The sequence below is a fragment of the Tamandua tetradactyla genome, chromosome 26 (genome assembly GCF_023851605.1).
Source record: "Tamandua tetradactyla isolate mTamTet1 chromosome 26, mTamTet1.pri, whole genome shotgun sequence".
Lineage (NCBI taxonomy): Eukaryota > Metazoa > Chordata > Mammalia > Pilosa > Myrmecophagidae > Tamandua > Tamandua tetradactyla.
In genome coordinates this window covers 2,772,798-3,061,155 of record NC_135352.1, presented here as the reverse complement: position 1 = coordinate 3,061,155, position 288,358 = coordinate 2,772,798, and the positions used below count along the sequence as shown (strand labels likewise).

The window sequence follows — 288,358 nt, the reverse complement described above, 5'->3', positions numbered from 1 at the left end:
GTTTCTCTGTCAGCTGGGAAGGCACATGGCAACATCTTCTAGCTTTATTTCCCTGCTTCTCAGTTCAAAAGGCTTCCCTGGGAGATTTTTCTTTCTGTACCTCCAAAGGTCTCTTGTCTGTGCCAGCTCTGAAGCTTTTTCCAAAATAGTTACCTCTTAAAAGACTCCAGTAAGCATATTAAGACACATCTTGAATGGACAGAGATGCATCTCCATGAAAAACCACCTTATAAGAAGACCCACTACAACTGGGTGGGTCACAGCTCCATGGAAACAATAAAAAAGATCCCTCCCAAAAATATTGAATTAGGGTTAAAGAACATGGCTTTTCTCGGTTATATAACAGTTTTGAACCAGCACAGTGATCATATGTATAATACATAAAACTGCCTTGCCATGACCTTCCAAACATTAAAAAAAAAGCTTGCTGGGATTTTATTGGGATTGGATTAAATCTACTAATCACTTGGGGAAGTGGTGACATCACCTCTGAGCCAGGAGTTGAGCTTTAATTTTATAAGCATTTTTAAATGAAGCTTCTTTCCAAAATAAAAGCATTAGATGGTTGTTTTATATTAAGAAACTATAACAGAGGTTTTGTTCTGTTATTTTTTACACATTTACCAGAGTTATGTTATTTAACAGATATAATATATATATACATATTTGTTCAATTTTTTTTAAAGTTAAACACATATATTTTTAGAGATGTGTTAGAGTAAAGCAGTGCGCCTGATAATTTGGCCATTTCTATGATCTGCTGCCTATCTAGAATGATTAAAACCATGACTAACAACACTATACTATTGCTTAATATCATATAGATTAGTACCAGGAAATAACATTGACAGTGAGAATATTGTTAAATTTTTAGGAATTTATACAAACTTCATATATATGAATATTTTATTTATTCAAATTTAATTAGTAACAAGATAGAGAATCCCTCTAAACCACTGTAATACTTCCCAAATACTTTTCATGCAATAGGTTAAGTTATTTTAGCATCTTAATTATACAATGTGAAAGAACAAATCATTTGTAACAGTTTTTCCCTAACACTAAGACTTATTTTCTGAAATAAAGGATAATCCCAACATTAACAAGGATTTTATTCTGATATTCATGTTATTTTTATTACTTTTTAGTTTTTTGACATAGGCAGGTTCTGGGAATTGAACCCAGGCATCTGGAATGGCAGGCAAGAATTCTGCCACTAAGCCACCATTGTACCACCATCCACATTATTTTAATAGGGAGAAAATTCAACTTTAGTTGTATATGAATATTCAGCTTGACACAAAGTCTTCTTTTTTAAAAAAATATATGATACATAAAGCTTTTGAACCTGCATTTTCCTTCCAATAGTCATGAAAAGGAAAGAGATAGAGATATTAGAAAATAATGGAGGAAGGGAAGAAATTTATGCTTGGGTTTAGAACATAGCCAGACATCTACATATTTTATATTCAGAACACACAAATGTTTACTTTATGTATATTTAAAATCTTTCTTTCCAATTCAGCATTACCTTCAGAGGTCATGAAACCCCAAATTTAAAATATAATCAGCTTTTTGATATTTAAGGGATTTATATCTAGAAAAAATACATTTTTCTCAACAATATTCCCAACTGCTGATTCCAATATTCCCACATACCAGGAATATGTTAATTCACAAAATTAAGTTACAGTTTCTAAAGACTACTTCAGAGTTCTATTTGTTTAAATGTTACTTTCTTATTTAAAGGTCTTACTTGTATCATCTCTATGAGGACTTTTCAGGTTATTCTTTATCTCTTTGCTTTTTAAATTCTTCCAGCATTTTATTCCTTTATTATGACTGTTCCATAGTATGCCCTGGTATAAGTATATTCTAACTAGGATATTAGCTTTTTAAGCCAAGAATTAGGTTTTCTATATTTATGATGGCATTTACTAACAGAAATAGTTTGATTGATATTAAGAAATCCAGTACAAATTCAGATCATTTTATGTACTTAGGTAACAAAAGACCAAGAAACCAAAAATAGAATCTTTGAAAATCAAAGTTATAAAAAAATCCATTTATATTTTTATTAAACTTAATTGATTTCTTCAATAGAATATTTGAAACATACTGTATTTTTTATTTTGAGTTTAATTATTATTATCACGTACATTGCTCAATTTATGAAACAACTTATCTAGTTGGGCTATTTTAAGAGGAATTTTAAAAATACATTTACAATACTAGTTTAATTTATTAGCAAGTTTGTATAGATTTAGGGAGAATACACCCAAGCAGAATAAAATTGCATTTGTTCAATTCAAAATTTATAATAAAATTCTTTTTATCAAAAGTTGAAAAATCCATTTTCACAATATCTGAAAATATAAATAACTTTAAAAGTACATTAACTACCAGGTTTCAGAAAATATATGGCAATTGATTAATTTTTGAAAGAGAAAAAAGGAAGGGGGCAGAAAGTATGGGGGAGGACTGTGGGGAGGGGACTCCTCAGCATAAAGGTGCTCTGCTCAGGAGCAGAAACCTTAAAAGGTTTTTTATGAAGGAGGTGAAGTGATAGAGTGGCACAGAGAGGATTGAGACCTGACAGTTCAGAATGTCTGAGAGTATGGAGATTCAGACAATTTTGCCCTTGTGCTGAATAAAATTAAGTTCAGTAAGGGTTTATTAATCAAGACTGCCATCTTGTGGCCAATGTTTTTGTTGCTCTAAGGAGCATTGGGGAAGTGGAGGTCTGCTTGGGGGAGACTTATGTGAGGCTGACACGTGTTGGGGCTTTGCTCATGAGGAGCTCATGGCCAGGAGGCCAAGACACTGTGTTAAAGCAGGCTGAGCAGGTGAGTTGCTTCCCTGAGGTGAACTGAGGTGCCCCCTGGACACTGACCAAAACTCTTGAGGGGAGGACCTGGGAGAAAGATGTCACTTATCTAAGGCAGAATTAGTTGTAGATGTTTTGAGTGCTGTAGATGTGAGCCAACATCATGTCAAGGTGGTCTGAGCTGGTGGACTCAAGCCATCAAGCACATGGAAACCTGAACAACTGTGCAGTTTGGGGAATGGAGTAGCAGGGAGGCTGTCCCATCACCCTGAGAGGTGAAGACTGAAACCTCAGTCTAATCTCTAAAACAGGGTCAACTGGAAGGCAGTCTTATCACCCCAAAGGGCCAGAAAGCTAAACCTTGGTCTGACTTCTGTTCCTGGGTTTTGGCACCATTATGGTAAGCATTGACTCATTAAGGAATCCAAATGAGACAGTGAGTCAAAGCTTAACATTTATTGGGGTGAGAAAGCAGAGAGAAAGTAAGTGGGAGAGTGAAAGGGAGAAAACCAGTGGGAGCCTGAAAATGACCCCTGCCTGGGAAGCCCATGCAAAGAAGAAAATGGCTCTGGCTTCGTTCCTGAGAGCTCTGCCTTAAGAAGAAAAACCATGACAGGAAGGGAGGGTGAATGCTAGGCTGTGTCCTGCCCCTTGATTGGATGAGGGTTTGTTAACTTATGATCTGATTGGTTCCTGGGGTTCTGATGTACTTCTTGGTTATCAAGCAGGCCTTCTGGTGAGTATGCTGCTGGCATGTCTGGTACTCTCAAACATCTCTTCACCATAAACCTTGTGATTGTTTATCTTGCTGTCACATCTGGCTCTGCAAAAGAAGCTGAAGGAAAGAAGCTGAGAGGTCTCCAAGTCACAGAGTTCATTTTATATGTTAAGTTCTTTTCCTGAGACTTGACAGTAAATATCTAAATATATTGAATTATTTAGGAAATCCAAGAACAGGTACAAGATGAAATATGAAAGATTTAGTTAAGGAAGGAAACAATTGATGGAGTTAAAATGAATCCTGATAAGGAAAAGAAGTATGTTAAGGAGGAAACCTGGGACAAATTATGAGGCCTAATTTAAAGCAGGGAAGAGATATGACCACAGAGAAAGAATGGATAGAAAGAGCTAGCAAATATTCAACATACATTGCAACTGTGGGAAGAAAGTTTATGGAAGACGTTTCTGGTAATGCCAAGTATTTATATTTGAAGTTATGAGTCAATGTATGTGATCCTTCTAATACAATATCCCTATAAGGATATGTGGTATTTTTTCAAAAAACTTTTGATATTTAAAATGAAAAATCAGAGACGCATTCAAGTACTAATAAAGTTATACAGATTTTGCTTCTCCTTTATTTCAAGACAGATTTGCAAAAGTGTTTAATAGTTTGTATAAGACCACCCAGATGCATATATATATATAGCAAAACCAAGGAATTACAGCCAAGGTTGAATCTTATTTGGTTTGTATTTTTAAATACATTTTGCTTAATACTGAGGTATGTTTTCTAGATAATGATGAGTTAACAGTCATGTATATAAAAAAGAATGTACATATAGATTTTTAGGTTTGTTTTTAAGAAAGAAATGGGTTCACTGATTGGTATATGTACAGGCCCAGGTGACCCATCAACAGTGTTTATAAATACAAATTTTATAGGCAAGTACATTTTCATACATCTATCTGTACTTTCTATAGACAGTTATAGTAAGGAAAAAATATTAAAATAAAAACTTCTTTGTCCAACTAGCCCCTTATGTACTGGTTGTCATTTTGCTTTTATTGCAGAAGTACAAAACAGAGCAATAAATTTAATAAAACTGGGCATAAGCATTGTGAATATATTCCAAACCTCAGATTCTACTTTCAAAGCCTGTCAATGGTAGAGTTTAATCTGGGACTCTACTGTACTCCAATAGTTGTCTCTCTGATTTTCAGTGGCTCAGCCTTCTATCAAAGGAAAGATTTTATTGTGAAGCAAGCTTACTTTATTTTGCTATTTAAATGATAACAGTGTTCAGCTCTGTGATGACATGATCACTAATGTGAACTGTAAGAATCATATACAAGTTTTTAAGGAAGGTATTCCTTTGTTTTGTTTCTTTCTTTCTTTTTTTTTTTTGGCATGTGCAGGCTCCAGGAATCAAACTTGGGTTTCTGGCATGTCAGCTGAGAATTCTACCACTGAGGACCATTGCACTGCCCTCATATACAATTTTGATTTAAAAGAATAAACCCCACCAAGCTCCTGGGGTTCTGGCATTAGCAAACATCCTTAGGAAGATTCCAAAGTTAAATTCTTTTTTAAAAAAAGGGAAAATAAATGAAATGCCAGTATCTTTATATCCACAAGGATAGAGAATACTTTGTTAAATCAGAAACAAAAACATGCATCTAAAATTAAGAGAAGTTAAAAATGACACACATCATTGAAAAAAGTCATATTATCTGCCTTGCTGGAATAACACATGATGAATCTAAATTAGCAACCTTTTGTTTGGTAAAGTTTTTTTTTCTATTCCAGATATCTTATGTGTAGTACTTAGAGGCAACACAAATAATTTTGATTTTTTTTTCCACTCAAAAAAAGGGCTTCATGTTTGGAACATAGTAAAAATTAAACTTTTTAATTTAAAAATCAAAATGACATTTGATTGAACAGGAGTAGATATAGAAGGAGGGAGGGGATGGGCAAAGTGTTCTCTTGTTTAAATAATGGTCCTCTAGCTACATGATGACACTTCATGTTGTAACTGCAGGTAATCACACTACAGCATTTTAGAAAACTGACATACCAAATACTGATACTATTAAGGTACTCTGTTTTATAAATTCAAATTATCTCTCTCTCTCATTTGAGAAGGAAGTAGATGAGCAGGAGAGTAAGCATGGAAGTCTCCCAGAATCTGCTATTTGTAAGAACTATGATTAGAGCTTGGGGAAGATATAAGCAAAATCTATAATCTATTTTCAATATCCTCAGCTCTAGGGCTCACTGACAGTCAATAAAGTCCCTGGATAGACAAAGTACAAAATGGAACTAGTCACTGTTACTGAGGAGGAAATATGCTCAGAATCAAAACAAATGCAGAACTAGAATAAAATAAGATAAAGAACAATTTTTTCTCTTCCCACTACTAAGCATGGCATCATTGAAACATACTTGTGAAAGTGGCAATAATACTGTTTTATGAGTGAGCTATTATTTAAAAGAGAAACAGAGTAGGAGAAGGAGCCATGGATAAGGAAAACCAATTAAAATGTTAAGAAATGTAAAAGTAACATATGGAAAAAAAGGCACTGTAAACTACAGATACGTTTTACACTGCTAGTTATTGCTACAATAATACACACCAGAATTTACTATACAGAGTTCAAACTATATGGCTCTAAAAATATCTGCATTTTGTCTGATTATTAAACAGAATCACTGCTCTGAACAGTAACTTTTTGCTCATTAATAAGATTTTCTGTGTCTAAAGATTTACATATAAAACAATAAGCATAAATTTTAAAGCATTTGGAAGAAAATACAATGTAAAAACTTGAATTTGGTGAGAAGCTTTTTTTCAATATCATCATTATTATTATCACTTGCAAAAAGATATTCAGAGACCTGGATATCACTTGTATAAAAAATTTTATAATCCTGCCATGTTTCTTGAGAAAGAAAAATAACCTCAACCTCTTACACACACACACACACACACACACACAGAGTGAGGGAAATGCACCTGATTTTTCCCTCTTCTCCTACCCCATTTGTGAGGATTTAAAAAATCATGCTAAGAGGGAGGGGCCAAGATGGCAGCTTAGTAATGTGTGCATTTTAGTTCGTCCTTCAGAACAACTACTAAATAACCAGAAACAATACAGAACAGCTCCTGGAGCCATGATAGTGACCAGACATACAGCGTACCCCAGTCTGGACCAGCTGGACCCTCTGCGAGTCTCGGGAATGGTGAGTTCCCCAAGCTGCAGAGGCCGGCACCTGGCACCCCTCCCCACAGGCGGCTTCCCAGAGGGAAAGGAAAGAGACTCTAACAGTAGCAGGGACTGAGTCCAACCAAACACCAATTGTGGCATTAATAAAAAAATTCTGACTACTAAAAATAGGCCCACAGCTCAGGCAAAACTGGTCAAGGCGGAGGTCGCCTATTGGGCTAACTGAAAAAGAGGAAAAGGGACAAAGTGGAGGCTTTTGTGGCTGTTTCAATGGAGGCTTGACTGCCTCTGGATTCAGCGGCAGGATTATACAGGCTGCAACTGTCCCAGGCATACGCAGAAACAGACTGCTTTCAGGGCTGTCTCCTGCCTGTTCCCCAGGGGAGGGGTGAAGCCCAACTTAGGTGGAATCCCTCTCTCAAGGAATTCAGACCCCAGGGTTTGGCAATTTGAAGCCATTAAAACCAGCCTACAACCTCTCCTCTGTCTCCACCATGCCCCCAGCAGGGAAAGCCTTCCAAAGTTAAAGGAGCCACAACATCTTTGGCTGGTGGGACCTGCAGGCAGACAAGCACCACATACTGGGCAGGATAAGAAAAACAGGGCCCAGAGACTTCACAGGAAACTCTTTCAACCTGCTGGGTCTCACCCTCAGGGAAAACTGACACAGGTGACTCCTTCCCCCTGATAGGAGGCCAGTTTAGTCCGGGAAAATCCGGCTGGAGTCTGTAATACCTATGTAGACCCTCCTAATAGTGGGGAGGGAAAAGGCACCCTACAAGCAGGAAAAGACACAAGAAAACAAGAACTGAAAAATTACCCTCTATTAAACAAAACATAAGCTAGAGGTCCAGAAAAAGCTGAACTGAATGTCAAAGAACAGATAGACAACAAACTCATCTAACAAGAAATCCCTAGGTAAGATAAGTGAAAGCAATCTCCAGAATAAACTAATTAAGGTAATTAAATGTCCAGATGCCAGCAAAAAATAACAAATCACACCAGGAAAATTGAAGATATGGCCCAGTCAAAGGAACAAGCCAATAGTTCAAATGAGATACAGGAGCTGAAACAACTAATTCTGAATATATGAACAGAAATGGAAAACCTCTTCAAAAACCAAATCAATCAATTAAGGGAAGACATGAAGAAGGCAAGGAGTGAACAAAAAGAAGAAATGGAAAGTCTGAAAAAACAAATCACAGAACTTATGGGAATGAAAGATACAGTAGAAGAGATTAAAAAAAAAACAATGGAAACCTACAATGGTAGATTTCAAGAGACAGAGGTTAGAATTAGTGAACTGGAGGATGGAACATCTGAATTCCAAAAAGAAACAGAAACTATAAGGAAAAGAATGGAAAAATATGAGCAGAGGCTCAGGGAATTGAATGATAATATGAAGCACACAAATATATGTGTTGTGGGTGTCCCAGAAGGAGAAGAGAAGGGAAAAGGAGGAGAAAAACTAATGGAAGAAATTATCATTGAAAATTTCCCAACTCTTATGAAAGACATAAAATTACAGATCCAAGAAGTGCAATGTACCCCAAAGAGAATAGATCCAAATAGACGTTCTCCAAGACAATTACTAGTCAGAATGTCAGAGGTCAAAGAGAAAGAGGATCTTGAAAGCAGCAAGAGAAAAGCAATGCATCACATACAAGGGAAACCCAATAAGACTATGTGTAGATTTCTCAGCAGAAACCATGGAGGCTAGAAGACAGTGGGATGATATATTTAAATTACTAAAAGAGAAAAACTGCCAACCAAGAATTCTATATCCAGCAAAGTTGTCCGTCAAAAATGAGGGCGAAATTAAAACATTTTCAGACAAAAAGTCATGGAGAAAATTTGTGACCAAGAGACCAGCTTTGCAAGAAATACTAAAGGAAGCACTAGAGACAGATATGAAAAGACAGAAGAGAGAGGTGTGGAGAAGAGTGTAGAAAGAAGGAAAATTAGATATGACATATAAAATACAAAAGACAAAATGGTAGAGGGAAGTACTACCCAAACAGTAAAAACATTAAATGTTAATGGACTGAACTCCCCAATCAAAAGACATAGACTGGTAGAATGGATTAAAAAACAGGATCCTTCTATATGCTGTCTACAGGAAACACATCTTAGACCCAAAGATAAACATACGTTGAAACTGAAAAGTTGGGAAAAGATATTTCATGCAAATAACAACCAGAAAAGAGCAGGAGTAGCTTTACTAATATCCAACAAATTAGACTTCAAATGTAAAACAGTTAAAAGAGACAAAGAAGGATACTATCTACTAATCAAAGGAACAATTCAACAAGAAGACATAACAATCATAAATATGTGTGCACCAAACCAGAATGCCCCAAAATACGTGAGACATACACTGCAAATACTGAAAAGGGAAATAGACACATATACCATAATAGTTGGAGATTTCAATTCCCCACTCTCATCAATGGGCAGAACATCTAGACAGAGGATCAATAAAGAAACAGAGAATTTGAATATTACAATAAATGAGCTAGACTTAACAAACATTTATAGGACATTACACCCCACAACAGCAGGATACACCTTTTTCTCAAGTGCTCATGGATCATTCTCAAAGATAGACCATATGCTGGGTCAAAAAGCAAGTCTTAACAAATTTAAAAAGATTGAAATCATACACAACACTTTCTCGGATCATAAAGAAATGAAGTTGGAAATCAATAATAGGCAGAGTGCCAGAAAATTCACAAATACATGGAGGCTCAACAACACACTCTTAAACAACCAGTGGGCCAAGGAAGAAATTACAAGAGAAATCAGTAAATATCTTGAGGCAAATGAAAATGAAAACACAACATATCAAAACTTATGGAATGCAGCAAAGGCAGTGCTAAGAGGGAAATTTATTGCCCTAAATGTCTCTATCAAAAAAGAAGAAAGGGCAAAAATTCAGGAATTAGCTGTCCACTTGGAAGAACTGGAGAAAGAACAGCAAACAAATCCAGAGCAAGCAAAAGGAAAGAAATAACAAAGATTAGAGCAGAAACAAATGAAATTGAGGACACAAAAACAATAGAGAAAATCAATAAGACCAGAAGTTGGTTATATGAGAAAATCAACAAGATTGATGGGCCCTTAGCAAGATTGACAAAAAGAAGAAGAGAGAGGATGCAAATAAATAAGATCAGAAATGGAAGAGGAGACATAATCACTGACCTCAAAGAAATAAAGGAGGTAATAACAGGATACTATGAACAACTTTATGCTAATAAATACAACAATGTAGATGAAATGGACAACTTCCTAGAAAGGCATGAACAACCAACTTTGACTCAAGAAGAAATAGATGACCACAACAAACCAATCACAAGTAAAGAAATTGAATCAGTCATTAAAAAGCTTCCTAAAAAGAAAAGTCCAGGACAAGACAGCTTCACATGTGAATTCTACTAAACATTCCAGAAAGAATTAGTACCAACCCTGCTCAAACTCTTCAAAAAAGTTGAAGTGGAGGGAAAGCTCCCTAATTCATTCTATGAAGCCAACATCACCCTCATACCAAAACCAGGCAAAGATATTACAAAAAACAAAACTAAAGACCAATCTCTCTAATGAATATAGATGCAAAAATCCTCAACAAAATTCTAGCAAATTGAATCCAGCAACACATTAAAAGAATTATACATCATGACCAAGTAGGATTCATCTCAGGTATGCAAGGATGGTTCAACATAAGAAAATCAATTAATGTAATGCACCATATCAACAAATCAAAGCAGAAAAATCACATGATCATCTCAATTGATGCAGAGAAGGCATTTGACAAGATTCAACATCCTTTCCTGTTGAAAACATTTCAAAGGATAGGAATACAAGGGAACTTCCTTAAAATGATAAAGAGAATATATGAAAAACCCACAGCTAATATCATTCTCAATGGGGAAAAATTGAAAACTTTCCCCCTAAGATCAGGAACAAGACAAGGATGTCTACTATCACCACTGTTGTTCAACATCGTGTTGGAAGTTTTAGCCAGAGCTATTAGGCAAGAAAAAGAAATACAAGGCATCAAAATTGGAAAGGAAGAAGTAAAACTATCACTGTTTGCAGATGATATGATACTGTACATCGAAAATCCTGAAAAATCCACAGCAAAACTACTAGAGCTAATAAACGAGTACAGCAAAATGGTAGGTTACAAGATCAACATTCAAAAATCTGTAGTGTTTCTATACACTAGCAATGAACAAGCTGAGGGGGAAATCAAGAAACGAATCCCATTTACAACTGCAACTAAAAGAATAAAATACTTAGGAATAAATTTAACTAAAGAGACAAAAGACCTATAAAAGAAAACTACAAGAAACCGTCAAAAGAAATCACAGAAGACCTAAATAGATGGAAGGGCATACCATATTCATGGATTGGAAGACTAAATATAGTTAAGATGTCAATTCTTCATAAATTGATTTACAGATTCAATGCAATACCAATCAAAATCCCAACAACTTACTTTTCAGAAATAGAAAAACCAATAAGCATATTTATCTGGAAGGGCAGGGTGCCCTGAATTGCTAAAAGTATCTTGAGGAAAAAAAACGAAGCTGGAGGTCTCATGCTGCCTGACTTTAAGGCATATTATGAAGCCACAGTGGTCAAAACAGCATGGTACTGGCATAAAGATAGATATACTGACCAATGGAATCGAATAGAGTGCTCAGATATAGACCCTCTCATCTATGGGCATTTGATCTTTGTTAAGGCAGTCAAGCCAACTCATTTGTGACAGAACAGTCTCTTCAATAAATGGTGCCTAGAGAACTGGATATCCATATGCAAAAGAATGAAAGAGGACCCGTATCTCACACCCTATACAAAAGCTAACTCAAAATGGATCAATGATCTAAACATTAGGTCTAAGACCATAAAATAGTTAGAGGAAAATATAGGGAGATATCTTATGAATCTTATAATTGGAGGCAGTTTTATGGACCTTACACCTAAAGCAAAAGCACTGGAGAAATAAATAAATAAATGGGAGCTCCTCAAAATTAAACACTTTTGTGCATCAAAGAACTTCATCAAGAAAGTAAAAAGACAGCCTACACAATGGGACACAATATTTGGAAATGACACATCAGATAAAGGTCTAGTATCCAGAATTTATAAAGAGATTGTTCAACTCAACAACAAAAAAGACAGCCAATCCCATTACAAAATGGGAAAAAGATTTGAACAGACACTTCTCAGAAGAAGAAATATAAATGGCCAAAAGGCACATGAAGAGATCCTCAATTTCCCTGGCCATTAGAGAAATGCAAATCAAAACCACAATTAGATATCATCTCACACCCACTAGAATGGCCATTATCAACAAAACAGAAAATAACAAGTGCTGGAGAGGATGTGGATAAAGAGGCACACTTATCCACTGTTGGTGGGAATGTCAAATGGTGCAACCACTGTGGAAGGCAGTTTGGCGGTTCCTCAAAAAGCTGAATATAGAATTTCCATATACCATTGCTAGGTATCTACTCAAAGGACTTAAGGGCAAAGACACAAACGGACATTTGCACACCAATTTTATAGCAGCAGTATTTACAATTGCAAGGAGATGGAAACAGCCAAAATGTCCATCAACAGATGAGTGGCTAAACAAACTGTGGTATATATATATATATAATGGAATATTTTGCAGCTCTAAGACAGAATAAACTTATGAAGTATGTAACAACATGGATGGACTTAGAGAGCATTATGCTGAGTGAGACTAGCCAAAAACTAAAGGACAAATACTGTATGGTCTCACTGATATGAACCGACATTAGTGAATAAACTCGGAATATGTCATTGGTAACAGAGACCATCAGGAGATAGAAATAGGGTAAGATAGTTGGTAATTGGAGCTGAAGGGATATAGACTGTGCAACAGGACTGGATACAAAAACTCAGAAATGGACAGCACAATACTACCTAACTGTAATGTAATTATGTTAAAATACTGAATGAAGCTGCATGTGAGAATGATAGAGGGAGGATGGCTGGGGACATAAATGAAATCAGAAAGAAAGATAGATGTTAAAGATCGAGATGGCACAATCTAGGAATGCCTAGAGTGTATGATAATAGTGAAATGTACAATGTACAAATTTTAAAAATGTTTTGGCATGCGGAAGAACAAAAGAATGTCATTACTGCAGGGTGCTGAAAATAGATGATAACTAATACTTCAAAATGTCACATTATTTGTTAGACTAAAGCAAAAAATGTTTATTTGTTTCAAAATTTAGATTTTGACTAGAGCATTTCCTAATATAACTTATGTAGATAGTTTGATTGAATGTCATAAGTACTTGGAATTTCAGGTAGCACATGAGATTTTGTTGGTTTGTCCAGAGTGACCCCCCCAATGAATCCCAGAATGATTTGATCAGTGACTGGAAAAGTATTTGCAAGTCCCCTTCAGGGAATGGTGAGAGTGGGGAGAAATTCAACTTCCCCAAGTTGAATTCTTGATATTCTCACAAGCAGTGTGAATAACCAAAGCTATAGGCTGAGCCCCCAGTCTTGGGGTTTGTTCACCTGAAACTTAACCTCACAAAAGATAGGTCAAGTCTACTTAAAATTTATGCCTAAGAGTCACCCCCAAGAGAGCCTCTTTTGTTGCTCAGATGTGGCCTCTATCTCCAGCCAATATGATGAGCAGTCTCACCACCCTCCCCCTCTCTGTGTGGGACATGACTCCCAGAGGTGTGGACCTTCCTGGCAACGTGGGACAAAGATCCTGGAATGAGCTGAGACCAAAGGACTGAGAAAAACCCTAGAATAAGCTGAGAATTAACATCAAGGGATTGAGAGAACCTTCTCGACCAAAAGGGGGAAGAGTAAAATGAGACAAAGGTGTCAATGGCTGAGAGATTCCAAACAGAGTCGAGAGGTTATCTTGGAGGTTATTCTTACACATTAAGTAGATATCACCTTGTTGTTCAAGATGTAGTGGAGAGGCTGGAGGGAATTGCCTGAAAATGTAGTGCTGTGTTCCAGTAGCCATGTTTCTTGACGCTGATTGAACAATGATATAGCTTTCACAATGAGATTCTGTGAATGTGAAAACCTTATGTCTGATGCTCCTTTTAGCTACTATATCAACAGAAGAGTAGAACATATGGAATAAAAATAAATAATAGAGGGAACAAATATTAAAATAAATTCAGTTTGAAATAGTGGTAAATGAAAGCGAGGGGTAAGGGTATGGTACGTATACTTTTTTTTCTCTATTATCATTTTATTTCTTTTTCTGTTGTCTTTTTATTTCTTTTTCTAAATTGATGCAAATGTACTAAGAAATGATGAATATGCAACTATGTGATGATATTAAGAATTACTGATTGTATATGTAGAATGGAATGATATCTAAATGTTTTGTTTGTTAATTTTTTTAATTAATAAAAAAAAGTTTAAAAAAATCATGCTAAAAGAAGCATGATTTTCATGGGCTCTAGAAAATATACCGAATCCAGAGTAGTGACATTGTCCAAAAGCTTGGCTGGGCAGTTTGGTCTGTAATCAGGTCCCATTTCCCCATCACTTTCCTGCCATTCAGAATTCTTTATAAATATTTTTTGAAAATTATCTATCAGAGCCATTTGCCTTAAAGAATTATGTTGGCAAATATTTTAATTTCAGACTTTTTTCAAATCTTTAATTTTCAGAAGCTCATGAAAAGTAAAAATTGATTTGTTTGATTTAGATTGACTGAGTGTGTTTCCTTTCTCATGAACTCTGATATAACCAGAGGTTTAGAAAACCTCTTTTGTGGCTTTACAGCTTAGCTAAACAGTGAGTAAGAACTAATATGGCTCTCAGTGGTCTTTCTGGGCATTGATTCAAGTCAGCAGGCAGTATTTCTCCCTCAGAGAGTCACACATAACTAAGAAGCAGGACAGGGTTCCAGAGCCTGCATAAGGGCTGCCAAAAGATCTCAATTCCAAACCACTGAGAAAGCAAGACCCCTAACATGACCTAAAATGGCAACCCAAGAGGGAGAAGGAGGTTATAGACAATTTGTGTTCAGTTCTGCAGTCCCAGAGTCATCAGCTAGCTTTGGAAACTGTATGTGAAGGGAATGGGTAAAAGGTAAAAGTGGCCATCACCCAAGTGATCTTTAAATATAAAGTACAGTTCATTGTGCCTTAAAGATTTATAAGTCAAGTAATGGCCCATAAGCACCAAAGTGACTAAGGTTCATTTTAGAGTACATAAGAGTATATATAGCTGCCAACCTCAAAGGTATAAAACAAACTAGTTATGAAAATCTATTTCTGGCAAAGGTTTTCTCAATGACATCAGCCTTTCTTGACTGAAGGCAGCCTCTTTTGGTGCCCTAATTCAGACATTTTCTGGGCCTTAGAACTGTAAACTTGTAACATTAAATTATCTTTATAAAAGCCATTCCATTTATGGCATACTGCATTCCACCAACTTAAGAAAACAATTCACTGGGTGTGAAGGAAAATATTCCTCTCATGTTTCAACCAGTCAAAAAAGTAAAGGCAGTATTGAATATATGCATATTCAATATATATACACACATTTATATAATTAGATTTCCTATACATTCAGTTGGTACAAGTGACTATATTATTTTGATTGTATCTTTTAATATGCCTACCATCTAAATTCATAATGGCCTTTCTGGCATGCATCAATAAATAAAATTAAAAGCATGAAGTTAAAAAAAGCTGAAAATAAATAGTTGTTAGATTTGTATTTAAAGTGGCATTTGTAGGCATTGAAGCAAATACTTGAATCTGAGCAAGGATAGAGATGTAGCCAGAGGTGGATTACTTAACAGTTCTTGAGTGGTAAAATTGAAGAGTGCAGGTGTGTCTCACCCATTTGTCATCTTGACATTTGGGTCCCATAATTCATCAAAATGAATGTGCACAAGATTCCAATGGTGTTAGTCCAGCAATTAGTGTATACTCCAGCAGACAGCTACACAATGTAATTGGTTCCAGAGGAGTTTGGTGTTCAAAGACCTTAGCCCAAGGATGTGCTTTAATTTGAGGGAATTTGAATTCTGTGTAGTTTGGGTTTATTTTTCTAATTTACTCACTTGTTGGTATTCCCATGATCTTGATTATTTACACCAATTCATCCACACCACTGACCCCTGGAAATATTGATTATCTTGGCACCAGCTCAGTCAACACACAACTGTACATCCATACTAGAGATATAATCATTGGCTCTGAAGATCAATTCTGGTCCTCTATAGAACTGAGAACTGATATATGAAACACTGTTTTCTCCTTGGGCCAGCTGCTTTGCACTTCCAAATTTGCAGAGTTTTAAAACAGCTGTATCAGGATCCAACAAGGGGTTCTGTGGTTTAATATCCTGATGATAGATTCCAAAGTAATGTATATATGCTAAACTTTGGAATAGCTAATGCATATACAACTGAACACAGATCACAGGGAGTGTCTGTTTGGATAGACTATAGTGTCTGGCAACTCTGATTACTGTTCCCAGAACATTGTTCAGCATGAGATTAAGATAGATCTCATCTTTCTTCTCACCACTTAAGTAGAAGGAATTACACAATTGGACTATGTTACAGTGATCTAGTTTTCTCATTATCTGGAGCTCTTGGTTCTTAAATCTCTTTTCCTGCAACATTTTCTTGATAGCAATCAGTTCTCCAGAATTATACAGTTTGGCTTGATATACTACACCAAAGGACCCATTTTCAATCACTTTCATAGCTGTATTTCTGAATTCTTATGTCCTGTCTGGACTCTCTCCAGGAGTTAACACCATTGTTGTCACCTTACTGCCATTGTTATCTCTGCTAACTTTCATACTGCCAAAAGCTGAAGGCTGATGCACTGACTTACAGCTCTCTGTAAAGCAACAGGTTCTGGGCTTCCCTGAAATGATCTTCTCTCCCTGAGTCACTTTATTTTCCTTCCTTCTTTTTTTTCTTTTTGTTTTGTATTGGGGTTTTAGGTTAATGATAAATGCAACATTAAGTTCTCCTACAAGGAAAATAATAATACAAATACTTCCTCCTCTTGGCTTTTCATTCCTTTTGTATAACTATATAAAAGCAATTGATGTATTTCTCTTTCAAGTCAGATTGGTATGGATATTTAACATACAGATTACTTGGAGATGGGAAAAAATACAATTATTTCCCCTCATTTTCCTGGGGAAGGAAAAGAAGGGATCTTATATTACACTGAATATTATATATTCCTAGGGAATTTTTCTCTGAGTCAATGAAGAAAGGAAGCCATGGAAGGTTCAGAAGGCTCATGCTTGAAGAAGAGGGATGGGAATGAGGGAGTGAGACTAAGGGGTTGGCTGGGAAATGCTGCTGATCTAGCAGCAGTGGAATCTGGTGGACTGATAGCAAGGGTCCAGTGAATTAGAGGATGGTGGAGTCACATCAGTCAGAAACAGGTGGTGGCAGCAGATCCTCTCTCCACACTGCCAAGAGCAGCTGCAAGCAGTGGCTGGATACAAGGGCCGTGGCAGTGGTGGTAGCAGTGACAGACAACTCTCTTTAGACCCTAGGCCCCTCAACTTCTTCCCATAAGCTGAGGACATGAGAAACTGGCAAGCACTTCTGTCTCTCAGGACCATTTTTGCAACAGTGTGGCTGCCATCCACCTCTGCACAGTGTCCATTTAGGAAGTGTCTGTGTTCTAGTTTGCTAGCTGCCAGAATGCAATATACCAGAAATTGAATGGCTTTTAGAAAGGGGAAGTTCGTTGCTAGTTTATAGTTCTGCTAATTTACAGTTCTAAAGTCAAGAAAATGTTCCAATTAAAGCAAGTTTATAAAAATGCCTAAATTATAAAAATGTACAAAGACATTACCTTCACTCAAGAAAGACCAATGAAGTTCAGGGTTTCTCTCTCAACTGGAAAGGCAGATGACAAACCTGGCAACATCTAGCTTTCTCTTTGAGCCTCTTGCTTCCAGAAGCTCTCCAGGGGCATTCTCCTTCATCTCCAGAGGTCACTGGCTGGAAGACTCTGTAGAACTCATGTCTCTGCTGCTCTCATCATTCTTCTCATTCTAGAAAAACAGAACTCTGTCTCCAAAATGCTTCCTCTTGTAAAGGATTCCAGTAAACTTATCAAGACCCACATGTAATGAGTGGGGTCACATCTCTCCCTATTCAAAAGTTAATATCCAAATTTGGGCTAGTCACATCTCTGTGGAGATAATTCAAGTTTACAGCATGCAATGCTCCCACAAGACTGGGTTGGGGTTAAGATATGGCTCTTCTAGGGTACACAAGTCATTTGAACCATGCCTGGAGCCTTGCCAGCTTTGACCCAACCCTGGAGCCTTGTCCCAAGCCTGAAGAAATTGTTGATCCTATGGTATAGGGCCAGGCTCATTCCTGAGATTCATATCCCATATTGCCAGGAAGACTTTCACCCCTGGATGTCATGTCCCATGTGATGGTGGGAGGGAAGGGCAATTATTTTACTTGCAGACTTGGATTTACAGAGAGAGAGAGAGGCCACATCTGATCAACCAAAGAGGTTCTCTAGAAGTAACTCAAACATAACTATAAGTAGGCTTAGCTTCTCCTTTACATAAATAAACCTCACAAGAGCAAACCTCAAGATCAAGGCTTGACCTATTGACCTGGGAGCCCCTAATGTTTGAGACAGTATCAGGGGTTTACCCAGTGGTAAAGCTTAATTATTTCACATATTTTGTCCTGTCCCTTAAGAGTTTTTGCCAAAACTTTTAAAATTATCTGCTTAACATACTCTTGGATGTATCTGAGCATTGCAAAAATCCTGCTTTCCATACTGGGCTCATGTGTTTGTGTTATTTAAATGATCTAGACAAACAGGTTGAGTTAGATTATGTGTTGCAGAAATTTTTGATTTTTGGATAAAATAAACCTCTCTTCCTTTGTTTTAATAGAATAAGTGAAGTCCTAAAATATAGACAATGTCTTCCTTACATCTGTATTCTGACTGTTAGTCTCAACCTGATTGGCTTTATTCATATCTCTGAAGCCTGACTTCTTTTTTGATTTCTTTAACAGTTTTTGCAAGTGGCAAAGCTGACTTTCAGACATGTAGAATTCCTACTCTGAGTTTTACTGTAACACAGTCACTCAAAGTTCCAGGAAAATACCAGGTTATATCCATATAGCAGGACATATCAAAGTCTAGAAATAATTACCGCTCTAGGCTGAATGTGGCAGCTATAAGAGCTTACAATCTAGGTGTCAATTTTCTTATAAGTGTTTCTTAAAACAGACCATATGATATTTGTTCTTTTGCTTCTGGGTTATTTTGCATCACATTATGTCCCCTAGGTTCCTTCCCCTCATTCCATGCCTCATGACATGATTTCTTTCTATATCTGCACAATATTCAATCATACATATACACCACAGTCCCCCATACTTCTTCTCAGCCAATGTATCCTTCAACTAATTCCCTCTATTGGGAATTATGGATAATGTCCAAAGTCAATAATCCACATCTCACATTATTGTCACTTAGTTTCATAATCAACACTCTCAATTTTAGACAATATTCATTGCTCTCTAGACAAAAATAATTAATAAATATACCTTCACAAAATAGAAAATCTAAATCTCACCTTAACTCTTATTCTTCCCCCCTAATTATTTACCCATCATATTGCTATGGTACTGTTGATGTCTTCCTATTGATGGACACTTGGATTTTTTCCCATCGTTTGGCAATTGTGAATAATGTTGCTCTAATTATCGGTATACAAATGTCTGTTTCTGTCACTGCTTTCCACTCTTCTGGATATACACCAAGTAGTGGGATTTCTGGGTGATAGGGAAAGTCAATATTTAATTTTCTAAGGAACTAACAAACTGCCTTCTATAGCAGCTGTACCATTATACATTCTCATCAGCAGTGCATAATTGTTCCAATTTCTCCAATATTTTAAATTTCCTATTTGTTTAATAGCAGCCGTTCTTATAGGTGTGAGGTGATATCACATTGTAGTCTTAATTGGTATTTCTCTTATAGCTAATGAAAATAAGCATCTTTTCATGTGGTTTTTATCCATCTGTATTTGCTCCTCAGAAAAAATGTCTATTCATATCTTTATCCCATTTTATAACTAGATTATTTGTTCTTTTTTTGTTGAGCTGTTGAACTGTTGATTTCTTTATATGAGATATCAAACCTTTATCCAATGCATGGTTTCTATTTTCTCCCATTAAGTAAGCTGCCTTCACCTTTATGACAAAGAATTTTGAAGCACAGAAGCATTTGATTTTGAGGAGTTCCCATTTATCTAAATTTCTATTGCTACTTGTGCTTTGGGTATAAGGTTTAGGAAGCTACCTCCCATTATGAGGCTGTGATGAGGTTTCCCTGTATTTCCTTCTAGAAGTTTTATGTAATGGCTCTCATATTTAAGTCTTTGATCCACTTTGAGTTAAGCTTTGTATAGCATGTGTGATAAGGATCCTCATTCATTCAACTAGTGTTATACAGTTCACCCATGCCCATTTGTTGAAAATACTTTTATGTCCAAGTTCAGTGGATTTGAGGACACTGCTAAAGATCAATTGACCATTAATTTGGTGGTCTATTTCCACACTTTTGATTCAATTCCATTGGTCAACACTATCTCTGTACCAATACCATGCTGTTTTTGACCACTGTGGCTTTATAAAAATCTTTACAATCAGGAATTGTTAATTCTCTCACTTCCCTTTCCATTTTTAGGAAAGTTTTAGCTATTCAAGGTCTCTTTCCTTTTCAAATGAATTTGATAACTAGCTTTTCCAAGTCTTCAAAGTAGATTGTTGGAATTTTGATTGGCATTGCATTGAGTCTGTGGATAAATTTGGGTGGAATTGACATCTTAATTACATTTCATCTTCTTATCCATGAGCAGCAAATATCTTTCCACCTATTTAAATCCTTGATTTCTTTTAGTAATATTATGAAGTTTTCTGTGTCCAGGTCCCTTACATGCTTGGGTAAGTTTATTTCTAGATACTTGATTCTTTTAGTAGCTATTTTGACTGAAAATTTTTTTCATTAATTGTCTCCTCAGTTAGGTCATTGCTTGTGTATAGAAACATTACTGATTTTTGCACATTAATCTTAGATCCCACCACTTTGTTGAATTTATTTATTAGTTCAAGGAGTTTTGTCATAGATTTCTCAGGATTTTCCAAGTATAGAATCATGACATCTGCAAATAATGAAAGTTTTATTTCTTCCTTTCCAATCTGGAGACCTTTTATTTCTTTTCCCAGCCTGATGGCACTAGCTAGAACTTCTAGTACAATGTTGCATAATAGTTTTGAGAGAAGGTGTCCTAGTCTCATTCCTAATCTTAGGAGGAAGAAATTCAGATTCTCACCATTGAGTACATTGCTGACTATGAATTTTTCATATAAACCCTTTATCATATTGAGCAAGTTTCCTTTGATTCCTTCCTTTCCAAATGTTTTAATCAGAAAAAGATGCTGACTTTTGTCAAGTACTTTTACAGCATCAATTGAGATGATCATGCAATTTTTTTTCCTTACCATTTATTATTGAGTTGTATTACATTGATTTTCTTGTGTTGAGCCAGCCTTGCATTCCTGGTATAAACCCCACTTGATCATGGTGTATAACTCATTTAATGTGCCATTGGATTCTATTTACTAATATTTTGTTGAGAATTTTTGCATGTATATTTATTGGAAGGATTGGCCAATGGTTTTTCTTTCTTGTTTCATCTTTCCCTGGTTTTGGTATTACAGTGATGCTTGATTCATAAAATGAATTACCTAGTGTTCCTTTTTCCTCAATTTTTTGGAAAAGTTTGAGCAGGATTGGTGCTAGTTCTTTTTAGAATATTTGATAAAATTATCCTGTGAAGCCATTTAACCTTGGGCTTTTTTTTGTAGAAAGGTTTTTGATGATTGATAGAATCTCTTTACTTGTGATTGGTTCATCGAGATATTCTGTTTCTTCTTGAGTCAGTGTAGCTTGTTCATGTGTTTATTAGAATTTGTCAATTTCATCTAAGTTGTCTATAAGTTGGTGTATAGTTCTTCATAGTATCCTCTTATGGTATTTTTATTTTTTCAGAATCTACAGTAACAATACCCCTTTCATTTCTGATGTTGTTGATTTGCATCCTCTCCTTTTTTCTTCTTCAGCCTAGCTAGGGGTCCATTGATTTATTGATTTTTTCAAAGAAACAAGATTTGGTTTTATTGATTCCTCCTGTTGTTTTCTGTTCTTTAATTCAGCTTTAATCTTTTTAAATTTCTCTTCATCTATTTGTTTTGGAGTTAATTTGCTGTTCTTTATCCAGTTCCTCCAGGTGAGCAGTTAAGTCCTAGGTTTTTGCTCTTTCTCTTTTTTTTTTTTTACATGGGCAGGCACCAGGAATCAAACCCAGCTCTCTGGCATGGCAGGTAAGAACTCTGCCTGATGAGCCAACATGGCTTGCCTTCTTTCTTTTCTTTCAAATACAGGCATTTAAGGAAATAAATTTCCCCCTCAGCACGGCCTTTCTTGTGTCCCAGAAGTTCTGATATGTTGTGTTCTCATTTTCATTCATCTCCATATATTTACCAATTTCTCTAGCAATTTCTTCTTTGATCACCTGGTTGTTTAAGAGTGCATTATTTAATCTCCATATATCTGTGAAAGTTCTGATTCTTTGGCATTTATTGATTTTCAGCTTCATTCTATTGTATTCAGAGAAAATGCTTTGACTAATTTCAATCACTTAAAATTTATACAATCCTGTTTTGTGCCTGAGCATATGATCTGTCTGGAGACTATTTCATGAGCACTAGAGAATATCCTGGTGTTTGGTGGTGTAACTATATATGTATCTAAGTTTAATTCATTTATCAAATTGTTAAATTCTCTATCTCCTTATTGATTCTCTGCCTGGTTTTTCTATCTATAGTGGAAAGTAGTGTTTTGAAGCCTGTTAATATTATTGCTAATATGTCTATTTCTTCCTTCAATTTTGCCAATGTTTGACCCATATACTTGTAGCTACTTGACTGGGACCACAAACATTTATGATTGTTACTTCTTCATGGTGTATTGTCCCTTTTATTAATATTTAGTGTGAGAGTCAGGATCATGTGTGAACTTGGCCAGATGGTGGTGCCCAGTTTTCTGGTTAAGCAATCACTGTCCTGTTTGTTGCTGTGAGGACAATTCATAAACTTGAATCATGACCATGTTGGTGGTATATGCAGCTGATTGCATTTACAATCAGCTAAAGGGAGTATCTTCTGCAATGAGCAACACTTAATTTAATCACCAGAAGGCCTCTAAGGAAGATTCTGAAGAGAAAATCACATTTCTTGCTTCAGCCAACCAGCCTCTCCTGAGAGTTTGTTGAGGACCTTCATTGGAACTGCCAGTTCACAGCCTGCCCTACAGATCTTGGACTCTTACATCCTCATGATTGCCCAACCAGTCTCTCCTAAGAGTTCATTGAGGAGCTTCATTGGAGCCACCTGTTCATGGCCAGCTCTACAGATCTTGGAATTTTACATCCCCATGGATAAATTTTACATTGACAGATAGCTCCTGCTGATTCTGTTTCTCTAGAGAGCCCTGCTCATACAGTTTGGTACCAGGAGTGGTTCTTAAGAAACCGAATCTTAAAAATGAGTTTTCACAATTGGTTTTCTACTCTGACTGGACTCAAAGGCACTAAAGACTCTGTTTCCCATAATAAGAATGACACTGCCCATATATGGGGTGAGCTAGCGAAAGAGATAGTAAAAATATCACCATTCAATTCAGCTAATTGTATGCTAATTTGTGGCCAGGCTCTGGGTGATAATGTTTTTGACACCTTTAAAGAGCTCTTTGAAATTAAGAGGTATAGGGATGTTGGCTGGTTGCTGTTAGATACAATGGATACATTGATGAGGGAAAGGTATGAGCTGAAGGCTTCAAATAAGAAGCTTATGTATCCTATGACAGACATAAAAGTTTTTATGAGGGCCCTGAAGGAAAATATTATTTCCTGTAGCTGCAGACTTGAGATCTCTGAAAATCAGAATGAGATCTCGTTGTTAGAGTAGCCACACTACAATGTAAATGGAAATCTCAACCTTGCATGATGTCTGCCATTAAAGTGAGTGTACTGATTGGAAAGGAGTGGGACCCTGAAAAATGGGATGGCTACAAATGGATCGATAATGATGGCTGTGGAGACATTTAAACCCTAGATCATGCTGAGTCTTTCCTAGGTAACCCTGTAATATTCTGCTCTAAGGACATAGCCACCTCACCTCCAGTCTGCTCTGAAGAGTTGTCCACCCAACCTCCACCCAAAGGCATTAACCTTTCAGTGCCAGTGAAGTCACCCTCAATGGGGAAACAACTCTTACTCCTCTGCCTGAGTTGATTAATCCTGTTTCACCAGGTGAAACTGCAAATGAATGCCCTGAAGAATTTTCTTGGAAGACACTTCAATTCTTTTCATGACCTACCTCCCACCACCCCTCTATCATTAGACTGAAGTCTCAACAGGCCACAAAAGTTGAGGTACCAAGTGTCACCCATGAAGAGGTACACTATACTCCAAAAGAACTGCATGATTTTTCCAATTTATATAAATAGAAATCAGAGGATTTTGTGTGGGAATGGACTTTAAGGGTGTGGTATAATGGTGGAAGGAATATCAAGCTGGATCATGCTGAATTTATTCATATGGGTTCACTAAGAAAAAATTCTGCTTTCAATGTTATCTCTCAAAACATCATTAATATTTTATTTTGATGGTTGGTTGAAACATGGACCAAAAGGTGACTGACATTACCTGAGGTTGAAATGCTAGAATTGCCCTGAAATAATGTAGATGGGGGGGATCCAATGGGTTAGAGAGATTGGAATGTTAGTTGATTTATCATGGAAAGTCTGCTCATACACCCAAAGAATGTCAGAGAATACACCTTTTACCAGAACAGTGAGAAATAAATTAGTGAGACTAGCTCCATAATCTCTGAAGAGCTCTGTAGTCACCCTTCCCTGTAGGTCATATATTACTATGGGAACTGCTATCACTGAACTAGAATCCTTAAACACAGTGTTATGATGGGATCCTGAGTTGGCAGAAGCCAGGTGGCAGCACTTAATCACCAAAGACAAGGTGGACATGGCTTTCACAATGGAAAGCAGACACAAAGCAGGAGTCAAAATAATCTGGCTCACAAGGCTTATGGCATTGGTTAGTAGATCTTAGGGTACCTAGAAGTACAATAGATTGTCAGTCTACTGAAGTTTTGTTTGCACCCTATAAGCAGAAGAATTCTAGGGCAAGTTAACAGAAGTCTAACTTGAATTACAAAAACTGAGAGTCATGGCCCCTTAACCAATTTTCAGCCTTGAAACAGTTTACAGACCCAGAGCCCTTTGAGTGAGGGGGAAGCCAGCTTCCTTTGTGGGATGACCCTGTTTTAGTGCCACAAATTTATACTGTTAGTCTTCCTCCAAGCCTTCCCCAAGGAGACCTATGGCCTTTTAGTAGGGTAACTATGCATTGGGGAAAAGGAATTGATCAGATAGTTCAAATATTGAGAGACACTGGTTCAAAATTGACATTAATTCCAGAGTACTGAAAGTACCACTCTGGTCCATCTGTCAGAATGTGGGCTCATGTAGGTCAGGTGACCAATGGAGTTTTAGCTCAGGTTTATTTCACAGTGGTCCAGTGCATTTCTGGATGCATTCTGTAGTTATTTTCCCAGTTCCAGAATGCATAATTTGAACAGACATACTGAGCAACTGACAGATTCCCCACACTGGCTCTCTGACTCATCCATATTTATTCTATATGTTTCACATATCTGTTGATAAAGTAAATAAAAGGAGCATCAGACACAAGGTTTCCAAAATCACACAGTCACATTGTGAAAGCCACATCATTATACAATCATCTTCAAGAAACATAGCCACCAGAACACAGCTCCAGATCTTCACGCAGTTCCTTCCAGCCTCTTCACTACATCTTGACTAACAAGGTGATATCTATTTAATGCATAAGAATAACCTCCAGGACAACCCCTCAACTCTGTTTGGAATCTCTCAGCCACTGACACTGTACTTTGTCTCATTTCAAAGTAGATTCAAAGTAGATCAAAGAGAAGGTCCTCTCAATCCCCTGATGCTGAATCTCAGGTCATTCTAGGGGAATCATCCCTTGATGATTCTCAGCTCATTCCAGAATTTCTGCTCCATGTTGCCAGGAAGGTCCACACCCCCAAGAGTCCTGTCCCATGTAGACAGAAGAGGGTGGTGAGTTTGCTTTTTGTGTTGGCTGGAGATAGAGGCCACATCTGAGCAACAAAAGAGGCTCTCTTGGGGGTGACTCCTAGGCCCAATCCCAAGCATTGATCTATCCTTTGTGGGGTTAAGTTTCATAGGAATAAACCCCAAGATTGGGGGCTCAGCCTATAGCTTTGATTGTCCACACTGCTTGTGAGAATATCAATTACCAGATGGCAGTCTTAATTTCCAGTCCATTGGAAACATTGTTGTGTCTCCAGAAGGAACAATCCCCCTTTTGGGACTAATATCCATAGACCAGCAGAGCTTAAGGTTTCAGGGATAGGAAACAAAGTTTTCTTAAAATGGATCACTAGGGATGAGAATGAATGGTGACGCTCCCATTTCCACCCCTAGATTCCTGGACTCATGAATTCTGGCTATGCAAGAAACAGCACCATTGAGAGGACACTCCTTCAGAGCATACACAGCCATCTGAAGAATATTGCCCCAGCCCTGCAATGTATTGCTCCCTATGTACTACCCCAGTGTATGACACCCTTGTTGGCACCATAACTGGGTCTTCAAAAGGCCATTCCATCATTCTATCAACACAGCTGCCTCTGGATGATGAAGAACATGATAAGGCCAGTAAACACCATAAGCATCTGCCATTCCTACTCTTCATTTGCTGTGAAGTAGGTTCTTTTATCAGAAGCAATGCTGTGTAGAGTACCATGATGGTGGATAAGGCATTCCATAAATCCATGGATGGTTGTTTTTGCAAAAGTATTGTGGACAGGGAATGCAAGCAAATATCTGGAGCATGTGTCTATTCTAGTTAGAACAAATCACTGCCCCTTCCATGATAGAAGTGTTCCAATGTAATTAACCTGCCACCAGGCAATAGGTTGAACATCTTGGGGAATGGTGCTATATCAGGGGTTGTCCTGATATAGTGTAGGTCTCTACTTTGGCAGTTGGGCACTCAGTAGTGACAATAGCCAGGTCAGACTTGGTGAGTGGAAGTTCATGTTGCTAAGCCCATGCATAACCTCCATCGGTATCACCATGCTAACTTTGTTCATGAGCCTACTAGATGTCAAGAGTGGCTGAGGAAAGACAATGACTTGTAGCCATAAGACAGGTCATCTTATCCACTTGATTATTAAAGTCTTCTTCTGCATAAGTCACCCTTTGGTGAGCATTCATTTGAGACATGAATATCTTCAAGTTCTTTGCCCATGTAGAAAGGTCTATCCACATACCTCTTGCCCAGATCTCTTTGTTACCAATTTTCCAATCATGCTCCTTCTAAATCCCTGACCATTCAGCCAAACCATTGACAACAGCCCATGTGTTGGTATAAAAACACAGCTCTGGCCAATTCTCTTTCAAAGCAAAGTGAACAACCAGGTGCACTGCTCAAAGTTCCACCCACTGGGAGCATTTCCTCTTACCACTCTCCTTTAAGAATATTACAGAATGGAATTGTAGCACTGCAGCTGTCCACTTCCTGGTGGTCCATGCATGTCATGCTGAACCATCTACAAACCAGGCCCAAGTTTTCTGTTCCTCAGTCAAGTCACCATAAGGGACTCCCTATGAGGCCATAGCTCTGGTCTGGGAAGGAGAACATAATGTGGCAGGAGTCAGTGCCACGGGCGTTTGGGCCACCTCCTCATGTAACTTACTTGTACCTTCAAGACCTGCTCAAGCCTTATTTCTAAAACACCATTTCTCAAGAACCACTCTTGCTACCAAGTGGTGTTAGTCAGAGTTCTCTAGAGAAACAGAACCAACAGCAGAGATCTATAAACATGAGATTTATAAAGGTCTATTGCAACCATGGGAATGGAAGTGTCCAAAATCTATAGGGCAGGCTGTGAAGCTGACAGCTCTGATGAAGGGTCTGGATGAAATTCACAGAAGAGGCTTACTTGCTGAATCAATCTATGCAACTTCTGTTATCCCTTATCTGCCCTATTATGTATTTATATTTCCTTATTTTTTTACTCATTTTTCCATACCCTGGATAAAAGGAACATAAGAGACAAGATTTACAAAATCACGTGGCCACACTACAAAATCTGTATATAGTTATACCATCATCTTCAAGAATCAAGGCTACTGGAACACAATTCAACAGTTTTAGTTACTTCCCTCTAGCTACTCCAATACACCATATCTAAAAGGGGATATCTATACAATGTATAAGAATAATCTCCAGGATAATTCCTCAACTCTGTGTAAAATCTCTCAGCCCCTGAAATTTATGTTGTCTCATTTCTCTGTTCTCCCTTTTTGTCAAGACTTTCTCAATCCCCTAATGCTGGGTCCCATAATGCACTGTCCTGCCTCACATTGCCATGGAGATTTACATGCCTGGGAATCATGCCCAACATAAGGGAAAGACAGTAAGTTCACCTCCTGAGTTGGGTTAGAGAGAGAGAGGCCACATCTGCTCAACAAAGGAGATTCTCTCTTCAACATAATTATAAGTAGGCTTAGCTTCTCCTTTGCAGGAATATGCTTCATAGGGTCCAACCCCAAGATTGAGGGTTCAGCCTATTGAATTGGCTGTCCCCACTGCTACTGAGAATTACAGGATTCCTCACATTGGGAAATTTAATATTCCTTCTTTTCTCCCCAGTCCCCTGAGGGAACTTTGCAAATATTTTTTTAATTTGCTACCCAAATTACTCTGGAATATAATGGGGCATCACACTAACCTGTACAAACCAACAAGATCTCATATTCTTTTCAAGAATCCACTTTATTACAGTATTCAAATAAACTGACCATACAAGTTAAAATACATAATTTGCTACCCAAAATAGAAATTTTGCACCAAATAAATATCTCTCCCTTTGGTCTCACACAGAAGGTGAAATTTTATAACACGGGCCATATCTTCACTTATCTTGTATTCTGATTTGCCTTACTCTTATCTGGATCAGCTTAATTCATATCTATAGTTGAACTCTGATCACTTTTTCAACTTTTTAAAGGTGCTGTATGAGGTAATGTTGACCTCTGTAGCTTCAGACCTCTAACTCTGATTCTCAGGTGTCACATAAATACCAGAAGTTACAACTCCAGAATAGATGTGACTGCTGTAAGAGCTTACAATCTAGGACTCTTTACAATAGCCCTCAACCTGATAGCCCATTCTCTTGACTTCAGTTTTAAGTTTTCATATTATATATAATTGATATGCATGAGGCATGATAATACTTGTCTTTTTGTTTCTGACATTTTATTCAACATCGTGCCTCCATGGTTCATTCACCTAATTGCATGTCACACAGCTTCAGTCCTTCTTGCAGCTGCTCAGTAGCCTGTTGTATGTATACATTACAGTTCCTCCTTATATTCCTTATTCACTGCACCTTTAGGCCTCCTCCAACCATTGTGAATCACAAGCACTGCCACCATAAACACCAGTGTGCAAATGTCCATTCATTCCCCACTCTCAGTCAGTTTCCCCAGTTATATACCTAGCAATGGGGTTTCAGGAACATATGGCAACCCAACCCTAGTCTCCTCTGGAACCATCACACTGCCCTCTTGAGGGTCTCTCAACTTCCCTACCAGCAGTAAATCTGTACATTTCTTTCTCCACATTTTTTCTAGCACTTCTCTCTGTTAATTTTTAGAATATATTTGTTGAGAAATCTTCACACATATATAGTCCATACATGGTGTATAATCATTGGCTCACAAAATCATCACATAATTGTATATTCATTACCATGAACATTTCTAGAACATTTGCATCACTTCTGAAAAAAGAAATAAAAAGGTAAAAAAATTCATACTTCACATATCTACCACTTACCCTTCCCTTTCATTGACGATTAGTGTTTCAATCTACCCTATTTATTTTACCTCTTATCACCCCTATTATTTATTTATTTTTATTCTTTATTATTCATCTGTCCATACACAAGATAAAAGGAGCATCATACATGAAGTTTTCACAATCACACAGTCACATTGTAAAAATTATATCATTATAGCATCATCTTTAAGAATCAAGGTTACTGGAACACAACTCAACATTTTTGGTACTTCCCTCTAGCCACTCCAAAATACAACTAACTAAAAAGGGATATCTGTATAATACATAAGAATAACCTCCAGGATAACCTCTTGACTCTGAAATTTCTTAGCCACTGCTACTTTATTTTGTCTCATTTTTCCCTTCTGCCTTTTGCTAAGAAGGCTTTCTCAATCCCATAATACTGAGCCCCAGATAATACCTGGTATTCTGTTCCATGTTGCCAGGGAACATTGTTATAGTAAATAATTGGACTTCACATAACCAGTACACTTCCACAGTCCATCCCACTGCTCTGTGGCTGTGACCCTTGAGCTCTGGAGACACAAAGCAGTATCCACAGTGCAGGTTCTGGTCAACCTCAGAGAACAGCTCTTTGTCTCCTTCTGTGTCCCACAGATCAGAGCCTCAGAGTTCTGCTTCTGGCAAGATCTGACCATTATTGCTAGGAAAGTCAGATTCTTCAGTATAATATTGATTTTGAAGTCTGGCTTTTCTGATGGTTCCCAACACCCAGGGTAGCAGACTGGAGAGTGTATGTCCTCCCAAGAGGGACAGAGATAGGATCTACAAAAGGTATAGCCACAATCTGTGGTGACAGGTTCTCTGAAAATATTCATACAGATAGAACAGGTGAGGTCATTCTGGAAGATTTTCATGGTATCTGAATCCATGCTTCAGAAAATCAAAAAAGGAAAAAACATCACTTTTCTTTACTGCTGAGGATAAAAAAGGCTATGTGTGATACAGCTTAACTGTGCTGTATCTACCTATTTATTTATCTCAAAAACAAGCAAACAACAACAACAAAAAACAGAAGTGGTAAAATATAAAGAGGCTGGGTATTTCCTAGCATAAAAATGAGTAAATGAGGCACCAAGAGAAGAATTTCTTGTTTTTTTTTTTATTATTACCAAAACAGCATTTTCCCAATATACTTAAGTAATAAAATGAACTCAAACACAGAGGGTAAAAATAAGACAGATTCTGAGTTGTTTAAAATTAGCTGATTGATTCAGAGTGTGAGAGAGAATATGAACAAATATTCTTTCTTTCTTTATAATTCTACTTATTGGGGCTTGAAATTGAGGGTAAGATTTGTTAATGCCTCAAACACAAGTTATTTCTTACAAGTTCTAGGTTGATTCAGGAGTAATTTCAACTATTAAACATTTACAACATTAGGCAGAATACAGAGTGCTTAAAATGGTAGGAAGAAGAAACAGCTACTGGATAAATGTTTTCCCAGGTTTTTAAGATCTTTGAGCTCACAGCTCAATTAAGTAACTCACCACAATATACTCTAATAAATAATTTATTTTAAGCAAATGTAATTAATGAAAGTAATTAAAAATATAAATCATGCTTGATTAGAATTATCAGATGCACTTATATATACATAAATGAGAAAATAGAATCAGAGCAAAAGGAACATAGAGTGAAAGAAAAGCTCACCAAATCAGGGGAAATCACAACATCTGAGCTCACAGGCTGGGAAGTCCCTGGTTACCAGCCAGTCTGAGTCATGATTGGTCACACAGTCCCAAGCAGAATATTCTCTTCTGGGTGAGACTTCAAACCACCTAGAAACTAAGGTCCCCTTTTATAGCCCTTGGTAAACAGGCTATGTGTGCATACACATGATTTTAAAATGGCAGGTGTTTTACTTACTTCAGTTCTTAGGAAAGGGGCCAGTTCACTGAAGAAGTGAAAAAGCATTGCAATCCAAAGGTACCACACAGATCCCTGGGGTAAGGGCCAGTTTCCCCAAGGAGTTATGAAGAGACCTGAGGAACTCACTTTTCCTGGCTAACATCTTAGTTTATTTTGATTTTCAAGGCCTTCTGATACCAGGTAGTCTTTTCCAAGTGATTTACTACGGATTTGAAGTTGTTCTATGGACTAGTAACAAATGGAGTCTCTTATACTAACAAATGTTTCTTATACTAAGAAAGGGAAACAAGATGGCATCTCTTAGCAATACACTAAGCATATAATTCTCAGTAAAAACATCCCACATCAATCAGTTTTAACAGTAAAGACATATATCTTTGAATGAGGCAAGCTAGAGGTAAAAAAAAAAGTAGTGTTCAGTTGTACACAAAAAATGGATACCACAATACTACCTGATGGTAGCACAATAATACAAAGTACATTGAATGAAGCTGAATGTGAGTATAGTTGAGGGAGACGGTCTGGGGGTGTGTATGAAACCAGAAGGTAAAATAGAGGATAAAGTCTGAGATGGCATAACTTAAGAATGCTTAGAGTAGACAATGATGGCTACTAGATATACAAATATAAAAGCATTTTTTATATTTACAAGAAAAGGTACAATCAATGCAAGTCAACAGTAACATTGTAATGTGCTTCTACAGCATGTAAATAGGCATTATACCAAAACTAATTGTCAACAAGTAGGGGGCATGGGGGAGGGGTATGGAATCTATGCAGAAAAAGAAAAGGTAATGTGTTCATATAGACTATGGTGGCAAAGGGATATCTATCTACTTAGGTTGGATTGTATGATGTGCAAATAGAATTGTTCAAAATGAACAGAGAGAAACAAGTGCTAGAAACAATGTGGAGAAAGAGATGCACTTATTCACTGTTGGTAGAGAAGTGAAGAGGTGCAACCCCTTTGGAGGAGAGTTTGGTGGTTCCACTGGAGGCAATAGGGTCTTGCAACCCCATTGCTAGGTATACACCTGGTGGAACTGAGAGTGGAGACATGAAGGAACATTTGTACATTTGTATTTATGGTGGCAGTGTTAATGATTTGCAAAGACGGAGGGGGTCTAAGTGTATAATGTCTGAGGAATAGAAGGGTGAAATGTGATATTTACATACAATGGACTACTGAGTGGCTGCAAGAAGGAATGAAGTTGTGAGGCATGCAAATAGGTAAATAAACCTTGAGGACATATGCTGAATGAAATGTCAGAAACAAAAAGATAAATATTATCATGCTTCACTCATATGGATTAAATTAAATTAAACTCAGAGAAATGAAGTCAATAGCATGGGTTATCAGGTTAGGGCCTTTTGTAAAGTTTCCTAGATCATAAGCTCTTACAGCAGTCACATATATTTCAGAGTTGTAGTTGATATTTCTAAATTCTGAGATACTGAGCTATTTGTACATTGTCTGGTCATTCTCTGAAACTTGGGGTATTTATGTGACACCTGAATTCTGAAACTATTAAAGCCAACATTACCCCATTCTCAGTGGCTGAAAGATTTCAGAGTCAGGAGGTTATCCTGGATGTTATTCTTACATATTATATAGGTATCTATCTTAACTTATGGTATATTGTAGCAGCTAGAGGGAAAGACCTGAAACTGTTGAACTGTGTTCCAGTAGCCCTGATTCTTGAAGAAAACTGCAAAACCATATAGCTTTTACAATGTGACTGTGTTATTCTGAGAAGTATGTGTATGATGCTGCTTTTATCCAGGGTATGGACAGATGAGAGAAAAAGGATAAATGAATAAATAATAGGGGAAGATAAAGGGTAAAAATTGGGTAGATTGAAATACTGTGGGTCCATGAGAAGGAGCAGTATGTGGTATAAGATGTATGACTTCTTTTTCTATTTTTATTCCTCTTTCTGGAATGATGCAAATATTCTCAAAATGATCTTGGTGATAAATACACAACTATAGATTGATATTGTGAACCATTGATTATATAATATGGTTGGACTGTACATGTGTGGATATTTCTCAATAGAAATATTCTAAAAAGAAAAAAGTACACAAAAGTGGAAGAGAAACTTCTCCCAATGGAAAAAGTGGAAGAGTCCATTTATGGACTTCAAATCTTATGGAAGATTTGATATTAAGTAGTAGGTTATGCCCCATTTGGGACCTTAACTGTATGATAATTATATTCCAATGAATGGGAACATAGGGCACAAAAAGGACCTTTACTTGATTACATAGTGATTGAAAGTATGGTGGAGAAAAACAAAGAATAACCTGGAGACATATATAGCTTCCAAGAGACTATTAGGTTTTAAAAGTTAATGTTCTTCCTTAATCATTCATTGGTTCATTCATTCTGTCCTTCGATTTTTTAGTACAAATCAAGATTGGGTTAAAAACTAGAAGCAGTGGCCCAATCTTCTGATTATTGTTAACTACATTCAGCTATTTTAACATAGAAATATTTTCAAAAATATGTTTCAGGAAATGTCATGGATAGATAATAAAACTTGCAGAGAAATTTATCTGTCTTTGAAAAAAGCAAAAACCTGCTTATCTGTATGTAGGACCAAGATTTAAACAGGAATAATATCTGAGTCTTTCTATGACATATGAAAAATTATTTATATTAATTGATCAAATTTCTAATGTATGAAAGTAAATGTTATTTAGTAGACACATTACATTAAATGCCAAACAGGAAACACAGGGAGGATTGGGAGGTGTTTTCTGAAACTCTGCATAGAACAATTATCTTTTTCTCCCAAATTTAGTTCTATTGTGGGGCAAAATTATTGCTCCAGCTCATATCATATATATCTATATATGGAATTGTTTAAATCCCATAAAGTAAATGTCATCCATAAATGTTTTAGTAATTTAATTGAAAAGACAGTAGACATTTAATGAGCACCCTCTATATGAAAAATATAAACCAACTCCTCATTTGAAATTCTGGAATAATTTGTTTGCTATACCTGAAGCAATAGAAGGCTTTTAATGTAAAGCCATGCAATAAGTGTTCTATAAGTATAAATTCTTATTACTGGCATCAATATGTGAATGAACTGTGGCAAGTGAATGTGGTGACTTGTTCAGAGGCATGCAGGTAAGTCTCACTGTCAGATCTGACTTACAGCATAGTCTGCCAAGGTTTAGACCCTTTTCCAAGTTCAGAAACCACAAAACTTTACAAGTCTTCACTGGTTTCCACAATATATTCAGGAATTAGAGTTGATAGTAATAACACAATAAAGAGTACATAGTTAAGTATAGTAGAAGAAAAATTAAAATAATCAATATATTTTTATAGGATGGTGAAATGGAAATAGGCACTAGAGGTTACTTGTATGCATTCTATTCTTCTGTCCTCCAAGCCCATTCCCCATGGGATGTTAATTATGTTAAAATAGCTTCCTTTTTAAAAAATAATAGTGACTGACTACCATGTTTGCAACAGACACACAGACTAAGTTGCCATGCTAATATGTTCTCTATGCACACACGCCCCAATACACAGATGGATTGTCCTGAAGATACTTACAAATGAATTGGTTTAAATTGAGCTTTTCTGGATCAATCAGTTTTAGGTATCAATTTTCAAATTCTGTAATTCATAACATTTTAATTTAATCTCCCATCCTTCAGAGTAACATAAAGTAAAAATGAAGTTATCTCTCCATCAGGAAATCAATATTCACATTCATTTCTGACCATCAGAGGTCAGAGTTCTGATCTTCATAATTGAAATGTTGAAAATACAAACTACATCAATGATCAAAAATTTTTTATTACTCTATGAAAAAAGAAATTACCTTAAGCATTGAACATAGAGAATGGGAAGAGCCATCTAAAGGAAGAAAGCCCATCTGTTTTTATTCCTTATAATTTTCTATAGTCAACAAGGCTACTTCTTGGGTGACTTTACTTGTTAGTTGTTGAGCCAGTTTGAAACTGTTGCATACCCCAGAAAACCCATGTTCTTTAATCTTGAATCAATATTGTTGGGAAGGATCATTTTGATTAAGTTGTTTCCATGGAGATATGACCCACCAATTGTGGGTGAGACCTTATGATTAGGTGGTTTCCATGGAGATGTAAATCCACCCATTCAAGGTGGGGTTGTTTACTGAAGTCCTTTGAGAAAGAACCATTTTGGAAAAAGCTTCATATCTGACACTGACAGAGACCTTTGGAAATGTAGAATGAAATACCACCAGGGAAGCCATTTGAAAGGAAGTCAGGAGAGAAAGCTAATAGACATAACCATATCCCTTCCCAAGTGACAGAAAAACCCCAAACATTATCAGCCATATCTTGCTTTGGAAGCCTTAGTATGGACATTTTAATAGCCTTAGAATTGTAAACTCACAATTTAATAAATTCCTTTTATAAAAGCCAAACCATTTATGGTATATTGCATTCCCAGCTGCACTAACAAACTAATACAGCTGTATATATTGTTTTAGAGCTGTGAAACTTTTCCCTAGAAAAGGCCATGGTCTTTTAATCCATCCCTGTGTGTGTAGACCTACTGTGGGTCTTGTGTTTTGGTTAGTATATTTCAATTGAGGTGTGACTCATGTCACTCTAGGTGAGACTTAATCTGCAATTGGAGTCCTTTATGAGGTGATAAAAAGAAAATTAGAAATCCCAGAAGGCAAAGAGAAAAAGTCCCTAGAAAAGCTGTGAAACAAGGACACACCTACAACAGCTGAGAGAGCCACTGAAGCCAGAAGCTAAAAGCAACAAAACCCAAAAGAGAAAGATGATCAGACACCAGCCATGTGCTTTCCCATGAGAGGTACCCCAAATGCTGGCAGACTAGTCTTCAGAAAAGGTATACTCCTGCTGATGCCTTAATTTGGGCATTTTCATGGCCTTAGAATTGTAACTTAAAAGCTAATATATCCCTGTTGTTAAAAGCAAGTCCATTTTTGGCATATTGTATTTTGGTACTTTTAGGAAACAAACAATTGTGAAAATTTTCAAATGTCATATTTCCCCAAAAAGTTTTAAAGAAACAACAAATTAATCTTTTATAGCCATTATTTTCCACATAATTCCACACATTTCAATTTTATGTTGATATGTATATAAATACTATGTGCATATAATATACTGAACATATTTTAGGTGCTTTATGATTTCAGAATTCTGTATCTGGGGAATCTCTTTTAAGGCCTAACAATCTTGTAATACATAATATAATGAATAAATAAGATGACATAATATAGTACAAATCAACACATTACAATACTAGCTAGTTATTTCAAATAGTGATATGATTTTAAATAATTAAAAAAGTTACTTATTCAGTTTGACAAAACCCAGATTTTGCTAAGTGTAAATTTAAAATTTTTGAAGGGAAAAGAGGCAGGAAGGTGTTTATTCTAAATTCCATTCATACCAGAGTCTGCTGTGAATTGTCTCACTAGTGATAGGTCTGGAAGTTCTTGTTGAAATCAGAGTAGATAGGTCTGACTGGCAATAATATCTCTCAGCTCTTCTGCAGCTACAGGGATTTGCAGAGCATCACACTAACCTGGACAAACCAACAAAATCTCACCCTCTATTCATTATTCCATTTACTTATGGTGCTCAACTAAACTGACCATAAAGATTAAATTAGGAAATGCACTGCCCAAAATATAAATTTTGCACTATATAAACACTTCACCCTTTAGCCTCATCCAGAAGTTGACATTTTAAAATATGGATGATATCATTCTTTACCCAATCTTCTAGTATACCTTAATCCTATCCATAACAGCTTCATTCATATCTCTAGTTGAAGTCTGAGCCCCTTTTTAACTTTTAAACAGTTCCTGTATGGGGTACTCCTGACTTTCATACCTTCAGAGCTCTAACTCTGAGTCTCAGTTATCACATAAGTACCCAAAGTTTCTGGGAAAGACCGTGTTATATACAAGCAGCTCAGTATCTCATAGCTTTGTTAATTTATTTATATATCAAACATTTAAGTGACCACTGTGTAATAGACACAATTCCATGAGCCACTGTGGAATTTGGGAGGGTGGGGTGATAGGAAATAATATTCAATGAAATATAAATGCATGCTTGGCTTCAGTTTGTTAGAGAAAGCTTGATCCCTTCCATGGCTCTCATGGTCCCCCTGTTTGTACTGACAGCTTTACCCACTTTTTAAATATATTTCACAAATGCTGTAAAAAGAAAAATAAACCTTAGAATTCTTCAAAAGAGTCTCAATCTGTCCATACAGTGCTTGGGTTTGTCAGAGTATCAAACACCTTCAACCAGCCTTTGGAGAATTGATTTTCCTTTTCACCCATAAGGATTATACCTATGCAAGATATTGATAGATTCAAAATTCTTTCAGGGAGTGACAGTTTCATTGAGCATTGCTGTCCTTCTCAATCCATGACCCTGAAGAGTAATGTGCAACCATGGAGGGCAATGTGATTTAAGACTTCTAAAAAGTATTAGGAACTAAATGTTGACTTTACCCAAATTTATCTTCATTGCCCAACTGGAGGCAAAAGTAAATAAATATATCATCCATTTTGGGTACATATGAGATCCAGCTTTGGTGAATGCTCAGTAAAAAGTACAAATGGGTAAGGAGATTGTAGAGGGAGAGTTTGAGGAGGAAGAGCAAAGAATGAACAGGAATAGTATAATCTCTTTAATGAATATTTATTTATTCACCACCAGCTTGTGTTTATCCACAGGAAACTCAGTTTCCTTATTTGGGAATTGCTGTAGAAGGAGTGTCTCATATTTCTCAACTGCCCAGGTGACAACCAAGCACAGCCTTCCAGTCATGTGTTTTAAGGGAGGTAGAAAAAAGGGCATGCCATCTGCAGCCTCCTTAAGGAATGTTTTTACTAGGGTGGTCATTCCCAGAACCTCCATTTTAGAAACAGAGTAATGTAAAAGATGACATTGCCTAATAATAATTCAATGATTTTAGGATGTGCAAGCAAGAACTTGAAAAAAATTCATGCCTGACTGAATGTTGCATGGTGGAAAAATGTAATGTATAATTTAAATGTATGAATTCTATGGTTTGTGAATTTTCCTTCTAAAGGTGTTACAAATTTAAAAATAAACATTGCTAATATTCCAAGAATGCTTCATAAGAAAAATTTTTATTTAAGTAAAATTTAATGAACAAATTTATATATTCAGTATGGTTATCAGATGTAATAATCATACAAGAATTATTTATTTCTCACAATGTACTTAAGTACATGCAAGAATATTAGTACAATCAGATATATCTTAATTCATCATACTAAGAGTCATAGGAAATTAGATTCTTAGATGTAAGAGTTGCCAAAATATATGGACATGAAAACTTACATTTGCTGGGAATCGAGCTCAGAAGTGGAGAGATGGAAGAAGGAAACTGTAGATGAAGGACTTTATCTCCATCATAAAGCTCAGGGTTCTTTTGTCATAATAGACATCATATCATTCCAGTCTTCCATCCACCTTTCTGTCTAGGGGCTAGATTGGAGAAGTCATCTGCCCAACGCCCCCAAATCTTTTCCTCTTACTCTCAGCAAACTACCATACCACCCCACCCTCATTTTCTTTTCTTTCCCAGGTGAAAAATTTATTTACCTGGTGTCTATGGAGCCCAGCAATAAAGAGGGATCATCAGGATGCCTGGACTGCAAATATTGGCTTATTTGGATTGTTATGGTTGTATTGTTTTAAATATGCACACTTTTTATACAATACTTACCAGATACAAGTATATTTATGGAATACATGTAAATTAGAAAGAAAAGATAAGCACTTGGGTTCTTCACATGTAAAAAAATAAATATTACCCTGAACTCTGATGTTCAATGAATGCTTCTCCTTTTCACTGTTGTCCAGCCACTAGGGTTCTTCTAGGAAATCTCTCTTTAGAAGTCACTTTGCAAACAAACAACTGATCTAATTTTCATGAGGTTATCAGAGGGAGAGGTGGGTCAAAATTGCTTTCTCAGCTTCATGGATCCAGAATTCTATTTTCATAAGTTATTTAATAACATAGTCACTTTTTGCAATCTCCTGATAACTGCTTCCCTCCTCCCCACCACCACTTACTTATTTGGATCTTTTCTTTTAACAATCTCTTTTGTCCCAGTTTTCTTCAATATGTAATTTACTCCCAGTTGTTTATTTTCCAAATAGGGCTAAGTCCTGGAAGGCAATTCTGGTTGGTTAGTTTTGAGAGTTGAAGGAGCCATATGGCTCCAGCTCCTTCCCCTCTTATCATATTTTCCTTGTATATACTGTATGTGAACTTTCATTCAAACTTCCCCCAATTTCAGACACTGTTTGAAACCATCCCTCCACACTTTTCAGTGGATACTTGTTGCAGACTTTGGGGTTCACATATCAATCAGGTTACCTGGGCCTTCCTTCTGCTTCTTGTACAGATAACCCAGGGTTCTTTTTGCTGTCCCTGGTTTGCCTATCCATTTTCACATGTTGAGGTTTATAGTTTCCATTGTCACCAAGTTTTACTATCAATATTGTGCATGTGTCATTTTGCTATTCTAGTTTCCTGTTTTTATTTAGCAAGTTGTGAAGATTCTGAAAATATATTGCATCTCTTCCAGCTTTCCATTTTCTGAAATGTATGAATAAATAAAGAATGGCTGCAACCTGCAAATGAGAATTTTTATTAGACTCTGGGTTGTTTGTAGGAGAGAATGAGGAGAAAGTAATTTTTGGAAATAGTTTCACAAAGATATCAAGCCTTTACTGCACTTTGAATTGGGGGGTATACTGTACCTCTGCCTGGACATCACTTAACATTGCACCTTTACTTAATCAACGCTTGTGTTTCTTAAGGTCAAACTCTGGGATAATTTCCTTTTAGAAATAATTTTACATTTAAAAAAGTTTGCTGCAATTTCCATTTGCAATCGTCAAAGATCTCTACCACCATTATTATATACACTATTAACTGTATACAACTACAAACAAAAAAAAATTCTGCAATGACACTTTGGGTCAAAATTGGGTCCAAATCTCAATTTGGTGACATACACCTTGTAGAATAATTCCATTAATTGAATATTTATTTATTTTAATATAATTTAGATTACCAGATGTTATACATTACTTAGAACACACTCATTGAAGTTATAAATGATGAAAAGAAAAAAGGAAGGAAGTACTCATTCCACCAGTTTTTGTGAATCCACTCTGAATGAGGAATTTCATAAGCACCAACAATAATTTTCAATTATATGTTATATGTATATTACTTGTTCACAGTTCCTGAATGTATATATGAGGGAATAGAGAGGTAAAGAGATTTAATTTAGCTAGTGCAATCTTACAGTAAGTAAATCAGAATTTTGGTCTATATTTGTCCAATTCTGATATTTAAGATTTCAAAATGGTGGCTTATTTGAATCAATAATGTTTGACAACATCAGGTATTAAAATTTTTTATTGAAATTTGTTTCCCTTCCCGTTTAAAAATTGCATTTCTAAGTAAGCTTCCAGCTAGTTATTATATACACATATTCAACAGTAGGATGTTATTTGGAAAAGCCTAAATTAATATAATGAGTAAATCAATTGTCAGATTTTTAAAAGAGTACATTAATTTGACTTAATTTCCTATTTCTGATTACGAACACACATAGACTAAGGTGTTGGAAATATTAGGGAATTGTCAATATGTATAAAATCAGTAGGACAAAAATATTTAAATGCAATATCAACAAAAAGGGAAGAAATAGGTTGATATCCTGAATCACACAATAAGATGACATTTTTCCATTGAGGTTTGAGGTAATTATAGAGTGATTTTATTTCAAGGTTGATTTTAGAATATCTTTATGGATGAGCAAAATGCACCAGGTGAAGGAAGCAGAATCATTACTTAGAATCTTGAGGACTGCAAGAGTTTAAATTGGCCTAAATACTAGATCACTTAATAAGAATATGTTAATATCCTCCTTCAGCAGTGAAAAATGACTAAACCAATTTGCTTTGAAAGGATAATCCAGATGACAAAGAATGTTCATATTTGTAATAAAATGACCCCAAAAGTCTCCAAAAACTATGGCAACATAAAATATCATGAGATGTATGATGCACTGAGGCATCTGATGACTTTATTTCATGATGATAAAATATGAAGTGATTACATATTCTGTAATGTGTCCATTCATGAAGCTGAGGATTCCTTTTCCACAGAGGATACTCAGTGCAAGTGAAAGCCTATCATGAGCTAATCTACTCTAATAAAGAACCCAAATTTAAATGAATCAGTGGATGTGTTCCTCTCACAGCTCAATCCATCAAAGGGAAGAACAACTTTCTTTTATCTCTGGGCAGGAAAGCACAATTGGTTGCTTTGTTCTATGCAGAGAAGCTTCAAAACATATCATGGGCAAAGAGAGTTGACTTTATGGAAATAATTTAGTGACTTTTCACAACTCACGTGTTTCTGTCTTATTGACCCAAATTTAGGCCCATGGCACACTAAGTTATTAGATATTCCTGGAAAACTTGGCTACACTGGAAGAATATTTTTTGATGTTGAAGGTAGAAGGAAATGACAAGCACAAAATAGTAAATATCCATGAGGTTGTCTTCAATGAAAATAAGAGGAGCCTCAACAAAGGAGAAGCCATGTTGCTCTGGGTTAGAACCAAGAGTGATTTTTCAGAAATGAGTGAACAATGCTTTGATGACTGTTTACATAGTCAGTGTTTGACTCGGGAATATGTGCCAAAGAGAATTTTACTTATCTTTTGATGTCTTCATAGATGACCAATGTAAAACTACTTTTCCAAAATTAAAACATACTCATCAAATTAGCTTATACTTTCTCTCTGTGTTACCTAGATTCAATCGTGCAGCACATTATTAAGCTAACAGACAAAGATTATCACCAGCTTCTGTCTGGCCAGCTGACTGCTTCCATGTAATTTCAGGCTGTAGAGTTCCACTCTTTGGGTCTTCAACTAAGACCTCATTTCTAGTCTATTTATGGTTTCTGAATTCTCTATTGACACTAATCTTTTTGGTAAACACCAGTTTACCAAACTGGTAACATTCATGATTTTATTTTTGTCTCTTGTTAAGAAAAATTTTATGGTGACTATTCATCTATTGTTGCCTTGTCTTTGGTTGCACATCTTGGTAAAATTAGCTATTTTTATGGCTATTTGGGATTTGCCTTTGATTTTGGATGATGGGGAGATATTTTGTATTGATTTGGTAAATTTTTTCTACCATTAAAATGATTTACTTCAATCCTACTGATAAACATCATATGATATCTAGTTCAGAAGAACATTCAACTTGATATTCCATTTAGATTATACATAGGAACCTGTCTTTGTGTGCCAGGCAGATATGACAAAGTGGCACATACTGCTAGGCTTAAACAACAGGAATTTATTGTCTCACAGTTGTGGAGGCTAAAATCCAAAATTAACATTTCAACAGAGTTACGGTTCTTGTGAAGTCTATATGCTTCTGGGGGTGGTTTGCCAGCAATCCATAATTCAACCTCTGCCTCTGTCACTAGGCTTGACCCTGTCTTTCTTCTTATGAGGAAATCAGTCAGATTAGATTAGGGTCCACTCTACTCCAGTTCAGCCTCATCTCAACAAATGACAAATACAAGGATCCTATTACAAATTAGTGCAAATTCACATGAGCAGGTATTAAGATTTGAACATGTCTTATTGGGGTGCACGATTCAATCCATGACATTTTGGGATCCTTCTGGATCCCAAAAATCTTTCTTCTTTTCATATGCAAAATAAAGTCACAGATGATTAGGTCATTATGGCTTAATCCTTAAACCATTTGAGTAAGGACTCTAAGTCCAAAATCTCATCTTCTAAATCATCTAAATCAGATATACCTGAAACTCATTATAACCCACTACAGGACAAAGTTCCTCTCCATCTGTGGACCTGTGAAATGTAGAAAACAAGTTATCTGCTTCCAAATTACAATTATGGGATAGGCAGAGCATAGATATTCCAATTCTAGAAGTGAGCAATTGTGAAAACATTGGGATCATGGGTTCCAAGCAAGTCAGAAGCCCAACAGAACAAATTCCCTTGGATTTTGAAGTTTGAGATTCCTCTGTTGCTCCATAACTTGTCTCTGGGGCCTTCGGGATTGGCAGTTTCAACCTCACCAATTACTGTGATGGTAGTTACATCCTATATTGTAGTGTCGGCTGCACCATCTCTGAATGCTGGTGTGGTGGCCATGTATATACACATATGTTAATAGTGAATAATCATTTTATATGTGTGCATATACATATATATATACAAATATACATATATATGTCTTTACATAAATATATATTTCCCATCAGAGTAGACAATTGCTAGTTATCTAATAGTATGATTTCTTTCTTTATTGCTTCACTGCTTTTGAAATAATTGTTTGATTTGGAGAACTCATGTTGCACAGAATGGTATATCCCTTGCTTCATAATTTTTTTTTGTCATGGACAGGCACTGGGAACTGAAGCTTCATAGTTTTTTAATAGCAAATTTAACATTGTATAGCATTATAGCACTGTGACACATGTTTGGGTTTTGAATGCAGAGATGGTTAGGCTAGAATTCCAGGTGTACATCTTGTTAATGTATAAAGAAGGTCTTATATAAGCTGGTTACATTCTTATACCTTAATTTCTGTTATACAAAATGCTCACCATAATCAAACCTAAAATATCAGTTTATTAAAAGGAGTATTAATAATGCATGTATGTATTTTATGTATTTTATCACACAGTAACTGGTCAATAAATTTGTAATATTATGAGCATTAAAATGGATGCTTCATAAATCCAAATAAAGGATAATAAAAATTGCAAGTGCTGATTCAAAATCCCAGAAATATTTATGGTACCAAATGAGGAATGAAAGGAATACTTCTGTGTAAATATGTTAAAATGTTATTTCCTTTAGTATTACCACAGTTTTACATTGCCAAACAGAGGCAATGTAGATTTCTTTGTAAATGTATTTGTAGAGGTTTTTGAGATTTCCTTAGTCTGTTCTGTGAATTGAAAAGTTTTTCCACTTTAATTGCTTATGGATTTTTTTCTGGTATAAAGGATTGTTTTACATAATTATTTAGTAACCTTAATAAAATTTATCCTTCTGGTATTTTATTGCTTTTAATGTATTTTCCACAAATAGCAAGCTGAGAAATAGACAAGTATATAAGTACTTATAAGAATGGATAACTAGAACTAATTGAAATTGTAAAATCCATACATACACAGAGATACGTGGAAAATTTTCAATAATGAGATCAGAAAGACAAATTCAAGTAGCTATGAAATAATCAAAATAATTGATTTTATAAATACCATGACTTATAATTGTATATATATGGCTATGTATATCATATTATATCACATTCCTCAATATGGAATTAACATAGAAGATATACTTTGGAAATAATGAAATACAATCATGCATTAATTAATAATAAACAGAAAAAAATTAAAAAGTGTTTACTTTATAAACACTACTAAATCAAAGAGGAAAACTAAGTTTAAATAGCAGAACACTTTGACAAAGATAATGAAATGTCAACCTGTCAGACCTATTGGGACAGAACAAAAACAAAAATATTTAATGACATGAATGAATGAAAAATTAAAGAAATTATATATCCAATTTAGAAAGTTGGAAATAGAACATAAATCACAGGATAAAGATATGAATATAAATATAGAAGTATATGGAAAAAACTCATAGAAATAATAAATAAATTGAAGAATTTATTTTAAAGAAAACAATGACAACATAAACAAATTTCTTCCTCATGTTTGGGGAAGGCTCATTTTCTCAGTATTAGTACCAGAGAAAAGCAGAAGTCTCTGGATGGGTTTGAATCAAAAGTATATGTCCCCCAGAACATATTCTCACATCTATATGAATACATTTGCATAAAGTATGTGTGCATGGGAGGGGGACACTTAGAGAGAAAAGAAGGGAAGAAGGGGTGAAGAGAGATTATACAAAGGTGGACATACATTTCATAAATATGAATCTCAAAGTATAAACCATTAATTAGGCCAGTGATATTCACATTGTATTATGTGTCAAAAGTTTCACGATGGCCTGTTTAAACTCATATGCTGAACCCGCACCCAGACTTTCTGATTCAGTAATTCCAAGATGAAGCCTCAGAATTTAATCTTCCAAACACGTTCCCAGTTGACACTGATATTGCTGGTCTTGGGGGTCACAATTTGAGAACCACTGCTTGTGGCATATATTGTGCAAAATTCATAAGGGATATTGTTTGATTTCTGGTGTGATAACACACTTGAAGATATGTGGAGATACTCAGAGAATTCTTTACTGTGTTAATACAATCTGAGAGAATATAGCCACACTTACATCATTTACAAAAATGAGGTTAAGCAATAGCACCCAGTAAAATACAAGCACAATTAACTGTGTCAAATTCCCCCACATCATTTGGTCCTCAAAAGGCAGACAGATCCCCTCTACCATCCAATAGAAGCCCACCTCAGACACCATGATATGCACAATACCTGTTGGGATTTTCATGTTTTGGAAATAACACGTCACATTTCTCACTTTCATTACAGCCCATATACAAAACCACAGGTACATCTGCTGCTTCCCACTGGAGAGAATTTCTACAGTGAACTTCAAATCTGGCACAATAAACTATTTCCCAAGCCATGCCCTGGTCCCAACTGGAGCAGAGTTTAAATTAGAAATACTGTCAATAAGCTACCAAAATGCATTCATACAGCACATCCACTGGGTCCCTGAGGGATTGCCCAATCAAGACCCCCAAGAATTCCCTATAAGTTGGTGGACTGGTGTTTATAGAACTGCAGACCTCAGAGGCTCCCTTGCTCTGGTGGAATGTGCACATAAAAAGAGATTGTTCTAGTCCCATAACGGCACAAAAGAGTTACTAATGGTGGTGGCTTGTGTTCCAAAACCAAAAATTTTAATCCTATATATGTGGGACAAGTTTCATATGGTGAAGTTAAGCAGTTCTCTCTTTGCCATATTCATTCCATAGGACCACCCCCCATTACTGTATGAGCCACCAGGAAGTAGAAGTTATCATTCTCAAACTAAGAAATAGATCAGTCTCAGCCATGTTATTGAAGAAAAACTACACAGTAGATGCAGATCACATAAAAAAAATGATCACCTCTTGGCCTTCTAAGAAAGCCCATTATTCACATAAGCCATAATACCTGGGCTGGCAAGTATGACATAGACCAAACCCTGAGCAAAAATAATTATGCACTCTCTTTGCAAGGGAGGAAAACCACCAGGTCTGGCTGTCTTGAGATAAGTAGAAGCCACAGACACTGGTCTTAGCTGACAGGTGCAAAGTCACTGTTTATCCTGGCTCTGGTTTAATAATTTTGTTGGGTACAATAATTTTGTTGGGTAAGTCATAGGTCTCATGATGCAGTACCAGGAATGCAGAAATAACATTTGTCCAAACCTAACATTTTACCTAGGGATGGGACAGAGAAGATAGCTGGCTGATGCTTCTCAATCAACTATGCCCAGCATGCCACCATGCATGGCTGATGACCCAATGTTCTCTAACCTATATATTAAATCAATCCACTGACACCAATACATACATGATTCTCTATCAAGACATAACCTAAATAATATTCTCATACAGCACCAATGGCCTCATTAGTATAATCAAATAAATCCTATATGTTTAGTTGTCTTCTACCCCAATTGACAGACATACTACTCTAAGACATAATAATAAATTGAAAAGAGGGTCTACAAAGAGTTAATGCCCAACAGATATATGTGTGGAGAAAAAACATTCTCCCATTCATGAAAATGCAGGATGCAGCATGAAAACCTGCAGACCAAACGTTTTCTAGGTGTGTACTAGACAACTGCCTAAAAGCCATGGAGCACGTTGATGACATGTCTTTCACAGAAAACTACAAATATGTCATGACCAGAGCTGCACAATGATATTTTTAAAACCTCAAGAAAATTCCCCATCCTTCATGAGTTGCTACTTGGATGGGAAACCTAAAACCTACCCACCATGGGTAGGACCCCAGTGATCACCACCACAGAGGATATCATGTTAACCCAGGAGTTTGCTGACAGAGAGGACGACACCCAAGAATACCCCTGAGGATCACTCAGTGTTATACCTGTCACCTCCAACCAACTCTATCCCTATGCTTTACAAAGCTGATAAACCCAGATGCTATTATAAGAACTGGGGGGAGGGGGGAACACCAAAAAACACAAAAATATCAGAATGGCTTAAGTGACAAACTTTCTTACTGTGAACTCCTTTCTTACACTATGCTTGTCACAATGTGTCATATACAAATAATTGTAAGGCAACCATATATTGCTGTCCTGTTTTAGATTGCAAGCTGCTGGAATGTGACATCCCAGATACAGAATGGCTTTTGAAAAGGGGAATTTATTAAGCTGCACGTTTACAATTCTAAGGTTGTGAAAATGTCCAAATTAAGGCAAGGCTATGAAAATGTCCAGATTAAGGTGCTAACAAGAGGTTACCTTCAATCAAGAAAGGCCAATAAAGTTCAGGGATTCTCTCTCAGCCAAAAGAGCACATGATGAAGTGTGCTAGCTTTCTCTCTTGGCTTCTTGTTTCATGAAGCTCCCCAGGGGAGATTTCCTTCTTCATCTCCAAAGGTCTCTGGACCCCTGGGCTCTGTCAGCTCTCATGGCTCTAAAACTTTTTCCAAAATGGTTCCCTCTTAAAGGGCTCCACTAGCAACCACACCTTGAACAAGTGGGTCACATCTCCATGGAAACAATAAAAAGATACCACCCAGCAATATTGAATGAGGATTAAAGGACATAGTTTTTCTGGGGTGTACAATAGATTCAAACCAGCATATGCTCCTTACTGGAATAATAAAAGTTGTATCTTCACTTCCGGAGAAGATGGCAGCTTAGTAAGACGCGCGGGTCTTAGTTCCTCCTCCAGAAAAGCAACTAAAGAAACAGAAACAATACGAAACAGCTCCCGGAGTCACGACAGAGACCAAAAAGACAGCGTACCCCATTCTGGAACAGCTGAACGGGCAGGGAGAATCTGCTGCGGTGAGATACCCGAGGGGCCCGCGTTTTCCCGGCCGGGGTGGCTGGCGACTGGGGTCCCCTCCACGCACGTGGCTCCCCAGTCTGACTGGGAACATTGGATAGCGGGGCCCTCCCGTCACGCTTGGCGTTTCGGGCCAGCTGGGCAATTAGGACCGGCACTCTCCCAAGCCGCGACGGCCAGCGACCCCCGCCTCCACGCGCGGTTTCCTGGGCCGACTGCCGTGCAGACGAGCGCCACGAGCGCCACCTACTGGGCAGGAAAAGAAAAACAGAGCCCAGAGATTTCACAGAAAAAGCTTTCAACCAGCTGGGTCCCACACCCAGGGAAATCTGATCAAATGCCCAGACACCAGCAGAAAATAATGGATGACGCTCGGAAAATTGAAGATATGGCCCAGTCAAAGGAACAAACCAATAGTTCAAATGAGATACAGGAGCTGAGACAACTAATGCTGAATATATGAACAGAAATGGAAAAACTCTTCAAAAACCAAATCAATAAATTGAGGGAGGACATGAAGAAGACATGGGCTGAACAAAAAGAAGAAATAGAAAATCTGAAAAAACAAATCACAGAACTTATGGGAGTGAAGGACAAAGAAGAAAAAAGGGAAAAAACAATGGATACCTACAATGGTAGATCTAAAGAGACAGAAGCTACAATCAGTGAACTGGAGGATGGAACATCTGAATTCCAAAAAGAAACAGAAACTATAGGGAAAAGAATGGAAAAACTTGAGCAGGGGATCAGGGAACTGAATGATAATATGAAGCGCACAAATATACGTGTTGTGGGTGTCCCAGAAGGAGAAGAGAAGGGAAAAGGAGGAGAAAAACTAATGGAAGAAATTATCACTGAAAATTTCCCAACTCTTATGAAAGACCTAAATTTGCAGATCCAAGAAGTGCAGCGCACCCCAAAGAGAATAGACCCAAATAGGCGTTCTCCAAGACACTTACTAGTTAGAATGTCAGAGGTCAAAGAGAAAGAGAGGATCTTGAAAGCAGCAAGAGAAAAACAATCTGTCACATACAAGGGAAACCCAATAAGACTATGTGTAGATTTCTCAGCAGAAACCATGGAAGCTAGAAGACAGTGGGATGATATATTTAAATTACTAAAAGAGAAAAACTGCCAACCAAGACTCCTATATCCAGCAAAATTGTCCTTCAAAAATGAAGGAGAAATTAAAACATTTATAGACAAAAAGTCACTGAGAGAATTTGTGACCAAGAGACCAGCTCTGCAAGAAATACTAAAGGGAGCACTAGAGTCAGATACGAAAAGACAGAAGAGAGAGGTATGGAGTAAAGTGTAGAAAGAAGGAAAATTAGATATGATATATATAATACAAAAGCCAAAATGGTAGAGGAAAATATTATCCAAACAGTAATAATACTAAAAGTTAATGGACTGAATTTCCCAATCAAAAGACATAGAATGGCAGAATGGATTACGACCCAGCAATACCACTGCTAGGTATCTACTCAAAGGACTTAAGGGCAAAGACACAGATGGACATTTGCACACCAGTGTTTATAGCAGCATTATCTACAATTGCAAAGAGATGGAAACAACCAAAATGTCCATCAACAGACGAGTGGCTAAACAAACTGTGGCGTATACCTATGATGGAATATTATGCAGCTTTAAGAGAGACTAAACTTATGAAGCATGTAATAACATGGATGGACCTAGAGAACATTATGCTGAGCGAGTCTAGCCAAAAACTAAAGGACAAATACTGTATGGTCCCACTGATGTGAACCGACATTCGAGAATCAGCTTGGAATATATCACTGGTAACAGAGACCAGCAGGAGTTAGAAACAGGGTAAGATAATGGGTAATTGGAGCTGAAGGGATACAGACTGTGCAACAGGACTAGATACAAAAACTCAAAAATGGACAGCACAATAATACCTAAGTGTAATGTAACTAGGTTGGAACAATGAATGAAGCTGCACCGGAAATATGGTTTTTTGTTTGTTTGTTTGTGTGTTTGTATCTTTTGTTTTTGTTTTTGTTTTCTTTTTCCTTTTTATATATATATATTATTAGTATTATTATTTTAATTCTCTTCTCTATATTAACATTCTATATCTTTTTCTGCTGTTTTGCTAGTTCTTTTCCTAAATCGATGCAAATGTACTAAGAAATGATGATCATACATCTATGTGATGATACTAAGAATTACTGAGTGCATTTGTAGAATGGAATGATTTCTAAATGTTGTGTTAATTTCTTTTCTTTTTTTTGATTAATAAAAAAAATTTAAAAAAAAAGTTGTATCTTCATATCACACAGCAGGGATGACCTTCCAATAATTATAGGTCCACATGTGTGTCCTCAGTTCCTTTACTGAAACCCCAGTACCTCTACATGATAATAAGGGCTAATGCAACAACCAATCAATTTCCTGGCCCAAGTTAGACACCCCCCACCAAATTGGGTGCCTGTGCCATAAGAAACACCTCATGTGGCATACACATTAATATTTCAAGACACTTAAAATCAATGTATAAAAGATAACTAAAGAGATCAAGGTGTTTGAAAATACAGCAAAGGTTTTCAAAAAATATCTCAGTCCCTAAAAATCCTACAATATTCCCTCTAAGCTATCCTCTCAAGGGTGACTGGAATGGCTATGCCAAGGCTTCCAGTGCCTAGTGTTGCTATTTATTGTCATTTTTATAGTAACCATATCCTTCAAGTGCCTCATATACTGGCTCAAGAATGCTACTCAACTGGCAGTCAATATTTCAGTCACCGAGGTCACCACAGCCCTCCAAATAAATGATGCTGAGGAAACATGGGATGGGCTGTTATATATATCAAACTCTTTGTGTACTGTCCCAGCATCCATTCTACCTGGCCTAAGCCACTTGCCTTAAGGCTGATCTTGGACTAGTATACAAGCAGCTTTCCATTTCGGGGCCTAAACTTCCCCAAACCTGCATCTGTGTCCACCACCTACATCACCCATGCACTTCAACCATAATACATTGCTGGTCCCAAATGATGAGCTAACACGTCAATGGACCTCAGATTCCCAGACCTTTTCCTTTGTGCAAATTTTCCTTAAAAGATCCAATCTTTAATTTCCTCCAGGAAATCTGATAACCTCCACCTGTGAACCACTACACAGGTACAAGCCAATGGTTCCTTCAAGCACTGCTGATGTGCACCCCACCTGCTCTTTGAGCCATAAAGCTAATCATGATTTCTATGGATCCCTCATCCACCCATGTCTCCAGGTCTGTGAGTAACAAACTCTCTTTTTTATCCTTTATGATATTGGTCTCTTATTATGTCACACTGATTCTACCTGGATTGACATTTTCCATCTTAACCAATTCAGATAAGCTGTAAGTGAATATTACCACAGTAATTCAAACAACACCATAGCTACAACCCAGGGGAATTAGGTATCCCTTGGTCTTAGGATCAGAGCAAGGAAGGCAAGGATTAAAAATAATCCACAAAACACAACCTACATTGGGCAGAGTTATTCATCTGTTCATGTCTTTCCTCAATTGTCTGATAATAAGTTTTCACAGTCCCTATTTAGTTGCTTTTGGTTTTCTGAATGCATTTTAAGCCTTGCTGGTACTTGGAGTAAGTCAATTCAGAACTCTTAAATTTGAATCAACACCTGAAAACCTCCAACAAAAGAAGACTTTATCAGAGAGCTTTCTAGTAATGATCATATAAAATCTAAGTGCAGTTTGTTTCTCTAAACCAACAAGAAGTGAATTTAATCCTGAGAGTGTCATAGTATTACTTATCAAATACTTTGATTCATGAACAGGAAAATAAGCTCAAGGGTACAGTAAAGGAAAAGACATAGGGAGAGAGAGGGAGATGGGTGGAGAGAGAGATTGTACGATCTGACAAATTGCAAATGTTTAAGTCTTATCTAAGTAGAAGATATGTTTTAATAATTACAAAATTTCTTTACCCAGCAAGCAAAAACTAAGCTCATTGCCATGCTCTCCATCACCTGATTATCTTTAATCTACTTTCTACCTCTATAGATATTTCATAGGAGGATATTATATTCATCCTTATGTGCATTGCTTATTTAACGCAATATAATGATTTCAAGGCTTATCCATGTTGCAGCATGTTCCATGCTTATATTAGTGGGTACTTGTATCCTTTCCATATTTTAGATATTGTAATAATGCTGCTAGAAGCATTGATGAATGAGTATCTGTTACCCTGTTTTTGCTTTCCTTGGGTGTATGCTTAAGAGTGTTATTGAGAGATCATATGGTAATTTTATATTTCAATATATGAAGAACTGCCACATTTTTTTCCACGGTGGCTGCAGAATTGTATATTCCTAAGAACAATGGACTTGAGGTCCAATTTCTCTTGTGACTCTCCAATATTTCAGATATTTTTCTTTGTTTCGATAATTGTCATCCTTATGGATAACTCAATGTGATTTTGGCTTGTACTTCCCTAATGGTTAATGCTGATGAGCATCCTAACATATACTTATTGCTAATTTTTGTATCCTCTCTGGAAGAATATCTGTTCCAATTCTTTGCCCATTTTTAAATTTGGGTAGTTTGACTTTTTTGTGATTATAGCTTAATTCACTTCTTTTCAATAATATTTCTCAGAAATCCCTGTCCAACTTACTGAGACTAAATGATAGTGTTTTGCTGCCCTGCTCTAATTTGTTGCTGGAAATGTGTCTTAAAAACTTTCTTACACATATATTCATTTTTTGTTTGAATATTTCTTAAATATCTCTCATGCTGTACACTCTGTGTTACATTCTTAAAATATGGCAGTGAAAGGAGTCTCATGGGTCTTCCAACCTTGTAATATCCACACTAGAAACTAAGACCCAAATAAGTCTGAGTTTTGCAAAAAAAAAAAGTATAAACTGTTCTGGAATTCACATTACAAAGGATTTAATATATCTAGTTCAGGAAGCTGATATCTGATAGGCCAATGGATCTAACCAGAAGAACAGAGGGAGAAGAGAAACCCCTACAGGCATTAGGATTTGAAACAGGTGCTCTCTGGCAGGAGAAAGCTTCATGCATTATCATTGGCCCACTGGGGTGGATTTTTACACCCATGTATTCTTGAACCTTTAGCTAATGCAGAAGGCCTGTAAAGAGAGCATATATCCTATAACATAATAAAATACAATATTTTATTTTAAAATGAGACAGATGAATGTAAATGCTTGCCATTATGACAGCCTGTTTTAGTTTGTAAAAGCTTCCAGGCTGCAATATACCAAAAATAGAATGGCTTTTAAAAAGGAAAATTCACTAATTTGTAAGTTTATAGTTCTAAATCTGGGAAAATGCCCAAACCAAGGCATCCAAAGCAAGATACCTTGATTCAAGTAAGGCTGATAGATCCAGAACACCTCTGTCAGCTGGAAAGGCACATGGTGATCTCTACTAGCTTTCTCTGCCTATTTCATAAGGTTTCCCTGGGGGCGCTTTCCTTCTATATCCCCAAAATTCTCTGGCTGTGATTGGTTCTGCAACTTTTTCTTAAAGGGCTCCAGTAAGAAACCCCATCTTGAATAGGTGGAGACACATCTCCATGGAAACCATCTAATCAAGTTACCATCCACAATTGGGTGGGTCACATCTCCATGGAAACAATAAAACAGATCTTACCCAATAATATTGAATGAGGATTAAAAGGCATGGCTTTTCTAGGGTACATAATAGATTCAAACTGACACACAGCCTTATAAAATAATACAATGACTCTATCTCATGAAGGTAAAATGAAGATAATGATAATGAAGTAAGGCTGCTTTGCTGAATTAACACATCAACAAAACAGTAGCTTCCTCAAGATTCCCAGAACTTGGTCAGCTTTCCTCCTTGTTCCACATCTAGTGTGTCAACACGAAATGAAAGATCTGAGACAGGAAGTAAAGAAGCCTGAGAGGAGCTTTCAAATGATGAAACATTTGTCAACATTATCAAAACTCACCTCACCCACTGCTAATCCAGAATACCCTTACCCACTCCTGACATCTGTGAACATAATTAAGAGATAAGGGAGACTTGAAGGAGAGACTGAAATTGTCATCCACTTTTCATATAGAAGTGGAAAGTTACCCTCAGAGTCAACTAGCAGATTGTTCCTCTTTGACCAGGATACCTATAACCAAATTCCAATGACCAGTAATCCAATTCCAAGCCTTCCCTTCATCCACCTCTGAGTGACAGTTGCCAGAAATAAAGGTCTGAACCCCCCAAGAAAAAAACATAGCATAAAATTCCTGGATGGCCGGGGATATCTTTGCCAAAACAAAGTTGCAAACACCCCATCACATGCATTGATAAGTCATAAATATCTGCCTTATGATCAAAGATAGTATAACCTGCAGTTAAAATGAAATAGTCAAATCAGAAAACACAATGGAAACTTCTGATTGATAATGCAGTAGGGTGCTGATAAATGCTAAAAAATCCAAACTCTGAAAAAACTAGGTTGTGTTTGTTGGGACCTTTGCCCATTTCAAAGTACAAACTGCTCACAAAATTCCAGAACACATAACAAATGGCTTTCACTAGACCGTACTAACTGGCTAGCATACCACCTTATACCAAGTGTAATGCTTTATACAGCATATATCAATGTAAATATGGAGCCTGAGCAGCAAAGTATGTCCTGTCCATCTGCAGAACAAATATCTAATCTCATAACTTGATGAAGGAAAACTGTGAGAATAGATACAGAATTATAATACTGCCAAATTCTGGCTCGTTACTTTCCCTATTCCATTGAAATTTGGGAGCTCATTATTGCCCTTAACTCCTCTTAGCCTGCTTATTAAAAATCTGTCATAAACAATCAGAAATATAATAACAATATATATGTAATCCTTAACTATATTTAAAACTTGATAATTATTTTTATTGCCAGACCTCTACTGTGACTGCTTTGCCTAAGATGTGGAGTCTAAATCACTTAAGGAACTAAAGTATAAAGAACTAAAATTCATTTGTGCTCTTTTTTAGAATTTTGTTTTCTGAATTTTCTGACTTTGGCACGCTCAAATCAGAATCCTCTTCAGCACATCCCAGGTTTTCTTCCCCCTCCCTCCCAGGCCGAGGCTCCATTTCAGCTCCAGTGTGCAGTGAATCATCTGGTCAGTTTTGTGTGGTTCTACCTGTGGTTTACAAACCCATGTTACTAATGTAGATATTAAATACAGTCTTTGCATGAATCTTTAAAAAGTGGAAAGGCAATACTAAGGGCTACTAAGTGTCTGGCCACTGAAAAGTAACCACAATTAACTCAATTTGAAAAATACTGAACAAATATGCTATTTTTTTGTGCTATTTTGGAGCATTAGTAATTCATCAATGCACACCTCTAGTAGAATTTTACTTCAGTGACATTTATTTTCTCACTAAAAAAGCAAACCAACTGTCATTTTGTTGTGGCAGTTAATTTTTTGACTAGTTCTCTGATTATTTCATTTCTGAATATTAGTTAAGAGTCAGCTGTAAACATCATTACAAAGGCTTGCTTATGAAGCTGCTTCCTAATTTCTGAAAGAAAATCAGAGCACTGAAAAGTGATCATTCATGGGGTGCCCAGGAATATAGGAAATATTTCATCTCTTGACCCTGAGCACTGCTTCTTACCTCAGATCTAGTCAGGTCTTTCTGACATCCTAGTGATGGCTCACTGAGCTGTAGTTCAGAGGTTGAGGCAAGCATAGCAGTACAGACCTAATTCTGCAAAGATAAAGACCCCATTACCTGCCTTAAAGATGTCATTAGCAATCCACCTAAGATGCTTCATCCAGTTCCTCAGGATTAGGTTTTTGGAGTGAATTTACTCCATAAATTTATGAATACTCCAAATGTCACTATTGTTTATAATCTGAATTTCAGTGCTTAAAACCTCAGCTTTAGTAGAATTCCTCATCTTGATCATAACTTTATTGAAGGTAGTGATTTCTTTCACTTTTGTACACTTCTATAGCTCCTTTTTGGGCTGTAACAGTGATCAACATATGATACGTCCTCATTGAGTGAAAGATCATTAGGAAATCAGTCTTAAATCATCATGTGATTTCATTGTTCTCCTTCAGCATTCTCATAGCATCATTTGTAGATTCCTGTTTAAAGAATTAATATTTTCTCTTTCTGCCTATTCAAATTTCTCCCTCTGAAGAGCTAAGGTTCTTGAAAATATATGTATGCTTCAAATCACCTCTCAATTGCAGGTTTGTATGCATAATTTTAAATGAATAAATGATAAAATATAAAACAATTCAGCTTTCATGCTCTTGGTCTGGCCACAATTTTATATTGAGTCATACTTCCCAGTGCTGGCTGCATCATATTCTAAATCATCATCAGTAGAAACTTATGGCGCTCACAAACAATTACACGGTTTCTCCCTTTTAAGCTTTCCAGTCCTTCAAAACTCTTTGTTTTCAGTGGTCATTGATATCCATAAACTAGTTATGATTTTACTTGACTGAAAACTTTCTGCAAAATTTACCAGTTTCAAACCTCCTGGAAAATTGCTTTTACTTCCATCCTAGTGATCATTGCATCACTCTTTGTCACACTGCTTTTTCTGGTGTTTGCTGATTTACTAGTTTTTCATATGAATTTATCTGAAAAATATTCTAAGTCTTAAGTTTATCAAAATATCCTATACTAGGTTGTAACATACCCAGCAAAGGCAAATGTAAGCTCCTTTTCTGATCACTTTATTCAGGAACATGATTTTACTCAATTCCATTCCCTGTAAGTTACCTTAATAACTGCCCACCTGGTCTGTTTGTACTGGGGCCTAATTACCTTTCCTGCCTTGCTTATGATGTTCTCCTTACTTAGGTTAATCTGAAGTTTGTTTCTTTCCAAAATGGAAAACATTTTCATCAAGAGTTTCTCCTGCAATGAACTATAAATTTGGCATTGGAGAAAATCTTGTACATTTCCAATTCAAAAGTATGGAGGAGATCAGGAATAAGAGATGAATGAACACAAAAAAAATTGCCACGGGAACAGTGATTTCCCCTGTGAGCGCTGAAAGGTTTTGGAGGTGAAAGAGAGAAAAGGACAAAGAAACCTTAGAGTGAGGAGGTTTATTTCTGCACTCCCAGGCAGAGCTCACAGAACCCAAGGTAGGGGCTGGTGAGTCACACCTGGGTCTAGATGCAGGCGGTTTTTAAGCAAGGGGGTCAGGTGATGTTTGGCAAGGGTCTTATCTCAATGGTTCATCTCCTTGTTCTGGGAACTGCTTCTGCTTGCTTCAGGAAGGAGCAGCACCTTTTGCACAGCTCCAGTCACGGTGACCTTCCCTGTTCTCCCGACCTAACAAGCTCTAATTGTTAAATCCGAGACTCTCATCCAACAAAATGAGATTTCCTGAATTTGGAAAATATCCATTTTCTGAGGATCCTGGCACTGAACTTTTGTTTGTAACGTGGTTAATTTTCAGAAGTAAAAATCTTGTCTCATTATTAAATTTGAAATGTTAGTTCTCATATGCACTTGCTATTTATACATCTCGTTCTGTTTGTAATTATTTAAAATGGAATTAAGTCATATCATAGGTGCAGCTTTTAAAAAGATAATTATATGCTGGCCCCACCCCTGACCCAGCACAGCATAGGGCACTGCGACTGTGCTTGCTGGCTTCCTGCGTTCGGTCTGCGCGCCGAGGCGCGTGGTCAGAACCTTATAGTACCCTCTGGCGAGCCCGTGGCTCAGGGAGGCTGGAGTGAGACTCCGGGACCCACGGCTTTTAGCGCTCAGGCGTCTTACAGGTTCAGTTCTGAGAACCCAGGCTAGATCTTGCTGCGGGAGTAAGAGATGCTGAGCCTGTGCAGCAAGCAGTTCTTCAAGGGTTGGCTGGAGTGGGTCAACAGCTGCGGAGTCCACGTCCTCTTCCTGGCCTCCTATGTACAAGTGATCCACACCTCAAGCTCGGCCCGGCACCTTTAAGCTCCTGCCCAGCGTACAGCCCGCCTCCTTTAAGGCGTCGCCACACCCCTTCCTGCGTTGCTGAAGCCGCTGAGCACCCTCCACACAGCTTCCCAACTGCGGGGCGTCCTGCAGCCTTGGCTTTAGCAAGTCTACAGTGGCAGCAGCGACTACTGGGACAACCAGGTCAGCAACGATGACTGTAACTACAGCTCCACCGAGGAGGCATAAAAGCCGGCCTTCAGCGCAGCAGCACATACCCAGACCTCCACGGCTAGTTGCGGGGCAGGTCACTACTCCTGTCACCGTTCTCTCACCCCAACACCCAAGAGCTGAGCTGTGACTGGTGCCAGTGTCCTATTGTTACGGGACAAAAGCTGTAGATTCTTCTGCCCTATGCACTCAATAATCAATTCTTGAGATGCCCGGGTTTCAAAGAAAGAGTTTATTACTACACACTTAGTAGGAGAGCAGATAGCTTAATGGCCCAAAATCTGCCTTCCTGAGTTTAGGGGGTTCAAGGTTTTTAAGGATTTTAGCAAGAGGATATGAGGTCTTTTCATTCAAAGTAGAAAGTTCAAGGCAGAAAAGGAGACAGTGTTTTCATTTTCACTCAGTAGGGAACTTAAGTTGATAGGAAGGGAGGCAGAGCTCTCACTTCAGTACTAAAGGTGTCAGTCAAAAGAAGGGAAACAAGTTATCTTTCAATTATAGACTCTAGCTGATATGATTTACAAATGTCTGGGGTGGAGGCTAGTTAATGGCTGGCTTCATTAGCATTAGGGCCTTTGCCCTACACGAAAATGACCAAGTAAAGGGCATAACATTTCCTATAGTCACAAAGGCACAAGATAAGGGCTTTTACAATCATTTCAGATATCAGGGCAGCTTAATTATAGTTTAGGGTTTTCAAGTATTAGCTTCTGTCTACTCCAATATCCCAGGAAGCAAAAAGGAATATCTATACAATGATTCACTAATCAAAATCATCCCTTAAATTCTGATTTCTCTGTTACACTATGGGCTTGTATTGTAGGGCCTTTTCAATGCACCCTCAACAACCCCACTAAGTTGACCAAGTTCAAAGGCATGAAGATCTACATGTCCTACAAGCTGGTGCCCACATACATGCAGGTGCCATTGTACCTGAGCTACAAGTACTTCAACTGAACATATGCATGCCAAGCTGAAAAATTCTTGGTCATCTCAATTCCCCACCTGCCCAAGAAGTAGGCAGGGGCTGCTTAGAGAAGGATCTCATTGCCTGACCTGTGGGATGCTGGCACAGTGCAATGTCTTCCAGGACATCTTCATGTGTCCCAGCAACAGCTAAGAGAAGACCTGCAAACAGGGCAAGAGGAAGACCTTAAAAGAAGATATGTTGGGTGCCAACTTCTTCATGACCCCCCTGTGGCCCTTGACCTGAAGGAGGTGGAGTGGAAGATCTTCAGCTTCAAGTGTTTCACCAAGAAGATGGATGGAAGCACTCTGAAGCTTAACCACAGGGCCACAGAGTTTGTCTGCACACTGGTAACAAGATTCAAGAAGGAGTATCAGAAGGTGAGCCAGTCTTCTGAGGCATCAGTCAGGCCTTTAAGCTGGAGCAGGAAGCCCTAATGGTGGGCCTGAACAAGGCCATCACCTTCACCAGAGATGCCAATGTGGCAATTAAGTTTTTTCCAATTAGCCCAAGCAGGACCTGGACCCACTCATGGGCCTGTTAGAACTGTATCAGGGCCATGTGGCCAATTTCCTGGACATCATCCCCATGCATAAAGGAGCTCTTACCAAGGTAAAGGAGAGTAGGCAACATATGGAAGAAGGGGAAAATGGAGGTTCAAAAGGCTGATGCCATTCAAGATCACCATAACACTATTTCTTTTGCCACTTTGGCTGAAATTCAACGAGTCATTTAATTTGAGTAAGAGACTTTACATCACAGATTCAGCATTTCTTACCACAGCAAATAATATTTTTCTAAAAAGTGACCCAGAGATTGGAAGAAGCTCTTTACAAATATGACAGTGTTTAATGATTGGATATTGAATTATAGACTTTTCTCAATTTGAGATTAATTTCTACAGCTTAATAAAAACAGCTATCAAAGACCTATTGCCAACTATCAGTGGTGGTACAAGAATGGTTTTTTGTTCAAATGAAGCCAGCTGAATATAAAATTATGTAGAAAAGAAACAGTCAATATGTTTTTGTAATAGAAACAGTACCATGCATTGTAGCTCATTTATACTATGTATGCCATTGTAACTTTTGGAATAATAATTATACTATTTGCCTTATTGCTTTTTGAAGTATGGGCATTTTAGTGCATGCTTTGTAGACTACAAAACCTATGAAGGGTATCAAAGAAGCTGGCTGGATAAAAACGTTCTGTGGATGCCTTTTTATTCTCATAGACTGGGATTACCTAAATTAAACCAATTCTCTGTTTACAAACTCCAACTAAAACAGCTATGCTACTTTATGTCTTTGGACACTTAGTTTTCATTTCTTTTCCCTCTGATTTTTTTTTTGGAAGTAAGCCACAATTTTTATGAATGAAAGAGTGAAAGGCCAGTGCATATAATGACTAGTTGATGGTAATCTCATATTTTCTGAGGCTGGGAGTGGGAATCAGTTGTCATCTGTTTGCACAGCATATAATATCTTCTGATAAAATGCTGGCAAGAGCAGAAAAGTCGGACTTGATGGTCATCTTAGAATGAAATCTCTTAGAGAAGGATGCAGTGCCACCCTGTTCCCTTAGAGCAGAGTAAAATGTCTCTTTACTCAAGTGAAAACTTGATATGAAGATTTAAGCAAACATGTCTTATAAAATGTGGAACAGGAATCTGATCAGTCAGGGGACACAAGTACAGGATCTGTGATAATGCAAACTCAGTTTTAAGTTCTTAGAGATTTTTTGGTTTTGTTTTTTATTTTTAACTTGAAGATTTTGATATCCCATGCTTTTTTAAAGTGGATCCATGCTGTTAACTGATTAATACTCCACTGTGACTCATTCACTTAATCAAAAACTTTTCAGGGATGTCTGTAAAATTCAATATTATATGTGATGAATAGTAGTGTTGGTTGAGAAAAGGAGGGACCAGAAATAATGTCTGCTATTCCGAATACCGAAGGAACTTAAACTCATGAGTTTTTTCTGCATTAAAAAATGTATTGATAAGGCCCCATGACATTTGACCTTAAAAATTATTTTTAATATTTTATTATTAAGAGGGTAATACAAATAACAGATAAATACCAAAAAGATTCAAATTAGCTTTATGTAAAAAGCACACAGAGATCCTGACTTGGAATTCCAAAATCTCAATGTTTTGTTGGTGGTGAGCTAAATACAATGCTTGAGTTTACAGATTTAAAAACTGTCACTGAAATGTTAAATATCTACTGTATTTATGAAGTCAGTTTTATTGTATCTCCAAAATCCCTTGATACTGAAATGGTAACCGGGAAGTAAAGACATCAGTTGGAAATATTGGTGAGATTAGGTCAGTTTGCACTTAGGCAAAAAAAAAAAAGGTCATTGAAATAAATACTCAACAGCACATTAAGTTTCTAAGAAATAACCTCATATGGGTTAATAATTTTAAGACTAGATTATTATCATTTCAACCCTTGGTCAAAATTTCATACCATGGAGCTACATCACACATCATGTGGCTTTATCTTTTCTACAGATAAATTGAAATGTAACCAAATACATTGTTCTTTAAAAAGTAACTTTCTATTCTTGATTGCAAAATACTGTTCTATAAACAAAGCCCATAAACATAAAAATGTTAATTTTATTGCAGGAGTTTAGAGAATATAGCATTTAATTTAAAGTTTGGATCTATATTGGAAAATAAGTTATATGCTTTTCAAATGACTTGAAAATCACTTTAATTTGTCACTTTATTTTAATGGTAGCTTGAGTTTATTTTCTTTTTAAAGAAAATCACAAAACTTATGCAATGGTAGCATGAAAATTATCTGTGATCTTTTATGATGGTGCTTTGACCAGGATGGACATAGCTTAAATTATAAAAATAAAGATTAAAGTATAATGAAGTTGAAGTTCATGATACTTACTTCTAAGAGAATTTTTTTTCTTCAATGCTATATTATATGACAGTGCCAATGATTCGTAAGGGGTTTCAATTAATTTTGTAAGGTAGAACACCAAAATTATTATTCTGTCTTTACATCTAAAAATCTTTATTTCCCAAACATTTTTGGTCCTAGTAGAGCATTTCAGGACACAACAATCCTGCAATTTCATTACCCAAGAGAAAAGCCATCATGATGTTTGTGCTGGCCATCACAACCAGTATGAATGATTTTTAAAAAAATAGACTATCATGCCATTCATTAAAAACAGATAACTGCACAATTCATAAAGGTTGGTTAGTCTATATAATGTACTCTGTTGGTGATGCATAGGTAAATAATTCCTACAGACTGTATATTTATAAATTAAAAACTTGACTAAGAAAAAAGCTTTCAGGGTGTGAGAGGCAGGGCCAAGATGGCAGCTTAGTAAGGTACTTGCATCTTAGTTCCTCCTCCAGAGAAACTACTAGGTGAACAGAAACAGTGCAGAATAGCTCCCGGGGCCACGGTAGGGAATGAACACACAGCGTACCCCAGTCTGGACTGGCTAGTCTGACTGCGAGACTCGGCTGCGGTGAGATCCCCGAGCGGCACGCGACCCCCCGAACAGCGGCAGCTGTGGCAGCCGGAGCTCCTTCCTCCCTCCTTCCCGGGCCGGCTGAGAGTCTCGGAGAGGCAAGTTTCCCAAGCCGCGATGGCCGGCGCCCCTCTTTTGTGGGTGGCTTCCTGGTAAGGCTACGAGTCTCAGATCAGAGGGCTACTCAAGCCGCGGTGGCACTTCCCCGCGGGCGGCTTCCTGGTCCGGTAGTGAATTCCATAGGCCTGCTGCGGCCAGCACCAATAGGGAAATTAATAAAGGAGCCACAGGGTCCCCTCAAGCCGTGGCAGCTGATGCCCCCACCACGCGCGGCCCCCAGAACCAACTGAGAGAATTGGATCGGAAATCCCCAGGCCACGGAGAACAGTGACCGGGGGGATCCCTTCCAAACACGTGAGAAAAACGTGTGCCATGAGCGCCACCTACTGGGCGGGATAAGAAAAACAGAACCCAGAGATTTCACAGAAAAATCTTACAACCTTGTTGGGTCTGACACCCACGAAATCTGACTAAATGCCCAGACGTCAGCAGCAGAAGAAAACGGTCCATGCTCAGAAGATTGAGAATATGGCCCAGTCAAAGGAACAAACCAATAGTTCAAATGAGATACAAGAGCTGAGACAACTAATGCTGAATATAAGAACAGAAATATACGATTTCCTCTTCAAAAAGGAAATTGAGAAATTGAGGGAGGACATGAAGAAGACATGGGCTGAACAAAAAGAAGAAATAGAAAAACCAAAAAAACAAATCACAGAACTTATGGAAGTGAAGGATAAAGTAGAAAAGATGGAAAAAACAATGGATACCTACAATGATAGATTTAAAGAGACAGAAGATAGAATTAGTGATTTGGAGGATGGAACATTTGAATTCCAAAAAGAAAAAGAAACTATCGGGAAAAGAATGGAAAAATTTGAACAGGGGATCAGGGAACTCAAGGACAATATGAAGCACACAAATATACGTGTTGTGGGTGTCCCAGAAGGAGAAGAGAAGGGAAAAGGAGGAGAAAAACTAATGGAAGAAATTATCACTGAAAATTTCCCAACTCTTATGAAAGACCTAAAATTACAGATCCAAGAAGTGCAGCGCACCCCAAAGAGATTAGACACATATAGGCATTCTCCAAGACACTTACTAGTTAGAATGTCAGAGGTCAAAGAGAAAGAGAGGATCTTGAAAGCAGCACGAGAAAAGCAATCCATCACATACAAGGGAAACCCAATAAGATTATGCGTAGATTTCTCAGCAGAAACCATGGAAGCTAGAAGACAGTGGGATGATATATTTAAATTACTAAAAGAGAAAAACTGCCAACCAAGACTCCTATATTCAGCAAAATTATCCTTCAAAAATGAGGGAGAAATTAAAACATTCTCAGACAAAAAGTCACTGAGAGAATTTGTGACCAGGAGACCGGCTCTGCAAGAAATACTAAAGGGAGCACTAGAGTCAGACACAAAAAGACAGAAGAGAGAGGTATGGAGAAGAGTGTAGAAAGAAGGAAAATCAGATATGATATATATAATACAAAAGGCAAATTGTTAGAGGAAAATATTATCCAAACAGTAATAAAACTAAATGTCAGTGGACTGAATTCCCCAATCAAAAGACATAGATTGGCAGAATGGATTAAAAACCAGGATCCTTCTGTATGCTGTCTATAGGAAACACATCTTAGACACAAAGATAAACATAGGTTGAAAGTGAAAAGTTGGGAAAAGATATTTCATGCAAATAACAACCAGAAAAGAGCAGGAGTGGCTATGCTAATATCCAACAAATTAGACTTCAAATGTAAAACAGTTAAAAGAGACAAAGAAGGACACTATATACTAATAAAAGGAACAATTAAACAAGAAGACATAATAATCATAAATATTTACGCACCGAACCAGAATGCCCCAAAATACGTGAGGAATACACTGCAAACACTGAAAAGGGAAATAGACTCATATACCATAATAGTTGGAGACTTCAATTCACCGCTCTCATCAATGAACAGAACATCTAGACAGAGGATCAATAAAGAAATAGAGAATCTGAATATTACTATAAATGAGCTAGACTTAACAGACATTTATAGGACATTACATCCCACATCAGCAAGATACACCTTTTTCTCAAGTGCTCATGGATCATTCTCAAAGATAGACCATATGCTGGGTCACAAAGCAAGTCTTAACAAATTTAAAAAGATTGAAATCATACACAACACTTTCTCGGATCATAAAGGAATGAAGTTGGAAATCAATAATAGTGGGAGTGCCAGAAAATTCACAAAACGTGGAGGCTCAACAACGCACTCTTAAACAACGACTGGGTCAAAGAAGAAATTGCTAGAGAAATTAGCAAATACTTCGAGGCGAATGAAAATGAAAACACAACATTTCAAAACTTATGGGACGCAGCAAAGGCAGTGCTAAGACGGAAATTTATTGCCCTAAATGCCTATATCAGAAAAGAAGAAAAGGCAAAAATGCAGGAATTAACTGTCCACTCAGAAGAACTGGAGAAAGAACAGCAAACTAATCCCAAAGCAAGCAAAAGGAAAGAAATAACAAAGATCAGAGCAGAAATAAATGAAATTGAAAACATGAAAACAATAGAGAAAATCAATAACACCTGAAGTTGGTTCGATGAGAAAATCAATAAGATTGATGGGCCCTTATCAAGATTGACAAAAAGAAGAAGAGAGAGGATGCAAATAAATAAGATCAGAAATGGAAGAGGAGACATAACTATTGACCTCACAGAAATAAAGGAGGTAATAACAGGATACTATGAACAACTTTACACTAATAAATACAACAATTTTGATGAAATGGACGGGTTCCTGGAAAGACATGAACAACCAACTTTGACTCAAGAAGACATAGATGACCTCAACAAACCAATCACAAGTAAAGAAATTGAATTAGTCATTCAAAAGCTTCCTAAAAAGAAAAGTCCAGGACCAGACGGCTTCACATGTGAATTCTATCAAACATTCCAGAAAGAATTAGTACCAACTCTCCTCAAACTCTTCAAAAAAATCGAAGTGGAGGGAAAACTACTTAATTCATTCTATGAAGCCAACATCACCCTCATACCAAAACCAGGCAAAGATATTACAAAAAAAGAAAACTACAGACCAATCTCTCTAATGAATATAGATGCAAAAATCCTCAATAAAATTCTAGCAAATCGTATCCAACAACACATTAAAATAATTATACATCATGACCAAGTAGGATTCATCCCAGGCATGCAAGGATGGTTCAACATAAGAAAATCAATTAATGTAATACACCATATCAACAAATCAAAGCAGAAAAATCACATGATCATCTCAATTGATGCAGAGAAGGCATTTGACAAGATTCAACATCCTTTCCTGTTGAAAACACTTCAAAAGATAGGAATACAAGGGAACTTCCTTAAAATTATAGAGGGAATATATGAAAAACTCACAGCTAATATCATCCTCAATGGGGAAAAATTGAAAACTTTCCCCCTAAGATCAGGAACAAGACAAGGATGTCCACTATCACCACTATAATTCAACATTGTGTTGGAGGTTCTAGCCAGAGCAATTAGACAAGAAAAAGAGATACAAGGCATCAAAATTGGAAAGGAAGAAGTAAAACTATCACTGTTTGCAGACGATATGATACTATACGTCGAAAACCCGGAAAAATCCACAACAAAACTACTAGAGCTAGGAAATGAGTACAGCAAAGTAGCAGGTTACAAGATCAACATTCAAAAATCGGTAGCATTTCTATACACTAGCAATGAACAAGCGGAGGGGGAAATCAAGAAACGAATCCCATTTACAATTGCAACTAAAAGAATAAAATACCTAGGAATAAATTTAACTAAAGAGACAAAAAACCTATATAAAGAAAACTACAAAAAACTGCTAAAAGAAATCACAGAAGACCTAAATAGATGGAAGGGCATACCGTGTTCATGGATTGGAAGACTAAATATAGTTAAGATGTCAATCCTACCTAAACTCATCTACAGATTCAATGCAATACCAATCAAAATCCCAACAACTTATTTTTCAGAAATAGAAAAACCAATAAGCAAATTTATCTGGAAGGGCAGGGTGCCCCGAATTGCTAAAAACATCTTGAGGGAAAAAAACAAAGCTGGAGGTCTTGCACTGCCTGACTTTAAGGCATATTATGAAGTAACAGTGGTCAAAACAGCATGGTATTGGCATAAAGATAGATATATCGACCAATGGAATCGAATAGAGTGCTCAGATATAGACCCTCTCATCTACGGACATTTGATCTTTGATAAGGCAGTCAAGCCAACTCACCTGGGACAGAACAGTCTCTTCAATAAATGGTGCCTAGAGAACTGGATATCCATATGCAAAAGAATGAAAGAAGACCCATATCTCACACCCTACACAAAAGTTAACTCAAAATGGATCAAAGATCTAAACATTAGGTCTAAGACCATAAAACAGTTAGAGGAAAATGTAGGGAGATATCTTATGAATCTTACAATTGGAGGTGGTTTTATGGACCTTACACCTAAAGCAAGAGCACTGAAGAAGGAAATAAATAAATGGGAACTCCTCAAAATTAAACACTTTTGTGCATCAAAGAACTTCATCAAGAAAGTAGAAAGACAGCCTATACGATGGGAGACAATATTTGGAAATGACATATCAGATAAAGGTCTAGTATCCAGAATTTATAAAGAGATTGTTCAACTCAACAACAAAAAGACAGCCAACCCAATTACAAAATGGGAAAAAGACTTGAATAGACACCTCTCAGAAGAGGAAATACCAATGGCCAAAAGGCACATGAAGAGATGCTCAATGTCCCTGGCCATTAGAGAAATGCAAATCAAAACCACAATGAGATATCAATCTCACACCCACCAGAATGGCCATTATCAACAAAACAGAAAATGACAAGTGCTGGAGAGGATGCGGTGAAAGAGGCACACTTATCCACCGTTGGTGGGAATGTCAAATGGTGCAACCACTGTGGAAGGCAGTTTGGCGGTTCCTCAAAAAGCTGAATATAGAATTGCCATATGACCCAGCAATCCCATTGCTGGGAATCTACTCAAAGGAATTAAGGGCAAAAACTCAAACGGACATTTGCACACCAATGTTTATAGCAGCATTATTTACAATTGCAAAGAGATGGAAACAGCCAAAATATCCATCAACAGACGAGTGGCTAAACAAACTGTGGTATATACATACAATGGAATATTATGCAGCTTTAAGACAGGATAAACTTATGAAGCATGTAATAACATGGATGGACCTAGAGAACATTATGCTGAGTGAGTCTAGCCAAAAACTAAAAGACAAATTCTGTATGGTCCCAATGATGTGAATCGACATTCGAGAATAAACTTGGAATATGTCATTGGTAACAGAGTCCAGCAGGAGTTAGAAACAGGGTAAGATAATGGGTAATTGGAGCTGTTGGGATACAGACTGTGCAATAGGGCTAGATACAAAAACTCAAAAATGGACAGCACAATAATACCTAATTGTAAAGTAATCATGTTAAAACACTGAATGAAGCTGCATCCGAGCTATAGGTTTTTGTTTTGTTTTGTTTTGTTTTTACTATTACTACTTTTATTTTTTTCTCTATATTAACATTCTATATCTTTTTCGGTTGTGTTGCTAGTTCTTCTAAACCGATGGGAATGTACTAAGAAACGATGATCATACATCTATGTGATGATGTTAAGAATTACTGATTGCATATTAGAATGGTATGATTTCTAAATGTTGGGTTAATTTCTTTTTTTTCGTTAATTAATAATAAAAAAAAAGATAGGTCAAGTCTACTTAAAATTTAGGCCTAAGAGTCACCCCTAAGAGAGCCTCTTTTGTTGCTCAGATGTAGCCTCTCTCTCCAGCCAATATGATGAGCAGTCTCACCACCCTCCCCCTCTCTGCGTGGGACATGACTTCCAGGGGTGTGGAATTCCTGGCAATGTGGGACAAAGATCCTGGAATGAGCTGAGACTCAGCATCAAAGGACTCAGAAAAACCCTAGAATGAGCTGAGAATTAACATCAAGAGACTGAGAGAACCTTCTCGACCAAAACGGGGAAGAGTAAAATGAGACCAAGTGTCAATGGCTGAGAGATTACAAAAAGAGTCTAGAGGTTATCCTGGAGGTTATTCTTACTCATTAAGTAGATATCACCTTGTCGTTCAAGATGTAGTGGAGAGGCTGGAGGGAATTGCCTGAAAATGTAGAGCTGTGTTCCAGTAGCCATGTTTCTTGATGATGATTGAGCAATGATATAGCTTTCACAATGAGACTCCGTGAATGTGAAAACCTTATGTCTGATGCTCCTTTTAGCTACTATATCAACAGAAGAGTAGAACATATGGAATAAAAATAAAATAATAGAGGGAACAAATGTTAAAATAAATTCAGTTTGAAATAGTGATAAATGAAAGCGAGGGGTAAGGGGTATGGTATGTATAGTTTTTTTTCTCTATTATCATTTTATTTCTTTTTCTATTGTCTTTTTATTTCTTTTTCTAAATCAATGCAAATGTACTAAGAAATGATGAATATGCAACTATGTGATGATATTAAGTATTACTAATTATATATGTAGAATGGAATGATTTCTAAATATTTCGTTTGTTATAGAGACTGAATGCTTGACCATGGGCCATCAAGTTGCGATGAGACCTGAGTTGCTATCATGAGCTGGGTGTTGTCTAACCCACCAAGCCCTAAAGTTGGAATTGCACAGCAGCACTTCATCATGAAATTGAAACCTATATATGAGACAGGTCCAGAGCAGGTCCTGAAGGCACAAGTAAGTTACATGAAGAAGTGGCCCAAATGTCCATGGCCTGCACTTTGACCACATTACCTTCTCTTTCCCAGACCAGAGCTATGGCCTCTTGGGGGAATTCCTTACAATGAATTGTCTGAGAAAGTGAAAATTTAAGCCTGGTTTACAGATGATTCTGCATGATATTCAGGTATGACCCAAAAGTGGATAGCTGCAGCACTACAACCCCTTTCTGGGATTTCTCAAAAGGACAGTGGTAAGGGGAAAACTTCCCAGTGGGCAGAACATTGAGCAGTGCACCTGGTTGTTCATTCTGCTTGTAAGAAGTACTGGACAGAAGTGCATTTGTATACCAACTCATGCCTATTGCTAATGGTTTGGCTGGATGGTCAAGGACTTGGAAGGAGCATGATTGGAAAATTGATGACAAAGAGGTTTTGGGAAGAGATACGTGGATATACTTTTCTGATTGGGTTAAGAACATGAAGATATTTGTGTCCCCTGTGAATGCACACCAGGGGGTGACTTCAGCAGAAGAAGGTTTTAATAATCAAGTGGATAAGATGACCCCTTCTGTGGACAGCCATCAGTCTTTTTCTGCAGCAACTCCTGTCATTGCCCAATGAGTTCATGAAAAAAGTGGTCATGGTGGTAGGGATGGAGGTTTATGAATGGGTATAGCAATGTGAACTTCCATTCATGAAGGCTATAGCCACTGCTGAGGTCCCAATCTGTCAGCAGAGACCCACCTTCAACCCCTGATATGGCACCATTTCTCAAGGTGATTGGCCAGCTACACAGTGTCAGGTTGATTATGTTGGACCTCTTCTATTATGAATGAAGCAGCAATTTGTTCTAATTGGAATAGACATGTACTCTGTATATGGATTTGCTTTCCCTGCACACAATTCTTCTGCCAAAACTACCATCCAAAGACTAACAGAAGTCCTTATCCATCATCATATTACACATAGCATTGCTTCACAGCAAATGAAGTGTGGAAATGGGCATATGCTCATGGAATTCTCTGGTCTTACCATCTTCCCCATCATCCAGAGTCAGCTGATTGATAGAACAATGGAATAGCATTTTGAAAACTCAATTATGGTGCCAAGTAGGTACCTTATAGGGCTGGGGTGATGTTCTCCAGGAGGCTGTGCATACTCTGAATCAGCATCCACTATATGGTGCTATTTCTCCCATAGTCAGGATTCATGGGTCCAGGAACCAAGGGGTGGAAATGTGAGTAGCACCACTCACTATGAAAATGCTTTCTTCTTTTCACTAGAAAAATGTTTGCTCCTTGTCCCTACAACCTTGAGCTCTGTTGGTCTACAGGTTTTAGTTCCAGAAGGGGGGAGTGCTGCCCCCAGGAGAAACAAGAATGATTCCATTGAACTGGAATCTAAGACTGCTACCTGGTCCCTTTAGGCTACTCATGCCCCTGGATCAACAAGCCAAGAAGGGGATTACTTTACCAGCTGGGGTGATTGACCCTGATGATCGATCAGAGGAAAATCATTCTGCACCTACACAATGGAGATAATGAAGAGGTTTCCTGGAATACAGTAGAACCCTGGTGTCTCTCAGTATTATCATGCCCTGTGATTAAAATTAATGGAAAACTGCAACAACCCAATATAGGTAGCCCTGCCAATGGCTCTGAAACTTCAAGAGTGATACTGTGTATCACCCCACCATGCAAAGAACCACAGCCAGCTGAAGTTTTTGCTGAGGGTAAAGGGAACATGGAGTGGAAGAAAGTAGTGATCAATATAAACTATGACCACATGATCAGTTACATGAATAGGGACTGTAATGCTATAAGTATTTCTTTCTTGCTTTGTAATTAGTATCTATGTATTTATACATAAATCAAATATCTTTGTTTTCCTCTTCATTTTATCCCCTTTATCATATGTTTTGTTCATGTTATATTATTTAAGTTGTAAGATATCAAGTTTAAGAGTGTATATTACCCAAAGACTTGCACCCCATTTTGGACAGATCTGATGCAATTCCAGTTGTACACAAGACAGTTGAGTATTGTTAGGTAAGGAAAAAATGTATCTGTCATTGTTTTCTATTTAGAGATTAAGCATGGTTTAAGGTGATATGCATAGCTGTCAAATTGATAAGGGATCGACTATCATGGTCAGGTTCATGTGTCAACTTGACCAGGTGGTGGTATATAGTTGTCTGGTCAGGTAAGCACTGGCCTGTCTGCTGCTACAAGAACATTTCATGGACTTAAATCACGATCACATTGGCTGCTTCCACAGCTGATGGCAGCTAAGGGGAATGTCTTCTGCAATGTGTGATACCTGATCTAGTCACTAGAAGGCTTTTAAGGAGGATTCAGAAGAGACAATCACTCTTCCTGCTTCAGCCAGAATGGGTTCTTGTGAGAGTTCATTGAGGACCTACATTGGAGCTGCCAGCTCACAGCCTGTCCTACAGACCTTGGATTCTACAGTTACATGAGACACTTTTTTTGTAACTTTTTAAATTGTGTAATATGATGTATATACAAAGCAAAGAAAAAAACAATAATTTTCAGAACACTCTTCAACAAGCAGTTACAGGAAAGGTTCCAGAGTTTGACATAGGCTATGATACCATCTTCTATGAGATACTTTTATAAATTTTGTATTTACAGATATCTCCTGCTGATTCTGTTTCTCTAGAGAATGCTAGCTAATACAGAGCACAAGGAAATGCTTAGATTTCATGGATATGTCCATTGTCTTGATGTGTCAATTTCATGAATGGATGTGCATTTGCATGTATGTCTGCGAATACTCACTTGCTGTACAATTTATAACATTTTTTGGGGGAAGCATGGTCCAGGAATTGAACCCAGGTCTCCCACATGAAAGGTGGTCATTCTAATCACTAAACTACCCATGCACCTCATAACATTTTAAACATATGTATTTTATTGTGTGCCAGTGAAATATTAATAATGCTATAAAATAAAATGGAACAAAATAAATTCCTTGTAGTATTCATGTATTTCTGTTTTAAGGTAAGCTTTTACTGAAACTAAAAGTTTGTGTTTACTAGAAAACGTAATAGCATGATACTAGCCACTACTGGACCTGTTGTCTATATAACATCTCAGAATGGAGGAATGAATATACTAGGCTTAATATACCATGAACATATCCCTCATTCATTCTTAGGTTTTGACTCTTGAAAAAATAAATGACATCAATAATGAACTGTGTTTTATTTATTAATCAGAAATAGAAAATAATATATTCTTAAATACTGAGCTTCACTGTTAAAATATAGATTGGAGAACTCAGTTCATGCCTGGTGGTCTAGACAAGGCCATTTAATTAAATATTCAGCAAATAATTATATTTTGTGTCATGGATTTGAGGACAGTGATACCTGATGTAAATTGAATACTCACCTATCAGTACCAGAATAAAGGGAAAAAACAAATTGCCTTTTATGACCAGGGCCTTGAATTACCATTGGGTAGGTAAATAGTCTTAGCTAGTTACCAGGTAGACAAAGAACAGAAAATAGCTAAGTCAATACTTGCAGGTAGGGAAAAGATTCTTAAATGTTTGGCAATTGATCACAGTGGGTCCAGAAAATGCAATATATTGTTCAATAAAATTGTATACATGAGCAAGATGACTACTGACATTTGACCCAGTCATTCATCCAATCAGATTATCACAGATTAGGCATTCAATAATTTGATCAAAAGAACATAACTTGATGATATTCTTTGTAGTACACGTTTATTCATTCCACTTTTATTCAGCCCTCACTCTGGAAAAGATATTCAGGGTGGGGGAAGAAAAATGGGAGAATAAGGACATTACCCAAGGGTGACTCTGATTATGCAGGGGTTTCTTAAAGCCCAGTGATTATGAAGTTTGTTAGGCTCCTAAACCTTTTAAGAGAGAAGTCATGACTCAAATGGCTGCCACAGCATTTGATTCTGTACTGTTATACTGATGAGCTGTATTCCCAGAACTCACTGCTACTTTACTTAAAATTCATCAAAAACTTAACAGAAATGTGTGCAACTTAGCATGATGTCTGACTTGCATTCTCTTTCCTTACTTTGTGTACAAATGCTTATGAATATAGAAAAAGATAATAATTCACAATGCTAAGAACAATGACAGGCAGAGGCCCAGACCAAACACTTGAAAATTTCCATGTGTTTCAACACATTAATATTTTGCTTTGACCTTACTTCTCTTTTCAGTTTTGTCTACTTTTTCTTTTTCAGAAATCTCATTGTAAACATTAAATTTATTCTTCTACAGTCATTGTTTTAATTAACCATCAAATAACTCAGTTCTTTAACTACAGATATGCACTGTTTTTGTCTTGGAGCTAAATCATATAATTTACATACAGTAAGATCCACCCTTTTGTTTATGGTTCTGGATTTTGACAAATATATACAGTTGTTTAACCACTACTACATCAACATGTACACTTATTTTACTGAAATGTTTACCTTGTTGTACCCTTTTATTAAACCCTTCTTCAAGTAACCATAGATAACTTTCTGTCCATAGAATTTATCCTTTTTCAGAATATCATATGAAAATGTAAATATAATCTTTTGAGTATCACTTCTATCATTTGAGCATAGAGTATTTGAAACTCATCCATGCTGTTGCCTGTATCAATATTTCCTTCCTTTTTATTGCTTGGTAGTATTACATTTTATGGATGTGCCATATAATTTATCTGTTCCAAACTGAAGGATCAATTGGGTGGTTTCCAGATTTTGGCTATGAGTAACAACACAATTTTTTATGCTAGCCATTCTAATAAGTGTATAGTGGTATCTCATTTCTGTTTTCATTTGCATTTCCATAATGTTTTAGTTTCCTAGGCCAATTCAAGTTAGCATCATGAAATGATGAATTATTAGCATACAGTTTTGAGGTCAAGAAAGTTTCTAAATCATGACATCATCATGGCAAGGCTTTCTTTCTAAAGACTGGCTGCCAGTGAGCCTTGGCTCCTCTGCCACATGGCAAGGCACACAGTGGAACTTGCTGGTCTCTTCCTTCTCATATAAGTTTTGTTAATTTCAACTTCTTGCTTCCATGGCTTTTTCTCTCTTTGTTTGAATTTCATTTTCTTTTAAAGGACTCCAGTAAGCAGCATAGGACACATTTTGATTGAGTGCCTCACTCCTTAACTGAAATAATCTCATCAAAAGTTCCTACTTAAAATGGGTCAACACCCAGAGGAATGGATTAAATTTAAGAATATGTTTTCTGAGATATAAAAGCTTCAAACAAAAACACACAATACCTAATGAGATTGGTCATCTTTTCATGTGGTTATTTGCCATCTGTACATCTTCTTTAATGAAGCACCTTTTCTGATCTTTTGTCCATTTTTTAAGCTATGTTGCTCATCTTCTTATTATTAAGTTCCTGATATATGTTTTAGATTCAAGACCTTTATTGGTTATATTTTTGGTTTTCTAATAGTAATTTTGAAGAGTAAAATTTAAAATTTTTGATGAAGTATAGTTTCTTTATTGCTTTTTATCTTATGATATTTAGATTATATTCAAACTTCCAAACCAAAGGTCATTATGCTTTCCATACATTTTTTTCCAGAAATATTATGCATTAAGCATGTAATTTTTGCTCCACTTTAGTTAAGTTTTGTAACTAAAACTTTGGAAATAAAATTGAGAAAATTATCCATTTCTCATTGACTTCTCTTGGTATGTCTGGTAAAAATATATGTGTTGGTTATTTCTGGGCTATCTTCTGCATAGTGGCTCTTTAAGGAAAGGCTTATGCTGCCATGTTTTTTTTTTGTCCTTGCTCCTCCCCCATTGTAATTTTTTCCAACCACTGCTGCAATCTGTGATTTTTTCCAGTCATTGCTGCTATAATCTGTTACTTTAAACTGCACAATGTATCTAAAACCCATGTAACCTTTAACACCAAAGTACACCAGTTTAGGCTTCCAGATTTAAAGCACATCCTTGACATAAGTTTTATAGCATTTCTACTGTGGAAGTTCTGGGAGCTAAATTAATTAAACAGTTACTCCTATTCAACCAAGCTCTTGGATTAAGAACACCCTACAACCCTGGCAGGAAGATAATTAGTGGTAAGGCATAAAGCTGTAATTATTTTATTTCTTTCCTGATGGCTTCATCATTTGATAGGTATTTTCAATAGGTGCTTTATATATGAAGTCAAATATAGTTCACTCCATTAATTCATTCCACACATTCCATAGTAAGAAGGGACCTAGGGAGGTAAATTGTATTGGAGGGGTTACAAGTTAGACAGGGAAACCAAGTAAGGTCTCATGGAAAAGGTGACATTTGAGAAAAGACATCATAGGAGCGAGTAATCTTTATATAAATTTATGTGAAGAGCAATCCAGGCAAATAGAATGGCACATGAACTTCTTGTCTAGTATTCTTTTAGAAACTCAAGGACCAATGGAGGCTAGGGTGTCTGGAACAGTGCATATGAGGAGTAGAGGTGGAGGAGATGAGATCAAGTATTTAACATGGGGTGTAATCATGCAGAAACTTGCATGCCATTATAAACACTTCAGCTTTTATTTTGAGTGAAAGGAGGAAAATATTAGAGTCACAATAATATTTCTAAAATATTTTGAAAGGGATCTCTGACTGCTACATTGATAACAGACTTGAGGGGAGCTAATAATCAATAACAGCTTAACCCAGTGTGGTAGTCATGTAGGCAGCAAAAAGATGTCAGTACTGATTCTATTTCAAATATAAAGCTTATATAATATGCCAGTGTATTGGATGTGGAAAGAAAATAGTCAAAGATCAGCCCCAACATTTTGTAACTGATCAACTTGAAATATAGAGCCACTATGTCTGTTTTGGAATATCTGTGGGAAAAGCAGGTATGACTATGAGTCTGTTATGGGGAGGGGGCAGCATATTAGTTTGAGATGCTTATTTCATGACAAAGTAGGAATGTCAAGTAAATATTTGGAAATATGAAAGTGGAATTCAGGAGTATTATCAGGCTAGAGATAAAACTATCTCATTAAGGGTGATGTAATTTCAAGCCATGAGATTGGATGGTATCACCAAAGGAGTGAGCATGGATAGAGAAATGAAGGAGAGCAAGAACAGAGCCAGAAGTAGCCTAGCAATTAGAGGTTTATATGGGTAGAGATAACCAATGGAGAATGAGAGGTATAGGGCAGAGAAGTGGGGAAAAAACCCAAAGGGTACTGTGTTGTTAAAAATAGGTGGAGATAATTTTCCCAGAAGAAAAGATAATTCTAATTCTGCAGATAGGTGGAAGATGTTATAAAATAATTAATCATACGTAGATGTTATCTAAAATCACAGATCTCTTATACAGTATTGATAAGTTGATATCCTATCAACCTTTGATATATTTTTTAACTCTATATTCCCTCTGTATCTTAGCATTCTGTCTGGTAACAATGGATTACAGCTTTTCTACATATAATTATATATAATATAAGGACTATGCAAGTGGATGGCATTTTATTAGTAATACCATCTTTACATTCTCAGATAGCATTTGATTAGTCTTTTTCCTTGCTTAAGTTCAAATAGCATAAAATTCACCACTTTAAAAATATACAGTTCAGCATTTTTAGTACATCCCAAATGTTTTAAAAATATCACCACTATCTAATTCAAGAACATTTTCATCACCCTAAAAAGAAACCCTGTAACTATAAGCTTTCAATCTCTATTTACTCTCTATCCAGCCTCTATATTTGTCTCTATGGATTTGTGTACAGTAGATTTATCATATAAATGGAATCATAAAAGAAATGGTCATTAGTGTCAGGCTTCTGTCACTTAGCATAATGTTTTCAAAGTTCATTCATGGTGTTGCATAAATCAGTACTTCATTCCTTTTTATCACTGAGTAATATTCCACTTTGTGTATATACCACAGTTTGTCCATTCATCAGTTGATGGATATTTGAGTTGTTTCCACCTTTTGGCAGTAATGAATAATCCTACTGTGACCTTTTGTACATGGATTTTTGTATGGACATATGCTTTCATTTCTCTTGGGTATGTACCTATTCTAGTTTTCTAGCTGCTATAAGTGATATTTATATATGGTATAAAAAGCCAGAAATGGAATGGCTTTTAAAAGAGGGAATTTATTAAGTTGCAAATTTAGAGCTCTAAAGCCATGAAAATATCCCAATTATAGCAAGTCTATAAAAATGTCCACATTAAGTGACCAACAAGAGTTTACCTTTACTCAAGAAAGGCTGATGAAGTTCACGGTTTCTCTCTCAACTGGAAAGGCACATGGTGAAGGTGGCAACATCTGTTGACTTTCTCTTCAGGCTTATTGTTTTCTGAAGCTCCCCTGGGAGCATTTTCCTTCTTCATCCCCAAAGGTCTCTGGCTGCATAGGCTCCTGTGGTTCTCATGGCTCTCAAAAGAGGGACTGTCTTGAAAATGTTTCCTTTTGAAAAGGATTCCAGTGAACTAGTCAAGACCCATGTGGACTGGGTAGAGTCACATCTCCCTCTCATCAAAGTTTAATACTCACAATTGGGTGAGTCACATCTCTGTGGAAATAATCTAATCATATTTCCAGCCTACAGTGCTGAATAGGGATTAAAAGAAGCTGCCTCCACAAGATTGGATCAAGATTAAAGCATGGCTTTTCTAAGGTACATGCATCCTAGAAAAACCATGTTTTAATCCTAATCCCATTTTGAAAAGGTAACCATTTCTTCTAATCCCTATTCAGTACTGTATTTTTGAAACTGTACTTATATCATCTCCCTGGAGATGTGATCTTGATGTGATATTGAGTGATCAAGAGTGGCTGTTAAAATGGATTAGGTGGAGATGTGCCTCCATCCATTTGGGTAGGTCTTGATTAGTTTATGGAATCCTATAAAAGAGAATGAAGAGAGAGAAAGCCAGGAGATTCAGAGAGACAAAGAATGCTGCAGCACCACAAAGCAGAGAGTCCACCAGCCAGTTACCTTTGGAGATGAAGAAGGAAAATACCTGTCAGGGAGCTTCATGAAACAGGAAGCCAGGAGAGAAAGCTAGCAGATGATACCACGTTTGCCACATGCCCTCCCAGCCAAGAAAGAAACCCTGGTTGTGTTTGCCATGTCCCTTCTCATTTGAGAGAGAAACCGTGAACTTCATTGGGCTTCTTGAACCAAGGTATCTTTCCCTGGATGCCTTTGGTTGGACATTTCTATAGACTTGTTTTAATTGGGACATTTTCTCAGCCTTAGAATTGTAAACTAGCAACTTATTAAATTCCCCATTTTAAAAGCATTTCTGTTTCTGGTATATTGCACTCTGAGAGCTAGCAAACTAGAATAGTACCTAAGGAGTGGAATGACTGTGACAAATGAAAAACCTATGATGAACAATTTAGGAACAGCCAAAGTGTTATCCAAAGTAGCTGTACCATTTTACATTCCTACTAAAAGTGTATTAGGCTTCCAATTTATCTTTATCCTCTTCAAGACTTGTTATTGTCTCTGTTTTATGATAGCCATCCAAGTGGGTGTGAAATGGTAACTTATTTTGGTTTTGATTTGTATTTCCCTAATAACTAATGATATGAGAGATTTTCATGCTTATTGGCCATTTATATATCTTCTTTAAGAAAATTATTCAAATGCTTACCCTTTTTCAAATCAGAATTTTTGATTTTACATTGTTGACTTTTCTGAAAACTGTACATTTTAAATCACATCTTATGGAAACCCCAGAAATCTTATTCTAGCCCTTCCCCGGGGTTTGTTTTTCTTGTTTGCTTAGAGAATCTTTTGGGCTAATTCTGCAAATCTGTTTTTTGTGCTCGTGGCTTGTGCACTCTCTTCTTAGATACTTTAGTCATCTGTTTATTATTGAACACTTACTTCCTTAAATGCCTAGAACCAGTGTCTCCCAGTCTTTGCTGAAGAGCTGTGCAAATGATTGAGAGTGCCTTCAACACTCACCTAGGCAATTTCTAACTCTGCTTAGCCTTTGCTTCCTGCTTGTTCACAACCTCAAGTTTAGCCAGATTTGAGCACTTAGGGCTTCCTAAGGTTTTTCTTGAATGCATGTTCTTGGGCATTTGCACAGCCCTATGATGTTTGTGACATTCTAGATTTCCAGGGAATATATCAGAGCTTTTCACAGATTCCCATGGACATCTCATTTCCTAGGTCTTCCTTTTAAGATTTATTAGCTTTTTGTATGCATCAGCTCTTACTTATCACCTCAGGTATCCACAATTTTAAACAATTGCCTCTGTTTTTTTACAAACACCTCCACAAGTAAAGGCTGTTAGCAGTAGGTGAGATCTGAGTCAGGTCAAATAAAGACAGCCTTGTGAGTGTGGTCTCCTATGGAACACCAGATAGGTAAAATAATGACAGTTTTCTATGAATAAGGCGTTGAAGGAACTCCATCTCTTTTATTTAAAATAATGACAGTTTTCTGTGAGTAGGGCTTTGAAGGAACTCCACTTCTTTTATGCCCTCTTCAGTGGCTCTCTGGCTGCCTAGTTTTCACTGCAGTTGTAGCTATTAATTCCCAAGGCTTCCATATAGCTGCAAAGAAGGATCAGATAGGGCAAGTTAAAATACTACAAAGCTCTCTGTTCTTACTGATATTTGGCTATTTTCTTGAGCTGTTGCATGCACTTATTTAGTTTACAGAGTTTGGAAGAAGTTGATTTTGACAATTTCTTGCTAATGTTCCTGTTGCTCTTATGAAGAAGAGGAGTTTCAGATTCTTACTCTATCAATTCTGTTGATATCCTTGTTTACCATTTTTTGGTAACCCTGTGGAGGTATAACCAAAACACAATAAGCTGCACATATTTAAAATGTACAATTTTATAAGTTTTGACATATGTATTCACCTCAGAATCTGTCACCAAAATCAAGATAATGAACTCATCTATCACTCTTAAGTTTTATTATGCCCATTTATACTGGTAGCTCCTCCCCTACCCACTCCCTTTCCCCCTAGCAACTACAGAAGTGCTTTCTCTGACTATAGATATAGATAAATTTTTAATTCCTAGAGTATTATATAACTGGGGTCACACAGTAAGTACTTTTTGTTGGCTGGTTTCTTTTATTCAGCTTAGTTATTTTGCAATTGATTGCTGTTCTTTTGTCTATATGTAATTCTTTATAAAAAATTCTTGTTTATAAGCCATTGTATGGCTGAGTACTAAGCCATTTTATTAATATAACATAATGAGTGTTAATCTAATCACCCTTGATCGATATTTCAATTGTTTCCAGTTTGGGGCTATTCCAAGTAAAGGTGTTACGGACATTTTTGTACAAATTTTTGTATGTAGATGTTCTAGTTTGCTAGCTGCCAGAATGCAACACACCAGAGACAGATCAGCTTTTAATAAAAAGGGATTTATTTCTTTAGTTTTTCAGAGGAAAGGCAGCTAACTTTCATCCGAGGTTCTTTCTTATGTGGGAAGGCACAGAATGACCTCTGCTGGCTTTCTCTCCAGGTCTCTGGGTTCCAACAACTTTCTCCAAGGTGATTCCTTTCTGCATCTCCAAAGGCCTGGCTGAGCTGTGAGTGCTGAGATGAGGTATGCTGAGCTGCTTGGGTTGTGCTACATTGAACACTCTCATTTAAGCACCAGCCAATTAAATAAAACATTATTCATTGCAGCAGGCACACCTCCTGGCTGACTGCAGATGTAATCAGCAACAGATGAGGTTCATATGCCATTGGCTCATGTCCACGGCAATAGAACTAGGCACCTTCACCTAGCCAAGTTGACACTTGAATCTAACTACCACAGAAGATATGCAATGATTACTGTCAGATAAATACCAAGGAGAGGAAATGCTGGGCCATGTGTTATGTGTTTCTATAAAGTTTTACTTAATTGCCACACAGTTTTCTAAATTGATTTCATGATTTTGCTTTTCCATCAGAAGGTATTTCCAGTTGTTTTCACATTCCCATTAACATTTGGTATGATTAGTCCTTTTGATTATACAAAATCTAATACATGAGTTATGATATCATATTGTATATTTATTTTTTAATTCACTAATGACTGAGCAGTTTTTGGTGCTTCACTTTACATATTTCATCTGTGTGAAGTGTTCACTTCAATCTCTTGGCCATTAGTTTGTTAATAAGTTTTGAGAATTTTTGTATATCATAAATCAATGTTTTTATCCATAATATATTATTTGAAAATATTTTCTCCAAGCACGTCAGTTGGCTTTTCATTCTTGTGACAGTATCTTTCAAGGAGCATGTGTTCTTAATTTTAAGAAAGTCCAGTTTATTATTTTATACATCAGTCTTTTGGTTTTGTATTTTTTAAAACTTTGCTTAGGCAAAGTCATAATGATTTTATCCTATGCTCTCTTCAAGACAAAGTAAGTCTATATTACTCCTTAATATCTGGGTACTTTCTTTTCTTTTTCTTGTCTACTACATTGAATAGAACATATAGTTCAATGTTGAATAGAAGTGGTAAGGACAGATGCCTTTTATTTTTTCTTTGTCTTAGGAGGAAAGTATTCAGTTCTTCACTATTCTGTAAAGATGTTAGCTGTAGGTTTTTGTTGATGTTTTTTCTCTGTTTAAGGAAGTTCTCTTTTATTCCTATTTTACTAAGAGTTTTTAAGAAAAATGAGTGTTGGATTTTGTCAAATGCATTTTTCACAATTATATGGAGGTTAAGTGTTTCTTCACTTTTCAGACTTTTAAAATGAATTATGTTGATTTATTTTTATTGTAAAATCAACTTCATATTCCTTGGATAAACTACATTTGTTCTTGATTTATTATCTTTTTGATATTGTTAAATTTGATTGGCTTTAATCTGATTGTACAATTTGCACATATATCTATGAAGGAAATTTGTATGTAGTTATCTTTCCTGTGATATCTTTGTCTGGTTTCACTAACAGGCAAAAACTGGTCTCATAGGACACATTAGAATGTGGTCCCTTCCTTTCAATTTTAAGGAAGAATTTGTGTATATTGACATTGCTTCTTCCCTAAATGCTTTGTAGTGTTCATAATTGAAATCTTTTGGTCCAGAATTTTCTTCAGGATAAGATTTTTTAACTATAAACTTGATTTCTTTAAGATATGTTGTGTTATTTATTTATTTATACTTGAAGAAACTGTGGTAGTTTGAGTCTTTCAAGGAATTTGTCAACTTCATCAAAGTTGTGTGTAGATGTTCTAGTTTGCTAGCTGCTGGAATGCAACACACCAGAGATGGATTGGCTTTCAATAAAAGGGGACTTATTTAGTTGATGTATAGTTCTTCAGAGGAAAGGCAGTTAACTTTCAATGGAGGTTCTTTCTTACATGAGAAGGCACAGGGCAATCTCTGCTGGTCTTTTCTCCAGGCCTCTGGGTTCCAACAATTTTGTCAACTTCATCAAAGTTGACAAAGGTATTGGCATAAAAATATTTTTAATATTAACTTATCATTCTTTAATATTTGTAGAAACTCTAGTGATAGTACTTACCTCTCTTCTGATATTGGTAATTTGTGTATTCCATTTATTTCCCTCATAAGACTGACTCAAAAATTTTCAATTTAATTATATTCCCAAATAACCAGTTTTTGGTTTCATTAATTTTTCACTTGTCTTTCTATTTTCTATATAATTGATTTCCACTGTGATATTTATCATTTCCACTTTTTTTACTTATTTTGAAATTGTCTTTTGTTCTTATTTTCCTATGTTCTTAAGATGGAAATTGAGATCATAGATAAGAATTTTTTTCATTTCTAATTTCAACATTTATTGTTCTTCATTGACCTCAGAGAAATACCTTATTGTTTTAGAAATTCTGATATGTTAGATTTAATTTTTATTCTAAATTTATTCTCTTTTTTTCCTTCAGGAATGGGTTATTTAGAAGTATTAATTAATTTCCAAATATTTGGGAATTTTCTTTAATTGATTTCTAATTTAATTTCATTGTGATAAATCATATCTTGAATGATTCAAATACTTAAAAACTTTATCAAGAATTGTTTTATGGCACCTATTTTGATCTATTATGATTAATATTCAGTTCTTCAAAAGATTGTACATTCAGCTGTTGTTGGGTAGAATGATCTATAAATGCCTATTACATATAGGTGCTTGATAGAGTTTTTCAAATCTTCTTTGCCCATACAGATTTTCTGTCTAATGGTCCATCAATTGTTGAGAGAAAAGTTCTAAAATTACATTGGTATGTTGTCTTGAGGAATTGATCCTTTTATCATTATTAAATTTTTCTTTTTTTCTGGTCAAATTTTTTACACAGAAATTTACTTGTATATTAATAAAACTTTCTTTTGACTATGTTAGCATGGTATACTTTTTCCATCCTTGTACTTTTAAACTATTTGTGTTTTATGTAAGTAGTTTTCTTTTTCATAGTATGTAGTTGGATATTATTTTTTTAATCCCTTTGAAAAGTATATGTCTTTTAATCAGGAATTAGACCAGGAGATATTTTTCCCTCCAATCCTTTCAGATTGTGCTTTCTCTGCATTTGTTAGGTTCCTCACATGAATGCATTTATGTGACATCAACTGAATACTGAAGAGGAACACTATGCATCTCCAGGGATCTCAGTGGGCATCACTTTCCTTTTTGGTACTGTGCCCTGTGAAGTCTAGGTGTCTATATTTCATCTCATATATTATATATTTGATCTTATAAATATATAGTATTATATATTACAAATACATTTTATAGTATGATATTTATACTATATCACATAGTACACCTTGTAAATTATTCATATTTTACTGTGTATGATAAATCATATATCCTATATAAGTTCCTACACAACCAAATATTATGGGTTTTTTTAAGTGTGTAAAAATGCATTAAAAATATGTGTAAATATATGTAAGCTTACATGCCTAAAATAGTACTGATCAAGGAAAATATTCTATAAATCAAGAGTACCACATTTTAATGTTATGTAGAACATGTTTTCTGCACCCAATGCATCTGACTTCAGATTTTCATGTCATAATATCCTCCTTCTTGGAAGTATTTGAAATAATTTGAAGGTATTTGAACAACTTTTTTCATTCAAATTGAATGAGTTGCATAATTTTTACATCCTTGTATTGCAAAGATTATTTCATTTTCAAATTTAAATTATAATTTTGCCATGTGTATACTTTATATACAAAATCTGGAATAAGTGTTTTATTTTCATATAGTATCTAATAATAAGTAATCCAATTTTAGTATGATTTCTTGTTGCTTTGTATTTAATCTCTAAGATATATTTAAAGATTTTTTTTTCAGCTTCTGAATGTTCAGAAGAATAAAATCTTGGTAAGTTTTTTTACCCATGTAAACCTTTTCTGGATGAGATACAACTTAAAAAAAACAACATTTTTCCCTTTTAGTCTGAATGATTTTTTAAAAATATTTCTTTTGAGGAACTGAAGGCAAAGACTCAAACAGACATTTGCACATCAATGTTTATAGCAGTATTATTTATGATTGCCAAGAGATGGAAACAGTCTAAATATCCATCAATGGACAAGTAGCTATACAAGCTGTGATATATACATACAATGGAATATTACACAGCTTCAAGGTTGAATAAAGTCAGGAAGCATGTAAAAATGTGGATGAAACTTGAGGACCTTATGCTAAATGAAATTACCCAGACACAAAAGGACAAATACTGTATGGTCTCACTAATATGATCTAGCATTAATGAGTGAACTTCAAGAGTTGAAGTTAAGAACACAGTTTATCAAGAGATATAAATAGGATAGACATTGGGCATTTGGTGCAACAAAACTGATTCTAAAAATTCAGATATGGATAGCACAATGCTATCTGATTGAAGTTGAATGTGAATATGATTGAGGGAGAAGAACTTGGGGCACATATGAAACCAGAAGGAAAAATAAAGGATAAAGACAGAGGTGGTATAACTTAGGAATGGCTAGAGTGGACAATGATGGTGATTCAATACACAAATAAAAAACATTTTTGCATGAGAGAGAGCAAATGAATGTCAACATTACAAGATGTTGAAAATGGATGATACATAAGAAAAAGTACAATCAATGCAAGCCTACATCTACAGTACTACAATCAACAGTAATAGTGTAACATGCTTCCACTGAATGTAACTAAGACATTATGCCAAAATTAAATGTCAATAGGCAGGGGGCATGGGAGAGGGGTATGGACTCTTTGTGGAAGAAAAGGAAATGTTTTCATATAGATTATGGTGGTGAAGGCAAGTCTACTTAGGTTGAATTGTGTGATGTGTGAATAAAACTAAAATGAACAGAATGAAACAGGTGCTAGAGAAAATGCAGAGAAAGAGATGTATCTATTCAATGTCAATAGAGAAACTGAGAGGTGAAGCTCTTTGATGAGCAGTGCAGTGGTTCCAAAGGAGGCCATCAGGTGGTTGCCAAATGATCCTACAACCCTGTTTCTCAGTTTATACCTGGAGAACCTGAATGTGGGGACATTGATGGACATTTGTGCACTGATATCAATGACAGCAATGTATATGATTCACATGGATGGAAGCGGCCTAAGAGTACAGTGACTGAGGAATGGAAGGGGGAACTGTGAGGTATATATACAACAGACTACTAAGTGGCAGCAGGAAGGAATGAATTTGTGAGTCATACCACTAGGTGAATGAACCTTAAGGACTGAATGTTGAATGAAATGGGAGAAACAAAAAGACAAATATTATCATGCTTCACTTATATGAACTAACTATAATATAAAACCTTGTGAACTGAATTTGAATGCATGGGTTATCAGGTTGGGGCCTATATAAAGTGTTCTAGATAGTAAGCTCTTAGAGCAGTCACATATATTCAGGAACTGTAACTGTTATTTCTAAATTCTGAGATATTGAGCTGTTTATGTATAATCTGGTCATTCCCAGAAACTTTGGGTCCTTATGTGACACCTGAGACTCAGAGCTAGATGTTAAAGCTATGATACCCTGTTTATCCACTAGAAATCTGAATGAAGCAGACCTGGATAGGACTGGAGTAAATCACAATACAGGGTAAAGGATGATATCATCCATATTTTAAAACTTCAACCTCTATGTGAGACCAATGGGAGAGATGTTCAGTTGGTGAAAAATTCATATTTTGGGAAGTTCATTACATAATTTAATTTGTATGGTCAGTTGAGTTGAACATCATAAATACATGATATCTTGTATTTATGGATTATTCCATCATAAATACATGGAATCTTGAATAGGGTGTGAGATCTTGTTGGTTTGCCCAATTTAGTGTGATGTCCTAATATACCCCAGAGTAATTTGGGCAGTAAATAAAGAAGTATTTGCAAGGATCCCTTGGGGGACTAGGGAGAAAGGAGGAATATTCAACTTCTCATTTGGAGAATTTCTGATATCCTTGCAAGCAAGGGGACAACCAAATTAATAGGCTTATCCTTCAATCTTGGGGTTCACCCCTATGAAACTTATTCCTGCAAAGGATAGGATAAACCTACTTAAAATTAGACCTAAGAGTCACTGCCAGAGACCTTTTGTTGCTCATATGTACCTCTCTTTTGAAGCTGACACAACAACTGAACCACAATGCCCTCCAATTCTACATAGGACATGACCCCTAGGGATGTAAACCTCCCTGACAATGTGGGACAGAAATCCCGGGATAAGACAGGACCCAACATCAAGGGATTGAGAAAATCTGCTTAACCAAAATGGAGAATAGAGAAATGAGACAAAATAAAGTGTCAGTGGCTGAGAGATTTCAAACAGAGTTGAAAGATTATCCTGGAGGCTATTCTTATGCATTATATACATATCCCCTTTTAAGTTTGTGATATATTTGGAGTGACTAGAGGGAGGTACTTGAACTGTAGAGCTGTATTCCAATAGCCTTGTTTCTTGAAGACAATTGTATAATGATAAAGATTTAACAGTGTGAATATGGGATTGTGAAAACCTGTGTCTGATGCTCCTTTTAACTAGGGTATGGAAGGATGAGTAAAAAATATGGATTAAAAGTAAACAAATAATATAAAAGGAATAAAGGTTAAGATAAATTGGATAGATTGAAAACTAGTGGTCAATGAGAGGGATGGGGAAGGCTATGGTATATATGAGTTTTTTTATTTCTTTCTCTGGAGTGATGCAAATGTTCAAAAAAATAATGACAGCAATGAATGCACAGCTATGTGATGATATTGTGAGCCATTGATTGTATACCATGTAGGGAATGTTTGTATGTTAAGAATGTTTGTGTGTTTGTATGCTGTTTTATTAATAAAAATATGCTTTTTAAAATGAAGCTGCTGAGGAAGATGGGGGCAAGATGGTAGCTTAGAGAGATGTGGAATTTAGTTTATTTTCCAGTTTATCCTCCAGAGCAGTAAGAAAATAGCCAGGAACAGTACACAACAACTGCTGGGGTTACATCAGCAACCAGATGTCTACACAGCATACACAGTCTGACAGTTGGATTGGCTGAGACCCCACACAAAAGTGTAAGTCCCTCAAGCCATAGAAGCCATAGATGCCATAGATTCCCGTGGGAAACCAGGCAGCCTGGTTTCCCATGGGAAAGGAAAGAGACTTTACCAGCAGCAAGGGCTTAGCTCAGCCAAGCTCCACTTGAAGAATTAATTAACAAATTCTGATTACTGAAAATAAGACCCTAGCACAGAGAAACCTGGAATAAGCATTAAAGGTACTAGGTGTATTTGTTCTGTCAGGGAGGGGGCACAGCTGATAGGTAAAATAAAACCAAGGCTTTTTTAGTTGGACCGCATAAAATACTGCAAGAGGGAGACCAAGGGTTCCAGGAAGATAGCAAAATAGAGGGTTCCAGGAAGATGGTAGAATAAGATAGGTCAAGTTCATCTATGCTCCAAGGAAAAGCTAGACAAGGTATGGAAAGGTGACTGAGATGGTGATTCCAGGGTGTAAGTGACCTGAGAGGATACTTTACACCACATAGGGAGGCACTGGTTACAAAATCTGAGAAGCTGAGAACCAGAAAACTGGAGACCATCCACCTAGTGGAAGCAGCCTAATGTGTCCCTTTCCAAATGGAATCCTGGAGACCTCGGGAGTACACAGACAGGGAGATGGGACTAGGAATCCTCAACCTCTGTGAACTCCATACCACTTCCTGTTCTTGTGCTCCAGGGTCAACCTGAGCTGTACCACATATGCATGACCCCCACACCATACCTCTACATCCCTGTGACATGCACTCCATACTCAGAGGCACCAGCATAGCATCCCCAAACTGTGCCTATACTTGTGCTGCAAAGCATCAGTGCACTGTTGTGAACCACCCCATGCACCACATCCTGCTCTATACCAACCCCAGAAGCACAAAGCTTTAGATTATCAAAGGAAATCACTTACAAATTAAATGAATCAATATATTTACATGCCACAAAGATAACAAGATCACTAAGCATATCAAGATGCAGAAAGATATAGCCCAGCCTAATGATCAAAACTAAAACACAAGAGGAGACACAGACTTTGGAAAAACTAATCAAAGTTGTTCATATAACTACTAATAAAATAAATTGGATGGCTAATGATATAAAGGAGTTCAAGAAGACAGTAGAAAAGCATAAAGAAGAATTTGAAAGAATAAATAGTAAAATAACAGATATTGCAGAGATTAAAGATGTTGTACACCAAATAAAAAATATAACTTAAGACACACAACAGCAGATTTGAAGTGGTAAAAGAAAGAATAAATGAACTAGAGGACAGGACAACCGATTTCAAACACTCAAACAGCAATTGGCAAAAAAGATGGAAAATTTTGAATTGAATCTCAAAGAAATGATGGACAAAGCAAAATGCACAATATAAGTATCACTGATGTCCCAGAAGGAGAATAAAAGAGTAAAGGGCTAGGAAGATTAGTTGAGGATATAATGGAGGAATTTTTCCCAACCCTTATAAAGGACATGAATACACAAACCAAAGAAGCCTAATGAACTCCAAATAGAATAAACCCAAGTAAGTCCTCCCCTAATCAGTCTGTCAAATGTTGAAGAGAAGCAAAGAATCCTAAAAGTGACAAGAGAATAACATATACTACATACAAGGGAAACCACATAAGAATGAGTTCAGACTATTCAAATGCCACTATGGAGGTGAGAAGGCAGTGGTATGATATATTTAAAATCCTGAAAGAGAAAAACTTCAAGACAAGAATTCTGAATGTTCCCAGCCAAATTGTCTTTCAAAACTGAGAGAGAGATTAAAATTTTCACAGACAAGCAAAATGCTGAGAGTATATGTCAACAAGAGACTGGCCCTACAAGAAATACTAAAGAGAGTTCTGTCAGTTGAAAAAAGAAAGATAGAAGATGGAGGGCTGGAGGAGGGCACAGAATTGAAGACTACCAGTAAGGGTAACTTAAAGGAGAAAAAGAGATAGAGGGAAAAGAAGATACAGGTCTGACAAAATCTGAAAGATAGGATGGTGGGTTCAAAAAATGTATTTTCACTAATAACTCTGAATGTTAATGGATTGAATTTACCAATTAAAAGATACAGACTGGCAGAATGAACTAAGACATATAATCCAACTATATGCTGCTTGCAAGAGACTCATCTTAGAAACAAGCATGCAAATAGATTGAAAATGAAAAGATGGAAAAAGATTTTCATGCATGTTGTAACCAAAGGAAAAAAGAATAGTTATACTAAAATCAGAAAAAAATAGACTTTAAATGTAAAGATATCATAAGAAGCAAAGAAAGACACTGTATATGAATAAAATAGACAATTCACCAGGAATAAATAACAATCATAAATGTTTATGCTCCCAATCAAGGAGCACCAAAGTACGTGAGACAGACATTGGCAAAACTGAAGGGAATGATAGATGTTTCAATAATAATAGTAGGAGACTACAATACACTACTCTCCTCTATGGAAAAAACAACCAGAAGGTGAATCAACAATGAAATATAAAAATTAAACAACTTGATAAATAAATTAGACCTAAAAGACATATACAGGCCATTACATCCCCAAATACCAGGATACACATTCTTCACGAGTGCTCATGAAACATTCTCCAAGATAGATCATATGCTGGGGCACAAAATAACTATTTATCAATTGAAAAACATTGAAATTAATCAAAGCACTTTCTCTGATTACAATGGAGTAAATCTAGAATACAATAAACACCAAGCAATAAGAAATTTCACAAATATTTGGATATAAGATAACACATTCTTTTAAGTTTTTGCATGGGTGGGCACCAGGAAGTGAAACTGGATTTCCAGCATGGCAGGCAAGAACTCTGCCATGGCACCACCATTGCCATGGTAATTGCACATTCTTAAACAACAATGGATCAGAGAAGAAATTGCTAGAGAAATCAGAAGCTATCTGGAGAGCAATCAAAATGAGAATACAATGTATCAGAATTTATGTGATGCAGCAAAGACTGTGTTTAGAGGGAAATTTATTGCCCTAATTGCCTATATTAAAATAAAAGAAAGAGCAAAATTCAGGAACTTAACTGCTCACCTGGAAGAATTTGAGAAAGAACCAGCAAACTAACTCCAAAGCATATAAAAGGAGAGAAATAACAAAGGTTAAAGCAGAGTTAAATGAATGGGAGAAAGAAAAAGAACAACAGAGGGAATCAGTAAAACCAAAAGTTAGGGTTTGAGAAATTCAATAAAATTGAGGGGGCACTAGCTAAGGCTGACAAAGAAAAAAAGAGATGATGCAAATAAACAAAATCAGAAATGAGAGGGAGGTCATTACCACAAACCCTGAAGGGGTAAAAGAAATCATAAGACAATACTATGAACAACTATCTGCAAAAAAAATAGATAACTCAGATGAAGTTGACAAATTCCTAGGAACACACAAACAAGCTTTGCTTTACTCAGGAAGAAATAGAAAATCTCAAAAAACAATCACAAGTAAAGAGATTCAATCAGTCATCAAAAATCTTCCTACAAAGAAAAGGCCAGGGCGAGATGTCTTATGGGAGAATTTTATCAAACATTCCTAAAAGTTCTAACATCAATCCTGCTCAATTTTTTTCCAAAAAAATGAGAGGAAAGGGTAACAACCTAACTCACTTTATGAAACTAAGATCATTTTAATATCAAATCAGGTAAAGATGCTACAAGAAAGGAAAACCAAGACCAATCTCCCTAATGAATATAGGTGTCAAAATTCTCAACAAAATGTTAGCAAGTTGTATCCAACAACACATTAAAAGAATTATACACCATGACCAAGTGGGGTTTATACCAGGAAAGCAAGGATTGGTTCAACACAAGAAAATCAAATAATGTAATACAGCACATCAACAAATTGAAAGGGGAAAATCACATAATCATCATGATTGATGCTGTAAAAGCATTCAGCAAAATTCAACACCTTTTTCTGATAAAAAAAATCTTCAAAAGATCAGAATCAAAGGTAACTTCCTCAGAATGATAAAGGGCATATATGAGAAACACATAGCAAGCATTGTACTCAATGGAGAGAGACTGAAAGCTTTTCCTCTAAGATCAGGAACATGACAAGAAGGTACTTGGTCACCACTATTATTCAACATTGTACTAGAAATTCTAGCAAGAGCAATCAGGCAGGAAAAAAAAATAAAAGACAGCCAAATTGGAAAGGAAGAAATAAAACCTTCATTATTTGCAGATGACATGATACTCTACTTGGAAAATCCTGAGAAATCTACAATAAAGTTACTTGCGCTACTAAACATATTCATCAAGGTAGTAGGATATAAAATTAATGTGAAAAAATCAGTAACATTTCTATATACAAACTAACTGAGGAATCAGTTAAGGAAAAAATTCCATTCAAAATAGCAACCAAAAGAATCAAATATCTAGGAATGAACTTAACTAGGGATGCAAAGGACTTGTACACAGAAAATGACATAACATTGCTAGAAGAAATTGAAGAAGATCTAAATAGATGGAAAGGCATTCACTGCTCATGGATAGGTAGGTTAAATATAGTGTAGATATCGATTCTATCCAAATTGATCTACAGATTCAATGCAGCACCAATAAAAATTCCTACAATTTACTTTGAAGACTTGGAAAACTAGTTACCAAATTCATCTTGAAGAGAAAGAGACTCTGAATAGCCAAAAGCATGCTAAAAAAGAAAAACAAGGTGGGAGGATTAATGCTTCCTGATTTTAAAACTTATTATAAAGCCACAGTGTTCAAAATAGCATGGAACTGGCATAAATATTGAAGTATTGATCAATGGAATCAAATTTCATTTTGTGTAGTGCAGAAATAGACTACCAAATGTATGGCCAACTGATTTTTGACAAGGCCCACAAATCCACTGAACTGGGACAAAATTAGTCTGTTCAATACATGGGCATGGGAGAACTTGATATCAATAGCCAGAAGAACGATAGAGGACCCTTATGTCACATGCTATAAAAAAGTTAATTCAATTTTATTATTATTATTATTTTTATTTTTTCTCTATATTAACATTCTATATCTTTTTCTGTTGTTTTGCTAGTTCTTTTCCCAAATCGATGCAAATGCACTAAGAAATGATGATCATACATCTATGTGATGATATTAAGAATTACTGATTGCATATGTAGAATGGAATGATTTCTAAATGTTGTGTTAATTTCTTTTTTTTTAATTAATAAAAAAAAAGTTAACTCAAGTTGGGTCAAACACCTGTATATAAGAATTAGTACCAGAAAGCTTCTAGAAGAAAATATAGGGAGACATCTTCAAGACTTAGTAATAGGAGGTAGCTTCTTAAACTTTATACCCAAAGTACAAACAACAAAAGAAAAAAAAGATAAATGGGAATACCTCAGAGTCAAATACTTTTGCACCTCAAAAGACTTTGTCAAAAAGGTGAAGAGCAGCCAACACAATGGGAGAAAATATTTAGAAATCACACATCAGACAAAAATTTGATATCCTGTATACACAAAGAAAACATACAACTCAACAACAAAAGAACAAACAACACAATTATAAAATGGGCTAAAGACATGAATAGACATTTTTCTGAAGAGCAAATACAGATGGCTCAAAAGCACATGAAGTTATGCTCATTTTCACTAACTATAAGGGAAACACAGATCAAGACTACAATGAGATATCACCTCACACCTGTAAGAATGGTGGCAATTAAGCAAACAGGAAATCAGAAAAGTTAGAGAAGATGTGGAGAAATTGGGACATTTATCCGCTGCTGGTGGGAATGTATAGTGATACAACTGCTATGGAAGACAGTTTGGCAGCTCTTTAGGAAACTAAATATTGAGTTGCCCTATGAACCAATAATAGCACTACTTAGTATATATCAGAAGTGCTGAAAGCAGTGACACAAACTGACATTTGCACAGTGATGCTCATACCAGCATTATTCACAATAGCCAAAATATGAAAACAATCCAAGTGTCCATCAACAGAGGAATGGATTAACAAAATGTGGTATATACATATGATGGAATATGGAATATTATGCAGCAGTAAGACAAAATGATGTCCTGAAGCACTCGACAAGATAGATGAGCCTTGAGGACATAATGCTGAATGAAATAAGTCAGACCCAAAAAGATAGATACTATATGACTTCACTTTTATGATCATAGTAAAGATTACATGAGAGGCTTATAAAGCTGAATATAGGGGACTTAGAGATACATAGAAGCTAAAGATGGGTGAATGGTTAGCTAATGAGGCTGAACTCAATGTAAGGAAATAGTTAGAAGTGAAGGTGGTACTCTAGTGGGTCTATAAGTAAAATTGACGGTGAACAAGTTTGAAAGGGCTCCTCATGCTTTCTTTCAATTTGCTACCAAACTTTAAGCTAGAACTTGACAATTGGTGTAGTCAGCAGGATGCCCTGGCAGAATTCCTCATGCAGGATATGGTGAGTGGCTCCTCTGCCATGGAGGAAACCAAACTGGATGGAATGTGGCCCTCCACAAGCTTGTGAAATCTCGTAGTGGCAGCTTTTGCTGCAGTCATCTCCTCCAGAGACTTAGAATCATGTGAATCCCACCCCAAAGGGAAGTGCCAAGGCTTTAAAAGACTTTAAAGCTGGCATCCAGGTTCCCTAGTGCAGTATGGGCAGGGAAAGTGTCTTGATTTTTCTTGACTATGTTACATGAATACCAGAAGGAAGCTTTAGGAGCACTAGTGCAAGGCCTGAGGCTGCAGCAGAAGCAAAATGAACTAAAATCCCAAATCCAAGCCCTGGAAGAGGAAGCAGCAGCACCAGAGCCATCTGAAATGGAAGTCTGGAGTGAGTCAGCATCATCCCAAAGCAAGTGCACTCCCTGCTTGTTTCATGCCCACCTCATAGTAAAACAACAGGTTATACATTACCAGCCCTTAGTTCCAAGGGATGGACCAGTGGGCCCCCTACACATTCTGCTAACAGAGGACATACAAGGCATATATTCTGAAAGAACTCCAAAATCTCATCAAACAGATATGCCAGAAGCCAGTGTGACTGGTAGCCTGGGACTCTCAGAAAGTAAAATGGCACAGTTAGAAAATGTAAAACTGAGTGAACAGGAAAAGGAATGTGCCTGGTAAAGCTAGGGGTGGAGCTGCCATCTTAATGAAAGGCACCCCTCAAGTGGAAAGGGGCTGTCAAAACCAGTGACCACACCAGCTATCACAGTTGCAAATGTAGGTAATCCAGAAACAATTGATTAACAGACCAATAAAGTTTTATTGGCATTGTTAAAAGAATTTTCCCAGGAGCAGCAATTCATTAAGCTAAAGGAGAAAAAATCTGCTGAGTCCCATCCTTTGTGCTTATGACATTTTACACATTTGCAACCAGGATGATGTGACTTGATTAACTGGCCATGGAGCCCAGTGGGCAGGGGAGATGGGAAACTGAAGGAACTTTCAAAATGTAAGTCTCTATCATGCCTATCACCCCCCTACAATGTACAGCATGCCTTGGCCCTAGTGGACATGGAGGCAGAATGCACAGTATTATATGAAAACCCAGGCCATTTGTTAAACTGGTCAAACTGACTCACACTGACAGATAAGGAGGGCATATGGTCCATGTGAAACAAACCATGGTTGTGCTTGGCATTGGCCACTTGCTGCCCTGAGCCTACACAATACATATCTCTGCTATTCCTAAATATATATTAGGCATGGATATTTTGCAAGGACTGAATGTGAAAACCACCCAAGGAGAATTTTGGTTAGTAGGGTGAGTACTAAAACCTGTGCTTAGAAATCATCCTCACCATTTGCTGGTGCACTTGCCTGAGCCCAGAATAGTTGTTAAAGTGAGGCAATAGCAGTTACCTAGAGGATATGAGGAAATTAGACAAAAGATCCTACAATTGGAAAAGGCTGGGATCATGAGGATGGCCCATAGTCCATACAACTCCTCAGCTTGGCCTGTCCAAAAGCCGGACAGCAAGTGGAAAATGACTGCTGATTACCATAAGCTCAATAAAGTCACTCCTCCCATGCATGCTGCAATATCATTGATGACTGATATAATGGATCAACTGACTCTTTCCTTAGAGCAGAGCTACTGTGTGGAGGACTTAGAAAATGTATTTTTCTCCATTGACCAGACTCCAGAGAGCCAAGAACAGTTTGCATTCACATAGAAAAAGTGGCAGTAGATGTTTGTGGTGCTGCCACAGGGCTATATACATAGTCCTACTGTGCACCACAGGTTGATGGAACAAGACTTAGCCACTTGACAATATAAGAATACAGTGTCTTTATATTATTACATAAATAATATTTTGCTAACCTCTGATTCTCTTACAGATCTAAAAAAAGCCATGGACAGCCTGTGTCATTCACTAGATACCTGGAATTAGGCAATCAATGAGGCCAGGATCTAAGGACCTAGATTGTCTGTCAAGTTCTTAGGAATTGTCTGTTTAGGTAAAGCCAAAATAAACTTCTTGAGAATTGTCTGGTCAGGTAAAACAAAAATGATTCTAGAGGCTGTGATAGATAAGGTCCAAGAATATTTGAGACTAACCATGGTAAAGCAGTGATAAGCTTTAGTAGGCCTTTTGGGGTACTGGAAAGTGTTTCTACCCCATTTGACTCAGATCTTGGATGCTTTATATGCCTTAATTTAAAAAAGGGGCCCCATGAGATTGGAGAAAAGATCAATAGCCAGTATTTACCACAACAAAAATGGTAGTAGTGCAGGCCCAGTACTATTGGTGGTGGATAAGGTGGCTCCTTTCCACGCGGACATGATCTTGGCCAAGAAAGGCAACCTCTGCTACTGGTGAGATGACCAAGAATGTGCTTTTGTAGTCACAAAAAAATGAGTAGTTCAGGCCCAAGTGCTACAGTGGTAAATAAGGTAATTCCTTTCCACCTGGACATGACAGCCTATCAAGTAGGCGTTAGTTGGGGACTCTGATAGTACCAGAGCAGACAAAAGATCCCCATAGAATTTTCGTCCCAGTTATCAGAAAGAAGTTATGAAAGGGAGCAAGTATGAGATACTCCCTCACTGAAGAGCAAGTAATTGCTGTCTCTGTAGCCCTGCAAGCAAGTGAGTTCAATACAGACCTGTAATGAAACTCCAGCAGAAATTGCAAATAATAAAGGCAGCCCCACATTAAATAGCAATGAGTTTGCAGTCCAGGCTTGGGCCAAAGATCTGGCCAGGTTGGGCCAAAGAGCTAGATATGCAGTGGACACAGCATGTCCCATATAAACCAAAAGCTGCAGAAATAATTAAAAGTTACAATGGCCTCCTGACAAAGAGTCTCTGGGTTTTAGCCCCAGAGGAGTCAACATTGAAAGGATATGGTACCTCAATTGGCTACTTCTGTTCACTTATTAAATGAACAGCCTTGATGCACAGGCTACTCTCCTTTAGGATTAATAAATAAGGGGATAAGCCTTGCCCTTGCACATACAAGTGGAAGGAAATGATGTATTGAAAAGACCCAGTGTGTGGAAAGGAGGATAACTATTACCAGGCCCCCATGTTTTACAACCAGGTTCAACAGATAATTGGGCCTGGACATGGAAAATATTGACAAAAGCTCCTTCTTAGGCAGTATGACTTTTGCCTTGGGGTGACAAGATAACCCAAGGTTTGCAAGTGCAGAGGTGGCCAGCCCTGTATATATGTTCCTTCCTGATAATTAATAAGGTTCCCTGCTTTGAGGAACTTATGTTTTGCTTCCTGATCATGCTAGCATGGCCTGAGGGGACCTGGTTTTGTACTTCCACCTGGGGCAGAGTACCCTGACTGCCATTATTCTTTTAATGAGCAGATGGCCTATATTAGGCCTGAGGGATGAAATTTGTCTCTAATGGTTTCTAAAGACCTTTTATCTCTCTGACCAGGCTGATTGCAGCTAACATCTTGGCAGAATGAGTCCACACCTACACAAATGATCCACAATGTCTCTCTTTGCTAGGTGTGTACTGAGCTTCCAGCAGATGCAGATAAAGGGCTCCCATGGCAAATAGGATGAGCAACTGAACAGAACTTGACATAGCTAGAATGAAATAATCACAGTTCTCCAATTTGGGAAAAAATATAGTGAGCAGTTAACACTTTGCTTATGTGGAACATGGACAATTCTTCCCCCCTAATTTTGGATATGCCATCCAAAATGGTTGGGGATGGTTTATATCTGAACACATAGGTTTAAAAGAAAAACACCACAGTGCATCAAGCAATGTTGGGGAGGCCCCTGGTAGGTGGCAGGATGAATTTCTGAGTCTTTTTGTGATGGAACCATGTTATCTACAGTTCCCAAAAGATGATAGAATGGATGCCCATATATAGGGACTAAGCCAAATGATTGGCTCCCTAAAGAGTATATGTGGGTTTGTGGATAATATGGGTAGCCCTACTTACCTTCATATTGGACAGCACACAAGGATAGCCCTATATAAAAGGGCAGTTTCTCACCTCTTTCCCAGAAACACCACACAATTGGGATAGGGTATATCGCCATTGGCACCATGAAAAACAAGTTGTCTGGCCTATATTTATACACTGGTATATTTCTCCCAGAAGCTGAAGCCATTAAAGTAGAATTGGAAATTGAAGCTTTAGCTGAGCACACTGCCTGTTGTTCTTAATCAAACAAAATAGTTTTAACTTTAATGATGGATGAAACTACCCAGCTGAGAAGGGTTATTTGCAAAACAGAATGGTTTTAGATCTCTTGACAACTGCACAAGGGGGAACTTGTGCAATGTTATATGTAAAATGTTTTGTGTGTGTTCTTGACAATCAGGACTCTGTTAAAGATGCCTTTCATGAAATGGATAAGGAAGTTCAAGCCATTCATTCCCTCTCACAGGATGTTTTACAGTCTTGGTGGACCTCCATGACAGGGACTTGTCATTGGGTAATAACCATAGCATGCTGCAGGGTCTAAGAAATTATTTATTATAAACAGCCTGCAAAGATGGCTGCCTTAACTGCCTCTAGATCTGAAGTTCCAGTAAAGCATGATATAGCATAGCTTATGTAGCCATAATACAGTACCTGTTATATAACCAATGATGTAACATGTATCCAATCATATATCCCATGAATGATGTCACCTGTTGGTAAAGTGTCACTTTTGTGTAACATAGCATCTAAGAGGCTATTGCTCTGTAAGCTTCAGAGAGAAGAGTAGAGTGGAGGGAATGATTAAAGATGACCAGGTCTTGGGGTCTGGCAGGCCAGGTAGATGGGAGACTGAAGGAACTTTCAAAATACTACTCTCCCCATGATATACAGTGTGTTTTAGCCCTAATAGACACAGAGGCAAAATGCACTTTGTTGTATGGAAACCCACACCAGTCTGATAGCCCTCTAACACACAGTAATGGATATGGAGGGCACACAGTCCATGTGAAACAAGTCATGGTGGTGCCTGGTATTGGTCACTTGCTGATCTGAGCCTACACAATATATATCTCTGCTATTCCTGGGTATATACTGGACATGGATATTTTACAAGGACTGGCTTTAAGAACCCCCTAAGGAGAATTTTGGTTGCAGGTGTGAATAGTAAAACCTGTACTTAGAAATCATCCTCACCATTCCCCAGTGCCCCTGCCTGAGCCCTGAAGAATTGTTATGATAAGGCAATAGCAGTTGCCTGGATGACATGAGGAAATTGGGCAAACAATCCTACAATTTGAAAAGGCTTAGGACAGCCCATAGTCCTTGTGACTCCCCAGTTTGGCCTGTCTGGAAGCTGAGCAGCACAGGGAAAATAATTGTTGATTACCATGAGCTAAATAAAGCCACTCCTCCATGCATGCTGCAACTGATGACTGACATGATGGATCAACTGAGTCTTTCCTTAGGACAGAGCTACTATGTGGTGGACTTGGCAAATGCATTTTCCTTCATTGACATGACTCCAGAGAGGTAGGACCAATTTGCATTCATATAGAAAGAATGACAATGGACATTTGTGGTGCTGCCACAGGACTATATACATAGTCCTACTGTATGCCATAGGTTTGTGATTCAGGACTTGCCATTTAACAATAAAGAGATACAGTGTCTTTATATCATTATATAAATGATGTTATGCTAACTTCAGATTCTCTTACAGATGTATGAGAAGCCACAGAAAGCCTGAACCACATGCTAGATACCTGGGATAGGCAGTCAATGAGGCCAAGGTCCAAGGACTTGAATTGTCTGTCACATTCTTAGAAATTATCTGGTCAAGTAAGACCAAAATAAGGTTCTTGGGAATTGTCTGGTCAGGTAAGATCAAAGTAATTCCAGAGGCTGTGAGAGATAAGGCCCAAGAATATTGAAAACCAACCACAGTAAAGCAACTACAAGCTTTTGTAGGACTTTTGAGGTACTGGAGAGTGTTTGCCCCCATTTGGCTCAGGTCTTTCATCCTTTATATGCCTTAATTTAAAAAAGGTACCCCATGGGATTCGGAAGGAGATCAAGAAGAGACATCTGCCATAGCAAAATGGCAGTAGTGCAGGCCCAAGTGCTATAAGTAGTGGATAAGGCAGTTCCTTTCCACATGGACATGACCCTGGGAAAGAAAGGCACCCCATGGGACTGGGTGTATGACAAGGAACATGCTTTTGCTGCAGAAAAAAAGAGCAATAGCACAGGCCCAAGTGCTTCAGGTGGTAGGTAAAACAGTTCCTTTTTACCTGGGTGTGACAGCCTATGAAATAGGGTTTAGTTGGGGATTCTGGTAGTACTAGAGCAAATGCAAGGTCTCCATATGATTTTGGTTGCAGTTATGGAAGGGAGCAGAGATAAGATGCTTCCCCATTGAGCAGTGTGTAACTGCTGTCTATGCTTCTCTGCATGCAAATAAGTTTGATACAAGCCTGTAGTGGAAAACTAGTGAAATTGCAAGTGATAGAGGCAACCCCCTCCCACATTGGACAGCCATGGGTTTACAGTTCAGGATTAGGTCAAAGGTCTGGCCAGGTTAGGTCAAAGGACCTTTGTGGATGTATAGTGGACACAGCATGCCCTATATAAACCAAAGCAATGGGAATAGTTGAAAAGTATAATGTCCTCTTGACAGAGAAGCTCCGGGTTTTAGCCAATGTTGAACTGCAGTGGGCTACCCCAGTTAGCTACTGGTGTTTGCTTATTAAATGAACAGCTTCAGAGCATAGGCTACTCCCTTTTAGGGTTGTTAATAAGAGGATGAGCCTTGCCCTTTCACATACAAGTGGAAGGAAATTATGTGTTAAAAAGATTCCATGTGTGGGAAAGAAGGTTATTATTACCAGACCCTCATGTTTTGCAACCAGGGACAATGGATTAATAGATATAGCCGTGGAAAAACTAACAGAAATTCCTTCCTGGATAATTTGTCTTCTGCCTTGAGGTTTGCAGGTGCAAACTTGGGTTGAGAGGTGGCCAGCTCCTGTATATATGTCCTTCCCAATTATGTGGAAGGTTCTTTACTTAGAGGAAATTATGTCTTGCATCCTGAGCATGATAGCTTGGCCTGAGGTGACCTGGTTTGGTACTTCCAACTGGGGCAGTGACCCCTGGCTGCCACTATTCTTTTGCAGGATGAGTTGGTAGCCTGTATCATGCCTGAGAGATGGAATTTTCTTCTAGTAGTTTCTAAAGCTTTATTATCTCTCTGCCCAGGCTGATTGTGGCTAACAGCCTGGCAGATTGGGCACACACCTACACAAAGGTCCACAATGTCTCTTCTTGTTGGGTGTGTACTGAATTTCCAGCAGATGCAGCTGAATGTCTCCCATGGTAGAAAGCATCAGCCACTGAACAGAGCTGGACATAGCTAGAATGAAAAACTTGCTGTTCTCCAGCTTGGGAAGAAGTATGGTGAGGAGTTAACACTTTGCTCATCTGGGACATGGACAATCCCCACCTTTCTTTTTTGGATATGCCATCCAAAATGTTTGGTGATGGCTTATTGCTGAACATATAAGTTTAAGAGAAAAACACCATGGTGCATTGAACAACATCAAGGGGGCCCTTGGCAGGTGGCAGTGTGGGCTCCTGAGATTTTTATGATGGGATAATGTTATATAGAGTTCCCAAAAAGTACTGGGATGGATGCCCATATGTAGGAATGAATGAAACTACCAAGATGAGAGAGGTTGTTTTGCAAAACAAAATGGCTTTAGATTTTTTGACAGCTGCTCAAGAGGAAACTTGTGCAATGTTACATATAGAATATTATGTGTATGTTCCTGACAATCAGGATTCTGTTGAAGGTGCCTTGGATAAAGTGAATGAGGAAGTACAGGCCATTCACTCCCTCCCTCAGAATCTTTTATGGTCCTGGTGGAACTCCATGACAGGGACTTGGCATTGGGTTATAGTAACCATAGCATGCCTGTCTGGATTTTTAATAGTGTTTCCCACTTTATTGTTGTTGTGACCTATGGGCCCAAGGAACAGCCCTGTGGGATAAGGTGTGCTCTAAAATGCAAGCCATTTAAGGGGTGTAGTGTGGAGCCTGAGAAATTGTTCATTACAAACAGCCTGATAAGATAGCCACCTTAAGTACTTCCAGGTCTGAAGTTCTGGGGAAGCATGATACAGCAAAGTTTTTGTAACCATAATACCTATTATGTAACCAGTTATGTAACATGTATCCAATCATATATCCCATGAATGATGTCACTTGTGGTAAAGTGCTACTTTTGTGTAATATAACATGTAAGGGACTATTGCTCTATAAGCCTCAGAGAGAGGGAGAGAGCAAAGAGCAGAGCAAAGCAGAGGGAATGATTAAAGATGACCACTCTATCAGAAGCTCCTTGTGCTTTCTTTCCATTTGCTACCAGACCAGAGTAACCAAACCTTAAACTAGAACCTGACACATGCCTGTTCATATTTTGTTGTCTGCTTTATTGTTGTTGTGGCCTATGAGCCCAAGGAACAGCCCTGTGAAATAAGATGTCCCCTAAATGCAGGCTATTTAAGGGGTGGAGTGTGGGGCCCAAGAAATTATTTGTTATAAACTGCCTGCTAAGATGTCCACCATAAGTGTATCTGGGTCTAAATTTCTGGGGAAGCATGATACAGCATAACTTTTGGAACCATAATTATTGCAACCAATGATGTAACATGTATCCAATCATATATCCCATGAATGATGTCACCTGTTGATAAAATGCCACTTTTTTGTAATTTAGCATTTAAGGGACTACTGCTTTGGAAGCATCAGCGCTGAGCAGAGAATGATTAAAAATGGCCAATCTACCAATGGCTCCTTGTGCTTTCCTTCAATTTGCTACTGAGCTTCAAGCTAGACCCTGACAATCTGTGGGACATTTGGCAAGGCAAAATAAGCCAGAAATGAAAGAACAATTATTGCATGGTCTCCTTTAGAAGATGCTTATAAGAAAACAGGGGTCTAGATTGTAAGCTTTTATGGCAGACACATTTAGTCTGGAGTAATAATTACTATTTCTGGATTTTGAGAGGATATTTTATGCATTTATACCTGGTATTTAGAGATAAAAATGAAGCTGATCAGATTGGGATTAAAGTAATTCAGAACACAGGGGTAAGGAAGACATGGTCTATATTTTAGATACACACATACTCTTTGATAGGAAAGAAGAAAGTTTTATTTTGTCCAGAACCTAAATTTTCTGTAGCACATAATCAAACTCAAACTGACTTTATAACTTCTTTGAACAATTGAAACACAGGGAGCCCAGAAAAAGAATGAAGACCTTTAATTCTGTATAGCTTAATGTAATGCCTGGATACATCCTAAAATATATTAAGCAGATAATCAAAAAGTATTGGCAAAGTCCCTCTGGGGATGGAAGAAATAATATGGACCTATTAAACTTTACCATCATGGAATCCCCTGATACTGTGTCAAACATTAGGGACACCCAAATCAATAGGCCATGCCCTTGATCTTGAGGCTTACTTTTGTGAAGCTCATGTAGGTAGCAGAGAATCTTAGCCTACCTATAGGTATGCCTAAGAGTTACTTCTGGAGGACCTCTTTCATTGCTCAGATGTGGTCTCACTTTCTCTGAAGCCAAATCTGCAAGGGAAATCATTGCCTTGTCTGCTACATGGGACTGCTATCTATGAGTGAAAGTCTCCCTGATGGCATTGGAGATGACTCCCAGGGATGAGTCCAGCCCTGACACCATGGAATTAACAATTCCAACCTGACCAAAATGGGGGAAAGAACTGTAACTAATAAAGTATCCATGTCTGGGAGTGTTCAAATAGTCAAGAGGCCATTCTGGAGGTCACTCTTATGCAAGCTGCAGTTAGACATTGCTAGCTATCATAACTTGCCAAACTCCAACCAAAACCATTCCAGCCAATCCTGAAGCACACCCAGGTCAACATATAAGATTCTACAAAGATTCCATGTTCTAGGGTAACTTTCCAGAGACCTAAAACCTCCAGATGACTCCCTCAACAAGATAAGTCCTGAAACCTGGAGAACACAGCCTCTCCAGAATATCAGCTATTTCCATCTCCCTACCCCATATTATTTATTGACAGACCCTTATGTTAGAATGACCATAGCCCAAATATCCCTAAAGAGTGGAATAGAAAGATCAAAGGTGATGCTGGAGTTATACGAGAAAGGTAGAGTTTAACAAATGTATGTGATTACTGAATCATTAAATTGATATTTCTTTTAGTCTCCAGTATCTTAGAGCAGCTAGAAGAAAAAACCTAAAATCGTGGAATTGTAACCCATACCAAAGTCTGAAATCTGTTCTATAACTAATTCTTGTGCTGTACTTTGAAATTTTTGCTTCTTTCTATATATGTTATTTTTCACAAAAAGAAAAAAAACATTAATTGTGATGATAAAAACATTTATTCCCTCTAGCCTCCCATATTCTGGAGTATTTAGAAGGAAAAATCTAAGAGGATGGTACAGCAGCCCGTGACAAGCTCTGGGATCCACCCTGTAACTACTTGTTGAGGAATGCATTGAAAATTGCTGCTTTTTTCTTTCTTTGCCTTGTACATATGTTATAGTAACAATAAAAAAATTTTAAAAATCTTTAAAGGTTGGAGAGACTGATTCCTCTGCCATAATCCCACCATCCACATCACCTGGTTATTCTTAAGTGCTATAGTTCCTTCATGAGTGTTTGGAACAAGAATTCATTTCATGTGTGAGATATGAAAATCTTAGCTCAGTGTGAAGAATTTCTGATTGATATTACCCCATGATGTTCCAAAGAAGTACATGCATATAAGCCTTAGAGTAATTCTCTTTAGATATTGGAATTAGTAAGAGATATAATTGAAGAGAACATGAGCTCACAACTAAAAAAATCATAGAATATGCAAGGGAAGAAATGACCATAGCTAACATAAAGAGAGACAGAACAAATTACACAATAAGCCCTACAAATCTTCAAATTTTTGAATAGTTACATATTAAGGATTAATACTTTAAAATTTTTTTAAAAATAAAATTAATTGTAAAGAATGAGCATAGTTCAAGAGAATATCACAAAAGTTCAGAACTATGAAAAATAAACATGGAATTTCTGTAAATAAAAATCATGATAATAGAAAATCAAAACTTGATGCAGATAAAAACAAATTACAAAAAATAGCACTGGAATATGCTCCTTAAGAAAGTATCAAGAATTAAATACAAACGAACAGAGAAGCAAAAAAATATGAAAGTGACTTAAAGGGATATAGAACATAGACAGTAAAATCTAATGAGAATTGCAAAAGAGAAATATAAGTGAAATTTAAACAGACAGCACAAAGACATATTACCTACAGTGTTTCTATAAGAAAATGTAGTATGTCCATTCAGGGCTTGTGATTTACTTCAGAGTTCAAGAACTAAGATACAGAAAAGTAAAATAAAAATTTCAGTTGCTTCAAATGGATACAGGGTAACTGAAGTACAGTTGAGGTTATCTTCTTTGCAGCTGTCCTATTGCTCTGAAGACATTTACTTTTAAAATGCAGTGATGTTACCAGGAAACAATGAAGAGACTGATGCCATCTAAAATAAACATCAAGCTCACAGTGTATGTTGGGGTGTGTATAAGAGGTTCCTAATTTTAGAAACAAACATAGTCATCTGGGGTATCTGGATGATGAAAGCCTCAGAGGCAAAAATATGGAACCAGCTAACTAAAGTACAGAATTTTTTTCTAGTCTAGGAGATTCAGGAGAACAGCAGAAGTTCAGGTTCTGGAACTAAACTTCACTTATTCTGACACTGAGGAAGATACAGCTGAGTTTAATTACAGTGCTGCTCCCAAGGGCCAGGCATGACTCCTATGATGTCAGTGTGCTTGCTGTTAATATTGTTGTGTGAAACAGAGGCAAGGCTGCAAGTCTTCCAGAACATTATGCAGAAGCAGAACAAGCTGGGGCCAAGGTTCCAAAGTTTCAGGAAGTAGATTTTTCTTCATCCATGGCTATAGGGCTCAGCTGAGTAGCCTCTGAAAGTCTGAGCCCCAAAGAAAAGGTTAACATCGGTTTTTATAGATGGGATGACACATTAATGACAAGGTAAGTGATTGGATGATTTAAATCAGGAAGGACATGAAGCTGGGTTTACAGAAGCAGATGAGTGGTTAGGGAGGGATTTCTTTACAGGAATTTGTCTTATCTTGCCCACATGCAGTTTTACCCATTCTCAGGGCAAGCATCCTGTTTACATGTAGTTCTGACTAAAAAGAGGAATTTGGGGAATTTTTAAAGAGGAGTTAGTTTAAATATGAAAGGTCAGGTGAGGGACCCATTTGCTGCAAGGGGCCTACTTGCTACATTTGATGCTCACCCTGACTAAGAAGAAAGGGTTATATCATCATCTATATTTTGCCCCTTTTTTTGATGCAGGTGTTGCTATGTCCTGATTTGAACTCAGCATGGGAAACAAGGTAGCCATGCAGGGTTCAGGCCCCTGCAAAGTTGGGGAAGGGGGAGGGCCAGTGCCCCATTTCTGTTGGCCCCAAGTATTTTCCTGATGGCCCCTTTGCAACTGTGTCTGTCTTAGGTTGTTTTTCCCCTGAGGGATCTTACCCATTTTTGGCTAACAAGCCAATGCCCCCTGAGAGGGTCTGATCTGTTTCCTTGACAGCCTATGCACCCTGGCATCCATGACCAGCAACTGCTTTGGGATTTCCTCACCTGCTGTCAGGGTCCCAGCTCTGGTCACATGTTTTGGGAAACCCGGGATTTTTCCTCTAGTGAGGGCCCAGCTCATAGCTTTGGGCAAGAGACAAATTGCATGACACCAGCTCCCAGGAGTCCTCCACCTCAGCACAGCCAAGAGCAACCCCCTGATTTTGCATGCATTTCATTACCAGGAGGACTGCATAGGGAAAAGTGTCAGATTTTGTAGGGGGTAAAACTGTACATGTGTTGAAGGTCAGGTGGACTTGGGAATTGTTTCCCTTTCTAAGGGTTATGGTGATAGCCTTGCCACTCTAGAGTAGCAAGATCAGCACTACTGAACCTGATGAAGTGGGATTATATCATACTGAAGGACCTTTCTTTAAGGTGCATGCAGAATAATGCAGGTCTCAGACTGCCCTGGCATGAATACTGGTTAAAATTTTTACCTTTTCTCCAACATGGGTGGTCTTCTGGCATGCCTGGCATGCTTCATTCTCCTTGGGAGGGCTTATGGCCATGCTGAGCAGAAACAGAGGAGTGAGGCACATGGTGCTGGCAATGGGGAGTGCCAACACAAGGATGTATAATTAGCCTCAGGAAAGGAATGAAGACACATTCTGGGCAGTGGCTAGGAAGGGGGAAGTTAGCTGGGTAAGACGGATCCAACCAAATCAGAGCAAAGTTGGTTTATGGGAAGAACTCCAGGTGACTCATTTCCAAGAGGGCTAAAACTGCTAAATGAAAGACAAACACAAAGAGCAAGAAAAGACAAGTAGTCCACAGACCCAGCAGGTCAGGATGCCCATGTGTTGATTCCTCAATCTTTGGCCATGTGTAGATCAGTCAGCTTCTGAGGTGACTGAGGCAGGGCTCAGAGGTCTCCACAGGCTTTGTCTGTGCATTGACTAGCTGCTTCCAGTGAGCAAGAGCAGTGCAATGATGGTCATTTAAAACTCAGTCATGGGATGGTCAGGTGATCTCAGCTGTGATGGAGAAGGGCGCAGTGGCTTCCAGAGAATAATGCATGTCAGGTATTTTGAATCAAGGATGCATTCCCAGGGGTTGTCTGTGGTGTCCCTCTTGACCTGAGAGTGGTGAATTCAGGGGATAATCTCCACAACTCTGACAGCTATTGGGGTTACTAAAACAACATAGTAAGAATCTCTCCACTTAGGCTTGAAGGAGCCTCTTTTTTTCCCAATCTTTTACCCACAGCATGTTCCCTGGCTCAACCCCATGTAAGGGAGGGTAGATGCTAAAGAGTTTGGATACTGCTTTCAACATCTTCCATTTTAGTTCACCTAAAACTTTTTAATTTTGGCCATAATTTCCTTTTTCACAAACCTTCAGCAACTTACTCTATTTGTTCAAGCATTGTCTTACATTGTCCTTATTCTGTAACAGTCATTTATTTTGTCTTAGGACAAAACTACTCTTTTTTTCCTTTCATTAAAAACAGATCCTTTCTATCCTTCATACTTAAGTCATTACTTTAAGCAAACATTTCACCATGTGCAATTACTATTAAAATCGAGTTTGTCAGAATTATGTTAAATACTTAAAATGCTTTAGTTAATGCATATTTGAAACATCAATATATAATTTTTTAATAAGAATTAATCACACATCTCTTTCTCCAGCTAACACAACAAGCAAACTCACTGCTCTCCCCCTGTCTACATGGGACATGACTCCCATGGGTGTGGACCTTCCTGACAATGTGGGACAGAAATCCTGGAATGAACTGAGACTCAGCATCAGGGGATTGAGAAAACCTTCTCAACCAAAAGGGGGAAGAGTGAAATGAGACAAAATAAGTGTAGATGGCTGAGAGACTCCAAACAGAGTTGAGAGGTTATCCTGGAGGTTATTCTTATGCATTAAATAGATATCAACTTGTTAGTCAAGATGTAGTGGAGAAGCTGGAGGGAACTGCCTGAAAATGTGGAACTGTGTTCCAGTAGCCATGTTTCTTGAAGATGATTGTATAATGATATAGCTTTCACAATGTGACTGTGTGATTGTGAAAACTTTGTGTCTGATGCTCCTTTTATCTACCTTATCAACAGATGAGTAAAACATATGGAATAAAGGTGAATAATAGGGGGAACAAATGTTAAAATAAATTTAGAGTGAAATGCTGGTGATTGGTGAGAGGAAGGGGTGGGGGGTATGGCATTTATGAATTTTTTCTGTTTTATTTTTATTTCTTTTTCTGAATAGATGCAATTGTTCCAAGAAATGATCATGATGATGAGTATGCAACTATGTAATGATATTGTGAATTACTGATTATATATGTAAAATGGAATGATCAAAAGTTAAGAATGTTTTTGTTTGGTGTTTTCTGGTATTTAAAAAAATTAAAAAACTAATTAAAAATCCATCAGGAAGAAAAAAATTAATATGGAACTGTTAAACCTTACCATAAGGAAATTCCCTGATACTGTGTCAAACTTTAGGGACACCCAAATCAATAGGCCATGCCCTCAATCATGAGGTTTACTCCTGTGATGCTTATGTAGGTAGTGGAGAAGCTTAGACTACCTAAAGGCATGTTTAAGAGTTACTTCTGGAGCACCTCTGTTGTTGCTCAGATGTGGCCTCAGTCTCTTTAAGCCCAACTCTGCAAGTGAAATCTTTGCCCTCCCCCCCATGTGGGACATGACATCCAGAGGTGAAAGTCTCCCTGGTGATGTGGGAGATGACTCCTGGGCATGAATCTAGACCTGGTACCATGGCATTAACAATTCCATCCTGACCAGAGGGGGAAGATAAGTGTTATTAATGAAGCATCAGTGGCAGAGAGAGTTCAAATAGAGTCAAGAGGCTACTCCGGATGTTGCTCTTATGAAATTTTCAAGCAGACCTTGCTACTTATCATAATCTGCCAACCCCCAACCAGGACCATTCCAGCCAATCCTAAAGAATACCTAGGGCAATATATAAGATTCCACAAGGGTTACATGCACTAGAGTAACTTGCCAGAATCCTACAACTTTCAGATGGGCCCCTGGTCCAGATCTGAAACCTAGCCCAGCCTATCCAGAATATCAGATAGTTCCATCTCCCTACATGACAGACATTCCTATATCAAAAATTTAGAATTGCCATAGCCCAAACAACCCCAAAGAGAGGTATAGAAAGATCAAAGGTGATGGTAGAATTACACATAGAAGATAGGACTTAACAAATGGATATGAATGCTGAATCATTAAATTGATATTGCTTTTAGTCTCCAGTATTTTAGAGTAGCTAGAAATAAAAACCTAAATTGTGAAATTGTAACCCATGCCAAAGTCTGAAATGTGTTCTACAACTAATTGCTGTGCTTTAAAATTTATAGCTTTTTTGTGTACATGTTATTGTTCACAAAAAAAGAAGGAAAAAAGTCGATTGTGATGATTAAAAAGTATTTAAGCCTTCAAGCTTTCTATATTCTAAAGCAGCTAGAATAGAAAATCTGAGAGGATCATATGGTGGCCCATGACAAACTCTGGGATCTGTCCTCTAACTATCTGCTGGAGAATGCTTTGAAAACGATTGCTTTTTTATGTGTTTGCTTTTTATACATGTTATACTATCTAATAAAAAAGTTAAAGAAAAAAAGAATTAATGGCACATATCAAGACTTTTTCATAAAACTGTAAGGATAAAACTTGCAAGCAAGGAGTTTCTCAATATTAAACAGCTTCCCCAATTTAAAAATATGAAGCATCAAACAAAAGGGAAGCCACAAATTTGGAGTCAAAGTTAATCGGGTTTGGCCTAATCCTTTTTTTCTGGAAGAAAGGGATTAAACGAGAGGTATAGAGGTGCCAAGAGAGCTGCACGCAGGTTTTCTGCCTTGTCAGGAGTAGAAGCACTATTCACTTTATAATTACAACTTGGTTTGCATTTTTCTTTATGTACTTTCTTTATCTCATTATTTGACAAAATGTTAATACTTTTTTGGTTGACTCTGGTTGTTTTAGTTAGGGTTCTCTAGAGAAACAGAATCAATAGGAAACTTTTGCAAATACAAAATTTGATAAAATGTTAATATTTTTTCAGTTGATCCCAGCTTCTAGCAGGGTTTGGAACATGTCTCTGCGGGAAATCCTGTTACTGGTATTGGGGAATCATTTCCCATTATACATTTTGGCCTTTTCTTCCCCTGTATTTCAGTTTCCCATGCCTCCCAGCTCTGCCATTTTAATACACTGTTAAGTGGATTTTCTGTTTGTCCTAATAACAAAATTATTATCAAGTGTTATGTGCTGAAGGTGCTGCCTTAATGATGGCATTTTTCTTGAAGCATTGACAGGGAGGAGGTGGTATGTATTGGCCTTTCCCAATACCATTGCTGACTTCATAACTTTCTTTTTAAATTTCTGCATAGCACCTCAAAAAGTGTACCAGGGTCGACTATTTCATGGCTGCATAGTGTCAGCAGGGCATTGCTTATTACACCTTCATGCAGTCAATGCCAGCAAACTAGAACTTTTTCCAGTCTGCCAACTAAACTCCTGAAAAGCAGTTTGTATAAGGGGATTGGTGCTAATTCCTACAAGCTTTATGCAATTAGCACAGTCCAGCAGCACTCCTCCAGGTTCTGCATCCACAATTTTGACCAGTCAGGTTAATGACTCACCAGTTTTATGAGTAAAATGCCTAAGAATGTCAGTTATGTTTTTGTTCTCTTATAGCAGTTTTTAACCTGATTGCCTTGTTTCTCTTGGTCTTGCCTTTGTATTGGGCCAGCTCCTATTTTTGGAGGATATTTACTCTTTTCTTTCTGACAAACTTTCTCATCTAAAATATTCTCATCTTTTTTTATCATTGACTTCATACCACACATCACCAACCCACTTATCAGGATCCCAATCAGCAGCAGCAATGTCTAATACTGTATGTACTTCCCCTTTGTTCACTTTACCTTGTCTCTTTTTATATTTGTATTGGGCCCCATGGACTGCAGCCCTCTCAGCTATTGACTGATAATTATAAATTTGATTTTTCAAAACAAAATTTTGACTCTGCCGCGTGGACAGTTTTACCTGTAATTCAGCCATTCTTTTTCATAATTCATTTTTCAGAGATTGCTTGGTCTCTCTGTTTACACATTTTTCTATATTCCATTAACAAAGCCCATCCTTTTTTACACACTCTAATTATTTCTTTCCCTTTCTCTAATGGAATGTTTTATAGACACAGAGCAACCTGAATAGGCTTTCCCTGTTTAATTCTATTCCCCCAGTCTTTACAGTGTCCTGTGAATTTTGCTCATTCCTTTGCAAATGAGGAGTAGGTAAATCATCCAATCCTGGGATTTCTTTGTTTTTTACTTTGAACTTAGAGGACTTTTTAAAAAATGACATTATCTCCTAATCTATGTCTAAAGCTTGTAGCTCATATTAATCTATTTCAAGTAAATTTTGAAGAGGGGCTACTGACCTAAAAATTCCCAAATGTCTTAAAGATTTAGAAAGTACAAACCAGAGAGACAAATCATTTAGATCCAAAATATTCTGCATACAAAAAGGACAAAACCCAGCAATTTCAGATTTATCAAGAATGGTTCTAATAAGGCATTACAATATTTAGAAAAATATAGTCCATATTTTCTGCAAGAATTTTCTAAAGCTTGTTTTACTGACCTTCACCACTATGGAGCCATGTTGAAATGTGAATCCTGCTCACAGTGCCAATTGTGTGCACAAAAGGCAATGTGATATTCATGGCCATTTAATTTATAGGTTCAGATTTGCTGACAATACAGACTTCAGTGATATAAAAATGCATTTTATTAGGAAAGTAATTAAAGAAAATAATTAAAATATAATTAAAGGAGTTTTCAAAAATAAAGCATAGTTGCATCATCAGATAAGATGACACCAACACTTGAAGAGAAGTGCTGTAGAGTTTCAGAAGCAACATTTTAACTCTCATTAGTAAAAATCCACAGCAATCTTGGGGACAGCATTTAGTCTCCTTAGTTAAAATCCATAGCAGAGCATAAGATTTGGATGATATGTTCTCTCTCTCTCTCTCATAAGATTCTTTTCTCTTTTCTTCCAAGTTTCTCCTCTTTCTTTCTCTAACTGCTTGCATGCAATTTTTTTCTCTTTTTATGATATCTTCACATACTAGTAGCCAAATTCTGATTAGTTGTGACTGGGCCTAATTTGGTCCTCTGGGAACTGGCTAGGGACCAAGAAGAGCTTCCTGGGACCTAGATATTTTTATTAAAGTACACCTCCTTCCAGGAGAATAGCCAGCTAGAGTGCACATTTCAACTTTTTTTTTTACCAAGGTCACACAACAGTAAAATCAGTTATGCAGAACAGGTTCTCTTAATGAGGTAAATTTTTAAAGCCTTACATTGATGTTCCCTCTTATTGTGAAATGTGAAAATTTTAATTTATAAGAGTAATGATATGCCATGATATAAGAGAATTTCTTTTTACCCTCCCTAAAAGTGGCCCACTTTAATTCACACAGTTTCCAAAGTTGGCCAGGGGTCAGCTTGATTCCCCATTCAACAATTAAAAGCTGTCTTAAAGTTAGACATCATGCACTGCAATGGTGTTTTACTGACTTCCCCTCTCATATCTGTGGTACCAATGATTAAGGAGAGGGCTTACAGACAAACAACAAAGCATTTTGATTAAACTGTGAATCCATTCTGTATGACCACTCCCCTAGCAAGGACATTGGGTGCCTCTTGGCTTTCGTGGTCCAGTATAAACCCCTGACCAGCCCCCTTTCAGGTTGTCTGCACTGAGTCCTATAAGGATAACCACGAACTCACAGAATCCAAACTCACTCACAGCCTGGTACATTGCTCCTATGGTCTAGGACTTCCTTTCATTCACACAATCTCATGAAAACACTCCAACACCCCTCCCACACTGCCCTTCCCAAAACTGGACCTAAAAACTTCCATTTCCCCTGGTCCTCCAACTAGAGACTGGTACTCAGAGAGTCTCTGGGAGGTGATCAGGCTCCCCTTCCACTCAGGCTCCCCTAGACTTTTGGGAGTGGTCTGAAACTGATGCACCTGGCACTTACCAGTCAGACAGGTGGTGCTCCCAGAAACCTGGTTCCAGAAACTGTCCTGGATCCATTGCCACTCCAGCAGTGACGGACAACCTGTCTGGGGAGGTCAGGGATCCAAGAAATGAGGAAAAGTCCCACTGCTAGCTCTGGATTCCAGCAGGTGTCCAGTCCAGTCCATGTGATGCTGCTTCTATGGATGAGGGAGGTGAAAATGTCACCAGGCTCTTGATCCCAGACAAGCCCCAAGAAATGTTGCATGAAACAGGGACAAGGTTGCAAGCCTCCTGGAATGTAATGCATAAGCAGAACAAACTGGGACTGGGGCTCTGAAGTTTCAGGAAGCAGTTTTCTATTCATCCATGACCATAGGACTCAATTGAGTAGCCTCTGAAAGTCTGAGTCTCGAACAAAAGTTTAACATCAATTTTTATAGACAGAATGGCATGTTAAAAACAAGGTAAATGATTGGCTGGTTTAAATTGGGAAGGGCACAAAGCTGGGTTTACAGAAGCAATGAGCAGTTAAGGGAGGGGTTTCTTTACAGGAATATGTCTTATCTTGCCCAGGTGCAGTTTCACCTGTTCTTGGAGCAACCATCCTGTTTATGTATAGTTCTGACTGCTCAGAGGAATTTGGGGAGTTTTTAAAGAGAAGGTAGTTTAAATGTGCAAGTGAAGGGCTTTCCTGCTGCAAGTTTTGATTACTACAATATTACTGAGAATTTATGCGATACTGAGAATTAAGTGTTATAGAGAAGTTTCTATCCTAACATCTCTGGTTATTAATGGGAATTTGGAGGAAAGTTATCTTCCCTGGGAACTGGTTTAACTCCAGGGGGTGAGTTAAAGAAAGATCAATGAGAAATGTGGTGGAAAACCATGAAAAAAATCCATGTTCTAGATCTCAATGACATATCACTGTATCTCTTAGTGTCCCCCTCAATCTCAGAGATTATGCTCAATTTAAAGATTATGTATATATATGCATAAATTTAAATTATTGCATGATTGATGTGTAAATAATTGTCTCATAAAGATAAAGTAATTGAAGGATTGCTGATGGCTTTATTCTTTCTAATGAGACCCAGTGAAATCTCTTCTTTTGTCTACCTGAGGAAAGGGCAGGGGCATCAGCTCTAGGATCTGAAATGGGTGTTTAAAAGGGCCTGGTCTCTGAGGCATTAGATCTCAGAAATTAATGTTAAAGTTAAAAGTGGGACCTCCTTGGATGATCCCATGTAATTTTCAAAAATGTGTGTGTAGCTGCTTTAAAAGGCTACTTTAAAAGGCTCTTTGGGAAAGAATGGCCTGAAATGCTGAATATCGAGGATATTTTTCATCATATTCAATAACTTAGAGACAGAATTTAAGAAACAAATACTGATATGCAGAGGTTTGGTGATTAACCAAAGTCTCATGAGTTTGAATTTGGTGTGGGGGTGGGGCTTGAAAAGGGAATCTAGGACCCTATGGAAAAAAATAATTGCAGTGTTCTCTGGATTCTCATGAAACTTGAAAGCAAGAAGAGCTTTCTTTTTTTTTTCATGAATGATCTCCAGGAATAGAACCTGGGTCTTTGACATGTCAGGCAAGAACCCTGTCATTGAGCCACCATTGCACCACACAAGAGCTTTTTTTTAGCAAAAGCATTTTAGAGAGAGAAACCCCAAATTTTAGACATTTCATGTTTACTTTTTTCCTTCATGACGTTACTTTGAAAACTAGGAATCTTTAAGAAAGCATTCTAAGCTTTCTTTTCCATAAATGCTTTCCTTTTGAGCCTGCTTGACAATGGGACAGTCTCTGGAACTATGAAGACTTCATATAACCAATCTTTTTCTTTCCCCTCTACCTCCCCCATCTCATTATCTCTCTCTTTTTCTAATTTTCTCCATCCTTTGTAATTTTTTATTTCCCAAAATGACAGAATTTGTTCTTCTCTCAAATAAAAATATTGGAAAAAATATATAAACCTAACTCCAGCCATCCTTTTATACCTTGATCTTAGGGCTGTAGGATGCAATGTTAACATTTCATGAGTTTTAGAAGGCCAATGCAGATATTTTTCATATCTTTATTTATTTATATGTAAATGCTCTAGGCAGTATCTCAATCAATCAACAAAACCTTTCTATTTAAAATTGTTTCAAAATTAAACGTTAAAAGAAAAAACCTTTCTATTACTGTTGTCCATGAGACAAAGCAGAGAGTTTGTATTAATGCTATTACATACTTATTTCATACATATTCACTGAAATAAGATTAAATCCAAGTGAAAATAAGCCTGAAGGGAGAAAAATCCATATTCTCAAATATGTCATGGGTGGCAGAAACAGAAGAGAACCCTCCCTTGGCTGATTAATCCCAACCATGTCTGAATTACACAAGTTGAATGAATAGAGGACATGGTGGTGGTTTGCTGACTTTAAAATAGCTTTTAGAGAATGTAGACATGGTTCCAAACTTTATCCCAACAAGCAAAGAGCTGAAGGCTGAAGTTTCAAACTCCTGATGCCTGATCTAGCTCACAATGCTCTGGTTTCTTCCTCATTGCTCTACAAATATTGTCAGGAATGTCTTAAACAAAGATACATGATGTTTGCTAGTTATTAAGAAACTCCATTTGTTTATGAATTTTTGAACTTCAAACTTTTTGTAATTTTATCCCGAAGAAAATTACTTGTGTTGAAATGCATGCATTACCTTTACCAAAATAAAGGTAAATTGAAGTCGTCTGCTTCCATTCGAGAGACCATTTATTACTTAACCTGTTGCAAAAGAAAATTTGCTCTTTTGTTGATAAAGTCTCTTATTTTCTCTAAATACTTTGTTCCTACACTTCCTCATTCTTCCATATTATTCCATTAATTAACTGTGCACATTAGGTTAGTCCTCATTTGTTTCTTTCTCTCTTTCTCTGTTTCCTCCCTTTCCTACTCCCTTAATCTTCCTCTCACTATCCTTTACCATTCTCTATTCTTCTTGAAGCTTTGGATTTATGTTTAAGAATGCTTGAGAAAAAGTAACTATAGTTTTTCACTTTTCAGATGATAATTTTTTCTATATTTACTCTAGATGGCAGTTTCCAGTATATGGAAATAGTGTATGTAATGTGTTTGATTTTCCCTTAAATTCTTTTGACCTAGCTTATTATCCTGCTACTGTATACAAAATTTCCCCTCATAGTTCACCAATACTATTCTTTTTAATTTTTTTATTTTTATTGAGAAACATTGTATATCCATATACCACCTAATCATCCAAAGTGTACAATGTTGCCCAGAATCCCAACATATATCTGTGCATTCATCACAATCATTTTTTGAATTTTTTCATTACTACAAATAAAAATAATATGAATAAAAATAAAAGTAAAAAAGAACACTTGAAACATCTCACACAGCCCATCACTCTTGTTGTTAATTTCTTGTTTGTCTGTTTTTGTACTCATCTGTTCATGCACCAGATAAAAAACATTTTCAGCTACAAGATTTGCACAATTACACAGACACACCTTAAAAGCTCTATAGTAATGTAATCATCTTAAAGAATCAAGGCTATCACAATGCATACAAATACACATAGTTAAGATTATTTTCTCAGAGATGTGGGGCAAGATGATAGCTTAGAGAGGTGCAGAATTTAGTTCATCTTCCAGAGCAGCTAGTAAATAGCCAGGAACAGTACAGAACAACTGCTAGGGCTACATCAAAGACCAGACACACATTGTACACCAGTCCAGACAAGTTGGACCAGCTGAGATCCCACACATAACTGTACCCCAAGCCACAGAGGTCACTGCCCCTTCCCCATGGGTGCATCAGCCTTGTTCCCAGGACAAATAATCCTGGAATAAGCTCTAAAGGTAGTAGGGGGGGTTGCCTCAGCAGAGGAGGGGATGTGGCTGATAGAAAAAAACTGAGGCTTTGTGAGATGGACAACACAACATACAGGAAATGGACTGGGACCTAAAAAAATAAAAGGGAACTTGGAGATACTTAAAGCCACGTACATACTTAAACTTTTGATTGACAAATCCAAGGAGCAAGAGTCCTACTCTGAAAGGATTTTTTCACTTTGTTTCTACTATTTAACAGTTCGTTAGATAGAACAGGAATCCTCCTCAGGCACAAACACTGCCCCAGGCAAAGGTGGAATTAAGCTCCTCTGAGGAACAAAGTAACTAGTCATGTGAAAGAAGTTAATTTTTAAAGGCAGTACCTCCTCCTCCAATAAAAAAGTGGGACCCAGCTCAAATGGAATCCCTTCCCCAAAGAATACAGGCCCCAGAGATGAGAAAATTGAAGCAATTAAGGCTAACCCACAACCTCTCCTCTGTCTCAAACACCCAGCAGGGTGAGTCTGTTCAAATTACAGACACCACATCACTTTACACTGGTGAGAAGCCACTGGCAGACAAATGACATATGCTGGACAAGATAGGAAAAGCACAGAGTTTAGAGTGTTCTTAGGAAAGTCTGGCAACCTGCTAATACAAGCAACTCTTTCCTTCTGAGTCCTGGGCTAGTCCAGTTAGGGAAATCTGACTGGGGTCTATAATATCTGTAGAGACCCTCTAAAAAAAAGGCTCCATTATAAGCAGGGGATGAGACAGAAAAACAAAAACTGAAAAATTCTGATCAGTTAAACAGAACCTATGCTAGAGGTCTAGGATAAGTTGAACTTAATGTAAAAGAACAGAGAGAGAGAACAAAGCCATCCAGCAAGAAAATCCTAGGTGAAAAAACAGAATAAACTAATTAAGGAAACCAAATGCCTAGACACCAGGAAAAAATCACAGTCATATAAGGAAAGTTGAAGATATGGCCAAATCAAAGGAAAAAGCCAACAACTCAAATGAGATGCTAGAGTTGAAAAAACTAATTCAGTATGTTTGAACATGGAACATGTTGATATGGGAAATCTCATCAAAAATCAAATTAATGAGTTGAGGGAGGATACAGAGAAGGCATTGAACAAGCAAATAAGAAGAAATGGAAAGTCTGAAAAGACAAATTACAGAACTTATGGGAATGAAAGGCACAGAAGAAGAAATTTTTAAAATGGGAAACAACAATGATAGATTTAAAGAGGGAGAAGAAAAAAAAATGTGAACTAGAGGACAGGATATCTGAAATCCAACACATAAAAAATATATAGGGGAAAGAATGGAAAAATATGAGCAAGGTGTCACTGAATTGAGTGACAACATGAAGCACATGAGTATGCATGTTGTGGGTGAGCCAGAAGGAGAAGAGGAAGGAAAAGGAAGAGAAGACTATTGGAGGAAATAATCACTGAAAATTTCCCAACTCTTATGAAAGACATAAAATTACAGATCCAAGAAGTGCAGCATACAGCAAAGAGAATAGATCCAAGTAATAGTCATACACAAAGACACTAAACAAACTGTCAGATGTCAAAGAGAAAGAGAGAATTTTGAAAGGATTAAGGAGAAAGCAATCCGTAACATACAAGAGAAGCTCAATAAGAATATATGTGGATTTCTCAGCAGAAACCACAGAGGCAAGAGAGCAGTGGTAGGCTATATTTAAGATTCTAAAAGAGAAAAACTGCCAACCAAGAACTCTATATCAAGCAAAATCGTTCTTCAAAAATTAAGGGAGATTAAAACATTTTCAGACAAACAATCACTGAGAGAAGTTGTGATGGAGAGACTGGCTCTGCAAGAAATACTAAAGGGAGCACTACAGGTGGAAAGAAAAGTGCAGAAGAGAGAAGTGTGGAGAAGGGTGTAGATATAAAAACTATAAGTAAAGGCAAAAAGAGGGGGGAAAAACAAGATATGACATGTAAAATCCAAAAGACAGAATAGTAGAAGAAAGCACTGTCTTTACAGTAATAACACTAAATGTTAATGGATTAAAATTCCCAATCAAAAGACATAGGTTGGCAGAATGGATTTAAAAACAGGACCCAATTATATGCTGTCTACAGGAGACTGATTTTAAACCCAAGGACAAAAACAGGCTGAAAATAAAAGGTTGAGAAAAGATATTTCATGCAAACAACAACCAGAAAAGAGCAGGAGTAGCTATACTAATATCTGACAAATTAGACTTCAAACATAAAACAATTAAAAGAGAAAAGAAGGATACTATGTAGTAATAAAAGGAGCAATTCAACAAGAAGACATAATAATCATAAATACTTATGCACCAAGACAGAGGTCTCCTAAGTACATGTGGCAAACACTGACAACACTGAAGGGAGAAATTGACACCTCTACCATAATAGTTGGACACTTCAATTCCCAGTCATCATGGATTCAACATTTAGACAGAGGATCAATAAAGAAACATAGAATTTGAATACAGTAAATGAACTAGACACATTTATAGACCACTGTATCCCACAACAGCAGGATAGAACTTTTTTCAACTGTTCATGGATCATTCTCAAGGATAGACCGTATGCTGGGTCAAAAAGCAAATCTCAGTAAATTTAAAAAGATTGAAATAATACAAAGCATTTTCTCAGATCATAAAGGAATGAAGTTGGAAATATATAACAAAATGAGGGCCAGAAAACTCACAAATATATGGGGGCTACATAACACATTTTTAAAGCAGCAGTGGGTCAAGGAAGAAATTACAAGAGAAATCAGGAAATATTTCAAGGCATGTGAAAATGAAAGCAAAACATATCAAAATTTATAGGATGCAGCAAAGGCAGTGTTAAGAGGGAAGTTTGTTGCCTTAAATATCCAGACTAAAAAAGAAAAAAGTGCAAAAAATCAGGGAATTAACTGTTCACTTGGAAGAACTAGAGAAAGAACAGCAAACTAGCTCCACAGCAAACAAAAAGAAAAATGAAGGTTAGAGCAGAAGTAAATGAAATGAAATGAAATTGAGAACATTAAAACAATTGAGGATATCAACAAAACCAGAAGTGCATTCTTTTAGAAAATTCAAAAAATCAATGGACACTTAGGTTGATAAAAAGAAGAAGAGAGAATACAAATAAATAAAATCAGAAATTAGAGAAGAGACATAACCACTAACCCTTCAGAGATAAATGAGGTAATGAGAGGACAATATGAGCAACTATATGCTAATAAACTAAACAACATAGATGAAATGGACATCTTAGAAAGGCATGAACAACCAACATTGACTCAAGAGGAACTAGACAACCTCAACAAGCCAGTCACAAGCAAAAAGAGATTGAATCAGTTATCAGGAAAAGAAATTCCAGGACCAGATGATATCACATGTGAATTCTACCAAGCATTCAAGAAAGTATTAATACCAATACTATTCAAATTCTTCCAAAAAATTGAAGAGGAGAGAAGGCCACTTAACTCATTCTTGGATGCCAAAATCATCCTCATACAAAAGCCAGACAAAGATACTACAAAAAAAGAAAATTACAAACCAATCTCTCTAATGAATATAGATGCAAAAAGCCTCAACAAAATTCTTGCAAATTGTATCAGGCAGCACCTTAAAAGAATTATATACCATGACCAAGTGGGATTTATTCCAGGTATGTAAGGATGGTTCAAGATAAAGAAAATTAATTATTGTGATACAGCATATCAACAAATCAAAGCAAAACAAACAAACAAACATATGATCATCTCAGTTGAGGCAGAAAAGACAATAGACAAAATTGAACACCTTTTCTAAATGAAAACACTTCAAAGGATAGGAATAGAAGGGAACATCCTCAACATAATAAAGGGAATATATGAAAAAATCACAGTCAACATCATCCACAATGGGAAAAGATGGAAAGCTTTCCCTCTAAGATCAGGAACAAGACAGTTGCACAGCCGTGTTTATAGCAGCGTTATTTACAATTGACAAGAAATGGAAACAGTGGAAATAAAATGTTTAGCTTGAGTTGCCAAACAAGCTGTGGAATATACATATGATGGAATATTTCACCTCTGCAAGACAAAATAAAGTTATGAAGTATGTAACAACATGGCTAGACCTTGAGGCCGTAATGCTGAATAAAATTAGCCAGAAAATAAAGGACAAATACTGTATGGTCTCACTGATATGAACGAAGATTAATGAGTTAGAAAAGGGTGTTCACTGTCACCATTGTTATTCAACATTGTGATGGAGGTTCTAGCCAGAGAAATTAGACAAGCAAAAAAATAAAAGGCATCCACATTGGAAAGGAAGAAGTAAAACTTTCACTGTTTGCAACTAGTATGATACTACATATCAAAAATAAAAAGAAAACCCACAGGAAAACTGTTACAGCTAATAAATGAGTACACAAAAGTAGCAGGATTCAAGATCAACACTCAAAAATCAGTAGTACTTCAATGCACTAGTAATCAGTAATCTGAACAGAAAATCAAGAAAAAGTTCCACTTACAATAGCAAACAAAATAATAAAATATTTAGGAATAAATTACACTAAGGATACAGAAGACCTGTACAAAGAAAACTACAAGAAATTGCTAAGCGAAATCACAGAAGACTTAAATAAATGGAAGAGCATACCGTGTTCATGGATTGGAAGACTAAATAGTGAAGATGGCAATTCTACAAAAGTTGATTTATAGACTTAATGCAATGTCAATTAAAATCACAAAAATCTATTTTGCAGATATAAAAAACCCAATAACCAAATTTATTTGGAAGGACATTGTGTCCCAAATAGCTAAAAATATCATGAGAAAGAAAAATGAATTGGGAGGTCTCACCCTAGCTGACTTTAAAGAATATTATGAAGCAACAGTGGTCAAAACACCATTGTACTGGCAAAAAGATAGATATACTGACCAATGAAATTCAATAGAGTGCTTAAAAGTAGACCCTCTCATCTGTGAATAATTGATGTTTGATAAGGCCATCAAGCCAACTCACCTGGGACAGAGTAGCCTCTTCAGTAAATGGTGTTTGGAGAATTAAATATTCATATGCAAAAGAATAAAAGAGGATCCATATATAACACCATATACAAAAATAAACACTAAATGGATCAAAGATGTAAACATTAGAGCTAAAACCATAGAAGTTCAAGAAGAAAATGTAGGGGAATGCATTACAAAACTTGAAATAAGAGGTAGTTTCCTAGATCTTAAACCCAAGGTACAAGCATTAAAAAAATAAATAGATAAATGGGAACTCCTAAAAACTAAAAATTCTGTGCATCAAAGAATTTTTTCTAGAAAGTAAAAAGGCAACCTATGCAATGGGAGACAATATTTGGAAACCACACATCAGAGAAGAGTTTAGTATCCAGAATATATGAACAGATTCTTCAACTTAACAACACAAAGACAAACAACCAAATTTGGAAGTGGGCAAAAGACATGGACACTTCTCAGAGGCGAAATACAAATGGCTAAAAGGCACATGAAAAGATGCTCAACTTCACTGGCTATTCTGGAAATGCAAATCAAAACCACAAGGAGATATCATCTCATACCCACTTGAATGGCCATTATCAAAAAACAGAAAACAATAAGTGCTGGAAAGGATGTGGAGAAAGAGGCACACTTATCCACTGTTAGTGGGAATGTAAAATGGTGCAACCACTGTGGAAGGCAGTTTGGCATTTCTTCAAGAAGCTAAAGATAGAATTGCCACATGATCCAGCAATACCATTGCTGGGTATCCACTCAGAAGTCATGAAAGCAAGGACACAAATGGACATTTTCACAACCATATTTATAGCACTATTATTTACAATTGCCAAGACATGGAAGCAGCATAATGGCCATCAATTTTTTAGCTTGAGTGGATTAACAAACTGTGGTGTATATACATATCATAGAATATCACACAACTGTAAGACAGAAAAAAGCCATGAAGCATATAACAACATAGATGGAACTTGAGACCTTTATGCTGAGTGAAATTAGCCAGAAAGAAAAGAACAAATACTGAATGGTCTCACTGATATGAAATATTATCAATGAGTAAAGGTGAAGAATTTAAGTTAAGAACGCAGGTTATCAGGAGACAGAAATAGGTTAGAGATTGGGCAATTGGTGCTGAAGGAATACAGGTTGTGCAACAAGACTGATTGTAAAAATTCAGACTTGTATAGCTCAATACTACATGACTACAGCACAATAATGTAGTACACTGAATGAAGCTGAAGTAAATATGGTTGAGGAAGAAGGGCTGGGAGCACATATGAAATCAGAAGGTAGGGTAGAGGATAGAGGAAAAAGACTGAGATGGTATAATTTAAGAATGCCTAGAATGTACAATGATGGTGAATAAATGTACAAACTAAAAAATGTTCTTGCAGGAGGAAGAATAAAAGAATGTCATTATTGCAGGGTGTTGAAAATAGTATATAGGAAAAAGTACAATCAAGGTCCACAGTCAACAGTAACATTGTAATAAGCTTCCACTGTCTATAACAAAGGCATTATGCCAAAACTAAATGTCAACATGTGGGGGGATAGAGAAAGGGGTGTAGATTCTTTGTGGGAGAAAAGAAATGTCTTCAGATAGAGTACGGTGGCAAAGGCAATGCTATACACTAAGGCTTGATTGTATGATGTGTGAATAAAACTATTTACAAAATGGTCAGAGAGAAACAAGTGCTAGAGAAAATGTATAGTAAGAGATGTTCCTATTCACTGTCAGTAGGGAAAGGAGAGGTTTAGCCCCTTGGACAGTATTGTGGTTGTTCAACAGGAGGCTGGGGGTGTTGCCGTATGATCCTGAAACCCCATTGCTCAGTGTATAACTGCAGAAACTGAGTGTGGGGAAATGAATGGTCATTTGCACATGTGTGTTTTGGCAGAAGTAATGGTGACTCACAACAAATGGAGGTGACTTAAGGGTACAACAAATGAGGAATGGGAGGGAGAACTTTGATGTTTACATACAATGGACTACTGAGTGGCCACAAGAAGGAATGAGGTTGTGAGACATGCAACTACATGGATGAACTTTAAGAGCTGCATGTTGAATGAAATGTCAAGAACTAAAGGACAAATATTATCATGCTTCAATTACATGGACTAACTATAGTATAAAAATTGGGCAAATTAAAGTTGAGAGCATGGGTTATTGGGTTGGGACTTATTGTAAAGGGTCCCAGATTGTAAGCTCTTACAGCAGTCATATATATTCAGGAGGTGTAACTGCTAATTCTAAATTATGAGAATCTGAGCTGTTTGTACATAACCTCGTCTTTTCTAGAAACTTTGAGTATTTATGTGACACCTGAGAATCAGATTCAGAGCTCTGAAGCTATGAAATTCAGCAGTACCCCATTTAGGAACTGTTTAAAAGTTGAAAAAGTGATCAAACATTGAGTAGACATATGAATGAAGCTGATCTGCATGGGACTAAGACATATCAGAAGAATGGGTAAAAGATGATGTTGTCTGTGTCTTAAAACTTCAACTTTTATTTGAAACTAAAGGGAGAGATGTTCATTTGGTGCAAAAATCATAGTTTGGGTAATAACTTTCCTAATTTAACTTTTATGGTCAGTTTAGTTGAACACCATAAATACGGGGAATCTTGAATCAGGCATGAGACTTATTTGGTTTTTCCAGGTTATATGATGCCCTGATAAATATCAGAGTGATTTGGACAGCGAATAAAGAACTATTACAGGGTCACTTTAGGGGAATGGGGAGAAAGGGGGCAATATTCAGCCTCCCCTTTTTTGGGAATTTCTGATACTCTCACAAGCAGTTGGGACAACTAAATCAATGCGCTGGGTCCCCAATCTTGGGGTTCACACCTATGCAACTTATTCTTGCAAAGGATAGACTAAGCCTACTTAAAACTATGCCTAAGTGTCACCCCCAGAGAACCTCTTTTGTTGCTCCCTCTAAGCTAGCATAGCTAGTGAACCCACTGCACTCTCTCCCTATAGGAGACATGACTCCCAGTGGTGTAAATCTCCCTGGCAACATGGGACAGAAATCACAGGATGAGCTGGATCTTGGCCTCAAGTGATTGAGAAAATCTTCTTGACCAAAATGGGGAAGAGAGAAATGAAAGAAAGAAAATGTCAGTAGTTGAGAGATTTCAAACAGAGTTGAGAGGTTTTCCTGGAGGTTATTCTTAAACATTATATATATATATATCCCTTTTCAGTTTATGGTGCATTTGTGTGGTTAAAAGGAAGTATCTCAAACTGTAGAGCTTTGTTCCAGTAGCCTCATTATTTGAAAATGATCATATAAAGATAAAAAATTTACAATGTAACTGTGTGATTGTGAAATCTAAGAAGTGCAGCATATCACAAATGGAACAGATTCAAATAGATATATTCAAGACACTTATTAATCAGACTGTCAGATGTCAATGAGAAAGAATGAATTTTGAAAGCAGCAAAAGAAAAGCAATCCATCACATACAAGGGAAGTCCAGTAAGACTAGGTGTGTATTTCTTAGTAGAAACCATGGAAGTGAGAAGACAGTGGTGTGATATATTTAAGATTCTAAAAGACAAGACCTGCCAATCAAGAATTCTTTATCTAGCAAAATTGCCCTTTGAAAATGAGGGTGATTTTTGTTTGTATATTGATTTATCAATAAAAATATTTTTAAAAAAAATGAAGGGGAGAGTAAAGCATTTTCACACAATCACTGAGATAAATTGTGAACAAAGACTGGCTCTGCAATATATACTGAAGGGAGCACTACAGGCAGATATGAAAAAGCAGTAAAGAGAGGTCTGGAGAAGAGTGTAGAAATGAAGACTATCAGTTAAGGTAAAAAGAAAAAAATAGCTATGATATATAAAATCCAGAAGGCAAAATGGTAGAAGAAAGAAGTGTCTTTACAGTAATAGCACTAAATGTTAATGGATTAAACTCCTCAATCAAAAGACACAGACTGACAGAATGGGTTAAAAAAAACAGGACCCATCTATATGCTGTCTACAAAAGACTAATTTTAGACCCAAGGACAAAATTAGGTTGAAAGTGAAAGGTTGGGAAAAGATATTTCATGCAAACAGCAACCAGAAAAGAGCAGGGATAGCTATACTAATAGTTGACAAAATTAGATTTCAAATATAAAACAATTTAAAAGAGACAAAGAAGGATATTACATATTAATAAAAGGAAAAATTCAACAAGAAGACATAATAATCATAAATATGTATGTACTGAACTATAATGCCTCAAAATACATTGGGCAAACACTGATAACATTGAAGGGAGAAATAGACACCTCTTCCATAATAGTTGGATACTTCAATTCTCTGCTCATCAAGGTGTTTAATATCTAGACAGTGGATCAGTAAAGAAACAGAGAATTTGAATAATACAATAAATGAACTAGACTTAACAGACACATACAGAATATTACACCCCATAACAACAGGACACACAATTTTCCTAAGTGCTCTTGGATTATTCTTAAGGATAGACCATACTCTGGGTCACAAAAGAAGCCTCAATAAATTTAAAAAGATTAAAATAATACCAAGTGCTTTTCAGACTATAAGAAAATGAAGTTGGAAATTAATAACAGGGAGAAGGCCAGAAAATTCACAAGTATATGGAGGCTACACAACACACTTTTAAACAACCAGTGGGTCAAGGAAGAAATTAAAAGAGGAATCAGTAAATATCTCAAGACAAATGAAAATAAAAACAAAACATATCAAAATTTATGGGATGCAATGAAGACAGAGCTAAGAGGGAAATTTATTGTTTTACATGCTTATATTAAAAAAGAAGAAAGAGCAAAAATTGAGGAAAAGCTGTTCACCTAGAAGAACTAGAGAAAGAACAGCAAACTAACCCCAAAGCAAATAAAAGGTAAGGAATAATGAAGTCTAGTGCAGAAATAAGTAAAACTGGGAACATGAAAACAATTCAGATAATTAACAAAACCAGAAGGTGGTTCTTTGATAAAATCCATAAAATTGATGGACACCTAGCTAGATTGACAAAAAGAAAAAAGAGAGAGAGGATGCAAATAAATAAAATCAGAAATGGAAGAGAAGACAACCACTGACCCTGCAGAAATAAATGAGGTAATGAGATGATAATATGAGCAACTATATGCTAATAAACTAGACAACATAGATGAAATGGACCACTTCCTAGAAAGACATGAACAACCAAAACTGACTGGAGATGAAATAGATGACCTCAACAAACCAATCACAGGCAAAAAGAGATTGAATCAGTCATCAAGAAGCTCCCCAAAAAGAAAAGTCCAGGACCAAATGACTTCATATGTGAATTCTACCAAGCATTCAAGAAAGAATGAGTGCCAATCTTGCTCAAACTTTTCAAAAAGCTTTAAGATGAAGGAAAGATACCTAACTCATTCCATTAAACCAGCATCACTCTCATAACAAATCCACACAAACTACAAGAAATGAAAAGTTCAGACCAATCACTCTAATGAATACAGATGCAAAAATACTCAACAAAATACTTGCAAATTAAATCCAACAGCACATTAAAGGAATGACCAAGTGGGATTTATTCCAGATATGCAAGGATGTTTCAGCATAAGAAAATCAATTAATGTAATGCACCATATCATCAAATCAAAGCAGAAAAACCACATGATCATCTCAATTGATGCAGAAAAGGCATTTGATAAAATTCCACATCCTTTCTAGATGAAAACACTTCAAAGGATAGGAATAAAATGGAGCATCATCAACATGATAAAAGGAATATATGAAAAACCCACAGCCGACAACACCCTCAATGGGAAAATACTAAAAGCTTTCCCCCTAAGACCAAGAACAAGATAAGCCTGGAATATATTTGCCAAGACATGGGCTCTAGATGGTGGAATAATGTCTTTTTTTCATATCTGCATTTCCAGTTTTTCTGAAATGATCATGTAAAATTTAAAAATAAAATATAAAAAATTATTAAAAATGGACAAAAGATATGAACAGACACTTCTCAGATGAGGACTAGAAATGGCTAAAAGGCACATGAAAAGATGTTCAAATTCACTGGCTATTAAGGAAATGCAAATTAATACCACAATGGGATATCATCTACCACTCATTAGAATAACAATTATCAGAAAAACAGAAAATGACAAGTGTTAGAGAGGATGTGGAGAAAGAATCACACTTATCTGTTGTTGATGAGAATGTGAAATGGTACAACCACTGTGGAAGGCAGTTTGATGGCCCCTCAGGAAGTTAAGTATAGAAATGCCATATGGTCAGCAATACCATTGCTGGGTAGAGCTATTCAGAGGGCATGAGAGCAAGGACACAAACAGACATTTGCCCACAAATGTTTATAGCAGCATTATTTACAATTACCAAGGCATGGAAACAACCCAAATGTACATCAATGGATGAGTGGCTAAACAAGTTGTGGGATATACATTCAATGGAATATTATGCAGCTGTAAACAGTATAAAGTCATGAAGCATGTAAAAACACAGATGGACCTTGAGGCCATTATGCTGAGTGAAATTAGAAACAAAAAGGACAAATACTATATGGTCTCAATATGAACAAATGTTAATGAGTGAACTTGGAGAACTTAAGAACACAGGTTATCAGAAGATAGAAAAAGGATACAGATTGGGCAATTGGTGCTGAGGGAATACAGACCGTGCAACAGAACTGATTGTAAAAATTCAGAAATGGATAACACAATATTATTGTGCTGATTGTAGCACAATAATATAAATTCACTGAATGAATCTGAATATAAGTATGATGGAGGGAGGAGGGCTGAGGACATGTATGAAATGAGAAGGAAAGATAAAGCTGATGTGTACAACGATGCTGATTAAATATATTAAATATGCAAATTTTAAAAATTTAGCATAAGAGAGAACAAATGAATGTCAGTATTGCAGGGTGTTGAAAATAGTATAGGGGAAAAAGTACAATCATTGTAAACTAGAGTTTAGTGTCATCAGTAACATTGTAATATGCTTCGACTGAAGGTAACAAAGGCATTATGTCAAAACTGAATGTCAGCAGATGGGGGAATTGGGAAAAGCATATGGATTCTTTGTGGAAGAAAAGACATGTCTTCAGGTAGAGTATGGTGGCTAAGGCAAGTCTATAAAATTAGGCTGGATTGTATTATGGGTGAATAAAACTATTTAAAAATGAACAGAGAGAAACAAGTGCTACAGAGCATGTAGAGAGAGAGAGATGTACCTATTCATTGTCAGTAGAGAAATGAGAGGTCTAATCCCTTGGACAGCAGTGTGGTGGTTCTACAGGAAGCTAGGGGTGGGGCCACCATATGATCCTGAAAGCCCATTGGTCAGTTTATGCCTGGAGGAACAAAGTGTGGGGACATGAATCGACATTTGCACACTGATGTTTCTGGCAGCAGTGTTCATGATCCACAATGAATGGAGGTGGCCTAAGGGTACAACAAATGAAGGATGGAAGGGGGAACTGTGGTGTATACCTACAATGGACTGCTGAGTGGCCACAAGAAGGAACACAGTTGTGAGACATGCAACTAGATGAATGAGCCTTAGGAGCTGTATGTTGAATGAAATGTCAGGAACAAAAAGACAAATATTATCATGCCTCAATTATATGGACTAACTATAACATACAATTTGGCAGATTAAAGTTGAGAGTATGGGTTATCAGGTTGGGACTGATTGTAAAGGGTCCTGGATTGTAAGCTATTACAGCAGTCACAAATATTCAGGAAATGTAACTGTTTATTCTGAATTCTTGGATACTGAGCTGTTTGTATACAACCTGGTCTTTTCCAGAAACTTTGGGTATGTATGTGACACCAGAGTTAGAGCCTTGAAACTATGAATGTCAGCAGTATCCCATACAGGAACTGTTTAAGAAGTTGAAAAAGTGATCAGACATTGAGTAGAGCCATGAATGAAGCTAATCTGGACAAGACTAAGGTTTATCAGAAGACTGGGTAAAGGATGATATTATCCATGTTTTTAAAACTTCAACTTCTGTGTGAGATTAAAAGGAGAGATGTTTATTTGGTGCAAAATTTATACTTTTTGTAGTGCATTTCCTAATTTAACTTTTATGGTCAGTTTAGTTAACACCATAGTACTTGGAATCTTGAATAGGGCATGGGATTTTGTTGGTTTCTCCAGGTTAGTGTGATGCCCCTGATAAGTGCCAGAGAGATTTGGACAGTGAATGAAGAAGTATTTGCAAAGTCCCTTTAAGTGAATGGGGAGAAAGGGGAAAATATTCAACTTCCCCATTTGGAGAATTTTTGAGAGTCTAGCGAGCAGTGGGGACAACCAAATCAATAGGCTGAGCCCTCAATCTTTGTGGTCACCCCTATGAAACTTATTCCCACAATGGGTAGGCTTAGCTTATTTAAAAGTAGGCTGAAGAGTCACCCCCAAAGAACCTCTTTTCTTGCCCATATGTGGCCTCTCTCTCTCTAAGCCAACTCAGCAGGTAAACCAACTGCCCTTCCCCTCTACATGAGACATGACTCCCAGTGGTGTAAACTTCACTGACAACATGGGACAGAATCCAAGGGTGAGACAGGACCCAACATCAAGGGATCAAGAAAACCTTCTTGACCAAAATGGAGAAAAGAGAAATGAGACATAATAAAGTGTCAGCGGCTGAGAGATTTCAAACAGAGTCAAGAGGTTTTCTTGGAGGTTACTCTTAAGCATTATATAGAATATGTTTAATTTATGGTGTATTGGAGTGATTGGGGGAAGTATCTGAAACTGTTGAGCTGTGTTCCAGTAGCCTTGTTTCTTGAAGATGACTGTATAATGATACAGATTTTATAGTGTGACTGTGTGCTTGTGAAAACCTTGTATTTGATGCTCCTTTTAGCTAGGGTATGGATAGATGTGTTAAAAATATTGATAAAAATAAATAATAGGGGAAACAAAAGTTAAAATAAATTGAGTAGATAAAAAAGATTATCTTCTCCATTACTGCACAGCAATCTCTGCAGTACATGATGCTATTTCTCATACCCTTTTTTGAAGCACTTTCTTTACCACTTTAATTAAACATGTCTCATTCCTCAAAGAACTATTTTCCTATGAGATGCTTTTTCCTTGACAATTATTAAAATCTCTGTCATTAATTCAATACCCGTGGAAATAAAGTATAAATCAGAGTACAAAAAAAATACGGTCTTATTTTTGCATATGGAGATATCTTTGTCTAAAGCTCATGGGTGGGAGATAAACATTCATTTTACCTTTTAACTGCATTAAATTACTTGACTTTCACAGACATATTTTTCATTAAAATATGACAATTTATTTCACATGAATAGACAGATTGCTTAGGTTGATTGGCCTCAAACCATTTTTTCTATAGATAAAAGTAGAAAATATTCTTTGTTTTTTTAATTTAATGAATTTAGCATACTTCAAACAAAATGATAATATTAAATAATCATAATATTTAAAATATTTTAAAATGCTTTGAATTATATTCATAAAACCAAAATTATGACTTTCAAATATTAAAATGAGTTTTATGGTTATTTCCAGGCGTTCAAGTGAAAACTACATTGGTCAGACCATATCTGTAATCTCTAATTTCTACTTCATGATATTATAGTCTGACACAGACCAGTAAATTGGAACTTGTCATTGGTTGAGAAGCAATTATGTTGGAAACTATAGAAAGCTCCTAAAGGATCTATAGAAAACTAAATCTCCAGGTGGAGTGGAGGAGTATCTAAGTAGGCATAAAGAGGGACCATCAAAATCTAACTCCCTTTTGATACAGATTTTGCAACAGGACTGATTGTAAAAATTCAGAAGTGGATAGCACAGTACTATCTAACTGTAATACAATAATGTTAGAACATTGAATGAAGCTGAATGTGAGAATGATAGAGAGAGGAGGTCTGGGGGCACAAATGAAATCAGAAGGAAAGATAGACAATAAAGACTGAGATGGTATAATCTAGGAATGTGTAGAGTGTATAATGATAGTGACAATCTGTGCAAATTTATAAATGTTTCCACATGAGGAAGAATAAAAGAATGTCAATAATGTAGGTTGTTGAAAATAGATTGTTATTAATATTTTAAAACTTTAATGTATGTGTGAGATAAGCAAAAAATGTTTATTTGGTACAAAATCTATATTTTGACTAGTTCATTTCCTAATATAATTTATGTGGACAGCTTAATCGAACACCATAGTACTTGGAACCTTGTGTAGGGCATGAGATTTTTCAGGTTTGTCCAGAGTGATGCCCAGATAAATCCCAGAGTGATTTGAACAGCGAATAGGGAAGTATCTGCAGAGTCCCCGAGGGGGAATGGTGAGAAAGGGGGAATATTCAGCTTCCCCAAGTGGAGAATCTTGATATTCTCACAGGCAGTGGGGACAGCCAAAGCAATAGACTGAGCCTCTAATCTTGGGGTTTGTTCATATGAAACTTAATTCCAAAAAGGATAGGCTAAGCCTACTTAAAATTAGGCCTAAGTGTCACCCCCAAGAGAACCTCTTCTGTTGCTTGGATGTGGCCTCTCTCTCTCTCAGCTGACACAGCAAGCAAACTCATTGCCTTCCCCCTCTCTATGTAGGATATGACTCCCAGGGGTGTGGCCCTTCCTGGCAACATGGGACAGAAATCCTAGAATGAGCTGGAACTCAGCAACAAGGGATTGAGAAAATCTTCTTGACCAAAAGGGGGAAGAGTAAAATGAGACAAAATAAAGTGACAATGACTGAGAGATTCCAAACAGAGTCAAGAGGTTATCCTGGAAGTTATTCTTGCACATTAAATAGATATCACCTGTTTAGTTAAGGTGTAATGGAGAGGCTGGAGGGAACTGCCTGAAAATGTGGAGCTTTGCTCCAGTGGCCATGTTTCTTGAATATAGTTGTGTGATGATATGGCTGTTGCAGTGTGACTGTGTTGTTGTGAAAGCCTTGTGTCTGATTCCCCTTTTGTCTACCTGATTGACAGACAAGGAAAACACATGGATTAAGAATAAATAAATAATAGAGGGAACAAATGTTAAAATAAATTTAGTCAATTGAAATGCTGGTGATTAGTGAAGGGGAGGGGTAAGGGGTATGGTATGTATGAATTTTTTTCTGTTTTCTCTTTATTGCTTTTTCTGAATTGATGCAGATATTCTAAAAATGGTCATGATGATGAATATACAGCTATGTGATGATAGTATGTTATTGATTATATAATAAGAACAGAATGATCATATGATAAGAATGTTTGTTTGTATGTGGTTATGCATCATAAATAAAAAATTAATTAATTAAAAAACAAAAACAAACAAATCAAACATCAATGAAAAACATCAAATGGAGAATGAATAGTTACTGCTCTTGTTGCAGTTATAGATACACTGTGTTAGATCTTAGAGTACTAAGACTATTAAGTCTCTAAAATTTAACTGAATGAGATATTTCCCATAGGTAGAACAGTCTAACTAAGAGAATAATTATGCATTCAAATTCATATAGCTTCCTTTTATCTACCTTGTCAACAGATGAGTAGAACATATGGAATAAAAATAAATAATAGGGGAACAAATGTTAAAATAAATTTAGTTTGAAATGTTAGTGATCAATGAAGGGGAGGGGTAAAGGGTATGGTATGCATAATTTTTTTTCTGTTGTCTTTTTATTTCTTTTTCTGAATTGATGCAAATGTTCTAAGAAATGATTGTGATGATGAATATGCAACTATGAGATGATATTGTAAATTACTGATTATATATGTAAAACAGAATGATCATATGTTAAGAATGTTTGTGTTTCTTTCCTGTCATATTTTTTAAAAAATTTAAAATTAATTAAAAAATTTAAAAAAAGATAACACCTCTGTCTCTCCCCCATCCCCTGCCTGTTTCCCTTTTCCAGCTTTATTTTTCACAACAGCAAGTATCATCTCACATGAATTTTACTTGTTTATTTTCTGCTCCCTTTCTGTATTAAAATATAAACCCTTAAAGATATTTAAAAAATTCATATAGCTTTCAACAGAAATTGTGGCACGATGGCATATAGTGAAGATGTAAGTGTTAGAGAGAAAAACAATGCAGCTTTTGATGGACTTTAGATAAAGGTCTTCTCAGAAGTCTGACTGAGGAAAGGGGAAAGCTGATAAGGAAAGCTCCAGGGGTGAAGGGAAATTCCCCCCTTTCTGCTGTCAGTGCATAATTATAGTCATATATATGACCGTGAGTTTCATTTTGATAAAATAAGCTTATTTTCTCTAATATTAAGTATTTGGTGACTAACCCATAAATATTGGAAAAAAGGTTGCATGGAGAAATGAAAAAATGTCATTGAAGTGGTACTAAAGCAAAATCAAAGACAGGCTCTTAACATTCTGAGGGAAGAAAACATCATCAAAACTCCCTTGATTTGGGTATGTGTGAATTTATCACAGATACATCCTATGGGCTTTTTTTGGCATGGGTAGGCTCTGGGAAACAATTCTGTGGGTTTTTAAGATAGGGGGACACTACTTCTATCATTAGATGTTGGAGACATTTCCAATATGTTTTGGTTCTTGCTGTCCATCAAATCTTTTAGGAACATTATATTATACATCTTGCTCATTATCTCATGTTTTACTCTTTTCATGAAAAATAATTCAACACAATTGAATACCAAGTAGTCAAAATTAGTAGAATATCTTTCTAAATTTTTCTTGCTATATTAGATATCACTAAAGGAACAAAAATATGCTACAATTAAATTTTCATCAAATAATTAAACTTTTCAGTAAAAAAGAGGGAACAATCTTAATGCCTACCAATAAGAAAACATGTAATAAATTATGGAATCACCTTATAATAAAGAGATTGCAGTAGACAGCAAGCATAACAGTCATCCATGACTTTTAACTCACACCAAAAATTATATTGACCAGTATAATATTTACACATAATGGGCTATTCTATTACAATTATAATTTCATAGTCAAGCTTGCAAATCCCAACGGAAATAAATTTATTCAGAAATAATTTCAGGTAATTAAGAAAATAAATGAGGTGCCTTTCTTCTTTCACAACACATTTAAGGCAAAATAAACTAGATTATTATACCCATAGTTGTTTTATCTATGAGTGGACTGGAAATAAGAATATCATTTAAAAAAAACTCATTGTCTAACCTATGAGGTTAACAGAGTACATACTTCAAAAATAAAGAGGCAAACAGATACATTACCATAAATTTATTTCCTTTGTTTGATAGGTAACATTACTTTAAAGAATGACAAATTGTGCAGTGATAATGGAGTTCTTGCTTACAAGATTTACTGAGGATTGGATGCTGTTGAGGCTACTAACTATGCTCTTTTTACTGATTTATGTAGTGGCAATATTGAAGAATTTCCTTATCATTCCTCTCACAGTTCTTGGCCAACATCTCCACACACCAATATACTTTTTCCTCAGGCACTTGTCTTCCTTATATCAGTGTCTTATTTCTGCCACAGTCCACAAATTCATCTTCAACTCCCTCAGCCTCACTGACTTCCTCTGGGGTGTCTGACTTCCTCAGAGTCTGAGATTTGTATCCTCACCAAGATGTTCTATGATTGCTATGTTGTCAGTTGCTGGCCTCCACATTACAAAGCTCTCATGGCCAAAGGGGTCTTTGTACAGAATCTGGCAGTGCCTTGGTTCCATGATGGAGTCTTGGGAATCTTGTACACATGTGGGACATTCTCTTTGAATTTGTGTGGCTCCAATAAGATACATCAGTTTTTCTGTGATTCCCTAATCCCTGTATTAAAGCTTACTTCTTGTGAAGAACATGCCACCATCAACACCATCAAGGTCAATTGTGTCTCCCATGTGTTTTCATGTTTACTTTGCACTGTGATCCCCTATGCATTTATTTTCTCCACTGTCTGAAACATCTCATCCAGACAGAGCCAATCAAATACTTTTTCATCTGCCGGCCTCACCTAATTGATGTGAGCACATTCCTTGTAACCAGTGTACCATGATCTCTAGACTTCTTGGTGTCTGTGTTCTATTTTGTGGAACCCCTAAACATAAGCACTGTTATTTACTTTATGAGAAACAAAGATGTTAAATCAGCTCTAGGTAATGTCCTATGGAATCTTAGAAGTGGAGTAATGGGAAGATGAAGAAAGATGAATTAAGATTCCCTTTATTTCTTTATGTCATGAAGTAGCTCTCTGAAATTATTTTTATTTAGAGATCAACATATCATGATTTAGAGATCATATATCATCAAAATATCAATATATCATAGAGATCAATATATCATAGTAAATCTTCTCCTGCATTACTTTCTTTTACATTTTTTTGTATGCTGTATAGCAGGGTCACATTTCATTATTTTACCATGTGAATATCCTATTACTGCAGCACAGTTCGTTGAATAATTGTTTGTTTTGTTTATTGGTTTGTATTTTGGGAAGTGCATGGACCAGGAATCAAAACCTGGTCTCTCACATGGCAGGTGAGAATTCTACCACTGAATTCCCCTTGCACCCCTTCTTCCCTTTACATTTTTTTTTTTTTTTTTTTTTAAAGAGAAAGGGAGGAAGGGAAGGAAAGACAGAGAAGGAAGGAAGGATAGAAGGAAGGAAGGGAGGAAGAAAGGGAAACATTTTCAAACATTTTCTTGTTTTATTATATTTTGTTTGTCCGTTTGTTCTTTACATGGGCTGGGGCCGGGAATCGAACCGGGGTCCTCCGGCACGGCAGGCAAGCACTCTTGCCCGCTGAGCCACCGCGGCCCGCCCTCCCTTTACATTTTAAAAAAATTTAAAGAAATTATGAAAGGTTTCCTATTAAATCTCTGTTGATTTTAGCTTTTTTCTGAAGCTCAACATACATGATATTTTTTATGTTTCTCATTCTTCTAAAATTTCTGCCTTTGCTAGTATTCTCTTCATTTAGCAAATGCTGTCATATTCCAGATTTTGTATTTATTAATATATTAATTCAACTTTCTTCATAATTTCCAAATTTCACTATTTGGTAAGTAGATATTAATCTTGATATTTTAAAAATGTGTACTCAATTATATTATAAGCTTCCTTTATTTGAAAACTATGTACTTGAGGATAGATTTTATATAAGTACTGACAATATTTGGGATTTCATAAAATGGATTTTTTACATCATTGTTTTCTTTTATGTAAATCATATTTTGGGGGCACAAATCCTTCTCACTTCACTAAAACTTCCTTTTTCTTAATATGTTGACCACTGTCATGGGGTTGTTTTTAAAATGTATTGGAATTTGTGAAAGTAGCTTCTGGCACTCTTTCTCATATTTTAATAAATCTCACATCCTACCTATATTGGACTTTCATAATATTTCATAAATATATATAGAACATTCCCAGTACCTTATAAATGCAAAATTATTTTCCATCTCTTGCTACAGTAAATAGTTCTGTTGTCATGATTCCTCTGCTCATTGCTTCTTCCACAAACTCTTTTAATCTGGCAAGGCCAGAAATTGTTGTTTGTTGACAAACTGCAGTATATCAGACTCTTTCATGAAACTCTAATAAATCCTTCCACCTTCCTTGTGAGATGATATAATGCAAGTGGGCCTCAGAATTCTTTCATTGTGTTTTCAATTTGTATTGCCCTGTGACTAATGAAGTTGAACATTTTTTAATGTTTGTTAGGCATTTCCACTACTTCTGTTGTTAATTGTGGATCAGGATCACACAACATAGCTTTTCTAGGGTATATTAGTTTCAAACCAGCATATTCCATATTCTTAATGCTAAAAGACATGTTCTTTCTAAGCATAAAATACATGAATTCTATCACATTATCACAAAACCCTTAAACCATTTCAGTAACAATACAAATATGACACAAACTCAGAAATAGTGTGAAATATTATCAAAATCAGTGACAGGCATGGAGTTCAGTTCTCAATTTATCCCTTCCCTGTCACATTTTACTATAAGCTGCAAGGAAAAGCCAGCCTACAAATTTCCACATTTAGTTTGGAAATCTCTTCAGCTAAGTACCCCAGCTTGCCACCTTTAAATCCTGTCATCCATACAACACTAGGAGTAAATTTTGCCAAATTCTCTGCTAGTTTAAAACAAGGGTTAGCTTTCTTCCAGTTTGAAAATACACATGCATTATTTCTGTCTAAGTACATCCACAATTGATGCATTGATCTTCATGGAAACAGTCTAATCAAGAGATCCCATTAGCAGAACCTGGTTGTCCCCATACGATTGGATCAGGAACAAGAAACATGGCTTTTCTGGGATATATAAAAGTTACAAACCACCACATCACATTAGTAGAATGGAATGAAAAACACAAACAACTCAATCAGTGCAGGAAAGGTATTTGACAAATCAAATACCATTTTAAGATTAAAACCCTTAGAAAATAGGAATAGAAAGGAAATATCCACTTAGCGGGAATTTATGAATTCTCGACAGAATACATTATATTCAATGGTGTGGACTGAAAACTTTCCCCTTAAATTCATAAGTGACAAGTTTGTCCTCTTTTGTTACTGTTATTCAAGGTAGACTTGGAAAACTTTGATGGAGCAATCAGGCAAGCAAAAAATAAAAGACATGCAAATTGGAAAGGGAGAAATAAAACTATTTCTATTTGCAGGTGACATGATCTTGGAAAGAAAATTCCCAGAATCCACAGGAAAATGACTGAATCTAACAAAAATTTTAATAGTTGTATGTTACAAGATTAGTGCTCAAAACATATTTGTTTCTATACAACAACAATGAAGAATCTGAGCATGGAATTGAAGACAATAATACCACTGACAATAGCATGTATATATTTGAATGTCATTTGAATGAATTTTAGGTTGCAAATATATTATTAAATAAGAATCACAAAGTGTTAGGACTGTACTTTACAAACAGTTTTGAAATTTAATGCAAACCATATTCTATTCCTAATAGACTATAACCACTGCCAGTCTGGACTAAAAGGGACGAAAAGGGAGAGATAGAATGAAAAATGACTTCAAAGGCAGAATCATGTAAATGAAAGTCTGGAGTCAAGAAATCTCAGGCCAGGAGTGTGGACCCCCACATCCATGTTGAAAAGATGAATATTCACCAGAATCAGAGTGTGGGCCTTCCTCTTTGATGTTCAAAATCACTTTTGCCACTTCAGAGAAGGTGGAGCACATTCCCCAGGAATTGAGGACAGCCTGGCCTACACTCCACTGTTCTGAAAGGGTTGAGCATGTGTCCCAGAGATTAAAGAGTGCCCAAGTGCCACACAGATGTGTGAAGAGGGTGGGGGTTGAGAATAGGTGGTCTCATCAATGCTTGGATATTTTGGAACACTCCTCCCAGTGTTTAGAGAGAATGGGGCCACTGCCACTCTCTCGAGCTCTGAGGATAAAAAGTTTTTGTGTAGATTTTTCTCAGACTTTGAAATACAAGGGAATTTGCCCTGAAGTTTTGGAATTGTTTGAGATCTTTGATCCCTTTTTCCTTGAATTTATCCCTATGGAAATTAGAATGTTAATTCTATGACTGTCCATTTTTTGTATATTGAAAGCAGATAACTTGTTCTGGGATTCACAAGTCCACAGCCAGAGGAGAATTTTGTTGTAGAACAGATGATGTCTATAGCTAACTTTAATGAGCCTTGGTACTATTTTTTTTTTAATTACCAAAAAAACCTTAAAGCATTTGTGATATTGTGATGGAATGAATATAATTTTTGGTCAGAAAGAATATGTCTTTTGGGATTCCAGAGGGAAAAATGTACTGGTTTGAAACTATTATTATGTACCCCCCAAAGTCATATTTTAATCCAATCTTGTGGGGACAAACCTATTATTGGCTGGGAACTTTTGATAAAATTGTTTTCATAGAGATGTAACCCAATTAAAGGTGGGATAATCTTTTTACCAGAGCCCTTTATAAAGAGAAAAAAATGAAAACATGGTGAGAGCTCAAAGTTGATACAGAGAGCAAAGAGATGAAACCAAGTGACAGAAAATTTGGAGATACAGAAGTGGGGTATCCCTGGCAATGTCAGATGCAGAGGGAGCAATTTGATTCTAGAATCCCAGAGTATACAGAAGACAATGCCATGTACCTTCCCATGCAATAGGGAAACACCAGAGAACATCAGCCTTTCTTGAGTGAAGGTATCCTTGTGTCAATGCTGATATTTGAACATTTTCATGGCCTCAGAATAGTAAATTTGTAATCTAACAAATCCCCTTTGTAAAAGCCAATCCATTTCTGGTATATTGTATCTGGCATCAATAGCAAACCAAAAAAACTGCATTCTTGCTTCCATTGTTTCCATGGAGATTTCTGCACTTTTTCTCATTAAGTTTTCCTTGTATGTGATCAATCATTTATCTCTTTCTCCTTTTAGAATTGTTTCTTTGTCTTTGGCACTTACTCTGATAAGTAGGAGTCATGGACTTGTTCTACTTAGATCTATTCTGTTTGGGTTATGCTGCACTTCTTGGATCTGTAATTTTAAAACTTTCATAAAAGTTGAAAAATTTTCAGTGATTATTTCCTACATTACTCTTCCTGCCCTTTTTCTTTCACCTTCCAAGAAATGCATTGTGTATACATTTACATACTTTATGTTGTCATTCAAATTCCCTGAGATCTTTCTCATATTTTTCCTGTTTTTCTGTGTAGAATTTCAAATGTCCTGCCCTCTAGTTCACTAATCCTTATTTCTACCACTTCAAATCTGCTACTGTTATATATCCATAGTGTTTTTTATATTTTATATTGTGCTTTTCATTCCCATAATTCTGTCATTTTTTTCTCAAGCTTTCAAGTTCTGTATTTTCACCCAGTGTCTTCTTTATATTATTCATCTCTTATGCCATATTTTCCTTCTTCTTGTTGTGATTTTTAATTTACTTTAAAAGTTTTTTTAAACATTTTCAATTAGTTATTTCACTTCCTGTATCTCAGGTGCAATGTTAGCTTGTTCATTTGGTTGGGACATATCATTGTACTTCCTGGTATGAGTTGTAATTTTCTTTCTATTCATGTCTACACACATGGATTTCTTGCCTAGTGTGGTAGTTAGGTTCAGGTGTCAACTTGGCCAGGTAAAGCTGCCTAGTTCTGTTGCTATGGACATGAGCCAATGGTACATGAACCTTATCTGTTGCTCATTACATCTGCAGTCAGCTAGGAGATGTGCCTGCTGCAATGAATGATGTTTGATTTAATTGGCTGGTACTTAAATGAGAGAGCTCAATGTAGCACAGCCCAAGCATCTCAACATACCTTATCTCAGCACTCACAGCTCAACCCAGGCCTTTGGAGATGCAGAAAGAAATCACCCCAGTGAAAGTTGTTGGAACCCAAAGGCCTGGAGAGAAGGCCAGCAGAGATCACCGTATGCCTTCCCATAAGAAAGAACCTCAGTTGAAAGTTAGCTGCCTTTCCTCTGAAGAAATAATGAAATAAATCCCTTTCTTATTAAAAGTCAATCCATCTCTGGTGTGTTGCATTCTGGCAGCTAGCAGACCAGAGCAGATTTGGAACCGAAGAAGTGGGCTGCTGCTGTGGTTTGCAAATACTAGATATGTTGGGATGGCTTTTTTTTTTTGGATGAATAAGGGGAAGATTTTGGAGAAACTGAGAAGAGAATGATGAAAAAGTCCTAGAGTCCTTGAAGAGACTGTTAGTGTAAATGGAACCAATGCCAATCTGGACAAAGGGGGACAGAAAAGTGACAAATTGTAGTTTGCAGAGTGAGAACCATGGAAGCTTGGGTCTGAAGTCAAGAAACCTCAGCCAGGAGAGTGGACCCACTCATACACATGGAGAGGATGAGTCTCCCACCTCATTGCAGTGGAAGAGTTGTGCTGATTCAGGCCTCGGAAAAGGGTCAGTATGCTTCTTGGAAACTGGGGAGAGCCTGGCTGCCACCAGATGGAGGGGTTGAACATAAGCTCTGGAAATGCCAGAGAGCCCAGGTGTGACCTAATGCCTGGTGGAGCTGCCAAAAAGGTGGTTTCCTCAATGCTTCCTGAGGTTGATTCAGAAAGAGGCAGGCCACTGCATAGGCCCTTGGAAAGAGTGGGACTGCCACTTTCCAAAGCTGAAGGATAAGTAACTTTCAGACTTTGAAATCCAATGGTGTTTGCCCTGCAGGTTTCCTTCCAATTTCTCCCTATGGATCCTGTAATTGTCCCTCCTTTGCACATTTGCACCAGATAACTTGTTTTGAGATTCACAGTTCCACAACCAGAAGAGGATTTGTGCCACTTTAACATTGTTTAAGGTGATGCATATAGTTGCCAAGTTGACAAGGGGTGGACATGTGGTAATTAGGTTCAAGTGTCAACTTGGCCAGGTGAAACCACCTAGTTCTGTTGCTGTGGACATGAGCCAATGGTACATGAACCTCAACTGTTGCTTATTACATCTGCAGTCAGCTAGGAGGTGTGCCTGCTGCAATGAAAGACATTTGATTTAATTGGCTGCTTCTTAAATGAGAGCTCAATGTAGCACAGTCCAAGCAACTCATCATACCTCATCTCAGCACTTGCAGCTCAGCCCAGGCCTTTGGGGATGCAGAAAGAAATCAGCCCAGGGAAAGTTGTTGGAACCCAGAGGCCTGGAGAGAAGGCCAGCAAAGATCACCCTGTGCCTTCCCATAACAAAGAACCTCAGTTGAAAGTTAGCTGCCTTTCCTCTGAAGAACTAATGAAATAAATCCCTCTTTATTAAAAGCCAATCCCCAAAAAATCCAATCCATCTCTGGTGTGTTGCACTCTGGCAGCTAGCAAACTAGAACATCTAGTTTATCCCTAAGGTCATTTTTGTTCTTTTTCCTAGGTTTATTTTGTGGTTGGTTTTCTTCTCTTTTTGTTCATTTCTCTCATTGGCCAATTTTCATATTGACTTTGTCCTCTATCTCCTCACAAAACCCAGACACCCACAGAGAACTGCATCAGGGATGAGTGGTAACAAATGGGCACCACAGCAAGATCTCTGTGGGTAAAACAAGCCTGCTGGGTCTCAGTGGTGCTCCATATTTCCCATGAGACCTGTGTGATGGTTAGGTTCATGTGTCAAATTGGTCAGATGGTATTGCCCAATTGTCTGGTCAAACAAGAATTTGTCTCTCTGTTGCTGTGAGTACATTTCATGGACTTAAATAATCATCATTTTGTTGATTGCAACTATGACTGATTATACTTGCGGTCAGCTAAAGGGAAAGTCTTCTGCAATGGGTGACATTTAATCTACTCAGTTGAACGCTTTAAAGGAGAAGAGAGGATTATTCTCTCCACTTCAGCCAGCCATAGTTTTCTGGGGGAATTAATCAAAGACTTCACCAGAGTTATCAGCTTGTGACCTGCTTTACAGAATTTGAACTTCTGTATCCCCACAGTTGAGTGAGACACTTTTATAAAATCTGATATTTTTCAGGTATCTCCTGTTGATTCTGATCCCCTGGAAAACCCTGACTACTACTAGCTTTGGTACCAGGAGTGGTTCTTGAGAAGCAGAATCATAAAAATAGTGTTTTGCAATTGGTTTTCTACTCTGACTAGATTCAAATGTACTAATGACTCTAATTTCAATAATCAGTATCGCACTGACAGTTCATGACATGATTTGGTAATGGAGATTTGCAAAGTACCACCATTTGAGTCTCCTAACTGCATGATTAAATGGGGCAAGGTTCTAGGTAACAGTGTTCTGACAATTTGAAAATGCATTGCTGCAATTTTCTGTTCCACTGTCAAGTTGATTGTAGTGAGCCATCACTATAATAAGAGAAAGTCTCACATAATAATTTATTCAACTATGGAATACATTTTGTGCTGCACTTTGACTGTCCTAAACTTCAGTCAGCAACTGAGCAACAGGATAACTGTCACTTTACCGACAGTTGATGCTACACAAGCATCTTTTGGACAAGTTATAACTGCAGTGCCCAGTTCTTTGATGCCTCATTTATTATTCCAGAAGCTTTCACCTTACTGTCTCCAGGAGCAAAACACCCCATGCATTGTTTGAACCCAAACCATGCCTATATTTCAAAGATGCTATTCTAAACTGAACATAATTTTTTAAAATTTATTTTTAAGTATGAAAAAAACACCAAACAAATGCAAACATTCCTATTTTGATCATTCCATTCTACATATATAATCAGTAATTCACAATATCATCACATAGTTTCATATCCATCATCATGATCATTCCTTGGAACATTTGCATCTATTCGGAAAAAGAAATAAAGTGAAAAAAGAAAAAAAATTTGTACATATGATACCCCTTACACCTCCCTTTCATTGATCACTAGCATTTCAAACTAAATTTATTTTAACATTTGTTCCCCCTATTATTTATTTTTATTCCATATATTCTACTCATCTGTTGACAAGGTAGATAAAAGGAGCATCAGACACAAGGTTTTTGCAATCACACAGTCACATTGTGAAAGCTATATCATTGTACAATCATCTTCAAGAAACATGGGCTACTGGAACACAGCTCTCCATTTTCAGGCAGTACCTTCCAGTCTCTCCATTACATCTTGACTAACAATGTGATATCTATTTAATGCATAAGAATAACTTCCAGGATAACCTCTCGACTCTGTTTGGAATCTCTCAGCCATTGACACTTTCTCTCATTTCACTCTTTCCCCTTTTGGTCAAGAAGGTTTCCTCAATCCCTTGCTGCTGAGTCTCAGCTCATTCGAGGGCTTTTCTCAATCCCTTAATGCTGAGTCAGCTCATTCCAGGATTTCTGTCCCATGTTGCCAGGAAAGTCCACACCCCTGGGAGTCATGTCCCATGTAGACAGGGGGAGGGTGGTGAGTTAGCTTGTTGTGTTGGCTGGAGAGAGAAGCCACACTGAGCAACAAAGGAGTTTCTCTTGGGGGTGACTCTTAGGCCTAATTTTAAGTAGGCTTGATCTATCCTTTGTAGGGTTGAGTTTCATATGAACAAACCCCAAGACTAGGGGCTCACCCTATAGCTTTGGTTGTCCTCACTGCTTGTGAGAATATCAAGAATTCAACTTGGGGAAGTTGAATTTCCCCCTGTTCTCACCATTCCCAGAAGGGGACTTTGCAACTACATTTTTATTCACTGTTCAAATCACCCTGGGATTAATCAGGGCATCACTCTGGACAAATCAACAAAATCTCATGTTTTACTCAAGGTTCCATGTACTTACGGTGTTCAATTAAACTGTCTACATAAGTTATAATAGGAAATACACTAGTCAAAATATAAATTTTGTACCAAATAAACATTTTTTGCTTTAGTCTCACACATAGGTTGAAATTTTAAAATATGAATTACCGTCTATTTTCAACACCCTGCAGTAATGACATTCCTTTGTTCTTCCTCATGCAAAAACATTGTTAAAATTTGTACACCATCATTATACACTCTAGGCATTCCTAGATTATACAATCACAGTATAATCTTTCTTTATTGTCTATCTTTCTTTCTCATTTCATTCCTGCCCCCAGCCCTCTTCCCTCTATTGTTCTCAATTCAGCTTCATTCAATGTTTTAACATAATTGTATTACAGTTAGTTAGCATTATGCTATCCATTTCTGAGTTTTTACATTCCATCCTGTAGCATAATCTGTATCCCTTCAACTTCAATTACCCAATATCTTACCCTATTTCTATCTCCTGATGGTCTCTGTTACAAATGAAATTCTTCAAGCTTATTCGCTAATGTCAGTTCATATCAGTGAGACCATACAGTATTTGTCTTTTTTTTCTGGCTAATCTCACTCAGCATAATGTCTTTATGGTCCATTCATGTTGTTACATACTTCATAACTTTATTCTGTCTTACAGCTGCATAATATTCCATCATATGTATATACCACAATTTGTTTAGCCATGCATCTGTTGATGGACATTTTGGTTGTTTCCATCTCTTCACAATTGTAAATAATGCTGGTATAAACATTGGTGTGCAAATGTCCATTTGTGTCCTTGCCCCCATGTCTTCTGAGTAGATACCTAACAATGGTATTGCTGGGTCATATGATAATTCTATACTTAGCTTCCTGAGGAACTGCCAAACTGCCTTCAACAGTGGTTGTACCATTTGACATTCCCACCAACAGTGGATAAGTGTGCCTCTTTCTCCACATCCTCTCCAGCACTTGACATTTTCTGTTTTATTGATAATGGCCATTCTGGTGGATGTGATATGATATCTCAATGTGGTTTTGATTTGAATTTCTCTAATAGCCAGGGAAATTGAACATCTCTTCACGTGCCTTTTGGCCATTCGAATTTCCTCTTCTGAGAAGTGTCTCTTCAAGTCTTTTGCCCGTTTTGTAATTGGGTTGTCTGTTTTTTTGTTGTTGATTTGAACAATCTCTCTGCTGGATACTAGACTTTTAGCTGATATGTCGCTTCCAAATATTGTCTCCCGTTGGGTAGGCTGTTTTTTTTTTTTTACTTTTTGATGAAGTTCCTTGCTGCACAAAAGTGTTTAATTTTGGGGAGTTTCCATTTCTTTCTTTCTTTCTTCAATGCTCTTGCTTTGGGTGTAAGGTCTAGAAAACCGCCTCCAAGTATAAGATTTATACGATATTTCCCTACATTTTCTTGTGACAGTTTTATGGTCTTAGATCTAATGTTTAGGTCTTTGATCCATTTTGAGTTAACTTTTGTATAGGGTGTGAGATATGGGTCCTCTTTCATTCTTTTGCATATGGATACCTAGTTCTCCAGGCACCATTTCTTGAAGAGACTCTTCTATCCCAGATGAGTTGGCTTGACTGACTTATCAAAGATCAATTGTCCATAGATGAGAGGGTCTATATATGAAGACTCTATTTGATTCCATTGATCAATATATCTATCTGTATGCCAGTACCATACTGTTTTGATCACTGTAGCTTCATAATACACCTTAAAGTCACATAGCATGAGAACTCCAACTTAATTTTTTTTTCTTGGGATACTTTTAACTATTCAGGGCACCCTGCCCTTCCAGATAGATTTGGTTATTGGTTTTTCTATTTCTGAAATTAAGTTTTTGGGATTTTAATTGGTATTGCATTGAATTTTTAAGTCAATTTAGGTAGAATTGACATCTTAACTATATGTCATCATCCAATTCATGAACATGTATGCCTTTCCATCCATTTAGATCTTCTGTGATTTAACAGTTTCTTGTAGTTTTCTTTGTATAGGTTTTTTGTCTCTTTAGTTAAATTCATTCCTAAATATTTTATTCTTTTGGTTGTAATTGTAAATGGAATTCTTTTCTTGATTTCCCCCTCAGATTGTTCATTACTAGTGTATAGAAACACTACAGATTTTTGAGTGTTGATCTTGTAACCTGCCACTTTGCTGTACTCATTTATTAGATCTACTAGTTTTGTTGTGGATTTTTTGGGGTTTTTGACATACAGTATTATATCATCTGCAAACAGTGAGAGTTTTACTTCTTCTTTTCCACTTTTGTGCTTTGTATTTCTTTTTCTTGTCTAATTGTTCTGGCTAGAACTTCCAACACAATGTTGAATAGCAGTGGTGATAGTGGACATCCTTGTCTTGTAGCTGATCACAGGGGAAAGTTTTCAGATTTTACCCATTGAGGATGATGTTAGCTGTGGGTTTTTCATATATTGCCTTTATCATTTTAAGGAAGTTCCCTTCTATTCCTATCCTTTGAAGAGTTGTCAACAAGAAAGTATGTTGAATTTTGTCAAATGCCTATTCTCAATCAATTGAGATAATCACATGTTTTTTCTGCTTTGATTTGTTGATGCAGTGTATTACATTGTTTGTTTTTTTGTTTTTGTTTTTGTTTTTAAAGTAATTTATTTTGAAATAATATCAAATAATATAAAAAATTACAAGAGCAGGTACAAAGATTTCCTGATACCATTACTAAGTTTCTCCATTAATTGTTTTTGAAAAATGCTTGCATATCTGGGATGAAACCTACCTGGTCATGATGTATACTTCTTTTAATGTGTTGCTGGATTTGATTTACTAGAATTTTGTTGAGGATTTTTGCATCTATATTCATTAGAGAGATTGATCTGTAGTTTTCTTTTTTCATAGTATCTTTGTGCCTTTGGTATAAGGTGATGTTAGCTTCATAGAATGAGTTAGGTATCTTTCCCTCCTCTTCAATTTTTAGAAGAGTTTGAGCATGATTGTTACTATTTCTTTCTGGAATGTTTGGTAGAATTCACATGTGAATCCTTCTGGTCCTGGACCTTTCTTTTTGGGGAGCTTCTTAATGACTAATTCAATTTCTTTACTTGTGATTGGTTTGTTGAAGTCCTCTATTTTATCTTGAGTCAATGTTGGTTGTTCATGCCTTTCTAGAGGGCTGTCCATTTCATCTACATTGTTGTATTTATTAGAAAAAATTGTTCATAGTATCTTGTCATTACTTCCTTTATTTTTGTGGGTTCAGTGGTTATATCTCCTCTTCCATTTCTGATCTTATTTATTTGCATTCTCTCTCTTCTTCTTTTTGTCAATCTTGCTAAGGGTCCATCAGTCTTATTGATTTTCTCATAAAACCACCTTCTGGTTTTGTTAATTTTCTCTATTGTTTACATGTTCTCAATTTCATTCATTTCTGGTCTAATCTTCATTATTTTTTTCCTTTTCCTTGCTTGGGGCTTAGTTTGCTATTCTTTCTCTACTTCTTCCAAGTGGACAGTTAATTCCTCAATTTTTGCCCTTTCTTCTTTTTTGATATAGGCATTTAGGGTAATAAATTTCCCTCTTAGCACTGCCTTTGCTGCATCCCAAAAGTTTTGATATGTTGTGTTTTCATTTTCATTCGCCTTGAGATATTTACTGGTTTCTCTTGTAATTTCTTCCTTGACCCACTGGTTGTTTAAAAGTGTGTTGTTGAGCCTCCACATATTTATGAATTTTCTGGCACTCTGCCTATTATTGATTTCCAACTTCATTCCTTTATGATCTGAGAGAGTGTTTTGTATGATTTTAATCTTTTTAAATTTATTGAGACGTGCTTTGTGACACAGCATATGGTCTATCCTTGAGAACAATCCATGAGCACTTGAGAAAAAGGTGTATCCTGCTGTTGTGGGGTGTAATGTTCTATAAATGTCTGTTAAGTCTAGCTTATTTATTGTATTATTCATATTCTCTGTTTCTTTATTGATCCTCTGTCTAGATGTTCTCTCCATTGATGAGAGTGGTGAATTGAAGTCTCCAACTGTTATGGTAGACATATCTATTTCTCTTTTCAGTGCTTGCTGCATATAGTTTGGAGCATTATGGCTCAGTGCATAAATATTTATGATTATTATGTCTTCTTGCTGAATTGTTCCTTTTATTAATACACAATATCTTTCTTTGTCTCTTTTAACTGTTTTACATCTGAAGTCTAATTTTTTGGATATTAGTGTAGCTACTCCTGCTCTTTTCTGATTGTTATTTCCATGAAATATCTTTTCCCAACCTTTCACTTTCAACCTATGTTTATCCTTGGATCTAAGATGTGTTTCCCACAAGCAGCATGATAGATGAGTCGTGTTTTTTAATCCATTCTGCCAGTCTGTCTTTTGATTGGGGAGTTTAATGCATTAACATTTAGTGTTGTTACTGTATGGGTAGTACTTTCTTCTATCATTTTGCCTTCTGGATTTTATATGTCATATCTAATTTTCCTTCTTTTTAACTTTACTCTCAGTCTTCATTTCTACACTCTTCTCCACACCTCTCTCGTCTGTCTTTTCATATCTGTCTCCAGTGCTCCCTTTAGTATTTCTTGCAGAGCTGGTCTCTTGGTCACAAATTCTCTCAGTAATTTTTTTGTCTGAAAATGTTTTAATTTATCCCTCATTTTTGAATGACTATCTTTCTGGATATATAATTCTTGGTTGGCAGTTTTTCTCTTTTAGTAACTTAAATATATCATCCCACTGTCTTCTCGCCTCCATGATTTCTGCTGAGAAATCTATGCATAGTCTTATTGGGCTTCCCTTTTAAGTGATGGATTGCTTTTCTCTTGCTGCTTTCAAAATTCTCTCTTTCTCTCTGACACCTGACATCCTGATTAGTAAGTGTCTTGGAGTACATCACTTTGGATCTATTCTTTTTGGGTTTTGCTGCACTTCTTGGATCTGTAATTTTAAGTCTTTCATAAGAGTTGGGAAATTTTCAGTGACAATTTCCTCCATTAGTTTTTCTCCTCCTTTCCCATCTCTTCTCCTTTTGGTACACCCACAACATGTATATTCATGCTCTTCATATTGCCATTTAATTCCCTGAATCCCTGTGCATATTTTTCCATTTTCCCTTATATTTTCTTTTGCTAGTTGAATTTCAGATGTTCCATCCTCCAGTTCACTAATCCTATCTTCTGCCTCTCAAAATCTAACATTGTAGGTTTCCATTGTTTTTTTCATCTATAGTACTGTGCATTTCATTTCCAAAAGTTCTGTGATTTGTTTTTCAGACTTTCAATTTCTAGTTTTTGTTCATTCCTTGTCTTCTTTATATCCTCCCTCAATTCATTGATATGATTTTTGATGAGGTTTTCCATGTCTATTTGTATATTCTGAATCAATTGTTTCAACTCCTGTATCTCATTTGAATTGTTGGTTTGTTCCTTTGACTGGACCACATCTTCAATTTTCCTAGTATTATTTGTTATGTTTTGCTGACATCTAGGCATTTAATTACCTTCATTAGTTTATTCTGGAGATTGTTTTTACTTCTGTTACATAGGATGTTTTTGCTGGATGAATTTGTTGTCTGTCTGTTCTTTGACATTCAGTTCAGCTTTATCTGGACCTCTACCTTAGGTTTTGCTTAACAGAGGAGAAATTTTCATTTCTTGTTTCCTTGTTTCTTGCCCTGCTTGTATGGTGCCTCCCCCCCAACACACACACTTAAGAGGGTCTACTTAGGTATTACAGACTGCAACCAGATTTTTCCAGACCAAACTGACCTCCTATCATGAGGAAAGAGTCACCTACATTGGTTTTCCCTGAGGGCGAGACCCAGAAGTTTGAAAGACTTTCCTGTGAAGCCTCTGGGCTCTGTTTTTCTTATTCTGCACAGTATGTGGTGCTTGTCTGCCTGCAAGTCCCACCAGCATAAGATGATGGATACCTTTAACTTTGGCAGACTCTCCCTGCTGGGGGCATGGTGGAGACAGAGGAGAGGTTGTAGGCTGGTTTTAATGGCTTCAAATTACCAAGCCCTCATGTCTGAATTCCTTGAGGAAGGGTCTCCACCTGAGTTGGGCTTTACCCCTCCCCTGGGGAAGGCAGTCTCCAGACAAACCCTCAAACAAGTTTGTTTCTGCCTATGTCTAAAGCAGTTGCAGCCTGAGAAGTCCTGCTGCTGTATCCAAAGGCAGTCAAGCCTGTGTAGAAACACAGCCACAAAAAACCTCTGTTTCTTTTTTTTTTTTCTTTTTCCATCAGCCCTGCCCCCTTGGTGCCAGGGCAAAAATGAGTGACCTCTGCTTTGACCAGGTTCACCTGGGCTGGGGTCCTATTTTTAGTTGTCAGAATTTGTTAATTAATTCCACATTTGGCATTTGGTTGTGCTCAGCCCCTGCTGCTGGTAAAGTCTTTTTCCTTTCCCCTCTGTAAGCAGCCTGTGGGGGAGGGACACTGGCTGTTGAAGCTTTGGGAACTCATGGTTCTGTGGGTGCTCACAGCCAGTTTAGCTAGTCCAGACTGGGGTATGCTGTGTGTGCAGTCACTGATGTGGCTCCAGGAGCTGTTCTGTACTGTTCCTGGTTATTTAATAGCTGTTCTGGAAGAAGAATTAAATTGTGCACCTTGCTAAGCTGCCATCTTGCCACCTGCCCTCTGTTTAACAATGGACTCAGGAATATAGATTGCCCCTCACCATTTTAAACTTGGGGTATAGGCACCATAGACTTCTAATTATCACAGTGGAAATACATGAAGCTATTGAATCTTGTCTCTTACCATGCCTGGAAGACTGAAGGGGGGTTTCTGGCTATTAGATTTGTGTGTCTCCATTCAGCCTGCAGCTTTATACAGTTCAGGAGAATGAGTGAGTAAGGGGATTGATTATTTGAGTCAGAGCTAGAGTATGGATTTTAATGAAATTTGTCATTTAGAGATCCTTAGAGATTTTTTGGATGATTTTTAAATGACAGTACTAGGAATAATTTAATATAATTTAAATATAACATACCTGAGTAGATGCAAATGAAGGACAGCCCAATGGCAGTGGATGTGCAATGTCATGTCAATGCCCCTCCCTAGACAGGATCTTCTTTCAGATTCCAAACCAGGCACACAAAAGGAGCTATAGCTGCCTCTTCATCTAAGTCCAACTTCTGAAATACTGTAAACCTCCACCTAAATGTGGCAGAGGCAGACACAACACTCTCTAATTTGTACAAATACACATTTAAAGGAAGAATTTTCAAGATAAGGAAAAAACGTGGTGCCTGAGGGAAGAAGGATTTATGACTGAGCATGGGAGATGTACTTCATAAAGCAGGTTAAGGGGAAGTGGCAAAGCAGCCTGAAGAATCTGGTACCCTTGTCACCTGTTATTGGTCCCTGGTAAGAAAGGCTGGCTCACTAGGAGGAATGAAAGAAGGTCAGGTCAGACAAAGTTGCCTGAAGACTAATACTGACCTAGTTATATTCAGGCCAACTCAGAGACTATTCCTATTTCTCCATAGACACTACCACTGTACCATATGGCTTATCCTTTTCTGGTGTTTGCTTTTTCTGAGGCTCCTGTCTCTTTGGGGGAGGATCTGGGGTGTCAGTGTACCTGCTGATCCCATGTCCTGGGCAAGTGGTTCACGTTTATGGCAAGGGAGGACTCTAACTCTCCATCCCATTCCAGATACTTCCCTAATAGGAGTCTCTCAGGTTCTTTTTTCTGTACTTACATCTAAATTAGTGTTCTGTATTCTTCAAGAGGTCTAAGCGTTAGGATCTCTGTTCTCTTCCTGCTTCATACCCACCCCTCTGTCCTCCAGGTGAATGTAGGAATCCTGGGAAGTAGCCATATGTCTTCTTCACACATTTGGAGCCTCAGGCTTGGAGTTCTCAGAAGACAAACTATTTGAATCAGGAGCCCCTACAGTGGTACAGTCAGAAGCTTGGCTCTGTGGCTTTCTCTCCAGTTGAAGTTTTGACTTTCTATCAAGATAGTCTTTCAGATGTGGTTTCCCAAATCATGCTCCCCCAAAGTCTCAGTGGAGTAGGGCAGTCATCAATGACTAGATTCCCTAGATTGAACAATTTTCATTGATAAATTGGGAACTCCCAAGGTCACTAGCCCTCAGGAAGCATCTTGATTTGTGTCTGAGAACACTGAGATCCACTGCCTTGAGGGTTTCCTCATGCAACTGCTGTTAGGCAACGCTAAGGAGGGGAGTAGTCTCTGGAGTGCCCTGATCAATATCAGGTAATTCTATAGCTTTTTTTTTTTTTTTTTTTTTTTTTTTTAAAGAGAGAGGGAGGAAGGGAAGGAAAGACAGAGAGAAGGAAGGAAGGGAGGAAGAAAGGGAAACATCTTTAAACATTTTCTTGTTTTATTGTATTTTGTTTGTTTGTTTGTTTTTTACATGGGCTGGGGCCGGGAATCGAACCGAGGTCCTCCGGCATGGCAGGCAAGCACTTTGCCCGCTGAGCCACCGCGGCCCGCCCAATTCTATAGCTTTTTAAGAATTGAATTCACAGCGCTGTTGTGAACTGAAACTCTGTTGTCTTAGGAATCATTCCTACTCCTCTGCTTTCTCCAAACTTATCAGGATTTCCTTCTCTTTGTGACTCTTATATCCAGGGTCTCCTGAAGAATAAACTGAAATATAAAGAAGCTTCTGGATGCCACATGAGAGAGTGCAGATTGTTCCCAGGATAAGACCTGTGAATGATGAAGAGAAAGACACCTTTATGGAGAATAGAGTGTGAGAATATGGAAAGAACATGCTTTGCCAGATAACTGCCTCTAGGAGAAAGCTGAAATGAACACTCATGAGTCATGCCAAGCCACATGGAGAATGTAGTGAGGAGCTTTCTGGTCCAGTGTTCAATAGAAAGGGAAGCAAGCCAGGTCAAGTTAGCATTATCAAAGCATATATGCTGGTGTAGTGAGGCCAGTGATGTGGGATGAAGACTAGTGATTCTGTGGTATCCACAGGTTGGTGGGCTGAGTTTGGGGAATTAATGATATCATGAGAGTATGGGTTCAGATGAGGATCTCATTCTTTGAGTCTTCCTTGATCATGAAAGAATGAGTTGTTTCTCTCTACTCTTAGGCAAACTACAGACCTTCACTATTAATAAAGAATATGACTTTCTACTGAAAATTCACGGAATGCTGTGTCACTTTCTGTGCTGGTTTGAAAGGATTTATGTACCCCAGAAAAACTGTGCCTTAATACTAATCCAATTTTATGGAGACAGCTGTTACTTTTAAACCCTATTCAGTTCTGCATATTGGAAACTTGATTAGATTATTTCCAGGAAGTAAAGAGCCCACCCCTCCAGATACCTTTGGAGATGAAAGAGCTTCATGAAAAAAGAAGACTTGAGAGAAAGCTAGCAGATGTTGCCATGTCTGCCTTGTGCATTTCCAGTTGATACAGAAACCCTGAACTTTATTGGTCTTCTTAAGTGAAGGTAACCTCTTGTTGGTGCCTTAATTTGGACATTTTTATTAGCTTGTTTTAATTGGGGCATTTCTGTGGCCTTAAAACTATAAGCCAACAACTTAATAAGTTCCCCCCTTTTAAAAGCCACTCCATTTCTGGTATACTGCATTCAGGAAGCTAGAAAAATAAAACATTTCCCTACTATTTTTAAATTGTGAAAACATTTTCCATTTTTCCTTCTTTGGAAAGCTCAAAGAAGTGCTTTACTGAAATGATCCTGTATTGATATTGCAGTCTTCATCCTCTGCTGAGAATGCTGTAGACTCAAACCTCTAAGTGTATGTGTACTCCCAGGTAGGATTCTGCTCTCTGAGGTAAGAGGTAATGTTTAGCATCTGATCAGAGACTTTCAGAGACTCAGACTTAAGATAGATGCTTCACCCAGAGATACAAAAGTTAGGAAGGAGAATGATGAATAATTATCATGTGATTCTGTCCCACAGACATATTATGTACTCTTTTAATAACCTAACCCAGGTCACTAAGTCATGGTTCTTAAAATTTTACCCCAGAGTCCTCTGCCACCCCCAAAGAAATTATTGTGTGAGTGTGGATTGAAGCCCTTCTGCCTGCTTACCCTGTTTTCCTAAAGAAAGACTTTCATTTTTCCTGATAGGGCCCTTCTCAGGAGTCTGTGAAACATTACTGATTTACTTAAGTAAGAGAAACAGGGAAAGTAGGAGTTCACTATGTTGGGGGATGAATCTGGAATCCCATTACCTAATTTCTGTTTCTTTCTTCCACAAATGGATTCATATAGAGGATGTACAGAAAAAGAAAGTGCAAGATCCCACACAATAAGAATGAAATACATAAAATGATGCATGTGGATGTGCTTGTGCTCATCCATGGGGCACAGTGACTTTTCAAAAAGTAGAGATCTGTCTCCATTTCCCACAATGCACACCTGCCTCCAGCAGCACTGATCACTGGCACCAGGCCCACACTGACTAGAGATCCAGGCCTGCATCACAGATTCAGAGAACAGCCAGAGGATTCTCAGGGGAGAGGAAGAGTCCTCTCCACCTTAAAGACCCCACAGCCCAGCCTGGGCCATGCTACCTCCCAACTCCAAACTTATAGCATATCCTATACATTCCTGTTAAGTTTAAGCTTAAGGTTTGGTCACTCTGGCCCAGTAGCAAATTGAAAGAAAACGTGAGGAACCACTGGTACAGTGGTCATCTTTAATCATTCCCATCTGCTCTGCTGCTTACAGAGTAATAGTCTCTTATATGCTAAGGTACATGAACATGGCACTTTACCAACAGGTAACATCATTCATGAGATATATGATTGGATACATTAATATTACATCATTGGTTACATAAGTTATGCTATATCATTCTTCCCTAGAACTTCAGACCTGGCTGCACTTCTGGTGGCCATCTTAGCAGGCTGTTTATAATAAGCAACTTCTCAGGCCCCACATTCCACTCCTTAAATGGCCTGCGTTCTAAGTGGTGCCATATCCCACAGGGCTGCTCTTTGGGGCCATGGGCCACAGCAACATTAAAGTTAGCAACAAAATATTAGAAATATGAGCAGGCATGCTAAAGTTATTAATACCCAATGACAAGTCCTTGTCATAGAGTTCCACCAGGACTGAAAATTATCCTGTGAGAGGGGGTGAATGGCTTGCACTTCTTCCCAAGCCAGACAACTGTGATTATCTTGTTCTAGCCAGGTCCAGTTCTGTTCAGTGGCTGGTGCTATTTGCCATGGGAGCCCTTCAGCTGTATTTGCTGGAAGCTCAGTACACACCCAGCAAGGAGAGACATTGTGGATCTTTGCGTAGGTATGTGCCTATTCCACCAGGCTGTTAGCTGCAATAAGCCTGGTTGGAGAAATAATGAAGCTTTAAAAATCATAACAAAGGTTGGCTAATAAGACTGAAGGTTAGCTAATGAGATTGAACTCCAATGTAAGGGAATAGGTAGAAGTGAAGGTGGTTCTCTTGTGGGTCTATAAGTGATATTACCGTATTGAAGATGAACAAGATTCAAAGGGGTTGTATAGACCTACATGTCCCACTGATTAACACTAGAAATATAAATTAGTTATTGCAAGAATTACTTCAAAGATATGATTCATGTACAAAGAATGTGTAAGTCCAGGGCACAGGAGGGAAACTGCTATTGCATGCAATGGGCTATGTTTAAAAGGAAAATATCCATTGCAGCAGATGTAAATAACGGGTGGAAGGACAAGAGTTGAGGAGGTTTAGATTTCCTAATTAACAAGGTTGTGTTTATTATTTTTCTTTCCCTTGGGAACAATGAAATTATCTAAAAATGAGAATGTTGATGGACTGTGGACTTTGGGCACCAAACATGCTGCCTGGTGAATGTAGGTGGCTGAAGGATGCACTGACTGAGAAGTAGATTGGCAAATGATGTTATATACTTACAAACAAAGGTTGCACAGCTACAAAAAAGAATGAAACGATGTGAATGAACATATGGAACATTTGGTGAGGCAAAATAAGCCAGAAACAAAAGAACAACAATGGTATGGTCTCCTATAGAAAATGCTTATAAGAAAACAGTGGCCTAGATTGTAAGATTTTATAGCAGACACACTTAAGTCCAGAGTGATAATTATTATTTCTGGATTTCAAGAGGCTGTTAATATACATAAACAAGACAAGAATGAAGAAAAGAATGAAGCTGATCTAGTTTAAGTTAAAGTAATTCAGAACACAGGGGTCAGAAAGACAGTGTCTATATTTAGAACCACACATACTCTTTAATACCAAAGGAAGAAAGGTTTATTTGGTCTGAAAGTGAAATTTTCTGTAGTGCATAATCTAACTCAACCTATCTGTATAGCTCATTTGAACAATTGAAACACAGGGAGCCCAGAATAAGAAAAAGGTCCTTTAATCCTATATAGATTAATGTAATGACTGGATACATCCTAGAGTATTTTAAGCAGATTATCAAAAAGTATTGGCAAAGTCCCTTGAGTAATAGGAAAAATAATATGGAACTATTAAACCTTACCATTAGAGAATTCCCTGTTACTGTGTCAAACTTTAGGGACACCCAAAACAATAGGCCATACCCTTAATCCTGAGGCTTACTCTTGTGAAACATACAAAGATAGCAAAGAAGCTTAGACTATCTATAGGCATGCCTAAGAGTTACTTCTGGAGGAACTCTTTAGTTGCTCACATGTGGCCTCAGTGTCTCTAAGCCCGACTCTGCAAGTGAAATCTTTGCCCTTCCCCTTACATGGGACATGACATCCAGGGGTGAAAATCTCCCTGGCAACATGGGGGATGACTCCCAAGAATGAATCTGGCCCTGGCATGTTGAGATCAACAATTCCATCCTTACCATAAGGGGGAAAAGAAATGTAGCTAATAAAGTATCAGTGGCTGAGAGAGTTTAAATAGAATCAAAAGACTATTCTGGAGTTTGCTCTTATGCAAGTTTAAGTTAAACCTTGCTACCTATCATAACCTGCCAATCCTAACCAGGACCATTCCAGTCAATCCTAAAGAACACCTATGGCAATATATAAGATTCCACAAGGGTTCCAGGCACAAGAGTAACTTTCCAGAAACCTACCACCTCCAGAAGGGTCACTGTACCAGATAATTTCTGAAACCTAGAGAGCACAGCCTCTGCAGAATATCAAATTGTTGCATCTTCCTCACCCATATTAGTGATAAACACTTCTAACATGAAAAAGTTAGAATGGCCATAGCCCAAACACCCCTAAAGAGAAAGATGGAAAGATAAAATGTGATGGTGGAGTTATTCAGAGAAGATATAATTAACAAATGAATATGAATACTGAATCATTAAATTGATATGAATATGAATGTCAAATCATTAAATTGATATCTCTTTTAGTTTCCAGAGTCTTAGAGCATCTAGAAGCAAAAATCTAAAATTGTGGAATTGTAACCTATGTCAAACTCTAAAATATGTTCTACAAATAATTGTAGTACTGTGCTTTGAAATTTATTGCTTTTTGTATATGTTATTATTCACAAAAAAAGAAAGAAAAAAGTCAATTGTGATGATAAAAAATACTTAAGCCTTCTAGCCTCCTATATTCTGGAGAAGCTTGAAGGAAACTTTTGAGAGTATCATTTGCAGCCAGTCACAAACTCTAGGATCTGTCCTGTAACTACTTGTTGAAGAGTGTTTTGAAAACTGTTGCTTTTTTTATTTCTCTGCTTTGTACATATGTTATACCATGCAAAATAAGGTTTAAAAATATCATTAGAGGCAAATTTCATCTTTCAGGTTTATTACAGGGCAGCTGCTCATCCTGTGATAGAACAGAGGCAGCCAGGGATCTCTGGCCCAGATGGGAATATCAAACCATATCCACATGGGCCATGCTAGCATGATCAGGATGCAAGATATAAGTTCCTCAAAGCAAAGAACCTTCTTCATCATTAGGAAGTGACACATGTACAAGAGCTGGCCACCCCTTAACTTGGTTTGCATCTGTAAATCTCAGATTATCTCATTACCCCAAGGCAAAAAACACACCTCCCAGGAAGGGGCTTCTGTTACTATTTTCCATTTCCAGGTCCTTTCATTTGTTGTTCCCATTGCAAAACATGAGAGGCTGGAAATAATAACCTTCTTTCCCACATATGAAGTATTTTCAATACATTACTTTCTTCCACATGTATGTGCAAAGGCAAGGCTTATCCTCTTCTCACTAAGCCTAAGTGGAGTAGACTGTGCACTCAGGCTGTTCATTTAATAAGTGAACACCAGTTGTAAATTGGGGTAGCTCATCCCTTCAATAGTGTCTCCTCCAGTGCTAAAATCCAGAGCTTCTCTGTCAAGAGGGCATTGGACCTTTTAATCATTCCCATGGCTTGCAGTTTATATGGGACATGCAATATCCACCATATATCTAAACTTTTGGCCCAATCCTGGCCACACATTTGGCCCAATCCTGTTCAGACCTTTGGCCCAATTCTGGACTGCAAAACCACTGCCATCCAATAGGGAGGTTGCCTTTATCACTTTCAACTTATGCTTGTCTTCCATTACAGGCCTGTACTGAACTCACTTGCTTGCAGGGCAGCATAGACAGCAGCTCCTTGATGCTTAATGGGGGAGTATCTCATGTCTGATCCCTTCCATAACTTCCCTTCCATAACAGGAACCAAAATCCTATATGGACTTTGCATATACCTTGATATTACCAGAGTCCCCAACCAAAGCCTACTTCAAAGGCTCTCACATTCAGGTGGAAAGGAATTGCCTTATCCACCAGCTGTGGCACTTGGGCCTGTCCTTTTTTTCTGTGGCAAATGTCTGCTCTTGATCTTCTTCCCAATCCCATGAGGAACTTTTTAAATTAAGGCATACAAAGGATGCAAAACCTGAGCTAAGTGGGGGACAAACATTCTCCAGTATGCCAAAAGGCCTACAAAAACTTGTAGCTTCTTTACTGTGGTTGGCCTTGGACATCCTCTGGGATCACTTTGGTCTTACATAACCAGACAACTTCCAAGAATTTTGTTTTGGTCTTACTTGACCAGACAATTCCCAAGAACTTGACAGACCATCCAGATCACTGGACCTTGGCCTCTTGGATTGTCTATTCCTAGGTATCTTAGTGTATGGTTCAGGCTGTCTGTGGCTTATCCTAGATCTGTAAGAGAATCAGAGGTTAGCATAATGTCATTTATATAATTATATAAAGACACTGTATTCTTATATTTCCAAGTGGCCAAGTCCTGAGTCACCAACCTGTGGCACACAATAGGACTGTGGCAGCATGACACATGTCCATTGCCACTCTTTGTATGTGAATACAAACTGGTCCTGGTTCTTAGGAGCCAGGTCAATGGAGAAAAACACATTTCCCAAATCCACTGCATAGTGGCACTGTCCTAAGGAAAGAGTCAATTGATTCATTATATCAGACATTGATGATATTGTAACATGTATGGGAAGAGTGATTTCATTGAGCTCATTCTAATCAACAATCATTTTCCATGTGCTGTCCAACTTTTAGACAGGGTAAACTGAGGAGTTGTAAGGATTATTGGCTGTCTTCATAATCCCAGCCTTTTACAATTATAGAATCATTGGCACAGTTTCTTCACATCCTTCAGGCAATCACTATTGTCTCACCTTAATTCTTCAGGGCTCAGGCAGGTGCATTGGGGAATGGTGATGGTCTCTAAGCACAGGTTTTATGGCTCATACTATAACTGAAATTGTCCTTGGGTGCTTTTTAAAGTCAGTCTTTGAAAAATATCCATGCCCACTATATATTCAGGCATAGCAGATATATATATTCTGTAGGCTCAGGGCAGCAAGCAGCCAATGCCAGGCACTACTGTGGCTTGTTTTACATGGACTGTGTGACCTCCATATCCATCACTGTGAGTCAGAGGGCTGTCAAACTGGTCTGGGTTTCCATACAACAAAGTACATTTAGCCTCCATGTCCACTAGAGCTAAGACATGCTGTACATTGCAGGAGGACTAGTATTTTAAAATCTCCTTCAGTCTCCCATTTAGCCCCACCTGCAAGCCCAGCAGCCTTTTTATCAATCAAGTCATGTCATCAGGCTGCATGAGCATAAAACTCACATAAGTGAAAGGGTGGGACTCTGCCTGCTTTTTCCTTTAGCTTAGTGAATTACTGCTCCTGAGGCAACTCTTTTTACAAAGCCAATAAAACTTCATTGGGCTGTCAATGAATATCACCCCTACAGATATTAAATTACTTACATTTGCAACTACAATACCTTGGGGCCACCAGCTTTGCCAGCCCCTTTCCACTTATGGGGCAGCTTTTATTTGAATGGCAGCTCCACTTCTTGCTTTACTGGGTTCATTCCTTCTCCTGTTCATACATTTCACATTTCCTAACTGTGACACTTCTCTTTCTGAGAGTTCCAGGCTGCCAGACCTATCATTTCACAGGAGCAACAGCATGTTTCTGCAGGAACCTGTTATACCCATCTGATGAGAACTCAGAGCCATTCTGGCATGTATACTGAATATGTCATCTGTTGGGAGATCTGTGGGGGGATCCCACTGGTCCACCCCTTAGAGCCAAAGCCTGGTCATGCTTGACCTGAAGCTTCACCATGGGATGGGCATGGAGCAAGGGAGGGTACATGCCTGGTTTGGCATTGACTCCCTCCTGACTCCCTCCATTTCAGGCTGTCCTGGCCCTTCTGCTTCCCTTTTCAGAACTCTAATTCAGGCTTTCAGTTCATCATGCTTCTGCTGCAGTCTCTGGGCCTGTGCTTGCATTCCTAAAGCTTCCTTATGCCTTTCTTGTAACATAGTCAAGAAAAACCAAGACATTTTCCTCACCATACCACTCTGAGGAAACTGGATGTGAGCTTTAAAGTCCTTTAAAGCCTTGGAACTCCCTGTGGGGTGGAGTTCACATGATCATAAGCCTCCAGAGAAGACCACCACAACAGAAGTACTACTGTGGGATACCACAAGCTTTTGGAGGGCAACATCCCATCCAGACCACTTCCTCTGGGGAGGAGGGGCCACTCACCATATTTTGCACAGGGAATCTTGCTGAGGAATCCAGCCAACTATGCCAATTCTTAGGTTTCAGCTTAAGATTCAGTCACTCTGGTCCAATAGCAAATTGAAAGAAGGCACAAGGAACAACTGGTAGAGTGGTCATCATTAATAATTCCTCTCTGCTCTGCTCTGATGTTTACAGAGCAGTAGTCCCTTATATGCTACATTACACAAAAGTGGAACTTTACCAACAGGTGACACCATTCATGGGATATATGATTGAATACATATATGTTATATCATTGGTTACATAAATTATGCTGTATCATGCTTCCCTGAAACTTCAGACCCAGATGCACTTATAGTGGTCATCTTAGCAGACTATTTATAATAAGTAATTTCTCAGTCCCCACAAAAACTTACTACAATTTTCTATTTAGTCTGGAATTAGCCATTGGCATTCTCAGCTCTGAATCACCAGTTCCAGATATTTGAAAGTCTCCTGTTTTCCCAAGAGCTTTTGTTATTATCCAGTACTTTACACTCTCAGAATCTCTTCTCTCCACACATTTAGTTTCCCCACATAATCTAGTCTTGCCTTGCATTGACTCAGACATAGAACTCTGCCCCCTTTTCAATTTTACCCCAGGTTAATTCACTTCCTCAAAAAGTATCAGTGAATAATACAGCCTGTATTCAAAATAATGTATGAGTGACAAAGTGGAAAAGAGGTGCCATCACACCCCATGGAAATAATTTTACAACAACTCTCAGAAATTATCTATTAATTTTCTTTTGGGCTACTCCATAACCCAAGGGCTTCTCACATCTCCCCTACTAGCTATTAGAAAGAATGTCATATCTGAAGGATAACAAAAGCTTATCCAATTATGGAGAAGAAAAGAATTTATTCACAATTTTGCAAGAACAGGTACCTAGCCAAACATAAAATGGTGGCTGGTGTGCCAAACAATAGAATGCCAAAAGGTTATAACTGTGCCTGGCTCACAGACCCTCCCCTGTTTCTGCACTGATTGGGTATTCCAGAGGTTACAGCCTATCCAGATAACCTAATTTGAACATACCACTGAAGGTTCCTCCTCTCCTTATGCTTTACATTTTTAATGACCCTGACCATAACTATTTAAACTCATTTCTACCTGTTTGATGGCAAGTCTAAGCTTATGTCAGAGGTGCTCTCCTTCACTGCCTGTAAAACTGGTTTGAGTTATTCTGCCGTCCTTTCCTGTGACAGCTTATGTGAAAGGAAACTTAATTTTCTTACAAATCCCCCTTCTTTTTTTTTTTTTTAACTTTTTTTAGTTTTCACATTTTATTCTTTCTTCAAACTTGATAAGAGCCTTTTCACATTCTTCATCATTGGGATCTTCCTCTTTAAGGGGGTTCTTGATGGTCTATGAACTAACATGGGATAACATAACACCTAAGTACTGTGAACACCCCAGCTATGATGGTTAAAGAAGTTAGCATGGGTAGGCCCAAAAGTTTCCAGCTCCCAAACCAGTTTTCTAAACATCTTGTAAGGGGGTCATCAATGACTAATTTTTTTGCCAATTGTTCAGTAAGGCCCTCAGACCTTGTAAAACTTTTGTGTTAATTCCATTTGGGGCTGTATTATTGGGGATAAATGTATAATAACTATCCCCAACCATAACACTAATGTCTTCCTTTCAGCCCACATCATATCTAGGATCCTCCTATTCTCCCATGTCTTTCAACTAGTAGTATCCAATTCTTTTCCTCTTCCCTCAACTGTATCCTTGGTAAAATTGATCTGAGTAATCTGGGATTTCCCTTGGCAACCCTAAATTGTCTAAATCAACTTGATTCTCCTCCTTTTCAAATGCAGGGTGAATGGGATAGCCAATTGGACCACAGCACAGGTCCCTTTCCACTTTTTGGGTAAAATTGGCCTGAGGATGCCCTTTCCACAATAACACCAAAGTCCTGCTTGTGGTGTGGTTAAGCTGGAGAAATTGTCAGTACTATCCTCAGTCATATCCCATACTTAGGTATGCAAGACCATGGTCCAAAGGTCCTGGGGCCCTTCTTCTCATCTAGAGAGGCAGGCAGAGTAGTTTCCAAAAACAAGGCAAGAAGCTGGTCTGGCCTTGACTTTTCCACCCCTGACTGAACTGAAGAGAGGACAACATACTACAATTTTCATCAAGAGTAGTATTTTGAAAAAGGAGTAACCATGCACTTGAATTCCTTATCATGTTCTTCCATACCCATCAGAAAGGCATGACAAGTACAGTGGGTCAACCTATTGCACAAGCATAACATTTGCTTTGGTTTAGACTCTGGACTGTATATTTGATCCATTCCACCTAGGCATTTGTATCTCCGCACCCTATCCTTACCCTTAAGATTTGCTCCAAAGTTTCTGTTCTGTCCACCCTGGCAACTTTGTGACTATTCTGTATCAGGGTTATCAAAGAGTTAACTGGAGAGGGTGTTATTGGTGTTGGGGATAGGACTTGTATCCTGAACTTTCCTATAGGGTCTTTCTCAGTGAAGTCTGCCCCTATCCCATATATTCTATTATCTATTACTTCATCTTTACTGTTGTCCCCTCCTAGAGGTTTGTCTGTTTTCTGCATGGTTATCACCACCAGGTTATACTACCTAAAGGTCTGGGAAATTAATTCCATATCTATGGTCCATCCTTGAAAGTGGGTAGTCCATCATATATCATCCTAGGAGGGACAATGAGAGGCTTGATTGTAATACCCCCCTTCTGGTTCTGGACACAAGTATTTGTTTTCTGTTCCCACTCAATTGTCATTGATTTGTTGAGTCTCTGCAGTTTATTATTTACTGAACATCCAATGTTAGGCCTGGAGGACAGGACCCCTTTCCCCCAGGATGTAACCTACCTCTGCCAAATATTTCAGAAAGCCTCTCTTATCTCAAACTAACTCAACCTAGCATCTCCTTCACCCTCCCTCAGCTGCCTTATTGCAGTTACTTCTCTTTCTCCATACTCCAGCAAATGCATTCTTGTGTAAATACCCCTTATTTATTATACACCCTCCAGCATTCATAACCCTGCATGCCTAAGGTAGCATTTAAATCTCAAACCTTACCAATGAAAAGCTGCCAACTCCAAACTTAGCTCCCTATTTCTGAAAACTAGCCAACAGGGGCTTGCTTAAACCTTGTCCCCCAACTCCTTAACCCTAATTCTTAAAAACCCTATCACCGCCCACCACCTTGGGACAACCATTTTTCTCTTTCTCTTAAAATGCTGCCCAGGTGGTTTTGCTTTTCCCTGAAATAAAGCCTTTGTCTAAACACTTTTTTTCCACCTCCTTCTTGGTGACTTTGCTGAGTTTGCCTTTCATCAAACTGTACACTTTGGGGCTTTAAATCTTCAGTTACATTCATTACCAATTTGGCAGGGCTTGTTGCATACTCAATTTGGAACATTATGACCAGTATAATTATTTCCATTTTTTAATTAGTCCCTAGATCCCTCATCTGTCTTCCTTGGGTAAGACTTTTCTTTGGCTAGGTTTTCTATTAACTAGTTAGATTAAAGTACAGAATCCAAACTCCAATTTCAAAAACTCCATTTACCCTCCCAACTATTGTCTTCTTAACATGATTTTAAAGGATCCGAAGTTGGTGTTATTTCCCAGGAATCAGGTATTTATTATCAGGTATTGGTCCTTTCACTTGGGTGTAGTGAGTCAGCCTTTCTCTGCCATCCAGATGGCCATTTCACTTGTCAACAGAACTTGATTGGGTCCTTCCCAGTATGGTTGGAGTTTGGACCCTTTCCATGATTTGATGAAGACTGAACTACTGGGCTGATGTTGATGGTCATCAAATTCAAGAGGTGCAGTCTGAGCCAGTTAGCCAAGATGCCTGAGGGATGACAGAGCAGAGGACAAAGCCAATATATTATTCCTAAAGAAGAGGTCCTTTGCAAAGTCAGCTGCTGGCATGGTCTATCCTAAGGCAAAATTCTCCTCTGGCTCTGGACCTGTAAAATTTCAGAATAAGTCATTTGCTGCTGCATATAAAAGAGGGATAGTCATGAGATACATATTCCCATTTACATAAGGAAAAATTGGAAGGAACACAGGGGTCACCAGACCCAATCAGTTTCAAAAACTTGCAGGGAAAACTCTATTTTATTTCAAAGTCTGAGAGTTATTTATATTTGGGACTTTAGAAATTGACAGCCTCATCCTTTCCAAGGGCCTCATAGTGGCCCCCCTCTCTGAATACAACCCTGGGGAACACTGGGGAGACCACACTCCTCTCAGGCCCACCCTCTCCAAGCATGAGGCCACACTTGGGCTCTCTACCATTTCTGGGGCATGTCCTCAACCCTTCCATGTGGTGGCAGCCAGGGTTTCCCAAATTCCCAAGAAATGTGTTCAACCCTCTCTCCAATGCCTGGGGCAGCACCATTCCTCTGCCATGAGGTTGAAGGCCCATCCTCTGCCTTCAGGATGAATTCATCCTCTCCAAGTGCTTGGGTGGGTCTGCTCTCCTGGCCCAAGCCCTTCCAACCTCAGCCTCCATAGTTCTGCCTCTGAAGCCATTTTCCTCTAATGTGTCCCTTCCCTGCCCTTCCCAGTCTCAACTGGCAGTGGCTTTTTTTATACAGATGCTGCAACACTCTTGCTGCCCATTTATATAGTAATTTAGGGTCACGCTCATTAGCCAGTCCCATGGGTACTATTAGCTTTCTTCCCATCAAGCTACTCCCAGCTTCTGGAATGAACAACAGGGAGATTATAACAAGATTTTCTTCCCAATAGATATCGGTAGGTTTGAAAATGGGGACTTTAAATCTTCCCCCTTTTACCCCTGAAACTGTGAGGGAGCTGCAAAGAATTCAATCCCCTTTGTGATATGGGTTGCAGAAGATCAAGCTGCCCTAGTGTCCATGGAAAATGTAATTTCTCCTGATATGGGCCTACTTTTAGATTTACCAAAGTCTCCCATTAGGCTCTTGAGACAAGGAGGCATTAACCTTCATAATTTTCAAAATTCATCGAGTGTATCCCCTGACCTTCTTTCTTTAAATTCAGGTATTTCTCTTTGAAATGACCAGATTTTCTGCAGTGACAACCTTCTGCTGAGTCTTGTACCCCTCTCACTCCTTTATTCCATTTAGCCCAGACTATTTCTCTATATAGTCTCTGCTTTTCTCCTCCTTGCTTTATCTGTAATCCCTTCTTGACTATGTGGTTGACTGTGCTCAACGTGACTTTAGCTTGTTGCTTCTGTTTTCCTCTTCCCTTTGCACAACCCATATAACCAATGGCATGGCAGGAGAAGCTGTCTAGCCAAATTACTTGGTTTCTACACTTGGTGGGCAGCCTGGGGAACACCCAGCCAGTTTGTGCTGGTCCCTCAGCCAAGCTCCTCTCTGGCACTGGTCCCACCCCCAGTGGGGCCAGAAGCTGCACAGTCCAGGGAGTTGGGTTGGGCCATGCATGGCAGAGGGTTTGGGGCTTCAAGGTGGCAGCTGGGTGAGTGCTGAGGGCACACTCTCAATCCTGTTGCCTCTGCCCACTCCTGGTCAGCCAGGTGGGTCTGGCTTGCCTGCATTCTTGGGTTTGGCAGAAGCTGTGGGTAGTGACCAGCATGCAGGTAATGGCCATAGAGCTGCTGGGGCTGGCATGTGCCCTGTGCCCACTGCAAGCAGGGCCTGTTCTCAGCACCTCTTTTCTGCTTCACTCTAGAGTAAACAAGATCCCTAATAACTGACACCTAGGGGACACCCAGTGACTATATGATTTCCTCATGCTGCTTCTCCAGAGCAGATTCAAAGCCAAGAGCTCCAGCATGTACTTTCACAGGCCTGACACTGAACAGTTCTGAAAACTCCCCTCTCACCTGCTCCCCACCTCCCTCTCATATAATACCTCAGAGCAGACAAACAACAAACAAAAGCCCACACCTGTGCCAAAGAAGGACTGGGTAATCCTGCATCTAAAAATAAAATGTGGAAGCAAAGAAAGAAGGTGGGTTTTAAGGGCCACCATCAAGTTGAACACAGCAACATATTACAAATAAAATACATGCTGAGACTTTCTTAATATCTCTCCTAGTGGCTTATCTTTCCACCTATCTATTTTCTGGATCTTTTTCTGAATGTCAGCCCAAGACCCCTTTATATCCTTGGACCACAGGACTATAAAGGTCTGTACCTGAATAGTTTTTACTTGGTCCCTCAACTTTTGCAACCTCTCCTTGATTCAGCTACTTTCCAGAATAAATCAGAAAGGAGGCATTTTTTCTGCCACCTCAAATAATGACAACATTATTGCTCAGAAGTAGTTGCCAGGTCCTATTAGAAGACACCATAACCCACCATAATTGGACTTCCTAGGAGTCCAGTTCCTGCAGTGACACTTTCCTCAAGACTGAACTCCTTCAGGAAAATGCTCCCGTATAAAGATAGTTTTATTCACCCATTTGCTTTATTCTTATTAATATCAAGTCTTGCAATTCCTGCATTTGGCAAAGGGGATTATTATAGAGAAACCCAGATTCTGAATCAATTGGTCATATACCATTTTGAAATAGTTCTATTGAACCAGAGACAAAACTAGAAAATTACCAGAATATTAGTAACTCTGGATACCTTCTTCAAGGCCCTTTTTAAGGACTAAAAATCACTGAATTAGTCTAAATTGTCTGTTCCTTAAGACACTTCTTTTCCTTGAGACACTTCAAAGGCTTTATTTAACTTTTGGGTATAGACAATTTTATCCCCTGTATAGAGAGGTCTTAAAGAGCTTGCATAAAGCCAATCTTTATCTACCCCATATTTTGGCCAGAATACATCAGGCAGCACAATGCTTTCTTTTGTCCAAATGTACATTTTTCTTTCCCTTGGTTTGCCAATATTCCAACATTCTCCCCTCCCTTTTTCCCAGGCCAACCAACTTCCTCTAGCCATTATGAGTCTTGCCTAGGTTCTCTTGTTCAATGCCCTTTCACTTCATCTGACTCTGGCCCCTACCATTATGGGAGAAGAGAATCATGGATTGGGACTCTGCACTTGCTTACCCACTACCAGGCCCATCATAATTCATCCCGACTACCAAGGCAATACTTAATAGTCTTTTCTTACCTTAGTCCATGCACAGAGTTGCCTGGTCACTGTGAGGCAGTCTTTCCCTTTTCTTCTTCACAATTGATGGACCCAAGCATCAATTGGGTCTTTCCAGCTGCTGGATGTGGGCTCCCAACATTGGAGTCTGAGACTGCTTAATCAGCAGTGTACACATTCCCTTCATCCTCCCCAGGGGTCCTTCTTCAAGGCTTCAGATCCCAGACAAGCCCCTAAATCATTAGAAAGAATCCCATGCCTGAAGGAGAACAAATGCTTATCTGATTATGGAGAAGAAAAGAATTTATTCATGATCTTGCAAGAACAGACACCTAGCCAAGCACAAAATGGTGACTGGCATCCCAAACAATAGAACATCAAAATGGTTATACCTGTGCCTGGTTCAGAGACTCTCCCTGTTTCTCCACTGATTGTATACTCTAGACGTTGCAGCCTATCCAGATAATTTAGCTAACTTGAGCTCCCCACCAAAGGTTCTCCTTTTGACTATGTTTTACATTTTTAATGACCCTGGCTGTTACTTATTTAAGCATATTTCTACCTGTTTGGTGGCAATTCTAGGCCTATATCAGCGGTGCTCTCCTTCTCTGCCTGCAAAAGTAGCTTAAGTTATTCTGCAGCCCTTTCCTGTACCATCTTGTGTGAAAGCTAAACTTAATTTTCTTACACAGCCCATTCAGTTATCCATCTTTCTTCCACATCTCCATCCCCAATATAATTGCATGAATAATTATACAAGGCAACTTAACTTTCCTAAGTGTCTATCACTAAGTCTTCATACATCACTCCATTGGAAATTGCAAAGTGGAACTTCTCTTCAGAATAATCTAACCTCTTCACAGAATTTGAAGTTCTATAGAATTATATATTTCCTTTTTCTTTTCTTCTTTTTGTTTTACTTCCATAGTTCCTTCTTCTGTGGAGGATTTCTGGATTTTAACCTCTACATCCTGGGTTTTAGCCAAAATTCATAGATAGATAGATAGATAGATAGATAGATAGATAGATAGATAGACAGACAGACAGATAGATAGAGAGAAATGATAGAAAGAAGGAAGGAGGAATGAAGGAAGGAAAGAAAGAAAGAGAAAGAGAAAGGGTCATTAACTAAATATTACTGGGAGACCAATAGGGAATTCTGTTAAAAACCCAGGGGGGGGAAGTAAAATTTAGGAGACACAGTCAGAAGTCATTAAGCTTTTTTTCATTTTTTTGTTTTCTTTTACAATTTTTATTCTTATAACTTATTGTTTTAGTTTGCCAAAGCTGCCTGAATGCAATATACCAAAAATGGAACAGCTTCTAAAAAGGGGAATTTAATAAGTTGCTACTTTACTGTTCTATGGCTAGGAAATTGTCCAAATTGGAACAAGTCTATAGAAATGTCCAATCTAAGTCATCCAGGGAAAGATACCTTGGCTCAAGAAGGCTGATGACATTCATCATTTCTCTCTCAGCTGAAATGGCATGTAGTGAACATGATGGCATCTGCTAGCTTTCTCTCCAGGTCTTTTGTTTCATGAAGCTCCTAGGGAGGTGTTTTCCTTCTTCATCTTAAAGGTCACTGGTTAGTGGACTCTCTGCTTCGTGGCTCTGTGGTGATCTCTACTCTCTCAGAATCTCCAAAAGTCCCTGGCTGGTGGACTGTCATTCTCTGAGCCTCATGTCTCTGCTCTGCTCTGCTGTAACTTTCTCATCATTCTCAAATGGCATTCTCTCTAAATATGTCTCCACTTTTATAGAATCCCAGTAAACTAATCAAGACCCACTAGAATGGATGGAGACACGCCTCCACTATACCCAAAATTGGGTGAGTCACGTCTCCATGGAGATAACTTAATAAAATTTCCAATCCATAGTACTGAATAGGGATTAGAAGAAACCATCGTCCTCACAAGATTGATGTGGCAGACTCCGCTGTGGTGAGTTCCACGAGCGGCGCGCGCTTCCCCGGGCGGTGGCGGCTGATGGCTGGCGCCCCTCCCTCCCTCCTTCCCGGACAGGCTGAGAGTCTCAGAGAGACAAGTTTCCCAAGCCACAGTGGTTGGCAGCTGGCAACCCTCTCTCGCGGGCGGCTTCCTGGACTGGCTACAAGTCTCGGATCAGTGAGTTCTTCAAGCTGCGGTGGTCAGCGACTGGTGCCCCTCCCCCATAGGTGGCTTCCCGGTCCGGCGGCAAGTCTTGGATTACCGAGTTCCCCAAGCCATGGCAGCTGGCGGATGGGGCCCTCCCCCACCGGTGGCTGCTCGGAGGGAGAGGAGGGAGTTTCTGACAGTGGCAGGGACTGGGTCCAACCAAATACCAATAGTGGCATTAATAAAGGAGCCACAAAATCTTTTGTTGGTGGCACCTGCAGACAGACAAGCACCACATACTGGACAGGATAAAAAAAACAGAGCCCAGAGACTTCACAGGAAAATCTTTCAACCTGCTGGGTCTCACACTCAGGGAAATTTGATTAAATGTCCAGATGCCAACAAAAAATAACAAATCACACCAGGAAAATTGAAGATATGGCCCAGTCAAAGTAACAAACCAATAGTTCAAATGAGATACAGGAGCTGAGACAACTAATTCTGAATATACGAACAGAAATGGAAAACCTCTTCAAAAACCAAATCAATCAATTGAGGGAGGACATGAAGAAGGCAAGGGATGAACAAAAAGAAGAAATAGAAAGTCTGAAAAAACAAATCACAGAACTTATGGGAATGAAAGATACAGTAGAAGAGATGAAAAAAACAATGGAAACCTACAATGGTAGATTTCAAGAGACAGAGGTTAGAATTAGTGAACTGGAGGATGGAACATCTGAAATCCTAAAAGAAACAGAAACTATAGGGAAAAGAATGGAAAAATTTGAGCAGGGGCTCAGGGAATTGAATGATAATATGAAGTGCACAAATATACATGCTGTGGGTGTCCCAGAAGGAGAAGAGAAGGGAAAAGGAGGAGAAAAACTAATGGAAGAAATTATCACTGAAAATTTCCCAACTCTTATGGAAGACCAAAAATTACAGATCCAAGAAGTGCAACGCAAACAGAATAGATTCAAATAGGCATTCTCCAAGACACTTACTAGTTAGAATGTCAGAGGTCAAAGAGAAAGAGAGGATCTTGAAAGCAGCAAAAGAAAAACAATCCATCAGATACAAGGGAAACCCAATAAGACTATGTGTAGATTTCTCAGCAGAAACCATGGAGGCAAGAAGACAGTGGGATGATATATTTAAATTACTAAAAGAGAAAAACTGCCAACCAAGAATTCTATATCCAGCAAAACTGTCCTTCAAAAACGAGGGAGAAATTAAAACATTTTCAGACAAAAAGTCACTGAGAGAATTTGTGACCAAGAGACCAGCTCTGCAAGAAATACCAAAGGGAGCACTAGAGTCAGATACAAAAACACAGAAGAGAGAGGTGTGGAGAAGAGTGTAGAAAGAAGGAAAATTAGATATGATATATATAATTCAAAAGGTAAAATGGTAGAGGAAAGTATAACCCAAACAGTAATAACACTAAATGTTAATGGACTGAATTCCCCAATCAAAACACATAGACTGGCAGAATGGATTAAAAAACAGGATTCTTCTATATGCTGTCTACAGGAAACACACCTTAGACCCAAAAATAAACATAGGGTGAAAGTGAAAGGTTGGGAAAAGAGATTTCGTGCAAATAACAACCAGAAAAGAGCAGGAGTAGCTATATTATTATCCAACAAATTAGACTTCAAATGTAAAACAGTTAAAAGAGACAAAGAAGGATACTATCTACTGATAAAAGGAACAATTAAACAAGAAGACATAACAATCATAAATATTTATGCACCAAATCAGAATGCTCCAAAATATGTGAGGAATACACTGCAAATACTGAAAAGGAAAATAGACACATCTACCATAATAGTTGGAGACTTCAATTCCCCACTCTCATCAATGGACAGAACATCTAGACAGAGGATCAATAAAAAAAAACAGAAAATTTGAATATTACAATAAATGAGCTAGACTTAACAGACATTTATAGGACATTACACCCCACAACAGCAGGATACACCATTTTCTCAAGTGCTCATGGATCATTCTCAAAGATAGACCATATGCTGGGTCAAAAAGTAAGTCTCAACAAATTTAAAAAGATTGAAATCATACACAACACTTTTTCAGATCATAAAGGAATGAAGCTGGAGATCAATAATAGGCAGAGTGCCAGAAAATTCACAAATACGTGGAGGCTCAACAACATACTCTTAAACAACCAGTGGGTCAAGTAAGAAATTACAAGAGAAATTAGTAAATATCTCAAGGCAAATGAAAAATGAAAACACAACATATCAAAACCTATGGGATGCAGCAAAGGCAGTGCTAAGAGGGAAACTTATTGCCCTAAATGCCTATATCAAAAAAGAAGAAAGGGCAAAAATTTGGGAATAAACTGTCCACTTGGAAGAACTGGAGAAAGAACAGCAAACTAACCCCAAAGCAAGCAAAAGGAAAGAAATAACAAAGATTAGAGCAGAAATAAATGAAACTGAGAACATGAAAACAATAGAGAAAATCAATAAGACCAGAAGTTGGTTCTATGAGAAAATCAACAAGATTGATGGGCCCTGAGAAAGACTGAAAAAAAGAAGAAGAGTGAGGACACAAATAAATAGAATCGGAAATGGAAGAGGACACATAATCACGGACCTCACAGAAATAAAGGAGGTAATAACAGGATACTATGAACAACTTTACGCTAATAAATACAACAATTTAGATGAAATGGACAAGTTCCTAGAAAGGCATGAACAACCAACTTTGACTCAAGAAGAAATAGATGATGTCAACAAACCAATCACAAGTAAAGAAATTGAATCAGTCATTCAAAAGCTTCCCAAAAAGAAAAGTCCAGGACCAGACAGACGGCTTTACATGTGAATTCTACCAAACATTCCAGAAAGAATTAGTACCAACTCTGCTCAAACTCTTCAAAAAAATTGAAGTGGAGGGAAAGCTACCTAATTCATTCTATGAAGTCAACATCACACTCATACCAAAACCAGGCAAAGATATTACAAAAAAAGAAAACTACAGACCAATCTCTCTGATGAATATAGATGCAAAAATCCTCAACAAAATTCTAGCAAATCAAACCCACCAACACATTAAAAGAGTTATACATCATGACCAAGTAGGATTCATCCCAGGTATGCAAGGATGGTTCAACATAAGCAAATCAATTAATGTAATACATCATATCAACAAATCAAAGCAGAAAAATCACATGATCATCTCAATTGATACAGAGAAGGCATTTGACAAGATTCAACATCCTTTCCTGTTGAAAACACTTCAAAGGGTAGGAATACAAGGAAACCTCCTTAAAATGATAGAGGGAATATATGAAAAACCCACAGCTAATATCATCCTCAATGGGGAAAAATTGAAAACTTTCCCCCTAAGATCAGGAACAAGACAAGGATGTCCATTATACCACTGTTATTCAACATCATGTTGGAGGTTCTAGCCAGAGCAATTAGACAAGAAAAAGAAATACAAGGCATCAAAATTGGAAAGGAAGAAGTAAAACTATCACTGTTTGCAGATGATATGATACTATATGTTGAAAACCCTGAAAAATCCACAGCAAAACTACTAGAGCTAATAAATGAGTACAGCAAAGTAGCAGGTTACAAGATCAACATTCAAAAATCTGTAGTGTTTCTATACACTAGCAATGAACAAGCTGAGGGGGAAATCAAGAAATGAATTCCATTTACAATTGCAACTAAAAGAATAAAATACCTAGGAATAAATTTAACTAAAGAGACAAAAAACCTATATAAAGAAAACTATAAAAAACTGTTAAAGGAAATCACAGAGGACCTAAATAGATGGAACGGCATACCATGTTCATGGATTGGAAGACTAAATATAGTTAAGATATCAGTTCTACCTAAATTGATTTACAGATTCAATGCAATACCAATCAAAATCCCAACAGCTTATTTTTCAGAAATAGAAAAACCAATAAGCAAATTTACCTGGAAGGGCAGGATGCCCCGAATTGCTAAAAGTATCTTGTGGGAAAAAAACGAAGCTGGAGGTCTCACGCTGCCTGACTTTAAGGCATATTATGAAGTAACAGTGGTCAAAACAGCATGGTACTGGCATAAATAGATATATCAACCAATGGAGTTGAATAGAGTGCTCAGATATAGACCCTCTCATCTATGGACATTTGATCTTTGATAAGGCAGTCAAGCCCACTCACCTGGGACAGAACAGTCTCTTCAATAAATTGTGCCTAGAGAACTGGATATCCATATGCAAAACAATGAAAGAGGACCCATATCTCACACCCTATACAAAAGTTAACTCAAAATGGATCAAAGATTTAAACATTAGGTCTAAGACCATAAAACAGTTAGAGGAAAATGTAGGGAGATATCATATGAATCTTTCAATTGAAGGTGGTTTTATGGACCTTAAACCTAAAGCAAGAGCACTGAAGAAATAAATAAATAAATGGGAACTTCTCAAAATTAAACACTTTTGTGCATCAAAGAACTTCATCAAGAAAGTAGAAAGACAGCCTACACAATGGGAGACAATATTTGGAAACAACATATCAGATAAAGGTCTAGTATCCAGAATTTATAAAGAGAATGTTCAACTCAACAACAAAAAGACAGCCAATCCAATTACAAAATGGGAAAAAGACTTGAACAGACACCTATCAGAAGAGGAAATACAAATGGCCAAAAGGCACATGAAGAGATGCTCAACATCCCTGGCCATTAGAGAAATGCAAATGAAAACCACAATGAGATATCATCTCACACCCACCAGAATGGCCATTATCAGCAAAACAGAAAATGACAAGTGCTGGAGAGGATATGGAGAAAGAGTCACACTTATCCACTGTTGGTGGGAGTGTCAAATGGTGCAACCACTGTGGAAGGCAGTTTGGTGGTTCCTCAAAAAGCTGAATATAGAATTGCCATATGACCCAGCAATACCGTTGCTAGGTATCTACTCAGAGGACTTAAGGGCAAAGACACAAACGGACATTTGCACACCAATGTTTATAGCAGCATTATTTATAATTGCAAAGAGATGGATCCATCAACAGACGAGTGACTAAACAAACTGTGGTATATACATATGATGGAATATTATGCGGCTTTAAGACAGAATAAAATTATGAAGCATGTAATAACATGGATGGACCTAGAGAACATTATGCTGAGTGAGACTAGCCAAAAACTAAAGGACAAATATTGTACGGTCTCACTGATGTGAACCGACATTAGAGAATAAACTTGGAATATGTCATTGGTAACAGAGACCATCAGGAGATAGAAATAAGGTAAGATAATGGGTAATTGGAGCTGAAGGGATACAGACTGTGCAACAAGACTGGATACAAAAACTCAGAAATGGACAGCACAATACTACCTAATTGTAATGAAATTATGTTAAGACACTGAGTGAAGCTGCATCTGAGGTATAGTTTTTTTTCCTCTCTATTATCGTTTTATTTCTTTTTCTGTTGTCTTTCTATTTCTTTTTCTAAATCGATGCAAATGTACTAAGAAATGATGAAAATGCATCTATGTGATGATATTAAGAATTACTGATTGTATATGTAGAATGGAATGATTTCTAAGTGTTGTGTTAATTTTTTTAATTAATAAAAAAACATTGATGAGGATTAAAACATAGTTTTTCTAGGATACACAAATTCTTTCAAACCAGCTCACATATACAACCTAAAATTTCCCCTTTTAACCACATTCAAATATATAGTTCAGTGGAGTTAATATTGTGCTATCATCACCTCCATCCATCAACAAAACTTTTCCATCATCCCAAACAGAAATTCTATACTAAGTAGCCATTATTCCCTACTCCTCCCCGTAGCCCCTGGTAAACTTTAATCTAGTTTTTTAGTCTGTCTACTTGCTTATTTTGCATGAGTGAGATCATATAATATTTTTCCTTTCATGTCTGGATTATTTGTTCAAGATAATTTTTAAAAAATTTTGTTTTATTTTGATCATTCAGTTCTACATATATAATCAGTAAATTCATAATATCATCACACAGTTGCATATTCATCATCATGATCATTTCTTAGAACATTTGTATCGATTCAGAAAAAAATAAAAAGACAACAGAAAATAATTCATACATACCCTAACCCTGCCCTTTCATTGATCACTAGCATTTCAATCTGAATTTATTTTAACATATGTTCCCCCTGTTATTTATTTTTATTCCATTTGTTTTACTCATCTGTTGATAAGGTAGATAAAAGGAGCATCAGACACAAGGTTTTCACAATCACACAGTCACATTGTGAAAACTGTATCATTATACAATCATTTTCAAGAAACATGGCTACTGGAACACAGCTCTATATTTTCAGGCAGTTCCCTCCAGCCTCTCCATTACATCTTGACTTACAAGATGATATCTATTTAATGCATTAGAATAACCTCCAGGATAAGCTCTCAACTCTGTTTGGAATCTCTCAGCCATTGACACTCTATTTTGTCTCACTTCACTCTTAACCCTTTTGGTTGAGAAAGTTTTCTCAATCTCTTGATGCTGAGTCTCAGCTCATTCCAGGATTTCTGTCCCACATTGCCAGGAATGTCCACACCCCTGGGAGTCATGTCCCACATAGATAGGGAGAGGGTGGTGAGTTTGCTTGTTGTGTTGGCTGGAGAAAGAAGCCACATCTGAGCAATAAAAGAGGTTCTCTTGGGGGTGACTCTTAGGCCTAATTTTAAGTAGGCTTTACTTATCCTTTGTGGGGTTAAGTTTCATATGAACAAACCCAAGATTAGGGACTCAGTCTATAGCTTTGGTTGTCACCACTGCTTGTGAGAATATCAAGAATTCAACTTGAGGAAGTTGAATTTTCCCCTGTTCTCACCATTCCCCAAAGGGGAGTTTGCAACTACATTTTTATTCACTGTTCAAATCACTCTGGGATTTATTGGGGCATCACGCTGGACAAACCAACAAAATCTTAAGTCCTACTCAAGGTTCCATGTACTTATGGTGTTCAATTCAGTTGTCTCCATAAGTTATATTAGGAAATGCACTAGGCAAAATATAAGTTTGTACCAAATAAACATATATTGCTTTAGTCTCATGCATAAGTTAAAATTTTTAAATATTAATTACTATGTATTTTGAACACCCTACAGTAATGCCATTCCTCTGTTCTTCCTCATGCAAAAACATTTTTTTAATTTGTACATTTAGTCACTATCATTATACACTCTAGGCATTCCTAGATTATACCATCTTAGCATTTATTGTCTTTCTTTCTGGTTTCATTTCTGCCCCCAGCCCTCCTCCCTCTATCATTCTCACATTCAGCTTCATTCAGTGTTTTAACATAATTGTATTACAGTTAGATAGTATTGTGCTATCCATTTCTGAGTTTTTACATTCCATCTTGTTGTGCAATCTGTATCCCTTCAACTTCAATTACCTAGTATCTTACCCTATTTCTATCTCCTGATGGTCTCTGTTACCAATGAAATTCTCCAAGTTTATTTACTAATGTCAGTTCATATCAGTGAAACCATACAGTATTTGTCCTTTTGTTCTGGCCAATCTCACTCAGCATAATGTCCTTAAGGTCCATCCATGTTGTTACATGCTTCATAATTTTATTCTGTCTTATGGCTGCATAATATTCCGTTGTATGTATATACCACATTTTTTTTAGCCACTCATCTGTTGATAGACATTTTGGTTGTTTTCATCTCTTTGCAATTGTAAATAATGCTGCTATAAATATTTGTGTGCAAATGTCCATTTGTGTCCTTGCCCTCATGTCCTCTGGGTAGATACCTAGCAATGGTATTGCCAGGTCATGTGGCAATTCTATATTTAGCTTCTTGAGGAATGGCCAAACTGCCTTCCACAGCAGTTGTACTATTTGACATTCCCATCAACAATGGATAAGTGTGCCTCTTTCTCCACATCCTCTCCAGCACTTGTCATTTTCTGTTTTATTGATAATGGCCATTCTGGTAGGTGTAAGATGGTGTCTCATTGTGGTTTTGATTTTCGTTTCCCTAATAGCCAGGGACGTTGAGCATCCTTTCATGTGCCTTTTGGCCATTTGTATTTCCTCTTCTGAGAAGTGTCTGCTCAAGTCCTTTGCCCAATTTGTAATTGGGTTGTCTGTCTTTTTGTTGTTGAGTTGAACAATCTCTTTATATATTCTGGATGGTAGACCATTATCTGATATATCATTTCCAAATATTGTCTCCCATTGCATAGGCTGTCTTTTTACTTTCTTGATGAAGATCTTTGATGCACAAACGTGTTTAATTTTGAGAAGTTCCCATTTATTTATTTATTTTTTCAATGCTTTTGCTTTGGGTGTTGGGTGTAGGAAACTGCTCCCTGTTATAAGATATCCCCCTGCATTTTCTTGTAACAGTTTTATGGTCTTAGCTCTAATGTTTAGGTCTTTGATCCATTTGAGTTCATTTTTGTATAGGGTGTGAGATATGGATCCTCTTTCCTTCTTTTGCATATGGATTTCCTGTTCTCCAAGAACCATTTATTAAAGAGATTGTTCTGTTCCAGGTGAGTTGGCTTGACTGCCTTATCAAAGATCAATTTTCCATAGATGAGAGGGTCTATATATGGACACTTTGTTCAATTTCATTGGTTAGTATATCTATCTTTATTCCAGTACCATGCCATTTAGACCACTGTAGCTTCATAATACTCCTTAAAGTCAGGTAGGGTGAGACCTCTGACTTCATTTTTTTCCTCAGGATTTTTTTAAAAATTTTTTATTGTTCTTAAAAATACCAAAAAAATAACAAAGAAACACAAACATTTGTAACTTTTGATCATTCTGTTTTACATATATAATACATAATTCATAATATCATCACATGTTGCATATCAACATGATCATTTCTTGGAAAATTTGCATCTATTCAGAAAAAAAAAGAAAATAGAAAAAAGTTCTTACATACCATACCCTCACCCCTCTCCCTCACAGATCACCAGTATTTCACTCTAAATTTATTTTAACATTTGTTCCCTCTATTATTCATCTTTATTCCGTGTGTTTTACTAGTCTGCTGATAAGGTAGACAAAAGGAGCATCAAATACAAGGTTTTCACAATCACACAGTCACATTGTGGAAGCTATATCATTATACTATCATCTTCAAGAAACGTGGCTACTGGAACACAGCTCCATTTTCAGGCAGTTCCCTCCAGCCTCTCCACTGCATCCTGACCAACAAAATGATATCTGTTTAATGCATAAGAATAACTTCCAGAAAAACCTCTTGACTCTGTTTGGAATCTACTAGCCAATGACATTTTATTTTGTCTCATTTCACTCTTTCCCCTTTTGGTTGAGAAGGTTTTCTCAATCCCCTGATGCTGAGTCTCAGCTCATTCTGGGATTTCTGTCCATCATTGTTGGGAAGGTCCACACCCCTAGGAGTCATGTCCCACGTATACAGGGGGAGGGCGGTGGGTTTGCTTGTTGTGTTGGTTGGAGAGAGAGGCCACATCTGAGGTTATCTTGGGAGTGACTCTTAGGCCTAATTTTAAGTAGGCTTGACCTATCCTTTGTGGGATTAAGTTTCATATGAACAAACCCCGAGATTGGGGACTTACCTCTTAGAATACTTTTAGCTATTTGGGTACACTTTCCTTACTAATAAATTTGGTTATTTGTTTTTCTAGTTCTGAAAAGTAAGTTTTTGGAATTTTAATTGGTATTGCATTGAATTTTTAAGTCAATTTAGGTAGAATTGACATCTTAACTATATTTAGTCTTCCAATCCATGAATACAGTATACCCTTCCATTTATTTAGGTCTTCTGTGATTTCACAATTTCCTGTAGTTTTATTTGTATAAGTCTTTTGTCTCTTTAGTTAAATTTATTTCTAAATATTTTATCATTTTGGTTGTAATTGTAAATGGAATTCTTTTCTTGATTTCCCCCTCAGATTGTTCATTACTAGTGTGTAGAAACACCAAAGATTTCTTAGTGTTGATCTTGTAACCTGCCACTTTGCTTTACTCATTTATTAGCTCTACTAGTTTTGCTGTGGATTTTTGGGGGTTTTCAACATATAGTATCATATCATCTGAAACAGTGAAAGCTTTAATTCCTCCTTTCCAATTTTGATACCTTGTATTTCTTTTTCTTGTCTAATTGCTCTGGCTAGAACCTCCAACACAATATTGAATAAAAATGATGATAGTGGACAACCTTATCTTGTTCCTAATCTTAGGGGGAAAGTTTTCAGTTTTTCCCCATTGAGGGTGATGTAAGCTATGGGTTTTTCATATATTCCCTTTATCATTTTGAGGAAGTTCCCTTCTATTCCTATCCTTTGAAGTATTTTCAACAGGAAAGAATGTTGAATTTTGTCAAATGCCTTTTCTGTATCAATCAAGATGATCATGTGGTTTTTCTGCTTTGATTTGTTGAGATGGTGTATTATATTAATTGATTTTCTTATGTTGAACCATCCTTGCATACCTGGGATGAATCCTACTTGGTCATGGTGTATTATTCTTTTAATGCACTGCTGGATTTGATTTGCTAGAATGTTGTTGAGGATTTTTGCATCCATATTCATTAGAGAGACTGGTCTGTACTTTTCTTTTATGTAATATCTTTGTCTGGCTTTTGTATGAGGGTGATGTTGGCTTTGTAGAATGATTTAGGTAGCTTTCCCTGCTCTTCAAGTTTTTTGAAGAATAGAGTAGGATTGATACTAATTCTTTCTGGAATATTTTGTATAATTCACATGTGAAGTCATCTTTTTGGGGAGCTTCTTAATGACTGATTGAATTTCTTTACTTGTGATTGGCTTGTTGGTGCCATTTATTTCTTCTGAAGTCAATGTTGGTTATTCATGCCTTTCTATAAAGTTGTCCATTTCATCTACATTGTCAAATTTACTAGCACAAAGTTGTTCATAGTATCCTTTCATTACTTCCTTCATTTCTGTTGGTCAGTGGTTATGTCTTCTCTTCCATTTCTGATTTTATTTATTTGCATCCTCTTTCTTCTTCTTTTTGTCAGCCCCTCTAAGGGCCCATCAATCTTATTGATTTTATCATATAACCAACTTCTGGTTTTGTTAATTTTCTCAATTGTCTTCATGTTCTCAATTTCATTTATTTCTGCTCTAATCTTCATTATTTCTTTCCTTTTGCCTGTTTTGGGGTTCATTTGCTGTTCTTTCTCTACTTCTTCCAAGTGGACAGTTAATTCCTCTATTTTTTTCCCTTTCTTCTTTTTTGATATAGGCATTTAGGGCAATAAGTTTTCCTTTTAGCACTGTCTTTGCTGCATCCCATAAATTTTGATATGTTGTGTTTTCATTTTCACTTGCCTCAAGATATTTCCTGATTTCTCTTGTCATTTCTTCCTTGACACACTGGTTGTTTAAGAATATGTTGTTGAGCTTCTACATATTTGTGAATTTTCTGACACTCTGCCTATTATTGATTTCCAACTTCATTCCTTTATCATCTGAGAAAGTGTTTTGTATGATTTCAATCTTTTTAAATTTATTGAGACTTGCTTTGTGACCCAGCATATGGTCTATCCTTGAGAATGATCCATGAGCACTTGAGAAAAAGGTACTGTTGTGGGTGCAATGTTCTAGAAATGTCTGTTAAGTCTAGCTCATTTATTGTATTATTCAAATTCTCTGTTTCTTTATTGATCCTCTGTCTAGATGTTCTGCCTATTGATGAGAGTGAAGAATTGAAGTCTCCAACTATTATGGTAGATGTGTCTATTTCTCTTTTCAATGTTTTCAGTGTTTGCCACATGTATTTTGGAGCGTTCTGGCTTGGGGCATAAATATTTATGATTTTCATGTCTTCTTGTTGAATTCTTCATTTTATTAATACATAGTATCCTTCTTTGTCTCTTTTAACTGTTTTACATTTGAAGTCTAATTTGTTGGATATTAGTATACTACTCCTGCTCTCTTCTGATTGTTATTTGCATGAAATATCTTTTCCCAACCTTTCATTTTCAACCTATGTTTATCCTTGAATCTAAGATGTGTTTTCTGTAGACAGCATAGAGATGGGTCTTGTTTTTTATTCATTCTGCCAGTCTATGTCTTTTGATTGGGGAGTTTAATCTATTAACATTTAGTGTTATTACTGTATGAGCAGTACTTTCTTCTGTCATTTTGCCTATCCACTAATCCTATCTTCTGTTCCTTGAAATCTGACATTGTAGGTTTCCCTTGTTTTTGTCATCTGTTCTACTGTGTCTTTCATTTCCATAAGTTCTGTGATTTGTTTTTCAGACTTTTGATTTCTTCTTTTTGTTCATTCCTTACCTTCTTTATATCCTCTCTCAATTCATTGATTTGATTTTTGATGAGGTTTTCCATGTCTGTGCATATATTCTGACTTAATTGTTTCAACTCCTGTATCTCATTGAATTGTTGGTTTGTTCCTTTGACTGGGCCATATTTTCAATTTTCCTAGTGTGAGTCATTATATTTTGCTGGCATCTAGGCATTTAATTACCTTAGTTAGTTTATTCTGGAGATTGTTTTTACTTCTTTTACCTAGTATTTTCTTGCTGGTTGACTTTGTTGTCTACCTGTTCTTTGATATTCAATTCAGCTTATTTGGAATACTAGCTTAGTTTTTTTTAACAGAGCAGAATTATTCATTTCTTCTTTTCTTGTTTCTTACCCTGCCTGTATTGTGCCCTTTTCTCCCACCCTTAGGAGGGAGTAGTTAGGTATTATACACCCCGGCGAGATTTTCCCAGACTAAACTGGTCTCCTGTCAAGAGGAAAATTCACCTGCATCAGTTTTCCTTGAGGGTGAGACCCAGCAGGTTGAAAGACTTTCCTGTGAAGTCCTTGGACCCTATGTTTTTCCTATCCTGCCCAGTATGTGGTGCTTGTCTGCCTGCAGGTCCCACCAGCATAAGGTGATGTGGTACCTTTAACTTCAGCAGACTCTCCCTGCTGGGGGTGTGATGGAGACAGAGGAGAGGTTGTGGGCTGGTTTTAATGCCATCAAATTTCCAAACCCTGTGGTCTGAATTCCTTGAGGGAGGGAATACACGCATGCTGGACCCCACCCCTCTCCTGGGGAAATCACTGGCTCCAGAGAAGCACTCCAACAAGCTTGTTTCTGCCTATGCCTGGGGCATTTGCAGCCTGAGAAGCCCTTCTGCTGTATTCAAAAGCCTTTGTAGAAACACAGCCATAAAGAAAGAAAGAGAAAAATTCTTCTCAGAGTAGGACCTCTGTTCCTCAGGTTTGCCAATCAAGAGCATAAGTTGGTATGTTGCTTTGTGTACCTTCAGATCCTATGTGCCCTCTCCTTTTATTCAGAGACCAGAGCCTTTTAAGTATTATGTGCTATTTGATCCAAAAACACCTTTTTTTTTTCTTTTTCCATCAGCCCTGCCCCTTCCGTGCTGGGCCAAAAATCAGCAAACTCCACTTTGACCAGGTTCAGCTGAACTGGGGGCCTATTTTTAGTAGTCAGAATTCATGAATTAATTCCATAATTGAAGCTTAGTTGCACTCAGCCCTTGCTACTGGTGAAGACTCTTTCCTTTTCCCTCTAGGAAGCAGCCTGTGAGGTAGGGGTGCCGACCACGGTGGCTGGGGAAAGTCATGGTTCTGGGGGGGTTCACATTCAGTCCAACTGGTCCAGACTGGGGTACACTGTGTGTCCAGTCACTGACATGTCCCCAGGAGCTGTTCTGCACTGTTCCTGGCTATTTAGTAGCTGTTCTGGAGGACAACTAAATCCCACACCTTGCTAAGCCACCATCTTGGCACTATCCCATCTTTTAAGCTTTTTATCTTAAACTTTTTTATTTGAAAATAATTCCAAATCTACAGAAAAATTTAAAGAATGGTGAAGAGAATACTACTGACCCAGATTAACCCAGTTTTACCATTGCTGCCATTAGCTTCCTTTCTATACATTTATATACTACTTTTATTCTTATCACAAAGAGGGCACACTTTATTGCCCTCTACCCCAACATACTTGAATGAATATTTCCTAAAAAAAAGACATTATTTTTCATACCCACAATACAGTTGTCATCCTGAGTGAATTGAAAATTAATTAGAACTTTTAACTAATTTTCCAGCTGCATTTCTTGTCAGTTTCTCCAATAATGCTCTGTATTGCACTACTTCTCTTCCTGTAGAATCTTGCTTATTATATTTAACTAATGTGTCTTGAGTCTTTTCTAATTTTAAAAGTTTCCCAGATTTTCTTCTTCCTTTATGACATCATTATTGCAGTGTTTAGGGGCACTTTATATTAAAAATATAATTTTAATTAGATAAAGATTAAGAAGATGAAGACAAAATGACTAAAAAATTTTTCTTTGATCAGTTGTAAGGAAAGATGAATGGGACATTGTTCTAGTTAGTTAGTTGCTGGAAAGCATATATATACCAGAAACAGAATGGCTTTTAAAAAGGGAATTTAATAAGTTGCTAGTTTACAGTTCCAAGGCTGAGAAAATGTCCCAATTAAACATGTCTATAGAAATGTCCAATCACAGGCATCCAGGGAAAAATTCCTTAATTCAAGAAGGCCGATGAAGTCCAGGGTTTCACTCTCAAGTGAGAAGGCACATGGTGAACACAACCAGGGTTTCTCTCTCAGCTGGAAGGGCACATGGTGAACATAGCAAGATCTGCTAGCTACTTCTCCTGGCTTCCTGTTTCATGAAGCTCCCCAGGAGACATTTTCCTTCTTCGTCTCCAAAGGTCGCTGGCTGGTGGACTCTGCTTCATGGTGCTACAGTATTCTCTGCTCTTACTGAATCTCTCATTCTCCAAAATATTTCCACTTTTATAGGACTCCAGAAACTAATCAAGGCCCACCTGAATGGGTGGAGACATGTTGTCACCTAATCCAGCTTAACAACCACTCTTGATTTAGTTAATTTTCAAAGGAGATGATCTAATTACATACAGTATTGCATAGGACTTATTCTGCATTTATGAAATGGGATTTTGATTAAAACATGGCTTTTCTAGGGTACATACATTCTTTCAAACCAGCACAGACATCTAGGACTTATTTCATTGCCAGATATCATCAATCTTAATGTGAAGAGATGAGATCCTAGAAAAAATGGGATGACAGAATTGACATGCTCCTAGGCATCCTTTATTCAACTCTATCATCTTATAAATGAGCAAAGCAGATCCAGAGAGATTCACTGCATAAGAAGATTCAGGATTCTTACTTTTTGGAAACTCAGCTATATGTACTTGGCTGACAATATTTTTGCAGCTGAAAATAGATATGGAGTTGAAAAGCTGTGTGGAATAGTAATGTTGGCTGTTTGTCAGAATAATAACACTTTCAGTAATCCCCTTTACTTTCTTTCTAAGGAAAATAATATGCTTTGTTGTGTCAGCCATGATACTTTTTATGGGAAAGAAAACTGAATTTCTTCTGATGCTATCTCTGTATTCTATAGCTATGTGGTTAGAAACATGACATTGAAATATAATGATGAAAGATTTGTTAGGACTCACTTGGGGGTGTGTGCTGGAGAAAGGATGTGATTGACTCACACTGCCTTGCTCTTACACTTACAGTTTGCAATTCAAACTTTTAAATTTGGAGCTAATTTGGGTCACTGATAACAAGACTCATACTAGCCTAGCCGCTCACAAATAATTAGCTAAGCATGAGAAATCAGAAAACTTCATAAGAGGTAGCAGTTTCCTGTGATGTTAGTCTTAGTCCTTCCCTAGCTTATAATGGTGACTTATACTTAATGCCTGCCACATTATGTTAGAATGATCTGTTTGGATTTCACTATGCTCTGGTTTTGTATTATGTCTTCTGCATCAAATATAGGAAATTGGGATGCAGATGTATAACCTCTGTTGTCACTGTGGTGACTTGTATTATCAGATAGTAGGAAATTTTTTTTCAGAAAAACAAGTGAATTTTAAAGAGGCTAGGAAAACATTACTTTTAGATCTTTAGATGCTAGTGTTTAAAATCATTTGATGTTGCTGAAAAGCAGAGTCTTTGTGGTGAAAACTATTCCAAATACATATAAATCTTGTGGCATGAATCTAGTTCTGGCCATAAGCCATGGAATTAGAAAAGAAACGAGTCATGAGGATGAAGATAGAAACAGCAGGATGGAGAGAGGTGAGTATATAAAGGAGTAGGAAAAAGTGGGGAGAGAATAAAGAGAATTTGGAACAGGAGGTAGCATAAAGGAGAAAGAAGAGAGGAATACATAATCATAATCAGAGGAAGAAAGAAACAATAGAGGAAGAACTAGAAAAAAGTGACAGCAAGTACTCTATTACACATAGTAGGAAATGGGTGCCTGTTACTTACATAAAAGACATCTGCTAATTAATCAGCACGTGGGATGACATAAGTCTTTGCAATCTTATCATCTCTTGAGGATAATACCCTCTATAGACTGCTTTTCAAAGTACTTCCACCCATGTATTCTTGCTTGACTATAAAGCTCATTCTCACTTTGCTCTAGTCATGCAGGCCTTCCTGTTGTTCTTCCAGTGTATGGAGTCTCTAAGACCCCTACCTAGGCTTTTTCCTTGCCATATCTTCTTCTTAAAATATTCATCCAGCAGATATTCAAAAGATACATTCCTTCACATTGCTTAGCTATCTGCTCAAATATCACCTTCTTGGAATGTCTTTCCATGACTTTTCTGTTTAATAGGAGATTTTACCCTTTCCTCTTCCCTCTCTCTAACCCCTTATCAAAGTATATATTTTTTTGCTTTATATAAAATGGACCTCACACATGCCAGTGGTGGTAGGCCATGCTGATTTTAATATTCTCTTTTTATATATCAGGATACCACAGTATAAAAAGGGAATAAACTTAACACATTCTATGATTTGGTTTATTTTTGTCTTTTCTCCTGTCACTCTGCACATTTACTTTGAATTATACTTGACTTAAGCACTATTCTTGTTCATCCCCAAAGTTTTACAAATCCTTCTCTGGTTAATAAATGACAATCAATGGAAATGTTTAATTATCTTCTTGGGAGCTCTGAAGAGAATGTAATAGATGAAGCATAGTTATCTCTCAGCATGAAAAGAGAACAAAGGTTGAGTAACCCAGCCAAAAAAATGCTTTATGGAGAAGAAACTATAAAACAAATGAAAATTGTTCTAGGGAGAAATAACTGAAAAGTGTTTGATAGTTTCAAATACCAAGTTTCATAAAAGCTATTTTGTTTGCTGTCTGAGTTAAAGCAGTGTTTCTCCAAGTGTGGTTAGAAGACCACCTGATTAAAATATAATTAGGGGCTTAATAAAAATGCAAATGTCCAAACAGAGCCTAACTATATAGGATCAGCATCTCTAGGGAATGTGAAATCCAGAAATCTACATCTCTACTAAGTTATCTATAATGATTTCTGATGAACAATATAGTTTGAAATAAAAATTCACTGAAAGATTATTCAGTTTAATTTTGCTTTTTAAATAGGCATTCTTTTATTTATCAACAAAAATTACTCTGTGCTTACTATGTGACAGACACTGTGTTGGGTTCTTGGATAGAGAGATGAACAAGATAAAGGCCTTTGACTTTTAAAGTCAATGAAGGTCAGAAGGAAGAGAGTGTAGTGCAATGGAGGTATCCCACCCTGTGAATCTGGACCTCTTTATGGGAAAGATGTTATCAAGTGATTAATTGTCACAAGAAAGGGATAGTAGTCACATTCTATGTGACTCAGAGGGCACAGGTAAGGCCAGTGGATGGCCATTTCAGTAAAGTTTACTTGTGTTCCATAAGGAGACAAATTTCCTGAAGTTAGAAATTCCAAGTTGGAAATCAATCTCCACTGGTCCAAGAAGAGATTAAAAAGCCATTCTTTAGGGATTTGGAACCTGGGATTCCTTCACTCAGTGGGAAGTGGTGTTCCATCATTTTTGTTTCCCTTCTGGCTCTGAGATTCCATGATTCTACAGAAACACTGTAATAATTGATATTTCACAACAATTTATGATCCAATGTTTTATATGCTTAGACTCCATGAGGGATATAGGACAAAGTAGTGTCACATTTTTGGAGAACAGGGAGAAAATATATATATATATATATACTAATATAGATAACTAGCATTCCTGCTTGCTTACTACACGTGAGACTTTATGTTAATCATTTTTCATTCATTACTCTCTTCTTCCTCACAGTAACCCCATGAGGAGGATATTATTAATTCTACTTTACAGGTAAACTCAATGGCATTTTAATCCAGTAACCTTCCCATGAGTGCAGTTCCATTTTTAAATGCCTGGGGTTTGTAGATTTTGAAATGCTGAGACAGTTCCTATGTGGTCCATTACTTCTCATTCCACCATGTCTATCAATTTTCAAGTCTTGCCTTCAGTATCACTTCCTCAGGATGACCTTCTTAAATCCCCCAGATTAAACCAGGTTACCTTCCACATTTTATTCTCTGGTACCTTGTATTTCTTCTTAGCTGTTACCTTTTGTGCCATGAACTATTATAAGGAAATAAAATAGCTTGAAAGCCTAAAGCAGAATTGCAACTTATTCAGCAAAAATTATAAATATTATGGTGTAATGGCATCATGATTATTGAACTCTAAATGCTCCCATATGGGTTCTCAGCCAGGAGGAGAAATACAGGATTTGATTTTTGGTATGGCAGGCATCTTTTAAATAAAAGTCTCAAGGGTTCCTGGGTCCAGTCAGTGGTTGTAGCTTTGCTACTAAATCCACCTTGAGATCAATGACTCTCACTATATGTTGACTTTTCTTCCTCCCTTCCCTACCTACATTCCTCCTACCTTATCCTGTACACCTCTGCGTCTATACATGGACCATCCCCACATGAGCCTAACTGCTTATTATCAACATCATTTTGCTCATACTTATCCCTCTGCTTGGCATTCCTGTATTCCACCTCCTTCTTGTACACCTTTAAAACCTCCTCTTTCCTGTGAAGTTATCCCCAGCTTCATTTGAGCTGTCCACCCTATATAATCTACACAGAATATTCTAATAATACCTGCAACACTTGCTTCCACTTAGACTTCCTTACTAGAGCCAGTGGCCCTCTCTCAGGGGAATGGCAAACTGGATCCTCAAGGAGAAAGGAAACAGACTTTACCAGCAGCAAGAACTTAGTTAAGTCAAGCTCCAATTGTAGAATTTATGAACAAATTCTGAATACTGAAAATAGGTCCTGTTCTAGTTTGCTAGCTGCTGGAATGCAATATACCAGAAACGGAATGGCTTTTTAAAAGGGAAATTTAATGAGTTGCTAGCTACAGTTCTAAGGCCGAGAAAATGTCCCCATTACAACAAGTCTATAGTAATGTCCAATCAAAGGCATCCAGGGAAAGATACCTTGGTTCAAGAAGGCCGATAAAGTTCAGGGTTTCTCTCTCATCTGGAAAGGCACATGGTGAACACGGTCAGGGTTCCTCTCTCATCTGGAAGGGCACATGGCAAATACAGCATCATCTGCTAGCTTTCTCTCCTGGCTTCCTATTTCATGAAGCTCCCCGGGAGGCATTTCCCTTCTTCATCTCCAAAGGTCGCTGGCTGGTGGACTCTCTGCTTTGTAGTGTTGCAGCATTCTCTGCCCTCTCTGAGTCTCTCTCTCCAAAATGTTTCCTCTTTTATAGGACTTCAGAAACTAATCAAGACCCACTCAGATGGGTGGAGACATGTCATCCCCTAATCCAGTCTAACAACCGTTCTTAACTAAATCTCATCAACCAGGGAGATGATCCCATCACAGTCCCAAATACACAGCATTGAATAGAGACTATTCTACCTTTAAGAAATGGGATTTATATTAAAACATGACTTTTCTTAGGGGGCATACTTCCTTTCAAACCAGCACAGGTCCCCAGCACAGATAAACCTGGAAGAAGTAACAAGGACACTAGGAGTTTTGTCCACAGAAAAGAGGGGACAGGGCTGAAGGAAAAAAGAGGCTTTCTGATATGGACAGCACAAAATACTGGCAAAGGGTTGGACCCCAAGAAAATGGGGCATATAGAGCCTGGAGATACAGAAAGCCACATACCAACTTAAGCTCCTCATTAACAAACCTGAGAAGTGGTGGTCTGGCTCTGAAAAGGTTTTTTCTGCTCCTTAATGGCTAATTAGATAGAACTGAAAGTCCTCTCAGCCTCCAGCACTGCTCCAGGCAAGGGTGGAATTAAGCATGTCTGAGAGACATAGTAACTAGTCTGGTGAAAGGACTTAATTGTCCAAAGATTGTATCTACCCCAATAGAAATGTGAGGCCAAGTTCAAATAGAACCCCTCCTTCAAGGAATTCAGGGACTGGGAAACTGAAGCAATTAATGCAAATTTACAACCTCACCTCTGTCTCAACCATACCCCTGGCAGGGAGAGTCAGCTGAATTTAAAGCTACCACATCACTTTAAGCTAATGGAAAGTGACAGACAGGAAAAAAACACATGTTGGGCAGAATAGGAAAAGCACAGAGTCTAGAGGTTTCATATGAAAGCCTGACAACCTGCCAGGTCTCACCTTCAGGTAAAACAGAGGATGGTGAATTTTATCACCTAAGATGTGGGCCTGTCTGGTTGGAAAAATCTGACTGTGGTCCACAATTTCTAAGGAGAATCTCCACAAAAAAGCTCCATATATGGAGGGCAAGAAACAGAAAACAAGACTGAAAAATCCTGATCAGTTACACAGAACCTATGCTTGAGGTCTAAAATATTTTGAACTGAATGCCAAAGAACAGATACAGAGCAAAGTCATCCAGCCAGAAAATCCAAGGTAAAAGAGTGAAAACTACCTTCAGAATAAACTAATTAAGGAAATCAAATGCTTAGATGCCAGCAAAAAATAATAATAATAATCATACTGGGAAAATAAAAGATATGGCCAAGAAAAACAAACAAACCAACAATTCAAATGAGATACAGAAGTTGAAACAACTAGTTCAGGGTGTTCAAAAAGACATGGAAAATCTCATCAAAATCAAATCAACAAGAATACACAGGTGGTTCAGTGATAGAGTGTTTACCTTCCATGTGGGAGACCAGTGTTTCATTCCAGGGCCATGCACCTAAAAAAGAAAATCAAATCAATGAGTTGAGAGAAACTATAAAGAAGACATTGGGCTAAAAAAAGAAGAACTCAAAAGTGTGAAAAAAAAATTACAGAACTTAGGGGAATGAAAGACACAATAGAAGAGATAAAAAAATGGAAATACAACAGATTTGAAGAGGCAGAAGAAAGGATTAGTGAACTATAAGACTGGGCATCTGAATTCCAACATTCAAAAGAAGACATAGGGAAAAGAATGGAAAAATATGAGCATGTTATCAGGGAAATGAATGACAACATGAAACCTTGAATAAATGTGTTGAGGATGTCCCAGAAGCAGAACAGAAGAAAAAAGGATAAGAAAACTAATGGAGGAAATAATAACTGAAAATGTCCAACTCTTATGACAGACTTATAAATCCAAGAAGGGCAGCATACCCCAAACAGAATAGAACTAAACAGAGATACTCCAAGATACAGTCAAATTTTCATATGTCAAAGAGAAAGAGAAAATTTTGAAAGCAGCAAGAAAAAAATCCATTATATACAGGGAAACTCAAGAAGACTAAGTGTACCTTTCTCAGCAGAAACCATAGTGGTGAGAAGGCAAGGGTATGACATACTTAAGATTCTAAGAGAGAAAAACTGCCAACCAAGAATTCTATATCCAGCAAAATTGTCCTTCAAAAATGAGGGGAGATCAAAATATTTTCAGACAAACAATCACTGAGAGAATTTGTGACTAAGAGACCAGCTCTGCAAGAAATACTATGAGGCTCCTCTTAGGCAGATAGGAAAAGGCAAGAAGAAGAGGTCTGGAGAAGAGTGTAGAAATGAAGGCTCTCAGTAAAAGTAAAAAAAATTAGATATGACTTATAAAGTCCAAAAGACAAAGTGATAGAAGAAATTACTGCCTTTTCAGTAATAACATTAAATGTTAATGGATTAAACTCTTCCATCAAAAGACATAGATGGTAAGAATGGATTAAAAACATCACCCATCTATATGCTTCTCAACAGATTGCTGTAACCAACCAGGGGGTTTGGCATGAATTACCCTATAAGGGAGAAAATATTTTAGACATCACTGCAGTCAGGCAGGGTCTGGACGAGCCTTTTCAGGACTTTGTAGTTTGATTGTTTACTGCAGTTACCATGGTTGGGTGCAAAGTTGGGATGTTGAAGCAGGAAAATTAACGGTAAAGCAATTAGCCTTTGAAAATGCTAATAAGGCCTGTAAGGAAGCTTTACAACCCTATAGAAAAAAGACCAATATTCAAGAAATGATTCATATTTGTGTGGACATTGGGCTAGCCCATATTCAGGGATTAGCCATGGCTGCTGCCCTCAGATAGATGTTTCAAAACCAAGAAAAGAGGGATGGAAACTGTTTCAAATGTGGTAAGAAGGACACTTGCAAAGCACTGTAAAGCTGTAGGCAAAAACCTGTCAAAAATGTCACATTAACCACAAGACCCTAGAGTTCCAGGCACATGTCCCTGAAGCAAATGTGGTAAACACTGGTCCAATGAGTGTCAGTCTCAAACTGATATCAATGGTCAGCCTTTGGGGCACTGTCAGGGAAACTATCTTTGGGGGCAGACCCAGGCCCCACCAAATAGTAGGAGTTACTGCTCTCAGTCTAGCCACACCCCAAACTGGTGATTCATTCAGAACCTCTTCCAAGAAACCCCAAGGAGTGCAGGATTGGACCTCAGTCCCACCTCCAGACATGTACTAACCCCAGAAATGAGATCACAAGCTATTCCTACAGGGGTATATGGGACTCTCCCCAGAGGGACAGTTGGTCTAATACTAGGAAGAAGTAGTAAGTCTCTTAAAGAGTTTCAAATTTTACCTGAGGTATAGATGAAGATGATGTGGGGAAATAAAGGTTATAGCCCTTACTCCCTAACATCAAGGTCAGAAAAGTGTTAATGTCTGAACCTCAAGGAAATAAAGGGTTTGGGTCATCCAATGTGGTGTACTGGAGTCAAGCTGTTCAAAAGGGTAGACCAGAGTTAGACTTAAAAATCAATGGAAAATCATTTAAGGGTTTTATTGCTATTAGGGCTGATGTATCTGTCATCACCTCTCAACATTGGCCAAACACCTGACCTTGCCGAAATGTAAGCTCAAAGCTTCAGGGTGTTGGGGGTGCTATAGCCCCACTGCAAAATGCTCAAGCCCTTCGGTGGGAAGATAAAGAAGAAAACATAGGCTATTTAACCCCCTATATTCTTTCAAATCTCCTTGTTAATTTGTAGGGAAGAGATATTCTAGAACACATGGGAATAATTTTAGTTAGCCCTAGCAGTATTGTCACTCATCAAATGTTTCAACAAATTGTTATATGTAATAAACGACTAAGGAAACACCAGCAAGGGTGAATGGAGCCCATTCAACCGATCAGGTATCAAGGTAGAAATGGTCTAGGTTACCAGTCTCAGGATTTTTAATGGGGGCATTGGTCAAACCTCCCACCCAGTTGTATGCATCTCCAATTACTTGGCTTTCAGAGGACCCTGTCTGGGTGGACCAATGTCCCCTAACAGGAGAAAAATCGTTTACAGCCAAACAATTAGTCATTGAGGTTACTAATAGTCCATGGAATACAACTATTTTGTTATAAAAAAGAAATCGGGAAAATGGCATCTATTACAGGACCTTAGAGCCATTAATAAAACTATGGAACTTATGGGTCCTTTTCAACCAGGTTTGCCATCTTCAACAGCTATCCCTTTAACTCATTATTTATTTGTCATAGATTTGAAGGATTGTTTTTTCGCTATTCTTTTACATCCTAGTAATTGTAAAAGATTTGCATTTAGTGTTCCCTCCCTAAATCATAAGGCTCCTGTAAAAAGGTATTGCTGTAAATTCCTCAAGGCATGGCAAATAGCCTGACACTCTGTCAAGAGTTCATGGCCAAAGCTGTAGAACCTGTCCAGCAACATTTTCCTGATGCATATATCATTCATTATATGGATATCTTAATCAGCCATGCTGATAAATGCAAATTAATTGACATTTTCAGTGAGCTAAAAATTTCTCTCACCACTAACAGACTTCAAATAGCCCCCAAGAAAATTCAGAAAGTTGCTCCTTTTACATATCTAGGACAAATGATAGAAAACAGAAAAATCCATCCCCTCAAATAGGAAATTTGAACAAACTGTTTAAGAACATTAAATGATTTCCAAAAAGTTTTAGGTAACATTAATTGGCTCAGACTGAGCCTACAATTAACCACAGGAGACCTTGCCCCTTTGTTAAAAACCTTACAAGGCAATCCTTTATCTACCTCTCCATGATAGCTGCTGGAGGAAGGATACCTAGCCCTTCACAAGGTTGAAACTGCTATGCAGAAAGCAAAACTTACTCATTTTAATCCTGACCAAAACCTCCATCTTATATATCCACATCTTATATATCCACAGCTTATATACCTACTGGTGCACTGTCACAAGAAACTGGGATCTTGGAATGGATACCCTTGCCACATTCTGCCTCCAAGGTGTTTACTCCTTATCATGACCTATTGTCTCAGATAATTAGCAAGGGTAGGACACAGTTATTGCAACTTGTAGGCCTTGAACTCCATATATCACAGTTCTTTTTACCATTCAACAACAAAATTGGCTATGGCAATTTTCTAGTTCATGGCAGTTAGCATTAGTCAACTTTACTGGTCAATTCAACACCCATTACCAGCTAACAAAATTTTGCAAGTCACCATACAAATGGCATTTGTTTTCCCTCCAGTCATAGTTAAAACTCCTTTGCCCAAGGCCTGTAACTTGTTTACTGATGGTTCAGGTGCAGGAAGGGCACGATATTACTCTACCACATCAAAGGTAATTCAAACATCATTTCAATCAGCAAAATGAGCAGAAATTCAAGCCATTATTTTATCTCTTACTGACCTTGCCAATGAAAACCTAAATATCTACAGTGATAGCAATTATGTTGTTGGTATGATGAAAATTATAGAAACTGCTGTCATTGGACACACTAGTAATGAAGAATTATTTCACCTATTCTTTAAATTTCAGTCACTAATTAAGGCCCATAAGCATCATTTCTTTATCAGTCACATATATGCCCATTCTAACTTACCCAGTCCTTTAGCTTTTGGCAATGCAATGGCTGATCAATTGGTAGCAGTTGTCACATTTCCTACTCCCTAAGAAGAGGCTGTTGTAGAGCATAGCCTCCATCATCAAAATGCCAAGGCACTAAGAAAACAGTTTAAACTTACTAGAGAACAAGCCAGACAAGTTGTTAAGCAATGTGGTCAGGGCAGCATTCATCACCCAGTTCTTAATACAGGTGTCAATCCAAGAGGCTTAACTTAACTGCTAATCACCTGTGACAGATGGATGTTACTCACATCCCAGCTTTTGGACATCTGAATTGGGTCCATGTTTCTATTGATACTTTCTCAGATTTCATTGTGGACTTGGAACAAGCTGGAGAAACTGCCAAGAATATAATCAAACATTGCCTCACTGCTTTTGCTGTCATGGGAAAACCTAAAGAAATTAAACCTGATAATGAGCCTGGTTATGTATCAGCAAAATTTTGAACATTTGCTCATCAATTACACATTAAACTTAAAACAGGTATTCCCTATATCCCCCAAGGTCAGGCAATCATTGAATGAACACATTCTACACTTAAAACACAAATTTCAATGGACTATGCCCCTACACTATATAATCTACTGAATCATTCCTTATTTACTTTAAATTTTTTGAACTGTGATGAGGAGGATACTATTGCCATAGAAAGGCATTTTCAGAACTCATCTTCTAGTCCTAAAAGGTGTGCCTTGTGAAAGGATTTAGCTACCAGACAATGAAAGGGCCCTGATCCCATTCTAATTTGGGATAGAGGTCATGCTTGTGTTTTTCCAGAGAATTCATCAAAGCTGGTGTGGATCCCCAAAAAGTTTGCAAGGCAATATGAACCCATAGCAGCACCTCATCCCACCATTCAAGAAATTAAGGATCATCCCTGAAATAATCATGACTTCTGAGGTGGGACCCCTGAAACCAACCATCTCTATTCCATCAGAACAGAGCTTTGTGAAGACTTGACACCCAATGACTAAAGCAACAAGAGGCACGGCATACCTACTTGGGGTCAGTTGAAGAAATTAACATCTGATGCTCAAGAAGTCACTCATAGACAAAACATTGAAAAAAACCTGGATGTCTCCTCACCATGATGGCCCTGGTAACTACCCTGGTAAGTGGCCACCTAGAACAAAACCAAACTTATTGGACTTATTTTTCTAACCCTCCCATAGCACATGTAGTTACCTGGGAAAGAGAATCAGTACCAATATTTACTAATGATACCCGCTTTGTTGGGGGATGTAATGATGATCATATTACTCCTGAGTATAAGTTATTCAGTTATTCAGGTTTAGTCTCCAAATACCTACCTGTATTTCCATAAATTCAAATAAAGCTTATTGTGTGATTCACAACCTCAATTTAAAACTACAATTTTATCCACTGGGTCTTCTTGGATAGATGAAATGCTAGAATTTCAAGGACTTAATGACACCAGCATTGAGCCCCTTAATTTCAGCCAACCTAGGTATGCCATCCTCATAAGCTCAGGTGGGTCCAAGGGAGCTATCCCCCTTGGATACAGTGTATATAACCATGACCTATGAGATATGGGATAATGAGTAACAAAAGTATTTTTTATTAGTCCCATAACATCAATGACACCAGTAACAAAGAAGAAGATACCACCAGATGATTTATTACAACTATCCTCACAACCAGTGAAGGACATGTGACACCAATAACAAAGAGGAAAATACCACCAGAGGATTTATTACAACCATCCTCACTACCAGTGAAGGACATTATCAAAAGGAAATTTGGAAGCTTGCTATGGCCACATCTTTCATTAACCAAACTAGCCATAGTCTTGCATACTTAGGAGATGTGGGGGCTGAAAGTACTGGACTCTGAGCATGTGTACACACCCTTATGTGCTACTCATTGGGAATATTAACATCAACAAAACAAAATCATTATTCTATTGCATGTACCAATTGCAATCTTACCAATTGTATAAATCAAACAATTCAAGCATCTGGGTCCCAAATTGTTGTACTTTACCAGCCCTTCTTTGTTATGATCCCCACCAATATCTCCAGACCTTGGTTTAGTGATAGAGGTCTTCAGGTATTAAAGGAAATACGTAATCAGCTTACTTACCCTCATTGAGCACTGGGATTAATTATTTTTGGAATAGTTACCCCTGTCACATTTTAGCCATCTTAATCACTTCTGCAACTGCTCTTTCTCAAAGTGTACAAAATATCCATTTTGTTAATAGCCTAGCTCAAAACACTTCTGTTGCCTTGAAAGAGCAAGAAAAAATAGATCTTAAATTAGAAGTCAAGCTTAATGCTTTAGAAGCTGCAGTTATAGGCATTGGCAATGAGATAGAAAGCTTAAAATTCAGACAAAAGTTTCTATACCATGCTAATTATCAGTACCTATGTGTGATATCAGTTCTGTATAATCAGTCGTTATGCACTGGCCTAAAATTCAAAAGCACTTGCAGGGATTTTGGACCCACCATAGTAGCAGTTTAAATTTAAAACAATTACATGAAAAAATTCTAAGCATGCAAAGAAGTCATGATGAAGTTATTAATCCCGTTACTGTGGCATGGGAAATCTTGAGTGAATTACAAATCTTTAATCCTCTAAATATTTTTATACTCAGTTCTATATTTAATGGCTATAATCCTTTTGCTACTAATCTTGTTTCTTTTAATTTCAGTGGGAATTCGGATCCTCTGAAACCAAATCCAAACCCTTCAATTAAATACCTTCGAGCTGCATTTAAACAAAAGGGGGAGAGATGTCAGGCATGGATCAGACAGAGGTCACATGCTCACTGCAGAGAAATAGTGAAGCTGTCTCTGTGGGAAAAAGCACCTGATGTTCTGAAAAGACTAAAGTGTTGAAAAGCTGCTTGAGTCTGGGTGGAAGGAGGCCTTGGGAAATCATAACTTGTTGACTCATCTGGTCACAAGGAAACAAATGGTTTGGCTCATGCTTCCTCCTCCAGCATTCTTCAGTTGCATTTTTGACTTTCTTTACCTCACAGCCCTGTAAAATAAATAAAATGCTGAACTACTTGGGGTCTTTGAGTTTCCATTTGAGCTCAGAGTTCCACCTACTCCCAGCTTTAATTATATCTCTGTCTCTTGTGTTTCCTTCTCAATTCCCCATTGGCTACCTTCAGTCCTGACACTGAGCTGTGCTGATATGAACTAACATTAATGAGTGAACTTAAGACCACAGGTTATCAAGAGATAGAAATAGGGTAGAGATTGGGCAATTGGTGCTGTAGAAATACAGATTGTGCACTAGGACTGATCATAAAAATTCAGAAGTGCATAACATACTACTACCTGATTATAGTATAATTATACAAGTTCACCAAATGAAGCTATATATGAATTTGATTGAGGGAGAAGGGCTGGGGGTACACAAGAAACCAGAATGACAGACAGAGGATACAGACTGAGATGGTATAATGATATGGTTGAGTGTACAAATGAAAAAAGTTTTTGCATGAGGAAGAACAAATGAATGTCAGTATTTCAGGGTGTTGAAAGAATACAGGAAAAAGTACAATCAACACAAGCTAGGGTTTCTAGGTAACAGTAGTATTCTGATATGCTTCCACTGTATTTAAATAAGGCATTATGTCAAAATTAACTGTCAACAGGTAGGGAGGGATGGGGAAGGGGTATGGATTCTTTGTGGATGAAAAGTACTCTTTATCATACAGATTATAGTGGCATAGTCATGTCTATACACTTAGGTTGGATCATATGATGTGTGAAAAATAACTGATTAAAAATAAACAGAGAGAAAGAAGTGCCAGAGAAAATGAAGAGAAAGAGATGCACCAATTCCTTATTGGTAGGGAAACTGACAGGTGCAGCCCTATGCAGGGCAGTATGGTGGTTCCCCAACAGGCTAGGGGTGGGCTTGCCATATGATTCTCCAACCCTGTTGCTCAGTATGTTCCTAGAGGAACTGAGTGTGGTGATAAAATTGAACATTTGGACACAGGTGTTTATTGTGGCTGTGTTCACAGTCCACAATGCATGGCAGTGGCCTAAGTGTACAACAACTGAGGAATGGAAAGGGGAACTATGGTATACACATACAGTGGACTACTGAGCAGCCACCAGAAGGAATGGAGTTGTGAAACATGCAAATAGGTGAATGAATATTAAGGGCTGTATATTGAATGAAATATCCAGAACAGAAAAGACAAATATTATCATACCTTAATCATATGGACTAACTATAATATCAAAACTCAGTGTACTGAATTTGAGAGCATGTGATATCAGGTTGGGGCCTATTGTAAAGGGTCCTAGATTGTAAGCTCTTACATCAGTCATATATATTCAGGAGCTGTAACTGTTATTTCTAAATTCTGAGATACTGAGCTGTTTTTGTATAACCTGGTCATTGCAAGAAACTTCAGGTATTTATGTGACATCTGAGACCCGAATTAGAGCTCTGAAGCTGTGAAAGTCAGCAGTACCCCACACAGAAATTGTTTAAATAGTTGAAAGAATGATCAGACATTGAGTAGAGATATGATTGTAGCTGATCTGGATAGGACTAAGGTATATCAGAATACAAGGTAAAGTTGATACCATTCATATTTTAACACTTCAACTTCTATGTGAGACTAAGGGGAGAGATGTTATTTAGTGTGAGAGTTTGTTAGTTTGCCCAGGTTAGTGTGATGCCCTAATGTACCCCAGAGTAATTTGGGCAGTAAATAAAAAAATATTTGCAAAATCCCCTTGAGGGACTGGGGAGAAAGGAGGAAATATTCAACTTCCCCATTCGGAGAATTACTGATATACTTGCAAGCAGTAGTGACAACCTAATCAATAGGCTGAGACCTCAATCCTGGGAATTAGCCTTATGAAATGTATTCCTGCAAAGAATAGACTAAGCCTACTTAAATTTAGGCCTGAGAGTCACCCCCAAGAGAACCTCTTTTGTTGCTCAGCTGTAGCCTCTCTCTCTAAGCCAACTCAAGAGGTGAACTCACTTCCCTCCCTCTTACATGAGATATGATTCTCAGGGGCATAAACCTTGCTTACAATGTGGGATAGAAATCCCACATTGAGCCAAGACCCAGAATCAAGGAATTGAGGAAACCTTCTTGACAAAATGTGGAAGGAAGAAATGAGACAAAATAAACTTTCAGTGATTAAGAGATTTAAGGGTTGAGAGATTATTCTGGAGGTTATTTTTATGGTTTATATAAATACCCTTTTTAGTTTACAGTATTAAGGAGTGGCTGGAGGGAAGTACTTGGCAGTGTTGGGTTGTGTTCCAGTAGCCGTGATTCTGGAAGGCAATTGTATAAAGATATAACTTTTACAATGTGACTGTGTGATTGTGAAAACCTTGTGTCTGATGCTCCTTTTATTCAGGGTTTGGAGAGAGGAGTAAAAAAAATGGATAACAATAAATAAATAATAGGGGTACAAAGGGTAAAATAAATTGAGTAGATGAAAATACTAGTGGTCAATGAGAGGGAGGAATTAGTGTTATGGTATGTATGAGTTTTTTCTTATCTTTTTCTGGAGTGATGCAAATGTTTGAAAAAAAATATCATGTTGGTGGATACACAACTATGTGGTGACAATTTGAGCCATTGATTGTACATCATGTATGGAATCTACATGTGTGAGGTTTTCTCAATAAAAATATTTTTTAAAAGCATAAGGTCCATTTGTGCCAAATGAAAGAGAAAAGAATATCCCTTGTAATTGAGAGAGAAAAATTCCATTTGTAAATTAAACAAATGGAAGAGTGAAGAGAAGAATTTCCAAAAGCAGTTGCATTTACTTGCTCCTCCTGTCCTTTCTGGCCCTGGAGTTGATCCACCAACTCACTGCCTTATCCACCATATGGTATTCCAAATAACATTGTTTCTGTTTGAGGAACCCACTTCACAGCAAATGAAGTGTGGGAATGGGCACATGCTCATGGAATTCTCTGGTCTTACCATGTCACCCATCATCCAGAAACAGCTTGATTGATAGAACAGTGGAATGACATTTTGAAGATTCAATTACAGAGCCAACTAGGTGGCAATATCTAGGCTGAGGCAATGTTCTCCAGGAAGCTATGCACACTTTGAATCAGCATCCACCCCATGGTGCTGTTTCTCCTATAGCCATGACTTATGGGTCCAGGAATCAATGGGTGGAAATGGGAGTGACAACACTCACTATTACCCCTAGTGGTCCACTTGGAAAATTTTTGCTTCCTCTTCTTACAACCTTAAATTCTGATGTTCCTAGTTCCAGAAAGAGGAGCACTCCAACAGGAGTCACATTAATGGTTCCATTGAATTGGAAGTTTAGGCTGCTATCTCACCACTTTGGGCTTCTCATGCCTCTGAATCAAGGAAGGGAATTGACATGTTGGCTGGGGTGATAAATCCTGAAAATCAAGGGGAAACAAGACTGCAACTACACAATTGAGGTCAAGAAAAAATTTTCCTGGAATGCAGGAGATCCCTTAGGGCATCTCTTAATACTACTATTCCCTGTGAATAAAGTCAACGGAAAACTGCAAAATCTAGGCCAATCCAGGCCAACTACAAGTGGCTCAGAAATGTCAGGAATGAAGGTTTGGACCACCCCACCAGGCAAAGAACCATGGCTAGCTGAGGTGCCTGCTGAGGGCCAAGGGAACATGGAATGTGTGGTGGAAGAAGGTGGTAAGAAATATGAGCCACAGTCATGTGAACAGTTACAGAAATGAGGATTGTGATGGTGTGAATATTTCTTCCCTGCTTTATTGTGAGTATGATTGTATTTGTACCTAAAGCAGGTATCTTTGTTTTCATCTCATATTATCCCCCTATTATATGACATAAGTTCTACTATTTATGTCATTTTATTTATAATATAGAATATCAAGTTTAAGAGTGAATATTCCCCCAAGGATTTACACCATATTCTGGTGGGATTTAGCATGTTTCTGGTTGCATGCAGGACAGTTGAATATTGTTAGGCCAAAAATATGTCCAGCCTGGGCTTGCTTTAGGGCACTGCTTTACCATTTGTGTCATCATATTTCTCAGCCAAAACAGAGCATGTTCTCATTTTGGGTGTCTAGACCACCTCCAGTGAGTCTAAGATATTTTTCTGGAAAGTTTCTGAAAAATCCCTTCAATTACCTTGTACTTTCCTCACACTCTTTATCCCTCACTGACCTAGGACTTGAAGAGCTTTCCCATACCTCCTGGTTCTCCAAACAATGGGGGTCTGTCTTGCTGCTGTGACAGAATTTATATTCTCTGGTTTGATCAGAAGGATCCTGACTGCTGTTTCTGTATCCTTCCCATGCTAGATGTGAGACTGAAGACTGAGAGAGGGAAAGGAAAAGGACCAGCTTGTACAGTACGGAAGTTTGCTCCCTGATATTTTCCTCTCTCTTCAATTTGGCTTTTGAAAGGACCTTCTCCAGTCTATATCCTCCTCCAGAGTTCTGAAAAATTCAGAACTTATAAGAAAATATGAATTTATATGAAATATGAGTATTATATGGAAATATGGACTTATATGAAAAATGAAAATTCAAGCTTATATGAACAGTCATGTACAGGCTTTTATTTAGACATTTGTTTTATTTCTCTGTACTAAACACATAAGATTGTGATTGCTGTGATTTTTGTGAAGTATATACTTAGTGATTTTTTTTAATGTAAAATTTTTTTTCAGAGGACGGGCCACAGTGGCTCAGCAGGCAGGAATGCTTGCCTGTGACGCCAGAGGACCTGGGTTCGATTCCCGGTGCCTGCCCATGTAAAAAATATATATATGTATTTTTCTCAAAGTAGTTCTTTCATTTAAAATTCCATTTAAATTAAAATAAGATTTTAATTTAATAAAAAATTTCATATTTAAATTAAAATAAAAGGTAGCTGTGTAGTGATATCTCCTCATAGCAGCAATACACATTTCCTAATTAATAGAGATGTTGAGCATCTTTACATGTGTTTGCTATAAACATATCTTCTTTTGTGAATGCATTTTCATGTTTTTTGTATAATTTCTATTTAGATTTTTCTTTTATTACTGTTGGGCTCTAAGTCTCCTTTATATATTCTAAATATGTGGTTTGCACATATTTTCTCCCAACCTGTGACTTACCATTTCATAAAATAATATATATATTTTTTCTTTTTTGATAAAAAGAAAAAAGGCTTGATAACCTCAGGACTTAACACTTTCTCCTATGTTTTCCTCTAAAATTTTATATGTTTGCATATAAATATATATGCAATATATATATATATGCAATATATATATATATATATATGAACATTGTAGACTTTTTTGGTTAGATGTTTGCCAATTCTTTCAACTCTAATATCTGTTAAAAAGTTCACTGTTCCCTCTTTGATTTGCTTTTGCACTTCATAAAAATCAGTTTTGATTTTTCCCTTTAGTTCTCCATTCTGTTCCATTTATCTATGTCTCCGTCCCTTCTGCACCACACTTTCTTGATTAGTGTAGCTATACAGCTGTGGAAAAAAGTATCTTCCATGGATTTTTCAATATTTCTGTGTTGTGTGGGGACAGCAATACAAAAATAGATAGTGAAGAGATGGTGTTAAAGGTGTAAAACCAGAGGAAGAAAATTAAAATGTTTTACCCTTAATGTGTGCAGAGCAGGGGTGTGATGGTTGGCAATGTGCCCATGGGTGTTTCATGTCACCAAAAAACATAGACTTTAACTGGGAGTATTTAGATGTTCACTCTGTTATTGGATCCATATTTCCCAAGGAGAAAAGGATTGTTTACTCTAACCCTTTAGAAACATTTTTATGCTTTAACCATATTGAGGGACATTTCCTCTATTCCTTTTTTTCTAAGAGTGTTTTTTATCATGAATAGGTGTTGGATTTTGTCGACATTTTTTCTCATAAAATTTTATCATTATATGATATGTCTTTAACCTCTCAACAAATTGGTTTACAATGACTGATGTTTCACTGTCAAACTGGTTTTGAATACATCCCAGTTGGTTAGGTTGTAGAGTTAACTTTATGTGATGATGTTCTAGTTTGCTAGCTGCTGAAATGTGATATACCAGAAAGAGAAGAGTTTTTAAAAGGGGGCTTTTAAGGCTTTTAAAATGTCCAAATTAAAACAAGTCAATGGAAATGTCCAATCTAAGGCCTCCAGGGTAAGATAACTTGGTTCAAGAAGGCTGATGACATACAGGATTTGTCTCTTAAGTGAAAAGGCTTGTGAGAAACATGGTGGTATCTGCTAGATTTGTCTCCATTCTTCTTGTTTCATGAAGTTCCCCTGGGGGCATTTTCCTTTTGCATTTCTAAAGGTCTCTGGCTGCAAATGTTTCCAAAATGGTTCCCTCTTAAAGGGCTCCAGTAAGCACCCCCACATTGAATGGGTGGAAACACACCTTCATGGAAATAATCTCATCAAAATTTACCACCCATGATTGGGTGAGTCACATCTCCATGTATTATTTAGAATCTCCCACCCAGGAATACTGAACGAGGATTAAAGGACATAACTTTTCTGGGGTCCAAAATTCAAACCAGCACATTCCACCCTTTGGACCTCAAAAAGATGTGTTTTCTATAAATGCAAAATGCATTAATTCCATCACAATGTAAGAAAGCCTTAAACCATTTCAGTAAGAATACAAATGCAATATAAAGTCAGAAACATACAAAATCTCATAAAGGCATGGTCTGTCCTAAGGCAAATTCTCCTCTGGCTCTGGACCTGTAAAACTCAGAACAAGTTGCTTGCTGCTAACATACAAAGGTGGGACAATCATAGGATGGATATCCTCATTTCCACAGAGAGAAATTGGAAGTAACACAGGGGTCAAAGGACCCAGCAGTTTTGAGAACCTGCAGGGCAAATTCCAAGAGTTCAAAGTCCGAGAGTCATTTATCTAGGGACTTTAGAAAGAAGCAGTCCCATCCTTTCCAATGGTCTACACTGTGGCCTGCCTTTTTCCAAATGCACACTTGGGGGACACCAGCTTTTTCCCTGTTCCACTCTTTCCAAACATCAGGGCCACACGTGGGCTCTCTGACATCTTTGGGGTACACAATCAACCCCTCCATGTGGTGGAAGCCAGGCTCTCCTCAGTCCCCAAGGAATGCGCTCCACCCTCTCCATGGCCGAAGGCAGCAATAAGGTGGAAGTTTATCCTCTGCCTTGTAGAGGGCAAACTCAACCCACTACAAGTATTTGGATGGGTCTGCTCTCCTAGCCTGACTTTTCTGACTTGAGACTTTAGCTTTTCTGAAGTTCTGTCTCTGAAGTTATTTTATCTTCACTTTGTCCCTTTTCTCAGCCCCCCAGTCCAGACTGGCAGCAATTTCATTTATACAGGTCCTGCAGCATTCTTGTCAGCTTTTTATGTACTGAGGAAGGATTGTGACTATCAGACAGCAGGAGTCTCCACAAATTCATTCTGGATAACTCCATTTCCAATCATGATTTTTCTCAAGTGGATAAATCCTCATATGGGGCACTTTTCTCTGTGATCAATATTCCTGGAGGCCTAGAATTTTCCAGAACATCAATTTCTGGTTTCTTTGTACCCAAGAGTTCAGTTCTCAGCTTAACTCTTTCCTCCCACATTTCACTATAAACTGTGAGGAGAAACCAGGCTGCACGCTCTACATTTAATTTGGAAATTTTTTCTGCTAAATATCCAAGCTCACAAATTTTAAAATCTGCCTTCCAGCGAAAACCACTAACCAACTTCACCAGATTATCCACCATTTTAAAACACCTTCCTTCCTTCACATTTACAGTAACAGGTGTCTCATTTCAGTCTAAGGCCTTATCAGAATTATCTCTAGAGTCAACATTTCTACCAACAGTATCTTCAAAGCATTCTAGGCCTTCTCTTTCAAGCTCCTCATAGCTCCTTCAGAATCTTCTGTTTATCCATTTAAAAAGCCCTTCCAACATATTTGGTATTTGCAAGCTGGAGTAGCACCTCACTCCTGCTACAAAAATCTGTTTTGGTTTGCTGGTTGCTGGAATGCAATATACTGGAAACAGAATTATTTGGTATGGGTTTTATTTCTAAATTCATAAGAGCTATTGTTGTGGAATTTTACATTATTTATTGTGTTAGTCTATTCTTTGTATCAGTGTAATGCTTACCTCATAAAGTAAGTTTGGAATTGTTGCCTGCTCTTTTTACAAGACATTGTGTAGAATTAGTATTAACTATTCTTTACATAATTAGTACATTGCATAGTAAAACAACCTTGCCCTGGAGCTTTCTTTTTCTGGAGCTTTTTAACTATTAGTCCAATTTCTATAATGTTATAGTACTATCTTTATTATTTTTCTACTTTTTGTTGACTTTAGGTAGTGTGTAATTCAAGGAAGTTTGCTATTTCTTTTAAATTGTTGAATTTATGAGTGTAAAATTGTTCCTATTAGTCTTTTGTTGACTCTAATTTTTGCAGTATCTGTAGTCTTAGCCTTGTTTCATTTCTAACAAGGTGAATTGCATTTTTTTAACTCCATATTTTCTTTTTTATTTTTTCAGTATTTTTTATGAGTTTTATTGATGTGGGGGACAGATTGTTGTTTTAATATTCTCCTTTGTTTCCCTTTTTAAATTTCATTGAATTACATTTTAATTTCTATAATATTTATTCTTTTGCTCCTTCTTTGTTTATTTTGCTCTTCTATTTTCTAGTGTCCTGAGATTTCCAAATTAGATTATTGTTTTAATATAGTTCCTTTTCTTATAATGAAAGGATTTAGTGCTATAAATTTATCTCCCAATGCTGCTTTATCTCCATTCTTTAAATGGTGAGATAGTGTATTACCATTACATGTTCATTAAGGTCTATAAACTTATTTGTTATATCTGGTAATCTTTAATTTTGATTTTGATTTTGAGAAATAAGCTATTTACTTTCCAAAATTTTGCAGATTTTTCTATTGTCTTTCTGTTACTTATATTTTGCTTGATTCTATTATATTCAGAGAACATTCTCTGTGGGATTTCAGTTTTAAAATTTTTTTGACATTTTCTATATGGGACAGAATATAGTCTACCTTTTAGAATAAATATTTGAAAATAATGAGTGTTCTACTATTTTGTGGCAGAATATTTTATAAATTTCAATCACATCCTATTGATTGCTGGTGTTATCACTAGTTACTATTCTCAAATATAATTGTGCATGTATATATTTCTCCTTTCAGGTGTGTCAGTTTTGCTCCATTTATTTAAACTTTTCAATTTAGTGAATTCACATTTAGGAATGTTAATATTTCTTAGAAGAGTTATACTTTTATCATGAGTAATTTTATTTGCTCTGAAGTCTAACATCTGTATTGATATGAGCACTCTGCTTTTAAAAATTGCTATTTTCATGGTATGCCTTTTTTCTATCTTTTTACTTTCAATCTACCTATACCATTAGGTTTGGAGAGGAAGTCTTATAAAGAACACACAGTACAGTTGGTATTTTTGATATTTGCTCACTATCAACATTGTCAATCTCTGTCTTTAACTGGTATACTTAGAACATTTACATTTAAAACAACTGTGGATTGCTTGTAGCTGCCATATTATTGTTATTTTCTGCTTGTTCCATTTCTGCATCCTCATTTTCTCCTTTCTTTCCTCCCTTGGTATTACCTGAATATATTTATACAATCCCCGCTTTTAAAAATTCATAGTCTACTGAATATAACACAGGATATAATGTTCTTAATGGTTTCCCTAGGTATTGCACTAAGTATATGTAACTTCTAGGCTACTGGTATCAGCTTTTTACCATTTTAAGTGCAATATAATAACTTTATTTCCATTTAGGTTACTTTAATGCCCACATTTTAAAATAAAATTGTCAAATGTTCCTTGCTGTAGTTGCTAGCTGCTGGAATGCAATATACCAGAAAAAGAATGGCTTTTTAAAAGGGGAATTTAATAAGTTGTGAGTTTATCTAAATCCATGATAAGTCCAAAATAAAGTAAGTCTATAAAAATGCCCAAATTAAGATGGTAACAAGGGGTTACCTTCGTTCAAGAAAGGCCAGTGAAGGTCAGGGTTTCTCTCTCCCTGGAAAGGCAGATGGCAAACATGGTGAGGTCTACTAGTTTTCTTTCCAGGCATCTTGTTTCTTAAAGCTCACCCCAGGACATATTGCTTCTTCATCTCCAAAGGTCTCTGTGGTGGGGTCTCTCTGCTTTGTGGCTCTCATCATTCTCTGCTCTCTCAGAATCTCAAACATTTTAAAAAATTCTTCCTCTTTTAAGGGATTCCAGTAATCAAGACCCACCTAGAATGGGTGGAGTCACATCTCTCTCTAATGAAAGTTTAATACACACAAGTGGGTGAGTCACATCTCTGTGGCAATAACATAATAAAGTTTTCAACCTCCATTATTGGATAGGGATTAAAAGAAACAGTTGCTCCCACAAGATTGATTAGGATTAAAGGACATGGCTTTTCCAGTATCCACCTCAGATTCAAACCAGAACATTCTGCCACATACATTGAGCACCCAATTAAGCAATATACTAGGTGTCATAATTTTTGCTTTCATCATAATATATGGTTAAGAAATGCACAGGAAACTATTAAAATAAGAAAATAAAATTAAAGTGGAGATACATCATATATCCTGAAGTTTTACCTATTCCAGTATTCTCCTTTCCTTTCTGAAATTTGAAGTACTCTTCTGCTATCATTAATTACATTTTTAGAACTATCTTCAGCCATTATTTAAGAGTGTTCTGATAGAGATACATTTTCTTAGTTTTCCTTCATTAGAAAATTAAGAGCACCTCATCCCATTTTCTTCATTCTTCTCTGGTAGTACCATGAGAGGAAAATTTATTTGAGTCACCTTCAGTCATGAGGTACAGGGGCAATAGAGGTAATACCTTGGATTCTCTGTCAAATTCTTGGGTTTTGTGTTGCGGGAAAGGGAAAATTTATTCCTGTGAGAGTAATTGATAAGATGCAATGTTTTCCTATGGCACAAATGCCAAACTTCTTGAGACTGTTGGGGTATTAGAATCCTTTCTTTCCTCACTCAGCCCAAATGTTAAAGCCTGGGTATGATTACTGTCATTATTAGTTCTTCTCTTTGGCCCTTGCCTCTTACAGCTCCTCTCCCAGTTCATACACTGAGTCATCCAGTCAATAACACAAGAATATGTGAATGATGTCTCCCAATATAAGAAGGAGAGAAATAACTTCTCCTGTCCTATGGCACCCCTGATCACCCCGAATTTTTTCCCCTTAGGACAACTATGTCCTATTTTAGCTAAAAGTAGTTACAGAAAATAGGCCATTGCCCTGATTCCCCCTATTACCAAAAGACGGGAATGTTAGGCCAGGAGGATAGGACCCCTTCCCTCATGATGTGACCTATCCCTGGCAAATATTTCAGAAAGCTGCTCCTACCCCAATCCATGCCAGACTGCATCTCCTTCACCCTTCAGCAGTTGCCCTCTTGAGATAACCTCCCCTTACTCAACCTCTACCCTCTGACAGTTACAACCCTGCTTTTTGTAACTGTAGCATTTACATTTTAAACTTCACCAATGGAAGGCTGACAACCCCCAAAAACCCACCAATGAAAACCCACCTACTCCTTACCCCCAATTCCCTACTCCCAAGTCATAAAGACCTTATCCCCTGTCACCCTGAGGCAGCCATTTCTCTCTCTCTAGAAATGCTGCCCAGGCAGCTCCATTTCCCCTTGAAATAAAACTTTGCCTGAAAAAAAAATAAACTGGGTATGTTTTGATTAGGAAAAGCCACCCCTGGGAATGAGATACCTCCCAGTAGGTGGAATTCAAAAAAGTAAAAGGGTTATTATATTGTTTCAGACTTCATGGGGAATGGATTTAGTTGTGCTTTGTGAATTATACATGGCCAGAGACTGAATATGGGTAAGGTTTGTGGCAATGGCAACAAGCAAAGCCAAGTTCCCATTATGTTTTTATCTGAACTACAATATAGCCCATTAGAAAAAAAAATTGTGGGCTGCCTATAATGCCTTACTAAAAGTTAAAAGAGTTACTCAAAATGTTCTGTGAAATTAAGAAAAGCCATACCCATAAAAGGGTAGACATGTAACACTGCCACTAAGATTCATTTTGGCAGTGCACAATTAAACATATTAATGAAATGAAAATCTTATCTGCTACAGAACAGCATTTTTAACAATCACTTTTTAAGTGCAGAAATGCATGCTATCCTGATTTATCAGTTTGCTAAAGCTGTTGGAATGCAATACACCAAAATGGAACAGCGTCAAAAAGCTGATTTATTATGTTGCATGTTTACAGTTATAAGGCCATGAAAATGTCCAAATGAAGGTGCCAATAAGAGGTCGCCTTTAGTCAAGAAAGGCTGATATCAACCAGACACCAGCTAATATCTGCTGGTCCCTTGCTCCTGGGTTCCTTTGCTCTTAGCCTCTATTTCCTGTGGTCATCCCTCACTTGGATTCTCCAGGGATGGGTTTTTATTTCTTTGCTTCCCTTGGCTCCCTAGCATCTCATGGGAAGGTTCATGGTGATGTTTGTTGGGCCTTGCATCTCCAAACATCTGTGTCTTATGTTGACTCTGTTTGCTCTGTCATTTCTGTCTCTCCTTCAAAGTGTTTCCCTTTTAAAAGGACTCCAGGAAATTAATCAAGACACACATTAAATGGAAAGAGTCACAGTTCCATGTAGTCAAAAGAGCAAATCTAAAATTGAATGATTATATCTCCCTAAAAAAATCTAATCAAAGGGTCACACTCTAAATAATATTGAACAAGGATTAAGAGGACGTGGCTTTTCTAGGGTACATAACATTTTCAAACTAGCACACATGAGATCCATTTCAATGTGGAAGAACAAAGTTTGACCTTCCCTGCTGATCTCCCAATGTGACTTTCTCTGTGCCCACTAATGATGGATGTGGAACTATACCTAAGTCTTCCTGGTATACTGATGGATCAGCACACAGGCAAACTGCCTTCTGGATGGCCATTACCAGGCAACATAGTATGGACACTATATGGCTGGAAACTGAGACTGTGCAAATAGCCAGTGGGCTGAATTAGAGGATGTATGGATGATCATTGTTCATGAACCAAGAAATGCATTTACTATTTGTGCTGACAACTGGGCAATGTATCAAAGCCTGGCAATTTAGATGGCCACATGGAAGCAGAAGCAATAGACTACTGTCGGCCATACATTTTAGGGAAAAGAAATGTGGGAAGACATCTGGACTACCTGAAACAAGCAAATTGTAACCATGTTTCCTGTGTCTGCCCATAATACATATTCCTTACCTGACAATATTGAAGCAGATACTTTAGCAAAAGTTTGTAAAAACATGAGGCTGCTGAAATAGAAAGACAGGTCATCAAGGGTGCCCCACTCTGTGGAGACTGGCAGAGCAATTCCAGCTGCCCATAACCAGATAACAATTGAAATAAATCATGGATGCCTGACCCTCCTGTTCACTCTGATGCCCAAGGATGCTTCCTCATCAACTCAGTCACATCAGCTATGAGCAGATTCCAGTCACTAGGTGGCAGATAAATTATAATGGGCTCTTTCCTCATCTCAAGGGGCAGAATATGCTTTTATAGCCATATATATGGCCACTGACTTGTTATTGGCCTTCCAAGTAAGGAAAGCTAACCAAAGAGGCACAATACATAGATTAAAAAAGCCAAGTGAATTCTTTGGGGATCCCAAACATCTGGACAGTGATGGAAAGCCCATTTTACTGGACAACTAATCCAAGCCTTTTCTAGTAAACACATCTTATGGACAGTTCATTTGCCTTACAACTCCATAGCAATGTGGTTATTTGACAGGATGAAAAGGCTTTTGAAAGAGCAGTTAAAGTACAATCTATCTCTGTAGCAGCAGATTCACTGGTTGTGTCTAGCCCTTACTAGCTTTGATTCATGGCCTTGTGTAGCTGCTCCCATCCATGCTGAATTGGCAATGGAAAGGCCCAAGCAAGCACTGCAAATTTTGGTAAAAAGTCCGACAACCCTACAACCACAATGATGTAATGAAGATAACTTGCTCTTGACTGTGTCACAAACATTAGAAATTGGGGAAAATAAGGTCATTTGTCCATGATGCTGGCTACTGAAGCTGTGCTTGTTGGAAATCCTAAGCCCTTGGGGAAAAATGATGATCCAGAATTTAAATATTAAACCACAGCTTATATACAACATATGTAAGCAATCCAGGACTTCCATACCTCAAGGAACAGTATGTATGACTCTGGATATTTATTATGCCCAGGATAACTGTGTATTTGATCCCAAAAAGCTCCCTGAAATTGCAGCTGGAAAAAGTCATTCTATCTGTCTTCTAATGGAAATTTAGCTTTATTCTTTTTGCCCTTAGCATCACGGCAAATACCTTTGTGCAATAGGCTTCTGTAGTAACCTACATGCACAATAGGTGCATTGAACTGCCACTGTTGGCTGTCACTGGCTTGCCTTGGACTGTGACCCTAGGAATTGGACTGCATAGAAAACCCTTCTGGCCTGGCAGAATTCACCACATCAGGAAAATCTGGAAGAGAAATGTGCTGGTTTGAAAGGATTTATGTACCATAGAAAAGCCATGTTTTAATCCTAATTACATTTTGTGAAGACAGCCATTTCTTCTAATCCCTATTCAGTACTGTATGTTGGAAACTTTAATTAGATTGCTTCCATGGAGATGTGACTCAATCAAGTGTGGGTATTAAACTTGATTAGGTGGAGACATGTCTCCACCCATTCCAGGTGGGTCTTGATTACTTTACCAGAATCCTTTAAAAGAGGAAGCATTTTTGGAAAAGGCTTCAGATTCTGAGAGTAGAGAATGATGACAGAATGACATAGCCACAAGAAGCAGAGTTCACTAGCCAGTGACCTTTGGAGATGAAGAAGGAAAATGCCTCTGGGGAACTTCATGCAACAAGAGGCCTGGAAAGAAAGTCAGAAGATATCAGTATGTTTTCCATGTGCCTTTCCAGATGAAAGAGAAACCCTGACTATATTCACCATGTATCTTTCCCCTTGAGAGGGAAACCCTGAGCTTCATCGACATTCTTGAATCAAGGTAGATTTCCCTGGATGCCTTAGATTGGACATTTCTATAGACTTGCTTTAATTAGGACATTTTCATGGCCTTAAAACTGTAAACTTGTAACTTATTAAATTCCCCTTTTAAAAGTCATTCCATTCCTGGTATATTGCATCATCTGCCAGCAATCAAACTTGAACAAGAATCTTCTCATTTAAGACTGAAATCACAGGTTTAATCAATTATCAGTTGAATTGTTTAATTCCCTTCCTTGGCCATAACAGCATCACTTAGTGGAGTTACCTCTGTGTGGGGAGCACCTAAAATACTATAGTCTCATTCTGTCAATGAATACATTGTCTGTCCTATGGTCAACATGGTCTTCTGTGTGTGGATTGTACCTGGGTCTTGCTCCCACCTCAATTTTGAGAGCAATTTATGTAGCTGCCTTCATGACCAAGACAGATGTGAAAGGTCAAAGAGTGTAAAACTTCCCTCCCCTGATCACTGTCAGTAAGCAACTCTCATGGGCCTCTGTCCAATCTCATGAGAGTCCCTTGTAACTAAATCTCATGAGAGTCTGCTGAATGTTATAAGTAATCCCCCTTGGCACTCCTCCCTTACAATTCTGGGTAGAGTACAGACTCCCATTAACCAACCACTATCATTGGGTAGAATTATGCTTCTGTTTGTAAGTCCTTAATTGAAACTCATAGGTAATTTGCCATCTGGCCTTTTTTTTATCTTGGGGTTCTGCTGGACTGGAACACCATGCAACCAGAGCTCACCATCCTGAACAGGATGTCCCTGACACACAAACCATAAGGTTTCATATGTACAGTAACACTCCATCATCAAATGAAGTGATATATATGATACTAGGCTAGAGTAGACCCTAGCCTAAGTTGCATGAGTCAGTGATCCAAATGTCTATGGCCCCCATTCCTCTAATATTACCTCCTCTCTCCTAGCTCACAGCTATGGCCTCATAGAGACTTCCCTATGATCAGTTGACTAATAAACATAAACCTTGGGCCTGGTTTACAGACAGTTTTGCACAATATGCAGCCACCAATGAAAGGCAGATACAATATAGCCCCTTTCTGGGACATCTTTTAAGGAAAGCAGTGAAGAGGAATCTTCTCAATGGGCAGAAATTTGGACACTATACTTAGTTGTTCATATATTTGGAAGGATAAATGGCTGAATGTGTGATTTTAACTGATCAATGGGCTGTAGCCAATGGTTTAGCTAGAAGTTCAGGGATATAAAGGAAAATGACTGAGACTTCTGGGAAGATGGCCAAATAGAATAGTTCAAGATTAGCCCTGCCCCATGGAAAAGTTAAAGAATGGACAGGAGGGCAACTGAGACAGCAATTCGGGAGTGTGGCTGACCTAGGAGAGACTTCTGCACCACATAGGGCAGTCCTGGTTGCAGAGGCCAAGGAACTGAGAGGCAGAAAGCTAGATCCTGGTGTGGAGGTGTGGAGCCTGTGGGAGGCACAGACAGAAGCTGAGGACTAGGAAGTAAGACAGGCCATGTACCTTGGGTGCACTACCCTCATTAGTACAGTCCTATGGCCAGTGGCTCATCCCTCTCTCCATGCACACAAACCCTGTTATCTTCTCATATTCCCCACACTCCAGGCACCCCCACCCCACCAGCCCCCAGTTCAAGTACCTGGTCCACACCCCCACCACAAGGGCAGCCAAACCAACCTCTCCTGTACCCCTCCCTGTTCCTTGTGGGCTGTTACCAGTGCATAAATGCCATGGGCACTAACCTCCATTCCTAGGCTAACCTTGTCCCCCTGCCCAAAGTGTCATACAACCTCACCCTACATCCCCCCAAGCTCTGTGCATCAGTTTATGACACTCCTAGGCCAATGCACATGCATGGGTCCCCAATCACCTCATTCAGTTCTGGGAACCACACTTTACAGCAGTCCTAGTCCTGCACATGTGCTCAGCCCTCTGCCATAGTTCTCAGCTCTGAGAAAGTGCTGACCTGAGCAACTGGGTTATATTTGCTCACAATCCACAAAGCCATAATGCTAACCAACTGCCACAGCCTGAAACATGTGCACAAAGGGCCCCATGCCTTAAACCAGTGCAAACAAGGGCTATACCCCCTTTCCCAGACAGATGCACACACAACTACATCCTCCCGGGCTACTGGGTGCCCACATTTACAAGCATCAGCATAAATCCCCAAACTGCACCTATACCTGCCCTGAAAGGCACCATACTGAGTGCCCCACCTTATACCCTGCTCCCTGCTGTACAACCACCCCACAAACACAAGGCCTGAGACTACTGAAAGAAATCAACTCCCAAAGTAAGTCAATCAAGATATTTGCATGACACAAAGACAGCAGAAGATCAGTAAGCATATCACAATGCAGACAGAAATAACCTTGCTTACTAACCAAATTAAAACACCAGAGGAGACACAGACATTGGAATAACTAATCAAAGATGTTCATACAACTCGACTTTATAAAATAAGTGGGATAGCAAATGACATAAAGGCGATCAAGAAGAGCATAAAGAGGAATTTGAAAAAAAATAAATAGAAAAAAACAGCAGACATCACGGAGATTAAGATTCTGTTGACCAAATAAAAAGCATACTAGAGGCATACAACACTAGATTTGAAGAGACAGAAGAAAGAATAAGTGGCATAGGGGACAGGATAAGTGACTTCAAAGACAGAACAGCAAATGGCAAAAAAGATGGAAAACATTGAATTGGATCTCAAGCAAATGATATACAAATATAAGAATCATTGGTATCCCAGAAGGAGAAGAGAGGAATAAAGGGCAAGGAAGAGTAGTTGAGGATATAATGAGGGAAAGCTTCCCAACTCTCATAAAGGACATAAATATGCAAGTCAAAGAGCACAAAGAGCTCCAAACAGAATAAATTCAAATAGGTCTTCCCCAAGGCACATACTAAACAGTCTGTGAAATGTTGAAGAGAAGCAGAAAATCCTGAAAGTAGCTACAGAAAAAAAATCTACTACATACAAGGGACACCAAAGGAGACTGAGTTCAGAATACTCAAGTAGCACCATGGAGATGAGAAGGCAGTGGTATGATATATTCAAGATTCTGAAAGAGAAATATTTCCAGTCAAGAATGCTGTACCCAGCCAAACTGTCCTTCAAAATTGAGGGAGAGATTAAAGTTCTCACAAACAAAGAAGTCCTGAAAGAATTTGTCAACAAGAGACCAGCCCTACAAGAAATACTAAAAGGAGTTCTGCCAGCTGAAAAAAAGAAAAGACAGCAGAGGGAGGTCTGGAGGAGGACAGGGTACAGAATTGAAGAGTGCCACTAAGACGATTTTAAAAATGCAAAGGGAAAGAGGGAAAAGAATACATAGACCTGACAAATAAAATTAAAAAGATAAGATGTGGAATCAAGAAATGGCTTTTCAATAATAATATTGAATGTTAACAGATTAACTTACCAATTAAAAGATACATGCTGGCAGAATGGCAGAAACATAATCTAGCTATATGCTGCTTACAAGAGACACATCTTAGACACAAGGATACAAATACATTAAAAGTGAAAGGATGGAAAAAGATTTTCCATGAAAGTTGTAACCAAAAAAAAGCAGGAGTAGCCATACTAATATCAGACAAAATAGACTTTAAATGTAAAGGCATAATAAGAGACAAAGAAGGACACTATATGCTAATTATAGGGTAAATTCACTAAGAAGATATAACAATCATAAATGTGCATGCTCCGAATCAAGGAGCTCCAAAGTACATGAGACAGACATTGCCAAAACTGAAGGGAGTGACAGATGATTCAATCATAATAATAGAAGACTTCAAAACACCACTTTCCTCTATAGATAGAACAACCAGACAGAAGATCAACAAGGAAACAGAGAAGTTAAATAACTTGATAAATGAATTGGAGCTAACAGACATATATAGGTCATTGCACCCCAAAGCATAAGGATATACATTCTTCTCTAATGCTTATGGAACATTCTCCAGGATAGAGCATATGCTGGGGCATAGGACAGGTCATTATAAATTTAGAAACATTGAAATTATTCAAAGCACTTTCTCTGATCACAATGGATGAAGCTGGATCTCAATAACCACCAAAGAATGTGAAAATTCACAGATATATGGAGATCAAGCAACACACTCTTTAACAATCAGTGGGTCAAAGAAGAAATTGCTAGAGAAATCAGTAGCTATATAGAGATGGATGAAAATGAGAATACAACTTATCAGAACTTATGGGATACAGCAAAGGCTGTGCTGAGAGGGAAACATATTGCCCCAAATGCCTATATTTAAAAAAAGGAAGAGCAAAATTGAGGACTTAACAGCATATCTGGAGGAACTTGAGAAAGAACAGAAAACTGACCCCATAGCAAATAGAAGAGAAATAACAAAGATCAAAGCAGAGATAAATGAATAGGAGAACAAAAGAAAAATAGGATGAATCAATAAAACCAAAAGTTAGTTCTTTGAGAAAATCAATAAAATTGAAGGGCTACTAGCAAGACTGACAAAGAAAAGAGAGAGGATGCAAATAAACAAAAGTAGAAGTGAGAAGGAGTGCTTTACCACAGAACCTGAAGAAATGAAAGAAATCATAAGAGGATACTATGAGCAACTTTATGCCAACAAGCTAGACAGTTTAGATGAAATGGACAAATTCCTGTAGACACACAAGCTACATTGACTGAGGAAGAAATAGAAGATCTCAGCAAGCCAACACAAGTAAGGAGATTCAATCAGTCATCAAATATTTTCCTACAAAGAAAAACCCAGGGCCACATGGCATCACAGAGGAATTTTATCAAACATTCCAAAAAGAATTAACACAATCTTACTCAAATTTTTCCAAAAAAATTGAAGAAATAGGAATTCTTCCTAACTCATTTTATGAAGCTAATATTATTTTAATACAAAAACTGTGTAAAGATGTTATGAGAAAGGAAAACTACAGGCCAATCTCCCTAATGAACATAGATGCAAAAATTCTCAATAAAATAATAACAAATTGAATCTAACAACACATTAAAAGAATTATGCAACATGACCAAAGGGTCTATAACAGGAAGGGAAGGATGGTTCAACACAAGAAAATCAATTAATGTAATACAGCACGTTAACAAATCTAAAGGGAGAAATTATATGATCATCTCATTTGATGCTGAAAAAGCATTTGACAAAATTCAACATCCTTTTCTGATAAAAACACTCCAAAAGATGGGAATCAAAGGTAACTACCTCAACATGATAAAAGGAATATATGAAAAACCAATAGCCAGCATAGTACTCAATGGAGAGAGACAGAAAGCTTTCTCCCTAAGAAAAGGAAGAAGACAAGGATGCCCACTGTCCCACTATCATTCAGCATTGTGCTAGAAGTCCTAGCTAGAGCAATCAGGCAGGACAAAGAAACAAAAGCATCCAAATTGGAAAGGAAATAGTAAAACTCTCAATATTTGCTGATGATATGATACTAGGAAGATCCTGAGAAATCTACAGCAAAGTTACTTGAGCTCATAAACAAATTCAGCAAGGTGGCAAAATATAAAATAAATGTGCAAAAATCAGTAACATTTCTGTACACAAGCAATGACCTAGCTGAGGAGTCAGTTAAAGAAAAAATTCCATTCAAAATAGCAACTAAAAGTATCAAGTACTTACGAATGAAATTTAACTAGGGACATAAAGGACTTGTATACAGAAAACTACATAACATTGCTAAAAGAAATCAAAGGAGATCTAAATAGGTGGAAAGACATTCACTGCTCACAGATAAGAATGATCTCCATAGCATCCTAAATGTATTTAAGATGTCAATTCTCCCAAAATTTATCCACAGATTCAACATAGCACCAATCAAAATTCCAACAACTTACTTTGAAGATTTGGAAAAGCTAATTACCAAATTCATCTGGAAGGGAAAGAGATGCTGAATAGCTAAAAGCATCCTAGAAAAGAAGAACGAAGTGGGAGGATTAACACTCCCTGACTTTAAAATCTATTACAAAGCCACAGTGGTCAAAACATCTTGTACTGGACAAAGATAGAAGTCTTGACCAATGGAAATGAATCAAGAGTGCAGAACCAGACCACCAAATCTATGGTCAATTGATTTTTGACAAGGCCCCCAAATCCTCTGAACTAGGACAAACTAGTCTTTCAAATAATTGGGCATGGAAGAACTGGATGTCAATAGTCAAGAGAATGAAAGAGGACCCCTATCTTACACCTTACATGAAAATTAACTCAAAGTGGATCAAACACCTAAATATAATAGCCAGCATCATAAAGCTTCTAGAAGAAAATGTAGGGAAACATCTTCAAGACTTGGTAATACGAGTTAGCTTCCTAAACTTTACACCCAAAGCACAAACAACAAAAGAAAAAAATAGATGAATGGGAACTCCTCAAAATCAAATGCTTCTACACTTCAAAAGGCTCTGCCAAAAAGGTGAAGAGGCAGCCAATTCAATGGAAGAAAATATTTGGAAATCACATATTAGACAAGGGTTGATTTTTTGCATGTACAAAGAAATCATACAACTCATCAACCAAAGAGCAAACAACCCAATTATAAAGTGCACTAAAGATACAAACAGGCATTTTTCTGAATAAAGATGGCTCAAAAGCACAGGAAGAGATGCTCATTTTCATTGACTATGAGGGAATTGCAGATCAAGACTACAATGAGATACCACCTCACACCTATAGGAATGGCTGCTGTTAAACAGAAAACTATAAATGTTGGAGAGGATGTGGAGAAACTGGGACATATGCACTGCTGGTGGGAATGTATAATGGTGGAACCACTATGGAAGACTGATTGGCAGTTCTTTAGGAAACCAAATATCGAGTTGTCCTATGGACCAGTAATGGTACTACTTGATATATACACAGAAGAGCTGAAAGCAATGACACAAACCAACTTTTGTACACGAATGTTCATAGCAGCTTTATTCACAATTGCCAAAAGATGGTAGCAAACCAAATGCCCATCAACAGATGAGTGAATCAACAAAATGTGGTATATACATATGATGGAATATTACACAGCAGTAAGACAAATGACATCCTGAAGCACATGACAAGATGGATGAACCTTGAGAATATAATGCTGAATGAAACCTAGACCAGTCTCTCCAGAACATCAGATACTTCCATCTCTCTACCCCATAGTAATGACAGACCCTTCCAATATGAAAAATTGAGAATTGCTATAGCCCAAACAACCTTAAAGAGAGGGATGGAAAGGTCAAAGGTAATGCTGGAGTTATACAGAGACGATAGGATTTAACAAATGAATATGAACGCAGAAGCATTAAATTGATATCTCTCTTGGTCTCTGGTATTTTTGAACAGCTAGAAGTAAAACCTGAACTTGTGAAATAGTAACCCATGTCAAACTCTGAAATATGTTCTACAACTAATTGTGGTGCTGTACTTTGAAATTTATAGTTTTTTTGTATATATGTTATTTTTCACAAAAAAAGAGGGAAAAAAGTCGATTGTGATGATAAAAACATATTTAAGCCCTCTAGCTTTCTATATTTTGGAGCAGCTTGAAGGAAAAATCTGAGAGGATCATATGGTAGCCCATGACAAACTCTGGGATCTGTCCTATAACTACTTGTTGAAGAGTGCTTTGAAAACTATTGCTTTTTTATTTCTTTACTTTGCATATACATTATACTATGCAATTTAAAAAGTTTAAAATTTAAAAAAACAAAGGAAAATGGCTGAAAAACTTTAACAAGGAAGTCCTCAGTAAGGTAGGTAAGAGGCATTTTTGAATTGTCAATAATATGAAATTATTTTTGGCTCCTTTGAATATTCAACAAATGGTGTAATCATCAGAGGAGGATTTTAATATATAAAGTGACTGGGCTAGCATGTTCTGTGAATACCTGCTAGCCTCTTTACACTGCCACTATTATCTTGTCCAATGGGCTTATGAGCAAAATAGACATGTTGTTATGGATGGAGGTTATCCATGTGCTCAGAAATATTGAACTCCTTTCTTCAGGGCTAATTTTGCTACAAACAGTGCTTTGTGTCCATTCTGCCAAAAGAGACCAACAGAGGTTACCCAATATGGCACCACTGAGGTGGTCAGCCAGCTATCATAAGGCATGTTCATTAGACTTCTTCCTTCAAGGTAACATCAGAATTCTTTCCTATTAGAATAGGCATGCTCTCTGGATATGGATTTGCCTTATTATACCTAATTCTTCTGCCATTTTTTCATCCATGAATTTAAATAATGACTTATCCATCATCATAATATTCCCACAGCATTTCTTCTTATCAAATAAATAACTTAAAGCAATTGAGGCATATTAATTGGCCCTGGTTTATGGAATTCACTGGCATTGTTATATTCTGTATTATGCTGAAACACCTGCATTGTGAGAATTGTGAACTGTTCTTAGGAAGACTCAATTACTGGACCAGTTATGTGACAATACCTTGTATAGCTGGGATGATATTGTCGAGGAGGCTGGGTATGCTCTAAATGGTGCTATTTTTCCACAAGCAGAATCCATGGGTTCAGGAATCAAATGATCAAAATTGGAACGGCAGCACTATTATTCCTTGTGTTAGTCAGAGTTCTCTAGAGAGACAGAATCAGCGGGAGAAATCTGTAAATATAAGATTTATAAAAGTGTCCCATGCAATTGTGGGAAAAGAAGAGTCCAAAATCCATAGGGCAGGCTCTGAAGCTGGTGGCTCTGATGAAGAACCTGGATGAACTTCACAAGAGAGGCTCATTGGCTGAAGAAGACTAAAAGAGTCTCTCTTCTCCCTTGAAATCCTTCAACTGTTTGGATTATCTCATTGTGAGAGACATGCCTTGGTTGATTACAGATGTAATCAGCTACAAATACAATCAAATGACAGATGAATTAATACAGCCATTTTTTGTGCCACCAGCCATGAAATATCCTTAAGGCAGTGGTCTGGCAAGTGCTTACCTGGCCAGAAAACTGGGTACAACCATTTGACCAAGTTGACACCAAAACCTAACCATCACAGTCCATCCCTGTCAACTTGGCAGCTATACACATCATCTTGAAACACTTAATTTCCAAATAGAACACAATAACAGACATATATTTCATGTAACAATACTCAATTGGCCTGTGTACAACTGGAAATGTATTACATCTCCCCATATTAGAGTACAAATCTTTAGATAATATTCACTCTTATACTTCATAACCTATGACTTAAATACTATAATATGAGCAGTACAACTTATGTCATATGATAAGATGTAAACAAGATATTTCCTTATGTACAAATGCAAACATAATCATAAAACAGGGAGGAAATATTCATATAATCATAGTCCTTATTTCTGTAACTTTCACATGATTGTAGTACATATCTCTAACTTCTACTACCCATTCTATATTCCCTTGACCCTCAGCAAGCACTTGAGCTGGCCATGGTTCTTTGCTAGGTGGGGTGATCCAGACCTTCATTCCTAAAGTTTCTGGGCCATTGGTAGTACTGCCTGGATTGGGTTGTTGCAGTTTTCCATTGACTATAATCACAGAGCAAGGTAGAACTAAGAGAGGCACTAGAGGATCTCTTGTATTACAGAAAAACTCTTCTTTACCTCCATTTTGTAGTTGCACTCCTATTTCCCCTTCATTGTCAGGATCAATCACCCCAGACAGAAATGCAATCCGTTTTCTTGCCTGTTGATTCAATAGCATGAGAAGTCCAAAGTAGCCAGGTGGCAGTCTTAATTTCCAGTTCAATGGAATCACTGTGTCTCCTGGAAGGAGCACTCTCCTTTTGTAACTTTGCCAGTTTGAAAGGATGTGTGCACCCTAGAAAAGTCATGTTTTAATCCTAATTCCATTTTGTAAAGGCAGCTGTTTCTTCTAATCCCTATTCAGTACTGTATGTTTGAAACTGTAATCAGATCATCTATCTGGAGATGTAACTCAATCAAGAGTGGTTGTTAAGTTGGATGGGGGAGATGTGTCTCCACCCATTTGGGTGCATCTTGATTGGTTTACTGGAGTCCTATAAAAGAGGAAACAGTTTGGAGAATGATATTCAAAGAGAGCAGAGAATGCTGCAGCACCATGAAGCAGAAAGTCCACCAGCCAGCGACCTTTGGAGAAGAAGAAGGAAGATGCCTCCCAGGGAGCTTCATGAAACAGGAACCAGGAGAGAAAGCTAGCAGATGATGCTGTTTTTGCCATGTACCCTTCCAGCTGAGAGAGAAATTCTATGTCTCCCATCTGCCTTCTCACCTGAGAGAGAAATCCTGAATGTCATCAACTTTCTTGAACCAAGGTATCTCTCCCTGAATGCCTTAGATTGGACATTTCTATAGATTCGTTTTAATTGGAACATTTTCTCAGCCTTAGAACTGTAAACTAGCAACTTATTAATTCCCCCTTACAAAAGACATTCAATTTCTGGTATATTGCATTCTGGCAACTTGCAAACTAGAACAATAACTAAGACTTGAAGACCAGCAGAGCTTAAGGTTTCAGGAACAGGTAACAAAATTTTCCTATTGGATCACTAAGGGTGGTAGGGAGTGGTGCCATTCACATTTCCACCCCTTCCTTCCTGGACCCGTGAATCTTGTCTATGGAAGAAAGAGCACTGTAGGGTGGATGCTGATTCAGAGCACACACAGTCTCCTGGAGAATATTGCTCCAGCTTTGCAAGATATTGCCACTGGTTGGCACCATAATTGGGTCTACAAAAGGCCATTCCAGAGTAGACCATGGTGGTTCAGCAGGCAGATTTCTCGCCTGCCATGCCAGAGACCCAGGTTCGATTCCTGGTGCCTGCCTATGCCAAAAAAAAAAGGCTATTCCACCAGTCTATCAATCCAACAGCCTCTGATGATGGGGAACATGGTAAGACAAGAGAACTTCATGAGCATATGTCCATTCCTTCAATTCATTTGCTGTGAAATGCATATCTTACACAGAAACAATCCTGTGGAATACCATGATGATGGATAAGGCACTCTGCAAGACCATACACAGTTTTTGCAGAAGCATCAAGTACAAGGAATTCAAACCCATATCTGGGGTATGTTTCTATTACAGTTATAACAAATCACTGCCCCTTCCATGATGGCAGTGGTCCAATTGTAGTCAACCTGCCAATGGGTAGCAGGCTGATCACTTTGGGAATGGTGTCATATTGTAGACTGAGTGTAGGTCTCTGCTGCTGGCAGATTGGGCACTCAGCATGGTTGTATCCAGTTTGGCCTTAATGAATGGAAGTCCACTTTGCTGAGCCCATGTTCAACCTCCATTCCTACCACTAGACTGGGTGCACACTAGACCCCCTTATGAGACAGACCTGAGCTAAAACTCTATCAATCACCTGACTTCCATAAGCTCCTACTCTTACAGGAGTACCAGAATGACATTTTGTGTCTCCTGAAATTATTGTCACTTCTGAGCCAGTATCTGATAAACTCCAAAAACTATTATCATTTCATTTTCTCCAGTGCACAGTCACCCTTGTAAAAACCCTATGTCTCCTTGGGGAAGTCTGGGAGGAAGGTCAACAGTGTAAACTTTGAGCAATGTAAAAAGGCCCTTCCCTCTAAGCCAAACTCTTCAAGTGAAATCACTGCCTTCCCCCCTACATGAGAAAGTCTCCTTGGCAGTGTGGAGATGACTCCCGAGGATGAGTCTGGCCCTGGCACCATGGGATCAACAATGCCACCCTGACCAAAAAAGAAATGTAACAAATAATGTATCAGTGGCTGAGAGACCTCAAATAGAGTCAAGAGGCTACTCTGTAGATCACTCTTAGGCAAGCTTCTTTTAGACACTGATATCTACCATAACTTGCCAAATCCCAACCAAAACCTTTCCAGCCAATTCTAGGGCAATATATAATATTCTACTAAGGTTCCATGCACTAGGTAACTTTCTAGAAACCTATAACTTCCAGATGGATCCCTGGACCAGATAAGTCTTGAAACCTAGAGGGCCCAGCCTTTCCAGAATATCAGGTATTTCCATCTCTATACCCTATATTACTGACTGCCCTTTCCAACATGAAAAATTTAGAATGGGCATAATGCAAATACCCTTAAAGAGTGATGGTGGAGTTATACAGGGAAAGTAGTGTTTAACAAATGAGTATGATTGCTGAATCATATTGATATTTCTTTTACTCTCCAGTATTTTAGAGCAGCTACAAGTAAAAATCTATAATTGTGAAATTGTAACCCATACCAAATTCTGACATCTGTTCTCCAACTAATTGTTGTACTGTGCTATGAAATTTATTGCTTTTAAGATTAGATGTTATTTTTCACAAAAAAAGGGAAAAAGTTGATTGTGATGAGAAAAAACGTTTTTATTTTTTCTAGCCTCCAATTTCTAGCCTCCTTCTGTTTTGGAGCAGCTGGAAGGAAAAATCTGAAATGATGGTATCTGGGATCTGTCCTGAAACTACCTGTTGAAGAATGCTTTGACAACTACTGCTTTTATCTTTCTTTGTTTTGCATATATATATTATATCATACAATAACAAAGTTATAAGAAATAAATAAAAATGTCATTCCCCAAAGGTACCTGGTACTTCCATCATTCGAGGGGCTCTGAGTCTATAAACTCTCTCAGGTCTGGAAATTGATTAAGCAGCCATGACTCATTGTTTTTGTAATTCAAGTTAGACTTCTGTTCAACCTGGAATTTTTCTGCTTATACAGCTCAAACAAGAATTTAGTAGACTGACAATATATGTTATTTCTATGTCCTCCAAGATACTAGCCAACATGACAATTCTTTGTGAGTCAGATTATTTTGACTGCTGCTTTGAGTCTGCTGTCCATCATGGTGGCCACACCCACCTTGTCAATGGTGATTAGCTGTCACCACATGGCCTCTGTCAACGTGGGATGTGATCATCCCTATTGTGTTTAAGAATTCCACCTCACTGACAGCAGTTCCTACAGTAATATTTTACTTACAGAGGAGAAATGACAGAGCTCTTCTGGGATGATTGATCTCATCTCTCAAAACTATGTCCCAAGATTCTGGTGAAAGATGTGTCCTGTGGACATTCTTCGGGTGTGTTAGGAGGTCTTATATGATAAATCCACTCTAGGATTCCAATCTCTCTAAGCCTCTGGATCCTCTCATCTACATTATACCAAGGCAGTACTGTCATTTTGGCCTCAGGTAATGAGAAATTCCTTTTGATTCATGTTTTAGTCGACTATCCAAACTGTTAATGCCCTTTGTAACCCCTTGAGCTACAATATTGAATGCAGAATCTCTGCTTAATGGGCCTATATCAATAAATTCAGCTTGATCTATCTTTTTATTCCTTCCACCATTATCCCACAGATGCAATCAATTGACTGATGAAAATACATCAGTCTTCTAGTTTATCAATGATCCACAAAATATCCTTGCAGCAATGGTCAGGCCAATGCTTCTCTGACCAGACAACTGGGTATAATCATTTGGCCAAGTTGATGCCAGAACTTAACCATCACACTTCTTGTGATACAGAAGCAAGAGAATTCCTCCTGCCCCTGTGGCTTTATGTAATAAAGATTTAGAGGTCTTATTTACAAAGAGAACATTGCTTCCATGAGGACACACATTGATTCCATTGAACTGGAAATCAAAGACCAGTCATATTGGGTTTCTCATAAAGCTGAATCAGCAGACAGGGAAGACCATTACTATACTGGCTGAAATTATTAATCCTGATTATCAAAGTGAAATTGGGTTGACTACTACACAATGGAGATTGGGATGAGGATGCCTAGAATGCAGGCTAACCTTTAAGGTTTTAGTTCTACTCTGCCCAATGTTTAAAGTAAATTGGAAACTACAATGACCTAATTCAGCCCAAACTACTAATGACCCAGACTCCTCAGGAATATAAGTTTTATTCTACTCACTAGAGAAAGAATGGCTACCAGCTATTTGGTGAGGGCAAAGGAAACATGGAACAGGTTGAGGAAGCACATACTTACAAATATCAGCTAGGAACATGTGACCATTTGCTGAAATGTGAACTCTGATTTTTTTGAGTGTTTTCTTCTTTATTTTGTTATTAATAACCTTGTCTCCTTCCAACTCTTAACCCTTTATCATATAACATAAATTGTATTAAATTTAAGCTGTAGGATATCAACAAGAAAAGAATGAATATAACCCAAATTCTTGCAACCTCCTCTAAGAAAGTATCAGCATGTGTTCTGTAACATTCATGAGAGTTGTATCATGTTAGGTCGACTTAGGACTTTGTTATATTCTTTATTAGATGATTTTATATGATTTAAGAAGATGTATACAGGGATCATGTTGAAAAGGGGTGGATTGTAATGGTTAACTTTATGTGTCAACTTAAAAAAGCTACAATGTCCAGTTATTTGATCAAATACTGGCCCTTTTGTTACTGAGAAGGTAATTTGTAGATGGGGATAGCATCTACAATATATTGACTTTATGTAAAGTAGATTGCAGTCTAAAATGTGGTGGAATTCAGACAATATTTGGAGGTTTTAACCATAAGACCTTCAGTTTCCAGGGATCAGAAGAGTTTCTTCTTCAAGACTTCAACATCAACTTGTACTGGAATTTCCAGCCTGCAAATTTCCTCTTAAGGTATTTGGTCTCACGCCTTCAATATTGACTTTATGGTTATTTCTAGACTGTAGCATGATGTGCTGGTTTGAAATTATGTATGTACTCTAGAAAAGCCTGTTTTAATCCTAATTCCATTTTGTAAAGGCAGCTGTTTCCTCTAAATCCTATTCAGTATTGTATGTTTGAAACTGTAACTAGATCGTCCCCCTGGAGATGTGATTTAATCAAGAGTGGTTGTTAAACTGGATTAGGTAGAGGCATGTCTCCATCCATTTTGGTGGGTCTCGATTAGTTTACTGGAATCCTATAGGAGAGAACAAGAGAGAAAGCCAGGAGATTCAGAGAGAGCAGAGAATGTTGCAGAACCATGAAGCAGAGAGTTCACCAGCCAGCACTTTGGAGATGAACAAGGAAAACACCTCCCAGGGAGCTTCATGAAACAGGAAGCCAGAAGAGAAAGCTAACAGATGATGCCATGCTCACCATGTGCCCTTCCAGCTGAGAGAGAGAAGCTGTGACTGCATTCACAATGTGCTGTCGACTTCAGAGAGAAACCCTGAAATTCATTGGCCTGCTTGAACCAAGGTATCTTTCTCTGGATGCCTTAGACATTTCTAAAGACTTGTTTTAATTGGACATTTTCTCAACCATAGAACTGTAAACTAGCAACTTATTAAATTCCCCTTTTTAAAAGGCATTCCATTTCTAGTATATTGCATTCTGGCAGCTATCAAACTAGAACACATGACTTACAAATTTCAGACTTGCCAGTCTCCACAGTGGCCTGAGTCAATAGCTCAGGGTGGAATTAAGCGTCTCTGAAAGACAAAGTGGTTGGTCAGGTGAAAAGAGTTAATTCCATGGAGGCTGTGCCTTCTCCAGGAGAGAGGTGAGGTCCAGCTCAGGTGGACTTACTCTGTCAAGGAATTCAGGCCCCACAGACTGGAAAAATGAAGCAATTATTGCCAACCTACAACCTCATCTATGTCTCAACCATGCCCCCAGCAGGGAGATTCTGCTGAAATTAAAGGTACTGCATCACTTTACCCTGGTGGGAAGCCACAAGCAGAGAAGCATGACATCAAATGTCTGATTTCAGCTGTCCAGTCCTCCAGTTCACCAATCCTTTCTTTTTCTCTCTTCATATCTATCACTGTAAGTTTCCATTGTTTTTCTCATCTCTTCAACTGTACTTTCAATCCCATAATTTCTAATTCAGGATGTTCAAGAAGGCATGGGAAAGCCCATCAAACATCAAATCAATGAGTTGAGGGAGGATACAAAGAAGACATTGGGTAAACAAAAGGAGAAATCAAAAGTTTGAGAAAACAAATCACAGAAATTATGGGATTGAAAGTACAGTAGAAGAGATGAGAAAAACAATGGAAACTTACAGTGATAGATATGAAGAGAGAAAAAGAAAGGATTGGTGAACTGGAGGACTGGACATCTGAAATCGGACACACAAAAGAAAATATAGGGAAAAGAATGGAAAAATATGAGAAGAGTCAAGAATTCACTGACACATGAAGCATATGAATATGCATGCTGTGGGTACTTCAGAGGAAGAAAGGAAAAAGGAGGAGAAAGCCTAATGGAGGAAACTATCAGTGAAAACTTCCCATCTCTTATGAAAGACATATAATTACAGATCAAATAAGTGTTGCATACCCCAAACAGAATAGATCCAAATATGCATACTCCAAGACACTTACTAATCAAGATATCAGATGTTGAAGAGAAAAATAGAATTTTGTAAGCAGGAAGAGAAAAACAATCCATCATATACAAGGGAAGCCCAATAAGACCATGTGTGGATTTCTCAGCAGAAACCATGGAGGTGAGAAGGCAATGGTATGATATATTCAAGATTCTAAAAGAGAAGAACAGCCAACAAGAATAAAATATACAGCAAAATTGTCCTTCAAAAATGAGGGGAGTATGGAATTGTAACCCATAACAAGCTCTGAAAATCTGTTCTACAAGTAATTGTTGTGCAATGCTGTGAAATTTATTTCTTTTTTGTATATACATTATTTTTCATAAAAAAAGAAAAAAATGAAGAGACCAGTAAAACATCTTCAGACAAACAATCACTGAGACAATTCATGACCGTGAGACTGGCTCTGGAAGAAATACTGCAGGAAGATGGGAAAAGGCAAGAGAGAGAGAGATGTTGAGAAGAATATAGAAATGAAGACTATCAGCAAAGGTAAAAAGAGAAAAAAATCAGATATGACATATAAAACTGAAAGGCAAGATGATAGAAGAAACTACTGCCATTACAGTAATAACACTAAATGTTAATGGATTAAACTCCCCAGTCAAAAGATAAACTGGCAGAAAGGATTAAAAACAGGACCCACCTATATGCTATCTAAAGGAGACCTATTTAAGACCCAAGGACAAAGATTGAAAGTGAAAGGTTAGGAAAGGATATTTCAAGCAAACAACAATCAGAAAAGAGCAAGAGTCGCTATACTAATATCTGACAAATTAGACTCCAAATGTAAAACAACTACAAGAGACAAAGAAGAAACTGTATATTAATAAAAGGAACAATTCAACAAGAAGACACAATCATAAATATTTAGGCACTGAGCCAGAGTGCTCCAAAGTACATGAGGCAAACACTGAAAACACTAAAGGGATAAATTATTGGGGTCCAGGTCAAGTTTGTCATGAAACAGGCCTCTGACTGCTGGTAAAGCCACAACAGAAAAATCTTGGAGGCAAGGCCCCTTGGTCTCCTGTGGAATGAGGTCTGGCCTGTGTTGCACCTTATCTAATCTGGCCTTACTGTGGGAAAGTTCTGCCTCTGCAGTTTCAAGCAGGCAATAATGTTCACTCTATTCTCAAGAAAGTTCTGTATCCCTATTCATTACGTCAGGCACATTCTCATGAACTGCACTTCCTTATTTAGAATTCTATTGATAAGCAGTAGAAAATAAATGTGCTGGCTTCTCGAGGTCCTAGTCCCCACTTTCTCTTAACTCTGTGTTGTGCTTTCCTTAATCTTCCACTGCACTTTCTGAGCCTGTTTGGACAGTTGCTCAAGCTGGACTCAGCAAAGCAGTGCCCAAACAGGGACCTAATAGGGGAACTCTTAAAGCATAAAATAAGGAGATACTACAGGAATGTCCACTACAAATACTACAAAGAGCTACAAAAAGATAAGGAGTGAATTGAGGACAAGTTTTTAAAGCTAGGTAAAAAATATGAGGAATTCAGGTTCAGCAGAAAGGGAACTCTACTCAAACGTTAAAATCTATGCCATTTACTAGGGGAACTAAATTTTCTCAGTCTCAGTTAGAAACTTTTCTTAGTCATGTACAGGATTGCTGGCCTTTTTTTCCAGAAGAAGGTACAGTTAATCCTCAAACTTGGGCAAAAGTGGGGGAACAACTAAAAAGCAGATATGAGACTCTTGGTCCTAAACATACTCCAGTCTGTATTTTTCCCTTGTGGTTGTTAATTTGTGATCTTCTTTCTCCTGGTCATGAATATGTCAAAATTGCACAGTCAGAACAAGAATCTTCATCCTCTGTTGCCATTATTGACCCTCCTAATTTCTACAACAGATATAAAAAAGAGAAAGATGATAAGCCAGGAACATACCATGCCCTTCCTCCAGTATCTCCTTTTCTTCCTTTGGCATTTCCTGGTCCACCTTTAATGACTTATCCTGATTTGACTACACTTTCTGTAGAGGAAACACTGCCTAATTTATGTTATGATACTGCTCCCTCAAATGTGGGCCCACTTAATATGAGGCCTTGGTGACCCAGGAAAAAAAATACTACTGAAATTGTAAAAGGAAACTGGATTGATCAAGTATTAATTTTACCATATTATAAGATGGGACATTTGGGAAAGAAAAGAATAAGAAAATTTAGCAATACTGAAAAACAAGAAGTATATTGGCAAGAGTTATTAACAACAGTAATACCTGAATGCATTACACAGATCAAAAGTAATCTTTTCACAAACATGTAGATAAAAAAGCAGACATTATTATCATTGCTTTAAAATACTGGCTATTCATCTCTCTCCAGCCAATACAACAAGCAAACTCACCACCCTCCCCCTGTCTGTGGGACATGACTCCCAGGAATGTGAACCTTCCTGGCAATGTGGGACAGAAATCCTGGAATGAGCTGAGACTCAGCATCAAGGGATTGAGAAAAACCCTAGAATGAGCTGAGACTCAGCATCAGGGGATTGAGAAAACCTTCTCAACCAAAAGGGGGAAGAGTGAAATGAGACAAAACAAAATGTCAATGGCTGAGAGATTCCAAACAGAGTCAAGAGGTTATTTTGGAGGTTATTCTTATGCATTAAATAGATATCACCTTGTTAGTCAAGATGTAGTGGAGAAGCTGGAGGGAACTGCCTGAAAATGTGGAGCTGTGTTCCAATAGCCATGTTCCTTGAAGATGATTGTATAATGATATAGCTTTCACAGTGTGACTGTGTGATTGTGAAAACCTTGTGTCTGATGCTTCTTTTATCTACCTTATCAACAGATGAGTAAAACATATGGAACAAAGATGAATAATAAATTTAGATGGATATCCTGGTGATTGGTGAGGGGGAGTGGTGGGGGTATGGCATGTATGAATTTTTTTCTATCTTCTTTTTATTTCTTTTTCTGAATAGATGCAAATGTTCCAAGAAATGATCATGATGATGAATATGCAACTATGTGATGATATTGTGAATTACTGATTATATATGTCCTTGACTATGTAAGAAAAATAAATCATCACACTGTTTGAAAAAATTTACTGATTTTCTCCTGGGTATCATTATACTGGCTGAAAAATATTTTTTTTCTTGCCCCAAACCAGGTGGCTTAATCTATTAATCTAAAGTAACATTGCTGTAAGTAGATCTGTTACTGGCTAAATGATGTTCAAATCATGTAAATACCTAAATTCCTTTAAGCCAAAATATTTTAATGCTTTGCCTTGTATTTATATAAAATAAATATGTATAACTACTAAATATACTCCAAAATAACCATGGCTTGTATTGGAAGTGGATCAGATTCTGAGGGGTGAATATAAGAGAAAGATACATTTGTGTTTGTTCTGTTCTATTCACCTGATGCTGCCATTGCATGCAACTGCTGTTGCTATTGCATGACCTTGGTAAGAAACAGTTGAAACGTCCACTCTAACTAGGAGGACTGGCTATCCTCCTGGAAGATGTACTTTGATAAAAAATCTAAGTCCCAGGAAGTTCCTCTCAGTCCCTAGCCAGTTCCCAGAGAACCAAACTGGGCCATGTCATGTAAGCAAATTGGAATTTGGCCACTACTCTATGAAGATATAAAAAATGCATGCTCTCTTAAATTTTAAAACTAATCAAACTGGTTATTTGCAAGCTTGTGTGATTATATTATTTTAACAGGAACAATTGCTTTTTATTCATCCTCATCAGAAATGTCATGTTCTGGTTGTTGATTATTTACCTGTCTTAATTCTATTTCTACAAATCAGACTTTTCTGCATTTAAGAAGGCGCCTTGGAGTACGGCTTCCTGTGAAACAAACTCGACCATGGAAATCTTCACCTGATATATATGTTTTATTCAAAACTTTGCAATATGTGCTTAAATTCACCAAAAGATTTATTGATACTTTAATTATGGTAATCTTGGGAATCATAGCCCTCACTACTACAGCTGCAGTAACTGGAGTGGCTTTATCAAAAGAAATTCAAACTACATATTATGGCCAAAAATGACATGAAGGTGAAAATAAAAAGTATGGACTCAACTGGTTAAAATGGACAAGGAAATCAATCTGCATATAGATGACATAGAACAAACTATAATTATGTTAAGAGATGAAATTCAATTGCTTAAAATGCAACAGCACTTGTTGTGTGATTGAAATATCAACCTACTTGGTCCCAGAAGATGACTGGTTAGCCAAAGATGGGTAAGATTCATCAGGGGAGAAACAATGAAAGAAGGCACAGTCACAAAAGGGCCATCAGGAGAAAACTTGGGACTCTTCATCAAGAATAAAAAAGGTGGAGATGTTGGAGCCCATGTCAGGTTTTTTATGAAGCAGGCCTTTGACTACTGGCCAAGCCACATCAAAATAATCTTGGAGGCATGGCCCCTTGGTTTCCTCTGGAATGAGGTCCATCCTGGGCTGCACCTTATCTAATCCAGCCTTACTGTGGGAAAGTTCTGCCTCTTCAGTTTTGAGCAGGTTAATTAACATTCACTCTGTTCTCAAGAAAGTTCTGCATCACTATTCATTACATCAAGTACATTTCTCATGCACTGCACTGCCTTATCTAGAATTCTATTGTTAAGCCATATAAAATAAGCTTGCATTGGCTTCTCAGGGTCATTGCCTTCAGTCAGGCAATGAACCACTTAGACCCCACTTTCTCTTAACTCTGTGTTGTGTTCTTCTTAATCTCCCACTGCCCCTTCTGATCCTATTTGGACAGTTGCTTGAGCTGGACTCAGCAGTAAATGGACACCTGTACCATAATAGTTGGAGATTACAATTCCCTATTCTCATTAATGGGTAAAACATCTAGATGGAAGATAAATAAAGAAATAGAGTATTTGAATAACACAACAAATAAACTAGACTTAGACATTTACAGAATATTACACCCTACAACACAGGATACACTTTTTTCTCAAGTGCTCATGGTTCATTCTCAAGGATAGAACATATGTTGAGTCACAAAGGAAGTCTCAATAAATTCAAAATGATTGAAATCATACAAAACACTTTTTTGGATCATAAAGGAATGAAGTTGGAAATCAATAATAGGCAGAGGGCCAGAAAATTCACAAATATATGGAGGCTGAAGAACACGCTCTTCAACAACCAATGAGTCATGGAAGAAATTACAAGAGAAATCAGTAATTATCTCGAGGCAAATGAAAATGAAAACATAACATATCAAAATTTATGGGATGCATTTTTTTCATCACATGTGACCTCTCTATCCAACATTGCAAGTGAACACATTGCCTTCCCCTTCTACATGGAACATGACTCCCAGTGGTGAAAAACCTCCCTGGCAATGCGGGACAGAAATCAAGGGATGAGACAGGACCCAGTGTCAAGGGATTGAGAAAAAATTCTTGACCAAAAAGGGGAAGTGAGAAATGAGGCAAAATAAAGTGTCAGTGGCTGAGAGATTTCAAACAGAGTAGAGAGGTTATCCTGGGGGTTACTCTGATGTATTATATAGATATCCCTATTTCAGTTTATGGTATATTGGAGTATCTGAAAGGAAGTACCTGAAACTGTAGAGCTATGTTCCAGCAGTCATGTTTCTTGAAGATGACTGTTTAATGATATAGCTTTTACAATGTGACTTGTGACGGTGAAAACCTTGTATCTGGTGTTCTTTTTATCTAGGGTAAGGAGAGATGAGTAAAAAATATTGACCAAAAATAAACAAATAACATGGAGATGAAAGGATAAAATGAATTGAGTAGATGGAAATACTAATGGTCAATGAGAGGGAAAGATGAGGGAATGGTATGTATGAGTTTTCTCTTATTTCTGCTTTAAAGTATTTTTATTGTAAACAACAAACAAACATACAAACATTCTTGACATGGTTACAATCAATGGCTCACAATATCATCACACAGTCGTGTATTCATCACCATGATCATCTTTTTTTAAGTATTTGCATCTCTACAGCAAAATAAGAGGAACTAGAGAATGTATACCAAATTAACCCACAAAGCAAGCAAAATGAAAGAAATAACAAAGATTAGGGTAGAAATAATTGAAATTGAGAACATGAAAACCATTGAGTAGTTGGTTCTGTGAGAAAATCACTAAAATTGATGGACTCTTTACAAGATTGACAAAAAGAAAAAGAGAAAGGATGAAAATAAATAGAATCAGAAATGGAAGAGGAGACATAACCACTGACCCCACAGAAATAGAGGTAATGAGAGGAAACTATGAGCAATTATATGCTCATAAACTAAACATGGATGAAATGAACAACTTTCTAGAAAGCCATGAACAAACAACATTGACTCAAGAAGAAATAGATGACCTCAACAAACCAATCACAAGTAAAAAGGTTGAATCAGTCATCAAGAGGTTCCCCAAAAAAGAAAAGTCCAGGACCAGATGGCTTCACATGTAAATTCTACCAAGCATTCAAGAAAGATTTAGTTGTGAGCCACTGATTGTACACCATTTATGGAATATTCGTATGTTAAGAATGCTTGTGTTTATATGTTCTTTTGTCAATACAAATATTTTTTAAAAGAAAGAATTAGTACCAATCCAGCTCAAATGCTTCAAAATAAGTGAAGAGGAGGGAAGGGTACCTAACTCATTCTATAAAGCAAAGAGCACATTCATATCAAAACCAGACAAAGATACTAAAAGAAAAGAAAATTGCAAACAAATCTCCCTAGTGAATATAGATGCAAAAATCCTCACAAAATTCTTGGGAAATGAGTCCTGCAGAACATTAAAAGAAATGTACACCATGACCATGTGTGATTTATTCCAGGTATTCAAGGACAGTTCAACATAAGAAAATAAATTAATGTAATACACCACATCAAAAAATCAAAGCAGAAAAACTACACGATCATCTCGATTGATATAGAAAAGGTATTTCACGAAATTCAACATCCTTTCTTAATGAAAACACTTCAAAGGATATTAATAGAAAGGAACTTCCTCAATATGATAATGGGAATATATGAAAAACACACACCTAACTCATTCTCAATGGGGAGAGACTGGAACCTTGTCCCTAAGATCAAGAACAAGACAAGGATGTCCACTGTCACCATTGTTATTCAACATTGTGCTGGTAGTTCTAGCCAGAGCAATTAGAAAAGAAAAAGAAATGCGAGGCATTCAAATTGGAAAGGAAGAAGTAAAATTCTCACTGTTTGAAGATATGACACTGTATGTTGAAAAACCAAAAAAACCCATAGCAAAGCTACTGGAGCTAATAAATGATTACAACAAAGTGACTGCGTACAAGATCAACACTCAAAAATCAGTAGTGGAATATTGGGGGAGAAGAGGGCCAATATGCTGGATTAGTGAGGTGTGGGATTTAGTGTGTCCTCTAGAGCAGCTAATAAATAGCCAGGAGCAGTACAGAACAACTGCTGGGGCCACATCAATGACCAGACACAGAGCATATACAGTCTGGAACAGCTGGACTGGCTGCAAGCTCACCCAGTACTGTGAGTTCCCCAAGCTATGGCAGCTGGCACCTCTCCCCCACAGACTGCTTTCTAGAGGGAAAGGAAAGAGAGTTTACCAGCAGCAGGGACTGAGCACAACAAAATGCCAATTGTGGAATTAAATTAACAAATTTGGGCTACTAAAAATAGGCCCCCATCTCAGCTGAACCTCGATTAAAAGTGGAGGTCGCTGGTTTTTGCCCAGGCACAGAGGGGGCAGGGCTGATGGAAAAAGAAAAAAAAAGAGGTTTTTTTTTTTTTTTTGATATGAAAAGGTCTGGGCCCTGAAGGAAAGAAGGGGGCATATAGGACCTGGAAATACACACAGCAATGTACCAACTTAAGCTCTTGATTGGCAAACCCGAGGAATGGTGGTCCTGCTCTGAAAAGGATTTTTCTCTTTAATTTTGGTGGCTGTGTTTCTATGGCTTGACTGCTTTTTGGATGTCGCTTCAAGGGTTCTCAGGCTCCACTGCCCCAGGCATAGGCAGAACTGAGCTTGTTGAGTGTTTGTCTGGAGCCTGTGCTTTCCTCAGGAGAGGAGTGGGGCCCAGTTCAGGTGGAATCCTTCCCTAAAGGAGTTCAGACCCTAGGGTCTGGAAAAGTGAAGTGGTTAAAACCAGACTACAACCTCTCCTCTGTCTCCACCATGCCCCCAGCAGGAAGAGTCTACTGAAGTTAAAGGTACTGCATTACCTTATGCTGGTGGGATTTGAAGGCAGACAAGCACCACATACAGGAAAGGATAGGAAAAAATGTAGAGCCCAGAGGCTTCAGAGGAAAGCCTTTTAATCTGCTGAGTCTCATTCTCAGGGAAAAATGACACAGGTGACTCTTTCCTCCTGACATCTGAGAACATCTGGCTGGGTTCTATAATAACTAAGTAGACCCTCCTAAGGTAGGGGGGAAGGCACCATACAGGCAGGACAAGAAACAAAAAAACAAGAACTGAAAACTTCTGATCTGGTAAACAAAACTTAAGCTAGAGGTCCAGAATAAGCTAAATTGAATGTCAAAGAACAGAAAGATGACAAAGTCATCCAGAAAGAAAATCCTAGGTAAAAAGAAGTGAAAACAATCTCTATAATAAACTAATTAAGGTAGTTAAATGCCTAGATGCTAACAAAAAATAACAAATCATACCAGGAAAATTGAAGATATGTCCCAAAGGAACAAACCAACAATTCAAATGAGATAAAGTAGTTGAAACAATTAATTTAGGATGTTCAAACAGACATGGAAAACCTCATCAAAAATCAAATCAGTGAATTGAGGGAGGATGTAAAGAATGCAAGGAATGAACAAAAAGAAGAAATCGAAAGTCTGACAAAACAAATCACAGAACTTATGGGAATGAAAGGCCAGTAGAAGAGATGGGAAAAAAAGGAAACCTACAATGTTGGATTTCAAGAGGCAGAAGATAGGATTAGTGAACTGGAGAATGGAGCACCTGAAATCTGACAAGCAAAAGAAAATATAGGGGAAAGAATGGAAAAATATGCGCAGGGACTTAGGGAATTGAATGACAACATGAAGTGTATGAATGTACATGTTGTGGGTATCCCAGAAGGAGAAGAGAAGGGGAAAGTAGGAGAAAAACTAATAGAGGAAGTTATCACCAAAAATTTCCCACTTTTATGAAAGACTTAAAATTACAGATTCAAGAAGTGCAACATAACCGAACAGAATTGACCCAAATAGAGGTACTCCAAGACACTTACTAATCAGAATGCCAGATGTCAAAGAGAAAGAGAGGATATTGAAAGTAGCAAGAGAAAAGCAATTCATTACTACAAGGGAAGCCCAATAAGACTACGCATAGATTTCTCAGCAGAAACCATGGAGGCAAGAAGACAGCCTGATGATATGTTTAAATTATTAAAAGAGAAACACTGCCAACCAAGAATTTTATATCCAGCAAAATTGTCCCTCAAAAATGAGAGTGAAATGAAAATATTTTCAGACAAAAAATCACTGAGAGAATTTGTGACCAAGAGACCAGCTCTGCAAGAAATACAAAAAGGAGCATTATAGACAGATACAAAAAGACAGGAGAGAGAGGTATGGAGAAGAGTGTAGAAATAAAGATAATCAGTAAAGGTAAAAAGAAGAAAAATTAGATATGAAATATAAAATCCAAAAGGTGAAATGGTAGAAGAAAGTACTGCCCATACAGTAATAACACTAAATGTGAATGGATTAAACTCTCCAATCAAAAGACATAGACTGGCAGACTGGATGAAAAAATAGGTCCCACCTATATGCTGTCTACAGGAAGTGCATCTTAGACCCAAGGATAAACATAGGTTGAAAGTGAAAGGTTGGAAAAGGACATTTCATGCAAATAACAATCAGAAAAGAGCAGTAGTAGCTATAATAATATCCAACAAATTAGACTTCAAATGTAAAACAGTTAAGAGAGACAAAGAAGGACACTATGTATTAATAAAAGGAACAATTCAACAAGAAGACATAACAATCATAAATATTTATGTACCAAGCCAGAATGCTCCAAAATACACTAGGCAAAACTGGAAACACTGAAAAGAGAAATAAAAACATCTATCATAGCAATTGGAGACTTCAATTCCCCACTCTCATCAATGGTCAGAAAATCTAGACAGAGGATCAATAGAGAAACAGATAATTTGAATAATACAATAAATGAGCTAGACTTAACAGATATTTATAGAACATTACACCCCACAACAACAGAATATACCTTTTTCTCAAGTCTCATGGATCATTCTCAAGGATAGACCATATGCTGGGTCACAAAGAAACTCTCAGTAAATTTAAAAAGATTGAAATCCTAAGAACACTTTCTTAGATCATAAAGTAATGAAGCTGGAAATCAATAATAGGCAGAGTGCCAGAAAATTCACAAATTTATAGAGGCTCAACAACTCAAACAACCAGTGTGTTAAGGAAGAAATGACAAGAGAAATCAGTAAATATCTCGAGGCAAATGAAAATGAAAACACAACATATCAAAACTTATGGGACATAGCAAAGGTAGTGCTAAGAGGGAAATTTATTGCCCTAAATGCCTATATCAAAAAAAGAAGAAAGGGCAAAAATTGAGGAATTAACTGCCCACTTGGAAAAACTAGAGAAAGAACACAAACTACCCCCAAAGCAAGCAAAAGAAAAGAAATAATGAAGATTAGAGCAGAAATAAATGAAATTAAGAACATGTAAACAATAGAGAAAATCAACAAAACCAGAAGCTTGTTCTATGAGAAAATCAAAATATTGATGGATCCTTAGCGAGGTTGACAAAAAGAAGAAGAAAGAGGATGCAAATATACAAAATCAGAAATGAAAGAGAACACATAACCACTGACTCCACAGAAATAAAGAATGGAAAGAGAGGATACTATGAACAATTTTATGCTAATGAACCCAACAATGTAGATGAAATGGACAACTTCCTAGAAAGGCATCAACAATCAACATTGACTTGAGAAGAAAGAGATGACCTCAACAAACCAATCACAAGTAAAGAAATTGAATCAGTCATTCAAAAGCTTCCCAAAAAGAAAACTTCAGGACCAGATGGCTTCACAAGTGAATTCTACCAAATATTCAACAAAGAATTAGTATCAATCCTGCTCAAACTCTTCAAAAAAATTGAAGAGGAGGGAAAGCTACCTAATTCATTCTATGAAGCCAACATCACCTTCATACCAAAACCAGACAAAGATATTACAAAACAAGAAAACTACAGACCAGTCTCCCTTATGAATATAGATGCAAAAATCCTCAAAAAATTCTTGCAAATCAAATCCAGCAGCATATTAAAAGAATTATACACCATGGCAAAGTAGGATTCATCCCAGGTTTGCAAGGATGGCTCAACATTAGAAAATCAATTAATGTAATACACCATCTCAACAAATCAAAGCAGAAAAACCACATGATCATCTCAATTGAGACAGAAAAGGCATTTGACAAAAGTCAACATCCTTTCCTGTTGAAAACACTTCAAAGAATAGGAATAGAAGGGAACTTCCTTAAAATGATAAAGGGAATATATGAAAAACCCACAGCCAACATCATCCTCAATGGAGAAAAACTGAAAACTTTCCCCCTAAGATCAGGAACAAAATAAGGATGTCCACTATCACCATTGTTATTCAACATTGTGTTGGGAGTTCTAGCCAGAGCAATTAGACAAGAGAAAGAAATACAAAGCATCAAAATTGGAAAGGAAGAAGTAAAATTCTCACTGTTTGCAGATAATATGATACTATACAAAGAAAATCCTGAAAAATCCACAGAAAACTACTAGAGTAATTAAATGAGAACAACAAAGTAACAGATTACAAGATCAACACTTAAAAATCTGTAGTGTTTCTATACACTATTAATGAACAATCTGATGGAAAATCATGAAAAAAATTCCATTTACAATTGCAACCAAAAGAATAAAATATTTAGAAATAAATTTAACTAAAGAGACAAAAGACCAATACAGAGAAAACTATAAGAAATTGTTAAATCACAGAACACCTAAATAAATGGAACAGTATACTGTGTTAATGGATTGGAAGACTATATAGAGTTAAGATGTTAATTTTACCTAAATTGATTTACAGGTTCAGTGCAATACCAATCAAAATCCCCAAAACTTACTTTTCAGAAATAGAAAGACCAATAATCAAATTTATCTGGAAGAGCAGGGTGCCCCAAATTGCTATAAGTATCCTGAGAAAGAAAGATGAAGTTGGAGATCTCATGCTACCTGACTTTAAAGCATATTATGAAGCTGCAATGGTCAAAACAGCATGATACTGTCATGAAGATAGATATACTGACCAATGGAATTGAATAGAATGTTCATATATAGACTCTCTCATCTATGAACAATTGATCTTTGATAAAGCAGTCAAGCCAACTCACCTGGGACAGAACAGTCTCTTCAATAAATAGTGCCTAGGGAACTGAATATCTACATACAAAGAATGAAATCAGTTCTATATCTCATATCCTATACAAAAATTAACTCAAATTGGGTTAAAGACCTAAACAGTAGATCTAAGACCATAAAACTGTTAGTAAATGTAGGGAAATATCTTATAAATCTTATAATAGGAGGCAGCTTCCTAGACCTTATACCCAAAGCATGAGCATTGAAGAAATAAATAAATAAATGGGAATTCCTCCAAATTAAATGCTTTTGTGCATCAGAAAATTCTGTCAAGTAAGTAAACAGACAGCCTATACAATGGGAGACAATATTTGGTAATGATATACAGATAAAATTCTAGTATCCAGAATATATAAACAGATTGTTCACCTCAACAACCAAAAGACAGACAACCCAATTACAAAATAGGCAAAAGACTTGAACAAAGATTTCTGAGAAGAGGAAATACAAATGGCCAAAAGACACATGAAAATATGCTCAACTTCGCTGGCTATTAAGAAAATGCAAATCAAAAACACAATGAGAAATCATCTCACATCCACCAGAATGGCCATTATCAATAAAATAGAAAGTGGGAAGTGCTGGAGAGGATGTGGAGAAAGAGGCACACTTATCCACTGTTGGTGGTAATGTCAGATGGTACAACTGCTGTGGAAGGCAGTTTGGCAGTTCCTCAGGAAGCTAAGTATAGAATTGCCATATGATCCAGCAATACATTGCTAGGTATCTACTCAGAGGATGTGAGGGCAAAGACACAAATGGACATTTGCACACCAATGTTTACAGCAGCATTATTTACAACTGCAAATAGATGGAAACAGTCCAAATGTCCATCAACAGACAAATGGCTAAACAAGCTGTGGAATATTTTGCAGCTGCAAAACAGAATAAAGTTATGAAGTATATAGCAACATGGTTGCACCTTAAGGACATTATGCTGAGTGAGATTAGCCAGAAACAAAAGGACAAATGCTGTATGGTCTGACTTATATGAGCTAACATTAAGAATGAATTTAGATCATTTCAGTTAAGAACAGAAGTCATCAGGAGATATAAATAGGGTAGATATTGGGTAATTGGAACTGAAGGGGTGCAGACTGTGCAATGGGACTGATTGTAAAAATTCAGAAATAGATAGCACAATAATACCTAATGGTAATACAAAAATGTTAGAACACTGAATGAAGCTGAATGTGAGAATGATAGAGGGAGGAGGCCTGGGGCACATAAAGATAGATGATGTGCTGGTTTGAAAGGAAGTATGCCCCTAAGAAAAGCCATGTTTTGATATAAATCCCATTTCATAAAGGTAGAATAATCTCTATTCAATACTGTATGTTTGAAACTGTAATCAGATCATCTCCCTGGATGATGTTATTTACTCAAGAGTGGCTGTTAAACTGGATTACGGGACAACATGCCTCCACCCATTTGGGTGGGTCTTGATTGGTTTATTGGAGTCCTATAAAGGGGACACATTTTGGAGAATGGGAGATTCAGAGAGATCAGAGAATGCTGCAGCATCACGAAGCAGAGAGTCCTCCAGCCAGTGACCTTTGGAGATGAAGAAGGAAAACGCCTCCCAGGGAGCTTCATGAAACCGGAAGCCAGGAGAGAAAGCTAGCAGATGATGTCATACTCACCATGTGAACTTCCAGCCAAGACAGAAGCCCTGACTGTATTTGCCATGTGCCTTTTCACTTGAGAGAGAAACCCTGAACTTCATCAGCCTTCTTGAACCAAGGTATATTTCCCTGGATGCCTTTGATTGGACATTTATGTAGACTTGTTTTAATTGGGACATTTTCTCAGCCTTAGAACTGTAAACTAGCAACTTATTAAATTCCCCTTTTGAAAAGCCATTCTGATTCTGGTATATTACATTCTGGCAGCTAGCAAACTAGAACAGATGATAAAGACTAAGATAGTATAATCTAGGAATGCCTACAGTGTATAATGATAGTGGCTAAATGTATAAATTTAAAAATGTTTTGCATGAGGAAGAACAAAAGAATGTCAGTAATGCAGTGTGTTGAAAATAGATGGTAATTAATATTTTAAAACTTTAACTTATGTGTGAGACTAAAACAGAAAATGTTTTATTTGGTACAAAGTTTATATTTTGACTAGTGCATTTCTTATTATAACTTATGTGGGCAACTTAACTGAATATCACATTACTTGGAACCTTGTGTAGGGCATGAGATTTTGTAGGTTTGTCCAGAGTGATACCCCAAAAACTCCCAGAGTGATTTGAACAATGAAAAAAAAAGTATTTGCAAAGTCCCCTAGGGGGAATTGTGAGAAAGGGGGAAACTCACCTTCCCCAAGTGGAGAATTCTTGATATTATCACAAGCAGTGGGGACAACCAAAGCAATAGGCTAAGCCCCCTATCTTGGGATTTGTTCATAAGAAACTTAACCCTGCAAAGGATAGGCTAAGCCTACTTAAAATTAGGCCTAAGAGTCACTCCCAAGAGAACCTCTTTTATTACTCAAATGTGACCTCTCTCTCTCAGCCAATATGACAAACAAACTCACTGCCCTCCCACTCTCTAGATGGGACATGGCTCCCAGGGGTGTGGACCTTCCTGGCAACATGGGACAGAAATTCTTGAACGAGCTGGGACTCAGCATCAAGGGTGGGACTCAGCATCAAGGGATTGAGAAAACCTTCTAGACCAAAAAGGGGAAGAGTGAAAAGAGACAAAATAAAGTGTCAGTGGTTGAGAGATTCCAAACAGAGTTGAAAGGTTATCCTGGAGGTTATTCTTATGCATTAAATAGATATCATCTGATTAGTTTAATGTGTAATGGAGAGGCTGAAGAGAACTGTCTGAAAATGTAGAGCTGTGCTCCAGTAGCCCATGTTTCTTTTTTCTTTTTTTTTTTTTTTACATGGGCAGCCACCAGGAATCGAACCCGGGTTTTCTGACATGGCAGGCAAGCATTCTTGCCTGCTGAGCCACCGTGGCCTGCCCTAGCCCATGTTTCTTGAAGATGATTGTATAATAATATAGCTTTCACAATGTGACTGTGTGGTTGTGAAAACCTTGTATCTGATGCTCTTTTTATCTACCTTATGACTGATGAGTAGAACATATGGATTAAAACTAAAGAAATAATAGGGAGAACAAATGTTAAAATAAATTAGTAGATTGAAATGCTAGTGATCAATGAAAGGGAAGGGTAAGGGGTATGGTATGCATGAGTTTTTTCTGTTTTCTTTTTATTTCCTTTTCTGAATTGAGCAAATGTTCTGAGAAATGATCATGATGATGAACATACAACTATGGGATGATTTCGTGAGTTATTGATTATATAATAATAATGGAATGATCATATGGTAAGAATGTTTGTGTTTGTATGTAGTTATGTTTCATAAAAAAATGATATGGTGAAGAATACACAACCATGTCATGATATTGTGAACCATTGATTGTATACAATGTATGGACTGTATGTTTGCAAAGATTTGTCAATAAGAATATTTTTAAAAAATCAGTAGTGTTTTTATACACCAGTAATGAGCAATCCGAGGAAGAATTCAAGAAAAAAATCCATTCACAATAGCAACCAAAGAATCAAATATTTAGTAGTAAATTTAACCAAGTATTCTTAGCTTTCTGAGGAACCACCAAACTGCTTTCCAGAGCAGATGTACCATTTTACACTCCCATCAATAGTGGATAAGTGTGTCTCTTTCTCCATGTCCTCTATAGCATGTGTCATTTTCTGTTATCTCATTGTGGTCTTGTTTTCCATTTCCCTAATAGCCTTTGAAGTTGAGCATCTTTTCATGTGTTTTTTAGGCCTTTGTATTTGCACCTCTGAGAAGTGTCTGTTCATGTCCTTTGCCCATTTTTTTTCTTTTTTCTTTCTTTCTTCTTTTTTTTTCTTTTTGCATGGGCAGACACAGGAATTGAACTTGGGTATCTGGCATGGCAGGCAAGAACTCTGACTGCTGAGTCACTGTGACCTGCCCCTTTTGCCCATTTTTTAATTGGGTTGTTTGTCTTTTTGTTGTTGAGTTGAAGAATCTCTTTATATATTCTGGATACTAAACTCTTATCTGATATGTGGTATCCAAATATTATCTCCCATTGCATAGGCTGCCTTTTGCTATTGACAATGTTCTTTGATGCACAAAAGTGTTTAATTTTGAGGTGTTCCCATTTATTTATTTATTTCCTCAATGCTCAGACTTTGGAAACCATTCTCTATACAAATTTTATAAGAAATTTCCCTATATTTTCTTCTAAAAGTTTTATGGTCTTAGCTTTAATGTTCAGGTCTTTGATCCATTTTGAATTAATTTTTGTATAAGGTGTGAGGTATGATTCATCTTTCATTCTTTTGCATATGGATATCTAGTTCTCCAAGAACCATTTATTGAATAGGCTATTCTGCCCAAGGAAGTTGGCTTGACCATCTCATCAAAGATCAATTGTCCATAGATGAGAGAGTATATATCTGAATATTTTATTCAATTCCATTGGTCAGTTTATCTACTTTTATGCCAGTAGCATACTGTTTTTACCATTATAGCTTTATAATATGCTTTAAAGCCTGGTAGTGTGAGAACCCCCACTTCATTTTTCTTTTCCAACATATTTTTTAGCTGTTTGGGACACCCTGCTCTTCCCAATAAATTTGTTTATTGGTTTTCTATATCTGCAAAGTGTGTTTTGGAGATTTTGGCTGGTATTGCATTGAATCTAGAAATCAATTTAGGTAGAATTGACTTCTTAACTATATTTAGTCTTCCAATCCTTAAACACATATGCCCTTCCATTTATTTAGATCTTCCCTGATTTCTTTTAGGAATTTTTTGTAATTTCCATGTTTCATTGCTAAGCTTCGATATAGAGAACATGAGGGCAAAGACACAAATGGACATTTGCATACCAATGTTCATTATAGTATTATTTACAATTGTCAAGAAATGGAAAAAGTCCAAATGTCTGTGGATGGATGAGTAGTTAAACAAGCCATGGTATATACATACAATGGAATATTATGCAGCTATAAGACAGAATAAAGTCATGAAGCATGTAAAAACATGGATGAATCTTGAAGACCTGATGCTGAGTGGAAATAGCCAGAAACAAAAGGACAAATACTGTACAGTTTCACTGATATGAATTAAAATTAATCAATGAACTTGTAAATTTCAGTTAAGAACACAGGTTATCAGGAGATAGAAATAGGGTAGAGATCAGGAAATTGGTGCTGCAGGAATACAGATTGTGCAACAGGACTGTTTGTAAAAATTCAGAAATATATAGCAGAATACTACCTTATTGTTGCACAATAATGTAAGTAAATTGAATGAGACTGAATGGGAGTATGATATAGGGAAACAGCTGGGGACATGTATGAAACCAGAAGCAATGATAATCAATCAAGACTGATAATTTGGGAATGCCTAGAGTGTACAATGATGATTTAATGCACAAATTTAAAAAAAGTTTTTGCATGAAGAAAAACAAAGGAATGTCAGTATTGCAGGTGTTGAAAATAGATGGCATATGGGAAAAAAAAATACAATCAAGCAAGCCAGGGTCTATAGTCAACAGTAACATTGTAATATGCTCCCAGTGGATGTAACAAAGGCATTATGCCAAAACTAAATGTCAACAGGTGGGAGACTGGATTCTTTGTGGATGTTAAGGAAATGCCTTCAGATACAATATTGTGGTGAAGGCTTGTCATATACAGAGACTGGATAGTGTGTGAAGTATGAATAAAAATATTTAAAAATGAACAGAAAAAACCAGGTGCTAGAGAAATGTGGAGGGAAAGATATACCTATTCACTGTTGGCAGGGAAACTGAGAAGAGTAGCTTCTTGAAGGGCAGTGTGGTGCCACAGGAGGATAGGGGTGGGTTTGTCATATGATTCTGAAACCCACACTGCTCAGTATATACCTGGAGGAGCTGAGTGTGGGGATACAAATGGACATTTGCACACTGGTGTCTCTGGGGGCAGTGTGCATGGTTCACAATGAATGGAGGTTGCCTTAAGGTATGATGAATGAGGAATGGAAGGGAGGACAATGGTGTATACATACAATGGACCTCAGAATGGCCACAAGAAGGAATGAAGTTGTGAGGCATGCAACTAGATAATGAATCTTAAAAGCTGTATGTTGAATGAAATGCCAGGAAGAAAAAGACAAATATTATTGTGTCTCAATCCTATGGACTAACTATAATATAAAAATTCAGTGAACTAAAGATGGTGGAATAGGATTGATCAAGTTCAGCCCTGCTCCAAGAAAAAGTTAGAGAAGGGATGGGAGGTAGATTGAGACAGTGATTCCATTGAGTAACTTACCTGGGAGAGTCTTCAACATCACATAGCGTGATCCTGTTTGAGAAAGCTGAGGAACTGAGAAGAAGAGAACTGGAGCCTAGTGTGGAGGCCTGGAACCCTCACAAGTACATGAACAGGGAGACAGGGACTAGGAAGAAAGCCAAGCCACACTCTTTGAACATGCTACCCTCACCAGTCAGCATAGCAACCCATGACTCACTCAACCCCACATACACCTGAACCCATCACTCAACCCCACTCTTCATGCTCCAAGAGACCCTACCCTGACCACCCCTCATGTACATACCTTGACCCATACCTTGACTCATACCTTGACCCATACCTTGACCCATACCTTGACGCCAAGTGCAGTGCAATCCACCTCTCCTGCACCCCTCCAGAGCACTGCCTCCCCTCCCTGATCCCTGTAGTCTGTAGCCAGTACATAAAGTCTACTGGTGCTTACCTCCACATCCAGGATACCCATACACCCATTCTATACAGTAACACAGCCATACCTCACCCTCCCTGACCTCTCCACACAAGTACAACAATTTATGGCACTCCTAGACCCACAGAGGTTCACAGCCCCCAGTCACACACCCAGTTCTGGGAAAGTGCTGATGTGCATCACAGTCACATCCACCTCCAGCCCATGTAGACATAATGCTGGCCTGCTGTCATAGCTCTGCACATGTGCACAAGGGCCCCACATCCTAGACAAGTGCATGCCAGGGCCAAACACCCAGGCCCATGCACCTGCACAGCCATATCCTCCCTAGTGGCTGTATGCCCACATTCACAGGCATCAGCATAACATTCCAACCTGTGTCTATTCCTTTGTTGTAATGCATTGCTGCACTGCTGTACCCTGCCTTGTGCCCTGCATCCTGCTACACATTCATCCCTCAAACACAAGGCTTTAGACTACTGAATGAAACCATACAAAATAAGTAAATCAAGGTATTAAAATGTGGCAAAAATAACAGATTATCACAAAGCATGTCACAATGCAGACAGATACAACCCAGCCTAATGATCAAATTGAAACACCAGAGGAGACACAGACACTGGAACAAGTAATCAAAGATGTTCATATAACTCTACTAAATAAAACAAAAGAGATGGCTAATGACATGAAGAAAATCAAGAGCACACTAGAAGAGCATAAAGATGAATTTGAAAGAATAGAGAAATAGCAGATGTCACAAAGATTAAAGATTCTGTTGACTGAATAAAAAACATACTAGAGACACACAACAGCAGATTTGAAGAGGTGAAGAAAGAATAAGTGAACTAGAGAGCAGGATAACTGATTTTGAACTCTCAAAACAGGAAATGGTAAAAAAAAAAAAAAGGAACAATTTGAATAGGATGTCAGGGAAATGATGCACAAAACAAAGCACACAAATATAAGAATCATAGGTATCCTAGAAGGAGAAGAGAGTAGTAAAGGGCTAGGAAAAATAGTCGAAGATATAATGGGGAAAACTTCCCAATCTTTATAAAGGACATAAATATGCAAGTCAAAGAAGCTCAATGAACTCCAAATAGAAAAAATGCAAATAGGCCCTCCCCAAGGCACATACTAATCAGTCTGTCAAATGTTTAAGAGAAGTAGAAAATTCTGAAAGTGGCAAGAGAAAAACAAACTATTACATACAAGGGAAACCACAAAAGACTGAGTTCAGACTACTTAATTGGCACCATGGAGGTGAGTAGGCAGTGGTATGATACATATAAGATCCTGAAAGAGAAAGACTTCCAGCCAAGAGTTCTGCAACCAGCCAAATTGTCCTTCAAAAGTGAGGGAGAGAATAAAATGCTCACAGAAAAACAAATCCTGAAAGAATTTGTCAACAAAAGATTTCCCTACAAGAAATACTAAAGTGAGACTTCCGGAGAAGATGGCGGCTTAGTAAGACACGCGGGTCTTAGTTCCTCCTCCAGAAAAGCAACTAAAGAAACAGAAACAATACAAAACAGCTCCCGGAGCCACGACAGAGACCAAAAAGACAGCGTACCCCATTCTGGAACAGCTGAACGGGTAGGGAGAATCCGCTGCGGTGAGATACCCGAGGGGCACGTGTTTTCCCGGCCGGAGCGGCTGGCGACTGGGGTCCTCTCCACGCATGTGGCTCCCCGGTCTGACTGGGAATGTTGGATAGCGGGGCCCTCCCGTTACGCTTGGCGTCTCGGGCCAGCTGGGCAATTTGGACCGGAACTCCCCCAAGCCGCGGTGGCCAGCGACCCCCGCCTTCACGTGCGGTTTCCCGGGCCGACTGCCCCGCAGACAGACGAGCACCACCAGCGCCACCTACTGGGCAGGAAAAGAAAAACAGAGCCCAGAGATTTCACAGAAAAACCTTTCAACCACCTGGGTTCCACACCCAGGGAAATCTGATTAAATGCCCAGATGCCAGCAGAAGATAACGGATCATGCTCAGAAAATTGAAGATATGGCCCAGTCAAAGGAACAAACCAATAGTTCAAATGAGATACAGGAGCTGAGACAACTAATGCTGAATATACGAACAGAAATGGAAAAACTCTTCAAAAACCAAATCAATAAATTGAGGGAGGACATGAAGAAGACATGGGTTGAACAAAAAGAAGAAATAGAAAATCTGAAAAAACAAATCACAGAACTTATGGGAGTGAAGGACAAAGAAGAAAAAAGGGAAAAAACAATGGATACCTACAATGGTAGATCTAAAGAGACAGAAGCTACAATTAGTGAACTGGAGGATGGAACATCTGAGTTCCAAAAAGAAACAGAAACTATAGGGAAAAGAATGGAAAAACTTGAGCAGGGGATCAGGGAACTGAATGACAATATGAAGCGCACAAATATACGTGTTGTGGGTGTCCCAGAAGGAGAAGAGAAGGGAAAAGGAGGAGAAAAACTAATGGAAGAAATTATCACTGAAAATTTCCCAACTCTTATGAAAGACCTAAATTTACAGATCCAAGAAGTGCAGCACACCCCAAAGAGAATAGACCCAAATAGGCGTTCTCCAAGACATTTACTAGTTAGAATGTCAGAGGTCAAAGAGAAAGAGAGGATCTTGAAAGCAGCAAGAGAAAAACAATCTGTCACATACAAGGGAAACCCAATAAGACTATGTGTAGATTTCTCAGCAGAAACCATGGAAGCTAGAAGACAGTGGGATGATATATTTAAATTACTAAAAGAGAAAAACTGCCAACCAAGACTCCTATATCCAGCAAAATTGTCCTTCAAAAATGAAGGAGAAATTAAAACATTCTCAGAGAAAAAGTCACTGAGAGAATTTGTGACCAAGAGACCAGCTCTGCAAGAAATACTAAAGGGAGCACTAGAGTCAGATATAAAAAGACAGAAGAGAGAGGTATGGAGTAAAGTGTAGAAAGAAGGAAAATCAAATATGATATATATAATACAAAAGCCAAAATGGTAGAGGAAAATATTATCCAAACAGTAATAACACTAAAAGTTAATGGACTGAATTTCCCAATCAAAAGACATAGAATGGCAGAATGGATTACGACCCAGCAATACCACTGCTAGGTATCTACTCAAAGGACTTAAGGGCAAAGACACAGATGGACATTTGCACACCAGTGTTTATAGCAGCATTATCTACAATTGCAAAGAGATGGAAACAGCCAAAATGTCCATCAACAGACGAGTGGCTAAACAAACTGTGGCATATACCTACGATGGAATATTATGCAGCTTTAAGACAGACTAAACTTACGAATCACGTAATAACATGGATGGACATAGAGAACATTATGCTGAGTGAGTCTAGCCAAAAACTAAAGGACAAATACTGTATGGTCCCACTGATGTGAACCGACATTCGAGAATCAGCTTGGAATATATCATTGGTAACAGAGACCAGCAGGAGTTAGAAACAGGGTAAGATAATGGGTAATTGGAGCTGAAGGGATACAGACTGTGCAACAGGACTAGATACAAAAACTCAAAAATGGACAGCACAATAATACCTAAGTGTAATGTAACTAGGTTGGAACACTGAATGAAGCTGCACCTGAAATATGGTTTTTTGTTTGTTTGTTTGTGTGTTTGTATCTTTTGTTTTTGTTTTTTTCTTTTTCTTTTTTATATATATATATATTTTTATTAGTATTATTATTTTAATTCTCTTCTCTATATTAACATTGTATATCTTTTTCTGCTGTTTTGCTAGTTCTTTTCCTAAATCGATGCAAATGTACTAAGAAATGATGATCATACATCTATGTGATGATACTAAGAATTACTGAGTGCATGTGTAGAATGGAATGATTTCTAAATGTTGTGTTAATTTCTTTTCTTTGTTTTGATTAATAAAAAAATTAAAAAAAGAAATACTAAAGTGAATTCTGCCAGTTAAAAAGAAAAGACAGGAGAGGGAGGTCTGGAGGAGGGCACAGAATTAAAGAGTACCAGTAAGGGTAACTTAAAAGTTAAAAAGAGAAAGAGGGAAAAGAAGATATAGATTTGACAAATAACATTCAAAAGATAAGATGGTGGATTCAAGAAAGACATTTTCAGTGATAAATTTGAATGTCAATGGACTAAAGTTACAAATTAAAACATACAGATTGTCAGCATAAATTAAGAAATATAATCCAGCTATATGCTGCTTACAAGAGATTCATCTTGGACACAAGGATACAAATAGCTTGAAAGTGAAAAGATGGAACAAGATTTTCCATGCAAGTTGTAACCAAAAGGAAGCAGGAGTAGGTATACTAATATCAGACAAAATAGATTTTAAATGTAAAGACATCATAAGAGTCAAAGAAGGACACCATATGTTAATAAAAGGGACAATTTCTCAAGAAGAGGTAACAATTATACATCTTAATGCTCTCAACCAAGGAGCTTCAAAGGACATGAGCCAGACATTAGCAAAGCAAATAAGCAAAAAAAATGAAGGGAGCAATAAATGTTTCAACAATAATAGTAGGAGACTTCAATACATCAGCCTCCTCTATAGATAGAAAAAACAGACAGAATATCAAAAGAGAAATAGAGAAGTTACACAATTTGATAAATAAATTAGAACTAACAGACATGTATAGGTCTTTGCCTCCCAGAACACCAGGATATTCATTCTTCTCTATTGCTCATGGAATATTCTCCAGGATAGATCATATGCTGGGGCATTAAACAGATCTTTATAAATTTAAAAACATTGAAATTATCCAAAGTACTTTCTCTGATCACAATGGAATGAAGCTGGATCTCAATGACCACCAAAGAACAAGAACATTCACAAATATGTGAAGATTAAATAACACACTCTTAAACAACCAATGGATCAAAGAAGAAATTGCTAGAAAAATCAGTAGCTATCTGGAGGTGAATGTAAATGAGAATACAGCATATCACAACTTATGGAATGTGGCAAACTCTGTGCTGAGGGAAATTTATTGCCCTAAAGGCCTATATTAAAAACAAAACAAAAAAATGGAAAAAATTGAGCAGGAAACTAAGCCCAAAACAAACAGAAGAAGAGAAATAACAAAGATTAAAGCAGAGTTAAATGAATGGGAAAACAGAAAAGTAGAAAGAATCAACAAAACCAAAAGTTGGTTCTTTGAGAAAATTAAAGTTATTGAGCCACTAGCAAGACTGACAAAGAAAAAAGAGAGAGGATGGAAATAAACAAAATCAGAAATGAGAAGGGGCCCATTACCACAGACCCTAAAGAAATCATGAGAGGATACTATGAACAACTATATGCAACAGGCTGAACAACTTAGATGAAATGGACATAATCCTGGAAATACACAAACAAGCTACACTGACTCAGGAAGAAATAGAAGATCTCAACAAACCAATCACAAGTAAAGAGATTTAATCAGTCATCAAAAATCTTCCTACAAAGAAAAACCGAAGAACCAATGACTTCACAGGAGAACTTCATTAAACATTCCAAAAAGAACTAATAGCAATCCTGCTCAAACTTTTCCAAAAAATTGAAGAAAAAGAACCTAACTAATTTTATGAAGCTAAGATTATTATAATACCAAAACCAGGTAAAGATGCTATAAGAAAGGAAAACTACAGGCCAATCTCCCTAATGAACATAGATGCAAAAATTCTCAACAAAATATTGTCAAAGTGAATCCAACAACACATTAAAAGAATCATACACCATAACTAAGTAGGGTTTCTACCAGGAATACAAGGATGATTCAATGGAAGAAAATCAATTAATGTAATACAACACATAAACAAATTGAAAGGGGAAAATCACATGATTATTTCAATTAATAGTGAAAAAGCATTTGACAAAATTCAACATCCTTTTATGATAAAAACATTTCAAAAGATATGAATCAAAGGTAATTTCCTCAATGTAATAAAGGGATCATATGAAAAACCAATAGCCAGCATCATACCCAATGGAGAGAGACTGAAAACTTTCCCACTAGGATCAGAAATAATACAAGGATGCCCAAGGTCACCACTATTATTCAACATTGTGATAGAAGTTCTAGAGCAATCAGGCAGGATAAAGAAATAAAAATACATCCAAATTGGAAAGAAAGAAGTAAAAATTTCATTATTTGCAGATGACATGATACTATATTTGGAAAATCCTGAGAAATCGACAGCAAGGTTACCTGAGGTAATAAACAAATTCAGCAAGGTGGCAGGATATAAAATTAAAGTGCAAAAATCAATAACATTTCTATACACAAACAATGACCAAACTGAGAGGTCGGTTAAGGGAAAAAATTCCATTTAAAATAGCAACTAAAAGAATCAAATAGTTAGGAATGAACTTAATCAGTGATGTAAAGGACTTGTACACAGAAAACTACATAACATTCCTAAAAGAAATCAAAGATCTAAATAGATGGAAAGACATTCCCTGCTCATGGACAGAAAGGCTAAATAGAGTTAAGATGTCAATTCTACCCATATTGGTCTACAGGTTCAATGGAATGCCAATCAATATTCCAAAAACCTACTTTGAAGACATGGAAAATCTCATTAACAAAAACATCTGGAAGGGAAAGCTAAAATAGCTAAAAGCATCCTAAAAAAAGAAGAATGAAATGAGAGGATTAGCATTTCTTGATTTCAAAACAAACAACCCAATTATAAAATGAGCTAAATATATGAACAGGCATTTTTCTGAGGAGCAAATATGGATGGCTTAAAAGCACATGAAGAAATGTTCACTTTCATTGGTTATAAGGGAAATGCAGATCAAGACTACAATGAGATACCACCTCACACCTATAAGAATGGCTGCTATTAAATGGACAGGAAACTGCCAATTTTGGAGAAGATTTGGAGAAATTAGGACACTTATGCATGCTGGTGAGAATGTATAATGGTGCAGTCACTATGGAAGACAGTTTGGCAGTTCCTTAGAAAACTAAACATCAAGCACTACTTGGTATATATCAAGAAGAGCTGAAAGCAATGACACAAACAGATAATTTCACACTGATATTCATAGCAGCATTATTCACAATCACCAAAAGATGGAACCAAACCAAATGCTCATCAACAGATGAGTGGATTAGCAAAATTTAGTATATAAGCACGATGGAGTTTGATGCAGCAGTAAGACAAAATAATATCCTAGAGCATATGACAAGATGGATGAGTCTTGAGGATATAATACTGGGTAAAATAAGCCAGACAGAAAAGGATAGATACTGTATGATTCTACTTTTATGATTATCATAGATGTAAAATTAGAGGCTTATAATACAGAATATGAGGGACTTAGAGATACATAGAAGCTAGAGATTGGTGAAAGATTAGCTGATGAGATTGAACTCCAATATGTAGAAGTGGAGGTGGTTCTCTAGTGGGTCTATGAGTAACATTACTGCATTTAAGATGAACAGGATTTAGAGGGGCTGTATAGACCTATGTGCCCAACTGATTACAACTAGAAATACAAATTAGTTCTTGTAAAAACTACTTCAAAGGTATGATTCATGTGCAAAGAATACTTTAGTCTAGAGTATGGGGGAAAAGAGCTATTGCATGCTATGGGCTATGTTTAAAAGGGAAATATCACTACCACAGCAACAACAGAGGTAAATAATGGGGGAAGGGAGAAGAATTAAGAGGAGGTTTAGATTTCCTATTTGGTGAGGGTGTGTTTCTTGGTTATCTTTCTCTTGGGAAAAATAAAATTATCTAAAATTGAAAGCGTTGATGGACTGTGGACTTTGGACATTATACATGATGTCTAGTGAATGCAGGTTGCTGAAGGATGCACTGAATGAGAAACAGATTGGTGAGCAATGTTGTATGCATATGATTGAACGTTGTGCTGCTACAAAAAGGAATGAAGTGTAAGAGATACAACAAGGTGAATGAACATGTGGGACATTTGGTGAGGTAAAATAAGCCAGAAATGAAAGAACAATTATTATATGGTCTCTTAGAAAATGCTTATAAGAAAACAGGGGCCTAGATTATAAACTCTTACAGTAGACACATTTAATCTGATTGGAGGATTCAGTCCATTAACATTTAGTGTTATTACTGTTTGGATAATATTTTCCTCTACCATTTTGCTTTTTGTATTATATATATCATATCTGACTTTCCTTCTTTCTACACTCTTCTCCATACCTCTCTCTTCTGTCTTTTCGTTTCTGACTCTAGTGCTCCCTTTAGTATCTCTTGCAGAGCTGGTCTCTTGGTCACAAATTCTCTCAGTGACTTTTTCTCTGAGAATGTTTTAATTTCTCCTTCATTTTTGAAGGACAATTTTGCTGGATATAGGAGTCTTGGTTGGCAGTTTTTCTCTTTTAGTAATTTAAATATATCATCCCACTGTCTTCTAGCCTCTATAGTTTCTGCTGAGAAATCTACACATAGTCTTATTGGGTTTCCTTGGTATGTGATGGATTGTTTTTCTCTTGCTGCTTTCAAGATCCTCTCTTTCTCTTTGACCTCTGACATTCTAACTAGTAAGTGTCTTGGAGAATGCCTATTTGGGTCTAATCTCTTTGGGGTGCACTGCACTTCTTGGATCTGTAATTTTAGGTCTTTCATAAGAGTTGGGAAATTTTCAGTGATAATTTCTTCCATTAGTTTTTCTCCTCCTTTTCCCTTCTCTTCTCCTTCTGGGACACCCACAACATGTATATTTGTGCGCTTCATATTGTCCTTGAGTTACCTGATCCCCTGTTCAAATTTTTCCATTCTTTTCCCAATAGTTTCTGTTTGTTTTTGGAATTCAGGTGTTCCTTCCATCCTCCAAATCACTAATTCTATCTTCTGTCTCTTTGAATCTATCATTGTAGGTATCCATTGTTTTTTCCATCTTTTCTACTTTGTCCTTCACTTCCATAAGTTCTGTGATTTGTTTTTTCAGTTTTTCTATTTCTTCTTTATGTTCAGCCCATGTCTTCTTCATGTCCTCCCTCAATTTATCAATTTTGTTTTTGAAGAGGTTTTCCATTTCTGTTCGTATATTCAGTATTAGTTGTCTCAGCTCCTGTATCTCATTTGAACTATTGGTTTGTTCCCTTGACTGGGCCATATTTTCAATTTTCTGAGCATGATCCGTTATCTTCTGCTGGCGTCTGCGCATTTAGACAGATTTCCCTGGGTGTTGGATCCAAAAGTTTAGAAGATTTTTCTGTGAAATCTCTGGGTTCTGTTTTTCTTATCCTGCCCAGTAGGTGGTGCTCATGGCACACGTTTGTCTGCGGGTCCCACCAGTAAAAGGTGCTGTGGGTCCTTTAACTTTGGAAAACTCTCGCCGTCTGGGAGGTTCCTTAGCCGAAGCGGCTTGGAAGAGTGCCAGCCAGCCCGGGGTCCAACCGCGGGAAGGGTCGCTGGCCGCTGCAGCCCGGGAAAGCGCCCGTCCGAATTTCCTAGTCGGCCTGGGGCGCCAAGCGTGGCGGGAGGGCGCCAGCCGCAGTGGCCCGCCCAGGAGAGTGCACGTTCCCGGGGAGTCACGGGTTTGGAAGGGCCCCCCCGTCACCATTCTCCGCGGCCTGGGGATTTCCGATCCAATTCTCTCAGTTGGTCCGGGGGGCCGCGCGTGGTGTGGGCACCAGCCACCGCGGTTTGAGGAGACCGCCTGTCCAATTCTCCCAGCTGGCCCGGGAAGGGGGAAGGGAGTGACTCCGGCCACTTGCCGCCCCACCCGGTGTAGCCCGCGCCCTCACCAGAGCGGGTTCTCTCAGCCAGCCAGCCGTTCCAGGATGGGGTACGCTGTCTTTTTTTATCTCTGTCGTGGCTTTGGGAGCTGTTCTGTATCGTTTCTACTCCCCTAGTAGCTTTTCTGGAGGAGAAACTAAGATCCGCGCTTCTTACTAAGCCGCCATCTTCTCCCCAGCTGTGCTTTTATATTCCCTTTGCCTCTTGGAATCCTGAGCCAGCCCTCACCGACACATTTAATCTAGAGTTGTAATTATTATTTCTGGATTTTGAGAGGCTGTTATATATATGTATTTAGAGGTAAAAATAAAGCCAATCAGGTTGGGTTAAAATAATTCAGAACACAGGGGTAAGGAAAACATTGTCTATATTTTAGAACCATACATACTATTTGAGACCAAAAGAAGAAAGGTTTATTTTGTCTGGAACCTAAACTTTCTGTAGCATAATATAACTCAATCTTGTAGCTCATTTGAAGAAATGAACACAGAGAGCCCAGAATAAGAAACAATCTTTATCCTTTGTAGCTTAATGTAACACCTGGATACATCCTAGTATATATTCAGCAGATTATCAGAAAGTATTAGCAAAGTCCTTTGAGGGATGAGAGAAAAACTATGGAACTGTTAAACTTTACCATCAGGGAATCCCCTAATATTGTGTAAAACTTTAGGGACACCCAAATCAATAGGCCAAGCCCTTTATCTTGAGGCTTACTCTTGTGAAGTTTATGTAGATAACAGGGAAACTTAGCCTACCTACAGGTATGACTAAAGTTACTTCTTGAGGACTTCTTTTGTGCTCAGATGTGGCCTAACTCTCTCTAAGCCCAACCCTGTAATGAAACAATTTCCCTCCCCCCTACATAGGACATGACATTGAGGGTGAATGTCACCCTGGTACCATGGTATCAGCAATTCCATCCTGACCAAAATGGAGAAAATCAGTGGCTGTGAGAGTTCAAACAGTGTTGAGAAGCTCTGGAGGTTGCTCTTCTGCAAGCTTCAGTTAGACATTGCTACCTTTCATAACATGCCAAACCCCAACCAGGACCATTCCAGCCAATCCTAAAGAACACTTAAGGCTTTATACAGGATTCCACAAGTGTTGCAAGCACTAGAGTAACTTTCCAGAAACCTACAAACTCCAGATGGGTCCCTGGGGACCAGGGCCAGATGGGGCCAGATAAGTCCTGAAACCTAGAGGGTCCAGCCTCTCCAGAACATCAGATAGTTCCACCTCCCAGCCCCATATTAGTGACATGACAAAGTCAGAATAGCCATGGCCTAAACATCCCTAAAGAGAGGAATAGAAAGATCAAAGGTGATGGCAGAGTTACACAGAGAAAATAGAATTTAACAAATGAATATGATTGCTGAATCATTAAATTGATATTTCTTTGTCTCCAGTATCTTAGAACAGCTACAAGTAAAAACCTAAATTGCACAATTGTAACACACACCAAACTTTGAAATCTATTCTACAACTAATTGTTGTGCTGTGCTTTAAAAATCATTGTTTTTTTGTATATACATTTTTTTCACACACACACAAAAATGCTGATTGTGATGATAAAAAAATGTCTTTCTAGTCTCCTATATTCTGGAGCAGCTAGAAGGAAAATTGAGAGGTTGTTACAGTAACCCATGGCAATCTCTGGGATCTGTCCTACAACTACTGTTGAAGAGTGCTTTGAAAACTATTCCTTACATTTTTCTTTCTTTGCTGTGTATGTACATTATATTGTACAATAAAAAAGTTTTTAAAAATGCATTTATCATTACTGTTTTTGCATTTGCATTCTAGCACCCATAGGAAGTAAGAAGCATATATATATATATATATATACATATATACCAAAAAAGTACAATGCTATATTATTGACATTTTTAATTATCAAAATAGTTGCCTTACCACAGGTCTTTATTTCTTTATGCTGCATTGAAGCACTGTCTAATGTCTTTTCCTTTTAGTCTGAGAAACTCCCTTTACAATTCCTTGTAGGAAAGGCCTAGTGATAATGAATGTCCTCAGCTTTTGTTTATCTGGGAATGTCATAATCTCTCCCTCATACTTGAAAGAGATTCTTGCATAATAGTTTATTATTAGCTGGCAGTTGTATTCTTTTTACACTGTAGGTATTTCAACCCACTGTCTGCTTTCCTTCATGGTTCCTGATGAAAAGTCAGCACCAAGTCTAATTTGGACTCACTTTTACACAACATGTTGCTTTTCTCTTGCAGCTTTTGGAATTTTATCCTTGTCTTTTGCATTCAATTCTTCTAAACCATCAGTTTCTGGTTTCTATATGTCCAAGATTGCAGTCCTCAGATTATCCAATTTCTCTTGCATTTTCCTATAAGCTTCAAGCAGAAACCAGGCTACACTTTCCAAACTTAGCTTGGAAATCTCCTCAGCTAAATTTCAAATTTCTCCACTATCAAGTCCTGCCTTACATCTGATATCAGAACTCAATTTTGGAAAGTTCTCTGCCATTCTGAAATAAGAATTGACTTTCCTTCAGTGTCTGATATCACATTCATTTCCTTTAAGACATCACGTGTGCTACTTTTAACATCCATATTCCTAACAACCATCACTTCAAAACAAACTGAGTTTTTTCTGCCAAGTGTCTCAAAATTCTTCTAGCCTCTGTCTATCACCCAATCCCAAAGCTATTTCCACATTCTTTTTATTTGAAACAGCACCACTCCACTCTATTTGTTCCAAAATTTGTTTCAGTTTTCCAGGTTACTTTAAACCTGGAAAATTACTTGCTAACAGTTTTGAGTATTGTTCTAGTTTGCTAGCTGCTGGAATATAATATACCAGAAATGGAATAGCTTTTTTAAAAGGGGAATTTAATAAGTTGCTACTTTACTGTTCTAAGGCTGAGAAAATGTCCCAATTAAACCAAGTCTATAGAAATGTCCAATCTAAGGCATCTCTGGAAAGATACCTAGGTTCAAGAAGGCTGATGACGTTCAGGGGTTCTCTCTTGGTTGGAAGGGCACATGGTGAAGTTGGTTAAGCTTTCTCTTCTGGCTTCTTGTTTCATAAAGCTCTCCAGGAAGCATTTTCCTTCTTCATCTCCAAAAGTTGCTGGCTGATGGACTCTTTGCTTCATGGTTCTGCTGCATTATCTGATCTCTGAGAATCTCATGGTTTTCTTTCTTGTTGTCCTCTAGATTTTTCCAAAGTAATTATTCTTTTAAACTATTCAGTAAAATTGATCAAGACCCACCTGGAATAGGTGGAGACATGTCTTCACCTATTCAAGTTTAATACCAATACTTGATTGAGTCACATCTCTATGGAGAGAAACTACTTAAATTTTCCAACATACAGTACTGAATAGGAATTAGAAGAAACCCCACACAGTTTGTTAGAATTAAAACATGGCTTTCAAGGGTACATAAACCATTTCAAACTGGCACAAGTAGTGACATGGCAAGAAACATGGCAGCATGTCTTAGTTTGTTCCTTCTCCAGGTTTCATTCATTTAACCTTCTAATTTCCTATGTTTTTTTCTCTCTGATCTCTATACTTTTTAAAGCACTGCTGTAGTAGGATTAAGACTCATTTTGACTGTAGTGGAACACACCTGAACTGAAGTAAACTCATCAAATATCTATGTACAATGGGTTCACATACAAAAGAATGAATTAGATTTAAGAACATATTTTTCTGTGGTACATACAGCTTAAATTACTATCATGATCAAGGAAGAATAAGGTAAGCATTGACGATCAGCCAAAGAAATGTACCTGGAACACATAATGATGACAATCCTTCACCATCAAAGGGTTAACATCTGTCTAGTGTTCAGATACAGTGAGAACCTCTAGTTGCTAATACCCAAGTTCAAAGAGAAACTGCAGAATGCTCCATATTTTCAAACAAGGAGGAACTCTAGATTTCCATGATATTTCACCATTATTTTCAAAGAGAATCTAATAACATGAGTTCCCCCAGAACAGTTTAAGTTTATGTGGAAAATGATATGGCTGTTTTCATTACTAAGATCTGAATCCACAAGAACTCCCTAAAGCAGAATAATCATTTAGGACACATTTAACCCTTTTATTTATGCTTTCAGCAAAAATTCATTGAATCTCTAGCACTGCTCTGAATGTCAGACATTGAGGAGAAGAAAAATAAGAAATTTATGCTCAAGAAGATTACATTCGAATGGGATGGAAAACTAGATGTAAAAAATAAGTAAAGAAACAAAATTTCTTCTAGATAGTTGTACATGTTATAAGTAATATAAAATACATTATGCATGTAAATTATAAAATAAAATATGAAAGAATATAAAACAATATGGATAAGCTGTTCTCATCACTTCTTGAAAAAATAGATTACATAGATAGGTAAATGTGAGAGTCTCACCCACTGAGAACAGATGACTGGTATTCTCCAGCATCTCATCTCTGAAGAGCTTTCTCTGGAATGTGTCTAGGGGGACCACTTTGGGTGAAGTCTATAATTACATCTTTCATGTTCACTAACTCCTAAAACTATATTAGAAGTTGGGGGAAATAAATGACCCTCTTTTCTTTCTGTTACCTAACCCTCAGTTTTGCTCCTTTCAACAATGTACACCCCTCCCCCAAACACCTATAATGCTGTGTTGATTGAACTCACCTACTCAAACACCAGCCTCTCTACTCTTACTCATTTCTTTCACCTGTGTTCACTGCATGCCTATGCCATTCGTAGACATTAAAAGTAGCAGTGAGTGCAGTATTTTCCAATAAGAACATAAAAATATCCTCTCAGCTCTCCAGTGAATAAATGGCCTTAAGGAGTCCAGAACAAATCAGTGATGGAAAGGATGTTACTTTTTTATGGGCCATCACCAGCCCAGAAGCCTGCATAAACTTAACTGGAGCTTATATCCTTAAATCTCTTCCCAAATGAGCTCAGAATATCCATGCATATCAGTTGACAATACCTAGGTTATTTTGGTGGGATGAATAAATCCCAAATCAACAGTGGCTGCATTGTCAGTAGCTCAGATGACAACTGTCTTCCTCTGGGTTTTCACTCACAACCAGATAAACACTAAGTAAGCAAACTGAAAACAGAAAGAAATTATGAAACTGGTCCTATTCCCAATTTCCAGACCTAACTGTCATGACTCCCAACTCTTCACTGGTATTAATCTAAGCCTAATCAGCAAGAACATAAAGTGTGTTCCAAAGGAAAGAGTAGTACCCTCCTCTGTCAGGGTCAAGATTAAGAATGTCTTGACTATCTGGATAATAAAGATGATATGAACACCTTCATTATTTAGAAGAGAATATGAAAAACCTTTGGGTTTTATGCATTCAAGCCAATGGTGTTTAAAGATTTTCAATTCCTCCCTGATACCAAAATACATGGTCTTCACCTTCAGAGAAATGACTCTGGAATTACTCAGATATAAGTATTCCTGGCTTATGAAACATCCATCCCAGTCCTGTGGAATCTTACATTCTTATGTGCTGGTTTGAAAGGATATATGTGCCCTAGAAAAGCCATGTTTCAATCCTAATCAATCTTGTGTGAGCAATGGTTTCTTCTAATCCCTATTCAGTAATATAGGTTGGAAACTTGGTTAGGTTATCTCCATGGAGATATTACTCAATCAATTGTGGGTATTAAACTTGATTAGGTGAAGATGTGTCTCCTCCCATTTACATGAGCCTTGATTAGTTTACTGGAATCCTATAAAAGAGAAAAGACTTTTGGAGAGAGTGTCTTTTGAGAATGAGGAGGAAGGAAGAAGGAAAAAGGTCACAACTACTCCATTTCTGAGAGAACTTGCAATCAACCAACATTCAATGCAATCTATTCAATTTGAAATGTTTGTGTTAAAATATATACTCAAAGATAATATTTTTGTTGTTTTAAGTGTATATATTATACTACTGAACAAAGGAAAGATCATACCATATCTCTTCATGTCAGATTTGGCAGATGTTCTAAGAACAGAAAATCCATATAAATGTCAAAATATAAAGAGTTCCAGAACAAATAATTTATTTCATTTTCTTATTTTCTTATGGACTGCTTTGCACTATTTTTTTTATTAGATTCAGTCCAGGATCACTTATTTCACTTATTATTATTTAGTATCACTCTTTTTTAAAACTGTTGAAACACACACACAATTTAAACTTTCCCATTTCAATGATTTCCCAGCATACAATTCAGTGGAATTAATTATACACAAAATATTGTGCTGGTTTCATCAGCTTCTAACAGCAAAATTTTCCAATCATCTCAAAAAGACCTTGCACACCTAGCATTGTCTACTTTTTAATTAAATGTATGAATGCTTTCAGACATATATTTAGATATAGAACAGAAAATATTTCAGAAGTGAAATCAAGCAAGGTGTTTTCATTTTAGATAAATGTATTTGATTTTAAAGTAATATTTTGCCTTTTTTAACTCTCTTTTCTGAAATGCAATAGGTTGTATTTTGCATTATTTTATCAGCATGAATTTTGATCATCAATGATTCCATTTTCATGGTTTTGTATAGTCCTATGAGATTTTGTCCTGGTTTCTCTACAATACTCTTGAGGCAAGTGATGGCTTTTCTTATCAGCAATGTGTCTTTGTTGATGTTACAGTTTAACACTGAGTTAGGCCTGTCCAAGTGCATGAAGTTATACTAGTAAGTGAAATAGATAGCCTGGAAGTGTGATGTTTGAGAGCTGCATTAGAAGAGATCATTCAAAGTAAAAAATCTAAGGCTACTTTGAATACACATATAGAACTATTTGAGAAATGGAAGAAATCTCCTACTAATGAAGATATTTTGTACTAAGAATTGTTGCAATGTTCCTTTCCTCCAAGTTTTGGATTTCATATAAGATCCTTATTAATGTTTGAACTATTAAAGATGAGAAAGCTTTCAAAAGGTGATAAGTCCCTCTAAATTGTATGCTGAAATTTCCCACAGAGGACTTCATATATTTCATATTCAAGTGTGGGAATCAGATGAGTTGATCTTTAAAGTATTATAAACATGAAGATAATATCTGTGGTCAAAGGAATGAAAGTTATTGCCAAGGTAGAGAAGAAGGAAAGAAAGGCTGACACTGTGGCCTGCAGAGTAACAAGGATTAAGGTTTAAGAAAGAGCTTATAAAATCTTAGAAAGTGCAGCCAGAAAAATCAGGTGAATATTGTGATAGGAGCCCACTACAGAGAAAAATTATAGAAGGTGAGAATCAGGGGAATTACTGTGGAGTCTTGTAAAATGAAGAGGCACTCAGTGGATTCACTGAGGAGGAGATAAACAGACTCTCACAGGTAGTGGGCATATGTGAAGATAGCTTAAAAAAATAACAGAGTGCATTGTGTAAAAATAGGAAAGAATTAAAATTTATACACAGAACTATATAACTTACGTTCTCAGTAGACACAGAAATTTATACTCCCTGGAATTCTACTTCATTTTTATTCATTGATTAGTGGATACCTTTTGGTTTGAATATGGTTGAAAATTCCATTAAAAATGTGAGAAATATAAGCCTAGGCTAAAATATATGAAAATCATATTCTTTCCATTAAAACTGTGGGCAGAGAGGAGTCAGGGCAAGATGGTAACTTAGTGAGTGATGTTATTTAATTCCTCCTCCAAAGCAGCTAGTAAATAGCCAAGAAGAGTACTGAATAAGTGTTGGGGCTACATCAGTGAACAGACTCACAACACACACCAGTCTGGACCAGGAGGAAAGTCTGAGGCCTGACCCAAGCCATGGAGTCTAGTGATCTTCCCCCATGGGCATGGCAGGCTGGTTCCCCAAGGGGAAAGTAAACAATTTATTAGCAGCAAGGGCTTAGTTCAACCAAGCTTTAATTGCAGAATTAATGAAAAAATTCTGACTACTGAAAATAGGCCATAGCACAGATACACCTGGAATAAGCAATAAAGGCATTAGGACTATTTGCCCTGGAAGAGAGGGAGCAGGGCTGACAGAAAAAAAAGAAGCATTTTGGGTCAGGCAGCACAAAATACTGGAAAAGGGCTGGATCTCAAGAAAAGGGGGCACATAGAGCCAGGAGATATATAGAGCTATCTACCGCCTTAAGCCCTTGATTGACAAACCCAAGGAGAAGGGTCTTGGCGCTGAAAAGGTTTTTACTTTCTTTTTTTCTACTCCTTAACAGTTGATTAGACAGAACTGGAAGCCCTCTCAGGCACCATCACTGCCCCAGGCAAGGCATAATTAAGATTGTCTGAGAGACAAAATAGCTAGTCAAGTGAAAGAATTGAATTTCCCAGATTGCATTTTCTCCAAGAACAGGGTGAGACACAGCAGAAGTGGAATTCCTTCTTTAAGGAATTCAGGCCCCAGGGACAGGTAAACTTAAACAATTAATGTCAATCTACAACATCACCTCTGTCTCAACCATGCCTCTGGCAGAGAGAATCTGCTGAAATTAAAGGCACTATATCACTTTATGTTGATGGGAAGCCATGGGCACACAAGTGTCAAATGCTGGGCAGGAGAGGAAGAGCACAGAGTCTATAGGCTTCATAGGTAAGATGACAACATGCTGGGTCTCACTTTCAGGGAAAGAAGATACTGGCAACTCTTTACTCCTGAGATATGGGCTTGCCTGGTCTGGGAAAATCTGAATGGAGTCTATAATATCTGAGGAGACCCTCCTCAAAAAAAAAAAGATTCTATATAGGCAGTGTAAGAAACAGAAAAATAAGAACTGAAAAATTCTGATCAGTTAACACAGCCTATGGTAGAGATTTAAAATTAGTTGAACTGAATATCAAAGAATATATAGAGAAAAAAGTTATCCAACAAGAAAATCCTAGATTAAAAAAAAAGTAAAAACAACTACCAGGATTAACTAATTAAGGAAATTAAGTGCCTAGACACCTGCAAAAAAAAATGAGACATATTAGAAAAATCAAACATGTGGCCAAGTAAAAGGATTAAACCAAAAGTTCAAATGAGAGACAGGAATTGAAGCAATAATGCAGAATATTTGAACAGACATGGAAAATTTCATCAAAAATCAAAACAACAAAGATGTTCCATGCTCATGGATTGAAAGACTAAATATGGTCTACCTAAATTGCTCCATATGTTCAATGCAATACTAGTTAAATCCCCAAAACAACTTTGTAGAAATAGGAGAAACAATAATGAAACTTATTGGGAAGGGCAGGGAGATGGGAATAGCAAAAACTGTCTCGAGAAAGAAAAATGAAGTGGGTGGTCTCACAGTACCTTAACTTTAACACATACTATGAAGCTATAGTGGTCAAACCAGCATGGTACAGGCATAAAGATAGATATAAGGACTAAAGGAACTGAATAGAGTGTTCAGATATAGACCTGCACATCTTTGACAATAAATCTTTGATAAGGCAGCCAAGCAAACTCACCTGTGACAGAGCAGCCTCTTCAATAAATGGTGCTTTGCTTAAAGAACTGGACAGTCATATACAAAAGAATGAAAGAGGATCCACATCTCACATCTTAAACAAAAATTAACTCAAAATGGATCAAAGTCTTGAATATTAGAGTTAAGACCACAAAACTTTTAGAAGAAAAAGTAGGGAAATATCTTATAAAATTTGTAGTAAATGGCAGTTTCTTAGATCTTACACAAAAACACAAGCATTGAAGAAAGGAATACATAAATAGGAACTCATCAAAATTAAAAACTTTTGTACATCAAAGAACTTTGTCAAGAAAGTAGAAGGCGGGGGCCAAGATGGCAGCTTAGTAAGGTACGTGCGTCTTAGTTCCTCCTCCAAAGCAACTACTAGGTGAACTGAAACAGTGCAGAACAGCTCCCGGGGCTACGGCAGGGAATGGACACACAGCGTACCCCAGTCTGGACTGGCTAGTCTGACTGTGAGACTCAGCTGCGGTGAGATCCCCGAGCAGCGCGCGATTTCCCGAGCACCGGCAGCTGTGGCAGAAGGAGCTACTCCATCCCTCCTTCCCGGGCCGGCTGAGAGTCTCGGAGAGGCAAATTTCCCAAGCCGAGGCGACCGGTGCCCCTCTTTTGTGGGCGATTTCGAGTCTCGGCTTTGAGTCCGCGGCTACGAGTCTCGGATCAGAGGGCTATCCAAGCCGCGGTGGCCCACCCCTGCGGGCGGCTTTCTGGTCCGGTGGGGAAATCCCCAGGCCGCGGTGGCCGGTGACCGACGCCCCTCCCCCACGGGCGACCTCCTGGTCAGGTGGCGAATTCCCCGGGTGGTGAATTCCCTGGGCCCACTGCGGCCGGGGACCAGCCACAGGGTCCCCTCAAGCCGCAGCAGCTGATGCCCCCACCACGTGCGGCCCCCTGAACCAATGGAGAGAATTGGATCGGAAATCCCCAGGCCGCGGAGATCAGTGACTGGGGGGATTCATTCCAAACACATGAGACAAACGTGTGCCACGAGCGCCACCTACTGGGCAGGATAAGAAAAACAGAACCCAGAGATTTCACAGAAAAATCTTACAACCTTGTTGGGTCTGACACCCAGGGAAATCTGACTAAATACCCAGATGCCAGCAGCAGAAGATAACGGTTCACGCTCATAAGATTGAGAATATGGCCCAGTCAAAGGAACAAACCAATAGTTCAAATGAGATACAAGAGCTGAGACAACAAATGCTGAATATACAAACAGAAATGGAAAACCTCTTCAAAAATGAAATCGATAAATTGAGGGAGGACATGAACAGGACATGGGCTGAACATAAAGAAGAAATAGAAAAACTGAAAAAACAAATCACAGAACTTATGGAAGTGAAGGATAAAGTAGAAAAGATGGAAAAAACAATGGACACCTGCAATGATAGATTTAAAGAGACAGAAGATAGAATTAGTGATTTGGAGGATGGAACATCTGAATTCCAAAAAGAAACAGAAACTATCGGGAAAAGAATGGAAAAATTTGAACAGGGTATCAGGGAACTCAAGGACAATATGAACCGCACAAATATACGTGTTGTGGGTGTCCCAGAAGGAGAAGAGAAGGGAAAAGGAGGAGAAAAACTAATGGAAGAAATTATCACTGAAAATTTCCCAACTCTTATGAAAGACCTAAAATTACAGATCCAAGAAGTGCAGCACACCCCAAAGAGATTAGACCCAAATAGGCATTCTCCAAGACACTTACTAGTTAGAATGTCAGAGGTCAAAGAGAAAGAGAGGATCTTGAAAGCAGCAAGAGAAAAACAATCCATCACATACAAGGGAAACCCAATAAGACTACGTGTAGATTTCTCAGCAGAAGCCATGGAAGCTAGAAGACAGTGGGACGATATATTTAAATTACTAAAAGAGAAAAAATGCCAACCAAGACTCCTATATCCAGCAAAATTATCCTTCAAAAATGAGAGAGAAATTAAAACATTCTCAGAGAAAAAGTCACTGAGAGAATTTGTGACCAAGAGACCAGCTCTGCAAGAAATACTAAAGGGAGCACTAGAGTCAGATACAAAAAGACAGAAGAGAGAGGTATGGAGAAGAGTGTAGAAAGAAGGAAAATCAGATATGATATATATAATACAAAAGGCAAATTGTTAGAGGAAAATATTATCCAAACAGTAATAACACTAAATGTCAATGGACTGAATTCCCCAATCAAAAGACACAGATTGGCAGAATGGATTAAAAAACAGGATCCTTCTATATGCTGTCTACAGGAAACACATCTTAGACCCAAAGATAAACATAGGTTGAAAGTGAAAGGTTGGGAAAAGATATTTCATGCAAATAACAACCAGAAAAGAGCAGGAGTGGCTATACTAATATCCAACAAGTTAGACTTCAAATGTAAAACAGTTAAAAGAGACAAAGAAGGACACTATATACTAATAAAAGGAACAATTAAACAAGAAGACATAACAATCATAAATATTTACGCACCGAACCAGAATGCCCCAAAATACGTGAGGAATACACTGCAAACACTGAAAAGAGAAATAGACTCATATTCCATAATAGTTGGAGACTTCAATTCACCACTCTCATCAATGGACAGAACATCTAGACAGAGGATCAATAAAGAAATAGAGAATCTGAATATTACTATAAATGAGCTAGACTTAACAGACATTTATAGGACATTAAATCCCACAACAGCAGGATACACCTTTTTCTCAAGTGCTCATGGATCATTCTCAAAGATAGACCATATGCTGGGTCACAAAGCAAGTCTTAACAAATTTAAAAAGATTGAAATCATACACAACACTTTCTCGGATCATAAAGGAATCAAGTTGGAAATCAATAATAGTGGGAGTGCCAGAAAATTCACAAATACGTGGAGGCTCAACAACACACTCCTAAACAACGAGTGTGTCAAAGAAGAAATTGCTAGAGAAATTAGCAAATACCTCGAGGCGAATGAAAATGAAAACACAACATATCAAAACTTATGGGATGCAGCAAAGGCAGTGCTAAGAGGGAAATTTATTGCCCTAAATGCCTATATCAGTAAAGAAGAAAAGGCAAAAATGCAGGGATTAACTGTCCACTTGGAAGAACTGGAGAAAGAACAGCAAACTAATCCCAAAGTAAGCAAAAGGAAAGAAATAACAAAGATTAGAGCAGAAATAAATGAAATTGAAAACATGAAAACAATAGAGAAAATCAATAAGGCCAGAAGTTGGTTCTATGAAAAAATCAATAAGATTGATGGGCCCTTAGCAAGATTGACAAAAAGAAGAAGAGAGAGGATGCAAATAAATAAGATCAGAAATGGAAGAGGAGACATAACTATGGACCTCACAGAAATAAAGGAGGTAATAACAGGATACTATGAACAACTTTACACTAATAAATACAACAATTTAGATGAAATGGATGGGTTCCTGGAAAGACATGAACAACCAGCTTTGACTCAAGAAGACATAGATGACCTCAACAAACCAATCACAAGTAAAGAAATTGAATTAGTCATTCAAAAGCTTCCTAAAAAGAAAAGTCCAGGACCAGACGGCTTCACATATGAATTCTATCAAACATTCCAGAAAGAATTAGTACCAACTCTCCTCAAACTCTTCAAAAAAATCGAAGCGGAGGGAAAACTACCTAATTCATTCTATGAAGCCAACGTCACACTCATATCAAAACCAGGCAAAGATATTACAAAAAAAGAAAACTACAGGCCAATCTCTCTAATGAATATAGATGCAAAAATCCTCAATAAAATTCTAGCAAATCGTATCCAACAACACATTAAAAGAATTATTCATCATGACCAAGTAGGATTCATCCTAGGTATGCAAGGATGGTTCAACATAAGAAAATCAATAAATGTAATACACCATATCAACAAATCAAAGAAGAAAAATCACATGATCATCTCAATTGATGCAGAGAAGGCATTTGACAAGATTCAACATCCTTTCCTGTTGAAAACACTTCAAAGGATAGGGATACAAGGGAACTTCCTTAAAATGATAGAGGGAATATATGAAAAACCCACAGCTAATATCATCCTCAATGGGGAAAAATGGAAAACTTTCCCTGTAAGATCAGGAACAAGATAAGGATGTCCACTATCACCACTATTAGTCAACATTGTGTTGGAGGTTCTAGCCAGAGCAATTAGACAAGAAAAAGAAATACAAGGCATCAAAATTGGAAAGGAAGAAGTAAAACTATCACTGTTTGCAGACGACATGATACTATACGTCGAAAACCCGGAAAAATCCACAACAAAACTACTAGAGCTAATAAATGAGTACAGCAAAGTAGCAGGTTACAAGATCAACATTCAAAAATCTGTAGCATTTCTATACACTAGCAGTGAACAAGCGGATGGGGAAATCAAGAAACGAATCCCATTTACAATTGCAACTAAAAGAATAAAATACCTAGGAATAAATTTAACTAAAGAGACAAAAAACCTATATAAAGAAAACTACAAAAAACTGCTAAAAGAAATCACAGAAGACCTAAATAGATGGAAGGGCATACCGTGTTCATGGATTGGAAGACTAAACACAGTTAAGATGTCAATCCTACCTAAATTGATTTACAGATTCAATGCAATACCAATCAAAATCCCAACAACTTATTTTTCAGAAATAGAAAAACCAATAAGCAAATTTATCTGGAAGGGCAGGGTGTCCCGAATTGCTAAAAACATCTTGAGGAAAAAAAACGAAGCTGGAGGTCTTGCACTGCCTGACTTTAAGGCATATTATGAAGCCACAGTGGTCAAAACAGCATGGTATTGGCATAAAGATAGATATATCGACCAATGGAATCAAATAGAGTGCTCAGATATCGACCCTCTCATCTATGGACATTTGATCTTTGATAAGGCAGTCAAGCCAACTCACCTGGGACAGAACAGTCTCTTCAATAAATGGTGCCTAGAGAACTGGATATCCATATGCAAAAGAATGAAAGAAGACCCATATCTCACACCCTACACAAAAGTTAACTCAAAATGGATCAAAGATCTAAACATTAGGTCTAAGACCATAAAACAGTTAGAGGAAAATGTAAGGAGATATCTTATGAATCTTACAATTGGAGGTAATTTTATGGACCTTAAACCTAAAGCAAGAGCACTGAAGAAGGAAATAAATAAATGGAAACTCCTCAAAATTAAACACTTTTGTGCATCAAAGAACTTCATCAAGAAAGTAGAAAGAGAGCCTACAGAATGGGAATCAATATTTGGAAACGACATATCAGATAAAGGTCTAGTATCCAGAATTTATAATGAGATTGTTCAACTCAACAACAAAAAGACAGCCAACCCAATTACAAAATGGGAAAAAGACTTGAATAGACACCTCTCAGAAGAGGAAATACAAATGGCCAAAAGGCACATGAAGAGATGCTCAATGTCCCTGGCCATTAGAGAAATGCAAATCAAAACCACAATGAGATATCATCTCACACCCACCAGAATGGCCACTATCAACAAAACAGAAAATGACAAATGCTGGAGAGGATGCGGTGAAAGAAGCACACTTACCCACTGTTGGTGGGAATGTCAAATGGTGCAACCACTGTGGAAGGCAGTTTGGCGGTTCCTCAAAAAGCTGAATATATTGGGCGGGCCGCGGTGGCTCAGCGGGCAAAGTGTTTGCCTGCTATGCCGGAGGACCTCGGTTCGATTCCCGGCCCCAGCCCATGTAACAAAAAACGGAGAAACAGAATACAATAAAACAAGAAAATGTTTAAAAATGTTTCCCTTTCTTCCTTCCTTCCTTCCTTCTATCCTTCCTTCCTTCTCTCTGTCTTTCCTTTAAAAAAAAAAAAAAAAAAAAAAAAAAAAAAAAGCTGAATATAGAATTGCCATACGACCCAGCAATACCATTGCTGGGAATCTACTCAAAGGAATTAAGGGCAAAAACTCAAATGGACATTTGCACACCAATGTTTATAGCAGCGTTATTTACAATTGCAAAGAGATGGAAACAGCCAAAATGTCCATCAACAGACGAGTGGCTAAACAAACTGTGGTATATACATACGATGGAATATTATGCAGCTTTAAGGCAGGATAAACTTATGAAGCATGTAATAACATGGATGGAGCTAGAGAACATTATGCTGAGTGAGTCTAGCCAAAAACTAAAAGACAAATACTGTATGGTCCCAATGATGTGAATCGACACTCGAGAATAAACTTGGAATATGTCATTGGTAACAGAGTTCAGCAGGAGTTAGAAACAGGTAAGATAATGGGTAGTTGGAGCTGATGGGATACAGACGGTGTAACAGGACTAGATAGAAAAACTCAAAAATGGACAGCACAATAATACCAAATTGTAAAGTAATCATGTTAAAACACTGAATGAAGCTGCATCCAGAGCTATAGGTTTTTGTTTTGTTTTGTTTTGTTTTGTTTTGTTCTTACTATTATTACTTTTATTTTTTTCTCTACATTAACATTCTATATCTTTTTTGGTTGTATTGCTAGTTCTTCTAAACCGATGCAAATGTACTAAGAAACGATGATCATGCATCTATGTGATGATGTTAAGAATTACCGATTGCATATGTAGAATGGTATGATTTCTAAAAAAAAAAATGGACAGCACAATACTACCTAATTGTGATGTAATTATGTTAAAACACTGAATGAAGCTGCATCTGAGCTATAGTTTTTATTTATTTTTTCTTATATAATTTTGTATTTTTTCTCTATATTATCATTTTATTTCTTTTTCTGTTGTCTTGCTATTTCTTTTTCTAAATCGATGCATATGTACTAAGAAATGATGATCATACATCTATGTGATGATATTAAGAATTACTGATTGCATATTGTAGAATGGAATGATTTCTAAAAAAAAAAAAAAAAGAAAGTAGAAGGCAGTCTATGCAATGGGAGATAGTATTTGGAAACCACATATCCAAAAAGGGTTTAGTATCCAGAATATATAAAGAGATTCCTCAACTCAATGACAAAAAGACAAACAACCCAGTTTTAAAATGGGCAAAACACATGAACAGACACTTTTCAGAAGAGGAAATACAAATGGCTAAAAGGCACATGAAAAGATGCTCAACATCACTGGCTACTAGGGAAGTGAAAATCAAAACTGCAATGAAATATCACCTCACACACAATAGAATGGCCATTATAAATAAAAAACAGAAAATGACAAGTGCTGGAGAGGATGGAGGCAAAGAGGCAGACTCATCCAGCGTTGGTAAGAATATAAAATGGTACAACTGCTCTGGAAGGCAGTTTGGTGATTCCTCAGGAAGAGGGTGTGACCTCTTCGTGTATACTCCCCTTCCAAATAGTTGTATACAAAATGACTCTTTCCCATTTCCTTACCCTCCTCCTCCATGTTATAACAGAAACAGGGATTGATTTATGTCCAGCTTCTGAATACATGGAAAATATGTACAAAAATATCTTTTATGAAAATTATTTTAATCTCTAGACTTAATACCTGGGAGATGCCTTGAGATGTAAAATCCGCATTCTTTGAGTTGTGGACTTCTTGTCTTCTCCAAATGAGTCTATTCTTTAAAGTTCAAAAAGAGGATGTTAGTGGGGCACATGAAAAAAACTGGAACATAGACTATAAATTTATATCAATATCAAATTTCTTGAGCTTCATAACTGTACTTAAAGGTGATTACACAAATGAATAACCTCATTTTTAGGAAATGTACATGGAAATACTATAGTTGAGAAGGAAGATATACATAACCTACTCTCAAATGATTAGAAAATTAAATATGTGATAGATAAAATGATACAGCAAATGTGGGAAAATGTTAAAATTGGTATATATGGGTATTGGGGGAGGTGTGTATGTTGGAGTTCTCTGTATGAAGCTTGTGTTATTTTTATAAATTGTTCTTTAAGTTTGAAAATACTTAAAAATAAAATGTTAAATATATACATATATGTATGCATAAAATTAGAAGGGAATTAAAATCTATTCTACAAAAATTCAAACACAAAATAAAGGCATTAATGGAGGGATTAAATAACCAAAAATTTTTGTAAAAAACAACTAACAAAAATGGACAATTATTTTAAATGAACATGGATTAGTACAGAGATTAGCATAATGCATAAATGATAATAGAGCATTGTCTATGAGACCCACTTTAGAGACAAAGGTACACATAGGTTCAAAGTGGAAGAATGAGAAACACTTAACAATACTGCATGCAAACAGTAACAAAAACATTTAACAATACTGCATGCAAACATACTGGGCTGGCTATAGTAATATCAGACAAAATTAGGTCAGATACTATTGTGAGATAAAAACTATAGATCTATAAAAGGGTAAATACGTCAAGAAGATATTATAGTTAAAAACATGCACACAGCAACAGAACACCCAAAATATATGCCTGAATTGAAGGGAGAAATTATCCTACAATGATAGTTAAAGATACCAATTACCTACTTCCATAAATGGATAGCAAAAGTAGACAGATTAATATGGGAAAAGGATTTTACAAACTTATAAACCAACTAGACCCAGAAAAATACATATTCTTTCAATGACACATTTACATTTCTTAGGTTAGACCATATGTAACTCCATGACATTTTTAAAACACTGAAATCATAAGTATCTTCTGTGACCAAAATGGAATGAAACTAGAAATCAGTAACAGGAGACAAACTGAAAACTTCAAATATGTGGAAATTAAACAATGCTATTAAACATCAATAAGTCATACAAGAAATCATAAAGGAAAACAGAAAACAACTTGAGATAAACAGAAATGAATACACAACACATTTCTTTAATGATAAGGATCTAAACTAAATGAGGAACTGGGAGTAGGAAAGGCAGGGAGCAAATCACTTTAAATGATTATATTCAATATACAGTAAGAGGACAAAAAATATGAGGAAGAATTTTTATCACACCATTATTTGTATTAAGGATCTGTAAAGAATCACAATATAAATCAACAAAAAAGTTAAATGCAGTATACAGCAGGAATACTGAAAACAGCCTATAGTCAATATAAACAGAAGATATTTAAACTATATTGTGACATGGAAAAATAAAAAGCAGTTCAAAAAAAGTTATTGAAAGTAATTGCCCTTGTAAGAGTCTGGAAGTTATTAAGTGGTGTTTCTGTATACACTAGGATTATTTGTATTCTACTTTTTCACAGGAACCCCTATCTTTGCTGCATGTTCTGAAAAGTGACATCCTTTGTCCCAGGCTAAAAGCCATGAAGGAAGACACTTGCTAATATATAACTCCTTCCTTCAAGTCAAGGTATGCTACTGAAGAAACTTGTCTGAGCTCACTACCTATGGCCTCAGGAAGTTCCAATTTTGTATACTTGGCTGTCTTTTGTTAGTCTGCACATGGGGGTTTCAGGTGACCTGAAAAGAAGCTTGGCCATAGTATGGTAATCTTCTGTCTGTTTCCCCTTCAGGGGTCTATCTGAAGGAAGCATGAGATAATAACTTGGTCATAACAGGGATTTGCAAGATAGACAAATCCTGGGTTTTTTATAGGATGCTGGATTTTACCTTTAGATGGCAATCTGGGATGGGAGCAAATGTAGTCAGATTACTTTGCATACATATGAACATACATCAAGCATATATATAATATTAGGTGTATCTGAGGTGTATGGTAGCTGTAGAAATATACTATTTTAGAGTAAAATTCCTTGATGCAAATATTTATGTGACTTTTCTAGGATGCTATATTGAACCCAGAGTTGAGTAGTTAATAAAGCTTGACAAATAGACCTGACAATATATAAAGGTAAATGATTATTAGAAGACCCATCCCTTGCTTACCAGAAGTGAGAGAAAGTAACTTTGAAATAATTCATTTATGTGAAATTTAACAGACACACGAATTACATTTTCTAATTTGAAAGCATAAGAAAAAGAATTTGAGGATGATTCATCACCAGATGAAGATATGCTTACCTTGGGAAAGAGTTATATAAAATTGAGATTATGGGTTACTTAATTTCAATTTTCAAATGGAGATGTAAAAATGAAATTAGGCACTTTCATATTTTGAATTTATAACAGGAGAAATTTAATTTCACTGAATACGTTTGCTTTACATAAATCAGACACTGGGAGATGTGATGGTGGCTCAGTGGCAGAATTCCTGCCTGCCATACCAGAGACTTGGGATAGATTCCCAGTGCCTGCCCATGCAAAAAAAATCAGCCACTGACTCAGTTTTTAAATATACTAATAATTTAAATCATCAAGAAATTTCATTTTAGATAGTTTTAAGCAGTATGTAATGGTAGGTAATGAAAATCAGCATGATATGGCATTCTTCAAAACTAGATTTCTCTTATGCATGAATTTTACTTAGTACAAATTTATTCTAATTTGAAGGGGGTATATACCTATCTTAAGGTGAAATATACCTATATTTATGTAAAACATAAAATTAGTCATTTTAAAGTGTATGATTCGGTGACATTTAGTATATCCTCATGCTGAGAAAATTATGACCACTATATATTGATCCAGTCTATATAATTTTACAAACAATATCACAGAAAAATGAATGACATTTCAGCAAGTTGTACTTACTTAATAGTAATTTAAGATCATCATTGGGTCCTGAAAAATTGTCCAACATGGCAGTTTTCTGAATCAAAAGCAAGAGAAATTAAGAAGTATATTTTAAAAATTTTATTGATGAGCTTCCTTCCACTAAAGTCAGGAAAGTAAAAAGCATAATAAATTTTGGTTTTGTGAGTAAATAACATAGTTAAAATTACAATGTTTGGACTTGAAATATCTGCAGTTACATTTTCCAACATTTTTGAACCATGCTATTAATGCAGGAAAAGTGAACCATTAAAAAATTTATAAAAATGTATACGGAAGAATATCACTTGTCTTTTCTCCTTGAGCTCCCACTTGGCTCAGTCAGGATCACACTGTCCCCACTTATCTTGCTGGAAATTTCCAATATTTTGTATATTCATTTCAGCATTGTAGATGTTTCCCCCCTTTTTCTGATTTTTTATCAAGATAGTCTCCAGGAACAATCCTGAATCCATAAAAAGATCCTAGACCATGACAGTATTTTAAGCAGGAAATCCTCTCAATGAACAGATACTCTGGTAAAATAAATTTTGCTTCAATATTAGAGGAGAAAGAATAAACCATGTGGAAACAGTGCAGAGAAAGAAAGTTCAGTGGATGCTATTTCAGAAAAAAAACTTCTCAGAGGAGCCACTGGCAAAGGTGCCTCAACAGCAGGAATGAAGAGAAAGGTTTTTATTCACTGCACATAGCCAAGATATCCCAGGGCTTAATGTAGCTCCTTGGTGGGTCTTTTGGGCACAAAGTTTGATCCCCAGTATGTAAGCAGCAACAGGCCCCTAGAAACTGAACTGAAAGACATTTCTGGGACAATCTGAGTCATCATGGGGTGGAAAGGCAGGTTTGGGAGCCTACTGGAGAATGGACCCCTTCCTGTCCCTCTGGCTGAATCCCTGAGATGGGCTGAGATTTTGTAATGCCAGTCTGGGTGAAGTGGACTTCTCAGCATGGTCAACAGGGAAGGCATCAGGAAGGAAGGATCTTCAAAAGGAACAGGAGTGGTAGAGTGTCTACTCCAGGCCCAGACTCTTCAGTCTGCATTAGTCCTGGGACAGAAGCTCTTTTCCCTACTCCACAACTAACTGGTCAATCTCATTGTGATGTATCTTGAGCATCACAATGGAATTCTCTGCATTCCAATTTAATTCCTTCTGTAGGTTCCACCTGTCTGGGTCTTCCCCTCCTTCTTTCCATAGTCCCTCTGCCCTGTCTAATCAGGGACTGTCCAGTATGTTGGTGAATTTGGGTGGAGGTGCTCAAGGAGTGTGACCTGTCCAGGACCACACATCCAGCTGAAACATCACCAGCCCAAGCCAACATTTCCAGTCAAGGTTGCAGAGAGCTGCAAGAGTGGCAGAAGCCCAGTAGGGGTATTAGCTTAAGCACAGGGGTGGATGAAACCCCTCATTCACCATATGCTCCTTGGAGCATGACCCTGGGAATTCCTGCCAGTTGCTGGGGGTGAGGAAAGTTTTTCCTTCTCATTGGTAAAGAAACCCTTTTTTTTCTCATTTCTGTGAATATCTCCCATTGGATCCTACTATAAAAAATGAACATAGTGCCCAGGAAGTGAAAATTAACTAAGTATTAGGATTGCAAAGCATGTTTTACACTGAGAAGCTGAACTACTTTCCTGAAATGTTCTCTATCATGGGGTCTGATCTATTTTCCCAGCAACTTGGAGACCATAATGTCCACATACTGCAAGGTGTAACCAAGTGTCTTAGGAGCTGGAATGTCTGAGTATATTGGTCTCCACCTGTTAATGTCCCTGGAATGTGTCTTAAACTCTTTCTGCCTCCCAGTCTCTCTCTATATATAAAGGGAAGGAAAATAGAATCTGACTCTGAGTGATAATATGATTTCCTTTGAGAAAAGTGTAATGAGCTCAGAATAATACCTATGCTCTTTTTTCTAGCTCATCTATTCCAAACTTTTTTAAAAACCTTCTGAGCAAGTGTCAGAGTAACAGTTTGCCAGAAGGGGCTTGCTCAATTCATGTTGCCACAATTTTTACTTCAGAGGTGGCATTTGTGGGGTTCATTCATGTTTTCCATCTTACACTTTGAAGTAGTTGTGAGGGCTAATAAAATACCTTGACCACATTAATGCTATGGGTGTGTGAAATTAGAGTGAGAATTTCCAGAGGAAAACAATTAAACAGTGGGAATGAATCACTTAATTTGGAGATTAATTATAAAACCCTGCACATATAGCAGAGTGTTGCATTAGGAGAATGTTTGATACCAGATAAAGGCCCTGGATTCTTCCACTGATACACTCAATAACCAATTCCTGAGGCACCAGGGCTTCAAAAAAAGAAAACATTTATTACTATACATGCAGCAGGAGACCAGACAGCCTAATGGCCCAAAATCTATCTCCCTAAACAAAGAAGATTCACTCAAGGCTTGTAAGGTTTCTAACACAGAGAGATGAAGTCATTTACAAGAAAATAGTGTTCACAGTGAGTTCAAAGGTGAAAATAAATAGTGTTCATAGTGAGTTCAAAGGTGAAAAAAAAACATTGTTAACATAAGTTAATATAAGTTGAAAGGAGCTATCTATCCTTCAGTGGCAGAGTCTCGTGGTTCCAAATGGCAGAGCTCAGCAGAGCTGAAAAGAAAATGTTGTTATCATAAGTTAACATAAGAAGATAGAGCTATCTATCTTTCTGTGGTAGAGCCCAACAGATATAATTTACAATTGTAAGGGGCTGCTAGTTAATTACTGTTTTTCTTAACACTGAGGCTTGTTAGAGAAGAACAGACAAGAGGTGCTATGGTTCTTACAGCCACTCAGGCACCAGATAAAAGATAAGGGCTTTTTACAATCCTCCCATGTCCAAAGCAACTTAATTATAGTCCAGGACTTCCCTTTATCTGTTACAAAATCTCAAAATTGAAAGGGATCATTTATATAATAATTCAGTAATTAAAATTATCCCATAAACCCTAATTTCTCAGTTACAATTCCTCCCTGTTGCTTGATCATCCCCAATCTTGAGGGATATATGGACAATGCTCTGGTTACTTTCTGCTGACCAAGGGGCATCGACTATTAAGGGTTTGGGGAGTGAAACTTCTTAGATTGTAGTTGGATGTGCTCTTTATATATACTGCTTTTCAGGAGTTTTGTCAGCAAACTGGAAAAAGTTCTAACTTGCTGGCATTGGCCACACAAACGTGTAATGAGCAATGCCCTGCTGACACTATGTGGCCATGAAATAATCATCCCTGGTACACTTTGTGAGATGCTATCCAGAAATTTAAAAAGAAATTTATGAAGTCAGCAATTGTATTGGGAGAGGCCAATACATACCACCTCCTCAATCAATGTTTCACAGAGAAATGCTATCATTAAGGCAGCACCTTCCCCATATAAACACTTGTTAATCAATTTATTATTAGGAAAAACAGGCAATCCACTTAACAGTGTCTTAAATAAAATTGCAGAGCTGGGAGACATGGGAGACTGGAATACAGGGAAAATAAAGGCCAAAATATATAATGGGAAATGGTTCCCCAACACCAGTAACTGGATTTCCCACAGAGACATCTTCCAAGCCCTACTGGAAGGTGGGGTCAACCAAAAAAACCTAATGTTTTGTCAAATAACAAGATAAAAAGAATGTATAAAAAATATAAACCAAATTCTAATCATAAAGTGAATAGTGCTGCTACTCCTGGCAAGTCAGAAGACCTATGCCCAGCTCCTTTGGCACCTCTGTACCCTCATTTGATCCCTTTCTTCCAGACAAAGGGATTAGGCCAAACCTTATTATCTTTGACTCCAAATTTGTGGCTTCCTTTTGGTTTTATGTTTCATATTTTTAAATTGGGAAAGCTGTTTAATATTGAGAAACTCCTTGCTTGCAAGTTTTATCCTTACAGTTTTTTTAAAGTTTTGATATGTGACATTCTTATATAAAAAAATTGTATATTGATGTTTCAGATATTCATTAACTAAAGCATTTTAAGTATTTAACATTATTCTGATAAATTTAATTTTGATAGTAATTGTATGTAATGAAATGTCTGCTTGAAGTAATGACTTAAGTAGGAAGGATATAAAGGATGTGTATTTACTAAAAGGAAAAAGAAAGTAGTTTTGTCCTAAGATAAAATAAATGGCTGTTACAGAATAAGGAAAATGTAAGACAAAGCCTAAACAAATATAGTAGGTTGATAAAGGTTTGTGGAAAAGGAAATTATGGCCAAAGTTTGGAAAAGCTTTAGTTGAACTAAAAGGGAAGATGTTGGAAGGAGTATGTGAACCCTTTAGTATATACCTTCCCTTACATGAGTTTAAGCCAGGGGACTTGGTGTAGGTAAAAGACTGGGGGAAAAAAGCTCTCTCCAACCTCAATGGAGAAGACCTTCTTGCATTGTTTTAGTAACCCCAACAACTATCACAGTCGCAGAGATCACCCATGAATTCACCACTCTCCAGCCTCAATGGAGAAGTCCTTGTTGCATTGTTTTAGTAACCCCAACAGCTATCACAGTCAGAGATCACCCATGAATTCACCACTCTTGGGTCAAGAGGGCCACTTCAGATGACCCCTGGGAGTGCACCCCTGATCCTAAATACCTGACACACATCATTCTCTGGAAGCCACCATGCCCTTCTCCATTGCAGCCAAGATCAGCTGACCAGCCCACAACTGAGGCCTAAATGACTATTGTTGCCCTGTTCTAGCTCACTGGAAACAGCTAGTCAATGCACAGCTGAAGTCTGAGGAAACCTCTGAACCTGCCTCAGTCACCCCAGAAGCTGACTGATCAATGCATGGCCAAAGATTAAGGAATTGATGCATGGACATCACAGCCTGTCCAGTCTGTGGACTAATTGTCTTTTCTGGCTCTTTGCATTTGTCTTTCATTTAGCAGTTTTAGCCCTCCTAGATATAGGTTGCCTGGAGTTCTTCCTAAAAACCAACTTTACTCTAATTTGATGGGATCCCTCTTACCCAGCTAACTTCCCCCTTCCTAGCAACTGCCCAGAGTGTGAGTCACTCCCCATAGCCAGCACCATCCACCTCACTCCTCTATTTCTGCTTGGCATGGCTATAAACCCTTCCAAGGGAAATGATGCATGTCAGCCATGCCTGAAGACCACCTATATTGGGAAAAAGGTAAAAATTATAACCAGTGTTCATGCCAGGGCAGTTATCAGACCTGCATTATTCTGTATGCACCCTAAAGGAAGGCCCCCCAGAACTCGCCAAGTTCAGTAGTGCTGTTTTTACTATTCTAGGTGGCAAGGCTATCACCATAACACCTAGAAAGGGAAACAGTTCCCAAGTCCACCTGGTCTTCAACACATGTACAGTTATACCCCCCACTGAATCCAACACCTTTCCTGGTACAGTACTCCTGATAATGCAATACATATGAAATCCCACAGGGGAGAGCTCTTGGCTGTGCTGAGGTGGAGGCCTCCTGGGAGCTGGTGCCCTGCAATTTGTCTCTTGCCCAAAGCTATGAGCTGGACCCTCAGTGAAGAAAACAAACTGGGTCCCCCAAAACATGTGACCAAAGCCAGGGCACCACCAGCAGGTGAAGAAATTCCAAAGTAGGTGCTAGGCATGGATGCCAAGGGGCATGGGCTGTTTAGGAAACAGATTAGACCCTCTTGGGGAGTGTTGCCCCTCCCTCACTTGCACACCTCACATCACCCTAGTTGGCCCCAGATGATGGCTGGTTAGCCAAAGATGGGTAAGATTCTTCAGGAGAAGAATAACCTAAGACAGGCACAGTTGCAAAGGGGCAATCAGGAGAAAACTTGGGACCAACAGAAGTGGGGCATGGACCTTCACCCCCCAACTTTGCAGGGGCCTATATACTGCATGGCTATCTTGTTTCCCATGCCCAGTTTAGATTGGGACATACCAACAACTGCAACAAGAAGAGGACAAGATATAGGTGATATTATTGCTCACTGGCATGGGCAACTGTCAAAGGGGGGAATGTTGCAGGCAGCCCCTGTTTGTTAAAACCACTTCCTGTTGCAGCAGGCAGGCCCCTGGTTGCTTGGGCCATTCTGTGTTTGAAAAATCTCCCAGGCCCTGAGGATGGCCAAGATGCAGGATAAAAGAAGTTCCTGTGAGGCCCCCTCCCCCCTAACCCCTCATCAGTTTCTGTAAACCCAGCTTTGCACCCTTCCCAATTTAAACTAGCCAATTATTTACCTGTCTTTAATGTGTCATCCTGTCTATAAAAACTGATGTTAATCTTTTGTTCAGGGCTCAGACTTCAGAGGTTATTCAACTGAGCCCTGCAGCCATAGATTATTAAAAACCTACTTCTTGAAACCTTGAAGCCCTGGCCCGTTTTTTCTGTTTCTGCATAACATTCCTGGAGGCTTGCAGCCTTGTCCCTGGTTTCATGCAACATAACATCTTCAGTACCTAATATAGGCAGTAATATAAGGGCTAGATGGTTGTACCAATGAAATATTGACCAGGCCTATTGAGCTTTTAATAATGACAGATT

At 37.5% G+C, this 288,358-nt stretch overlaps 1 long non-coding RNA gene and 3 pseudogenes across 1 annotated transcript; 2 read left to right on the top strand and 2 right to left on the bottom strand.

The window, feature by feature from the left end:
* Positions 1 to 15,653: 15,653 nt before the first annotated feature.
* Positions 15,654 to 16,630, bottom strand: LOC143669607 (glycogen synthase kinase-3 beta pseudogene; annotated as a pseudogene).
* A 38,964-nt stretch (positions 16,631 to 55,594) lies between these two features.
* On the top strand, positions 55,595 to 60,936 carry LOC143669606 (sorting nexin-18-like; annotated as a pseudogene).
* Positions 60,937 to 137,215: 76,279 nt separating this feature from the next.
* Positions 137,216 to 138,101, top strand: LOC143669605 (olfactory receptor 14K1-like; annotated as a pseudogene).
* Positions 138,102 to 155,845: 17,744 nt separating this feature from the next.
* On the bottom strand, positions 155,846 to 285,266 carry LOC143670025 (uncharacterized). The gene is made up of 7 exons (XR_013169212.1): positions 282,717 to 285,266; positions 281,841 to 281,898; positions 278,728 to 278,802; positions 225,042 to 225,187; positions 194,333 to 194,374; positions 171,234 to 171,471; positions 155,846 to 168,001 (listed from the first exon to the last, which is right to left on the bottom strand). It is a non-coding gene; the product is annotated as an uncharacterized LOC143670025 (long non-coding RNA).
* Between the last annotated feature and the right edge of the window lie 3,092 nt (positions 285,267 to 288,358).